General features: G+C 46.8%; 5 protein-coding genes across 7 annotated transcripts; 3 read left to right on the forward strand and 2 right to left on the reverse strand.

Moving 5' to 3' along the window:
• The first annotated feature begins 34,456 nt into the window (after window positions 1–34,456).
• Window positions 34,457–46,082, forward strand: LOC143774219 (dnaJ homolog subfamily C member 18-like). The gene is made up of 2 exons (XM_077261601.1): window positions 34,457–35,940; window positions 44,360–46,082. The coding sequence occupies exons 1-2, from the start codon at window positions 35,434–35,436 to the stop codon at window positions 45,347–45,349; spliced, it is 1,497 nt and encodes a 498-aa protein (XP_077117716.1). The 5' UTR covers window positions 34,457–35,433; the 3' UTR covers window positions 45,350–46,082.
• A 3,467-nt stretch (window positions 46,083–49,549) lies between these two features.
• Window positions 49,550–60,761, forward strand: PSMB6 (proteasome 20S subunit beta 6). Its single transcript, XM_077261602.1, has 6 exons — window positions 49,550–49,707; window positions 51,589–51,656; window positions 51,807–51,938; window positions 52,024–52,153; window positions 59,773–59,917; window positions 60,553–60,761. Exons 1-6 carry the CDS (start codon window positions 49,612–49,614, stop codon window positions 60,678–60,680), a joined length of 699 nt encoding a protein of 232 aa, XP_077117717.1. The 5' UTR covers window positions 49,550–49,611; the 3' UTR covers window positions 60,681–60,761.
• Window positions 60,762–64,803: 4,042 nt separating this feature from the next.
• Window positions 64,804–153,549, reverse strand: C5H17orf114 (chromosome 5 C17orf114 homolog). 3 transcript variants are annotated; one of them, XR_013215493.1, is made up of 4 exons: window positions 153,531–153,545; window positions 70,265–70,421; window positions 68,379–68,458; window positions 64,804–65,544 (listed from the first exon to the last, which is right to left on the reverse strand). XR_013215493.1 is itself a non-coding variant. In XM_077261603.1 (3 exons), the coding sequence occupies exons 1-3, from the start codon at window positions 79,353–79,355 to the stop codon at window positions 65,375–65,377; spliced, it is 318 nt and encodes a 105-aa protein (XP_077117718.1). In that variant the 5' UTR covers window positions 79,356–79,361; the 3' UTR covers window positions 64,804–65,374. The 3 variants fall into 3 exon arrangements, 1 of the variants encoding a protein (XP_077117718.1); XR_013215494.1 differs by lacking the exon at window positions 70,265–70,421 and having other exon boundaries at window positions 153,531–153,549; XM_077261603.1 differs by lacking the exons at window positions 70,265–70,421; window positions 153,531–153,545 and adding an exon at window positions 79,288–79,361.
• A 16,533-nt stretch (window positions 153,550–170,082) lies between these two features.
• LOC143773258 (uncharacterized) lies at window positions 170,083–183,333 on the reverse strand. The gene is made up of 2 exons (XM_077260750.1): window positions 182,461–183,333; window positions 170,083–171,273 (listed from the first exon to the last, which is right to left on the reverse strand). Exons 1-2 carry the CDS (start codon window positions 183,164–183,166, stop codon window positions 170,690–170,692), a joined length of 1,290 nt encoding a protein of 429 aa, XP_077116865.1. The 5' UTR covers window positions 183,167–183,333; the 3' UTR covers window positions 170,083–170,689.
• A 23,211-nt stretch (window positions 183,334–206,544) lies between these two features.
• LOC143774769 (uncharacterized) lies at window positions 206,545–220,584 on the forward strand. Its single transcript, XM_077262532.1, has 4 exons — window positions 206,545–206,781; window positions 219,437–219,578; window positions 219,684–219,834; window positions 219,921–220,584. Exons 2-4 carry the CDS (start codon window positions 219,530–219,532, stop codon window positions 220,582–220,584), a joined length of 864 nt encoding a protein of 287 aa, XP_077118647.1. The 5' UTR covers window positions 206,545–206,781; window positions 219,437–219,529.
• Window positions 220,585–288,358: the final 67,774 nt, after the last annotated feature.

Below are 288,358 nucleotides of genomic sequence, written 5' to 3' on the forward strand. Positions count from 1 at the left end.
GCATGCTGATATAACATGTGTAGAATCACCACAGTAAAAACACAACCCATTCTGACGTCTATGATTTTTCCGTTCATTTCTAGTCTGAATTCTACCACATTGCATTAAATCAGGTGTTTGTTCAGACAACACCACCAGAGGATTCGCGGCTTTGCGCTCCCGCAAACGCCGGTCAATTTGAATAGCCAGCGCCATGGAATCATTCAGACTTGTAGGAATGGAGAACCCCACCATCACATTCTTAATGGCTTCAGAAAGGCCATTTCTGAAATTTGCGGCCAGAGCACACTCATTCCACTGAGTAAGCACGGACCATTTCTGAAATTTTTGGCAATACACTTCAGCTTCATCCTGACCCTGAGAAATAGCCAGCAAGGCTTTTTCTGCCTGAATTTCAAGATTGGGTTCCTCGTAAAGCAATCCGAGCGCCAGAAAAAACGCATCAATATTTGCCAATGCCGGATCTCCTGGCGCTAGCGAGAAGGCCCAATCCTGAGGGTCGCCCCGTAAGAAAGAGATAACAATTTTAACTTGCTGAGCTGAGTTTCCAGATGAACGGGGTCTCAGAGATAGAAACAATTTACAATTATTCCTGAAATTCCTAAACTTAAATCGGTCTCCCGAGAACAGTTCAGGAATAGGTATTTTAGGTTCAGACATTGGACTACTGGTAACAAAATCTTGTATGCCCTGCACACGAGCAGCAAGCTGATCCACACTTGTAATCAAGGTCTGGACATTCATGTCTGCAGCAAGCACAAGCCACTCAGAGGTAAAGGGGAGGAACAAAGAGAGGAAAAAAAAAAAAAAAACTCAGAATTTCGTTTCTTATTATCCCACTTCTGCAATGCATTAAACATTCAACTTTGGCCTGGCATACTGTTATGACCCCAATGGCAGAGGGTCTCAAAAGTACATACCAAGTCTGCAAACATAAAAAACCAGCTCATAGGGCAGTGGTAACTGGGCCGACCGTATATCTAATCCTAGCACCACAAATAGCAGCAGCCGGGGAACGTGCCTACGTTGGTTCTAGACGTCTCGCGCCAGCCGGAGAACTAACTAACCCTAGAAGGGAAAAGATAGACCTTTCTTGCCTCCAGAGAAAAGACCCCAAAAGTTGGATACAAGCCCCCAACAAATAATAACGGTGAGGTAAGGAGAAAAGACAAACGTAAGAATGAACTAGATATTTAGCAAAGAGAGGCCCACTGACTAATAGCAGAATATAGTAAGATGACTTATACGGTCAGCAAAAACCCTATCAAAATTTCCACGCTGGATATGCAAGAACCCCCGAACCGTCTAACGGCCCGGGGGGAGAACACCAGCCCCCTAGAGCTTCCAGCAAAATCAGGAATCACATTTAGTACAAGCTGGACTAAAATAATAGCAATGCAAATAACCAAAAAACAAAGAAGCAGGACTTAGCTTAATTTTGCAAGAACCAGGACCAGCAGACAGGAGCAAACAGAAAGGAACTGATTACAACGATGCCAGGCACTGGACTGAGAATCCAGGAAGTTTATATAGCAACACCCCTGGACTAACGACCCAGGTGGGTGCCAAACTGAGGAAAGACAATCCCAGAGTCATATCACTAGTGACCACAAGAGGGAGCCAAAAAAGTCTAATTCACAACACACCTCCCCCTTTTGGACTGCGCTACAGACGCAGGACCTCTTGGTTCTCCTCCATGCACACCTCAGCAGGTTCACTCTGGTGGGACAACCCGCCTGCATTGCCATGCTCGCTGCCCCTTTGGCGCTAACCGATCAAGCAGCTCCTCAGAGCACGGCATTGGGTGCGCGTACAAGGCTGTGATGGTGTTGAGCCCCCTGTAGTCCACGCTGAACCGGGTGGTCAGATCCTTCTTAGGCACGAGAACTACAGGTGAGGCCCACGCGCTCTTTGACTCTTTGACCGTTGAATCACCCCCAGCTGTAACATCTCATCGATCTCCTGGCGCATAACCTACTGCACCTCATCGGACATCCGATAGGGTGTTCGCCGTAGTGGGGCATGATTCCCGGTGTCCACCTCGTGGACCGCTAACACAGTCCTTCCAGGTTGGTTGGAGAACACGCCCCGGAAGGGTTCCAGAGTGGTCCGCAACTGCAACCGCGGTGGTTCGGTTTACAAGGCTCTTATCTCCACATCCTGGTGTGTGGTCAAGCGTGCCCACGTAGGTGACTGAGTTGAGCTGTTGGTGTATGACGTACGGGCCTTCCCACGCTACCTGAAGCTTCCCATAGCACCATCGTTTGCTTCTGTTAGGGGTTCCTCAGCCATCCCACCCATCAATTCCTCAGTCATCCCACCCCGCAGTGTACCGTGGCTGAGCACTCCTGCACCAGTAAACACATCATTCTTGGGACACAAATGGTTATCAGGTAACACATGCACATTTTTATCATCAGCATCATCAGTATTACCCTCGGCATTTTCAGAAAAATGATTATCAGGTACATCATTAATCAGTAAAGCATTGTCAGGTAACACAAGCAATTTCCCATTGCTATCATCAGCATTCGATCGGGGAGGGGAGTCAGGGACATAGTAGGCAACCATCCGCCCCAAATCAGTCCCCAATAAAACATCAGTGGTCAAGTTATTAAACAGCCCCATTTCCTTCACCCCGCTCCCGGCCCCCAATCTATATGCACCCGGGCCATTGGCAGGGGACGGCTGATGCCCCTAATCCTAGTGACAGTCAGGGTTTTCCCCTGAATAATCTCTTCAGGGGCCCCCAGTTCAGGTCAGATGAGGGTTCGTCCAGCTCCGGTGTCCTTGAGGTCTGTAGCGACAAGGCCCCCCACCGTGACGTGCTGCACATTGTCATGCACCCTCCCAACTGCCCCACCCACCAAAAGAACTGCTGCATTAGGCCCTGGGTCCTTGGCTGGGGGTTCTTCTGCTTTTCAGGACAGTGGGTGCTGATATGACCAGTCCGTTTGCAGGAAGAACACTGGCGAAGGTTGGTGGTAGGTCTGGAGCTGTTGGCAAAGGGGACAGGGCCTCTGGTGAGTTGACTGGCAGGGGTACTGGCACTGGTTGCAAGCTTACCCTTCTCCAGCTGGCGGTGACTGGCTTCCGCACTTCCGATTTCCAGTTGGCCTCACAGGCATCGGCAATCTGCGCTGCTTTAGTCACGTCTTTGGGCTCTCTGTCCATCACAAACGGTCGCACCTCAGCTGGGCAAAGATGTAAGAACTGGTCTTTGATCATCAGGTCCTGCAGCTGTGCAAAGGTGGTCACTAACAGTCCTTGGGTCCACTGGTCAAAGTGGGTCCTGAGTCCATGCACCACATCGCTATAGCTGTCGTGTGGGCCACGTTGGAGGTTCCAGAACTTTCTACGGTAAACCTCAGGTGTAAGCTGGTACTTGGTTATCAGGGCCTGCTTGATGGCCTCATAGTCGTCATCTCGGTCTGGCGGGAGAGAAGCAAACGCCTCCAGAGCTTTACCTTTTAGCCCTGGTGTCAGGTATCGTGCCCATTGGTTCCCAGGCAGTCGGTACTGTTTGCAGGCTTTCCCAAAGGCCCACAGAAAAGTGTCCAAGTCCCCGTCCTATTCCATCACGGGAAAGTGCTCTGGCCGGGGTTTAGGGAACTGCACGTTGCTGGACTCACTGCTCTGCGTGGTATATGGTACGGCTCTGAGTTGGGCCAGCTGCAGTTCATGGTCCCTCCGAGCTTGGGCCTCTCGCTCAGCTCTGTCATGATATTGCTGGATCAGCTGCAGACGTCCCTCACGGTCATCGGCAGGGAGTTGTTCCAAGGCCGCCAGCAGGTGCGGGTCCAATCTGCCCTGGTTGCTAGTAGGGCCGGCATTCAGTGGTTGGACCTCAGCCCCATTTTCGCTTGGGCTGGTTTCTGCTTCCGCTGGGCCCTGAGCGATTTCTCGTTGCACCATAGCCGCGACCAGTTGGCTTTTGTTTTTGCCCGTGGCGTCAATCTGCTCCATCCCGCAAAGGGCAATAAGAGTGTCCTTGTTATGCTGCTCATACCAGCCTTCTCCTTTTGCGGCCATCATTGCAAAATAAAAGATAGGATAAAAAAACGAAGAGAAGGGAGGGGGTAATCGCAAGTACACACAATTGTCTCAGGACTAGTAAACACTGAGCTTGTTCTCCAAAACTTATTTGCGCAGAGTCCTCTCCAGAACTGTGCAAGTCTTTAGTGAAAGAATTGATTGCTCAAACCCGATCACTAATGCTCTATTATCACAATGCGCTGCCAGCAATATGTCACGGTTCACGGAGAAGATACCTTTCTCATCCCCACCACTCACACCAATTTGTCATGAACCAGGGTTGTTTGGTTGCCCCTGGTTCCTTCTGAAGGGGATTTATCTATATCCCACTTCCCCGTTACGGTTTGGAACTTTCAGCTCTCTGGCGCCCCCCTTACCCTCAGGTCAGTCAGGGTACTGTACCTAGGGTAATTAGTCGCCAGAAAAGCTGCCTGCTCTGTACTGGCAATTAGGTACACTGCAGCGACGGCGATATAACTACTCCCACTCAGGCGGGAACGATAATTATCAACGCCGCCGCTACAAAGCCTCCCAATAGCACAGGACAAATCCGCTGCCACCAGCTCCGATTTTCCAAGTATTAATGGATCCGGATCCAACCCAAATCAGTAGCGTAATTCACCTCAGAGGATGCGATAGTTCATTACAGAGCATGGAGATACAAGCTAGTAATTTTATATTTGACTCCAAAAAAAGTAGGCAGTGTTTACAAAGTAAAAAAAGATATTATAAAGGAGACAAATTTCATATGTACAATACAATTAGAAATAAAAGGGGATTAACGTTGAAAAGAACACTTACATTTCGTTATGTCAACTTATTTCATAGCTGGCCGTGTGCTGTGGAGGAAAAGGACGACCATATATCCAGATTCATCATACATCTGTACAGCAGCTAGAACCCGGACAAAAGACTCACTCATAACTCAGCAGGGTTAAGATAAGCCCTCTCGTCGTGACATCACTGAGTGGGCGGAGTTATGAAATGCACTCCTCTTTTCTACTCTTTACATTTTTGCTTCACAGAGCAAACGAAGACATTCCTGAGGGGGTGGGGGAAGGAGTGGCTTGAATTCCAATGTGCTGCAGGCAGAGAAAAGAAGGAGGGATGAATCTGCAGCGTGTGTCTGTGCCATGGTACCTACTAGAACTAATCTCACATTATGACATTTTTACATTATCGTGACACCTGTCAAAGAGTGGAGAAGGTGGGGCCTGCTCTTAAGGCTCCCCTGATCCCTTTGCCAGTGATAGAGGAGCCTTTCCAGAGGATCGCGGTGGACATTGTGGCCCGCTGGCCATGCCCAGTAGCTCTGGAAAGGAATATGTCCTCACTGTGGTAGACTCGCTAACCGGTACCCAGAGGCAGTGGCTCTGTCCTCAACTAGGGCAGATGAGGTGGTGGATGCACTGTTGGCCATCTTTTCAAGGGTAGGATTTCCCAGGGAGATGCTTACCGATCAAGGGACCCAATTCATGTCTTGTATAATGGAGGCTCTCTGTAAGAGAATGCAGGTGAAGCTTATGGTATCGATTGTGTATCACCCACAGACGAATGGCTTGTGTGAGTGCTTCAACGGTACCCTCAAACAGATGCTATGCATGCTGGTTGAGACCCAAGGATGCGACTGGGAGCAGTACCTCCCACACCTGATATTCGCTTACCGGGAGGTTCCGAAGGCCTTGATCGGGTTCTCCCCCTTCGAGCTCCTGTATGGCAGGCGAGTCCGGGGACCCTTTGGGTGGGTAAGGGAATCTTGAGAAGAGGAGCTGAACCCTTCTGAAGTGTCCATAGTGGAGTGTGTCATGCGTTTCCTTGACAAAAGGCAGACCTTGACGCAGTTGGTGCATGACAAAATGACGCAGGCTTAGGCTGATTAGAAGCACTGGTAGAACCAGAATGCTCAGGAGCGGATCTACCAGGTGGATCAAAAGGTGTGGGTGCTGGTCCCCATACCAAAGGATAAGCGTCAGGTAGCGTGAGAAGGCCCGTACGTCGTACACCAACAGCTCAACTCAGTCACCTACGTGGGCACGCTTGACCACACTCGGGGTAGGCGAAAGGCCTTTCACGTCAATATGATGAAGGCTCACCTTGAACGTGAAGCCTACGTCCTACCGGTCTACAGCCTGCCCGAAGACGGGGAGGAAGACCCCCTCCTGGACATGCTGGCCCACGCCAAAGCCGGTGGGTCCATCGAGGACGTGGAGGTAAGCGCCTTGTTAACCCCTCTGTGACCTTAGACGTACTATCCCGTCGAGGTGACCTGGGCCTATCTGACCCTCGATGGGATAGTACGTCATAGCCGATCGGCCGCGCTCACGGGGTGAGCGCGGCCGATCGCGGCCGGGTGTCAGCTGCATATCGCAGCTGACATCCGGCACTATGTGCCAGGAGCGTTCACGGACCGCCCCCGGCACATTAACCCCCGGCACACCGCGATCAAACATGATCGCGGTGTACCGGCGGTATAGGGAAGCATCGCGCAGGGAGGGGGCTCCCTGCGGGCTTCCCTGAGACCCCCGGAGCAACGCGATGTGATCGCGTTGCTCCGAGGGTCTCCTACCTCCCTCCTCGCCGCAGGTCCCGGATCCAAGATGGCCGCGGCATCCGGGTCCTGCAGGGAGGGAGGTGGCTTACCGAGTGTCTGCTCAGAGCAGACGCTTGGTAAGCCTGCAGCCCTGCACAGCAGATCGTCGATCTGACAGAGTGCTGTGCACACTGTCAGATCAATGATCTGTAATGTCCCCCCCTGGGACAAAGTAAAAAAGTAAAAAAAAAAAAAATTCCCCACATGTGTGTAAAAAAAAAATAAAAAAAATATCCTAAATAAAGAAAAAAAAAAAATATTATTCCCATAAATACATTTCTTTAGCTAAATAAAATTAAAAAAACAATAAAAGTACACATATTTAGTATCGCCGCGTCTGTAAAGACCCAACCTATAAAACTGCCCCACTAGTTAACCCCTTCAGTAAACACCGTAAGAAAAAAAAACGAGGCAAAAAACAACACTTTATTATCATACCGCCGAACAAAAAGTGGAATAACACGCGATCAAAAAGACTGATATAAATAACCATGGTACGCTGAAAACGTCATCTTGTCCCGCAAAAAACGAGCCGCCACACAGCATCATCAGCAAAAAAATAAAAAAAAGTTATAGTCCTGAGAATAAAGCGATACCAAAATAATTATTTTTTCTATAAAATAGTTTTTATCGTATAAAAGCGCCAAAACATAAAAAAAAGATATAAATGAGATATTGCTGTAATCGTACTGACCCGATGAATAAAACTGCTTTATCAATTTTACCAAACGCGGAACGGTATAAAGGCCTCCCCCAAAAGAAATTCATGAATAGCTGGTTTTTGATCACTCTGCCTCACAAAAATCGGAATAAAAAGCGATCAAAAAATGTCACGTGTCCGAAAATGTTACCAATAAAAACGTCAACTCGTCCCGCAAAAAACAAGATCTCACATGACTCTGTGGACTCGAAAATGGAAAAATTGCAGCTCTCAAAATGTGGTAACGCAAAAAATATTTTTTGCAATGAAAAGCGTCTTTCAGTGTGTGACGGCTGCCAATCATAAAAACCCGCTAAAAAACCCGCTATAAAAGTAAATCAAACCCCCCTTCATCACCTCCTTAGTTAGGGAAAAATAAAAAAATTAAAAAATGTATTTATTTCCATTTTCCCATTAGGGTTAGGGTTAGGGCTAGAGTTAGGACTAGAGTTAGGGCTAGGGTTAGGGTTAAGGCAAGGGTTAGGGCTAGGGTTAGGGTTGGGGCTAGGGTTAGGGCTAGGGTTGGGGCTAGGGTTAGGGCTAGGGTTAGGGCTAGGGTTGGGGCTAGGGTTAGGGCTAGGGTTAGGGCTAGTGTTACGGCTATTGTTAGGGCTAGGGTTATTGCTAGGGTTAGGGCTAGGGTTAGGGTTAGGGCTAGTGTTACGGCTAGTGTTAGGGCTAGTGATAGGGCTAGGGTTATTGCTAGGGTTAGGGCTAGGGTTAGGGTTGGGGCTAGGGTTGGGGCTACAGTTAGGGTTGGGGCTAAAGATAGGGTTAGGGTTTGGATTACATTTACGGTTGGGAATAGGGTTGGGTGTGTCTGGGTTAGAGGAGTGGTTAGGGTTACTGTTGGGATTAGGGTAAGGGGTGTGTTTGGATTAGGGTTTCAGTTATAATTGGGGTGTTTCCACTGTTTAGGCACATCAGGGGCTCTCCAAACGGGACATGGCATCCGATCTGAATTCCAGCCAATTCTGCGTTGAAAAAGGAAAACAGTGCTCCTTCCCTTCAGAGCTCTCCCGTGTGCCCAAACAGGGGTTTACCCCAACATATGGGGTATCAGCGTACTCAGGACAAATTGGACATCATCTTTTGGGGTCCAATTTCTCCTGCTACCCTTGGGAAAATACAAAACTGGGGGCCAAAAAATAAGTTTTGTGGGAAAAAAAAGATTTTTTATTTTCACGGCTCTGCGTTGTAAACTGTAGTGAAACACTTGGGGGTTCAAAGTTCTCACAACACATCTAGATATGTTCCTTGGGGGGTCTAGTTTCCGATATGGGGTCATTTGTGGGGGGTTTGTACTGTTTGGGTACATCAGGGGCTCTGCAAATGCAACGTGATGCTTGCAGACCAATCCATTTAAGTCTGCATTCCAAATGGTGCTCCTTCCCTTCCGAGCTTTGTCATGCGCCCAAACAGTGGTTCCCCCCCACATATGGGGTATCAGCATACTCAGGACAAATTGGACAACAACTTCTGGGGTCCAATTTATCCTGATACCCTTGTGAAAATACAAAACTGGGGGCTAAAAATCATTTTTGTGAAAAAAAAAAGAATTTTTATTTTCACGGCTCTGCGTTATAAACTGTAGTGAAACACTTGGGGGTTCAAAGTTCTCACAACACATCTAGATAAGTTCCTTGGGGGGTCTAGTTTCCAATATGGGGTCACTTGTGGGGGGTTTGTACTGTTTGGGTACATCAGGGGCTCTGCAAATGCAACGTGACGCCTGCAGACCAATCCATTTAAGTCTGCATTCCAAATGGCGCTCCTTCCCTTCCGAGCTGTCATGCGCCCAAACAGTGGTTCCCCCCCACATATGGGGTATCAGCGTACTCAGGACAAATTGGACAACAACTTTTGGGGCCCAATTTATCCTGATACCCTTGTGAAAATACAAAACTGGGGGCTAAAAAATCATTTTTGTGAAAAAAAAAGGAATTTTTATTTTCACGGCTCTGCGTTATAAACTGTAGTGAAACACTTGGGGGTTCAAAGCTCTCAAAACACATCTAGATAAGTTCCTTGGGGAAATAAAAAAATGGGGGCGAAAAGATCATTTTTGTGAAAAAATATGATTTTTTATTTTTACGGCTCTGCATTATAAACTTCTGTGAAGCACTTGCTGGGTCAAAGTGCTCAACACACATCTAGATAAGATCCTTAGGGGGTCTACTTTCCAAAATGGTGTCACTTGTGGGGGGTTTCAATGTTTAGGCACATCAGGGGCTCTCCAAACGCCACATGGCGTCCCATCTCAATTCCAGTCAATTTTGCATTGAAAAGTCAAATGGCGCTCCTTCCCTTCCGAGCTCTGCCCTGCGCCCAAACAATGGTTTACCCCCACATATGGGGTATCAGCGTACTCAGGACAAATTGTACAACAAATTTTGGGGTCTATTTTCTCCTGTTACCCTTGGTAAAATAAAACAAATTGGAGCTGAAATAAATTTTGTGTGAAAAAAAGTTAAATGTTTATTTTTATTTAAACATTCCAAAAATTCCTGTGAAACACCTGAAGGGTTAATAAACTTCTTGAAAGTGGTTTTGAGTACCTTGAGGGGTGCAGTTTTTAGAATGGTGTCACACTTGGGTATTTTCTATCATTTAGACCCCTCAAAATGACTTCAAATGAGATGTGGTCCCTAAAAAAAAATGGTGTTGTAAAAATGAGAAATTGCTGGTCAACTTTTAACCCTTATAACTCCGTCACAAAAAAAAAATTTTGGTTCCAAAATTGTGCTGATGTAAAGTAGACATGTGGGAAATGTTACTTATTAAGTATTTTGCATGACATATGTCTGTGATTTAAGGGCATAAAAATTCAAAGTTGGAAAATTGCAAAATTTTCAAAATTTTCGCCAAATATTCGTTTTTTTTTACAAATAAACGCAAGTTATATCAAAGAAATTTTACCACTATCATGAAGTACAATATGTCACGAGAAAACAATGTCAGAATCGCCAAGATCCGTTGAAGCGTTCCAGAGTTATAACCTCATAAAGGGACAGTGGTCAGAATTGTAAAAATTGGCCCGGTCATTAACGTGCAAACCACCCTTGGGGGTGAAGGGGTTAACTGAACCCCAGCGGTCGCAGTTGCAGACTACGCTGGAACCCTTCCAGGCCGTGTTCTCCAACCGACCTGGAAGGACTGAGTTAGCGGTCCACGAGGTGGACACCGGGAATCATGCCCCAACACCCTATCGGATCTACGACGAGGTGCAGCAGGGTATTGCACCAGGAGATCGATGAGATGTTACAGCTGGGGGTGATTCAACGGTCAAAGAGTGCATGGGCCTCACCTGTAGTTCTCGTGCCAAAGAAGGATCAGACCACCCGGTTCTGCGTGGACTATAGGCGGCTCAATGCCATCACAGCCTCTGATGCGCACTCAATGCCGTGCATTAATAATAATAATAATAATAATAATAATTTTATTTATATAGCGCCAACATATTCCGCAGCGCTTTACAACTTATAGAGGGGACTTATACAGGCAACAGACATTACAGCATAACAGAAATCACAGTTCAAAACAGATACCAGGAGGAATGAGGGCCCTGCTGCTCGCAAGCTTACAATCTATGAGGAAAAGGGGAGACACAAGAGGTGGATGGTAACAATTGCTTTAGTTATTTGGACCAGCCATAGTGTAAGGCTCGGGTGTTCATGTAAAGCTGCATGAACCAGTTAACTGCCTAAGTATGTAACAGTACAGACACAGAGGCTATTAACTGCATAAAGTGTATGAGAACATGATGGAGGAACGTGATTATGTTGTTGTTTTTTATTAATAGGCCACACAGGGATAATTAGGTTAATGCGTTGAGGCGGTAGGCCAATCTGAACAAATGAGTTTTTAGTGCACGCTTAAAACTGTGGGGATTGGGGATTAATTGTATTAACCTAGGTAGTGCATTCCAAAGAATCGGCGCCGCACGTGTAAAGTCTTGGAGACGGGAGTGGGAGGTTCTGATTATTGAGGATGCTAACCTGAGGTCATTAGCAGAGCGGAGGGCACGGGTAGGTTGGTAGACTGAGACCAGAGAGGAGATGTAGGGTGGTGCTGAGCCATGGAGTGCTTTGTGGATGAGGGTAGTAGTTTTGTACTGGATTCTGGATTGGATGGGTAGCCAGTGTAATGACTGGCACAAGGTAGAGGCATCGGTGTAACGGTTGGCGAGGAATATGATCCTGGCAGCAGCATTCAGGACAGATTGGAGCGGGGAGAGTCTGGTAAAAGGTAGGCCAATTAGTAGAGAGTTACAATAGTCCAGACGAGAATGAATAAGTGAGACAGTAAGAGTTTTTGCAGAGTCGAAAGTAAGAAAAGGGCGAATTCTGGAAATGTTTTTGAGATGCAGATAAGAAGAGCGAGCCAGTGATCGGATGTGGGGGGTGAATGAAAGCTCGGAATCAAGGATGACTCCAAGGCAGCGGGCATGTTGCTTTGGAGTAATGGTGGAACCGCACACAGAGATGGCAATGTCGGGCAAAGGTAGGTTTGTAGAGGGAGAGAACACGAGGAGTTCAGTTTTTGACAGGTTCAGTTTCAGATAGAGGGAGGACATGATGTTAGAGACAGCGGTAAGACAATCACTGGTGTTTTCTAAAAAGGTCGGCGTGATAACAGGAGAAGAGGTATATAATTGGGTGTCGTCAGCATAGAGATGGTACTGGAAACCAAATCTACTGATTGTTTGTCCAATAGGGGCAGTATACAAAGAGAAGAGGAGAGGCCTAGGACTGATCCTTGAGGAACCCCAACAGTAAGGGGAAGGTGAGAGGAGGAGGAACCAGCAGCATTGAGGAGCATTGAGGAGCTGCTTGAGCGGCTAGCTGGCGCAGAATATCTGACCATAATTGATTTGAGTCGAGGATACTGGAAGATTTCCCTGAGCCCTGAGGCACAGGAAAAGTCCGCCTTTATCACACCCTTCGGACTGTACGAATGAGTCCACGGTCATGCCCTTCTGCATGAAGAATGCCCCTGCCACTTTCCAGTGGATGGTGAACCACCTGCTTCAGGGACAGGAGAAGTACACGGTGGCGTACTTGGATGACATTGCCATCTTCAGATGCTCCTGGGACGAACACCTGCAGTATCTTCAGGAGGTGCTCAGGCAAATTCACCAAGCCGGTTTGACCATCAAGCCCGGAAAGTGCCAGATGGGCATGAGAGAGGTCCACTACCTGGGTCACCGGGTAGGCGAGAACTCAATGAGGCCAGAGCATGGCAAGGCAGATGGGTTGTCCCGCTGAGGCGAACCTGCCGAGATGCGCATGGAGGAGTACCGAGAGGTCCTGCCTCCGTAGCGCAGTCCAAAAGGGAGGTGTCAGGAACATGAGGTATTTGATTGTCTATTATCGCGCACACTGATCTCTGCTACATCCAAGAGCAGAGGACAGATACCCGTTGCAGATTCGACCCCCCTTCTTTTCTTTGCCTGTGTGTAATCCTAAACCCCTCATTTCCTCCTCCCTCAAGAATTTATACGGCTCTGTCCTGCGGCAGACAAGTCTCCCTACCCTACTCATTGCCCCCTCCCACCAGGTATTGGTTAAAACTGGTACAGAAAGTATGAGATTCTATTGTTCTCTGAAGGTAATGTCTATTGGCACCGATCAGGGCTAGAGATATAAGAATTATATATTCCGGATGTCCATCGAGGCATCTATAACTCCCTGAAATCGCTAGAAGCTAAACCCAACAAGTGCAAAGAGTGGGTTTCTCCGTAAGCGGGTCATGTAATTACACCGTGTTTACACTTAAAAGAACCCCCCTGATGTGGGGCACATCCTGATCATTGTGTCTTTCGTATACGAGATTCATACAGCGAGCTAGGCATAAAAATGGGTGCCATAACTCTAAGTAAAAGGAAGGTTTCAGCCTCTAAGTGAGGTCACCACAGGGGGAGTGCCTGGGTTTTAGGCTAGGAAATGAGTGAAGCAGTGTTTTTCACGTGTCTTTGTCTGGGGTCTAGCTGCTATACAGGGGTGATGCATCTGGATATACGCTCGCCCTCCCCTCACAGCACACGGTCAGCCATCAGATGATAAGACACAATGAAATATAAGTGTTTTTCAACTTTAATCCCATTTTATTTGTAATTGTATTGTACATACGATATTTGTCTCCTTTATAATATCTTTTTATACCTCTGTAAACACTGCTTACCTTTTTTGGAGTAAAATATAAAATTTACTAGCTTGTCACCCTTGCTCTATAATGTATGGTCACATCCTCTGAAGTGAATTACGCTACTAATCTGTGTTGGCTCTGGAGCTGGGAACAGCAGAATTTGTCCTGTGCAATTGGGAGGCTTTGTAGCGACCGGCGGCGTTGATAATTATTGTTCCCGTCTGAGTGGGAGTAGTTATATCGCCCTCACTGCAGTGTGTCCATTAGCCAGTACAAAGTAAGGCAGTCTTTTAGGTGACTAATTATCCTAGGAGTAGTACATGGTCTGACCTGAGAGTAAGGGGGCCGCCGAGAACTGCAAGTCCCAAACCGGAACTGAGAAGTGGGATATAGATAAATACCCTTCAGAAAGAACCAGGGGCAACCAAACAACCCCAGTTCATGACAAATTGGTGTGAGTGGTGGGGATGAAAAAGGTATCCTCCCCATGAACCGTGACAGACACTATGGATGGCACTGTTGTTAGAACACTATGGCTGGCACTGTTATTAGGTGTCACGATCGCCGATACTTACCTGTCCGGCCGGCGCGCTCCCGACGTCTCTCCTCATCCTTCTCTTCCCAGCCTCTATGGTTCTTGGCGCGTCGTCGGTCCGCGCATGCGCCGTAGTGTCTCCTCCGCCGCTCGGCTTTCTGGGAGGTCATGACCCGGAGGCTCCGCCTCCAATATGGCGGCGCCCACCGGGTATTTCTGCTCGGCGCTTCTCCTGGTAAGGCACCTGTGTGTCATCGTTGCTGTGATCCTGTTTAGCTAGCATCGTGCTCAGGCCTTTCCCTTGTGCTGTTCCCAGTGCTCCTTTCCCTCCGTGCTAGTACTGTTTGCTCCTGCTTCTTTTGTCCTCCGTTGTCTCCATATTCTTAATTTTGCAGTCACCTTATATTTGTATTTTCTTTTCCAGCTCACTGCCTCGTCATTCTCAGCGTACCTGTTCCTCTACTTCGCCCAGTCGCCCCTTTGGCTCCGGCAGTTGCGGTTCCATCCTCCTTGGGCCTGCTCCTATCACTCCCTGTATAGGGGTGCTTCCATCAGGTTTGCTCACCCTTGGGGGCTCTGGGGCCGCGACCCAGAGGGTCCACTTTTGGGTTCTCCCTTTTTCTCTGTCTCACTCCCGTGTAGCGTGATAGTACACACAGGCCATGGATCCCGCTGGAGCCTCTGCTGCTCAGAAAGAGTTACTCTTTCTTCGAGAAAATCAGTCCCGTATGATGGCCTTTATGAAGTCTATGGACTCTCGTCTGTCCTCACTTCAGTCCTCTGATCCCGGGAATGCTTCTCAATTAGCCAGTTTGCAGCAAGAGCTGGCGCAACAGCGCGACACCCAAGCTCAAATTTTGAGTTCTATGGCCGCTGTAGACTCTCGACTTCTCTCTCTGCAGACTTCTGCGTCTATTTCCGCACCGGTCCCGGCTTCTCACGCATCTCTTCGTCTGGCCAAACCTCCACGCTATAACGGAGATCCCAAAATATGTCGGGGATTCTTAAATCAGTGTCGTCTCCATTTTGAGCTTTTGCCTTTACAATACCCCACTGATCGGGCCAAGATAGCTTTTGTAATTTCTCACCTAGAGGGAGATGCGTTAGCGTGGGTAAATCCTCTCTGGGAGCGTGACGATCCAGTGATGTCACACTTAGCAAATTTCCTTGAGACGTTTTGTCGAGTATTCGACGAACCAGGTCGCCTGGCCTCTACTACAGAATCTCTATTTAATTTACAACAGGGGACCCTATCTGTTGGTCAGTATGCCATTCAGTTCCGCACGTTATCTTCCGACTTGGGTTGGAATAATGAGGCTCTGGTAGGGGCATTTTGGCAAGGTTTATCTGGGCGTATTAAAGATGAGTTAGCGGGTCGTGATACTCCAACCAATTTGGAGGATCTGATATCTTTGGCTACCCGTACTGACCTTCGATTTCAGGAGCGAGCGCGTGAGAGAAGGATTCCTCGATCTTCCCTGCCAATACGTAGACCACCTAGTCCTAGACTTAGGGTATCTACCACCATACTAGTGCCCGAGCCGATGCAAGTTGACCGGCTTAAAATGTCTGAACATCGGCGCCGGGAGAGACGCACCCAAGGTCTTTGTTTCTACTGTGGCAGTGCCTCCCATAAGCTACGTGCCTGTCCGGATCGTCCGGAAAACTCCTCCGCCTAGGCCAGGTAAGAGAGGCCTCCCTAGGTGCATGTGATACCTCTCTACCCCTCACACTTTCTGTCTTACTGCACGTCTCTGGTAAACGCTATTCCTTGCTAGCTTATATCGACTCGGGTGCAGCTGGGAATTTTATTAGGCTAGAGGAGGTTACCAGATTTTCTGTTCCTGTTAGGACCTTAGAAAACCCTCTTTTCCTTGCCTCGGTGGATGGCAAGCCCCTGCAAGAGACTATAACTCAGGTCACGCAAGTAGTAGAACTTCAAGTAGGGGTTTTCTATAAAGAGAAAATTGCGTTTTATGTACTAGCCAATATTTCGCATCCTGTTCTCCTAGGCCTACCATGGTTGCGGACCCACGAGCCCGCGTTAGATTGGCATAATGGCAATGTTCTTCATTGGGGGGATTCCTGTCGGGCTCGGTGTCTGTTGCCGGTACGTCCTGTTGGTGGTTCTTGCTCTTCTCTTGCTATCCTGGTCTGCCTTCTGTCTACTCTTCCTTTTCTGATGTCTTCAATAAAAAGGAAGCAGAGACTCTTCCACTACATAGGTCCTGATTGTCCTATAGACCTCGTTCCTGGTACCATGCCTCCGAGAGGAAGAATCTATCCCCTCTCGCCTGCAGAGACTCAAGCCATGTCGGAGTATGTTCAAGAAAATCTTGCCAAAGGTTTCATTCGGAAATCCTCTTCCCCTGCAGGAGCTGGTTTCTTTTTTGTCAAGAAAAAAGATGGCTCTCTTCGTCCATGCATAGACTACAGAGGTTTGAACAACATAATGGTAAAAAACAAATACCCATTACCATTAATCTCCGAACTCTTTGACCATTTGAGAGGCGCACGAGTGTTCACTAAGCTGGATCTTCGAGGAGCCTACAACCTGGTTCGTATTCGTGCAGGAGATGAATGGAAGACCGCATTCAATACCCGTGACGGTCATTATGAATACTTGGTTATGCCTTTCGGTCTCTGCAACGCACCTGCTGTATTCCAAGAGTTCGTAAACGACGTCTTCAGAGATTGCCTTTATGTAAGTGTCGTGGTCTATCTTGACGACATACTCATCTTCTCTCCGAATCTCTCCACCCATCGACGTGACGTCCGTCTTGTTTTGCAGCGTCTCCGTGAGAATCATCTTTATGCCAAGATTGAAAAATGTGTTTTCGAACAGTCCAGTGTACCTTTTCTGGGATATATTGTTTCAGATGCCGGTCTAAAAATGGACCCAGCCAAGGTGTCTGCAGTTCTGGATTGGCCACGACCTGTTGGGGTAAAAGCCATTCAACGTTTCCTCGGCTTCGCCAATTACTATAGGCAATTTATTCCTCATTTCTCCTCATTAACCAAGCCTATCTCAGCTCTCACTCGCAAAGGAGTCGATTCCAACAACTGGTCCTCGGAGGTGCAGAACGCATTTCTAACTTTGAAACAGAGATTTGCTGCTGCCCCGGTGCTACACCGTCCAGATGCCAACAAACCCTTCATTCTTGAAGTGGATGCATCTTCCTTGGGAGTCGGAGCAGTCCTCTTACAGAGGTCAGTGTCTGGACGTATCGTCACGTGTGGCTTCTTCTCCAAATCATTTTCCTCTTCGGAACGTAATTATTCCATTGGAGACAAAGAACTGTTAGCCATTAAGTTGGCCTTAGAGGAGTGGTGTTATCTCCTTAAGGGGGCTGTTCATCCCTTCATTATTTTCACGGATCATAAGAATCTGGCCTATGTTCAATCTGCCCAGAGACTAAATCCTCGACAAGCCAGATGGTCCTTGTTTTTTGGACGTTTTGATTTTGAGCTCCACTTCCGTCCTGGTGACAAAAATGTCAGAGCTGATGCTCTCTCACGATCCTTTCAGCCTTTGGATGAAGTAGAAAGTCCTGCACATATTATTGACTCAGCTAGGATCATTTCCGTTGCTCCTTTGGATGTAATATTTCCGCCTCCGGGGAGGACCTACGTGGCAAGCGGTGACAGAAGAAGGGTTCTGCAGTGGGGTCACTCCTCCAAATTTGCCGGGCACGCAGGAGGTAAGAAGACACTGTCTCTTATAGCACGCCACTATTGGTGGCCGTCTCTTCGTCGAGAAGTTCTGGACTTCACCGCTTCGTGCTCTTCTTGCGCTAAAAACAAGGTTCCTCGGCAATTACCTTCTGGACTCTTACTTCCGCTTCCAGTGCCCTCTAGTCCTTGGACTCATACTGCTATGGACTTCATCATGGATCTCCCTCGCTCCTCAAATTGCTCTGTTATTCTGGTGCTCGTGGATCGATTTTCCAAGATGGCCCACTTCATACCCTTATCTGGATTACCATCTGCTCCCGAACTGGCGAAGATCTTCATCCTTCATATCTTCCGACTTCACTGTTTTCCTCTCCATATTGTTTCGGATCGAGGAGTCCAGTTCACTGCCCGATTTTGGAGAGCGCTGTGCGGTTTAATGAAAGTGACTTTAGATTTCTCCTCCGCTTATCATCCTCAGTCTAATGGTCAGGTTGAGCGTGTCAATCAAGTTCTCACGTCTTATCTACGACACTTCTCCAATGCTCATCAGGATGATTGGGTTTCCTTGCTTCCATGGGCTGAATTTGCCTATAACAATCTTCCTAGTGAATCTTCTTCTTAGTCTCCATTCTTTGTGGTCTTTGGGCAACACCCTGGCATTCCTTTTCCCATTTCCTGCACTTCAGGTGTACCGGCGGCGGATTCTCTGTCCATGGAGTTCTCCAAAATTTGGCGAGAGACTAAAGAGTCGCTTTTAAAGGCAAGTGACCGTGTGAAGAGGTATGCAGATAAGAGACGTCTTGATACTCCTCCATACCAACCAGGGGATAAGGTCTGGCTCTCCTCTCGTTACATTAGACTAAAAATTCCCTCACATAAACTGGGCCCTCGTTACATTGGTCCCTTTGAAATTTTTAAGCGAATCAATGATGTAGCTTATAAGCTAAAATTACCTGCTTCTTTGCGTATTCCTAATTCCTTTCATGTCTCGCTTCTAAAACCCGCAGTCTTTAATCGTTTTCACTCATCTTCATCTTTTGTTCCTACTTTCTCCTCTTCCTAAGATCAATTTGAAGTGAGGGATATTTTGGCCCAAAAGACGGTTAAGGGTCGGACGTTATTTCTGATTGATTGGAAGGGGTTTGGTCCTGAGGAGAGATCGTGGGAACCTCGAGAAAACATCAATGCACCCCATATTTTGAAGAGATTTCTTTCCAGATTTAAAACGAGGGGGAGTAAGAGAGGGGGTACTGTCACGATCACCGATACTTACCTGTCCGGCTGGCGCGCTCCCGACGTCTCTCCTCGTCCTTCTCTTCCCAGCTTCTATGGTTCTCGGCGCGTCGTCAGTCCGCGCATGCGCCGTAGTGTCTCCTCCGCCGCTCGGCTTTCTGGGAGGTCATGACCCGGAGGCTCCGCCTCTAATATGGCGGCACCCTCCGTGTATTTCTGCTCGGCACTTCTCCTGGTAAGGCGCCTGTGTGTCATCGTTGCTGCGATCCTGTTTAGCTAGCATCGTGCTCAGGCCTTTCCCTTGTGCTGTTGCCAGTGCTCCTTTCCCTCCGTGCTAGTACTGTTTGCTCCTGCTTCTTTTTTCCTCCGTTGCCTCCATATTCTTAATTTTGCCGTCACCTTATATTTGTATTTTCTTTTCCAGCTCACCGCCTCGTCATTCTCAGCGTACCTGTTCCTCTACTTCGCCCAGTCGCCCCTTTGGCTCCGGCAGTTGCGGTTCCATCCTCCTTGGGCCTGCTCCTATCACTCCCTGTATAGGGGGTGCTTCCATCAGGTTTGCTCGGCCTTGGGGGCTCTGGGGCCGCGACCCAGAGGGTCCACTTTTGGGTTCTCCCTTTTTCTCTGTCTCACTCCCGTGTAGCGTGATATTAGGACACTGTGGCTGGCACTGTTATTAGGACACTATGGCTGGCGCTGTTATTAGGACACTATGGCTGGCACTGTTATTAGGATACTACGGCTGGCGCTGTTATTAGGACACTATGGTTGGCACTGTTATTAAGACACTATGGATGGCACAGTTATTAGGACACTATGGATGGCACTGTTATTAGGACACTATGGTTGGCACTGTTATTAAGACACTATGGATGGCACAGTTATTAGGACACTATGGATGGCTCTGTTATTAGGACACTATGGCTGGCACTGTTATTAGGACACTATGGATGGCTCTGTTATTAGGACACTATGGATGGCACTGTGTGGCACTGTTATTAGGACACTATGGCTGGCACTGTTATTAGGACACTATGGCTGGCACTGTTATTAGGACACTATGGATGGCTCTGTTATTAGGACACTATGGATGACACTGTTATTAGGACACTATGGCTGGCACTGTTATTAGGACACTATGGATGGCACTGTTATTAGGACACTATGGACGGCACTGTTATTAGGACACTATGGATGGCACTGTTATTAGGACACTATGGATGGCACTGTTATTAGGACACTATGGATGGCACTGTTATTAGGACACTATGGATGGCTCTGTTATTAGGACACTATGGCTGGCTCTGTTATTAGGACACTATGGATGGCACTGTTATTAGGACACTATGGCTGGCACTGTTATTAGGACACTATGGCTGGCACTGTTATTAGGACACTATGGATGGCACTGTTATTAGGACACTATGGCTGGCACTGTTATTAGGACACTATGGATGGCACTGTTATTAGGACACTATGGATGGCTCTGTTATTAGGACACTATGGTTGGCACTGTTATTAGGACACTATGGCTGGCACTGTTATTAGGACACTATGGATGGCACTGTTATTAGGACACTATGGATGGCTCTGTTATTAGGACACTATGGATGGCACTGTGTGGCACTGTTAGTAGGACACTATGGCTGGCACTGTTATTAGGACACTATGGATGGCACTGTTATTAGGACACTATGGATGGCACTGTTATTAGGACACTATGGATGGCTCTGTTATTAGGACACTATGGATGGCTCTGTTATTAGGACACTATGGATGGCACTGTTATTAGGACACTATGGATGGCACTGTTATTAGGACACTATGGCTGGCACTGTTATTAGGATAGTAAATAGATCAACTGACCGAACAATATATATATATATATATATATATATATATATATATATATATATATATATATATATATATATATATATATATATATATATATATATATATATATATATATATATATATATATATAAATAGTTTGTAGCCAAAAAAAGTGAAATATACAATAGATCAATGGCCAAACTTATCTGTGCTAAAAAACAAGGAAATGTGAAATATGTGAAATATGAATAGCATACTGGCTTATGAACTTTATGAACAAACACATGAGATTTTTAGCACAAGATTTGCAAACGTTGTGAGCCCATTCACCAAAACGTCAAGGTAATCTCAGATCGAATGGGTAACTACACTGACTGTCTGGTGTGAACACTTACCTATGGTATCTGAGCTGAATGCCTAATGTGAACACTTACTTGTGGCTAATGACAGGGTAAAGCCTTGACGTTTTGGTGAATGGGCTCACAACGTTTGCAAATCTTGTGCTAAAAATCTCATGTGTTTGTTCATAAAGTTCATAAGCCAGTATGCTATTTCCTATTTCACATATTTCACATTTCCTTGTTTTTTAGCACAGATAAGTTTGGCCATTGATCTACTGTTATTAGGACACTATGGCTGGCTCTGTTATTAGGACACTATGGATGGCTCTGTTATTAGGACGCTATGGCTGGCACTGTTATTAGGACACTATGGGTGGCACTGTTATTAGGACACTATGGCTGGCACTGTTATTAGGACACTATGGATGGCTCTGTTATTAGGACACTATGGCTGGCTCTGTTATTAGGACACTATGGATGGCTCTGTTATTAGGACACTATGGATGGCACTGTTATTAGGACACTATGGATGGCTCTGTTATTAGGACACTATGGATGGCACTGTTATTAGGACACTATGGCTGGCACTGTTATTAGGACACTATGGATGGCACTGTTATTAGGACACTATGGGTGGCACTGTTATTAGGACACTATGGCTGGCACTGTTATTAGGACACTATGGCTGGCACTGTTATTAGGACACTATGGCTGGCACTGTTATTAGGACACTATGGCTGGCACTGTTATTAGGACACTATGGATGGCTCTGTTATTAGGACACTATGGATGGCACTGTTATTAGGACACTATGGATGGCACTATTAGGACACTATGGATGGCTCTGTTATTAGGACACTATGGATGGCTCTGTTATTAGGATACTATGGATGGCACTGTTATTAGGACACTATGGCTGGCACTGTTATTAGGACACTATGGATGGCACTGTTATTAGGACACTATGGATGGCACTGTTATTAGGACACTATGGATGGCACTGTTATTAGGACACTATGGATGGCACTGTTATTAGGACACTATGGATGGCTCTGTTATTAGGACACTATGGATGGCTCTGTTATTAGGATACTATGGCTGGCACTGTTATTAGGACACTATGGATGGCACTGTTATTAGGACACTATGGATGGCTCTGTTATTAGGACACTATGGATGGCACTGTTATTAGGACACTATGGATGGCTCTGTTATTAGGATACTATGGCTGGCACTGTTATTAGGACACTATGGATGGCACTGTTATTAGGACACTATGGATGGCACTGTTATTAGGACACTATGGATGGCTCTGTTATTAGGATACTATGGCTGGCACTGTTATTAGGACACTATGGATGGCACTGTTATTAGGACACTATGGATGGCACTGTTATTAGGACACTATGGATGGCTCTGTTATTAGGACACTATGGATGGCACTGTTATTAGGACACTATGGATGGCACTGTTATTAGGACACTATGGATGGCTCTGTTATTAGGACACTATGGATGGCACTGTTATTAGGACACTATGGCTGGCACTGTTATTAGGACACTATGGATGGCACTGTTATTAGGACACTATGGATGGCTCTGTTATTAGGACACTATGGATGGCACTGTTATTAGGATACTATGGATGGCACTGTTATTAGGACACTATGGCTGGCACTGTTATTAGGACACTATGGATGGCACTGTTATTAGGACACTATGGATGGCACTGTTATTAGGACACTATGGATGGCACTGTTATTAGGACACTATGGATGGCACTGTTATTAGGACACTATGGATGGCTCTGTTATTAGGACACTATGGATGGCTCTGTTATTAGGATACTATGGCTGGCACTGTTATTAGGACACTATGGATGGCACTGTTATTAGGACACTATGGATGGCTCTGTTATTAGGACACTATGGATGGCACTGTTATTAGGACACTATGGATGGCTCTGTTATTAGGATACTATGGCTGGCACTGTTATTAGGACACTATGGATGGCACTGTTATTAGGACACTATGGATGGCACTGTTATTAGGACACTATGGATGGCTCTGTTATTAGGACACTATGGATGGCACTGTTATTAGGACACTATGGATGGCACTGTTATTAGGACACTATGGATGGCTCTGTTATTAGGACACTATGGATGGCTCTGTTATTAGGACACTATGGATGGCACTGTTATTAGGACACTATGGATGGCACTGTTATTAGGACACTATGGATGGCACTGTTATTAGGACACTATGGATGGCACTGTTATTAGGACACTATGGATGGCTCTGTTATTAGGACACTATGGATGGCACTGTTATTAGGACACTATGGCTGGCACTGTTATTAGGACACTATGGATGGCACTGTTATTAGGACACTATGGATGGCTCTGTTATTAGGACACTATGGATGGCACTGTTATTAGGATACTATGGATGGCACTGTTATTAGGACACTATGGCTGGCACTGTTATTAGGACACTATGGATGGCACTGTTATTAGGACACTATGGATGGCACTGTTATTAGGACACTATGGATGGCACTGTTATTAGGACACTATGGATGGCACTGTTATTAGGACACTATGGATGGCTCTGTTATTAGGACACTATGGATGGCTCTGTTATTAGGATACTATGGCTGGCACTGTTATTAGGACACTATGGATGGCACTGTTATTAGGACACTATGGATGGCTCTGTTATTAGGACACTATGGATGGCACTGTTATTAGGACACTATGGATGGCTCTGTTATTAGGATACTATGGCTGGCACTGTTATTAGGACACTATGGATGGCACTGTTATTAGGACACTATGGATGGCACTGTTATTAGGACACTATGGATGGCTCTGTTATTAGGACACTATGGATGGCACTGTTATTAGGACACTATGGATGGCACTGTTATTAGGACACTATGGATGGCTCTGTTATTAGGACACTATGGATGGCTCTGTTATTAGGACACTATGGATGGCACTGTTATTAGGACACTATGGATGGCACTGTTATTAGGACACTATGGATGGCTCTGTTATTAGGACGCTATGGCTGGCACTGTTATTAGGACACTATGGATGGCACTGTTATTAGGACACTATGGCTGGCACTGTTATTAGGACACTATGGATGGCACTGTTATTAGGACACTATGGATGGCTCTGTTATTAGGACACTATGGATGGCTCTGTTATTAGGACACTATGGATGGCTCTGTTATTAGGACACTATGGATGGCTCTGTTATTAGGACACTATGGATGGCACTGTTATTAGGACACTATGGATGGCTCTGTTATTAGGACACTATGGATGGCACTGTTATTAGGACACTATGGATGGCTCTGTTATTAGGACACTATGGATGGCTCTGTTATTAGGATACTATGGCTGGCACTGTTATTAGGACACTATGGATGGCACTGTTATTAGGACACTATGGATGGCTCTGTTATTAGGACACTATGGATGGCACTGTTATTAGGACACTATGGATGGCTCTGTTATTAGGATACTATGGCTGGCACTGTTATTAGGACACTATGGATGGCACTGTTATTAGGACACTATGGATGGCACTGTTATTAGGACACTATGGATGGCTCTGTTATTAGGACACTATGGATGGCTCTGTTATTAGGACACTATGGATGGCACTGTTATTAGGACACTATGGATGGCACTGTTATTAGGACACTATGGATGGCTCTGTTATTAGGACACTATGGCTGGCTCTGTTATTAGGACACTATGGATGGCTCTGTTATTAGGACACTATGGATGGCTCTGTTATTAGGACACTATGGATGGCACTGTTATTAGGACACTATGGATGGCACTGTTATTAGGACACTATGGATGGCTCTGTTATTAGGACACTATGGCTGGCTCTGTTATTAGGACACTATGGATGACACTGTTATTAGGACACTATGGATGGCACTGTTATTAGGACACTATGGATGGCACTATTAGGACACTATGGATGGCACTATTAGGACACTATGGATGGCACTGTTATTAGGACACTATGGATGGCACTGTTATTAGGACACTATGGATGGCTCTGTTATTAGGACACTATGGCTGGCACTGTTATTAGGATACTATGGATGGCTCTGTTTTTAGGACACTATGGATGGCTCTGTTATTAGGACACTATGGATGGCACTGTTATTAGGACACTATGGATGGCTCTGTTATGAGGACACTATGGCTGGCACTGTTATTAGGATACTATGGATGGCTCTGTTTTTAGGACACTATGGCTGGCACTGTTATTAGGACACTATGGATGGCTCTGTTATTAGGACACTATGGCTGGCACTGTTATTAGGACACTATGGCTGGCACTGTTATTAGGACACTATGGATGGCACTGTTATTAGGACACTATGGCTGGCACTGTTATTAGGACACTATGGATGGCACTGTTATTAGGACACTATGGATGGCACTGTTATTAGGACACTATGGCTGGCACTGTTATTAGGACACTATGGATGGCACTGTTATTAGGACACTATGGATGGCACTGTTATTAGGACACTATGGATGGCACTGTTATTAGGACACTATGGACGGCACTGTTATTAGGACACTATGGATGGCACTGTTATTAGGACACTATGGATGGCACTGTTATTAGGACACTATGGATGACACTGTTATTAGGACACTATGGCTGGCACTGTTATTAGGACACTATGGATGGCACTGTTATTAGGACACTATGGATGGCACTGTTATTAGGACACTATGGATGGCACTGTTATTAGGACACTATGGATGGCACTGTTATTAGGACACTATGGATGGCACTGTTATTAGGACACTATGGATGGCACTGTTATTAGGACACTATGGCTGGCACTGTTATTAGGACACTATGGATGGCACTGTTATTAGGACACTATGGATGGCTCTGTTATTAGGACACTATGGTTGGCACTGTTATTAGGACACTATGGCTGGCACTGTTATTAGGACACTATGGATGGCACTGTTATTAGGACACTATGGATGGCTCTGTTATTAGGACACTATGGATGGCACTGTGTGGCACTGTTAGTAGGACACTATGGCTGGCACTGTTATTAGGACACTATGGATGGCACTGTGTGGCACTGTTAGTAGGACACTATGGATGGCACTGTGTGGCACTGTTATTAGGACACTATGGCTGGCACTGTTATTAGGACACTATGGATGGCACTGTTATTAGGACACTATGGATGGCACTGTTATTAGGACACTATGGATGGCACTGTTATTAGGACACTATGGATGGCTCTGTTATTAGGACACTATGGATGGCACTGTTATTAGGACACTATGGATGGCACTGTTATTAGGACACTATGGATGGCTCTGTTATTAGGATAGTAAATAGATCAACTGACCGAACAATATATATATATATATATATATATATATATATATATATATATATATATATATATATATATATATATATAAATAGTTTGTAGCCAAAAAAAGTGAAATATACAATAGATCAATGGCCAAACTTATCTGTGCTAAAAAACAAGGAAATGTGAAATATGTGAAATATGAATAGCATACTGGCTTATGAACTTTATGAACAAACACATGAGATTTTTAGCACAAGATTTGCAAACGTTGTGAGCCCATTCACCAAAACGTCAAGGTAATCTCAGATCGAATGGGTAACTACACTGACTGTCTGGTGTGAACACTTACCTATGGTATCTGAGCTGAATGCCTAATGTGAACACTTACTTGTGGCTAATGACAGGGTAAAGCCTTGACGTTTTGGTGAATGGGCTCACAACGTTTGCAAATCTTGTGCTAAAAATCTCATGTGTTTGTTCATAAAGTTCATAAGCCAGTATGCTATTTCCTATTTCACATATTTCACATTTCCTTGTTTTTTAGCACAGATAAGTTTGGCCATTGATCTACTGTTATTAGGACACTATGGATGGCACTATTAGGACACTATGGATGGCACTGTTATTAGGACACTATGGATGGCACTGTTATTAGGACACTATGGATGGCTCTGTTATTAGGACACTATGGATGGCTCTGTTAGTAGGACACTATGGATGGCACTGTTATTAGGACACTATGGATGGCTCTGTTATTAGGACACTATGGATAGCTCTGTTATTAGGACACTATGGATGGCACTGTTATTAGGACACTATGGATGGCTCTGTTATTAGGACACTATGGATGGCTCTGTTATTAGGACACTATGGCTGGCACTGTTATTAGGACACTATGGCTGGCACTGTTATTAGGACACTATGGATGGCTCTGTTATTAGGACACTATGGATGGCACTGTTATTAGGACACTATGGATGGCTCTGTTATTAGGACACTATGGATGGCTCTGTTATTAGGACACTATGGATGGCTCTGTTATTAGGACACTATGGATGGCACTGTTATTAGGACACTATGGATGGCTCTGTTATTAGGACACTATGGATGGCTCTGTTATTAGGACACTATGGATGGCTCTGTTATTAGGACACTATGGATGGCACTGTTATTAGGACACTATGGATGGCACTGTTATTAGGACACTATGGATGGCACTGTTATTAGGACACTATGGATGGCTCTGTTATTAGGAAACTATGGCTGGCACTGTTATTAGGACACTATGGATGGCTCTGTTATTAGGACACTATGGATGGCTCTGTTATTAGGACACTATGGATGGCTCTGTTATTAGGACACTATGGCTGGCACTGTTATTAGGACACTATGGATGGCACTGTTATTAGGACACTATGGATGGCACTGTTATTAGGACACTATGGATGGCACTGTTATTAGGACACTATGGATGGCACTGTTATTAGGACACTATGGATGGCACTGTTATTAGGACACTATGGATGGCACTGTTATTAGGACACTATGGATGGCACTGTTATTAGGACACTATGGATGGCACTGTTATTAGGACACTATGGATGGCTCTGTTATTAGGACACTATGGCTGGCACTGTTATTAGGACACTATGGATGGCTCTGTTATTAGGACACTATGGATGGCTCTGTTATTAGGACACTATGGATGGCACTGTTATTAGGACACTATGGATGGCACTGTTATTAGGACACTATGGATGGCACTGTTATTAGGACACTATGGATGGCTCTGTTATTAGGACACTATGGCTGGCACTGTTATTAGGACACTATGGATGGCTCTGTTATTAGGACACTATGGATGGCTCTGTTATTAGGACACTATGGATGGCTCTGTTATTAGGACACTATGGCTGGCACTGTTATTAGGACACTATGGCTGGCACTGTTATTAGGACACTATGGATGGCTCTGTTATTAGGACACTATGGATGGCTCTGTTATTAGGACACTATGGCTGACACTGTTATTAGGACACTATGGATGGCTCTGTTATTAGGACACTATGGCTGGCACTGTTATTAGGACACTATGGATGGCTCTGTTATTAGGACACTATGGATGGCTCTGTTATTAGGACACTATGGCTGGCTCTGTTATTAGGACACTATGGATGGCTCTGTTATTAGGACGCAATGGCTGGCACTGTTATTAGGACACTATGGCTGGCACTGTTATTAGGACACTATGGCTGGCTCTGTTAGTAGGACACTATGGATGGCTCTGTTATTAGGACGCAATGGCTGGCACTGTTATTAGGACACTATGGATGGCTCTGTTATTAGGACACTATGGATGGCTCTGTTATTAGGACGCTATGGCTGGCACTGTTATTAGGACACTATGGATGGCACTGTTATTAGGACACTATGGATGGCACTGTTATTAGGACGCTATGGCTGGCACTGTTATTAGGACACTATGGATGGCACTGTTATTAGGACACTATGGATGGCACTGTTATTAGGACACTATGGATGGCTCTGTTATTAGGACACTATGGCTGGCTCTGTTATTAGGACACTATGGCTGGCACTGTTATTAGGACACTATGGATGGCTCTGTTATTAGGATACTATGGCTGGCACTGTTATTAGGACACTATGGATGGCACTGTTATTAGGACACTATGGCTGGCGCTGTTATTAGGACACTATGGATGGCTCTGTTATTAGGACACTATGGATGGCACTGTTATTAGGACACTATGGATGGCACTGTTATTAGGACACTATGGCTGGCTCTGTTATTAGGACACTATGGCTGGCACTGTTATTAGGACACTATGGATGGCTCTGTTATTAGGATACTATGGCTGGCACTGTTATTAGGACACTATGGATGGCACTGTTATTAGGACACTATGGATGGCTCTGTTATTAGGACACTATGGATGGCACTGTTATTAGGACACTATGGATGGCACTGTTATTAGGACACTATGGATGGCTCTGTTATTAGGACACTATGGCTGGCTCTGTTATTAGGACACTATGGATGGCTCTGTTATTAGGACACTATGGCTGGCTCTGTTATTAGGACACTATGACTGGCACTGTTATTAGGACACTATGACTGGCGCTGTTATTAGGACACTATGGATGGCTCTGTTATTAGGACACTATGGATGGCACTGTTATTAGGACACTATGGATGGCACTGTTATTAGGACACTATGGCTGGCTCTGTTATTAGGACACTATGGCTGGCACTGTTATTAGGACACTATGGATGGCTCTGTTATTAGGACACTATGGCTGGCACTGTTATTAGGACACTATGGATGGCTCTGTTATTAGGATACTATGGATGGCACTGTTATTAGGACACTATGGATGGCTCTGTTATTAGGATACTATGGCTGGCACTGTTATTAGGACACTATGGATGGCACTGTTATTAGGACACTATGGATGGCTCTGTTATTAGGACACTATGGATGGCACTGTTATTAGGACACTATGGATGGCTCTGTTATTAGGACACTATGGATGGCACTGTTATTAGGACACTATGGATGGCACTGTTATTAGGACACTATGGATGGCTCTGTTATTAGGACACTATGGCTGGCTCTGTTATTAGGACACTATGGATGGCACTGTTATTAGGACACTATGGCTGGCACTGTTATTAGGACACTATGGATGGCACTGTTATTAGGACACTATGGATGGCTCTGTTATTAGGACACTATGGCTGGCACTGTTATTAGGACACTATGGATGGCACTGTTATTAGGACACTATGGATGGCTCTGTTATTAGGACACTATGGCTGGCACTGTTATTAGGACACTATGGATGGCTCTGTTATTAGGACACTATGGCTGGCACTGTTATTAGGACACTATGGATGGCACTGTTATTAGGACACTATGGATGGCTCTGTTATTAGGACACTATGGATGGCTCTGTTATTAGGACACTATGGATGGCTCTGTTATTAGGACACTATGGATGGCACTGTTATTAGGACACTATGGATGGCACTGTTATTAGGACACTATGGATGGCTCTGTTATTAGGACACTATGGATGGCTCTGTTATTAGGACACTATGGATGGCACTGTTATTAGGACACTATGGATGGCACTGTTATTAGGACACTATGGATGGCTCTGTTATTAGGACACTATGGATGGCACTGTTATTAGGACACTATGGATGGCTCTGTTATTAGGACACTATGGCTGGCACTGTTATTAGGACACTATGGATGGCACTGTTATTAGGACACTATGGCTGGCACTGTTATTAGGACACTATGGATGGATCTGTTATTAGGACACTATGGCTGGCTCTGTTATTAGGACACTATGGATGGCACTGTTATTAGGACACTATGGATGGCTCTGTTATTAGGACACTATGGATGGCACTGTTATTAGGATACTATGGATGGCACTGTTATTAGGACACTATGGCTGGCACTGTTATTAGGACACTATGGCTGGCGCTGTTATTAGGACACTATGGCTGGCTCTGTTATTAGGACACTATGGATGGCTCTGTTATTAGGACACTATGGATGGCTCTGTTATTAGGACACTATGGCTGGCACTGTTATTAGGACACTATGGATGGCACTGTTATTAGGACACTATGGATGGCTCTGTTATTAGGACACTATGGATGGCACTGTTATTAGGATACTATGGATGGCACTGTTATTAGGACACTATGGCTGGCACTGTTATTAGGACACTATGGCTGGCGCTGTTATTAGGACACTATGGCTGGCTCTGTTATTAGGACACTATGGCTGGCGCTGTTATTAGGACACTATGGCTGGCGCTGTTATTAGGACACTATGGCTGGCTCTGTTATTAGGACACTATGGATGGCACTGTTATTAGGACACTATGGATGGCACTGTTATTAGGACACTATGGATGGAACTGTTATTAGGACACTATGGATGGCTCTGTTATTAGGACACTATGGATGGCTCTGTTATTAGGATACTATGGCTGGCACTGTTATTAGGACACTATGGATGGCTCTGTTATTAGGACACTATGGCTGGCTCTGTTATTAGGACACTATGGATGGCTCTGTTATTAGGACACTATGGCTGGCACTGTTATTAGGACACTATGGATGGCACTGTTATTAGGACACTATGGACGGCACTGTTATTAGGACACTATGGATGGAACTGTTATTAGGACACTATGGATGGCTCTGTTATTAGGACACTATGGATGGCTCTGTTATTAGGACACTATGGATGGCACTGTTATTAGGATACTATGGATGGCTCTGTTATTAGGACACTATGGATGGCACTGTTATTAGGACACTATGGATGGCACTGTTATTAGGACACTATGGATGGCACTGTTATTAGGACACTATGGATGGCACTGTTATTAGGACACTATGGATGGCTCTGTTATTAGGACACTATGGCTGGCTCTGTTATTAGGACACTATGGCTGGCACTGTTATTAGGACACTATGGATGGCTCTGTTATTAGGATACTATGGCTGGCACTGTTATTAGGACACTATGGATGGCACTGTTATTAGGACACTATGGCTGGCTCTGTTATTAGGACACTATGGCTGGCACTGTTATTAGGACACTATGGATGGCTCTGTTATTAGGATACTATGGCTGGCACTGTTATTAGGACACTATGGATGGCACTGTTATTAGGACACTATGGATGGCTCTGTTATTAGGACACTATGGATGGCACTGTTATTAGGACACTATGGATGGCTCTGTTATTAGGACACTATGGATGGCACTGTTATTAGGACACTATGGATGGCACTGTTATTAGGACACTATGGATGGCTCTGTTATTAGGACACTATGGCTGGCTCTGTTATTAGGACACTATGGATGGCTCTGTTATTAGGACACTATGGATGGCTCTGTTATTAGGACACTATGGATGGCACTGTTATTAGGACACTATGGATGGCACTGTTATTAGGACACTATGGATGGCTCTGTTATTAGGACACTATGGCTGGCTCTGTTATTAGGACACTATGGATGGCACTGTTATTAGGACACTATGGATGGCACTATTAGGACACTATGGATGGCACTGTTATTAGGACACTATGGATGGCACTGTTATTAGGACACTATGGATGGCTCTGTTATTAGGACACTATGGCTGGCACTGTTATTAGGACACTATGGATGGCACTGTTATTAGGACACTATGGATGACACTGTTATTAGGATACTATGGATGGCTCTGTTTTTAGGACACTATGGATGGCACTGTTATTAGGACACTATGGATGACACTGTTATTAGGACACTATGGATGGCTCTGTTATTAGGACACTATGGATGGCTCTGTTATTAGGACACTATGGATGGCTCTGTTATTAGGACACTATGGCTGGCACTGTTATTAGGACACTATGGCTGGCACTGTTATTAGGACACTATGGCTGGCACTGTTATTAGGACACTATGGATGGCTCTGTTATTAGGACACTATGGATGGCACTGTTATTAGGACACTATGGACGGCTCTGTTATTAGGACACTATGGATGGCACTGTTATTAGGACACTATGGACGGCACTGTTATTAGGACACTATGGACGGCACTGTTATTAGGACACTATGGATGGCACTGTTATTAGGACACTATGGCTGGCACTGTTATTAGGACACTATGGCTGGCACTGTTATTAGGACACTATGGCTGGCTCTGTTATTAGGACACTATGGCTGGCACTGTTATTAGGACACTATGGCTGGCACTGTTATTAGGACACTATGGATGGCACTGTTATTAGGACACTATGGATGGCTCTGTTATTAGGACACTATGGACGGCACTGTTATTAGGACACTATGGATGGCACTGTTATTAGGACACTATGGCTGGCACTGTTATTAGGACACTATGGCTGGCACTGTTATTAGGACACTATGGATGGCACTGTTATTAGGACACTATGGATGGCACTGTTATTAGGACACTATGGATGGCACTGTTATTAGGACACTATGGATGGCACTGTTATTAGGACACTATGGCTGGCACTGTTATTAGGACACTATGGATGGCACTGTTATTAGGACACTATGGATGGCACTGTTATTAGGACACTATGGATGGCACTGTTATTAGGACACTATGGCTGGCACTGTTATTAGGACACTATGGATGGCACTGTTATTAGGACACTATGGATGGCTCTGTTATTAGGACACTATGGATGGCACTGTTATTAGGATACTATGGATGGCACTGTTATTAGGACACTATGGATGGCTCTGTTATTAGGACACTATGGATGGCACTGTTATTAGGACACTATGGACGGCTCTGTTATTAGGACACTATGGATGGCACTGTTATTAGGACACTATGGACGGCACTGTTATTAGGACACTATGGACGGCACTGTTATTAGGACACTATGGATGGCACTGTTATTAGGACACTATGGCTGGCACTGTTATTAGGACACTATGGCTGGCACTGTTATTAGGACACTATGGCTGGCACTGTTATTAGGATACTATGGATGGCACTGTTATTAGGACACTATGGCTGGCGCTGTTATTAGGACACTATGGATGGCACTGTTATTAGGACACTATGGACGGCACTGTTATTAGGACACTATGGATGGCACTGTTATTAGGACACTATGGACGGCACTGTTATTAGGACACTATGGATGGCACTGTTGTTAGGACTTATTACATGTAACATTAGCAAATATTTCAGAATGATTCCTAGCGCTGTGACCCTTGCGATGCGGCAGGGTATGGTGATCTCAGCATATTCTCCTTCGGCTGAGAACTACATGTCCCATCATTCCCGGGGCTGGGAGGGAAGCAGCGTGGGCTGCTGGAGATCAGCTGCTGCTGTCTGTACTGCGTGCTGCCTCTCTTCAAGGCTTTTTATAGGACTAGTGGGGGATGGGACGTGAGAGGAGGCCAGGGACATATGATGCCTTGCTCCAGGGCTCTGGCTAATTAATCCATGCAGGAGGTGGGGATCCTGGGATCAGTGTCATCTCCGCAGCCGGGCAGGTGGCGACATCAATGCTGGGCTACCATCATCTCATTCTCCGGATGCTGCAATAATCACTGGACGCCGTCCGGGATCCCGACATCTGCAATACTGTAGAATAATAGGATCCGGCCTGGATTCCGGGAAGAATCCGCATTGCACAGGAAGCTCCGATCCCGCTGCGAAATGCTGGAGGTGCATCCATATTCATGAGCAGCTGCTGACACCCAGGATCCCTCCATGCGCGTCAATGACAGGGTGCGAAGACGCCGTAACACCTCCGTCTACATCCAAGCCCGCGCTCCGCTCACTGGAGCCGACCGTGCCACCTCCGCAGTCTGTACACCCGGCCATGTGTCTCTAGGAAAAAGCCTTACATCCAGATTTATTTTAATCTGCCATTTTCAGAATTTTTCATTTTAGAATTTTTGCAAATTTAATTTATTTTAATTTAATTTACCTTCTGAAATTGCAACTCCAAAGATAAATATTAACAGACGTCGTATTTTATTTTTAATTTTTGATAAAGAAATAAGAATTTTTTTCTTAACATTTCTTTTAAAAAAAAAATGTTGACAGGAAATGTTGGAAATCTGCAAAGCTTCTTGTCCAATTTCTTGTTTTGATAGAGCTTAGTCTTAACCTTCCTTTTTATTACTCGGTTAGTGTGAACGAGGAAGTTCTAAAACTTTCTTATTTTTTAGATATTAATTAAAATATAATAAGTAATTTAATGTCAGAAGTTACAACTGACATTTAAAGAAGACTTGAAAACAAAATTGACAAATTTACTAAGTTCTCCAAATTTGTATATACTTTTTTTTTGGATGATATAAGGACTTTCTTCGAGACATTCGGAGACGAAGTTGGTTGAGATGGAGCGACAAAGAGCTGAGATGCTCATAAAGATCGCACGGGTGCGACTCCAGTGCGGAAGAACGGGGGATGCTCTAAATTACCTTTATCAAGCCCAAAGCCTCTACCCCACCCGCACGGCTGCCGGCCTCATTCAGGCCATACGAGGAGGCTATTTTGATCCAGATGAAGCCCAATGTGGACCAACACATGGTCATTATGAGCAACGTGACTTCTGGGCCCATGAGAACCACTATGCAGGTTGTGGGAACTGTGGCAGGACAGCGTGGCAAGAAGAAGAGGAGGAAGATGATGATGATGAAGATGATGATGACGATGAGGAAGATGACGAAGAGGAAGACGAGCAGAGGGTGATGCAAGGATTTGAAGACCATGAGGATTATTACCGAGTCCTTGGAGTCAGGAGGGATGCCAACACTGAGGTGATAAGGAAGGCGTATCGGAGACTGGCGCTGAGATACCACCCAGACAAGAACAGCTCTCCGGGAGCCACAGAAGCCTTCAAGGTGAACGGGGATGGTGAGCCAATGTGAAGGCCAGTGGGTGGGTTTTGCTCTATATATTATGTGAAAAATTGCAAAAATTCTGATTTCTTAAATATATCTAATTTGGGGAAAACTGGGTGACGATCAATATGGCTGTCATTAGAGTTGAACCAACATGCCTCGTTGTCTAGAGTAGATGTAAGGTGAGTGAAAAAAGCCATGGTGGTCTAGGTACTGACGTGGTCTATGCCAACATCCTTGGGATCTGGATTTTGGTATTGACAAAAGGTCAATGCCAAAAGCCCAGGTGGTCTTGGTTATTGAAAGAGCTACTGTAAGCACCCAAATGTAAGCACCCAAGGTGGTCTCCAGAGAGGAAAGACACTATTGCATTCAGGATTGCCTAGGGAAGGGAAGGTGTTGATGACAGCATTCCTGGTGAACTAGGTATGGAAATAGTCTGTGGCAAGTCTCATGTATGGAAGAGGTCAATGCCAAAATCCCCTGGAGGTCTAGGGCAGTGAAGATGAAATGTCAGCATATTTGGTGGCTTAAGTACTAAAAAGGTTAATGGCTACATAACTCAAGATCTAGTCGCTGGGTCTCTTTGCAGATGAACTGCAAAGGTACCTGGAGGCATGTAGAGGTGTTTGGAAGGGGAACCAGGTGTCTGAAAGGGGACAGAGAAGTTTGGATGGAGCCAAAAGTGTCTGGAGAAAAACACAGGAGTCTGAGGGAGAACAGATGAGACTGGAGAGGGAGACAGGAGAGGGAGACAGGAGAGACTGGAGGGGAAGACAGAAGAGACTGGAGGGGGAGACAGGAAAGACTGGAGGCGGAGACAGGAGAGACTGGAGGGGGAGACAGGGGAGACTGGAGGGGGAGACAGGAGAGACTGGAGGGGGAGACAGGAGAGACTGATGGGGGAGACAGGAGAGACTGGCGGGGGAGACAGGAGAGACTGGCGGGGGAGACAGGAGAGACTGACGGGGGAGACAGGAGAGACTGGCGGGGGAGACAGGAGAGACTGGCGGGGGAGACAGGAGAGACTGGCGGGGGAGACAGGAGAGCCTGGCGGGAGAGACAGGAGAGACTGGAGGGGGAGACAGCAGAGACTGGCGGGGGAGACAGGAAAGACTGGAGGCGGAGACAGGAGAGACTGGAGGGGGAGACAGGAGAGACTGGAGGGGGAGACAGGAGACTGGAGGGGGAGACAGGAGAGACTGGCGGGGGAGACAGAAGAGACTGGCGGGTGAGACAGGAGAGACTGGCGGGGGAGACAGGAGAGACAGGCGGGGAGACAGGAGAGGGAGACAGGAGAGACAGGAGGGGGAGACAGAAGAGACTGGCGGGGGAGACAGGAGAGACTGGCGGGGGAGACAGGAGAGACTGGAGGGGGAGACAGAAGAGACTGGAGGGGGAGACAGGAGAGACTGGCGGGGGAGACAGGAGGAGACAGAAGAGACTGAAGGGGGCAGAAGAGTCTGAAGTGGGCAGTAAAGACTGGTGGGGGCAGAAGAGACTGGAGGAGGAGATAGAAGAGTCTGGAGTGGGTATAGAAGAGACTGGAGGGTAGTTAGTGGAACCTGGAGAGGGGACAGAGGAGTCTGGAGGGGACAGGAGAGTCTGGGGTGTGCAGAGGAGTTTGGAGTGGAAACAGGAGTCTGTGAGAGGGCAGAGGAGCATGTTGAGGGTCAGAGAAATCTGGGTATGTGAGAGTAGTGTGGAGAGGACAGGCTGGCACTGCCTTACTCCCCATGCACTGGAGTGGGGGGGGGGATGAATGGCTGCTGGTGTCTTTATCTAAGGTCTACGGCCGTTATTATTTTAGTAACCTCTTTAATGCTTGATCACTTTTCAGATTGAACATTGGGGAGTTTCCTGAAGACGGAGGTGTTTGCTTTTCCTTATTCCCCACACATTAGGACACCCGGCCACAAACACTACATATGACCCCGTACAGTTCAGACCCCTAAATACAGATTCCATAAATAAATAAGAACCCTCAAACTACAGAGCAGACACCAGGCCCCATGCCCCCCAGTACAGACCCCAGAGCAGACACCAGGCCCCATGCCCCCCAGTACAGACCCCAGAGCAGACATCAGGCCCCATGCCCCCAGTACAGACCCCAGAGCAGACACCAGGCCCCATGCCCCCCAGTACAGACCCCAGAGCAGACACCAGACCCCATGCCCCCCAGTACAGACCCCAGAGCAGACACCAGGCCCCATGCCCCCCAGTACAGACCCCAGAGCAGACACCAGGCCCCATGCCCCCAGTACAGACCCCAGAGCAGACACCAGGCCCCATGCCCCCCAGTACAGACCCCAGGCCCCATGCCCCGCAGTACAGACCCCAGAGCAGACACCAGGCCCCATGCCTCCTGTACAGACCCCAGAGTAGACGCCAGGTCCCATGCCCCTCAATACAGATCCCAAAGGAGACGCCAGGCCCCATGCCCCCCAGTACAGATACCATAGGAGACACCAGGCCCCATGCCCCTCAATACAGATCCCAGAGGAGACGCCAGGCCCCATGCCCCCCAGTAGACATCCCAGAGCAGACACCAGGCCCTGTGCCCCCTTTACAGATCCCAGACGCCAGGTCCCATGCCCCTCAATACAGATCCCAGAGGAGACGCCAGGCCTCATGCTCCCCAGTACAGAAACCAGAGGAGACACCAGGCCCCATGCCCCCTGTACAGATCCCAGAGCAGACACCAGACCCAGTGCCCCCTGTATAGACCCCAGTGTAGATGCCAGACCCCATGCCCCCTGTACAGATCCCAGAGGAGACACCAGGCCCTATGCCCCCCTATACGAACCCCAGACCAGACACCAGACCCCATGCCCCACTATACAGACCCCAGAGCAGACACCAGACCCCATGCCCCCTGTACAGATCCCAGAGGAAACGCCAGGCCCCATGCCCCCCAGTACAGATACCAGAGGAGGCACCAGGCCCCAGGCCCCCTGTACAGCCCCAGAGCAGACACCAGACCCCATGCCCCCTGTACAGATCCCAGAGTAGACGCCAGACCCCATGCCCCATGTACAGTTCCCAGAGCAGACACCAAGCCCCATGCTCCTCAATACAGACTCCAGAGGAGACGCCAGGCCCCATGCCCCCTGTACAGATATCAGAGGAGACACCAGACCCATGCCCCCAGTACAGACCCCAGAGCAGACATGAGACCCCATGCCCCCAGTACAGATCCCAGAGAAGACACCAGGCCCTATGCCCCCCTGTACAGAGCCCAGAGCAGACACCAAGCCCCATACTCCTCAATACAGACTCCAAAAGAGATGCAAGGCCCCATGCACCACAATACAGACTCCAGAGGAGACGCCAGGCCCCATGCCCCCAGTACAGATCCCAGAGAAGACACCAGGCCCTATGCCCCCCTGTACAGACCCCAGAGCAGACACCAGACCCCATGACCCCCTGTACAGACCTCAGAGCAGACACCAGACCCCATGCCCCCCTGTACAGACCTCAGATCAGACACCAGACCCCATGCCCCACTATACAGACCCCAGAGCAGACACCAGACTCCATGTCCCCCTGTACAGACCCCAGAGCAGACACCAGACCCCATGCCTCCTGTACAGAGCCCAGAGCAGACACCAGACCCCATGCCCCCCTGTACAGACCTGTCAGGAAATAGGAAAGTTCTGATTACTTCACTTACACATACAGAGCTCTCAGCTACAGTTTCCTCTGCTTGCCAACACAAGGTTGGAATTCTGAGCCACTCTTTCTCCCTCTGTCTGTGTGTATAACCCTAAACCCCTCATTTCCCGCCTTCCTCAAGATTTTATACGGCTCTATGCTGCGACAGACAAGTCTCCCTACCCTTCTCATTCCCCCCCTCGCACCTGGTACTGGCTAAAACTGGTACAGAAAGCCTGAGATTCTATTGTTCTCTGAAGGTTATGTCTATTGGCACCGATCAGGGCTAGAGATATAAGAATTATATATTCCGGATGTCCATCGAGGGACCTATAACTCCCTGAAATTGCTAGAAGCTAAACCCAACGAGTGCAAAGAGCGGGTTTCTCAGCAAGTGGACCACGTAATTACACCGTGTTTACACTTGAAAGAATCCCCATCATGTGGTGCACATCCTGATCATTGTGTCTTTTGTATACGAGATTCATACAGCGAGCTAGGCATAAAAAATGGTTGCAATAACTCTAAGTAAAGGGGAGGTTTCAGCCTCTAAGTGAGGTCACCACAGGGGGGTTTTGGTTTTAGGCTAGGAAATAAGTGAGTAAAGTCGCAGTCTTCACGTATCTTTGTCTGGGGTCTAGCTGCTATACAGGGGTCATGCATCTGGATATATGCTCGCCCTTCCCCCACAGCACACAGTCAGCCATGAGATGATATGACATAACAAAATCTAAGTGTTTTTCAACTTTAATCCCATTTTATTTGTAATTGTAATGTACATATGATATTTGTCTTCTTTATAATATCTTTTTATACCTCTGTAAACACTGCCTACCTTTTTTTGGAGTAAAATATATAAAATTACTAGCTTGTCTCTCCTTGCTCTATAACATACGGTCACGTCCTCTGAAGTGAATTACGATACTAATCTAGGTTGGCTCCGGATCCGTTAAAGGGAACCTGTCACCCCCAAAATCGAAGGTGAGCTAAGCCCACCGGCATCAGGGGCTTATCTACAGCATTCTGGAATGCTGTAGATAAGCCCCCTATGTATCCTGAAAGATGAAAAAAAGAGGTTAGATTATACTCACCCAGGGGCGGTCCCGCTGCGGTCCGGTCCGATGGGTGTCGCGGTCTGGTCCGGGGCCTCCCATCTTCTTACGATGACGTCCTCTTCTTGTCTTCACGCTGCAGCTCTGGCGCAGGCGTACTTTGCCCTGTTGAGGGCAGAACAAAGTACTGCAGTGCGCAGGTGCCGGGAAAGGTCAGAGAGGCCCGGCGTCTGCACATTGCAGTACTTTGCTCTGCCCTCAACAGGGTAGACAAAGTATGCCTGTGCCAGAGCCGCAGCGTGAAGACAAGAAGAGGACGTCATCCTATGAAGATGGGAGGCCCCGGACCAGACCGCGACGCCCATTGGATCGGACCGCCCGCCCAGGTGAGTATAATCTAACCTCTTTTTCTCATCTTTCAAGGTTACATCGGGGGCTTATCTACAGCATTCCAGGATGCTGTAGATAAGCCCCTGATGCCCGGTGGGTTTAGCTCACCTTCGATTTTGGGGTGACAGGTTCCCTTTAATAATTAAGAAATTGGAGCTGGTGGCAGCGGATTTGTCCTGTGCAGTTGGGAGGCTTTGTAGCGACCGGCGGCGTTGATAATTATTGTTCCCGCCTGAGTGGGAGTAGTTATATCGCCCAATAGCCAGTACATAGCAGGCAGCCTTTCTGGCAACTAATTACCCTAGGTGCAGTACTCTGACTGACCTGAGGGTAAGGGGGGCGTCAGAGAGCTGCAAGTTCCAAACTGGAACTGGGAAGTGGGATATAGATAAGTCCTTTTCAGAAAGAACCAGGGGCAACCAAACAACCCCGGTTCATGACAAATTGGTGTGAGTGGTGGGGATGATAAAGGTATCCTCCCCCGTAAACTGTGACAAGACCACAGAGCACCATTAACCGCAGATCCCCCATAATAGTACGTCATCTGCAGATCCCCCAAAATAGTGTGTTATCCACAGATCCCCATAACAGTGCGTCATCCGCAGATCCCCATAATAGCGCATCATCCGCAGATCCCCCATAATAATGCGTCACCCACAGATCCCCCATAATAGTGCATCGTTCACAGATCCCCCATAATAGTACGTCATCCGCAGATCCCCCATAACAGTGTGTCGTCCACAGATCGTCCATAAGTGTTATCCACAGATGCCCCATAATAGTGTGTCATCCATCGATCCCCATAACAGTTCGTCATCTGCAGAACCCCCATAACATTGCGTCATCCACAGATTTCCCATAACATTGCGTCATCCACAGATTTCCCATAATAGTGCGTCATCCGCAGATCCCTCATAATAGTGCATCATCCGCAGATCCCCCATAATAGTGCGTCATCCTTCAGATTTGCCCATAATAGTGCATCATCCGCAGATCCCCCATAATAGTGCATCATCCGCAGATCCCCCATAATAGTGAATCATCCGCAGATCCCTCATAACAATGTTATCTGCAGGTATCTCACTTCCGGTATTTTTCCCTCCTCATTTAAGCATGCCATCATACATCCATTACTTAAAAAACCCTCCCTCGACCAAAACTGTGCCGCTAATTATAGGCCTGTCTCTAATCTTCCCTTCATCTCTAAACTCCTCGAACGCCTGGTCCACTCCTGTCTTAGGCTACTTTCACACTTGCGTCGTGCACTGCACGTCGCTATGCGTCGTTTTGTAGAAAAAACGCATCCTGCAAAAGTGCTTGCAGGATGCGTTTTTTTCTCCATTGACTTGCATTAGCGACGCAGTGCGACGCATTGCCACATGTCGCAACCGTCGTGCGATGGTTGCGTCGTGTTGCGTCAGACCGTCGCCACCAAAAAACGTTGCATGTAACTTTTTTGGTGCGTCGTGTCCAGCATTTCCGACCTCGCATGCGCGGCCGGAACTCCGCCCCCTCCTCCCCGCACCTCACAATGGGGCAGCGGATGCGTTGAAAAACAGCATCCGCTGCCCCCGTTGTGCGGCGCTTGCACAGTATGCGTCGGTGCGACGTGCAGTGCACGACGCTAATGTGAAAGTAGCCTAACCCGCTATCTCTCAGATAACTCTCTTCTCGACCCTCTTCAATCTGGCTTCCGCTCTTTACACTCTACTGAAACTGCCCTCACTAAAGTCTCTAATGACCTACTAACAGCTAAATCTAATGGTCACTACTCCATGCTAATTCTCTTGGATCTGTCCGCAGCATTCGACACTGTGGATCATCAGCTCCTCCTCACTATGCTCCGCTCCATCGGCCTCAAGGACACCGTTCTATCCTGGTTCTCCTCCTATCTCTCTGACCGATCCTTCACTGTATGTTTTGCTGGTTCCTCCTCCTCTCACCTTCCCCTTACTGTTGGGGTTCCTCAAGGATCAGTCCTAGGCCCCCTCCTCTTCTCTTTGTATACTGCCCCTATTGATCAAACAATCAGTAGATTTGGTTTCCAGTACCATCTCTATGCTGATGACACTCAATTATACACTTCTCCTGATATCACCCCTGCCTTTTTAGAAAACACCAGTGATTGTCTTACCGCTGTCTCTAACATCATGTCCTCCCTCTATCTGAAACTGAACCTGTCAAAAACTGAATTCCTCGTGTTCTCTCCCTCTACTAACCTACATTTGCCTGACATTGCCATCTCCGTGTGCGGTTCCACCATTACTCCCAAGCAACATGCCCGCTGCCTTGGGGTCATCCTTGATTCAGAGCTTTCATTCACCCCCCACATCCGATCACTGGCTCGCTCTTCTTATCTGCATCTCAAAAACATTTCTAGAATTCGCCCTTTTCTTACTTTCGACTCTGCAAAAACTCTTACTGTTTCACTTATTCATTCTCGTCTGGACTATTGTAACTCTCTACTAATCGGCCTCCCTATTACCAAACTCTCCCCGCTCCAATCTGTCCTGAATGCTGCTGCCAGGATCATATTCCTCACCAACCGTTACACCGATGCCTCTACCTTGTGCCAGTCATTACACTGGTTACCCATCCACTCCAGAATCCAGTACAAAACTACTACCCTCATCCGCAAAGCACTCCATGGCTCAGCACCACCCTACATCTCCTCCCTGGTCTCAGTCTACCACCCTACCCGTGCCCTCCGCTCCGCTGATGACCTCAGGTTAGCATCCTCAATAATCAGAACCTCCCACTCCCGTCTCCAAGACTTTACACGTGCTGCGCCGATTCTTTGGAATGCACTACCCAGGTTAATACGATTAATCCCCAATCCCTACAGTTTTTAGCGTGCCCTAAAAACTCATTTGTTCAGACTAGCCTACCACAACCATAATCAGGTTCCTCGCATCATGTTCTCATACACTTTATGCAGTTAGCAGACCTCTGTGTCTGTAAAGTTACATATTTAGGCAGTTAACTGGTTCATGCAGCTTTACATGAACACCCGAGTCTTACACTATGGCTGGTCCAAATAACTAAAGCAATTGTTACCATCCACCTCTCGTGTCTCCCCTTTTCCTCATAGTTTCTAAGCTTGCGAGCAGGGCCCTCATTCCTCCTGGTATCTGTTTTGAACTGTGATTTCTGTTATGCTGTAATGTCTATTGTCTGTACAAGTCCCCTCTATAAGTTGTAAAGCGCTGCGGAATATGTTGCCGCTATATAAATAAAAATTATTATTATTATTATTATTATAAGTGTGTTGCCGCTTATCTCCAGCTTACCTCTATTCTCATTGGTTTCTTTGCTTCTTCTAGGTTATTGGGAAAGCCTTCGCGGTTCTCAGTGATCCAACTAAGAAAAAAGTTTATGATGACTCCCAAGGCCGAGCTCAAGCTCCTTCTGACCATGACCTGACGACAGACGAGATCTTCGACCTATTTTTCAGGGGTCACTTTTCTGCCCGAGCTGATTATGCCTTCAACAGACGTCCACGAGAGACACCGAGATCTGCCAGGAGAGATGAACCAGAAGGTCGATGGCAGAGGTTTGCCACAGAGGCAGATTTTCAAGACAAACCAAGATGGCAGCAGAGAGAAGGTATGAGACAAAACAATGGCCAAGAATGGAAAAGGAAAGAGGAGGCCTCCCAGGAAGGACGGAGACAAGAACAGAAACAGGAGGGCAGTCAATCAAAGTGGCAGAAAGAAGCTAAAAGAGAGCCGGGAAGACCCAAGACCCAACAGGAGAGGAAACAAGATGCTGGACGGACAAGTCCAAAGTGGTGGGAGAAAACGGGTCAAGAGCCCAAAAAGTCAAGATGGCGTGAAGAAATGGAGAAACATAATATAAAACGACCTAGGAGACAAGAGGAAGAAGAGGAAGGAGGTCCACCTAAGTCAGTTTATTCTGCTTTCATCCAGGTCCTCCCAGTCCTCATTCTGGTGGTGGTATCAGTGGTGGCGCAAATGACTGCTACTACTCCAGCCTATAGTCTCCATCCTAAACCTTCTTATGGCCTAACAATCCCACGGGAAACCAGCAGTCGTGGGGTCCCGTACTATGTCAGCCAGAATTTTCAGAACCGGTATCGAGGGCAAACACTGGTGGAGCTGGAGAGGGCAGTGGAGAAGGAGTATGCTGAGCAAGTCCAAGCTGGATGTTGGAAAGAGAAACAGCAGAGGTCCGACTTGGCCAACCTTGCCCGACTTTATGGAGATCAGAGATTAAGGGAGAAGGCTGACACGTTCAAGATGGAGAACTGCAGGAAGTTGTCAGACCTCATCGGTATACGGAGGGGAGGTTGAGACAATAGGGACTTCTAGCGAGGACCTCAAAAGACTTTTCAAACTGAAGTGAGGACCTTCTAGAACTGTCTTGCGCCAGATAATAATACAGCTACTAGGAAACCTACCCGATTTTGGGCCCTGAAGCTTCGGGCCCAGGCGACACGTGACGTATGTCATATACAGCTAGGTGACACCGGGCATAATGTCGGCAAACCACCAGTGGGAGAGGATGGTGAACTTCGTGCTATCAAGTTTAACCAAATCACCTGGGACTTCTGTTGGGCAATCCTCGTCTTAAACTGTCCCATGTTGCCTGGGCCGTCTATTCATTTTAGGCCGAATCTTCTAAGACATTTCTTGAGACATTTTTAGAGACTTATCATCTAAATGTTCCTCATACTGTGAATATAGACAAAGATAGTGCCAAAACCTTTCTGCACCCCACCACCGCTCACTGATTCACATAACACCATCAACACCGCGCTTCCCATGGATTGTCTTCACGTCACTCAATAGTTGTCCCCTCGACTCAGTGGGAAGATGTCTCACACATAGTGCTGGCTGTAATTTTACTGTATGGAGATAGGGGAAAGGAAGCTTCCACCCAATTGGTTATTACGAGTGACTCCTTCAAGGGCATCTCCAAGAAGGACTATAACATCCCCTCATGTCTTCAGTACGATGCTCACATCACTAGACTCGAGTATTTATATTTTACTTTGCCTGTAAGTTAATAAAATGAACACATTTATCTCTGCCGTCCATCATCATTCTCTACGAGAAGGGTGAATGAGGAGCCGAACTGTTGGGGTCACAAGGTAGTGAGGGGATGAGGTTTCCAATGCCTTAGTGCTGGCGGCCATCAGGTGTCCTCCTGGAAAGGGTGGTCCCTCCTCCACCTCATAAGAGTCAGGAGGCCTTTGGGGTCTTCTGACTCCCATGAGAATCGGGGGATGTCCATTACTTTGCAGCTGTGCCATAAAGTGTTTTAACCTTTTCTTGACCAGAATGAGGAGCCGAACTGTTGGGATCACAGGGCATTGAGGGGATGGGGTTTCCAATGCCTCAGTGCTGGCAGCCATCAGGTGTCCTCCTGGAAAGGGTGGTCCCTCCTCCGCCTCATAAGAGTCAGAAGGCCTTTGGGGTCTTCTCACTCCCATGAGAATCGGGGGGATGTCCATTACTTTGCAGCTGTGCCATAAAGTGCATTAACCCGTTCTTGAACAGGTGAATTCTCGTTTCTACGTTTTGGGTTTTTTTTCTCATCACCTTTCAAGAGCCATATCGTTTTCAGTTTTCCATCCACGTAGCCGTATGAGAGCTTGTTTTTTGGGTGGCGAGTTGGCATTTTTATTGATACCATCTTGGGGTACAAATGACGCTTTCATCGCTCTTTATTACATTTTTATCAGGATGATGCGGGAAAGTAAAAAACTGAAATTCTGACTTTTCGTATTGTTTTCGGTGCAGGATAAATAATATTTCACATTCTGGTTGTTCGGATTTTTACAGATTCGCATATTCTTATCTTTTTAAATGGGGAGGAAAGTTTATGGTGTTTTTTCTTTACTTTTCGCATTATTACTTTTTAGTTCCCCTTTGGGGACTTGAACCCGCAATCATTGGATCCGCGGTTTTATAGGCCGTAATACGACATTTAATAGTGAAAATCGCGGACATCCATGGAGCCCTGCACTTGGTGGTAAGTGGGCCTTCACCGTGTGAGGGTGATGGACGTGTCGACCCAACCATAGCCGGCTCCGATCTCCATGTTATACAGCCAACACCCACCGTGTGTGGACTCATCTGCTCGGCTCTACCACGTGGGTAAGTCATCACCTAAGGTGGGGGATACTTTACTGATTGCTTGGGGTTCAAGTAATTGCCATCTCCAACAGCCGCATGGACAATGAATAGAGGGGAGGTGCACGTCAGACCCCCAGCCCAGCTATCCTACAGATACCAACTGGATATGACCCTTTGAACAGTGGGCAAAAAGCAGAGATTTCTAAGACCTCGGGGGGGCTGAAGAGGGTCATAAAGGGATTAAGCAAATTATTACTAATCTACAGGATAGGTGATAACCTATTGATTGGTGAAGGTCCGACCACTGGGACCGATCGACAGAACAGGTAACTTTTATCCCGTTAGATTGGAGCAGAAGTGCACACGCCCGTCCCTGTGGGGCGCCAGAGCTGCGCTGAAGTGCACACGCCCATCCCTGTGGGGCGCCAGAGCTGCGCTGAAGTGCACACGCCCGATCCTGTGGGGCGCCAGAGCTGCGCTGAAGTGCACACGCCCATCCCTGTGGGGCGCCAGAGCTGCGCTGAAGTGCACACGCCCGATCCTGTGGGGCGCCAGAGCTGCGCTGAAGTGCACACGCCCGATCCTGTGGGGCGCCAGAGCTGCGCTGAAGTGCACACGCCCGTCCCTGTGGGGCGCCAGAGCTGCGCTGAAGTGCACACGCCCGTCCCTGTGGGGCGCCAGAGCTGCGCTGAAGTGCACACGCCCGTCACTGTGGGGCGACAGAGCTGTGTTAAAGATCACACGCCCGATCCTGTGGGGCGCCAGAGTTGCGCTGAAGTGCACACGCTCGTCCCTGGGGGGCGCCAGAGCTGCGCTAAAGTTCACACGCCCGTCCCTGTGGGGCGCCAGAGTTGCGCTGAAGTGCACACGCCCATCCCTGTAGGGCGCCAGGGCTGCGCTGAAGTGCACACGCCGTCCCTGTAGAGTGCCAGAGCTGCGCTGAAGTGCACACGCTCGTCCCTGTGGGGCGCCAGAGCTGCGCTGAAGTGCACATGCTCGTCCCTGGGGGGCGTCAGAGTTGCGCTGAAGTGCACATGCTCGTCCCTGTGGGGCGCCAGAGCTGCGCTAAAGTTCACACGCCCGTCCCTGTGGGGCGCCAGAGTTGCGCTGAAGTGCACACGCCGTCCCTGTAGGGCGCCAGGGCTGCGCTGAAGTGCACATGCTTGTCCCTGGGGGGCGTCAGAGTTGCGCTGAAGTGCACATGCTCGTCCCTGTGGGGCGCCAGAGCTGCGCTAAAGTTCACACGCCCGTCCCTGTGGGGCGTCAGAGTTGCGCTGAAGTGCACACGCTCGTCCCTGTGGGCCACCAGAGCTGCGCTCATCTTTATTTGGCAATTCCATAGGGCCACCGCAGATCTGCACCAGAAAAGAATAAATTAGTGGGGGAGGAAGGATATGAAGGTGAAGACATGGAATTCTGAATTATTACAGGTCCTTGCCGTGGGGCCACCACCAATAGGAAGAACGGGCCCATCCCAGTCATCAATCAGAGTGCAGAGAGAGTGCGGAGAGCGGCGGGGCTGTGCTGAGAGAGTGCTGAGAGAGTGCGGAGAGAGTGCGGAGAGAGTGCGGAGAGCGGCGGGCTGTGCTGAGAGAGTGCGGAGAGAGTGCGGAGAGCGGCGGGCTGTGCTGAGAGAGTGCGGAGAGAGTGCTGAGAGGGTGCGGAGAGAGTGCGGAGAGGGTGCGGAGAGAGTGCGGAGAGGGCGCGGAGAGGGCGCGGAGAGAGTGCGGAGAGAGTGCGGAGAGAGTGCGGAGAGCGGCGGGCTGTGCTGAGAGAGTGCGGAGAGAGTGCGGAGAGAGCGCGGAGAGAGCGCGGAGAGAGTGCGGAGAGAGTGCGGAGAGCGGCGGGCTGTGCTGAGAGAGTGCGGAGAGAGCGCGGAGAGAGTGCGGAGAGAGTGCGGAGAGAGTGCGGAGAGAGTGCGGAGAGCGGCGGGCTGTGCTGACATCTGCTGGCCGACACGGTTATTGCTCTACAGATCACACTAGTATGGGGGGCGATTGCCGGATTATCAGTGAGGCGTCATGGTGGCGGACCTGCTGTATTATGGATTTGTAAGAGGGTCTTTGGGGTGCTCCTTTATTGAATTACTGAGGTAAAGGAGAAAAATATTTAGAATTGAGAGTCCTCAGTGGTTGATACCTTTTAATGGCTAACTGAGAAGATGGTAATTAAAGGAACTTATGGAGATTATTATAACTATATTACTCTCCTCCTGTTATTTATTATCATGATTTATTAATTGACACCTACCGCCATCTTTGTCCTCCCATCCATCACGCACGCCGCACCGGCCATCTTTGTACACCCCAGCAGCATGAGCGCTCACCTCACTAGCGTCTAATGCTCGCTACGTCATATGTCAGCGCCGGGCGGCCATCTTTCTACACCCATGAGTGTGCACATCATTTCGTCATATCCGTGCGCCGGAAGTTCCTGTGAGATTCCTCCCCCGTCTCCCGGCAGAGCAGAGAATCATGGCGGCGGTGAAGATGCTGAGTCCTGGTGCGGGGCCGCTGAGCGGCGGGGAGACTATGGAGCAGGAGTGGATGAGCCGGGAAGTGACCACCGGGGTAAGACGGGGGATACACGGCGGCCGTGCTGGGAGTTGTAGTTCTCCTCCATGGTGCGTCCGCCAGGTCTGGCCCCCGGGGACCGAGAAAGAGGGGGGGAAATATTAACCCCTTCATGACCAGGGGTGTTTTCATGTTCTCGTTTTCGCTCCCCTCCTTCCCAGAGCCATAACTTTTTTATTTTCCCGTCAATTTGGCCATGTGAGGGCTTATTTTTTGCAGGACGAGTTGTACTTTTGAACGACATCATTGGTTTTACCATGTCATGTACTAGAAAACGGGAAAAAAATCCCAAGTGCGGTGAAAGTGCAAAAAAAAAAGTGCAGTTCCACACTTCTTTTTTGTTTGTCTTTTTTACAAGGTTCACTAAAAGATAATACTGACCTTATATTATGATTCTCCAGGTCATTACGAGTTCACAGACACCTAACATGACTAGGTTATTTTTTATCTAAGTGGTAAAAAAAAATTCAAGACTTTGCTAAAAAAAAAATTGCACCATTTTCTGATACCTGTAGCGTCTCCATTTTTTGTGATCTGGGGTCGGGTGAGGGCTTATTTTTTGTGTGCCGAGCTGGCGTTTTTAATGATACCACTTTTGTGCAGATATGTTCTTTTGATCGCCCGTTATTGCATTTTAATGCAATGTCGCAGCGACCAAGAAAACCCGTAATTCTGTCATTTCTATTTTTTTTCTCACTACGCCGTTTAGCGATTAGGTTAATGCATTTTTTTATTGATCGGGCGATTCTGAACGCGGCGATACCAAATATGTGTAGGTTTGATTTCTTTTTTTTTTTTTTATTGTTTTATTTTGAATGGGGCGAAAGGGGGGTGATTTAAACTTTTGTATTTTTAATTTTTTTCATATTTTTTAAAACATTTTTTTTTTTTACTTTTGCCATGCTTCAATAGCCTCCATGGGAGACTAGAAGCTGGCACTCGATCATCAGATCGCCCCTATGTAGCTGAATTACTGCTTGCTATGAGGGCCGACCACAGGGTGAAAACTGGCATCAACCACCATAGAGGTCTTCAATAGACCTCTGGTTGTCATGCCGACACATTGCTGACCCCCGATCATGTGACGGGGGTCAGCAATGCGCTCATTTCCGCCCCGTTGGCCGGAAGTGCTGGTTAAATGCCGCTGTCAGTGTTTGACAGCGGCATTTAACTAGTTAATAGCAGCGGGTGGATCGAGATTCCACCCGCGCCTATTGCGGGCACATGTCAGCTTTCATGCATGTACAATGCCGATCTATAGAGGCAGAATGGCGATGCATGGAGGCAGAATGGCGATGCGTGGAGGCAGAATGGCGATGCGTGGAGGCAGAATGGCGATGCGTGGAGGCAGAATGGCGAGGCGTGGAGGCAGAATGGCGATGCGTGGAGGCAGAATGGCGATGCGTGGAGGCAGAATGGCGATGCGTGGAGGCAGAATGGCGAGGCGTGGAGGCAGAATGGCGATGCGTGGAGGCAGAATGGCGAGGCGTGGAGGCAGAATGGCGATGCGTGGAGGCAGAATGGCGATGCGTGGAGGCAGAATGGCGATGCGTGGAGGCAGAATGGCGATGCGTGGAGGCAGAATGGCGATGCGTGGAGGCAGAATGGCGAGGCGTGGAGGCAGAATGGCGATGCGTGGAGGCAGAATGGCGAGGCGTGGAGGCAGAATGGCGATGCGTGGAGGCAGAATGGCGATGCGTGGAGGCAGAATGGCGATGCGTGGAGGCAGAATGGCGATGCGTGGAGGCAGAATGGCGAGGCGTGGAGGCAGAATGGCTGTGACTGGTGCCCGATGCTCCATATTTGGGGTGAGCGCAGCTCTGGCAGTGACTGGAGCTCCATCTTCGGGGTGCTCATCCTTCTCGCTTCTCTCTGCAGACGACCATCATGGCGGTGGAGTTTGATGGCGGGGTGGTGATCGGCGCTGATTCCAGGACGACCACTGGGTGAGTGTGTGGCCCCTGGTGGAGATCACTGGGCTATACCACTGCAGATATGAAGGGGGGAAACCTCATGGTCCGTGATTACCCATCATGCCCCGGGCCTAGCAGTGCGCGGTCCGCCTTCTGTGGTCGCTGACGGTTTCCTCTCTGCAGGGCGTACATCGCTAACAGGGTGACGGACAAGCTGACCCCCGTCCATGACCGCATCTTCTGCTGTCGCTCCGGCAGTGCGGCGGACACTCAGGCCATCGCCGATGCCGTCACCTACCAGCTGGGATTTCACAGGTCAGTAGTGACCGGCGGCAGCGTCTGATGGAGGGGGCACAGTATGGAGGAGCTCCCCTCTAACCCCCGTGTCTGCTCCCCACAGCATAGAGCTGGGCACGCTGCCCCTCGTCCACACCGCCGCCAACCTCTTCAAGGAGATGTGCTACAAGTACCGCGAGGACCTGATGGCCGGGATCATCGTCGCCGGGTGGGACCAGAGGAAAGGGGGGCAGGTATGAGGCAAAATTCACCCCCGATGACCCCGCCGGTGACCCTTCTCCTCCACCCCCGCCGGTGACCCTTCTCCTCCACCCCCGCCGGTGACCCTTCTCCTCCTCCCCCGCCTGTGACCCTTCTCCTCCTCCTCCCCCGCCTGTGACCCTTTTCCTCCTCCCCCGCCTGTGACCCTTTTCCTCCTCCCCCGCCTGTGACCCTTTTCCTCCTCCCCCGCCTGTGACCCTTTTCCTCCTCCTCCGCCTGTGACCCTTTTCCTCCTCCCCGCCTGTGACCCTTTTCCTCCTCCCCCGCCTGTGACCCTTTTCCTCCTCCCCCGCCTGTGACCCTTCTCCTCCTCCCCCGCCTGTGACCCTTCTCCTCCTCCCCCGCCTGTGACCCTTCTCCTCCTCCCCCGCCTGTGACCCTTCTCCTCCTCCCCCGCCTGTGACCCTTCTCCTCCTCCCCCGCCTTTGACCCTTCTCCTCCTCCCCCGCCTGTGACCCTTCTCCTCCTCCCCCGCCTGTGACCCTTCTCCTCCTCCCCTGCCTGTGACCCTTCTCCTCCTCCCCCGCCTGTGACCCTTCTCCTCCCCCGCCTGTGACCCTTCTCCTCCCCCGCCTGTGACCCTTCTCCTCCTCCTCCTCCCCCGCCTGTGACCCTCCTCCTCCTCCTCCCCCGCCTGTGACCCTCCTCCTCCTCCTCCCCCGCCTGTGACCCTCCTCCCCCGCCTGTGACCCTCCTCCTCCCCCGCCTGTGACCCTCCTCCTCCCCCGCCTGTGACCCTCCTCCTCCCCCGCCTGTGACCCTTCTCCTCCTCCCCCGCCTGTGACCCTTCTCCTCCTCCCCCGCCTGTGACCCTTCTCCTCCTCCCCCGCCTGTGACCCTTCTCCTCCTCCTCCTCCCCCGCCTGTGACCCTCCTCCTCCCCCGCCTGTGACCCTCCTCCTCCCCCGCCTGTGACCCTCCTCCTCCCCCGCCTGTGACCCTCCTCCTCCTCCTCCCCCGCCTGTGACCCTCCTCCTCCTCCTCCTCCCCCGCCTGTGACCCTCCTCCTCCCCCGCCTGTGACCCTCCTCCTCCCCCGCCTGTGACCCTCCTCCTCCTCCCCCGCCTGTGACCCTCCTCCTCCTCCTCCCCCGCCTGTGACCCTCCTCCTCCTCCTCCCCCGCCTGTGACCCTCCTCCTCCCCCGCCTGTGACCCTCCTCCTCCTCCCCGCCTGTGACCCTCCTCCTCCCCCGCCTGTGACCCTCCTCCTCCTCCTCCCCCGCCTGTGACCCTTCTCCTCCTCCTCCCCCGCCTGTGACCCTTCTCCTCCTCCTCCCCCGCCTGTGACCCTTCTCCTCCTCCTCCCCCGCCTGTGACCCTTCTCCTCCTCCTCCCCCGCCTGTGACCCTTCTCCTCCTCCTCCCCCGCCTGTGACCCTTCTCCTCCTCCCCCGCCTGTGACCCTTCTCCTCCTCCCCCGCCTGTGACCCTTCTCCTCCTCCCCCGCCTGTGACCCTTCTCCTCCTCCTCCCCCGCCTGTGACCCTTCTCCTCCTCCTCCCCCGCCTGTGACCCTTCTCCTCCTCCTCCCCCGCCTGTGACCCTTCTCCTCCTCCTCCCCCGCCTGTGACCCTTCTCCTCCTCCTCCCCCGCCTGTGACCCTTCTCCTCCTCCTCCCCCGCCTGTGACCCTTCTCCTCCTCCTCCCCCGCCTGTGACCCTTCTCCTCCTCCTCCCCCGCCTGTGACCCTTCTCCTCCTCCCCCGCCTGTGACCCTTCTCCTCCCCCGCCTGTGACCCTTCTCCTCCTCCTCCTCCCCCGCCTCTGACCCTCCTCCTCCCCCGCCTGTGACCCTCCTCCTCCTCCCCCGCCTGTGACCCTCCTCCTCCTCCTCCTCCCCCGCCTGTGACCCTCCTCCTCCCCCGCCTGTGACCCTCCTCCTCCTCCTCCCCCGCCTGTGACCCTCCTCCTCCCCCGCCTGTGACCCTCCTCCTCCTCCCCCGCCTGTGACCCTCCTCCTCCTCCTCCCCCGCCTGTGACCCTCCTCCTCCCCCGCCTGTGACCCTCCTCCTCCTCCTCCCCCGCCTGTGACCCTTCTCCTCCTCCCCCGCCTGTGACCCTCCTCCTCCTCCTCCCCCGCCTGTGACCCTTCTCCTCCTCCTCCCCCGCCTGTGACCCTTCTCCTCCTCCCCCGCCTGTGACCCTTCTCCTCCTCCTCCCCCGCCTGTGACCCTTCTCCTCCTCCCCCGCCTGTGACCCTTCTCCTCCTCCCCCGCCTGTGACCCTTCTCCTCCCCCGCCTGTGACCCTTCTCCTCCTCCTCCTCCCCCGCCTGTGACCCTCCTCCTCCCCCGCCTGTGACCCTCCCCCGCCTGTGACCCTCCTCCTCCTCCTCCCCCGCCTGTGACCCTCCCCCGCCTGTGACCCTCCTCCTCCTCCTCCCCCGCCTGTGACCCTCCTCCTCCTCCTCCTCCCCCGCCTGTGACCCTCCTCCTCCCCCGCCTGTGACCCTCCTCCTCCTCCTCCCCCGCCTGTGACCCTCCCCCGCCTGTGACCCTCCTCCTCCTCCTCCCCCGCCTGTGACCCTCCTCCTCCTCCCCCGCCTGTGACCCTCCTCCTCCTCCCCCGCCTGTGACCCTCCTCCTCCCCCGCCTGTGACCCTCCTCCTCCCCCGCCTGTGACCCTCCTCCTCCCCCGCCTGTGACCCTCCTCCTCCTCCTCCCCCGCCTGTGACCCTTCTCCTCCTCCTCCCCCGCCTGTGACCCTTCTCCTCCTCCTCCCCCGCCTGTGACCCTTCTCCTCCTCCTCCCCCGCCTGTGACCCTCCTCCTCCTCCCCCGCCTGTGACCCTCCTCCTCCTCCCCCGCCTGTGACCCTCCTCCTCCCCCGCCTGTGACCCTCCTCCTCCCCCGCCTGTGACCCTCCTCCTCCCCCGCCTGTGACCCTCCTCCTCCTCCTCCCCCGCCTGTGACCCTTCTCCTCCTCCTCCCCCGCCTGTGACCCTTCTCCTCCTCCTCCCCCGCCTGTGACCCTTCTCCTCCTCCTCCCCCGCCTGTGACCCTTCTCCTCCTCCTCCCCCGCCTGTGACCCTTCTCCTCCTCCCCCGCCTGTGACCCTTCTCCTCCTCCTCCCCCGCCTGTGACCCTTCTCCTCCTCCTCCCCCGCCTGTGACCCTTCTCCTCCTCCTCCTCCCCGCCTGTGACCCTTCTCCTCCTCCTCCCCCGCCTGTGACCCTTCTCCTCCTCCTCCCCCGCCTGTGACCCTTCTCCTCCTCCTCCTCCCCCGCCTATGACCCTTCTCCTCCCCCGCCTGTGACCCTTCTCCTCCCCCGCCTGTGACCCTTCTCCTCCCCCGCCTGTGACCCTTCTCCTCCTCCTCCCCCGCCTGTGACCCTTCTCCTCCTCCTCCCCCGCCTGTGACCCTTCTCCTCCTCCCCCGCCTGTGACCCTTCTCCTCCTTCTCCTCCCCCGCCTGTGACCCTTCTCCTCCTCCCCCGCCTGTGACCCTTCTCCTCCTCCTCCCCCGCCTGTGACCCTTCTCCTCCTCCGCCTGTGACCCTTCTCCTCCTCCTTCCCCGCCTGTGACCCTTCTCCTCCTCCTCCCCAGCCTGTGACCCTTCTCCTCCCCTGCCTGTGACCCTTCTCCTCCCCCGCCTGTGACCCTTCTCCTCCCCCGCCTGTGACCCTTCTCCTCCTCCTCCTCCTCCCCGGCCTGTGACCCTTCTCCTCCTTCTCCCCCGCCTGTGACCCTTCTTCTCCTCCTCCTCCCCCGGCTGTGACCCTTCTCCTCCTCCTCCTCCTCCTCCCCCGGCTGTGACCCTTCTCCTCCTCCCCCCGCCTGTGACCCTTCCCCTCCTCCTCCTCCCCCGCCTGTGACCCTTCTCTTTCTCCTCCTTCCCTGTCTGTGACCCTTCTCCTCCTCCTCCCGCCCGTGACCCTTCTCCTCCTCCTCCCCCCCGCCTGTGACCCTTCTCTTTCTCCTCCTTCCCTGTCTGTGACCCTTCTCCTCCTCCTCCCCCCGCCTGTGACCCTTCTCCTGTGACCCTTCTCCTCCCCCGCCTGTGACCCCCCTCCTCCCCCGCCTGTGACCCTCCTCCTCCTCCTCCCCCGCCTGTGACCCTCCTCCTCCTCCTCCCCCGCCTGTGACCCGTCTCCTCCTCCTCCCCCGCCTGTGACCCGTCTCCTCCTCCTCCCCCGCCTGTGACCCGTCTCCTCCTCCTCCCCCGCCTGTGACCCTTCTCCTCCTCCTCCCCCGCCTGTGACCCTTCTCCTCCTCCTCCCCCGCCTGTGACCCTTCTCTTTCTCCTCCCCCGCCTGTGACCCTTCTCCTCCCCCGCCTGTGACCCTTCTCCTCCTCCTCCCCCGCCTGTGACCCTTCTCCTCCTCCCCCGCCTGTGACCCTTCTCCTCCTCCTCCTCCCCCGCCTGTGACCCTTCTCCTCCTCCTCCCCCGCCTGTGACCCTTCTCCTCCTCCTCCTCCCCCGCCTGTGACCCTTCTCCTCCTCCTCCCTCGCCTGTGACCCTTCTCCTCCTCCTCCCTCGCCTGTGACCCTCCTCCTCCTCCTCCCTCGCCTGTGACCCTCCTCCTCCTCCTCCCTCGCCTGTGACCCTTCTCCTCCTCCTCCTCCTCCTCCCTCGCCTGTGACCCTTCTCCTCCTCCTCCCTCGCCTATGACCCTTCTCCTCCTCCTCCCTCGCCTGTGACCCTCCTCCTCCCCCGCCTGTGACCCTCCTCCTCCTCCTCCTCCCCCGCCTGTGACCCTCCTCCTCCCCCGCCTGTGACCCTCCTCCTCCTCCTCCCCCGCCTGTGACCCTCCTCCTCCCCCGCCTGTGACCCTCCTCCTCCTCCTCCCCCGCCTGTGACCCTCCTCCTCCCCCGCCTGTGACCCTCCTCCTCCTCCTCCCCCGCCTGTGACCCTCCTCCTCCCCCGCCTGTGACCCTCCTCCTCCTCCTCCCCCGCCTGTGACCCTCCTCCTCCCCCGCCTGTGACCCTCCTCCTCCTCCTCCCCCGCCTGTGACCCTTCTCCTCCTCCTCCCCCGCCTGTGACCCTTCTCCTCCTCCCCCGCCTGTGACCCTTCTCCTCCTCCTCCCCCGCCTGTGACCCTTCTCCTCCTCCTCCCCCGCCTGTGACCCTTCTCCTCCTCCCCCGCCTGTGACCCTTCTCCTCCTCCTCCCCCGCCTGTGACCCTTCTCCTCCTCCTCCTCCCCGCCTGTGACCCTTCTCCTCCTCCTCCCCCGCCTGTGACCCTTCTCCTCCTCCTCCCCCGCCTGTGACCCTTCTCCTCCTCCTCCTCCCCCGCCTATGACCCTTCTCCTCCCCCGCCTGTGACCCTTCTCCTCCCCCGCCTGTGACCCTTCTCCTCCCCCGCCTGTGACCCTTCTCCTCCTCCTCCCCCGCCTGTGACCCTTCTCCTCCTCCTCCCCCGCCTGTGACCCTTCTCCTCCTCCCCCGCCTGTGACCCTTCTCCTCCTTCTCCTCCCCCGCCTGTGACCCTTCTCCTCCTCCTCCCCCGCCTGTGACCCTTCTCCTCCTCCTCCCCCGCCTGTGACCCTTCTCCTCCTCCTTCCCCGCCTGTGACCCTTCTCCTCCTCCTCCCCAGCCTGTGACCCTTCTCCTCCCCTGCCTGTGACCCTTCTCCTCCCCCGCCTGTGACCCTTCTCCTCCCCCGCCTGTGACCCTTCTCCTCCTCCTCCTCCTCCCCGGCCTGTGACCCTTCTCCTCCTTCTCCCCCGCCTGTGACCCTTCTTCTCCTCCTCCTCCCCCGGCTGTGACCCTTCTCCTCCTCCTCCCCCGGCTGTGACCCTTCTCCTCCTCCCCCCGCCTGTGACCCTTCCCCTCCTCCTCCTCCCCCGCCTGTGACCCTTCTCTTTCTCCTCCTTCCCTGTCTGTGACCCTTCTCCTCCTCCTCCCGCCCGTGACCCTTCTCCTCCTCCTCCCCCCCGCCTGTGACCCTTCTCTTTCTCCTCCTTCCCTGTCTGTGACCCTTCTCCTCCTCCTCCCCCCGCCTGTGACCCTTCTCCTGTGACCCTTCTCCTCCCCCGCCTGTGACCCTCCTCCTCCCCCGCCTGTGACCCTCCTCCTCCTCCTCCCCCGCCTGTGACCCTCCTCCTCCTCCTCCCCCGCCTGTGACCCGTCTCCTCCTCCTCCCCCGCCTTTGACCCGTCTCCTCCTCCTCCCCCGCCTGTGACCCTTCTCCTCCTCCTCCCCCGCCTGTGACCCTTCTCCTCCTCCTCCCCCGCCTGTGACCCTTCTCCTCCTCCTCCCCCGCCTGTGACCCTTCTCTTTCTCCTCCCCCCGCCTGTGACCCTTCTCCTCCCCCGCCTGTGACCCTTCTCCTCCTCCTCCCCGCCTGTGACCCTTCTCCTCCTCCCCCGCCTGTGACCCTTCTCCTCCTCCTCCTCCCCCGCCTGTGACCCTTCTCCTCCTCCTCCTCTCCCGCCTGTGACCCTTCTCCTCCTCCTCCCTCGCCTGTGACCCTTCTCCTCCTCCTCCCTCGCCTGTGACCCTCCTCCTCCTCCTCCCTCGCCTGTGACCCTTCTCCTCCTCCTCCTCCTCCTCCCTCGCCTGTGACCCTTCTCCTCCTCCTCCCTCGCCTATGACCCTTCTCCTCCTCCTCCCTCGCCTGTGACCCTTCTCCTCCCCCGCCTGTGACCCTTCTCCTCCTCCTCCCCCGCCTGTGACCCTTCTCCTCCTCCTCCTCCCCCGCCTGTAACCCTTCTCCTCCTCCTCCCTCGCCTGTGACCCTTCTCCGCCTCCCCCGCCTGTGACCCTTCTCCTCCTCCTCCCTCGCCTGTGACCCTTCTCCTCCTCCTCCCTCGCCTGTGACCCTCCTCCTCCTCCCTCGCCTGTGACCCTTCTCCTCCTCCTCCCTCGCCTGTGACTCTTCTTCTCCCTCGCCTGTGACCCTTCTCCTCCTCCTCCCCCGCCTGTGACCCTTCTCCTCCTCCTCCTCCCCCGCCTGTGACCCTTCTCCTCCTCCCCCGCCTGTGACCCTTCTCCTCCTCCTCCTCCCCCGCCTGTGACCCTTCTCCTTCTCCTCCTTCCCCGCCTGTGACCCTTCTCCTCCTCCTCCTCCCCCGCCTGTGACCCTTCTCCTTCTCCTCCCTCGCCTGTGACCCTTCTCCTCCTCCTCCCTCGCCTGTGACCCTTCTCCTCCTCCTCCCTCGCCTGTGACCCTTCTCCTTCTCCTCCCTCGCCTGTGACCCTTCTCCTCCTCCTCCCCCGCCTGTGACCCTTCTCCTCCTCCCCCGCCTGTGACCCTTCTCCTTCTCCTCCTTCCCCGCCTGTGACCCTTCTCCTTCTCCTCCTTCCCCGCCTGTGACCCTTCTCCTCCTCCTCCTCCCCCGTCTATGACCCTTCTCCTTCTCCTCCTCCCCCGCCTGTGACCCTTCTCCTTCTCCTCCTTCCCCGCCTGTGACCCTTCTCCTCCTCCTCCTCCCCCGCCTGTGACCCTTCTCCTTCTCCTCCTTCCCCGCCTGTGACCCTTCTCCTCCTCCTCCTCCCCCGCCTGTGACCCTTCTCCTTCTCCTCCTTCCCCGTCTGTGACCCTTCTCCTCCTTCCCCGTCTGTGACCCTTCTCCTCCTCCTCCCCCCCGCCTGTGACAGCTCCCCCCACATACATGTAACCCCTCACATACCCCCATCTCTCTGCTGCAGGTGTACACGGTGCCCATGGGGGGGATGATGGTGCATCAGCCGTTTTCCATCGGAGGCTCCGGCAGCTCCTACATCTATGGATATGTGGACTCTACATACAAAACCGGAATGACCAAGGAGGAGTGTCTGAAATTCACTGCAAACGGTGAGATCATGTGACCAGAGGAAGAGGATAGCCCCGCCCCACTGCAGGACGATGGGAGGAGCTAGGAGTCTCCGCCCCCTGCAGGGTGATACAGATAGGAGGAGCTAGTAGTCTCCGCCCCTGCAGGGTGATACAGATAGGAGGAGCTAGTAGTCTCCGCCCCCCTGCAGGGTGATACAGATAGGAGGAGCTAGTAGTCTCCGCCCCCTGCAGGGTAATACAGATAGGAGCTAGTAGTCTCCGCCCCACTGCAGGATGATAGGAGGAGCTAGTAGTCTCCGCCCCCTGCAGGGTGATACAGATAGGAGGAGCTAGTAGTCTCCGCCCCCTGCAAGGTAATACAGATAGGAGCTAGTAGTCTCCGCCCCACTGCAGGATGATAGCAGGAGCTAGTAGTCTCCGCCCCCTGCAGGGTGATACAGGTAGGAGGAGCTAGTAGTCTCCGCCCCCTGCAGGGTGATACTGGTAGGAGGAGCTAGTAGTCTCCGCCCCCTGCAGGGTGATACTGGTAGGAGGAGCTAGTAGTCTCCGCCCCCTGCAGGGTGATACTGGTAGGAGGAGCTAGTAGTCTCCGCCCCCTGCAGGGTGACAGTCTGCCCCTTTCCCCTGTGCTGTAACCCCTTCCTCTCTTGCAGCTTTGGCGCTGGCGATGGAGCGTGATGGATCCAGCGGGGGCGTCATTCGTCTTGCCGCCATCACAGAAGCGGGTGTGGAGCGTCAGGTGATCCTTGGGAATGAATTGCCCCGATTCTCAGCCTCATGATGTCGCCCCGATGTTCCCTTTCTCACCCTTATGTTTTTGTTACTTATGTGATGACCCTAATAAACCTGAGGTGTCAGCTCCCGCAATGTCGTTCTCTCTCGGGGGCAAATAGTCATGTGTCCTGCTCTAGTCACATCCAGAGCTGCAGTCACGACTCCTCGTACAGAGGGGGGAGCTGTGTGATGCCGCTAGTTCTTTATGGATGGACGGGGAGTGTTAGTGTGGCGGTGTCATGTATGTGCCCTGTTTTATATCCGCCCTGTACGACGGCTGACTGTGCAGTACAACGGTGTTATTCATGTGCACACTATGATGGCGGTAGTTGTGAGCAGCCCAGCATTATTTTTAAGTGGCCATATGTGTGTAGTTCTCTGTGTGCAGTATGGCGGCATTATTCCTCTACGTGTCCCTATGTGTGCAGTATGGCGGCATTATTTCTGTGTGTGCAGTATGGCGGCATTCTTTCTGTGTGTGCAGTATGGCGGCATTATTCCTCTACGTGTCCCTATGTGTGCAGTATGGCGGCATTATTTCTGTGTATGCAGTATGGCGGCATTCTTTCTGTGTGTGCAGTATGGCGGCATTATTTCTCTGTGTGTGCAGTATGTCGGCATTATTCCTCTACGTGTCCCTATGTGTGCAGTATGGCGGCATTATTTCTCTGTGTGCAGTATGGCGGCATTATTCCTCTACGTGTCCCTATGTGTGCAGTATGGCGGCATTATTTCTGTGTGGCCCTATGTGCAGTATGGCGGCATTATTTCTGTGTGTGCAGTATGGCGGCATTATTTATGCAGGTGGCCTTATGTGTGCAGTATGGCAGCATTATTTCTCTGCGCTGCCCTTTGTCTAGTAAAAAGGAAGGTACTTGGAGCATCCATTGGCCAGTATGTGTTGGGTCCCCGTGCTGATAAGACCCCTCTCCTGGGCTAGAAGGCTACAATTTATGGGGCAGGAAGGCGTTCGCTACTTAAAAGCACCTGACACTAGCGGGAGGTGGACAGGGACCTGACAATGGAGGACGCCTTGACGTTGGCTGTTGGGCTGAGATATATTGGTCGATCTATGCGCTAGGTACCTTCCTCTTTACTGTAAGTTTTCTTGGCCATACTACCGCTTCATTTTCCCAATATTCCACATGTGCACAATGAAGCATTTTCCGATTTTCTATGGCACTAATGCATTTCCAATTTTCTATAGATTTCTAGGAGACACACCAGAGCTAGTAGATTTGGGCGCAGCGATTACCGGGACCAAACGCCGAACGGTTCCTCGGTTACTACTCATGTCTATTCTCAATGAGAAAACCTGGGGGCGACTTCCGCACAGTCTAAAGTCCTTAACTCAGGGGTCTTGTACAAAAAGGTCAGAATGATTCATCATCACTAATAGCGGTGTCTTCCATCTGGTCTTTCCACCGCACTGGTGGCAGAAATCATGGCTAAGGGTGAAAGTCATTGTTCAATGAATGGACGACTTTCGTCTAGTAGATGAATCGCCCCAACAGCTAAAAAATAAACATTTGGTCTCAACCATCTTGATTTTGAAAAATCTAGGCTGGATTATAAACTGGGAGAAATCGGAACCTCAGACGTGACAACAAGGTTTTTGTAGGAGCCGTTTGGATTCAGAACACCGGTCGTCCTTTCTACCGGGGAAGAAGCAGGAGGAGCTCAGAGCCCGAGTCCTCGCCTTCAGAGAGGGTATGAAGATCCTGGGCCTGATGACGGCTTGTATACCAGGCGTTCGGTGGAGTCGGTTTCACTGGAGACAGTTGCAATGGGAAACTTGAACATCGTGGAAGGAACCGGTGGACAAGAAAATAAAATTGTCCATAGCAGTGAAAAAGTCATTAAGTTGGTGGATGTCTGTGGAGAATCTTCAAAAATGAAATCTGTGGATTCTATCCCTATTCGTGACAGCTACTACAGACACAAGCAGCAGTGGCCTCATGGAGAAGGTCCATATCCACCGGGCACCTGGCCAGAGCCAGGTTATCTCAGATCGTCAAGCTACAGAGCGTTTCGAGATGTCTGGGAAACATCAGAGATGGCAGATTACCTCAAGAAATCATCATGTCAGGGTCCTATCGGACAATGTCACTACAGTGGCCCTCCTCCGTCATCAAGGGGGGGGGCCGAGACATCACCATCTCCCTGCTTTAGCCACAAACATCTTTCGTTGGGCAGAGAAAACTGTCCTTTTAGTTTCAGCATTACACCTGACGCGGTCTCAAAATCAGAGTGCCGACTTTCTCAGCAGGAAGAAAGTACGGACATCGGAATGGGTAGTGAACTGGGAAGAGTTTCATCGGCTAACCTATCGCTGGGGTATCCCACAGGGAAAAAGGCAAAGGTTCAGAAGTTTCTCCTCAAATCCAGGAGACAGCCCAGTGGGCATAGATGCTTGGTCCCAGGTATGGAACATTCATTTAGCATGTGCTTTTCCACCATTTTTCCTAATTCCGTCAGCGCAGAGAAAAATTCGAGAGGATCAGGCCAAAGTAATCTTAATGGGACAATTTTGGCCCAAGAGCAGCTGGTTTCCCCTGCTGAAACAAATGGCTCTGGACAATCCACGTCCTCTTACCACTAAGGCACCATCTTCTTTTCCAGGGGCCAGTCATCTGCAGCTATCAGGCTGGATCCTGAAGGTGATACTTGATCTCAAGGGCTTTCAGAGTAGTATCCAAAATACAAGAATCTGGAAGACGTTTTGTTCACAACACCGAGAGTCAATGTCGGAAATTTCATGTCCAGATATTCTAAAAATTCTGGATTTCCTCCAGGTGGGGTTCTACAAGGGATTAAAACCTATAAATTTCATCTTGGATTGTCCACTAGCGAGTCGTCTCTGGATTGAGGGATTTGTTAAGGTCAGAGGCAGACTTGGGAACATAGAAAGCTCCATTCCACCATGGGACTTGAATCTGGTCCTAAACGACCTATGTAGACCACCATATGAGCCCCTAGAAGACTCAAGATTTGGAATAACTCTCCTTACAAACAGCCTTCCTGGTTGCTAATAATTTCGAAAGAGTGGAGAAATTCAGGCATTATCTATCAACGATCCCTACCTAAGAGTTCTAGATGATTGTGACATTCTAAGGTGGCAACAACCTTTCATACAAGCCAAAATACCATCTTACCTTCCTTCTGTCAAAACCACAAGGATAGACGAGAGCTTAAGTTTCACTCATTGAATGTAAGAAGGCCAGTTCTTCAATACTCAGAAGCCACAAAAGTTTGGCGAATTGACTCTATTTATTAAGTTTGGTGTGAAAAAGGCTTCAAGAACTACACTAGTAAGATGGATTAAATCCGTAACCAGTTTGGCCTATACCTCAGAAGGAAGAACTCGTCCGGATAACACTACAGCCCATTCACCCAGAGCAGTCTCTACATCTTGGGCTGGGGCTTCGGTGGACCAGATCTGCAGGGCAGCGACATGGTCAAGCCTTAATAACTTTTTGTAGACATTATAAGGCCAAAAGATGGCCTTCAAAAGCAAAGATCTCCCAAGAAGTGTCCTACCCTGAATGTTCTCTCTGGTATTCTGATGGTGCTGTCAGGAGGGACATCCTGAAAAGGGGGAATTAATCCTAGCCGTAATTGTGTGTCCAATAGTCCATCATGACTGCACCCTTACATTCCTCCCCCCTTAAATTTCCTGTCTGCTATGTGAAGGTAACGTATGTAGAAGGAATTTTCAATAAAATGGAGATGCATCCATCCTGGTGGGGTAGTTGAAAAATAACTGGCGGGTGGTGGAGGAGCGAAGGACAGGAACACACAAGAGGGTAAATGCCCCTATCAAGGATACGAAGGACGACCACCTGATGGTGCCGTCATGATGGACTCCTGGAGACACAATTACCGCTAGGACTAATTCCTCCTTTCAGACCAGGAATGGAGACATTCGTGTGATATGGTGGTATTATGGATTCACTTTGGTTAATTAAAGCTAAAACTTGAGCTCTAAAATTGGAGGTGCTGGGAGGATCGGGGTGTAACAGTCGCCCTCTTCCCATTGACCCGCATACACATCTGAGGGTCTGTTACCCTGGGTCAGTGCAGGTGCTCTTCATCTCTTTTCAAGCATTCACTGGCAGCAAGCACAGGTCTTTGCATTCAGGCTCAGATGCCATTTTTATGTTTATTCATAAAAAAATAAAATGTGAAAACGTCTATAAATCAGACCCCCTGCGAGGTCACTCTTGGACTTGTGGTCAGTGGCAGAAGTGTCGTGCATCTGGTAATCCAGCATCTGATGGTCCAGCAGGAGACAAATCGCACTAGAATTTTCCTTCTAGTGATCAGCACTGACTGCGGACACAAGGGGGCGACCTATTATAACATTTCATTAATAAAACAGTAATAATTTAAAAAAAAAATCTCAGGATACTGGTGACCTCCATATTGGAATATGGCTGATAACAGAGAGCAATAACCAGCACTGATCGAGGCAGCAGATATGACTGATACAGCATATAGGGGGCGCTGTGTCACCGCACAGTGATAGTGGCCATAGAGGTGCCCAAGCCTGTGCTGCCACCTTCTGGTGGATTCTGAGTACTGCGCCCGTAGCTGAGGATGATGAGATTGTAGTCCCTTCCAGTCAATATTCAGTGCGGCCCCCAACTCAGGACGAATCCCCCCAAATCCTGGAGCTGGAGGGAAGAGACAGTCCTGTCCTCAGAAGGTGGAGTCATTCACAAACATGGAGTCCATCTCATGGCGGAAGGACACGCGGGCTTTACCGCTGAAGCACGCGCGGCTCTGCTGGCCGTCCGTATCGCTGCCGGAGGAGTTGGTGGAGCGCAGGCGCGGCTTCTCCTCCTGAGGGGCAGGGGATGCGGGGGTCTCTGTGGGAAGAAGAAGAAACATGGGTACAACGTGCTCTGCTCACACGTGTGTACGCTCCTGTGTATACACCGCAGCCCGACACCCCCGTGTACACCGCAACCCTGTGTAGACGTACCCACTACCCCCCCGTATACACCGCATCCCCGTGTATACACGTACCCCCTCCTGTGTACACCGCACCCCCGTGTCTACACGTAGCCCCTCCTGTATATACCGCACCCCCGTGTCTACACGTAGCCCCTCCTGTGTAAACCGCACCCCCCGTGTGTACACGTACCCCCTCCTGTATACACCGCACCCCCGTGTCTACACGTAGCCCCTCCTGTATACACCGCACCCCCGTGTGTACACGTAGCCCCTCCTGTATACAGAGCACCCCGTGTCTACACGTAGCCCCTCCTGTATACACCGCACCCCCGTGTGTACACGTAGCCCCTCCTGTATATAGAGCACCCCCGTGTCTACACGTAGCCCCTCCTGTATACAGAGCACCCCGAGTCTACACGTAGCCCCTCCTGTATACAGAGCACCCCGTGTCTACACGTAGCCCCTCCTGTATACAGAGCACCCTCGTGTGTACACGTACCCCCTCCTGTGTACACCGCACCCCCATGTCTACACGTAGCCCCTCCTGTGTACACCGCACCCCCGTGTCTACACGTAGCCCCTCCTGTATACACAGCACCCCCGTGTCTACACGTAGCCCCTCCTGTATACACAGCACCCCCCGTGTCTACACGTAGCCCCTCTTGTATACACCGCACCCCCGTGTCTACACGTAGCCCCTCCTGTATACACCGCACCCCCGTGTGTACACGTAGCCCCTCCTGTATACAGAGCACCTACACGTAGCCCTTCCTGTATACACCGCACCCCCGTGTGTACACGTAGCCCCTCCTGTATATAGAGCACCCCCGTGTGTACACATAGCCCCTCCTGTATACACAGCACCCCCCGTGTCTACACGTAGCCCCTCTTGTATACACCGCACCCCCGTGTCTACACGTAGCCCCTCCTGTATACACTGCACCCCCGTGTGTACACGTAGCCCCTCCTGTATACAGAGCACCCCGTGTCTACACGTAGCCCCTCCTGTATACACCGCACCCCCGTGTGTACACGTAGCCCCTCCTGTATATAGAGCACCCCCGTGTCTACACGTAGCCCCTCCTGTATACAGAGCACCCCGTGTCTACACGTAGCCCCTCCTGTATACAGAGCACCCCGTGTCTACACGTAGCCCCTCCTGTATACACCGCACCCCCGTGTGTACACGTAGCCCCTCCTGTATATAGAGCACCCCCGTGTCTACACGTAGCCCCTCCTGTATACAGAGCACCCCGTGTCTACACGTAGCCCCTCCTGTATACAGAGCACCCCGTGTCTACACGTAGCCCCTCCTGTATACACCGCACCCCCGTGTGTACACGTAGCCCCTCCTGTATACAGAGCACCCCGTGTCTACACGTAGCCCCTCCTGTATACACCGCACCCCCGTGTGTACACGTAGCCCCTCCTGTATATAGAGCACCCCCGTGTCTACACGTAGCCCCTCCTGTATACAGAGCACCCCGTGTCTACACGTAGCCCCTCCTGTATACAGAGCACCCCGTGTCTACACGTAGCCCCTCCTGTATACACCGCACCCCCGTGTGTACACGTAGCCCCTCCTGTATATAGAGCACCCCCGTGTCTACACGTAGCCCCTCCTGTATACAGAGCACCCCGTGTCTACACGTAGCCCCTCCTGTATACAGAGCACCCCGTGTCTACACGTAGCCCCTCCTGTATACACCGCACCCCCGTGTGTACACGTAGCCCCTCCTGTATATAGAGCACCCCCGTGTCTACACGTAGCCCCTCCTGTATACAGAGCACCCCGTGTCTACACGTAGCCCCTCCTGTATACAGAGCACCCCGTGTCTACACGTAGCCCCTCCTGTATACACCGCACCCCCGTGTGTACACGTAGCCCCTCCTGTATACAGAGCACCCCGTGTCCACACGTAGCCCCTCCTGTATACACCGAACCCCCGTGTGTACACGTAGCCCCTCCTGTATATAGAGCACCCCCGTGTCTACACGTAGCCCCTCCTGTATACAGAGCACCCCGTGTCTACACGTAGCCCCTCCTGTATACAGAGCACCCCGTGTCTACACGTAGCCCCTCCTGTATACACCGCACCCCCGTGTGTACACGTAGCCCCTCCTGTATATAGAGCACCCCCGTGTCTACACGTAGCCCCTCCTGTATACAGAGCACCCCGTGTCTACACGTAGCCCCTCCTGTATACAGAGCACCCCGTGTCTACACGTAGCCCCTCCTGTATACACCGCACCCCCGTGTGTACACGTAGCCCCTCCTGTATACAGAGCACCCCGTGTCCACACGTAGCCCCTCCTGTATACACCGAACCCCCGTGTGTACACGTAGCCCCTCCTGTATATAGAGCACCCCCGTGTCTACACGTAGCCCCTCCTGTATACAGAGCACCCCGTGTCTACACGTAGCCCCTCCTGTATACACCGCACCCCCGTGTGTACACGTAGCCCCTCCTGTATACAGAGCACCCCGTGTCCACACGTAGCCCCTCCTGTATACACCGAACCCCCGTGTGTACACGTAGCCCCTCCTGTATATAGAGCACCCCCGTGTCTACACGTAGCCCCTCCTGTATACAGAGCACCCCGTGTCTACACGTAGCCCCTCCTGTATACAGAGCACCCCGTGTCTACATGTAGCCCCTCCTGTATACAGAGCACCCTCGTGTGTACACGTACCCCCTCCTGTGTACACCGCACCCCCATGTATATGTAGCTCCTCATCTCTCACCTTCATGACTGGATTTGCTTCTTTTTCGTTCTTTCCTCCTTCCGTACCAGGGAAAACAGCGCAGAGACTTCACCCCCATCCTAGGAAGAGAAGACAGGAGCCATGTACTCTGTATCCAGTGCGGAGCACTCTGCGCGGCCCCCAGATATATCCACCCAGTAATGTACAGATCCAGACACATCCCCATACCAGACATACCTCACGTCACAGTATACAGCCGCCCACTATATACAGCCCTGGGATACAGCCGCCCACTATACAGTGCCTTGCAAAAGTATTCGGCCCCCTGGAACTTTTCAACCTTTTCCCACATATCATGCTTCAAACCTAAAGTGTTCAGGGTGATGAGCTGTGTTGCCTTTACGCCAAGCATATCGTTTGGCATTGTCGCCAAAAAGTTAGATTTTTGTTTCATCTGACCAGAGCTCCTTCTTCCACATGTTTAGTGTCTCCCAGGTGGCTTGTTGCAAACTTTAAACAACACTTTTTATGGATATCTTTGAGAAATGGCTTTCTTCTTGCCACTCTTCCATAAAGGCCAGATTTGTGCAGTGTACGACTGATTGTTGTCCTATGGACAGACTGTCCCACCTCAGCTGTAGATCTCTGCAGTTCATCCAGAGTGATCATGGGCCTCTTGGCTGCATCTCTCATCAGTCTTCTCCTTGTTTGAGATGAAAGTTTAGAGGGACGGCCGGGTCTTGGTAGATTTGCAGTGGTATGATACTCCTTCCATTTTAATATGATCGCTTGCACAGTGCTCCTTGGGATGTCTAAAGTTTTGGAAATCATTTTGTATCCAAATCCGGCTTTAAACTTCTCCACAACAGTATCACGGACCTGCCTGTTGTGTTCCTTGTGCTTCATGATCCTCTCTGTGCTTCACACAGAACCCTGAGACTATCACAGAGCAGGTGCATTTATACGGAGACTTGATTACACACAGGTGGATTCTATTTATCATCAATAGGCATTTAGGACAACATTGGATCATTCAGAGATCCACAATGAACTTCTGCACTGAAAGTAAAGGGGCCGAATAATATTGCACGCCCCACTTTTCAGTTTTTGAATTTCCACAAAAATGTAAAATAAGCAATAAATTTCGTTCACCTTTACAATTGTGTTCCACTTGTTGTTGATTCTTCGCCAAAAACTTACATTTGGTATCTTTATGTTTGAAGCATGATATGTGGGAAGAAGTTGAAAAGTTCCAGGGAGCCGAATAATTTTGCAAGACACTGTATACAGCCACCCACTATATACAGCCCTAGATATACAGTCTCCCGCTATATACAGTGCCACGGTTCACACCGTGCTGCCAATAATATGTCAGGGATCCTGGGGAGGATACCTGTATCGTCCCTACTACTCACACCAATTTGTCACGAACCGGGGTTGTTTCGTTGCCCCTGGTTCCTTCTGAAAAGGATTAATCTATACCCCACTTTGGAACTTGCAGCTCTCTGGCGCCCCCTTTACCCTCAGGTCAGACTAGGTACTGCATCTAGTGTAATTAGTCACCAGAGAGGCTGCCTGCTATGTACTGGCCAAGGGCACACTGCAGCGAGGGCAATATAACTACTCCCACGCAAGGCAGGAACAATAATTATCAACGCCTACAAAGATTCCCAAACGCACAGAACAAAGTATGCTGCCACCAGCTCCGATTTCCTAAGGATTAATGGGTCCAGAGCCAACCCAAATCAGTAGTAATTCACTTCTGTTTATAGAGCAGGGAGAGACAAGCTACTAAATTATATATTTTACTCTATAAAAAGGTAGGCAGTGTTTACAAAGTATAAAAGATATTATAAAGAAGACAAAATCATGTGTACAATACAAATTACAAATAAAATGGGATTAAACTTGAAAAGAACACTTACAGGTCGTTATGTCATGGTATCATCTTGGCTGGGCTGTGGCTTAGGAGGATAAAATCATCTAGATGCATAGCACGTATGTAGAGAGCAGCTGGACCCCGGACACAAGACACTGCTGGAATGCTGTCTCACTAAGATATTCCAAACCCAGGCACTCCCCCTGTGGTGACATCAATTAGAGGCTGACACCTCCCCTTTACTTAGGATATTTTTATGCATAACTTGCTGTGTGAACCATCCATAAATATGACACCATGCTCATACTGTTCCCCAAGTCAGGTGCGTTCCTTTAACCGTGAACATGGAGCAATTACGTGAACCGCTTACCGAGAAATCCGCACTTTGCACTCGTTGCATCTAGCGGAGAGCGCTTTCAGGGACTGATAGCTCTAACGATGGACATACGGAATATACAATTCTTATCTCTCTAGCCCATGATGCTGCTAATTTCCCCCAGACATGGATTACAGCATGGGACAGAACAACGGACAGGTGAGGGAAATTGTTGTTTTTTAATTTATTTTTATTACAGGAGAACTAGGGCTTCGGTGAAATAAGCATTAGGTGAGAATAACTGTGTTTGTAACTTTTAAATAAAAAGTAAAAGTGTGTTTTGTTTTATTTCTAAAAAGACTATTCTGGCTGTGTCTTTATTTACCATACAACTATAGGATTAGTAATGGATAGGTGTCTTATAGACGTCTCTCCATTACTAAGCCATGGGATTGATGTCACCTGACAATACAAAGGTGACATCAACCCCACAACTATTACCCCACTTGCCACTGCTACAGGGCCGTGGGAAGAGCCAGGCAAAGCGCTATAATTGGCGCATCTAATAGATGTGCGTTTTCTCAGCAGTTGTGTGCTGCTATTTTTAGGCTGGGAAGAGGCAAATATCCATGGCCCCTTACCAGTGTGAGAATACCAGCCCCCAGCTGTCTGCTTTAGAAAGGCTGGTTGTTGTTTTTTTAATGATTTATTTAAATTTTAAAAAAAAAACAGCGTGGGGACCCCTTTATTCTTGATAACCAACCTTGCTGAAGCTGACAGCTGAGGCTTGCAGGCCCCAGCAGTGAATTTTGCCTGTCTGGTTATAGAATACACGGGGAGAACCCACGCCGGGTTTGTCATTCATTTATTTTGTTATAGCGCAGGCGGCGGTTGATTAATACCCCCATCATCTGCTCCTGCTGTCATTGTTATTAGTGGCACCAGGTGTCGGATGATGGGAGTAATAGTCCCAAAAGCCCCCACCTGCTGTCATTGTTTTGACTTGAATATAACTCATCTTTCTCCTCTGCTCGTGCTGGTCGCCGGTAGAGCAGGGGAGAATGATGAGAGCCGCGTTCAGCACCCGGCGCCGGGGAACAGCGCTTACTGTAATGCTTTTTCCCTGGCGCCCGTCCTTGTGGTACTGATGCGTCACACGGTTGCCACACGTGTGCCGCAAGTATTACACACACGGATATGGATATCTCCAGTACCGTTTTTTCAGGTACTGGAAATAAACGCACGTGTTAAACTGGCCTTAGGAACAATGGTGGTAAAGGAATTAAGGTGGTGTTGCCCATGGCAACCTAAATATTTCCATTGTTGGGGACTTTGCCATAATATGTGGTGGTGATAGATTGATAAGATTGTGTTGCCCGTAAAATCCAAGAAGACTTTGACCAAGACCAATGATTTTGTTCCTGGAACCAATAGATTTTGTAGCCATTAATGTAAAGTTTCTCAAAGCTATGAAGATGATGACGACCAGAATCCATCTGTCACACACTGACCCCATCCCCATGAGGCCTTGCTCCCCTCCGGGCGCCTCCACCCCGATTACCATATCTCCTTAGACCTGAAATTCAAGTTCCAGACATATTTAACATTTGTGAATTTACATAAGGAACACAGAGGAACATCTCAGAACGGTGAGGAACGTCAATAGGGTGTCAATCAACACCCCAGGGTGCGGCCGAAAACCAAATATACACCAATATCACCTATGAGAGGACGGCGGTGGCACCCAGGTCCACAAAGATGGGTAGAGGATCCTAAGGATCTCCAGTAATTAGCCACATGTCCGTGGGCACAGTGCCAGCTTCCCCTGCACGGGCTCCCAGTGATGGAACTGGAATGTTAATGGGGGCTTTATATAAACAATTCTTCATCCCTATCCCCCCCGCCTCCCGCCGTCCTCCATTCCAGAAGCCGTAGGATATTCCCGAGCAGAAGAGAAAGCTCATTGCAATGACAAAGTGTCTACAATATGTCTAAGGGGCCACTAATTCCTTGTTATAAGGGGTCCGCCATGTATGCTGGGGGGTATGGATGGCTTTTATCCACTCACTTTTCAGGCTCTGGAAATGTCCTGATCCCCGGCAGCACCTTTTATTTCAAAGACAACCCTTTTATAAATTTCTAAAGGTGGTATTCCCCTTTAAGATATTCCCTTAAAGGAATTGTCCATATCTGAAAATTACATCTAACATCGCAGGCAAGGCTTCAATAACCCTAATGTTGTCGACTCGTATCACCAGGAGACCCCCAATCAGGTGTTTGTGGCCCCATAATTCAACGGTGCTGATAGTAGTCACTGAAAAGCACCGCCCACTGGACTCCCTACAAATCTGGTAGAGCTATCTAATAACCATCCATATGGGGGAGGATTAAAGCAAGGGAGGCATAATGGTACGTGCCCACCTGGCCATGACGATGTACACAGCTCTGCACGCCCATACGTTTGTCCACCATGCTTTATCTACCCATCAGTATTGTCCTCCCAGAGATCAGTAATTACTCCTCCATGCTCCATAATTACCCCTCTAGGAACAGAACAGAATAACTCACAAGTTTCTCTTTGTACAACTATTGTTCTCTGTTATCAGCCACTTCTGATTGATCTCTAGCGGAGGGTGATGAAGGACTCACAGGCACATAACATGGTCCGGACAGTGACCCGCAGAGATGGCGAAGACAATCAACTCTATTGTCCTCTGTTATCAGCTTGTCTTCATGAAATGTTCTGCGCACCTGAGATCATGGTCCTGACAGGTCCATACAAGCAGAGAGGGAGCGCTCCTGCCCAAATAATGCAATCAATACGTTACATGTCCCCCTACAGAGCAGTGCAATACTCTGCAGAATATACTGCTATGTATGTGAGGGGGTGAAGGGAGCAATGCTCTGCAGAGCTCTATGGGGGTCAGTGGTGCGAAGCTCTGCAGAGCTCTATGGGGTCAGTGGTGAGATGCTCTGCAGAGCTCTATGGGGGTCAGTGGCGAGATGCTCTGCAGAGCTCTATGGAGGTCAGTGGTGCAATGTTCTGTGGAGGTCTGGTGTAATACTCAGCAGAGCTCTATGGGGTCAGTGGTGAGATGCTCTGCAGAGCTCTATGGGTGTCAGTGGTGAGATGCTCTGCAGAGCTCTATGGGGTCAGTGGTGAGATGCTCTGCAGAGCTCTATGGGGGTCAGTGGTGAGATGCTCTGCAGAGCTCTATAGAGGTCGGTGATGCAATACTCTGTAGAGCTCTATGGAGGTCAATGGTGCAATGTTCTGCAGAGTTCTATGGGGGTCAGTGATGTAATACTCAGCAGAGCTCTATGGAGGTCAGTGGTGAGATGCTCTGCAGAGCTCTATGGGTGTCAGTGGTGAGATGCTCTGCAGAGCTCTATGGGGGTCAGTGGTGAGATGCTCTGCAGAGCTCTATGGGGTCAGTGGTGCGATGCTCTGCAGAGCTCTATGGGGGTCAGTGGTGAGATGCTCTGCAGAGCTCTATGGAGGTCAATGGTGCAATGTTCTGTGGAGGTCAGTGGTGTAATACTCAGCAGAGCTCTATGGGGGTCAGTGCTGAGATGCTCTGCAGAGCTCTATGGGGGTCAGTGGTGAGATGCTCTGCAGAGCTCTATGGGGTCAGTGCTGAGATGCTCTGCAGAGCTCTATGGGGGTCAGTGGTGAGATGCTCTGCAGAGCTCTATGGGGGTCAGTGGTGAGATGCTCTGCAGAGCTCTATAGAGGTCAGTGATGCAATACTCTGTAGAGCTCTATGGAGGTCAATGGTGCAATGTTCTGCAGAGTTCTATGGGGGTCAGTGATGTAATACTCAGCAGAGCTCTATGGAGGTCAGTGGTGAGATGCTCTGCAGAGCTCTATGGGTGTTAGTGGTGAGATGCTCTGCAGAGCTCTATGGGGTCAGTGGTGAGATGCTCTGCAGAGCTCTATGGGGGTCAGTGGTGAGATGCTCTGCAGAGCTCTATGGGGTCAGTGGTGAGATGCTCTGCAGAGCTCTATGGGGTCAGTGGTGAGATGCTCTGCAGAGCTCTATGGGGGTCAGTGGTGAGATGCTCTGCAGAGCTCTATGGGGTCAGTGGTGAGATGCTCTGCAGAGCTCTATGGGGGTCAGTGGTGAGATGTTCTGCAGAGCTCTATGGGGGTCAGTGGTGAGATGCTCTGCAGAGCTCTATAGAGGTCAGTGATGCAATACTCTGTAGAGCTCTATGGAGGTCAATGGTGCAATGTTCTGCAGAGTTCTATGGGGGTCAGTGATGTAATACTCAGCAGAGCTCTATGGAGGTCAGTGGTGACATGCTCTGCAGAGCTCTATGGGGTCAGTGGTGCAATGTTTTTCAGAGCTCTATGGGGGGTCAGTGGATGTTAGGAAATAGGAAGAAGTTCTGATTACTTCATTTACCCATACAGAGCTCTCGGTTGCAGTTTCCTCTTCCTGCCAGCACAAGGCTGGAATTCTAAGCCACTCTTCCTCCCTCCCCCCTGCTATATCGCTGTAATGTGAGACCAGCGTGCCAGCTTCACTGAGGAATTTTTATGGCTTTGTGCTGGGAAAGCCAGTCCTCTGTCAAAACCCTTCATCCCCCCTCCCACCTGATACCAGCCATAACTGGTACAGCAACTTCCAAACCACATGGGACTCTTTTGTTCTTGAAAAGTTATGTATAATGGCACCAATCAGGGATAGAGATATAAGAGTTACATATTCCGAATGTCCACCGAGAAATCTATAACTCACTAAAATCGCTAGGATCTAAGCCCAACGAAATGCAAGGAACGGATTTCTCCGTAAGCGGGTCATAGCCGTGTTTATGCTTAAAATAACCCCCATGACGTGATGAGCATCCTGATCATTGTGTTGTTCTTCTACGAGGTTCATACAGTGACTTATGTATAGAAATGGCTTGTCATAAGTCTAAGAAAGGGGAGTATTCAGCCTCCGAGTGAGGTCACCACAGGGGGAGTATCTTGGTTTTGGGCCCGGAGATAAGTGAGTGAGACATCAGTCTTCACTAGTCTTTTGTCCCGGGTCTAGCTGCGAGAAAGATCTGTAATGCATCTGGATTTATGCCCATCCCCCACAGCACATGGTCTGCCATGAGATGAAATGACATAAGGAACTGTGTTTTTTCAACTTTAATCCCATTTTATTTGTAATTGTACTGTACATACAATACTTGTCTCATTTTATAATTTCTTTTTATACTTTTGTAAACACTGCCTACCTTTTTAGAGTAAAATATATAAAATTACTAGCTTTGTTTCTCCCTGCTCTATAACGTACTGTCACGTCCTCTGAAGGGAATACGCTACTAATTTGGGTTGGCTCCGGACCCGTTATTAATGAAGAAATCGGAGCTGGTGGCAGCGGATTTGTCCTGTGCGTTTGGGACACTTTGTAGTGACGGACGGCGTTGATAATTATTGTTCCAGCCTGAGTGGGAGTAGTTATATCGCCCTCGCTGCAGCGTGCCCAATAGCCAGTACATAGTAAGGCAGCCTTTCTGACGACTAATAACCCTAGGTGCAGTACCCTAACTGACCTGAGGGTAAGGGGGCGCCAGAGAGCTGCAAGTTCTAAACCGGAACTGGGAAGTGAGATATAGATAAATCCCCTTCAGAAAGAACCAGGAGCAACCAAACAACCCCGGTTCATGACAAATTGGTGTGAGCGGTGGGGATGATAAAGGAATCCTCCCTGGGATCCGTGACAGTGGTACAATGCTCTGCAGAGCTCTATGGAGGTCAGTGGTGTAATATTCTGCAGAGTTCTATGGAGGTCAGTGGTGTAATATTCTGCAGAGCTCTATGGGGTCAGTGGTGTAATATTCTGCAGAGCTCTATGGGGGTCAGTGGTGCGATGCTCTGCAGAGCTTTATGGGGTCAGTGGTGTAATATTCTGCAGAGCTCTATGGGGTCAGTGGTGCGATGCTCTGCAGAGCTCTATGGGGTCAGTGGTGTAATATTCTGCAGAGCTTTATGGGGTCAGTGGTGTAATATTCTGCAGAGCTCTATGGGGTCAGTGGTGCGATGCTCTGCAGAGCTCTATGGGGTCAGTGGTGTAATATTCTGCAGAGCTTTATGGGGTCAGTGGTGTAATATTCTGCAGAGCTCTATGGGGTCAGTGGTGCGATGCTCTGCAGAGCTCTATGGGGTCAGTGGTGCGATGCTCTGCAGAGCTCTATGGAGGTCAGTGGTGTAATATTCTGCAGAGTTCTATGGAGGTCAGTGGTGTAATATTCTGCAGAGCTCTATGGGGTCAGTGGTGTAATATTCTGCAGAGCTCTATGGGGGTCAGTGGTGCGATGCTCTGCAGAGCTTTATGGGGTCAGTGGTGTAATATTCTGCAGAGCTCTATGGGGTCAGTGGTGCGATGCTCTGCAGAGCTCTATGGGGTCAGTGGTGTAATATTCTGCAGAGCTTTATGGGGTCAGTGGTGTAATATTCTGCAGAGCTCTATGGGGTCAGTGGTGCGATGCTCTGCAGAGCTCTATGGGGTCAGTGGTGAGATGCTCTGCAGAGCTCTATGGGGTCAGTGGTGTAATATTATGCAGAGCTCTATGGAGGTCAGTGGTGTAATATTCTGCAGAGCTCTATGGGGGTCAGTGGTGTAATATTCTGCAGAGCTCTATGGGGGTCAGTGGTGTAATATTCTGCAGAGCTCTATGGGGTCAGTGGTGCGATGCTCTGCAGAGCTCTATGGGGTCAGTGGTGCGATGCTCTGCAGAGCTCTATGGGGTCAGTGGTGCGATGCTCTGCAGAGCTCTATGGGGTCAGTGGTGCGATGCTCTGCAGAGCTCTATGGGGTCAGTGGTGCGATGCTCTGCAGAGCTCTATGGGGTCAGTGGTGCGATGCTCTGCAGAGCTCTATGGGGTCAGTGGTGCGATGCTCTGCAGAGCTCTATGGGGTCAGTGGTGCGATGCTCTGCAGAGCTCTATGGGGTCAGTGGTGCGATGCTCTGCAGAGCTCTATGGGGTCAGTGGTGTGATGCTCTGCAGAGCTCTATGGGGTCAGTGGTGCGATGCTCTGCAGAGCTCTATGGGGTCAGTGGTGCGATGCTCTGCAGAGCTCTATGGGGTCAGTGGTGTGATGCTCTGCAGAGCTCTATGGGGTCAGTGGTGCGATGCTCTGCAGCTCTCTAGCACATGACAGTACTGTGGCCCCTCAGGTGCTCTGGCCCCCGGAGCTCGCACTCCTTTCCCCTCTCCCCTTCCTCCTGTAGCTCGGGGGGCTGCACAGTTTCCCGCACGTCTCCGGTGCCGAGAAATCCCACTGGACCCAAACACACAAACTGGTTTTTCAACATCCTAAAAAAAGTGAATTGTGCAGATGTAACCGCACACTGAGGCGGATCGCCGCCCCACACTGCTCAATGCAGGCTCTGTCCCCGGCCCCCCACTGATGAGAGATGACAATATAAAAAGTGTACACCCCCCCGGTATAAATAGTCATACCCAATAATGTGTCTAATACACACACTGTCTGCAGGAATGTGCAGAATGCAGACAGTGAGTGCACTGTACACTCACACCGTCACACTATGTGTCATACACACACTCACACTCTGTATCATACACTCACAATCTAAAACATACACACACTCACAATGTATCATACACTCACAATCTATATCATACACACACTCACACTGTATCATACACTCACACTCTGTATCATACACACACTCACACTGTATCATACACACACTCACAATCTGTGTCATACACACACTCACAATCTGTATCATACACACACTCACACTCTGTATCATACACACACTCACAATCTATATCATACACACTCTATCATACACACAATCTATATCATACACACAATCTATATCATACACACACTCACACACACAATCTATATCATACACACACTCACACTCTATATCATACACACACTCAGTATCATACACACACTCACACTGTATCATACACACACTCACACTCTGTATCATACACACACACACTCTGTATCATACACACACTCACAATCTGTATCACACACACACTCACAATCTGTATCATACACACACTCACACTCTGTATCATACACACACTCACACTCTGTATCATACACACACTCACACTCTATCATACACACACTCTGTATCATACACACACTCACACTCTGTATCATACACACACTCACACTCTGTATCATACACACACTCACACTCTGTATCATACACACACTCACACTCTGTATCATACACACACTCACACTGTATCATACACACACTCACAATCTGTATCATACACACACTCACGCTGTATCATACACACACTCACACTCTGTATCATACACACACTCACAATCTGTATCATACACACACAATCTGTATCATACACACACTCGCGCTGTATCATACACACACTCACACTCTGTATCATACACACACTCACAATCTGTATCATACACACACTCACACTCTGTATCATACACACACTCACACTCTGTATCATACACACACAATCTGTATCATACACACACTCACAATCTATCATACACACACTCACAACATATATCATACACACACTCACATTCTGTATCATACACTCGGTTACTACTTGCATCTGGCACATACGCCCTCTCACAATCCGCCATGCACACAGACACAATATGAGTCACACACACAATCTGTACTTCTGTGTCACACCCTCACACAATCTGTGCTGTACACCACAACCATAATCTGCTGGATCACATAAGAAATCATTGTGATGGCTGCAGCCTTACCCGAGGTCTCCTCTCCAGTTATCCCAGCTCACACTTTGCCAGACTGAGTGTGTTTGTGTGTGTGTCATACTCTCATACTCTCCTCCTCCTCCTCCTCCTCCTCCACTGCTCCCTACCTAATCTTAGCTCCCTTATCTCCTGTGCACACAGGACACTGCCCCTTTAACTATTGCCATACATTAAATGCATTGATCTGTGTCACCTGAGCTCCTTATACTAGGGACACTGCCCCTTTAATGGGCAAGTTACATAATATATGCATAAATCCAAGTACAATAATGTCCTTTTAACAACTAGTAAAATATAAACAGAAATTATAGTGCAGAAGTTCTAAAGAAGACTCTGCGCCTCTACTCCAAATACACAGGCATCAGAAATCTGCCCCTCTATAATACACAGGCATCAGAAATCTGCCCCTCTATAATACACAGGCATCAGAAATCTGCCCCTCTATATAATACACAGGCATCAGAAATCTGCCCCTCTATGTAATACACAGGCATCAGAAATCTGCCCCTCTATATAATACACAGGCATCAGAAATCTGCCCCTCTATAATACACAGGCATCAGAAATCTGCCCCTCTATATAATACACAGGCATCAGAAATCTGCCCCTCTATATAATACACAGGCATCAGAAATCTGCCCCTCTATATAATACACAGGCATCAGAAATCTGCCCCTCTATATAATACACAGGCATCAGAAATCTGCCCCTCTATATAATACACAGACATCAGAAATCTGCCACTCTATAATACACAGGCATCAGAAATCTGCCCCTCTATAATACACAGGCATCAGAAATCTGCCCCTCTATATAATACACAGGCATCAGAAATCTGCCCTTCAATGTAATACACAAACATCAGAAATCTGCCCTTCAATGTAATACACAAACATCAGAAATCTGCCCCTCTATAATATACAGGCATCAGAAATCTGCCCCTCTATGTAATACACAGGCATCAGAAATCTGCCCCTCTATGTAATACACAGGCATCAGAAATCTGCACCTCTATGTAATACACAGGCATCAGAAATCTGCCCCTCTATAATATACAGGCATCAGAAATCTGCCCCTCTATATAATACACAGGCATCAGAAATCTGCCCCTCTATGTAATACACAGGCATCAGAAATCTGCACCTCTATGTAATACACAGGCATCAGAAATCTGCCCCTCTATAATATACAGGCATCAGAAATCTGCCCCTCTATATAATACACAGGCATCAGAAATCTGCCCCTCTATATAATATACAGGCATCAGAAATCTGCCCCTCTATATAATATACAGGCATCAGAAATCTGCCCCTCTACATAATATACAGACATCAGAAATCTGCCCCTCTACATAATACACAGACATCAGAAATCTGCCCCTCTATATAATACATAGGCATCAGAAATCTGCCCCTCTATATAATACACAGACATCAGAAATCTGCCCCTCTATATAATACACAGACATCAGAAATCTGCCCCTCTATATAATACACAGGCATCAGAAATCTGCCCCTCTATAATATACAGGCATCAGAAATCTGCCCCTCTATATAATACACAGGCACCAGAAATCTGCCCCTCTATGTAATACACAGGCATCAGAAATCTGCCCCTCTATATAATACACAGGCATCAGAAATCTGCCCCTCTATATAATACACAGGCATCAGAAATCTGCCCCTCTATATAATACACAGGCATCAGAAATCTGCCCCTCTATATAATACACAGGCATCAGAAATCTGCCCCTCTATATAATACACAGGCATCAGAAATCTGCCCCTCTATATAATACACAGACATCAGAAATCTACCCCTCTATAATACACAGGCATCAGAAATTTGCCCCTCTATATAATACACAGGCATCAGAAATCTGCCCCTCTATATAATACACAGGCATCAGAAATCTGCCCCTCTATATAATACACAGACATCAGAAATCTGCCCCTCTATAATACACAGGCATCAGAAATCTGCCCCTCTATATAATACACAGACATCAGAAATCTGCCCCTCTATATAATACACAGACATCAGAAATCTGCCCCTCTTGTTGTGAATTCCGTTCTCGGGCTCCCTCCTGTGGTCATGAGTGGTACTTTGTGAGTTCTGTTCATGGGCTCCCTCTGGTGGCTTTTAGTGTTACGGCTGGTCTGTAGCTGGACTCCAGCTGCCTTGTTTCCTGCTAGGCTTGCTGCCTATTTAACTCCATCTGGACCTTTACTTGTTGCCTGCTGTCGTTGTATTCAGTATTGGTTCAGATCTCTCTGGGACTTCCCTTGTGACCTGTCTCCTCGTGGAGAAGCTAAGTTCATGCTAATCCATTTTGCCCATTGCTATTTGAAAATGTTTCTCAGTATATGATGAGTTCAGTCCAGCTTGCTTATATGCTATTTGATTGCTAGCTGGAAGCTCTGGGGTGCGGAGTTGCGCCCCTCACATCGTGAGTCGGTGTGGGGGTCTTTTTGTATTCTCTGCGTGGATAACTTTTGTAGTATTTTATACTGACCGCAGATTCCTTGCTATCTTCTGACTATTTAGTTGTTAGCGGGCCTCATTTGCTAAAACCTATTTTCATTTCTATGTTTGTGTTCTCCCCTTAACTCACCGTTATTATTTGTGGGGGGCTGCTTACACTTTGGGGAAAATTTCTCTGAGGCAAGTGAGGCTTTATTTCTCTCTAGGGGTAGCTAGTTTCTCAGGCTGTGAACGAGGCGTCTAGGCCGAGTTAGGAACGCTCCACGGCTGCCTATAGTGTGTGTTGATAGGATCAGGATTGCGGTCAGTAAAGTTCCCACATTCCCAGAGCTTGTCCTTATTTTTGGGTTTACTTATCAGGTCAGTTCATGTGTTCTAACCACCAGGATCATAACAGTACAGCAGGACGCTAAAGTGTTAATGCATCGCAAAAGAGGGATAAGAGAAGCTCTGAGGGTTTTTTTTTTCCTCTGCAGTGTGTTTAGCCTCTCTCCTCCCCTTAATCTCTGGGTGGTTCAGGACTCAGCTGCAGATATGGACATTCAAGGTCTGTCCTCTTGTGTGGATCAGCTCGCTACAAGGATACAAAGCATTCAGGATTATGTAGTTCGCAGTCCTATGTCAGAACCTAAAATACCAATTCCTGAGCTGTTCTCTGGAGATAGGTCTAGGTTTTTGAATTTCAAAAATAATTGCAAATTGTTTCTTTCTCTGAGACCTCATTCCTCTGGTGACCCTGCTCAGCAAGTTAAAATTATTATTTCTTTGTTACGTGGTGACCCTCAAGATTGGGCATTTTCCCTGGCGCCAGGAGATCCTGCATTGCTAAATGTGGATGCGTTTTTTCTGGCGCTTGGATTGCTTTATGAGGAACCTAATCTAGTAGACCAGGCAGAAAAGATTTTGCTGGCTCTCTCTCAGGGTCAGGATGAAGCAGAGGTTTATTGTCAGAAGTTTAGGAAGTGGTCTGTGCTCACTCAATGGAATGAGTGTGCCCTGGCAGCGATTTTCAGAAAGGGTCTTTCTGAAGCCCTTAAGGATGTTATGGTGGGGTTCCCCACGCCTGCGGGTCTGAATGAGTCAATGTCTTTGGCCATTCAGATTGATCGGCGTTTGCGGGAGCGCAAACCTGTGCACCATCTGGCGGTGTTTTCTGAACAGAAGCCTGAGTCTATGCAATGGGACAGGATTCTGACCAGAACTGAACGGTAAAATCACAGACGTCAGAATGGGTTGTGCTTTTACTGTGGTGACTCCACTCATGTTATCTCAGTGTTCTAAGCGCACAAAAAGGTTCGCCAAGTCTGTCACCATTGGTACTGTACAGCCTAAATTCATTTTGTCTGGTACTTTGATTTGCTCTCTGTCATCCTACTCTGTTATGGCTTTTGTGGATTCAGGCGCTGCCCTGAATTTGATGGATTTGTCATTTGCCAGGCGCTGTGGTTTTATCTTGGAGCCATTGCAATTCCTTATTCCACTAAAGGGAATTGATGCTACGCCATTGGCCAAGAATAAGCCTCAGTACTGGACTCAAGTGACTATGTGCATGACTCCTGCACATCAGGAGGTTATTCGCTTTCTGGTGTTACATAATTTGCATGATGTTGTCGTGTTGGGTTTGCCATGGCTGCAGGTTCATAATCCAGTCCTGGATTGGAAAGCAATGTCTGTGTCAAGTTGGGGTTGTCAAGGGGTACATGGCGATGTTCCTTTGGTGTCAATTGCTTCTTCTACTCCTTCTGAAGTCCCTGAATTTTTGTCGGATTACCAGGATGTATTTGATGAGCCCAAATCCAGTGCCCTACCTCCTCATAGGGATTGTGATTGTGCCATAAATTTGATTCCTGGTAGTAAGTTCCCTAAGGGTCGACTTTTTAATTTATCTGTACCAGAACATACCGCTATGTGGAGCTATATAAAGGAGTCTTTGGAGAAAGGGCATATTCGTCCGTCCTCGTCACCTTTGGGTGCAGGGTTCTTTTTTGTGGCCAAGAAGGATGGTTCTCTGAGACCCTGTATAGATTATCGCCTTCTAAATAAAATCACGGTCAAATTTCAGTACCGTTTGCCTCTGCTGTCCGATCTGTTTGCTCGGATTAGGGGGGCTAGTTGGTTCACCAAGATAGATCTTCGAGGAGCGTATAACCTTGTGCGTATAAAGCGGGGCGATGAATGGAAGACCGCATTTAATACGCCCGAAGGTCATTTTGAGTACTTGGTGATGCCTTTTGGGCTTTCTAATGCCCCTTCCGTGTTTCAGTCCTTCATGCACAACATCTTCCGAGAGTATCTGGATAGATTCATGATTGTGTACCTGGATGATATTTTGGTCTTTTCTGATGATTGGGAGTCTCACGTGAAGCAGGTCAGGATGGTGTTTCAGGTCCTGCGTGCCAATGCCTTGTTTGTGAAGGGCTCTAAATGTCTCTTTGGAGTCCAGAAGGTTTCCTTTTTGGGCTTTATTTTTTCCCCTTCTACTATTGAGATGGATCCAGTTAAAGTCCAGGCCATCTATGACTGGACTCAACCTACATCGGTGAAGAGCCTTCAGAAGTTCTTGGGCTTTGCTAATTTTTACCGTCGCTTCATCACTAATTTTTCTAGTGTGGTTAAGCCTTTGACGGATTTGACTAGAAAGGGTGCTGATGTGACTAATTGGTCTTCTGCGGCCGTTGAGGCCTTTCAGGAGCTGAAACGTCGGTTTTCTTCGGCTCCTGTCTTGCGTCAGCCTGATGTCTCTCTGCCCTTCCAGGTCGAGGTTGATGCTTCTGAGATTGGAGCTGGGGCTGTCTTGTCACAGAGAAGTTCTGATGGCTCCTTGATGAAGCCATGTGCTTTCTTTTCTAGAAAGTTTTTGCCTGCCGAGCGGAATTATGATGTTGGTAATCGGGAGTTGTTGGCAATGAAGTGGGCATTCGAGGAGTGGCGACATTGGCTTGAGGGAGCCAAGCATCGCGTGGTGGTCTTGACGGATCACAAGAATTTGATTTATCTCGAGTCTGCCAAGCGGTTAAATCCTAGACAAGCTTGATGGTCGCTGTTTTTCTCCCGTTTTGATTTCGTGGTTTCATACCTTCCGGGCTCAAAGAATGTGAAGGCTGATGCCCTTTCTAGGAGTTTTGTGCCTGACTCTCCGGGAGTTTCTGAACCGGCTGGTATCCTCAGAGATGGGGTGATCTTGTCTGCCATCTCCCCTGATTTGCGGCGGGTGCTGCAGGAATTTCAGGCCGATAGACCTGACCGTTGTCCACCGGAGAGACTGTTTGTCCCGGATAGATGGACCAGTAGAGTTATTTCCGAGGTTCATTCTTCGGTGTTAGCGGGTCATCCTGGGATCTTTGGTACCAGGGATTTGGTGGCTAGGTCCTTTTGGTGGCCTTCTTTGTCGCGGGATGTGCGTTCCTTTGTGCAGTCCTGTGGGATTTGTGCTCGGGCCAAGCCTTGCTGTTCTCGTGCCAGTGGAGTGCTTTTGCCTTTGCCTGTCCCGAAGAGGCCTTGGATGCATATTTCCATGGATTTTATTTCGGATCTTCCAGTCTCTCAGAGGATGTCTGTCATCTGGGTGGTTTGTGATCATTTTTCTAAAATGGTCCATTTGGTGCCCTTGCCTAAGTTACCCTCCTCCTCTGATTTGGTTCCGCTGTTTTTTCAGAATGTGGTTCGTTTACATGGTATTCCAGAGAACATTGTGTCTGACAGAGGGTCCCAGTTTGTGTCCAAATTTTGGCGGTCCTTTTGTGCTAAGATGGGCATTGATTTGTCTTTTTCTTCGGCCTTCCATCTTCAGATGAATGGCCAAACCGAACGTACTAATCAGACCTTGGAAACTTATCTGAGATGTTTTGTTTCTGCTGATCAGGATGATTGGGTGACTTTTTTGCCATTGGCCGAGTTCGCCCTCAATAATCGGGCCAGTTCCGCTACTTTGGTTTCGCCTTTTTTTTGTAATTCTGGTTTTCATCCTCGTTTTTCCTCAGGTCAGGTTGAACCTTCTGACTGTCCTGGGGTGGATTCTGTGGTGGACAGGTTGCAGCAGATTTGGAACCACGTGGTGGACAATTTGACGTTGTCACAGGAGAAGGCTCAGCGCTTTGCTAATCGCCGTCGCTGTGTGGGTCCCCGACTTCGTGTACGGGATTTGGTATGGTTGTCATCTCGTTATGTTCCTATGAAGGTTTCCTCTCCTAAGTTCAAACCTCGTTTCATCGGTCCTTATAAGATTTCAGAAATCCTCAATCCTGTGTCATTTCGTTTGGACCTCCCAGCATCTTTTACCATTCATAATGTGTTCCATAGGTCATTGTTGCGGAGGTATGTGGTGCCTGTGGTTCCTTCTGTTGATCCTCCTGCTCCGGTGTTGGTCGAGGGACAATTGGAGTATGTGGTGGAGAAAATCTTGAATTCTCGTATTTCGAGACGGAAGCTTCAGTACTTGGTTAAATGGAAGGGCTATGGTCAGGAGGATAATTCCTGGGTTGTTGCCTCTGATGTCCATGCTGCCGATTTGGTTCGTGCCTTTCAATTGGCTCGTCCTGATCGGCCTGGGGGCTCTGGTGAGGGTTCGGTGACCCCTCCTCAAGGGGGGGTACTGTTGTGAATTCCGTTCTCGGGCTCCCTCCTGTGGTCATGAGTGGTACTTTGTGAGTTCTGTTCATGGGCTCCCTCTGGTGGCTTTTAGTGTTACGGCTGGTCTGTAGCTGGACTCCAGCTGCCTCGTTTCCTGCTAGGCTTGCTGCCTATTTAACTCCATCTGGACCTTTACTTGTTGCCTGCTGTCATTGTATTCAGTACTGGTTCAGATCTCTCTGGGACTTCCCTTGTGACCTGTCTCCTCGTGGAGAAGCGAAGTTCATGATAGTCCATTTTTTCTCATTGCTATTTGAAAATGTTTCTCAGTATGTTATGAGTTCTGTCCAGCTTGCTTATATGCTATTTGATTGCTAGCTGGAAGCTCTGGGGTGCGGAGTTGCGCCCCTCACATAGTGAGTCGGTGTGGGGGTCTTTTTGTATTCTCTGCGTGGATACTTTTGTAGTATTTTATACTGACCGCACAGATTCCTTGCTATCTTCTGACTATTTAGTTGTTAGCGGGCCTCATTTGCTAAAACCTATTTTCATTTCTATGTTTGTGTTTTCCCCTTAACTCACCATTATTATTTGTGGGGGGCTGCCTACACTTTGGGGAAAATTTCTCTGAGGCAAGTGAGGCTTTATTTCTCTCTAGGGGTAGCTAGTTTCTCAGGCTGTGAACGAGGCGTCTAGGCCGAGTTAGGAACGCTCCACGGCTGCCTATAGTGTGTGTTGATAGGATCAGGATTGCGGTCAGTAAAGTTCCCACATTCCCAGAGCTTGTCCTTATTTTTGGGTTTACTTATCAGGTCAGTTCATGTGTTCTAACCACCAGGATCATAACACCCTCTATATAATACACAGGCATCAGAAATCTGCCCCTCTATATAATACACAGGCATCAGAAATCTGCCCCTCTATAATACACAGACATCAGAAATCTGCCCCTCTATATAATACACAGACATCAGAAATCTGCCCCTCTATAATACACAGGCATCAGAAATCTGCCCCTCTATATAATACACAGGCATCGGAAATCTGCCCCTCTATAATACACAGGCATCAGAAATCTGCCCCTCTATAATACACAGGCATCAGAAATCTGCCCCTCTATATAATACACAGACATCAGAAATCTGCCCCTCTATATAATACACAGGCATCAGAAATCTGCCCCTCTATATAATACACAGGCATCAGAAATCTGCCCCTCTATATAATACACAGGCATCAGAAATCTGCCCCTCTATATAATATACAGGCATCAGAAATCTGCCCCTCTATATAATACACAGGCATCGGAAATCTGCTCCTCTATAATACACAGGAATCAGAAATCTGCCCCTCTATATAATACACAGACATCAGAAATCTGCCCCTCTATATAATACACAGACATCAGAAATCTGCCCCTCTATATAATACACAGACATCAGAAATCTGCCCCTCTATATAATACACAGGCATCGGAAATCTGCCCCTCTATAATACACAGGCATCAGAAATCTGCCCCTCTATATAATACACAGGCATCGGAAATCTGCCCCTCTATAATACACAGGCATCAGAAATCTGCCCCTCTATATAATACACAGGCATCAGAAATGTGCCCCTCTATAATACACAGGCATCAGAAATCTGCCCCTCTATAATACACAGGCATCAGAAATCTGCCCCTCTATATGATACACAGGCATCAGAAATCTGCCCCTCTATAATACACAGGCATCGGAAATCTGCCCCTCTATATAATACACAGGCATCAGAAATCTGCCCCTCTATATAATACACAGGCATCAGAAATCTGCCCCTCTATATAATACACAGGCATCAGAAATCTGCCCCTCTATATAATACACAGGCATCAGAAATCTGCCCCTCTATATAATACATAGGCATCAGAAATCTGCCCCTCTATATAATACACAGGCATCAGAAATCTGCCCCTCTATATGATACACAGGCATCAGAAATCTGCCCCTCTATAATACACAGGCATCGGAAATCTGCCCCTCTATATAATACACAGGCATCAGAAATCTGCCCCTCTATATAATACACAGGCATCAGAAATCTGCCCCTCTATATAATACACAGGCATCAGAAATCTGCCCCTCTATATAATACACAGGCATCAGAAATCTGCCCCTCTATATAATACATAGGCATCAGAAATCTGCCCCTCTATATAATACACAGGCATCAGAAATCTGCCCCTCTATATGATACACAGGCATCAGAAATCTGCCCCTCTATAATACACAGGCATCGGAAATCTGCCCCTCTATATAATACACAGGCATCAGAAATCTGCCCCTCTATATAATACACAGGCATCAGAAATCTGCCCCTCTATAATACACCGGCATCAGAAATCTGCCCCTCTATATAATACACAGACATCAGAAATCTGCCCCTCTATAATACACAGGCATCAGATCATTGTCCTTTACTAAAACCCAACCTCTTTGTCTCATCAGTGGTGATAGAGATCCTGCTGGTCAGTGTCTGGTGTCTGACTCTGGACATTGTTTTCTCGGTTGTCACGTAGTTTATTTCCTTAGTTATTATTTAACCTTGTAAACCTAAGCTCACTGTTAGTTAACATGTCGTTCTCGTGTGATTAGTATTTTTTCCATTAGTGGATCGGTCCTGCTCCCGGTATAGTATTGGGGACATGTCTGTGGCCTCCTGGATACATGAAGGGACCTATATGGCCTCATGATTGCCCACGTCCCCTGATAATGATGTGGATATCCAGGATTCTCAGTCTATGGATTATGCCCCTATATCGGCAGTGTGGATTCACTCAGTCTGTGATTTCACCCCAGTGACAAATCTTCCCATTAGGCCTATATAATGAAGTAGCCCAGGAGTGGCAGCCGGCAGCGCTCTGTGCAGCAGCACGCAGCACTCTGTGCAGCAGCACGCCACGCTCTGTGAAGCAGCACGCCACGCTCTGTGCAGCAGCACACCACACTCTGTGCAGCAGCACACCACACTCTGTGCAGCAACACACCACACTCTGTGAAGCAGCACACCACACTCTGTGCAGCAGCACACCGCACTCTGTGAAGCAGCACACCACACTCTGTGAAGCAGCACACCACACTCTGTGAAGCAGCACACCACACTCTGTGCAGCAGCACACCACACTCTGTGCAGCAGCACACCACACTCTGTGAAGCAGCACACCACACTCTGTGAAGCAGCACGCCGCACTCTGTGGATTAGCACCCCACGCTCTGTGCAGCAGCACGCCGCACTCTGTGAAGCAGCACACCACAATCTGTGAAGCAGCACACCACACTCTGTGAAGCAGCACGCCACACTCTGTGAAGCAGCACGCCACACTCTGTGCAGCAGCACACCACACTCTGTGAAGCAGCACACCACACTCTGTGCAGCAGCACACCACACTCTGTGAAGCAGCACACCACACTCTGTGCAGCAGCACACCACACTCTGTGCAGCAGCACACCACACTGTGAAGCAGCACACCACACTCTGTGAAGCAGCACGCCGCACTCTGTGAAGCAGCACGCCACACTCTGTGAAGCAGCACGCCGCACTCTGTGCATTAGCACCCCACGCTCTGTGCATTAGCTCCCCACGCTCTGTGCAGCAGCACCCCATGCTCTGTGCATTAGCACCCCACGCTCTGTGCATTAGCACCCCACGCTCTGTGCAGCAGCACGCCGCTCTCTGTGAAGCAGCACGCCACACTCTGTGAAGCAGCACGCCGCACTCTGTGAAGCAGCACGCCGCGCTCTGTGCAGCAGCACGCCACACTCTGTGCAGCAGCACACCATGCTCTGTGAAGCAGCACACCACAGTCTGTGCAGCAGCACACTGCATGTCGCATGGGTCATCTGCCAACTGCAGGAGGGAGCACAGATGACTAGATACTAATAGTCTCACGTCATCCACGAACCAGAGGAGTGTCCTGGAGGGGATTCAGTGACCACCGTAGATTTGGAGTTGACAGCCTGGCCGCTCCTGGGTTGTTGCTGTGCAGTTATCCAGACAGCGGTGACTTCAGCCTCATTCACACTGGACGATCTGCAGACAAATGACTCCTTGTTTGCCGATCACAATTTGTTTAATGTGATTTAGGAACCGAATGTCAGAACTGCAGTTAAGACTGACACTGAAGAAAAGAATGAAAAAAAATCCTAGAAATGGGGATTTATTGCTCTTCAGGGTCTTTAGAAAGCTGAGTGACAGGCCTCATGGGCAAATCTCATATTAATTTATTTTTTCTTTTATTATTGTTCTGGTTTGTACATTTTTTATGCTTTTACAACCATGGAAAATAATACATATTTGTACGTTTTTTTTCTTCATTTTTATTAGGAAATTTATTTTTGTTTTTAATGAGATGAGTAAAGTTTTCCTACAAGTGTTGGAGGGGGCCAGGATCGTCCTGCGTCTCATCCGCCCACCGCTCCATGTATCTCTGTGTAAACAGGTATGTGAGCCAAGTCCTGGGCTGCCGGGGGCCGCATCCCGCGGGGCCCCGCTCCTCCTCACCTCTCAGTTTAACTCTGTATTAACCGCAGCGAAAACCACAAAAATGTTCACATTTTCATCATTTTTTCCTGGGTTTTGCACCAGGAATTTGTGCGAATGCTCCCGAATACCCGATTCCATGAACTGCCCCCTGCCTCTATAATGGCCCCTGGGTCAATAGGAGAATTACACAACTTTCTCACATCAGTCACTTCTGGCACCCGCCTCCTCAGAGGACTTGTCTCCTTCTTGACAAACAGGACATATTGGGTAAGGTGTAAACATGAACAAAGCTATGAAAACTAATGCAAACAATCATGTCTCCCTTCTACACTGCTTCTGTGCTATAGTGCCCCCTAGTGGTAGAGAAACACAATACACATCTACCTGCAGCTGCCACTTACCTGTGCCCTAACAGAGGGGGTACGGTGTGTGGCAGTGTTATATATTCAGAGCACGGTGTGTTACAGTCTTGTATATTCAGGGTATGGTGTGTTACAGTGTTATATATTCAGGGCACAGCGTGTGACAGTGTTATATAATCAGGGCACAGCGTGTGACAGTGTTATATATTCAGGGTGTCACGGGGTCCTTCTCCGATATCACCCAATCAACAGAGCTAGAGTATAGTAAACAATTCCAAGACCTTTATTTAGGCAAAAATACGAAAGGTTCATATACGATCCACCACACAAAGGATAAAGTCGTCCAGAACACGAATGCAGTTCAGTAACAGGATAAAAGTCCAACAATCCAGCAGAGGATAGCATAGTCCATATGCTCTTCCTTCTTTCTGATATGCTGTGTCCACATCATCACTCCACACTGGATCTGATCTGTGTCTCACCTCCCTGATATTTACAAGTCCCCCTCCTCATTCACAGGTCAGGAGGGGGAAGGTCTCAGGCTCATTGTTTCACCAACTAGGTCACCATGTCATTAGCATACAATACAGTACTGTGGGGGCTGATATCAGATGGCAGCAACAGCCATTCATCAATTAGCAAATAACTCCTTCTACAAGAGAACACCATGAAAATAAGTAAAATAGAAATATACACAAAAATGATACCCACATAGCATATCACACCATCACAACCTCTCCCCCCTCATAATAAGTGAGCACACTATGAGGTCTACACAGACCTCTGGCCTGCTCACTTTAGTCCACATTGCTCAATAGTTTATAGTTCCTTGTACAGTGGCAGGGGTTGCAATAATCATGAGCACTTGTCCATAAATTCCCGGGTCCTGGCTTTATGGTCATACCACGCTTTTTTGACTGGACTGGGCCGTTCGCTGATGTTCATTAGCCAAGGTAGCTAGCTGGGCGAGACGGTCTCTGAACTCTAGAACGTAGGGAATGATGGGCGTTCCAGTGTCTGATATATATCTCTCTGCAAATGCTCTTTCAGAAGAGTGAGAGGCCCTCAGACCTTCTGCTCCCACAAAATGACTTTGTAACTCCCCAATGTCATTTCCAAGGAGGATATCTGCAGGAAGTCCTCCCATAACACCAATCCAACACAGTTTTTCTCTAAAACCATAATCCAAACCTACCAAAGCTCGCTGTATATATTTGCGGACACCCCCCGCCAGGACAATGGGATTCCCGGGCCCTGGTGAATTTCCTCGGGTCGAACCACACGGGGGTCAGCGATAGTCAGGAATGCCCTTGTGTCTCTAAATCCCGACACTTTGTATCCATCAATTAAGACATCCTGCAGGTGGCAATGTCATTGCTCTGTATTTCTGATGGACAAAGGCCGGAGTCTGTACACTCCAGCAGGGGTATCTATGGTGCCGTGGTCGGTGGTCCACTCTGGTGGGGGTGGTGGTAGCTCTTCCTCAGGCGGGATGGAGTGCACAAGATGTATTGGACGAGGTGGGGCTGCGTGGGGCTCCCTCCGAATCCTTGAGGGACAGCCAGACTGCAAATGTCCAGGTTGCCCACACTCATAACTTCTCCTCTCTGTGATACCCCGAGGTCGTGGTCGGAACTGTTGGGGCCCTGGATTGTGAGGCGTGATTGTTATCGGCTTGCGACTAGGTGGAAGGGTAGATATAATCGGAGGGGGACGGGGTGCGAGAGAAGGCTGTGGTTCATTGTCCAGAAGCCTCCTCCATTGCGGTCGGATAGTAAGGGCTTCATCGGCCAGGGCTGCAGCTCTATCCACAGTGCACGGCGTGCACTCCCGGACCCATTCCAGTACCTCTGCGGGGCACTTGGCAAGAAATTGTTCTATAAGGAACGCCTGTATAACATCTTCCACAGTAAAGGCGTTTTCTGCATCCAGCCATCTCCAACATGCCTGGGACATCTTATGTCCATACATCCTAAACGATCCCCCCGTAGTGCATGGGAGGTCTCGGAACTTGGCCCTATATGAGTCTGGGGTGATAGCATGGTAATCCAGGATAGTCTGCTTTACAATGTTATAATCCCGATTCCGCTGTGAGTCAATGGTTCGGTAAGCCTCTACAAGGCTACCGTTCAGGAGTCCCACTAACAAACGCATCCAGCCAGAGTGGGGCACCTCCATCACAGCACACTGCTGCTCAAAGTCCTTTAAGAACCCCTCCACATCTCCGGAAACCTCATCAAATGGCTTAAACTCTGTCCGGGTGATCCGTACAGGCTCCCGGATCGTTGGGTTTACATTCCTTATTGTGTTACTCCCTCTTTCAAGCTCCATTGCTTCTTGTCTCCGCTGTGCCCAGCGGGCAGCCTCCTCCTTGTACTCCTGAGAGACGCCTGGGCCCAGAACCGCCATCTCTTCTTCGTACCACACCACCCACTGGCTTTTTGAGGTGGGGGTCCACGTCTCCAGTGCTCATCCTTCAGACATATGGGAGGAGGTGGCCGGGCTGGCACCCGCCAGTAGGCCAATTAAGGCCTCTTTAGTCAGTCCCTGGTAGTTCAGGCCCAGGTCTCTGGCTCTCTCCTGTAAACTGGATACAGTCCAATTTCTGTACTCACTCTGTGGGTGGTTCTCCATTAGGTTACGCTCCGTTGATCCCACCGCTGCCACCAGTTGTCATGGGGTCCTTCTCCGATATCACACAATCAACAGAGTTAGAGTATAGTAAACAATTCCAAGACCTTTATTTAGGCAAAAATACGAAAGGTCCATATACGATCCACCACACAAAGGATAAAATAGTCCAGAACACGAATGCAGTTAGTAACAGGATAAAAGTCCAACAATCCAGCAGAGGATAGCATAGTCCATATGCTCTTCCTTCTCTCTGATATGCTGTGTCCACATCATCACTCCACACAGGACTGAACTGTGTCTCACCTCCCTGATATTTAGTCTCCCTCCTCATTCACAGGTCAGGAGGGGGAAGGTCTGGGGCTCATTGTTTCAACAAGCTAGGTCAACATGTCATTAGCATACAATACAGTACTGTGGGGGCTGATATCAGATGGCAGCAACAGCCAATCATCAATTAGCAAATAACTCCTTCTACAAGAGAACACCATGAAAATAAGTAAAATAGAAATATACACAAAAATGATACCCACATAGCATATCACACCATCACACAGGGTATGGTGTGAGACAGTGTTATATATTAAGGGTATGGTGTGTGACAGTGTTATATATTCAGGGCACGGTGTGTGACAGTGTTATATAATCAGGGCACAGCGTGTGACAGTGTTGTATATTCAGGGTATGGTGTGTGACAGTGTTATAATAATAATAATCTTTATTTTTATATAGCGCTAACATATTCTGCAGCTCTTTACAGTTTGCACACATTATCATCACTGTCCCCGATGGGGCTCACAATGTAAATTCCCTATCAGTATGTCTTTGGAATGTGGGAGGAAACCGGAGTACCCAGAGGACCTCACGCAAACACGGAGAGAACATACAAACTCTTTGCAGATGTTGTCTTTGGTGGGATTTGAACCCAGGACTCCAGCGCTGCAGTGCTAACCACTGCGCTACCATGCTGCCCTTATATATTCAGGGCACAGCGTGTGACAGTGTTATATAATCAGGGCATAATTATTAACGCCGTCCGTTACTACCAGGTTCCCCAAATGCACAGGACAAATCCGCTGCCACCAGCTCCAATTCCTTAATTAATAAAGGGTCCGGAGTCAACCCAAATTAGAAGTGTAATTCACTTCAGAGGACGTGACAGTACGTTATAGAGCAAAGAAAAACGAAGCTAGTAATTTTATATATTTTAATCCAAAAAGGTGGGCAGTATTTACAAAAGGGTAAACAGATATTATAAAATGAGACAATTATGTATATACAGACGAATACAAATTAAAAGGGATTAAAGTTGAAAAAACACTTACAGTTCTCTCCTACCATTTCAGATCATGTTAAACCATGTGGCTGGGGGAGGGGCGACATCAAAATGCATCAGGGCAGCTTGCAGAGCTGCTCTTTGCTCTCTTCCTGGGCAAAGGCTCACAACTCAGCAGGGTTAAGATCAGGGCCGGCGTCGGCACCCGGCGCACCTGGGCAAGTGCCGGGGCCCTGAGCAGGCAGGGGGCCGTTGGGGACACTGGTGCGCTATAGTGCCGGCCCACGCGGGTGGACCCCCCGCCTGCTCCGAGTCCTGACACTTGCGATATTTACCTCTCCCGGTTCCAGTGCTGCAGCGTCTTCCATCCTCTGACTGTGACGTTCAGGTCAGAGGGCGCGATGACATCACCAGTGCGCGCCCTCTTCCTGAGCAGTCACAGCACAGAGAGCAGGAAGACGCTGAGGAGTCCAGAGCAGAGCAGCGTCAAGCAACGAGAGATGAGTATTTCATTTTTTTTTTATATTTGAAGCAATATATGGGGACCATCAGAAGGGGCCCATGTATGGAGCATTATATGGGGCTAATTCTATACGGAGTATCTTATGGGGCCAATAATATAGGGAGCATCTTATGAAGCCAATTCTATAGGGAGCATTATATGGGGCCAATTTAATATGGAGCAGTATATGGGGCCAATTACATATGGAGCAGTATATGGGGCCAATAATATATGAAGCATCCTATGGGACTAATTATATAAGGAGCATTTTATATGGCCAATTATATATGGATGATTATATGGGGCCCATTATACATGGAGCATCTTATGTGGCCAAATATTTTTGGAGCATTATATGGGACCCATTCTGTAAGGAGTATTATATGGGGCCCATTCTGTATGGAGCATCATATAGGGCCTATTCTGTATGGAGCAATATATGGGACTCAGTATACTGTATGGGGCCGATCATATACTGTATGGAGCATTATATGAGACCCATTATATATGGAACAATAGATGGGGCCCATCATATACTGTATGGGGAATTATATGTGGCTCGCTATACTGTATGGAGAATTATATGGGGTCAATTCCGTATGGAGCAATATATGCGGCTCATTCTGTATGGAGCACTCTGTGGTGCCCATTGTACTGTATGGAGCATTATATGAGGCTCATTATTCTGTATGGAGCATAATATTGGGCTCATTATTCTGTTTGGAGCAATATATGGGGCTCATTATTCTGTATAGAGGGCTATGTGGTGCCAATTATACTGTATGGAGCACTATATGGGGCCATTATACTGTATGGGGCAATATATGGGGCTCATTATTCTGTTTGGAGCAATATATGGGGCTCATTATTCTGTATAGAGGACTATACTGTCCGGTTTCTGAGCTAATGTAGAATGCACAATAGATATCACTCATGTAATGTAAGAATGATGTGAAATCTTTGGCATTGTACTATACCTATATTTCTCTGCCGTATCCGTGCATTATGAATTGTGGTATGTGTTAAAGGGGCCCACCGGGACTCTTTCGCCCAGGGCCCATGAAAACCTGGAGCCGGCCCTGGTTAAGATATGCCCTCTGGTCGTGACATCACTGAGTGGGCTGAGTTATGAAATGCACTCCTCTTTTCTCAGAGAGACTCAAAGTTATGGAACATTCATATCCACCGTAGCTCCAGGATGCAACCTTGTATAGCGATGACGGAATTATCATTGATCTTGTTTTGTGACTAGCATTCTATTAAGACAAAACATGACCTGGCTATGCACCGCGAGTAAGCAGCAATTCGTTTCTCAGATACCCAGGGTACAGGAAATTGGAAAATGCACTGGGTGATGGCCCAGCCGATGCACATACCAAATATATAACTTTCATATCTTTGTCACTCATTAGAGTCAAGTTATGCCTTACTATTAAGTTTGTACATGAACAAAAGAGCACATGGTTTCAGACAAAAGACTGGTTTTCTGCTCACTCCTGCATTCAAGAGGGAGGGGGGACAGAGTCCCACCCTGGAGTTTCAAGTTACAGCTGTATTGTCAGGGAGCAAGGGCTGGGAGGAAGGGGGGTCAGAAAGCCTGCAGCGTGTGTCTGTGCTCAGCTTTAATGGACGTAGCAGAGCTCAGTGTGCGTGATCATAGACAATCAAATACCTCATGTTCCTGACACCTCCCCCTTTTGGACTGCGCTACGGATGCAGGACATCTTGGCACTCCTCCATGCGCATCTCAGCAGGTTCGCCCCGGCGGGACAACCCATCTGCATTTTCATGCTCTGGCCTCATGGATCCCCTGCCTACCCGGTGCCTTAGGTAGTGGACCTCTCTCATGCCCATCTGGCACATTCCTGGCTTGATGGTCAGACCTGCTTGGTGAATTCACCTGAGCACATCCTGTAGATGCTGCAGGTGTTGATCCCAGGAAGAACTGAAGATGGCAATGTCATCCAGGTACGCCACCGCGTACATTTCCAGTCCCTGAAGCAGGTGGTTGACCATCCGCTGGAAAGTGGCAGGGGCATTCTTCATGCCGAAGGGCATGACCGTGGACTCGTACAGTCCGAAGGGTGTGATAAAGGAGGACTTCTCCTCCGCCACGGGGCTCTGGGGAATCTACCAGTATCCCCGACTCATATCCATTATGGACAGATATTTTGCGCCAGCTAACCGCTCAAGCAGCTCCTCGATGCACGGCATTGGGAGGGCATCAGAGGCTGTGATGCGTTGAGCCCCCTGTAGTCGACGCAGAACCGGGTGGTCCAATCCTTTGGCACGAGGACTACAGGTGAGGCCCACATGCTTTTGGACCATTGAATCACCCCCAGCTGTAACATCTCATCGATCTACTGGCGCATAACCTGCTGCACCTCGTCGGAGATCCGATAGGGTGTTTGCCGTAGTGGGGTATGATTCCCAGTGTCCACCTCGTGGACTGCTAACTCAGTCCTTCCAGGTCGGTTGGAGGACACGGCCCGGAAGGGTTCCAGCGTGGTCCGCAGCTGCGAACGCTGGGGTTCGGTTAACAAGGCACTTACCTCCATGTGCTCGATGGACCCACCAGCTTTAACTTGGGCCAGTATGTCCAGGAGGGGTTCTTCCTCCCCATCTTTGGGCAGGCTGCAGACTGGTAGGACGTAGGCTTCACATTCGTGATGAGCCTTCATCATATTGAAAGGCCTTTCGCCTAACCAGAGCGTGGTCAAGCGTGACCACATAGGTGACTGGTTTGAGCTATTGGTGGACAATGTACGGGCCTTCCCAGGCTGCCTGAAGTGTATATTTTGGTACAGAGACCAGCACCCGCACCTTTTGACCCATCTGGTAGGTCCACTCCCTGGCGTTCTGGTCGTACCAGTGCTTCTGATGAGCCTGAGCCTGCGTCATGTTGTCATGCACCAACTGCGCCAAGGTCTGCATTTTGTCACGGAAGAGCATGGCATACTCCACGATGAACACTTCAGAAGGGTTTGGCTCCTCTTCCCAGGATTCCCTTACCAACCCAAGGGGTCCCTGGACTCGCCTGCCATACAGGAACTCGAAGGGGGAGAACCCAGTCGAGGACTGCGGAACCTCTCAGTAAGTGACCAGCAGGTGTGGGAGGTACCGCTCCCAGTCACGTCCTTAGGTCTCAACCAGCATGCGTAGCATGGGTGATACGCACTCGATACCAGACGCTTCACCTGCATTCTCTTACAGAGAGCCTCCATTAGGCGAGACATGAATTGGGTCCCTTGATCGGTAAGCATCTCCCTGAGAAATCCTACCCGGAAAAGATGGCCAACAGTGCATCCGCCACCTTATCTGCCCTAGTTGAGGACAGAGCCACTGCCTCTTGGTACCGCGTAGTGTAATCTACCACAGTGAGGATGTATTGCTTTTCAGAGCTGCTTGGGACAGCCAGCGGGCCCACAATGTACACCACGATCCTCTGGAAAGGCTCCTATATCACTGGCAAAGGGATCAGGGGAGCCTTAAAAGCAGGCCCCGCCTAACGCACTATTTGGCAGGTGATACAGGAGCGGCAGTGGTTTGTCATATCTGTCCCCATATTGGGCCAATAGAAGTGTTGAGACAGTTGGGCCTTAGTTTTGCTGATCCCCAAGTGTCCAGCGAGCAGGATCTCATGGGCAATCCCCAACAACTCACCCCTAAATTGGTACGGGACGACCAGCTGTCTTTCCTCAGCCACTCCTTTTGGGATTTTCCGGGTACTGTCTCCCAGTACAACCTCCCTCGTTCCCAGAACACCCTCTCCTTATCAGTCACGGAGGTGGGCGTCTCGGCGAGGTGTCTCAAATTCTCCAGGCTCGCACCTGAGAGCAGAGCAGCCTGGAACCCCTGGCTAGGGGCAGCCAAAAGCGACGTCAGGGTCCCTTCCCCACGGGAACCCTCTGGGACCTGCTCTGGGTCCATCTCTGGTTCAGTCACGCCTGTGACTGAGGGTCCAGAAGGCAGAACGTTATCTGCATTCCGGGCACTCTGACTGCGGGTGACAGCAGCTACGTAGGCTGTCTCCCCGGGGATTTCCACAGACCCATCAGCCGGCGCTGCTATGGGTACTATCTCCCCATCCACCCCCAATATCTCAGGAGCAGTGCTACTTATGGGGCAGTTACCTTCCTTTGTGACACTGGTCAGTTGCACGGCATCACCTTCCTCATGGTTCCCATGCATCTCCCCATTTCCCTTAGCACCATCGCTTGATCCTGTTAGGGGTTCCTCAGCCATCCCACCCAGTGGAGTGACGTGGCTGAGCACTCCAGCACCTTTGAGCACATCATTCTTAGGAAATAAATGGTTAGCAGGTAAAACATGCACATTTACTTCATCAGCATCATCAGTATTACCCTCGGCATTTTCAGAAAAATGATTATCAGGTGCATCATTAATCAGTAAAGCATCGTCAGGTAACACATGCAATTTCCCCTCGCTATCATCAGCATTTGATCGGGGAGGGGAGTCAGGGACATAATATGCATCCATCTGCCCCAAATTTGTCTCCAATAAAACATCAGTGGGCAAGGTATCGGACAGCCCCACTTCCTTCACCCCGCTCCTGGCACCCCAATCCAAATACACCCGGTCCATTGGCAGGGGACAGCGGATGCCCCCAATCCCGGTGACAGTCAGAGTTTTCCCTGGAATATCTCTTCAGGGGCCGCCAGTTCAAGTCGGATGAGGGTTCGATCAGCTCCAGTGTAATTGAGGCCTTGAGCGACATGCCCCCCACGGTGATGTGCTGCATGTTTTCATACACTCTCCAGCCGCCCCACCCACTAAAAACTGCTGCATTAGGCCCTGGGGCCTTGGCTGGGGTTCTTCTGCTTTTCTGGACAGTGGCCGCTGATATGACCAGTCCGTTTGCAGGAAAAACACTGGCGAAGGTCGGTGGTGGGTCTGATGTTGTTGGTAATTGGGACAGGGCCTCTGGTGAGTTGGCTGGCAGGTGCACGGGGGTTGGTTGCAGGCTTACCCCCTCTCCAGCTGGCGGTGACTGCCTTCTGCACTTCCGATTTACGGTTGGCCTCATAGGCATCGTCAAGCTGTGCTGCTTTAGTCACGTCTTTAGTCTCTCGGTCCATCACTAACTGTCGCATCTCAGCTGGGCAAAGATGTAAGAACTGGTCTTTGGTCATCAGATCCCGCAGCTGGGCAAAGGTTGTCACTGACAGTCCTTGTGTCCACTGGTCAAAGTGGGTCCTGAGTCCATGTGCCACATCGCCGTAGCTGTCGTGTGGGTCACGTTGGAGGTTCTGGAACTTTCTACGGTAAACCTCAGGAGTCAGTTGCTACTTCTTTATCAGGGCCTGCTTGATGGCCTCATAATCACCATCTTGGTCGAGGAAGAGCAGCAAATGCCTCCAGAGCTTTGCCTCTTAGCCCGGGGGTCAGGTGTCGGGCCCATTCGTCATCCGACAGCAGATACTGTCTGCAGGCCTTCTTAAAGGCCCTGAAAAAAGTGTCCAAGTCCCAAACTGAGCGTTGCTGGACTCACTACTCCGCGTGGTACATGGTACGGCTCTGAATTGGACCATCTGCAGTTCATGGTCCCTCTGAGCTTGGGCCTCCCGCTCAGCCCACTTTTCCACTTTCTCGTGGTATTGCTGGATCAGCTGCCGATGTCCATCACAGTCGGCAGCGGGGAGTTGGTACAAGGCTGCCTGCAGGTGGGGGTCCAATCCGCCCCAGTTGAAAGTAAGGCTGGCATTCAGTGGTTAGACCTTTGTTGCAGCACCATTTTTGCTTGTGCTGGCTTCTGCGTCCACTGGGCTCTGAGAGCGGTCTTGAGCGGCTTCCCATTGCACCAGATCCACGACCAGTTGGCTTTTATTTTTGCCAAAGGAGTCAATCTGCTTCGACATGCACCAGAAAGCAAAAGTGTCCTTGGTCGGCTTCTTATAAAAGGTTTCTCCCAGTATAGCCATGGTTGCCAAATAAAAGATAGGACAGAAAAACGAAGAGAAGGGATGGGGTAATTGCTATACACACAATTGCCTCAGGACTAGTAAACACTGAGTTCGTTCTCCAAAACTTTTCTGGCAGAGTCCTCTCAAGAACTGTGCAAGTTTTTAGTGAAAGGAATGATTGCTCAAACCAGATCACTAATGCTCTATGATCCCACCGCGCTGCCACCAATATGTCACAATTCACAGGGAGGATAACTTTATCATCCCCACCGCTCACACCAATAAGTCATGAACTGGGGCTGTTTGGTTGCCCAGTTCTTTTCTGAAGGGGATTAATCTATATCCCACTTCCCAGTTCCGGTTTGGAACTTGCAGCTCTCTTGCACCCCCCTTACCCTCAGGTCAGACAGGGTAAAGCACCTAGGATAATTAGTCACCAAAAAGGATGCCTAACTTTGTACTGGCTAATGGGCACACTGCAGCAAGGGTGATATAACTACTCCGACTCAGGCTGGAACAATAATTATCAACGTCGTCCGTCGCTACCAGGTTCCTCAAATGCACAGGACAAATCTGCTGCCACCAGCTCCGATTCCTTAATTAATAACAGGTCCGGAGCCAACCCAAATTAGTAGCGTAATTCACTTCAGAGGACGTGAGAGTGCGTTATAGAGCAAGGAGAAACGAAGCTAGTAATTTCATATATTTTACTCCAAAAAGGTAGGCAGTGTTTACAGCAGGGTAAACAGATATTATAAAATGAGACAATTATGTATTTACAGATGATTACAAATAAAAAGGGATTAAAGTTGAAAAAAAAACTTATGGTGCGTGTCCACGGTCCAGATTGAGGGCGCTTTGGACAGAGCGCAAATTCCGCTCTGCGCAAAGTGCCGCCCCCTTCTATACGTGCGGTGATTCCGGATGTGTTAATCGCACACATCCGGAATCACCGCACCCTATACATAGGACCCTGTTACTTACCTTGCGGTGACGGAGCATCGCCGCAAGGTAAACAGACATGCTGCGTTCTAACAAGATGCGCCGCATGTCCGTTAACGCAGGGCCACCGGATGCGTGTTCGACAACATAGTGGAGACGGGATTTCATAAAATCCCCTCCACTATGCTGTAACATCTGGACGCTGCGGGTTGAACGCTGCGGTTGTATGCAGCGTTCAATCCGCAGTTAATCCGAATATAATCTGGCCCGTGGACACATACCCTTACAGGTCTCTCATATCATTTCAGATCATGACAAACCATGTGGCTGGGGGAGGGGCAACATCAATATGCATCAGAGCAGCTTGCAAATTGGCTGTTGGCTCTCTTCATGGGCAAAAACTCACTAACAACTCAGCAGGGTTAAGATATGCCCTCTGGTCGTGACATCACTGAGTGGGCTGAGTTATGAAATGCACCCCTCTTTTCTCAGAGGGACTCAGAGTTATGGAACATTCATATCCACCGTAGCTCCAGGATGCCACCACGTATAGCGACAACGGAATTATCATTTATCTTGTTTTGCGAATATTATTCTATTAAGACAAAACATGACTTGGCTATGCACCGTGAGTAAGCAGTAATTCATTTCTCGGATACCCAGGGTACAGGAAATTGGAAAACACACTGGGTGATGGCCCGGCCAATGCAAATACCAAATACATAACTTTCATATCTCTGTCACTAATTGGGGAGCAAGGGCTGGGAGGAAGGGGGGTCGGAAAGCCCGCAGCGTGTGTCTGTGCTCACCTTTAATGGAGGTAGTAGAGCTCAGTGTGCGTGATCATAGACAATCAAATACCTCATGTTCCAGACATCAGGGTACGGTGTGTGACATTGTTAAATAATCAGGGCACGGTGTGTGACAGTGTTATATATTCAGGGCACAGTATGTGAGAGTGTTATATATTCAGGGTACGGGGTGTGACAATGTTATATAATCAGTGCACGGTGTGTGACATTTTTATAGATTCAGGGCACGGTGTGTGATAGTGTTTGTCAAAGATCACAGCCTTTGGGGTCACGTTGAACCCGTCAGGTTGTGATCTTTTTGTAAGGATTAGCCTTCTGGAGCCCCTATGGTCAGGACAATTAAACCATTGACCAACCATTAATGGAGGAGGAAGGACAGAGGAGGAGGAGGGAGGACAGAGGAGGCCTCAGGCTGTTTCCACTGATAATTTGAGCACACAGTGAATGCAGCAATATATACATCAATTATAAAGAGTAATTCAGCCGATCACCTGAGCAGTGAGTGACATATCTAGTGGGGGGATGAATGGTCGAACATGCGGAAACATTGTTAGAACCAAAAGAAAAGCACTAGTAATGAGCGAGTATACTCGGTACTCGAGATTTCCCGAGCACGCTCGGGTGGTCTCCGAGTATTTTTTAGTGCTCGGAGATTTAGCTTTCATCACCGCATCTGAATGATTTACATCTGATAGCCAGCATAAGCACATGTGGGGGTTGCCTAGTTGCTAGGGAATACCCACATGTAATCGAGCTGGCCAAGAGATGTAAATCATTCAGCTGAGGTGAGGAAAACTAAATCTCCGAGCACTAAAAAATACTCAGTCACCCGAGCGTGCTCAGGAAATCTCGAGTACCGAGTATATTCGCTCATCACTAAAAATCACCGAACATAAGATCCAAAGGATTAATGTGGGACAATTAATGTAAGGATAAAACACCGTCACATACACAGAGGTGGTATAGGAGAGCGCCACATACACAGAGGTGGTATAGGAGAGCGCCACATACACAGAGGCGGAATAGGAGAGCGCCACATACAGAGGTGGAATAGGAGAGCGCCACATACACAGAGGTGGTATAGGAGAGCGCCACATACACAGAGGTGGTATAGGAGAGCACCACATACACAGAGATGGTATAGGAGAGCGCCACATACACAGAGGTGGTATAGGAGAGCGCCACATACACAGAGGTGGTATAGGAGAGCGCCACATACACAGAGGTAGTATAGGAGAGCGCCACATACACAGAGGTGGTATAGGAGAGCGCCACATACACAGAGGTGGTATAGGAGAGCATCACATACACAGAGGTGGTATAGGAGAGCGCCACATACACAGAGATGGTATAGGAGAGCGCCACATACACAGAGGTGGTATAGGAGAGCGCCACATACACAGAGGTGGTATAGGAGAGCGCCACATACACAGAGGTGGTATAGGAGAGCGCCACATACACAGAGGTGGTATAGGAGAGCGCCACATACACAGAGGTGGTATAGGAGAGCACCACATACACAGAGGTGGTATAGGAGAGCAGCACATACACAGGTGGTATAGGAGAGCACCACATACACAGAGATGGTATAGGAGAGTGCCACATACACAGAAGTGGTATAGGAGAGCACCACAAACACAGAGGTGGTAAAGGAGAGCGCCACATACACAGAGGTGGTATAGGAGAGTGCCAAATACACAGAGGTGGTATAGGAGAGCGCCACATACACAGAAGTGGTATAGGAGAGCACCACAAACACAGAGGTGGTAAAGGAAAGCGCCACATACACAGAGATGGTATAGGAGAGCACCACATACACAGAGGTGGTATAGGAGAGCGCCACATACACAGAGATGGTATAGGAGAGCACCACATACACAGAGATGGTATAGGAGAGCGCCACATACACAGAGATGGTATAGGAGAGCACCACATACACAGAGGTGGTATAGGAGAGCGCCACATACACAGAGGTGGCATAGGAGAGCGCCACATACACAGAGGTGGTATAGGAGAGCGCCACATACACAGAAGTGGTATAGGAGAGCACCACATACACAGAGGTGGTATAGGAGAGCGCCACATACACGGAGGTGGTATAGGAGAGCGCCACATACAGAGGTGGTATGGGAGAGCACCACATACACAGAGGTGGTATAGGAGAGCGCCACATACACAGAGGTGGTATAGGAGAGCGCCACATACACAGAGGTGGTATAGGAGAGCGCCACATACACAGAGGTGGTATAGGAGAGCACCACATACACAGAGATGGTATAGGAGAGCGCCACATACACAGAGGTGGTAAAGGAGAGCGCCACATACGCAGAGGTGGTATAGGAGAGCACCACATACAGAGGTGGTAAAGGAGGGCGCCACATACACAGAGGTGGTATAGGAGAGCACCACATACAGAGGTGGTATGGGAGAGCACCACATACACAGAGGTGGTATAGGAGAGCGCCACATACGCAGAGGTGGTATAGGAGAGCAGCACATACACAGAGGTGGTAAAGGAGGGCGCCACATACACAGAGGTGGTATAGGAGAGCGCCACATACACAGAGGTGGTATAGGAGAGCGCCACATACACAGAGGTGGTATGGGAGAGCACCACATACACAGAGGTGGTATAGGAGAGCAGCACATACACAGAGGTGGTATAGGAGAGCGCCACATACACAGAGGTGGTATAGGAGAGCGCCACATACACAGAGGTGGTATAGGAGAGCGCCACATACACAGAGGTGGTATAGGAGAGCGCCACATACACAGAGGTGGTATAGGAGAGCGCCACATACACAGAGATGGTATGGGAGAGCACCACATACACAGAGGTGGTATAGGAGAGCAGCACATACACAGAGGTGGTATAGGAGAGCACCACATACACAGAGGTGGTATGGGAGAGTGCCAAATACACAGAGGTGGTATAGGAGAGCGCCACATACACAGAGGTGGTATAGGAGAGCGCCACAAACACAGAGGTGGTAAAGGAGAGCGCCACATACACAGAGGTGGTATGGGAGAGTGCCAAATACACAGAGGTGGTATAGGAGAGCGCCACATACACAGAAGTGGTATAGGAGAGCACCACAAACACAGAGGTGGTAAAGGAGAGCGCCACATACACAGAGATGGTATAGGAGAGCACCACATACACAGAGGTGGTATAGGAGAGCGCCACATACACAGAGGTGGTATGGGAGAGCACCATATACACAGAGGTGCCTGCACATTATCATAAAACATACCCTTATCTCCCCATACATAGGTGCCTGCCTGTTTTCTCCACGCCATTATCCTATAGCTAGATATCATTCACCACCATCCTTATCTGGCATCTTTCAGTCTCTCACACTGGACTTGTGGGACACAGGATTTCTTTCTCTTCAGGCAAAAATACATAGATATTCTATTATCTCATGATGTATTCATTTATATATTCACAGCCATATGTATTGTTCTATTACCTACCCAGTGGTTCGGTTTTAATTAGATGTTCTTATTGTGTTTAAGTATTCTTTTATGATAATGGGCGGGCATCTCTTTGTATGTGGTGCTCTCCTATACCACTTCTGTTAATAAAGGTATTTTATCCTTATATTAATTGTCCAACATTTTTCCTTTGGATATTATGTTTGGTGCTGTTTTTTTGGTTCTAGCAATGTTTCCACTTATAAGCCGGTTATCGGGAAACTAACAATGAGCACTATATAATATACACCTCCGATGCAAATGCATGGAATATATTTATATACTTCTGATAGTCAGTGAACTTCATCGTAACCCAAGAACTACTCGTTGTCACCACCAATCGTTTTCCGGGTGAACAGACGCCTGGTTTCTGGTAGCGTATGGCTTCGGGGAGCGGTTAACACATCAAAAGGAACATAACTATTCAATTTTATATTTAATCAAGAACAACAGCCAGTGCTTATACAAAATATACAAAATATTTTACAACAAACAGGATTAACAAAGAAACTTACTACGCTGGTCACAGAGATGGATCAGAGATTAGCGAGAGCACTTCGATTCGAAACATCCAGTGAACATGGATCATGCATGCGCTGATATGTATCTTTCTGCATGGAACCCAGATTAGAATTCGCCTCGTCCTTTTATCAACATCTAAGTTACACCCACACACCTCCCATTTATGACTCACAACAGAAAATTATGATATTCCCAACATTCACAATATCTTCACTCCTGAAGATCACAGGAGTTTGATACTGCAGTACATTTTTTTTTATCATAATTTTACCTTTCCATGGATAGTAAACATGACATGGCTGGTGTCAGCGATCTGGCCACTATTTATTTGGGGCTTATAGGCAGGTATCACAGTTAAGAAAAAAATATGCATTTTCTTCCAAGGTTAGTCCTTAAGCTGAAAATGTATATCCCATCAATATCAGGTCTATACAAACCCCAATATTCATAACTGCACATGGGAGTCACAAAGTCTGGGGGATGTTCTTTTATCATAGCAACTCATCCTGGAGAAGAACCTACTGAGCCTCCTGTAACCAAGCAAACCCCAGACTTCATGTTCATTCCCAATAGATATCCTGCTTATTTGGTTCACCGCAGGCAGTGCCAGCCTCAAGGGGGAATTTTAATTAGTTTTGTCATTTTTCATCTGTACGTAATTTCCTCACTTCGCATATGTCAACTGTGCAATTCTACTCCTACTTCTACTGCTCTTAGATTGCAAGCTCTTTCTCCTTGAAAGATTGTGCGAGAGAGGTCAGGGGTGAATGCCCCCTCCATGGAGATGTGTTATGGATATTAATGTTTTCTATGACAGTGTTATGTAGCTTGTGGCAATGTTTGTACAATAATATATATCGAAAGCCATTGGAGTTTCTCTTCTTTGATGCGGTTTGTAGGGATCAATGAGAAATATCCAAACATTCTGGAATTATAATTGTCTGTAGACAATCCCAGCTAGTGGAGGAAGTGCTGAAAATTCTGCCTTATATCATTTTCTCTTATATGGCTTTTCTTCCAAATGATGAATTGCTTCCAATCGCTACAGATGTCTTCCTTCTAAGTTCGTCAGTGTTTGATATGGGATGCTGTTTACTAGTCAGGATCATCCCTGGATTATATTATCTCGGATACTAATAAATGTCTGCTGTTTTACAGCCTCCTGGCATTGTGCTTACAGATTCTAGGCAAAATGCCCCGACACCAAACAGTTACATCTCCAACACCTCCATGGAATATTTTCCTGCAGGAGCAGAGAACATGGGGCTTAACGCAACTGGAGCACCAAAGTGAAGTTCTGTACCCAAAATATCAGTGTAATTGTCTTGTGCCACAATTGTCTGTGTCATTATCCTGTACCCCGAGTGTCAGTGTCATTATCCTGTACCCCAAGTGTCATTATCCTGTACCCCGAGTGTCAGGGTCATTATCCTGTACCCCAAGTGTCATTATCCTGTACCCCGAGTGTCAGTGTCATTATCCTGTACCCCGAGTGTCAGTGTCATTATCCTGTACCCCGAGTGTCAGTGTCATTATCCTGTACCCCAGTGTCAGTGTCATTATCCTGTACCCCCAGTGTCAGTGTCATTATCCTGTACCCCCAGTGTCAGTGTCATTATCCTGTACCCCCAGTGTCAGTATCATTATCCTGTACCCCGAGTGTCAGTGTCATTATCCTGTACCCCCAGTGTCAGTGTCATTATCCTGTACCCCCAGTGTCATTATCTTGTACCCCGAGTGTCAGTGTCATTATCCTGTACCCCCAGTGTCAGTGTCATTATCCTGTACCCCGAGTGTCAGTGTCATTATCCTGTACCCCGAGTGTCATTATCCTGTACCCCTAGTGTCAGTGTCATTATCCTGTACCCCGAGTGTCAGTGTAATTATCCTGTACCCCGAGTGTCAGTGTCATTATCCTGTACCCCGAGTGTCCACGTCATTATCCTGTACCCCGAGTGTCAGTGTCATTATCCTGTACCCCGAGTATCAGTGTCATTATCCTGTACCTCCAGTGTCAGTGTCATTATCCTGTACCCCGAGTGTCATTGTCATTATCCTGTACCCCGAGTGTCAGTGTAATTATCCTGTACCCCGAGTGTCAGTGTCATTATCCTGTACCCCGAGTGTCCACGTCATTATCCTGTACCCCGAGTGTCATTATCCTGTACCCCGAGTGTCAGTGTCATTATCCTGTACCCCCAGTGTCAGTGTCATTATCCTGTACCCCGAGTGTCAGTGTCATTATCCTGTACCCCGAGTATCAGTGTCATTATCCTGTACCTCCAGTGTCAGTGTCATTATCCTGTACCCCGAGTGTCAGTGTAATTATCCTGTACCCCCAGTGTCAGTGTCATTATCCTGTACCCCGAGTGTCATTATCCTGTACCCCGAGTGTCAGTGTCATTATCCTGTACCCCGAGTGTCAGTGTCATTATCCTGTACCTCCAGTGTCAGTGTCATTATCCTGTTCCCCGAGTGTCAGTGTCATTATCCTGTACCCCAGTGTCAGCGTCATTATCCTGTACCCCGAGTGTCAGCGTCATTATCCTGTACCCCCAGTGTCAGTGTCATTATCCTGTACCCCCAGTGTCAGTGTCATTATCCTGTACCCCCAGTGTCAGTGTCATTATCCTGTACCCCAGTGTCAGTGTCATTATCCTGTACCCCCAGTGTCAGTGTCATTATCCTGTACCCCCAGTGTCATTATCCTGTTCCCCGAGTGTCAGTGTCATTATCCTGTTCCCCGAGTGTCAGTGTCATTATCCTGTACCCCCAGTGTCAGTGTCATTATCCTGTACCCCCAGTGTCAGTGTCATTATCCTGTACCCCCAGTGTTAGTGTCATTATCCTGTACCCCCAGTGTCAGTGTCATTATCCTGTACCCCGAGTGTCAGTGTCATTATCCTGTACCCCGAGTGTCAGTGTCATTATCCTGTACCCCCAGTGTCAGTGTCATTATCCTGTACCCCAGTGTCAGTGTCATTATCCTGTACCCCCAGTGTCAGTGTCATTATCCTGTACCCCCAGTGTCAGTGTAATTATCCTGTACCCCCAGTGTCAGTGTCATTATCCTGTACCCCGAGTGTCAGTGTCATTATCCTGTACCCCGAGTGTCAGCGTCATTATCCTGTACCCCAGTGTCAGTGTCATTATCCTGTACCCCCAGTGTCAGTGTCATTATCCTGTACCCCGAGTGTCAGTGTCATTATCCTGTACCCCCAGTGTCATTATCCTGTACCCCAGTGTCAGCGTCATTATCCTGTACCCCCAGTGTCAGTGTCATTATCCTGTTCCCCGAGTGTCAGTGTCATTATCCTGTACCCCAGTGTCAGTGTCATTATCCTGTACCCCCAGTGTCAGTGTCATTATCCTGTTCCCCGAGTGTCAGTGTCATTATCCTGTTCCCCGAGTGTCAGCGTCATTATCCTGTACCCCCAGTGTCAGTGTCATTATCCTGTACCCCCAGTGTCATTATCCTGTACCCCCAGTGTCAGTGTCATTATCCTGTACCCCCAGTGTCAGCGTCATTATCCTGTACCCTGAGTGTCAGTGTCATTATCCTGTACCCCCAGTGTCAGTGTCATTATCCTGTACCCCCAGTGTCAGTGTCATTATCCTGTACCCCCAGTGTCAGTGTCATTATCCTGTACCCCGAGTGTCAGTGTCATTATCCTGTACCCCCAGTGTCAGCGTCATTATCCTGTACCCCCAGTGTCAGTGTCATTATCCTGTACCCCCAGTGTCATTATCCTGTACCCCGAGTGTCAGTGTCATTATCCTGTACCCCGAGTGTCAGCGTCATTATCCTGTACCCCAGTGTCAGTGTCATTATCCTGTACCCCCAGTGTCAGTGTCATTATCCTGTACCCCCAGTGTCAGTGTCATTATCCTGTACCCCCAGTGTCATTATCCTGTACCCCAGTGTCAGCGTCATTATCCTGTACCCCAGTGTCAGTGTCATTATCCTGTACCCCAGTGTCAGTGTCATTATCCTGTACCCCGAGTGTCAGTGTCATTATCCTGTACCCCCAGTGTCAGTGTCATTATCCTGTTCCCCGAGTGTCAGCGTCATTATCCTGTACCCCCAGTGTCAGTGTCATTATCCTATACCCAGAGTGTCAGTGTCATTATCCTGTACCCCGAGTGTCAGTGTCATTATCCTGTACCCCCAGTGTCAGCGTCATTATCCTGTACCCCGAGTGTCAGTGTCATTATCCTGTACCCCCAGTGTCAGTGTCATTAACCTATACCCCCAGTGTCAGTGTCATTATCCTGTACCCCAGTGTCAGTGTCATTATCCTGTACCCCCAGTGTCAGTGTCATTATCCTGTACCCCCAGTGTCAGTGTCATTATCCTGTACCCCCAGTGTCAGTGTCATTATCCTGTACCCCCAGTGTCAGTGTCATTATCCTGTACCCCGAGTGTCATTGTCCTGTACCCCCAGTGTCAGTGTCATTATCCTGTACCCCCAGTGTCAGTGTCATTATCCTGTACCCCGAGTGTCAGTGTCATTATCCTGTACCCCGAGTGTCATTGTCCTGTACCCCCAGTGTCAGTGTCATTATCCTGTACCCCCAGTGTCAGTGTCATTGTCCTGTACCCCCAGTGTCAGTGTCATTATCCTGTACCCCGAGTGTCAGTGTCATTATCCTGTACCCCGAGTGTCATTATCCTGTACCCCCAGTGTCAGTGTCATTATCCTGTACCCCCAGTGTCAGTGTCATTATCCTGTACCCCGAGTGTCAGTGTCATTATCCTGTACCCCGAGTGTCAGTGTCATTATCCTGTACCCCCAGTGTCAGTGTCATTATCCTGTACCCCGAGTGTCATTGTCCTGTACCCCCAGTGTCAGTGTCATTATCCTGTACCCCCAGTGTCAGTGTCATTATCCTGTACCCCGAGTGTCAGTGTCATTATCCTGTACCCCCAGTGTCAGTGTCATTATCCTGTACCCCGAGTGTCAGTGTCATTGTCCTGTACCCCCAGTGTCAGTGTCATTATCCTGTACCCCCAGTGTCAGTGTCATTATCCTGTACCCCGAGTGTCAGTGTCATTATCCTGTACCCCGAGTGTCAGTGTCATTATCCTGTACCCCGAGTGTCATTGTCCTGTACCCCCAGTGTCAGTGTCATTATCCTGTACCCCCAGTGTCAGTGTCATTATCCTGTACCCCGAGTGTCAGTGTCATTATCCTGTACCCCGAGTGTCATTATCCTGTTCCCCCAGTGTCAGTGTCATTATCCTGTACCCCCAGTGTCAGTGTCATTATCCTGTACCCCGAGTGTCAGTGTCATTATCCTGTTCCCCCAGTGTCAGTGTCATTATCCTGTACCCCCAGTGTCAGTGTCATTATCCTGTACCCCCAGTGTCAGTGTCATTATCCTGTACCCCCAGTGTCAGTGTCATTATCCTGTTCCCCCAGTGTCAGTGTCATTATCCTGTACCCCCAGTGTCATTATCCTGTTCCCCCAGTGTCAGTGTCATTATCCTGTACCCCCAGTGTCAGTGTCATTATCCTGTACCCCGAGTGTCAGTGTCATTATCCTGTACCCCCAGTGTCAGTGTCATTATCCTGTACCCCCAGTGTCAGTGTCATTATCCTGTACCCCCAGTGTCAGTGTCATTATCCTGTACCCCAGTGTCAGGGTCATTATCCTGTACCCCGAGTGTCATTATCCTGTACCCCCAGTGTCAGTGTCATTATCCTGTACCCCCAATGTCAGTGTCATTATCATGTACCCCGAGTGTCAGTGTCATTATCCTGTACCCCCAGTGTCAGTGTCATTATCCTGTACCCCCAGTGTCAGTATCATTATCCTGTACCCCCAGTGTCAGTGACATTATCCTGTACCCCAGTGTCAGGGTCATTATCCTGTACCCTCAGTGTCAGTGTCATTATCCTGTACCCCCAGTGTCGGTGTCATTATCCTGTACCCCAAGTGTCGGTGTCATTATCCTGTACCCCCAGTGTCAGTGTCATTATCCTGTACCCCCAGTGTCAGTGTCATTATCCTGTACCCCCAGTGTCAGCGTCATTATCCTGTACCCCCAGTGTCAGGGTCATTATCCTGTACCCCGAGTGTCAGTGTCATTATCCTGTACCCCAGTGTCAGTGTCATTATCCTGTACCCCGAGTGTCAGTGTCATTATCCTGTACCCCGAGTGTCAGTGTCATTATCCTGTACCCCCAGTGTCAGTGTCATTATCATGTACCCCGAGTGTCAGTGTCATTATCCTGTACCCCGAGTGTCAGTGTCATTATCCTGTACCCCCAGTGTCAGCGTCATTATCCTGTACCCCCAGTGTCAGTGTCATTATCATGTACCCCGAGTGTCAGTGTCATTATCATGTACCCCGAGTGTCAGTGTCATTATCCTGTACCCCGAGTGTCAGTGTCATTATCCTGTACCCCCAGTGTCAGTGTCATTATCATGTACCCCGAGTGTCAGTGTCATTATCCTGTACCCGAGTGTCAGTGTCATTATCCTGTACCCCCAGTGTCAGTGTCATTATCATGTACCCCGAGTGTCAGTGTCATTATCCTGTACCCCGAGTGTCAGTGTCATTATCCTGTACCCCGAGTGTCAGTGTCATTATCCTGTACCCCCAGTGTCAGCGTCATTATCCTGTACCCCCAGTGTCAGTGTCATTATCCTGTACCCCAGTGTCAGTGTCATTATCCTGTACCCCGAGTATCAGTATCATTATCTTGTACCCCAGTGTCAGTGTTATTATCCTGTACCCCCAGTGTCAGTGCCATTATCCTGTACCCCGAGTGTCATTATCCTGTACCCCGAGTGTCAGTGTCATTATCCTGTACCCCCAGTGTCAGTGTCATTATCCTGTACCCCCAGTGTCAGTGTCATTATCCTGTACCCCCAGTGTCAGTGTCATTATCCTGTACCCCCAGTGTCAGTGTCATTATCCTGTACCCCCAGTGTCAGTGTCATTATCCTGTACCCCCAGTGTCAGTGTCATTATCCTGTACCCCAGTGTCAGTGTCATTATCCTGTACCCCGAGTATCAGTATCATTATCTTGTACCCCCAGTGTCAGTGTCATTATCCTGTACCCCCAGTGTCAGTGTCATTATCCTGTACCCCGAGTGTCAGTGTCATTATCCTGTACCCCCAGTGTCAGTGTCATTATCCTGTACCCCGAGTGTCAGTGTCATTATCCTGTACCCCCAGTGTCATTATCCTGTACCCCGAGTGTCAGTGTCATTATCCTGTACCCCGAGTGTCAATGTCATTATCCTGTACCCCGAGTGTCAGTGTCATTATCCTGTACCCCCAGTGTCATTATCCTGTACCCCGAGTGTCAGTGTCATTATCCTGTACCCCGAGTGTCAATGTCATTATCCTGTACCCCGAGTGTCAATGTCATTATCCTGTACCCCGAGTGTCAGTGTCATTATCCTGTACCCCGAGTGTCAGTGTCATTATCCTGTACCCCGAGTGTCATTATCCTGTACCCCCAGTGTCAGTGTCATTATCCTGTACCCCGAGTGTCAGTGTCATTATCCTGTACCCCGAGTGTCATTATCCTGTACCCCAGTGTCAGTGTCATTATCCTGTACCCCAAGTGTCAGTGTCATTATCCTGTACCCCCAGTGTCAGTGTCATTATCCTGTACCCCCAGTGTCATTATCCTGTACCCCAGTGTCAGTGTCATTATCCTGTACCCCCAGTGTCAGTGTCATTATCCTGTACCCCCAGTGTCATTATCCTGTACCCCCAGTGTCAGTGTCATTATCCTGTACCCCCAGTGTCATTATCCTGTACCCCCAGTGTCAGTGTCATTATCATGTACCCCGAGTGTCAGTGTCATTATCCTGTACCCCGAGTGTCAATGTCATTATCCTGTACCCCGAGTGTCAATGTCATTATCCTGTACCCCGAGTGTCAGTGTCATTATCCTGTACCCCGAGTGTCAGTGTCATTATCCTGTACCCCGAGTGTCATTATCCTGTACCCCCAGTGTCAGTGTCATTATCCTGTACCCCGAGTGTCAGTGTCATTATCCTGTACCCCGAGTGTCATTATCCTGTACCCCAGTGTCAGTGTCATTATCCTGTACCCCGAGTGTCAGTGTCATTATCCTGTACCCCCAGTGTCAGTGTCATTATCCTGTACCCCCAGTGTCAGTGTCATTATCCTGTACCCCCAGTGTCAGTGTCATTATCCTGTACCCCCAGTGTCAGTGTCATTATCCTGTACCCCGAGTGTCAGTGTCATTATCCTGTACCCCCAGTGTCAGTGTCATTATCCTGTACCCCCAGTGTCAGTGTCATTATCCTGTACCCCCAGTGTCATTATCCTGTACCCCCAGTGTCAGTGTCATTATCCTGTACCCCGAGTGTCAGTGTCATTATCCTGTACCCCCAGTGTCAGTGTCATTATCCTGTACCCCCAGTGTCAGTGTCATTATCCTGTACCCAGAGTGTCAGTGTCATTATCCTGTACCCCCAGTGTCAGTGTCATTATCCTGTACCCCGAGTGTCAGTGTCATTATCCTGTACCCCCAGTGTCAGCGTCATTATCCTGTACCCCCAGTGTCATTATCCTGTACCCCCAGTGTCAGTGTCATTATCCTGTACCCCCAGTGTCAACGTCATTATCCTGTACCCCCAGTGTCAGTGTCATTATCCTGTACCCCAAGTGTCAGTGTCATTATCCTGTACCCCGAGTGTCAGCGTCATTATCCTGTACCCCCAGTGTCAGTGTCATTATCCTGTACCCCGAGTGTCAGTGTCATTATCCTGTACCCCCAGTGTCAGCGTCATTATCCTGTACCCCCAGTGTCAGTGTCATTATCCTGTACCCCCAGTGTCAACGTCATTATCCTGTACCCCCAGTGTCAGTGTCATTATCCTGTACCCCCAGTGTCAGTGTCATTATCCTGTACCCCGAGTGTCAGTGTCATCATCCTGTACCCCGAGTGTCAGTGTCATTATCCTGTACCCCCAGTGTCAGTGTCATTATCCTGTACCCCCAGTGTCAGTGCCATTACCCTGTACCCCGAGTGTCAGTGTCATTATCCTGTACCCCCAGTGTCAGTGTCATTATCCTGTACCCCCAGTGTCAGTGTCATTATCCTGTACCCCGAGTGTCAGTGTCATTATCCTGTACCCCCAGTGTCAGTGTCATTATCCTGTACCCCCAGTGTCAGTACCATTATCCTGTACCCCCAGTGTCAGTGTCATTATCCTGTACCCCCAGTGTCCGTGTCATTATCCTGTACCCAGAGTGTCAGTGTCATTATCCTGTACCCCGAGTGTCAGAGTCATTATCCTGTACCCCCAGTGTCAGTACCATTATCCTGTACCCCGAGTGTCAGTGTCATTATCCTGTACCCCCAGTGTCAGTGTCATTATCCTGTACCCCAGTGTCAGCGTCATTATCCTGTACCCCCAGTGTCAGTGTCATTATCCTGTACCCCAGTGTCAGTGTCATTATCCTGTACCCCCAGTGTCAGTGTCATTATCCCGTACCCCGAGTGTCAGTGTCATTATCCTGTACCCCCAGTGTCAGTGTCATTATCCTGTACCCCCAGTGTCAGTGTCATTATCCTGTACCCCCAGTGTCAGTGTCATTATCCTGTTCCCCGAGTGTCAGTGTCATTATCCTGTACCCCCAGTGTCAGTGTCATTATCCTGTACCCCCAGTGTCAACGTCATTATCCTGTACCCCCAGTGTCAGTGTCATTATCCTGTACCCCAAGTGTCAGTGTCATTATCCTGTACCCCGAGTGTCAGCGTCATTATCCTGTACCCCCAGTGTCAGTGTCATTATCCTGTACCCCGAGTGTCAGTGTCATTATCCTGTACCCCCAGTGTCAGCGTCATTATCCTGTACCCCCAGTGTCAGTGTCATTATCCTGTACCCCCAGTGTCAACGTCATTATCCTGTACCCCCAGTGTCAGTGTCATTATCCTGTACCCCCAGTGTCAGTGTCATTATCCTGTACCCCGAGTGTCAGTGTCATCATCCTGTACCCCGAGTGTCAGTGTCATTATCCTGTACCCCCAGTGTCAGTGTCATTATCCTGTACCCCCAGTGTCAGTGCCATTACCCTGTACCCCGAGTGTCAGTGTCATTATCCTGTACCCCCAGTGTCAGTGTCATTATCCTGTACCCCCAGTGTCAGTGTCATTATCCTGTACCCCGAGTGTCAGTGTCATTATCCTGTACCCCCAGTGTCAGTGTCATTATCCTGTACCCCCAGTGTCAGTACCATTATCCTGTACCCCCAGTGTCAGTGTCATTATCCTGTACCCCCAGTGTCCGTGTCATTATCCTGTACCCAGAGTGTCAGTGTCATTATCCTGTACCCCGAGTGTCAGACTCATTATCCTGTACCCCCAGTGTCAGTACCATTATCCTGTACCCCGAGTGTCAGTGTCATTATCCTGTACCCCCAGTGTCAGTGTCATTATCCTGTACCCCAGTGTCAGCGTCATTATCCTGTACCCCCAGTGTCAGTGTCATTATCCTGTACCCCAGTGTCAGTGTCATTATCCTGTACCCCCAGTGTCAGTGTCATTATCCTGTACCCCAGTGTCAGTGTCATTATCCTGTACCCCAGTGTCAGTGTCATTATCCTGTACCCCAGTGTCAGTGTCATTATCCTGTACCCCAGTGTCAGTGTCATTATCCTGTACCCCAGTGTCAGTGTCATTATCCTGTACCCCCAGTGTCATTATCCTGTTCCCCGAGTGTCAGTGTCATTATCCTGTTCCCCGAGTGTCAGCGTCATTATCCTGTACCCCGAGTGTCAGCGTCATTATCCTGTACCCCCAGTGTCATTATCCTGTTCCCCGACTGTCAGTGTCATTATCCTGTACCCCCAGTGTCAGTGTCATTATCCTGTACCCCCAGTGTCAGTGTCATTATCCTGTACCCCGAGTGTCAGTGTCATTATCCTGTACCCCCAGTGTCAGTGTCATTATCCTGTACCCCCAGTGTCAGCGTCATTATCCTGTACCCCCAGTGTCAGTGTCATTATCCTGTACCCCCAGTGTCAGCGTCATTATCCTGTACCCCCAGTGTCAGTGTCATTATCCTGTTCCCCGAGTGTCAGTGTCATTATCCTGTTCCCCGAGTGTCAGTGTCATTATCCTGTACCCCAGTGTCAGTGTCATTATCCTGTACCCCCAGTGTCAGAGTCATTATCCTGTACCCCCAGTGTCAGTGTCATTATCCTGTACCCCCAGTGTCAGAGTCATTATCCTGTACCCCCAGTGTCAGTGTCATTATCCTGTACCCCGAGTGTCAGTGTCATTATCCTGTACCCCGAGTGTCAGTGTCATTATCCTGTACCCCCAGTGTCAGTGTCATTATCCTGTACCCCGAGTGTCAGTGTCATTATCCTGTACCCCGAGTGTCAGTGTCATTATCCTGTACCCCCAGTGTCAGTGTCATTATCCTGTACCCCCAGTGTCAGTGTCATTATCCTGTACCCCAGTGTCAGTGTCATTATCCTGTACCCCCAGTGTCAGTGTCATTATCCTGTACCCCCAGTGTCACTGTCATTATCCTGTACCCCCAGTGTCAGCGTCATTATCCTGTACCCCCAGTGTCAGTGTCATTATCCTGTACCCCCAGTGTTAGTGTCATTATCCTGTACCCCGAGTGTCAGTGTCATTATCCTGTACCCCGAGTGTCAGTGTCATTATCCTGTTCCCCGAGTGTCAGTGTCATTATCCTGTACCCCAGTGTCAGTGTCATTATCCTGTACCCCCAGTGTTAGTGTCATTATCCTGTACCCCCAGTGTCAGTGTCATTATCCTGTACCCCGAGTGTCAGTGTCATTATCCTGTACCCCCAGTGTCAGTGTCATTATCCTGTACCCCCAGTGTCAGTGTCATTATCCTGTACCCCCAGTGTCAGTGTCATTATCCTGTACCCCAGTGTCAGTGTCATTATCCTGTACCCCCAGTGTCATTATCCTGTTCCCCGAGTGTCAGTGTCATTATCCTGTACCCCCAGTGTCAGTGTCATTATCCTGTACCCCCAGTGTCAGTGTCATTATCCTGTACCCCGAGTGTCAGTGTCATTATCCTGTACCCCCAGTGTCAGTGTCATTATCCTGTACCCCGAGTGTCAGTGTCATTATCCTGTACCCCGAGTGTCAGTGTCATTATCCTGTACCCCCAGTGTCAGCGTCATTATCCTGTACCCCCAGTGTCAGCGTCATTATCCTGTACCCCCAGTGTCAGTGTCATTATCCTGTACCCCCAGTGTCAGTGTCATTATCCTGTACCCCCAGTGTCAGCGTCATTATCCTGTACCCCCAGTGTCAGTGTCATTATCCTGTACCCCCAGTGTCAGTGTCATTATCCTGTACCCCCAGTGTCATTATCCTGTTCCCCGAGTGTCAGTGTCATTATCCTGTTCCCCGAGTGTCAGTGTCATTATCCTGTACCCCCAGTGTCAGTGTCATTATCCTGTACCCCGAGTGTCAGAGTCATTATCCTGTACCCCCAGTGTCAGTGTCATTATCCTGTACCCCGAGTGTCAGTGTCATTATCCTGTACCCCGAGTGTCAGTGTCATTATCCTGTACCCCGAGTGTCAGAGTCATTATCCTGTACCCCCAGTGTCAGTGTCATTATCCTGTACCCCGAGTGTCAGTGTCATTATCCTGTACCCCCAGTGTCAGTGTCATTATCCTGTACCCCGAGTGTCAGTGTCATTATCCTGTACCCCGAGTGTCAGAGTCATTATCCTGTACCCCCAGTGTCAGTGTCATTATCCTGTACCCCGAGTGTCAGTGTCATTATCCTGTACCCCGAGTGTCAGTGTCATTATCCTGTACCCCCAGTGTCAGTGTCATTATCCTGTACCCCGAGTGTCAGAGTCATTATCCTGTACCCCCAGTGTCAGTGTCATTATCCTGTACCCCGAGTGTCAGTGTCATTATCCTGTACCCCGAGTGTCATTATCCTGTACCCCCAGTGTCAGTGTCATTATCCTGTACCCCGAGTGTCAGTGTCATTATCCTGTACCCCCAGTGTCATTATCCTGTACCCCCAGTGTCAGTGTCATTATCCTGTACCCCAGTGTCAGTGTCATTATCCTGTACCCCCAGTGTCATTATCCTGTTCCCCGAGTGTCAGTGTCATTATCCTGTACCCCAGTGTCAGTGTCATTATCCTGTACCCCCAGTGTTAGTGTCATTATCCTGTACCCCCAGTGTCAGTGTAATTATCCTGTACCCCCAGTGTCAGTGTCATTATCCTGTACCCCGAGTGTCAGTGTCATTATCCTGTACCCCGAGTGTCAGCGTCATTATCCTGTACCCCAGTGTCAGTGTCATTATCCTGTACCCCCAGTGTCAGTGTCATTATCCTGTACCCCGAGTGTCAGTGTCATTATCCTGTACCCCCAGTGTCATTATCCTGTACCCCAGTGTCAGCGTCATTATCCTGTACCCCCAGTGTCAGTGTCATTATCCTGTACCCCCAGTGTCAGTGTCATTATCCTGTACCCCAGTGTCAGCGTCATTATCCTGTACCCCCAGTGTCAGTGTCATTATCCTGTACCCCAGTGTCAGTGTCATTATCCTGTACCCCCAGTGTCAGTGTCATTATCCTGTACCCCCAGTGTCAGTGTCATTATCCTGTACCCCCAGTGTCAGTGTCATTATCCTGTACCCCCAGTGTCAGTGTCATTATCCTGTACCCCGAGTGTCAGTGTCATTATCCTGTACCCCGAGTGTCAGCGTCATTATCCTGTACCCCGATTGTCAGTGTCATTATCCTGTACCCCCAGTGTCAGTGTCATTATCCTGTACCCCAGTGTCAGCGTCATTATCCTGTACCCCCAGTGTCAGTGTCATTATCCTGTACCCCCAGTGTCAGTGTCATTATCCTGTACCCCCAGTGTCAGTGTCATTATCCTGCACCCAGAGTGTCAGTGTCATTATCCTGTACCCCCAGTGTCAGTGTCATTATCCTGTACCCCCAGTGTCAGTGTCATTATCCTGTACCCCCAGTGTCAGTGTCATTATCCTGCACCCAGAGTGTCAGTGTCATTATCCTGTACCCCCAGTGTCAGTGTCATTATCCTGTACCCCGAGTGTCAGTGTCATTATCCTGTACCCCCAGTGTCAGTGTCATTATCCTGTACCCCCAGTGTCAGTGTCATTATCCTGTACCCCCAGTGTCAGTGTCATTATCCTGTACCCCAGTGTCAGTGTCATTATCCTGTACCCCCAGTGTCAGTGTCATTATCCTGTACCCCCAGTGTCAGTGTCATTATCCTGTACCCCCAGTGTCAGTGTCATTATCCTGTACCCCCAGTGTCAGTGTCATTATCCTGTACCCCAGTGTCAGTGTCATTATCCTGTACCCCCAGTGTCAGTGTCATTATCCTGTACCCCGAGTGTCAGTGTCATTATCCTGTACCCCCAGTGTCAGTGTCATTATCCTGTACCCCCAGTGTCAGTGTCATTATCCTGTACCCCGAGTGTCAGCGTCATTATCCTGTACCCCGAGTGTCAGTGTCATTATCCTGTACCCCCAGTGTCAGTGTCATTATCCTGTACCCCCAGTGTCAGTGTCATTATCCTGTACCCCCCAGTGTCAGTATCATTATACTGTACCCCCAGTGTCAGTGTCATTATCCTGTTCCCCGAGTGTCAGTGTCATTATCCTGTACCCCAGTGTCAGTGTCATTATCCTGTACCCCCAGTGTCAGTGTCATTATCCTGTACCCCCAGTGTCAGTGTCATTATCCTGTACCCCCAGTGTCAGTGTCATTATCCTGTACCCCCAGTGTCAGTGTCATTATCCTGTTCCCCGAGTGTCAGTGTCATTATCCTGTTCCCCGAGTGTCAGCGTCATTATCCTGTACCCCCCAGTGTCAGTATCATTATACTGTACCCCCAGTGTCAGTGTCATTATCCTGTTCCCCGAGTGTCAGTGTCATTATCCTGTACCCCAGTGTCAGTGTCATTATCCTGTACCCCCAGTGTCAGTGTCATTATCCTGTTCCCCGAGTGTCAGTGTCATTATCCTGTTCCCCGAGTGTCAGTGTCATTATCCTGTACCCCCAGTGTCATTATCCTGTACCCCCAGTGTCAGTGTCATTATCCTGTACCCCCAGTGTCAGCGTCATTATCCTGTACCCTGAGTGTCAGTGTCATTATCCTGTACCCCGAGTGTCAGTGTCATTATCCTGTACCCCCAGTGTCATTATCCTGTACCCCAGTGTCAGCGTCATTATCCTGTACCCCCAGTGTCAGTGTCATTATCCTGTTCCCCGAGTGTCAGCGTCATTATCCTGTACCCCGAGTGTCAGTGTCATTATCCTGTACCCCGAGTGTCATTATCCTGTACCCCGAGTGTCAGTGTCATTATCCTATACCCAGAGTGTCAGTGTCATTATCCTGTACCCCGAGTGTCAGTGTCATTATCCTGTACCCCGAGTGTCAGTGTCATTATCCTGTACCCCCAGTGTCAGTGTCATTCTCCTGTACCCCCAGTGTCAGTGTCATTATCCTGTACCCCCAGTGTCAGTGTCATTATCCTGTACCCCCAGTGTCAGTGTCATTATCCTGTACCCCCAGTGTCAGCGTCATTATCCTGTACCCCGAGTGTCAGTGTCATTATCCTGTACCCCCAGTGTCAGTGTCATTATCCTGTACCCCAGTGTCAGTGTCATTATCCTGTACCCCCAGTGTCATTATCCTGTACCCCCAGTGTCAGTGTCATTATCCTGTACCCCCAGTGTCAGTGTCATTATCCTGTACCCCCAGTGTCAGTGTCATTATCCTGTACCCCCAGTGTCAGTGTCATTATCCTGTACCCCCAGTGTCAGTGTCATTATCCTGTACCCCCAGTGTCAGTGTCATTATCCTGTACCCCCAGTGTCAGTGTCATTATCCTGTACCCCGAGTGTCATTGTCCTGTACCCCCAGTGTCAGTGTCATTATCCTGTACCCCCAGTGTCAGTGTCATTATCCTGTACCCCGAGTGTCATTGTCCTGTACCCCCAGTGTCAGTGTCATTATCCTGTACCCCAGTGTCAGTGTCATTATCCTGTACCCCGAGTGTCAGTGTCATTATCCTGTACCCCGAGTGTCATTATCCTGTACCCCCAGTGTCAGTGTCATTATCCTGTACCCCCAGTGTCAGTGTCATTATCCTGTACCCCGAGTGTCAGTGTCATTATCCTGTACCCCGAGTGTCATTGTCCTGTACCCCCAGTGTCAGTGTCATTATCCTGTACCCCCAGTGTCAGTGTCATTATCCTGTACCCCGAGTGTCAGTGTCATTATCCTGTACCCCCAGTGTCAGTGTCATTATCCTGTTCCCCCAGTGTCAGTGTCATTATCCTGTACCCCCAGTGTCAGTGTCATTATCCTGTACCCCGAGTGTCAGTGTCATTATCCTGTTCCCCCAGTGTCAGTGTCATTATCCTGTACCCCCAGTGTCAGTGTCATTATCCTGTTCCCCCAGTGTCAGTGTCATTATCCTGTACCCCCAGTGTCAGTGTCATTATCCTGTACCCCCAGTGTCAGTGTCATTATCCTGTACCCCCAGTGTCAGTGTCATTATCCTGTACCCCGAGTGTCATTATCCTGTACCCCCAGTGTCAGTGTCATTATCCTGTACCCCCAATGTCAGTGTCATTATCATGTACCCCGAGTGTCAGTGTCATTATCCTGTACCCCCAGTGTCAGCGTCATTATCCTGTACCCCGAGTGTCAGTGTCATTATCCTGTTCCCCCAGTGTCAGTGTCATTATCCTGTACCCCCAGTGTCAGTGTCATTATCCTGTTCCCCCAGTGTCAGTGTCATTATCCTGTACCCCCAGTGTCAGTGTCATTATCCTGTACCCCCAGTGTCAGTGTCATTATCCTGTACCCCCAGTGTCAGTGTCATTATCCTGTACCCCCAGTGTCAGTGTCATTATCCTGTACCCCAGTGTCAGTGTCATTATCCCGTACCCCAGTGTCAGCGTCATTATTCTGTACCCCCAGTGTCAGTGTCATTATCCTGTACCCCCAGTGTCAGTGTCATTATCCTGTACCCCGAGTGTCAGTGTCATTATCCTGTACCCCCAGTGTCAGTGTCATTATCCTGTACCCCCAATGTCAGTGTCATTATCATGTACCCCAGTGTCAGTGTCATTATCCTGTACCCCCAGTGTCAGTATCATTATCCTGTACCCCCAGTGTCAGTGACATTATCCTGTACCCCAGTGTCAGGGTCATTATCCTGTACCCTCAGTGTCAGTGTCATTATCCTGTACCCCCAGTGTCGGTGTCATTATCCTGTACCCCAAGTGTCGGTGTCATTATCCTGTACCCCCAGTGTCAGTGTCATTATCCTGTACCCCCAGTGTCAGTGTCATTATCCTGTACCCCCAGTGTCAGCGTCATTATCCTGTACCCCCAGTGTCAGGGTCATTATCCTGTACCCCGAGTGTCAGTGTCATTATCCTGTACCCCAGTGTCAGTGTCATTATCCTGTACCCCGAGTGTCAGTGTCATTATCCTGTACCCCGAGTGTCAGTGTCATTATCCTGTACCCCCAGTGTCAGTGTCATTATCATGTACCCCGAGTGTCAGTGTCATTATCCTGTACCCCGAGTGTCAGTGTCATTATCCTGTACCCCCAGTGTCAGTGTCATTATCATGTACCCCGAGTGTCAGTGTCATTATCATGTACCCCGAGTGTCAGTGTCATTATCCTGTACCCCGAGTGTCAGTGTCATTATCCTGTACCCCCAGTGTCAGTGTCATTATCATGTACCCCGAGTGTCAGTGTCATTATCCTGTACCCGAGTGTCAGTGTCATTATCCTGTACCCCGAGTGTCAGTGTCATTATCCTGTACCCCCAGTGTCAGTGTCATTATCATGTACCCCGAGTGTCAGTGTCATTATCCTGTACCCCGAGTGTCAGTGTCATTATCCTGTACCCCGAGTGTCAGTGTCATTATCCTGTACCCCCAGTGTCAGCGTCATTATCCTGTACCCCCAGTGTCAGTGTCATTATCCTGTACCCCAGTGTCAGTGTCATTATCCTGTACCCCAGTGTCAGTGTCATTATCCTGTACCCCCAGTGTCAGTGTCATTATCCTGTACCCCCAGTGTCAGTGTCATTATCCTGTACCCCCAGTGTCAGCGTCATTATCCTGTACCCCCAGTGTCAGTGTCATTATCCTGTACCCCCAGTGTCAGTGTCATTATCCTGTACCCCCAGTGTCAGTGTCATTATCCTGTACCCCAGTGTCAGTGTCATTATCCTGTACCCCGAGTATCAGTATCATTATCTTGTACCCCCAGTGTCAGTGTCATTATCCTGTACCCCCAGTGTCAGTGTCATTATCCTGTACCCCGAGTGTCAGCGTCATTATCCTGTACCCCCAGTGTCATTATCCTGTACCCCCAGTGTCATTATCCTGTACCCCCAGTGTCAGTGTCATTATCCTGTACCCCGAGTGTCAGTGTCATTATCCTGTACCCCCAGTGTCAGTGTCATTATCCTGTACCCCGAGTGTCAGTGTCATTATCCTGTACCCCCAGTGTCAGTGTCATTATCCTGTACCCCGAGTGTCAGTGTCATTATCCTGTACCCCCAGTGTCATTATCCTGTACCCCGAGTGTCAGTGTCATTATCCTGTACCCCGAGTGTCAATGTCATTATCCTGTACCCCGAGTGTCAGTGTCATTATCCTGTACCCCGAGTGTCAGTGTCATTATCCTGTACCCCCAGTGTCATTATCCTGTACCCCGAGTGTCAGTGTCATTATCCTGTACCCCCAGTGTCAGTGTCATTATCCTGTACCCCCAGTGTCAGTGTCATTATCCTGTACCCCGAGTGTCAGTGTCATTATCCTGTACCCCGAGTGTCATTATCCTGTACCCCAGTGTCAGTGTCATTATCCTGTACCCCAAGTGTCAGTGTCATTATCCTGTACCCCCAGTGTCAGTGTCATTATCCTGTACCCCCAGTGTCATTATCCTGTACCCCGAGTGTCAGTGTCATTATCCTGTACCCCGAGTGTCAATGTCATTATCCTGTACCCCGAGTGTCATTATCCTGTACCCCAAGTGTCAGTGTCATTATCCTGTACCCCGAGTGTCAGTGTCATTATCCTGTACCCCCAGTGTCATTATCCTGTACCCCCAGTGTCAGTGTCATTATCCTGTACCCCGAGTGTCATTATCCTGTACCCCCAGTGTCAGTGTCATTATCCTGTACCCCGAGTGTCAGTGTCATTATCCTGTACCCCCAGTGTCAGTGTCATTATCCTGTACCCCGAGTGTCAGTGTCATTATCCTGTACCCCCAGTGTCAGTGTCATTATCCTGTACCCCGAGTGTCAGTGTCATTATCCTGTACCCCCAGTGTCATTATCCTGTACCCCCAGTGTCAGTGTCATTATCCTGTACCCCCAGTGTCATTATCCTGTACCCCCAGTGTCAGTGTCATTATCCTGTACCCCGAGTGTCAGTGTCATTATCCTGTACCCCCAGTGTCAGTGTCATTATCCTGTACCCCAGTGTCAGTGTCATTATCCTGTACCCCCAGTGTCAGTGTCATTATCCTGTACCCCCAGTGTCATTATCCTGTACCCCCAGTGTCAGTGTCATTATCCTGTACCCCGAGTGTCAGTGTCATTATCCTGTACCCCCAGTGTCAGTGTCATTATCCTGTACCCCCAGTGTCAGTGTCATTATCCTGTACCCAGAGTGTCAGTGTCATTATCCTGTACCCCAGTGTCAGCGTCATTATCCTGTACCCCCAGTGTCAGTGTCATTATCCTGTACCCCCAGTGTCAGCGTCATTATCCTGTACCCCCAGTGTCAGTGTCATTATCCTGTACCCCCAGTGTCAACGTCATTATCCTGTACCCCCAGTGTCAGTGTCATTATCCTGTACCCCAAGTGTCAGTGTCATTATCCTGTACCCCCAGTGTCATTATCCTGTACCCCCAGTGTCAGTGTCATTATCCTGTACCCCAGTGTCAGTGTCATTATCCTGTACCCCCAGTGTCAGTGTCATTATCCTGTACCCCGAGTGTCAGCGTCATTATCCTGTACCCCCAGTGTCAGTGTCATTATCCTGTACCCCGAGTGTCAGTGTCATTATCCTGTACCCCCAGTGTCAGCGTCATTATCCTGTACCCCCAGTGTCAGTGTCATTATCCTGTACCCCCAGTGTCAACGTCATTATCCTGTACCCCCAGTGTCAGTGTCATTATCCTGTACCCCCAGTGTCAGTGTCATTATCCTGTACCCCCAGTGTCAGTGTCATTATCCTGTACCCCGAGTGTCAGAGTCATTATCCTGTACCCCCAGTGTCAGTACCATTATCCTGTACCCCCAGTGTCAGTGTCATTATCCTGTACCCCGAGTGTCATTATCCTGTACCCCCAGTGTCAGTGTCATTATCCTGTACCCCCAGTGTCATTATCCTGTACCCCAGTGTCAGTGTCATTATCCTGTACCCCGAGTGTCAGTGTCATTATCCTGTACCCCGAGTGTCATTATCCTGTACCCCCAGTGTCAGTGTCATTATCCTGTACCCCCAGTGTCAGTGTCATTATCCTGTACCCCGAGTGTCAGAGTCATTATCCTGTACCCCCAGTGTCAGCGTCATTATCCTGTACCCCCAGTGTCAGTGTCATTATCCTGTACCCCGAGTGTCAGTGTCATTATCCTGTACCCCGAGTGTCAGTGTCATTATCTTGTACCCCCAGTGTCATTATCCTGTACCCCCAGTGTCAGTGTCATTATCCTGTACCCCGAGTGTCAGAGTCATTATCCTGTACCCCCAGTGTCAGTACCATTATCCTGTACCCCCAGTGTCAGTGTCATTATCCTGTACCCCGAGTGTCATTATCCTGTACCCCCAGTGTCAGTGTCATTATCCTGTACCCCGAGTGTCAGTGTCATTATCCTGTACCCCCAGTGTCATTATCCTGTACCCCAGTGTCAGTGTCATTATCCTGTACCCCCAGTGTCATTATCCTGTACCCCCAGTGTCAGTGTCATTATCCTGTACCCCCAGTGTCAGTGTCATTATCCTGTACCCCGAGTGTCAGAGTCATTATCCTGTACCCCCAGTGTCAGTGTCATTATCCTGTACCCCCAGTGTCAGTGTCATTATCCTGTACCCCAGTGTCAGTGTCATTATCCTGTACCCCCAGTGTCAGTGTAATTATCCTGTACCCCCAGTGTCAGTGTCATTATCCTGTACCCCCAGTGTCAGTGTCATTATCCTGTACCCCGAGTGTCAGTGTCATTATCCTGTACCCCCAGTGTCAGCGTCATTATCCTGTACCCCCAGTGTCAGTGTCATTATCCTGTACCCCCAGTGTCAACGTCATTATCCTGTACCCCCAGTGTCAGTGTCATTATCCTGTACCCCGAGTGTCAGTGTCATTATCCTGTACCCCCAGTGTCAGCGTCATTATCCTGTACCCCCAGTGTCAGTGTCATTATCCTGTACCCCCAGTGTCAACGTCATTATCCTGTACCCCCAGTGTCAGTGTCATTATCCTGTACCCCCAGTGTCAGTGTCATTATCCTGTACCCCGAGTGTCAGTGTCATTATCCTGTACCCCCAGTGTCAGCGTCATTATCCTGTACCCCCAGTGTCAGTGTCATTATCCTGTACCCCCAGTGTCAACGTCATTATCCTGTACCCCCAGTGTCAGTGTCATTATCCTGTACCCCCAGTGTCATTATCCTGTACCCCGAGTGTCAGTGTCATTATCCTGTACCCCGAGTGTCATTATCCTGTACCCCCAGTGTCAGTGTCATTATCCTGTACCCCGAGTGTCAGAGTCATTATCCTGTACCCCCAGTGTCAGTGTCATTATCCTGTACCCCCAGTGTCAGTGTCATTATCCTGTACCCCAGTGTCAGTGTCATTATCCTGTACCCCCAGTGTCAGTGTAATTATCCTGTACCCTGACTGTCAGCGTCATTATCCTGTACCCCCAGTGTCAGTGTCATTATCCTGTACCCCGAGTGTCAGTGTCATTATCCTGTACCCCCAGTGTCAGCGTCATTATCCTGTACCCCCAGTGTCAGTGTCATTATCCTGTACCCCCAGTGTCAACGTCATTATCCTGTACCCCCAGTGTCAGTGTCATTATCCTGTACCCCCAGTGTCAGTGTCATTATCCTGTACCCCGAGTGTCAGTGTCATCATCCTGTACCCCGAGTGTCAGTGTCATTATCCTGTACCCCCAGTGTCAGTGTCATTATCCTGTACCCCCAGTGTCAGTGTCATTATCCTGTACCCCCAGTGTCAGTGTCATTATCCTGTACCCCCAGTGTCAGTGTCATTATCCTGTACCCCGAGTGTCAGTGTCATCATCCTGTACCCCGAGTGTCAGTGTCATTATCCTGTACCCCCAGTGTCAGTGTCATTGTCCTGTACCCCAGTGTCAGTGTCATTATCCTGTACCCCCAGTGTCAGTGTCATTATCCTGTACCCCGAGTGTCAGTGTCATCATCCTGTACCCCCAGTGTCAGTGTCATTGTCCTGTACCCCAGTGTCAGTGTCATTATCCTGTACCCCCAGTGTCAGTGTCATTATCCTGTACCCCGAGTGTCAGTGTCATTATCCTGTACCCCAGTGTCAGTGTCATTATCCTGTACCCCAGTGTCAGTGTCATTATCCTGTACTCCGAGTGTCAGTGTCATTATCCTGTACCCCCAGTGTCAGCGTCATTATCCTGAACCCCAAGTGTCAGTGTCATTATCCTGTACCCCCAGTGTCAGTGTCATTATCCTGTACCCCGAGTATCAGTGTCATTATCCTGTACCCTGACTGTCAGTGTCATTATCCTGTACCCCCAGTGTCAGTGTCATTATCCTGTACCCCCAGTGTCAGCGTCATTATCCTGTATCCCCAGTGTCTTTGTAACTGTCCTGTACCCCCAGTGTCAGTGTCATTATCCTGTACCCCGAGTGTCAGTGTCATTATCCTGTACCCCAGTGTCAGTGTCATTATCCTGTACCCCAGTGTCAGTGTCATTATCCTGTACTCCGAGTGTCAGTGTCATTATCCTGTACCCCCAGTGTCAGCGTCATTATCCTGAACCCCAAGTGTCAGTGTCATTATCCTGTACCCCCAGTGTCAGTGTCATTATCCTGTACCCCGAGTATCAGTGTCATTATCCTGTACCCTGACTGTCAGTGTCATTATCCTGTACCCCCAGTGTCAGTGTCATTATCCTGTACCCCCAGTGTCAGCGTCATTATCCTGTATCCCCAGTGTCTTTGTAACTGTCCTGTACCCCCAGTGTCAGTACCATTATCCTGTACCCCGAGTGTCAGTACCATTATCCTGTACCCCAGTGTCAGTGTCATTATCCTGTACCCCCAGTGTCAGGGTCATTATCCTGTACCCCAGTGTCAGCGTCATTATCCTGTACCCCCAGTGTCAGTGTCATTATCCTGTACCCCCAGTGTCAGTGTCATTATCCTGTACCCCCAGTGTCAGTGTCATTATCCTGTACCCCCAGTGTCAGTGTCATTATCCTGTACCCCCAGTGTCAGTGTCATTATCCTGTACCCCGAGTGTCAGTGTCATTATCCTGTACCCCAGTGTCAGCGTCATTATCCTGTACCCCGAGTGTCAGTGTCATTATCCTGTACCCCAGTGTCAGTGTCATTATCCTGTACCCCGAGTGTCAGTGTCATTATCCTGTACCCCCAGTGTCAGTGTCATTATCCTGTACCCCAGTGTCAGTGTCATTATCCTGTACTCCGAGTGTCAGTGTCATTATCCTGTACCCCCAGTGTCAGCGTCATTATCCTGAACCCCAAGTGTCAGTGTCATTATCCTGTACCCCAGTGTCAGTGTCATTATCCTGTACCCCGAGTGTCAGTGTCATTATCCAGTACCCCGAGTGTCAGTGTCATTATCCTGTACCCCCAGTGTCAGTGTCATTATCCTGTACCCCGAGTGTCAGTGTCATTATCCTGTACCCCCAGTGTCAGTGTCATTATCCTGTACCCCAGTGTCAGTGTCATTATCCTGTACCCCCAGTGTCAGTGTCATTATCCTGTACCCCCAGTGTCAGTGTCATTATCCTGTACCCCAGTGTCAGTGTCATTATCCTGTACCCCCAGTGTCAGTGTCATTATCCTGTACCCCCAGTGTCAGTGTCATTATCCTGTACCCCCAGTGTCAGTGTCATTATCCTGTACCCCAGTGTCAGTGTCATTATCCTGTACCCCCAGTGTCAGTATCATTATCCTGTACCCCCAGTGTCAGTGTCATTATCCTGTACCCCGAGTATCAGTGTCATTATCCTGTACCCCGAGTGTCAGTGTCATTATCCTGTACCCCCAGTGTCAGTGTCATTATCCTGTACCCCGAGTGTCAGTGTCATTATCCTGTACCCCCAGTGTCATTATCCTGTACCCCAGTGTCAGTGTCATTATCCTGTACCCCGAGTGTCAGTGTCATTATCCTGTACCCCCAGTGTCAGTGTCATTATCCTGTACCCCCAGTGTCAGTGTCATTATCCTGTACCCCGAGTGTCAGAGTCATTATCCTGTACCCCCAGTGTCAGCGTCATTATCCTGTACCCCCAGTGTCAGTGTCATTATCCTGTACCCCCAGTGTCAGCGTCATTATCCTGTACCCCCAGTGTCAGTGTCATTATCCTGTACCCCCAGTGTCAGTGTCATTATCCTGTACCCCCAGTGTCAGCGTCATTATCCTGTACCCCCAGTGTCAGTGTCATTATCCTGTACCCCAGTGTCAGTGTCATTATCCTGTACCCCAGTGTCAGTGTCATTATCCTGTACCCCCAGTGTCAGTGTCATTATCCTGTACCCCGAGTGTCATTATCCTGTACCCCCAGTGTCAGTGTCATTATCCTGTACCCCGAGTGTCAGAGTCATTATCCTGTACCCCCAGTGTCAGTGTCATTATCCTGTACCCCCAGTGTCAGTGTCATTATCCTGTACCCCAGTGTCAGTGTCATTATCCTGTACCCCAGTGTCAGTGTAATTATCCTGTACCCTGACTGTCAGTGTCATTATCCTGTACCCCCAGTGTCAGCGTCATTATCCTGTACCCCCAGTGTCAGTGTAATTATCCTGTACCCCCAGTGTCAGTGTCAGTATCCTGTACCCTGAGTGTCAGTGTCATTATCCTGTACCCCCAGTGTCAGCGTCATTATCCTGTACCCCGAGTGTCAGTGTCATTATCCTGTACCCCGAGTGTCAGTGTCATTATCCTGTACCCCCAGTGTCAGTGTCATTATCCTGTACCCCCAGTGTCAGTGTCATTATCCTGTACCCCCAGTGTCATTATCCTGTACCCTGACTGTCAGTGTCATTATCCTGTACCCCCAGTGTCAGTGTCATTATCCTGTACCCCCAGTGTCAGCGTCATTATCCTGTACCCCCAGTGTCAGTGTCATTATCCTGTACCCCGAGTGTCAGTGTCATTATCCTGTACCCCGAGTGTCAGTGTCATTATCCTGTACCCCGAGTGTCAGTGTCATTATCCTGTACCCCCAGTGTCAGTGTCATTATCCTGTACCCCCAGTGTCAGTGTCATTATCCTGTACCCCCAGTGTCAGTGTCATTATCCTGTACCCCTAGTGTCAGTGTCATTATCCTGTACCCCAGTGTCAGCGTCATTATCCTGTACCCCGAGTGTCAGTGTCGCTATCCTGTACCCCAGTGTCAGTGTCATTATCCTGTACCCCCAGTGTCAGTGTCATTATCCTGTACCCCCAGTGTCAGTGTCATTATCCTGTACCCCCAGTGTCAGTGTCGTTATCCTGTACCCCGAGTGTCAGTGTCATTATCCTGTACCCCCAGTGTCAGTGTCATTATCCTGTACCCCCAGTGTCAGTGTCATTATCCTGTACCCCCAGTGTCAGTGTCATTATCCTGTACCCCGAGTGTCAGTGTCATTATCCTGTACCCCCAGTGTCAGTGCCATTATCCTGTACCCCCAGTGTCAGTGTCATTATCCTGTACCCCGAGTGTCAGTGTCATTATCCTGTACCCCCAGTGTCAGTGTCATTATCCTGTACCCCCAGTGTCAGTGCCATTATCCTGTACCCCCAGTGTCAGTGTCATTATCCTGTACCCCCAGTGTCAGTGTCATTATCCTGTACCCCCAGTGTCAGTGTCATTATCCTGTACCCCCAGTGTCAGTGTCATTATCCTGTACCCCGAGTGTCAGCGTCATTATCCTGTACCCCAGTGTCAGCGTCATTATCCTGTACCCCAGTGTCAGTGTCATTATCCTGTACCCCAGTGTCAGTGTCATTATCCTGTACCCCCAGTGTCAGTGTCATTATCCTGTACCCCCAGTGTCAGTGTCATTATCCTGTACCCCGAGTGTCAGTGTCATTATCCTGTACCCCCAGTGTCAGTGTCATTATCCTGTACCCCCAGTGTCAGTGTCATTATCCTGTACCCCCAGTGTCAGTGTCATTATCCTGTACCCCAGTGTCAGTGTCATTATCCTGTACCCCCAGTGTCAGTGTCATTATCCTGTACCCCCAGTGTCAGTGTCATTATCCTGTACCCCCAGTGTCAGTGTCATTATCCTGTACCCCCAGTGTCAGTGTCATTATCCTGTACCCCGAGTGTCAGTGTCATTATCCTGTACCCCAGTGTCAGTGTCATTATCCTGTACCCCAGTGTCAGTGTCATTATCCTGTACTCCGAGTGTCAGTGTCATTATCCTGTACCCCCAGTGTCAGCGTCATTATCCTGAACCCCAAGTGTCAGTGTCATTATCCTGTACCCCCAGTGTCAGTATCATTATCCTGTACCCCCAGTGTCAGTGTCATTATCCTGTACCCCGAGTATCAGTGTAATTATCCTGTACCCCAAGTGTCAGTGTCATTATCCTGTACCCCGAGTGTCAGTGTCATTATCCTGTACCCCCAGTGTCAGTATCATTATCCTGTACCCCAAGTGTCAGTGTCATTATCCTGTACCCCGAGTGTCAGTGTCATTATCCTGTACCCCCAGTGTCAGTATCATTATCCTGTACCCCCAGTGTCAGTGTCATTATCCTGTACCCCGAGTATCAGTGTCATTATCCTGTACCCCAAGTGTCAGTGTCATTATCCTGTACCCCGAGTGTCAGTGTCATTATCCTGTACCCCCAGTGTCAGTGTCATTGTCCTGTACCCCAGTGTCAGTGTCATTATCCTGTACCCCCAGTGTCAGTGTCATTATCCTGTACCCCGAGTGTCAATGTCATTATCCTGTACCCCCAGTGTCAGTGTCATTATCCTGTACCCCCAGTGTCAGTGTCATTATCCTGTACTCCGAGTGTCAGTGTCATTATCCTGTACCCCCAGTGTCAGTGTCATTATCATGTACCCCGAGTGTCAGTGTCATTATCCTGTACCCCCAGTGTCAGTGTCATTATCCTGTACCCCCAGTGTCAGTATCATTATCCTGTACCCCCAGTGTCAGTATCATTATCCTGTACCCCCAGTGTCAGTGTCATTATCCTGTACCCCAGTGTCAGTGTCATTATCCTGTACCCCCAGTGTCAGTGTCATTATCCTGTACCCCAGTGTCAGTGTCATTATCCTGTACCCCCAGTGTCAGTATCATTATCCTGTACCCCCAGTGTCAGTGTCATTATCCTGTACCCCCAGTGTCAGTATCATTATCCTGTACCCCCAGTGTCAGTGTCATTATCCTGTACCCCCAGTGTCAGTGTCATTATCCTGTACCCCCAGTGTCAGTGTCATTATCCTGTACCCCCAGTGTCAGTATCATTATCCTGTACCCCCAGTGTCAGTGTCATTATCCTGTACCCCCAGTGTCAGTGTCATTATCCTGTACCCCAGTGTCAGTGTCATTATCCTGTACCCCAGTGTCAGTGTCATTATCCTGTACCCCCAGTGTCAGTGTCATTATCCTGTACCCCCAGTGTCAGTATCATTATCCTGTACCCCCAGTGTCAGTGTCATTATCCTGTACCCCCAGTGTCAGTGTCATTATCCTGTACCCCAGTGTCAGTGTCATTATCCTGTACCCCCAGTGTCAGTGTCATTATCCTGTACCCCCAGTGTCAGTGTCATTATCCTGTACCCCGAGTGTCAGTGTCATTATCCTGTACCCCGAGTGTCAGTGTCATTATCCTGTACCCCGAGTGTCAGTGCCATTATCCTGTTCCCCGAGTGTCAGTGCCATTATCCTGTTCCCCCAGTGTCAGTGTCATTATCCTGTACTCCGAGTGTCAGTGTCATTATCCTGTACCCCCAGTGTCAGTGTCATTATCCTGTATCCCCAGTGTCAGCGTCATTATCCTGAACCCCAAGTGTCAGTATCATTATCCTGTACCCCCAGTGTCAGTGTCATTATCCTGTACCCCGAGTGTCAGTGTCATTATCCTGTACCCCCAGTGTCAGTGTCATTATCCTGTACCCCCAGTGTCAGTGTCATTATCCTGTACCCCAGTGTCAGTGTCATTATCCTGTACCCCGAGTGTCAGTGTCATTATCCTGTACCCCAGTGTCAGTGTCATTATCCTGTACCCCAGTGTCAGTGTCATTATCCTGTACCCCCAGTGTCAGTGTCATTATCCTGTACCCCCAGTGTCAGTGTCATTATCCTGTACCCCAGTGTCAGTGTCATTATCCTGTACTCCGAGTGTCAGTGTCATTATCCTGTACCCCGAGTGTCAGCGTCATTATCCTGTACCCTGACTGTCAGTGTCATTATCCTGTACCCCCAGTGTCAGTGTCATTATCCTGTATCCCCAGTGTCAGCGTCATTATCCTGAACCCCAAGTGTCAGTATCATTATCCTGTACCCCCAGTGTCAGTGTCATTATCCTGTACCCCGAGTGTCAGTATCATTATCCTGTACCCCCAGTGTCAGTGTCATTATCCTGTACCCCCAGTGTCAGTGTCATTATCCTGTACCCCAGTGTCAGTGTCATTATCCTGTACCCCGAGTGTCAGTGTCATTATCCTGTACCCCAGTGTCAGTGTCATTATCCTGTACCCCAGTGTCAGTGTCATTATCCTGTACCCCCAGTGTCAGTGTCATTATCCTGTACCCCCAGTGTCAGTGTCATTATCCTGTACCCCAGTGTCAGTGTCATTATCCTGTACCCCCAGCGTCATTATCCTGTACCCCCAGTGTCAGTGTCATTATCCTGTACTCCGAGTGTCAGTGTCATTATCCTGTACCCCCAGTGTCAGCGTCATTATCCTGAACCCCAAGTGTCAGTGTCATTATCCTGTACCCCCAGTGTCAGTATCATTATCCTGTACCCCCAGTGTCAGTGTCATTATCCTGTACCCCGAGTATCAGTGTCATTATCCTGTACCCCCAGTGTCAGTGTCATTATCCTGTACCCCCAGTGTCAGTGTCATTATCCTGTACTCCGAGTGTCAGTGTCATTATCCTGTACCCCCAGTGTCAGCGTCATTATCCTGAACCCCAAGTGTCAGTATCATTATCCTGTACCCCCAGTGTCAGTGTCATTATCCTGTACCCCGAGTGTCAGTGTCATTATCCTGTACCCTGACTGTCAGTGTCATTATCCTGTACCCCCAGTGTCAGTGTCATTATCCTGTACCCCCAGTGTCAGCGTCATTATCCTGAACCCCAAGTGTCAGTATCATTATCCTGTACCCCCAGTGTCAGTGTCATTATCCTGTACCCCGAGTGTCAGTGTCATTATCCTGTACCCTGACTGTCAGTGTCATTATCCTGTACCCCCAGTGTCAGCGTCATTATCCTGAACCCCAAGTGTCAGTGTCATTATCCTGTACCCCCAGTGTCAGTGTCATTATCCTGTACCCCCAGTGTCAGTGCCATTATCCTGTACCCCCAGTGTCAGTGTCATTATCCTGTACCCCGAGTGTCAGTGTCATTATCCTGTACCCTGACTGTCAGTGTCATTATCCTGTACCCCCAGTGTCAGCGTCATTATCCTGTATCCCCAGTGTCTTTGTAACTGTCCTGTACCCCCAGTGTCAGTACCATTATCCTGTACCCCGAGTGTCAGTACCATTATCCTGTACCCCAGTGTCAGCGTCATTATCCTGTACCCCCAGTGTCAGTGTCATTATCCTGTACCCCAGTGTCAGCGTCATTATCCTGTACCCCCAGTGTCAGTGTCATTATCCTGTACCCCCAGTGTCAGTGTCATTATCCTGTACTCCGAGTGTCAGTGTCATTATCCTGTACCCCCAGTGTCAGCGTCATTATCCTGAACCCCCAGTGTCGGTGTCATTATCCTGTACCCCCAGTGTCAGTATCATTATCCTGTACCCCGAGTGTCAGAGTCATTATCCTGTACCCCCAGTGTCAGTGTCATTATCCTGTACTCCGAGTGTCAGTGTCATTATCCTGTACCCCCAGTGTCAGCGTCATTATCCTGAACCCCCAGTGTCGGTGTCATTATCCTGTACCCCCAGTGTCAGTGTCATTATCCTGTACCTCGAGTGTCAGAGTCATTATCCTGTACCCCCAGTGTCAGTGTCATTATCCTGTACCCCCAGTGTCAGTGTCATTATCCTGTACCCCCAGTGTCAGTGTCATTATCCTGTACCCCAGTGTCAGTGTCATTATCCTGTACCCCCAGTGTCAGTGTCATTATCCTGTACCCCCAGTGTCAGTGTCATTATCCTGTACCCCCAGTGTCAGTGTCATTATCCTGTACCCCAGTGTCAGTGTCATTATCCTGTACCCCCAGTGTCAGTGTCATTATCCTGTACCCCCAGTGTCAGTGTAATTATCCTGTACCCTGACTGTCAGTGTCATTATCCTGTACCCCCAGTGTCAGCGTCATTATCCTGTACCCCCAGTGTCAGTGTAATTATCCTGTACCCCCAGTGTCAGCGTCATTATCCTGTACCCCGAGTGTCAGTGTCATTATCCTGTACCCCGAGTGTCAGTGTCATTATCCTGTACCCCCAGTGTCAGTGTCATTATCCTGTACCCCCAGTGTCATTATCCTGTACCCTGACTGTCAGTGTCATTATCCTGTACCCCCAGTGTCAGTGTCATTATCCTGTACCCCCAGTGTCAGCGTCATTATCCTGTACCCCCAGTGTCTTTGTAACTGTCCTGTACCCCCAGTGTCAGTACCATTATCCTGTACCCCGAGTGTCAGTACCATTATCCTGTACCCCGAGTGTCAGTGTCATTATCCTGTACCCCGAGTGTCAGTGTCATTATCCTGTACCCCGAGTGTCAGTGTCATTATCCTGTACCCCCAGTGTCAGTGTCATTATCCTGTACCCCCAGTGTCAGTACCATTATCCTGTACCCCCAGTGTCAGTGTCATTATCCTGTACCCCCAGTGTCAGCGTCATTATCCTGTACCCCCAGTGTCAGTGTCATTATCCTGTACCCCGAGTGTCAGTGTCATTATCCTGTACCCCCAGTGTCAGTGCCATTATCCTGTACCCCAGTGTCAGTGTCATTATCCTGTACCCCGAGTGTCAGTGTCATTATCCTGTACCCCCAGTGTCAGTGTCATTATCCTGTACCCCAGTGTCAGTGTCATTATCCTGTACCCCCAGTGTCAGTGTCATTATCCTGTACCCCCAGTGTCAGTGTCATTATCCTGTACCCCCAGTGTCAGTGTCATTATCCTGTACCCCCAGTGTCAGTGTCATTATCCTGTACCCCGAGTGTCAGTGTCATTATCCTGTACCCCAGTGTCAGTGTCATTATCCTGTACCCCAGTGTCAGTGTCATTATCCTGCACCCCCAGTGTCATTATCCTGTACCCCCAGTGTCAGTGTCATTATCCTGTACCCCCAGTGTCAGTGTCATTATCCTGTACCCCCAGTGTCAGTGTCATTACCCTGTACCCCGAGTGTCAGTGTCATTATCCTCTACCCCCAGTGTCAGTGTCATTATCCTGTACTCCGAGTGTCAGTGTCATTATCCTGTACCCCCAGTGTCAGCGTCATTATCCTGAACCCCAAGTGTCAGTGTCATTATCCTGTACCCCGAGTGTCAGTGTCATTATCCTGTACCCCCAGTGTCAGTGTCATTATCCTGTACCCTGACTGTCAGTGTCATTATCCTGTACCCCCAGTGTCAGTGTCATTATCCTGTACCCCCAGTGTCAGTATCATTATCCTGTACCCCCAGTGTCAGTGTCATTATCCTGTACCCCGAGTGTCAGTACCATTATCCTGTACCCCAGTGTCAGCGTCATTATCCTGTACCCCCAGTGTCAGTGTCATTATCCTGTACCCCCAGTGTCAGTGTCATTATCCTGTACCCCCAGTGTCAGTGTCATTATCCTGTACCCCAGTGTCAGCGTCATTATCCTGTACCCCCAGTGTCAGTGTCATTATCCTGTACCCCCAGTGTCAGTGTCATTATCCTGTACCCCCAGTGTCAGTGTCATTATCCTGTACCCCCAGTGTCAGTGTCATTATCCTGTACCCCCAGTGTCAGTGTCATTATCCTGTACCCCCAGTGTCAGTGTCATTATCCTGTACCCCCAGTGTCAGTGTCATTATCCTGTACCCCCAGTGTCAGTGTCATTATCCTGTACCCCCAGTGTCAGTGTCATTATCCTGTACCCCCAGTGTCAGTGTCATTATCCTGTACCCCGAGTGTCAGTGTCATTATCCTGTACCCCAGTGTCAGTGTCATTATCCTGTACCCCAGTGTCAGTGTCATTATCCTGTACTCCGAGTGTCAGTGTCATTATCCTGTACCCCCAGTGTCAGCGTCATTATCCTGAACCCCCAGTGTCGGTGTCATTATCCTGTACCCCCAGTGTCAGTATCATTATCCTGTACCCCCAGTGTCAGTGTCATTATCCTGTACCCCGAGTATCAGTGTCATTATCCTGTACCCCCAGTGTCAGTGTCATTATCCTGTACCCTGACTGTCAGTGTCATTATCCTGTACCCCCAGTGTCAGTGTCATTATCCTGTACCCCCAGTGTCAGCGTCATTATCCTGTATCCCCAGTGTCTTTGTAACTGTCCTGTACCCCCAGTGTCAGTGTCATTATCCTGTACCCCGAGTATCAGTGTCATTATCCTGTACCCCCAGTGTCAGTGTCATTATCCTGTACCCTGACTGTCAGTGTCATTATCCTGTACCCCCAGTGTCAGTGTCATTATCCTGTACCCCGAGTGTCAGTGTCATTATCCTGTACCCCAGTGTCAGTGTCATTATCCTGTACCCCAGTGTCAGTACCATTATCCTGTACCCCGAGTGTCAGTACCATTATCCTGTACCCCGAGTGTCAGTGTCATTATCCTGTACCCCGAGTGTCAGTGTCATTATCCTGTACCCCGAGTGTCAGTGTCATTATCCTGTACCCCCAGTGTCAGTGTCATTATCCTGTACCCCCAGTGTCAGCGTCATTATCCTGTACCCCGAGTGTCAGCGTCATTATCCTGTACCCCCAGTGTCAGTGTCATTATCCTGTACCCCCAGTGTCAGTGTCATTATCCTGTACCCCGAGTGTCAGTGTCATTATCCTGTACCCCGAGTGTCAGCGTCATTATCCTGTACCCCCAGTGTCAGTGTCATTATCCTGTACCCCAGTGTCAGTGTCATTATCCTGTACCCCCAGTGTCAGTGTCATTATCCTGTACCCCAGTGTCAGTGTCATTATCCTGTACCCCGAGTGTCAGTGTCATTATCCTGTACCCCGAGTGTCAGTGTCATTATCCTGTACCCCGAGTGTCAGTGTCATTATCCTGTACCCCCAGTGTCAGCGTCATTATCCTGTACCCCAGTGTCAGTGTCATTATCCTGTACCCCCAGTGTCATTATCCTGTACCCCCAGTGTCAGTGTCATTATCCTGTACCCCCAGTGTCAGTGTCATTATCCTGTACCCCAGTGTCAGCGTCATTATCCTGTACCCCAGTGTCAGTGTCATTATCCTGTACCCCCAGTGTCAGCGTCATTATCCTGTACCCCAGTGTCAGTGTCATTATCCTGTACCCCCAGTGTCATTATCCTGTACCCCCAGTGTCAGTGTCATTATCCTGTACCCCTAGTGTCAGTGTCATTATCCTGTACCCCCAGTGTCAGTGTCATTATCCTGTACCCCCAGTGTCAGTGTCATTATCCTGTACCCCCAGTGTCATTATCCTGTACCCCCAGTGTCAGTGTCATTATCCTGTACCCCCAGTGTCAGTGTCATTATCCTGTACCCCCAGTGTCATTATCCTGTACCCCCAGTGTCAGTGTCATTATCCTGTACCCCCAGTGTCAGTGTCATTATCCTGTACCCCCAGTGTCAGTGTCATTATCCTGTACCCCCAGTGTCAGTGTCATTATCCTGTACCCCGAGTGTCAGTGTCATTATCCTGTACCCCCAGTGTCAGTGTCATTATCCTGTACCCCCAGTGTCAGTGTCATTATCCTGTACCCCCAGTGTCAGTGTCATTATCCTGTACCCCCAGTGTCATTATCCTGTACCCCCAGTGTCAGTGTCATTATCCTGTACCCCCAGTGTCAGTGTCATTATCCTGTACCCCCAGTGTCAGTGTCATTATCCTGTACCCCCAGTGTCATTATCCTGTACCCCAGTGTCAGTGTCATTATCCTGTACCCCCAGTGTCAGCGTCATTATCCTGTACCCCGAGTGTCAGTGTCATTATCCTGTACCCCCAGTGTCAGTGTCATTATCCTGTACCCCCAGTGTCAGTGTCATTATCCTGTACCCCGAGTGTCAGTGTCATTATCCTGTACCCCCAGTGTCAGTGTCATTATCCTGTACCCCAGTGTCAGTGTCATTATCCTGTACCCCCAGTGTCAGTGTCATTGTCCTGTACCCCCAGTGTCAGTGTCATTATCCTGTACCCCCAGTGTCAGCGTCATTATCCTGTACCCCAGTGTCAGTATCCTGTACCCCCAGTGTCAGTGTCATTATCCTGTACCCCCAGTGTCAGTGTCATTATCCTGTACCCCCAGTGTCAGTGTCATTATCCTGTACCCCGAGTGTCAATGTCATTATCCTGTACCCCCAGTGTCAGTATCATTATCCTGTACCCCGAGTGTCAGTGTCATTATCCTGTACCCCCAGTGTCAGTGTCATTGTCCTGTACCCCCAGTGTCAGTGTCATTATCCTGTACCCCCAGTGTCAGTGTCATTATCCTGTACCCCCAGTGTCAGTGTCATTGTCCTGTACCCCCAGTGTCAGTGTCATTATCCTGTACCCCCAGTGTCAGCGTCATTATCCTGTACCCCAGTGTCAGTGTCATTATCCTGTACCCCCAGTGTCAGTGTCATTATCCTGTACCCCGAGTGTCAATGTCATTATCCTGTACCCCCAGTGTCAGTATCATTATCCTGTACCCCCAGTGTCAGTGTCATTATCCTGTACCCCCAGTGTCAGTGTCATTATCCTGTACCCCCAGTGTCAGTGTCATTATCCTGTACCCCAGTGTCAGTGTCATTATCCTGTACCCCGAGTGTCAGTGTCATTATCCTGTACCCCAGTGTCAGTGTCATTATCCTGTACCCCAGTGTCAGTGTCATTATCCTGTACCCCCAGTGTCAGTGTCATTATCCTGTACCCCCAGTGTCAGTGTCATTATCCTGTACCCCAGTGTCAGTGTCATTATCCTGTACTCCGAGTGTCAGTGTCATTATCCTGTACCCTGACTGTCAGTGTCATTATCCTGTACCCCCAGTGTCAGTGTCATTATCCTGTATCCCCAGTGTCAGCGTCATTATCCTGAACCCCAAGTGTCAGTATCATTATCCTGTACCCCCAGTGTCAGTGTCATTATCCTGTACCCCGAGTGTCAGTATCATTATCCTGTACCCCCAGTGTCAGTGTCATTATCCTGTACCCCCAGTGTCAGTGTCATTATCCTGTACCCCAGTGTCAGTGTCATTATCCTGTACCCCGAGTGTCAGTGTCATTATCCTGTACCCCAGTGTCAGTGTCATTATCCTGTACCCCAGTGTCAGTGTCATTATCCTGTACCCCCAGTGTCAGTGTCATTATCCTGTACCCCCAGTGTCAGTGTCATTATCCTGTACCCCAGTGTCAGTGTCATTATCCTGTACTCCGAGTGTCAGTGTCATTATCCTGTACCCCCAGTGTCAGCGTCATTATCCTGAACCCCAAGTGTCAGTGTCATTATCCTGTACCCCCAGTGTCAGTATCATTATCCTGTACCCCCAGTGTCAGTGTCATTATCCTGTACCCCGAGTATCAGTGTCATTATCCTGTACCCCCAGTGTCAGTGTCATTATCCTGTACCCCCAGTGTCAGTGTCATTATCCTGTACTCCGAGTGTCAGTGTCATTATCCTGTACCCCCAGTGTCAGCGTCATTATCCTGAACCCCAAGTGTCAGTGTCATTATCCTGTACCCCGAGTGTCAGTGTCATTATCCTGTACCCTGACTGTCAGTGTCATTATCCTGTACCCCCAGTGTCAGTGTCATTATCCTGTACCCCCAGTGTCAGCGTCATTATCCTGAACCCCAAGTGTCAGTATCATTATCCTGTACCCCCAGTGTCAGTGTCATTATCCTGTACCCCGAGTGTCAGTGTCATTATCCTGTACCCTGACTGTCAGTGTCATTATCCTGTACCCCCAGTGTCAGCGTCATTATCCTGAACCCCAAGTGTCAGTGTCATTATCCTGTACCCCCAGTGTCAGTGTCATTATCCTGTACCCCCAGTGTCAGTGCCATTATCCTGTACCCCCAGTGTCAGTGTCATTATCCTGTACCCCGAGTGTCAGTGTCATTATCCTGTACCCTGACTGTCAGTGTCATTATCCTGTACCCCCAGTGTCAGCGTCATTATCCTGTATCCCCAGTGTCTTTGTAACTGTCCTGTACCCCCAGTGTCAGTACCATTATCCTGTACCCCGAGTGTCAGTACCATTATCCTGTACCCCAGTGTCAGCGTCATTATCCTGTACCCCCAGTGTCAGTGTCATTATCCTGTACCCCAGTGTCAGCGTCATTATCCTGTACCCCCAGTGTCAGTGTCATTATCCTGTACCCCCAGTGTCAGTGTCATTATCCTGTACTCCGAGTGTCAGTGTCATTATCCTGTACCCCCAGTGTCAGCGTCATTATCCTGAACCCCCAGTGTCGGTGTCATTATCCTGTACCCCCAGTGTCAGTATCATTATCCTGTACCCCGAGTGTCAGAGTCATTATCCTGTACCCCCAGTGTCAGTGTCATTATCCTGTACCCCCAGTGTCAGTGTCATTATCCTGTACCCCCAGTGTCAGTGTCATTATCCTGTACCCCCAGTGTCAGTGTCATTATCCTGTACTCCGAGTGTCAGTGTCATTATCCTGTACCCCCAGTGTCAGCGTCATTATCCTGAACCCCCAGTGTCGGTGTCATTATCCTGTACCCCCAGTGTCAGTGTCATTATCCTGTACCTCGAGTGTCAGAGTCATTATCCTGTACCCCCAGTGTCAGTGTCATTATCCTGTACCCCCAGTGTCAGTGTCATTATCCTGTACCCCAGTGTCAGTGTCATTATCCTGTACCCCCAGTGTCAGTGTCATTATCCTGTACCCCCAGTGTCAGTGTCATTATCCTGTACCCCCAGTGTCAGTGTCATTATCCTGTACCCCAGTGTCAGTGTCATTATCCTGTACCCCCAGTGTCAGTGTCATTATCCTGTACCCCCAGTGTCAGTGTAATTATCCTGTACCCTGACTGTCAGTGTCATTATCCTGTACCCCCAGTGTCAGCGTCATTATCCTGTACCCCCAGTGTCAGTGTAATTATCCTGTACCCCCAGTGTCAGCGTCATTATCCTGTACCCCGAGTGTCAGTGTCATTATCCTGTACCCCGAGTGTCAGTGTCATTATCCTGTACCCCCAGTGTCAGTGTCATTATCCTGTACCCCCAGTGTCATTATCCTGTACCCTGACTGTCAGTGTCATTATCCTGTACCCCCAGTGTCAGTGTCATTATCCTGTACCCCCAGTGTCAGCGTCATTATCCTGTACCCCCAGTGTCTTTGTAACTGTCCTGTACCCCCAGTGTCAGTACCATTATCCTGTACCCCGAGTGTCAGTACCATTATCCTGTACCCCGAGTGTCAGTGTCATTATCCTGTACCCCGAGTGTCAGTGTCATTATCCTGTACCCCGAGTGTCAGTGTCATTATCCTGTACCCCCAGTGTCAGTGTCATTATCCTGTACCCCCAGTGTCAGTACCATTATCCTGTACCCCCAGTGTCAGTGTCATTATCCTGTACCCCCAGTGTCAGCGTCATTATCCTGTACCCCCAGTGTCAGTGTCATTATCCTGTACCCCGAGTGTCAGTGTCATTATCCTGTACCCCCAGTGTCAGTGCCATTATCCTGTACCCCAGTGTCAGTGTCATTATCCTGTACCCCGAGTGTCAGTGTCATTATCCTGTACCCCCAGTGTCAGTGTCATTATCCTGTACCCCAGTGTCAGTGTCATTATCCTGTACCCCCAGTGTCAGTGTCATTATCCTGTACCCCCAGTGTCAGTGTCATTATCCTGTACCCCCAGTGTCAGTGTCATTATCCTGTACCCCCAGTGTCAGTGTCATTATCCTGTACCCCGAGTGTCAGTGTCATTATCCTGTACCCCAGTGTCAGTGTCATTATCCTGTACCCCAGTGTCAGTGTCATTATCCTGCACCCCCAGTGTCATTATCCTGTACCCCCAGTGTCAGTGTCATTATCCTGTACCCCCAGTGTCAGTGTCATTATCCTGTACCCCCAGTGTCAGTGTCATTACCCTGTACCCCGAGTGTCAGTGTCATTATCCTCTACCCCCAGTGTCAGTGTCATTATCCTGTACTCCGAGTGTCAGTGTCATTATCCTGTACCCCCAGTGTCAGCGTCATTATCCTGAACCCCAAGTGTCAGTGTCATTATCCTGTACCCCGAGTGTCAGTGTCATTATCCTGTACCCCCAGTGTCAGTGTCATTATCCTGTACCCTGACTGTCAGTGTCATTATCCTGTACCCCCAGTGTCAGTGTCATTATCCTGTACCCCCAGTGTCAGTATCATTATCCTGTACCCCCAGTGTCAGTGTCATTATCCTGTACCCCGAGTGTCAGTACCATTATCCTGTACCCCAGTGTCAGCGTCATTATCCTGTACCCCCAGTGTCAGTGTCATTATCCTGTACCCCCAGTGTCAGTGTCATTATCCTGTACCCCCAGTGTCAGTGTCATTATCCTGTACCCCAGTGTCAGCGTCATTATCCTGTACCCCCAGTGTCAGTGTCATTATCCTGTACCCCCAGTGTCAGTGTCATTATCCTGTACCCCCAGTGTCAGTGTCATTATCCTGTACCCCCAGTGTCAGTGTCATTATCCTGTACCCCCAGTGTCAGTGTCATTATCCTGTACCCCCAGTGTCAGTGTCATTATCCTGTACCCCCAGTGTCAGTGTCATTATCCTGTACCCCCAGTGTCAGTGTCATTATCCTGTACCCCCAGTGTCAGTGTCATTATCCTGTACCCCGAGTGTCAGTGTCATTATCCTGTACCCCAGTGTCAGTGTCATTATCCTGTACCCCAGTGTCAGTGTCATTATCCTGTACTCCGAGTGTCAGTGTCATTATCCTGTACCCCCAGTGTCAGCGTCATTATCCTGAACCCCCAGTGTCGGTGTCATTATCCTGTACCCCCAGTGTCAGTATCATTATCCTGTACCCCCAGTGTCAGTGTCATTATCCTGTACCCCCAGTGTCAGTGTCATTATCCTGTACCCCGAGTATCAGTGTCATTATCCTGTACCCCCAGTGTCAGTGTCATTATCCTGTACCCCAGTGTCAGTGTCATTATCCTGTACCCCCAGTGTCAGTGTCATTATCCTGTACCCCCAGTGTCAGCGTCATTATCCTGTATCCCCAGTGTCTTTGTAACTGTCCTGTACCCCCAGTGTCAGTGTCATTATCCTGTACCCCGAGTATCAGTGTCATTATCCTGTACCCCCAGTGTCAGTGTCATTATCCTGTACCCTGACTGTCAGTGTCATTATCCTGTACCCCCAGTGTCAGTGTCATTATCCTGTACCCCGAGTGTCAGTGTCATTATCCTGTACCCCAGTGTCAGTGTCATTATCCTGTACCCCAGTGTCAGTACCATTATCCTGTACCCCGAGTGTCAGTACCATTATCCTGTACCCCGAGTGTCAGTGTCATTATCCTGTACCCCGAGTGTCAGTGTCATTATCCTGTACCCCGAGTGTCAGTGTCATTATCCTGTACCCCCAGTGTCAGTGTCATTATCCTGTACCCCCAGTGTCAGCGTCATTATCCTGTACCCCGAGTGTCAGCGTCATTATCCTGTACCCCCAGTGTCAGTGTCATTATCCTGTACCCCCAGTGTCAGTGTCATTATCCTGTACCCCGAGTGTCAGTGTCATTATCCTGTACCCCGAGTGTCAGCGTCATTATCCTGTACCCCCAGTGTCAGTGTCATTATCCTGTACCCCAGTGTCAGTGTCATTATCCTGTACCCCCAGTGTCAGTGTCATTATCCTGTACCCCCAGTGTCAGCGTCATTATCCTGTACCCCAGTGTCAGTGTCATTATCCTGTACCCCCAGTGTCATTATCCTGTACCCCCAGTGTCAGTGTCATTATCCTGTACCCCCAGTGTCAGTGTCATTATCCTGTACCCCAGTGTCAGCGTCATTATCCTGTACCCCAGTGTCAGTGTCATTATCCTGTACCCCCAGTGTCAGCGTCATTATCCTGTACCCCAGTGTCAGTGTCATTATCCTGTACCCCCAGTGTCATTATCCTGTACCCCCAGTGTCAGTGTCATTATCCTGTACCCCTAGTGTCAGTGTCATTATCCTGTACCCCCAGTGTCAGTGTCATTATCCTGTACCCCCAGTGTCAGTGTCATTATCCTGTACCCCCAGTGTCATTATCCTGTACCCCCAGTGTCAGTGTCATTATCCTGTACCCCCAGTGTCAGTGTCATTATCCTGTACCCCCAGTGTCATTATCCTGTACCCCCAGTGTCAGTGTCATTATCCTGTACCCCCAGTGTCAGTGTCATTATCCTGTACCCCCAGTGTCAGTGTCATTATCCTGTACCCCCAGTGTCAGTGTCATTATCCTGTACCCCGAGTGTCAGTGTCATTATCCTGTACCCCCAGTGTCAGTGTCATTATCCTGTACCCCCAGTGTCAGTGTCATTATCCTGTACCCCCAGTGTCAGTGTCATTATCCTGTACCCCCAGTGTCATTATCCTGTACCCCCAGTGTCAGTGTCATTATCCTGTACCCCCAGTGTCAGTGTCATTATCCTGTACCCCCAGTGTCAGTGTCATTATCCTGTACCCCCAGTGTCATTATCCTGTACCCCAGTGTCAGTGTCATTATCCTGTACCCCCAGTGTCAGCGTCATTATCCTGTACCCCGAGTGTCAGTGTCATTATCCTGTACCCCCAGTGTCAGTGTCATTATCCTGTACCCCCAGTGTCAGTGTCATTATCCTGTACCCCGAGTGTCAGTGTCATTATCCTGTACCCCCAGTGTCAGTGTCATTATCCTGTACCCCAGTGTCAGTGTCATTATCCTGTACCCCCAGTGTCAGTGTCATTGTCCTGTACCCCCAGTGTCAGTGTCATTATCCTGTACCCCCAGTGTCAGCGTCATTATCCTGTACCCCAGTGTCAGTATCCTGTACCCCCAGTGTCAGTGTCATTATCCTGTACCCCCAGTGTCAGTGTCATTATCCTGTACCCCCAGTGTCAGTGTCATTATCCTGTACCCCGAGTGTCAATGTCATTATCCTGTACCCCCAGTGTCAGTATCATTATCCTGTACCCCGAGTGTCAGTGTCATTATCCTGTACCCCCAGTGTCAGTGTCATTGTCCTGTACCCCCAGTGTCAGTGTCATTATCCTGTACCCCCAGTGTCAGTGTCATTATCCTGTACCCCCAGTGTCAGTATCCTGTACCCCCAGTGTCAGTGTCATTATCCTGTACCCCGAGTGTCAGTGTCATTATCCTGTACCCCCAGTGTCATTATCCTGTACCCCGAGTGACAGCGTCATTATCCTGTACCCCGAGTGTCAGTGTCATTATCCTGTACCCCAGTGTCAGTGTCATTATCCTGTACCCCGAGTGTCAGTGTCATTATCCTGTACCCCCAGTGTCAGTGTCATTATCCTGTACCCCCAGTGTCAGTGTCATTATCCTGTACCCCCAGTGTCAGTGTCATTGTCCTGTACCCCGAGTGTCAGTATCATTATCCTGTACCCCGAGTGTCAGTGTCATTATCCTGTACCCCCAGTGTCAGTGTCATTGTCCTGTACCCCCAGTGTCAGTGTCATTATCCTGTACCCCCAGTGTCAGCGTCATTATCCTGTACCCCAGTGTCAGTGTCATTATCCTGTACCCCCAGTGTCAGTGTCATTATCCTGTACCCCCAGTGTCAGTGTCATTATCCTGTACCCCGAGTGTCAATGTCATTATCCTGTACCCCCAGTGTCAGTATCATTATCCTGTACCCCGAGTGTCAGTGTCATTATCCTGTACCCCGAGTGTCAGTGTCATTATCCTGTACCCCCAGTGTCAGTGTCATTATCCTGCACCCCCAGTGTCATTATCCTGTACCCCCAGTGTCAGTGTCATTATCCTGTACCCCCAGTGTCAGTGTCATTATCCTGTACCCCCAGTGTCAGTGTCATTATCCTGTACCCCCAGTGTCAGTGTCATTATCCTGTACCCCCAGTGTCAGTGTCATTATCCTGTACCCCCAGTGTCAGCGTCATTACCCTGTACCCCCAGTGTCTTTGTAACTGTCCTGTGCCCCATTCTCTTCTTTCTCACTCTGTTCTTCTTTCCTAGCAGTGGATTTGGATTGCGGATTATTAGAATATATTGCAGATGTTGACCAGTTTGAGATAATAACTGCAGTCAGTCGGGTGGGGAGTTGTCACTTCTCCCAGACTACCTCCTCCGCCCTTCACACCTCATGGTGAATAATGTGATACATGCAGACCCGGTGACATGACTGTTGCCGTCCAGTACCTTATACATGGAGTGTGCAGAGACTTTCCCCTATAGAAGTGATCGTCTACATTCCTCTGCCTCTCTATACAGTAAAACCTCGGGCATTTCTGCGGAAGTGTCACGTAAGGCAGAGATACTGACCGCACCATATTTGCATCTGCTCATTTGGAATTTGTATTTGCCTTAATTCAGAACTTTTTTGTTCACTTTGAAAGTTTTTTTTAATGGCTACCCTGGATAGGTACTCATACTACTCACAACCGAACACGTGAGTCATCTGGGGTTTGGCGCCTGCTTTCTTCCCAGCTGTAGATGAGGCACCTTCCCTGTAGATGGGCTGAGGGTTATTGTTTGGCCATTAGGGTTGTTTGGATCCTGTAGAGTCGCAGAATCTAAGTTTGAGTGTCCACGAAGTAAAGTCCAAGATATCCAGATAATGCCCTCAGACTCCGTATTTCCCTTATGGCACTGGTATCTTCTTAGTTTAAGACATGTAGTATGGCCTCCTGCACGGGCCTTTACTGTGAGGTCTCTGTGCTGACTTAACTGCTCTTCTGGGAGGTTTATCCTTGTTTTTCAGGAGTCTTTTGGACATAGGTACGCCTTAGATGTTGGCTGTTGACACTTGTTACCACTATCGTAGTCAATCAATGTGTGGTTGAGACAATCAGAAACTCCTTGTTCTGAGAAGAACAGAGAATTAGGACACCAGCTAGTTGGGTTTTCCCCCCCAAAAAAGGTTCTGACACAGGCAGGGCGCTCTGAAGAGCAGGCTGTGAGAGATGTCATATTGGTGGAACACCTGTAGTTCCCATAAGACACACTTAAAGAGATAGACAGCATGACGCAAAAGGGCAATATACATAGTGCCATAGATGTAATTGTAAAATCTATAAAGCCACTTCATAGTCCTCATAAGTGAACATTGAAGCAAGGCTAGCACACTAGTAACTTTTACACGACCCTTATTCTTAGCTGGGACCCCTCCTTGCTGCAAACAGGTAATTAAAGTTGGTCATCTGATGGATCACAGACACAAATCCAGACCAAGCTTGCAAAACAATGTGGGAGGCGACAGATTTATGGCCATTGTATCTCTATTTACAAAAAACTGCAAACAGACAAATTTGAGCTCCTTTGTCCTCTTTTCCAAGTTATGAACATTGTTGGTTTTTTTTTAACAAGCGACATAGATATGACCGATATGAGAGACATATTTTTGGTGTCCTGACGAAGTGGACAAATGTAACATATTGTCTTACATCACTGGGCGGTCGCAGCAGTACCTCCACACTAATATCGGCAGATGGCTGACAATGTATATGCCATGTTTCCTGTCTATGGACAGCTAAAATCATTATTGCATTAATATCCACCACCTGGGACCTCCAGGGGCAAAGATATCGTGGAAGGTAGGCATCCCATAATTTTCTAAAGACCTAGCCACATCCCATGACCAGCCCTATTATGGGGAGGTATGTAGGCGTGACTAGTGTTAATAAAAGTGCCAAACTATGATCATTATCGGTCCTGGGAGACACAATGCACTGTGGTGCTGTAGCGTCTCTCTAACAAAGGAGTGCTTCCCTCCACTAGAATCTGCTTTATTTCCAAGACACAAGTTTAGTACTTTTCTTTTGGCATTCCCTATTATTTTATGTAATTGTTTATTCTGCATTGTTTTGTCCATCATGTAACATTTTTGCATATTTTTTTTTTTTTAAACACTGACTACTTTTTTGGGTTATACTGATGTATATTAGGGTGACAATGAGTTCTATAAAAAAAAAAAAATTTGTTTTATTCAAAGTCTCACCCCTATAACTGTTACAGTAATGATCTGCAATATTCTTTAAAAAACAGTTTATTTTGGTTGTGTGTGAAAGGCGTCTCAATGTCAGACCTTGAACAAGTAATACCCGTTAAGATAGGATTTGGGTAGTTTTAATATAGAGCAGCAATAAGGGCCCCACGGCTCCTTGAAACGCTCTCCAATTTACTTATCTGTAAAGAATATTTCATCTTATTAATATTAGTTTATATTTCCTGCTTCAAAGTAAATTTTCCAGATTGCAGACAACATTCGGTATTATTCATGGTTTTACAGTAGGTAAGTCTAATCTGTACATATTTACCAGCAGCCTACTCCACTCCCATGTGTCTTTTACTGTCTAATTACATTTTTGCCTTAAATTTTCCTGCAAATTACTATTATAAAGTGTTGATAATTGATATTAGGGTGATTTTCAGTAACTAGGGATGAGCGAATCCCTGTGTATTTGGTTTTGCGCTGTCCAGCCCACACTGGAGCGGAGGGAGAGCATGCGCAGTAGCACGCACTCACGCTCCATTCACTGTCCCACACAATAAAGTTTGTTGAAAGGCTGAGAGCAGGACAGCCAAACAGCAAACTTTGCGGCTGTCGTCCCTCCCTCAGTAATGGTGAAGGAGAAGGTGCACAGCCGAATACACAGGGAGCCGCTCATCCATAGCAGCAACATATCAAACCTTAGTGAAATGTGGTCTTAGGTTTGCTGTTTAGTCCTCCCACGGGTTTAGTCACTGTTGTCAGAAAAAAATGTCATCTTCAAATTGCAGTGTTGGAGGAATGTGGTTAATTGGAGGGACAGCAGGCTGTATTACTGGTTCTAAGATGCCATCAAATCAGCAGGTGTTAGCCAGGTTTTATTTCCTGCACTGTACAGAATCACAACCAACATGTACCAGTGCCACCGTCCCAGCCAATGAAGTACTAGGGTTGTGGGCAAAAGCGAGAATCCCAACAAGGCAACAATATCACGTGATCAGGAAGGTGAAGAGTCTGTTTGGTCAATGGAAGAGTCTCAAGAAGAATGCGAAATGGCGAACCGAAACACAAGAAGCCAAGGAGAAGGAATTTGTTAATAAACTTGATTTGTTTTGTCGCTCATGCTGATGCCATGAAACTCATAAAACTTCAGGAAGACCGTGACTTCTTGCTTGCTCAAAGAGGAAAAGATCGTTGTGGAAGCATGGGACCATTAGACAGAAAGATGGCCAAGAAGATTCATGCAGAGAAACGGAAAAAAAGGAAACTGAGCAAGTTCAGCAGTTGACCGCATCGGAAGAACTTTGCAGTTGCAACAACGGCGCATCCAACAACGATAGTGATGAAGATGATGAACATTTTAGTCCCTAGAAAGGTAAGTTAGTAAGATCTGTCAACATGTAGACTCCGGAAGTTGCTGCAGCTCTAGACAGAAGTAATTCCAATGACAGAACAGCGACCCACCTGCTTGCCGATGCTTCTCAGTCTCTTGGCCATGATCCAGTCTCATGTTGAGTAGGGAATCTATCAGACATCGAGGGATTGCAGTAAATGCTATCAAAGCTTCCATCGATAGCTGTGGTTTACTGGGACGGGAAAAGGTTTGCAAGCCAGACCCACAATAGAACTGCTGAGTGACTGGCAGTACTAGTGTCAGGAGGAGGACCTGAGAAGTTGTTGTTGGTCCCAGAGATACCTTACAACACAGGAGCAGCACAAGCTCAGGCTGAGTTTGAGGATTTGCAGGACTGGGAGCGCTTGGATGAAGTTAAGTTTGTCATTCGACAAGACCAATAGTAACACTGGTAAAAATGGCTGGTGCGTGTGTACTCTTAGAACAGAAACTGCAGAAAGCAGAAACTACTGAGTTTACCTTGTTGGCACCACATTCACAAGCAAATTAGCATCGACAGGTCCAAATATATAGTTGTTGGAGTCATTTTGTATTTCTTCCACTTTCTTACTATTGCATCAACAGTGAGTCTCCTTCTCAACCAGTGTCTTATTTATGGTTTGGTAGCCCATTCCAACTTTGTGCAGGTCTATGATCTTGCCTGTGACATCCTTAGAAAGCTCTTTGGTCTTGCCCGTGTTGTAGAGGTTAGAGTCTGACTGATTAATTGAGTCTGTGGACAGGAGTCTTTTATAAAGGTGATTATGTAAGACAGTTGTCTTTAATACAGGTAATGAGTTGATTAGGAGCGTCTAACTGGTCTGTAGGCGCCAGAACTCTTAATGATTGGAAGGGGATCAAATACTTATTTCTCACTGCAAAATGCAAATAAATGTATATAATTTATACAATGATTTTCTGGATTTTATTTTTTATATTCTATCTCTCAATGCTAAAATTATCCTACCCTTAAAATTATAGACTGTTTAAGTCCTTGACACTGGGCAAATTTACAAAATCAGCAAGGGGTCAAATACTTATTTTCCCAACTGTACATCCTAGAACTGTGTTTGATTTTTTTTTGCTGCTGCATCACACTGTTGACTCATGTGCAGTCAGTGATCAGTTAGTATACCCAATAGTGATGAGCGAGTGTACATGTTGCTTGGGTTTTCCCAGCACGCTCGGATGGTCAGCGAGTATTTGTGACTGCTCGGAGATTTAGTTTTTGTTGACAAAGCTGCATGATTTACAGCTAATACCCAGCCTGAGTACATGTGGGGGTTGCCTGGTTGCTAGGGAATCTCCACATGTACTTATGCTGTCTAACAGATGTAAATCTTGCAGCGGCGGCAAGGAAAACTAAATCTCCGAGCACTTACAAATACTCGGAGACCACCCTAGAGTGAACAGAAAAAGCCGAGCAACGAGTATACTCGCTCATCACTAATACCCAAGTCTTTTTCACACGTGCTGTTGCTTCTATTCCTATTTTAGGCTGTGTGCACACGTAGCATATTTTTCGCGTTTTTTTTGCGGTTTTTCGCTATAAAACGCTATAAAACCGCGAAAAAACCACTACCATTAAGCATCCTATGTAATAGAATGCATTCCGCATTTTTTGTGCACATGCTGCATTTTTTTCCTGAGCGGAATCGCATTCCAGAAAAAAACGCAGCATGTTCATTAAAATTGCGGAATCGCGGCGATTCTGCACCCATAGGAGTGCATTGATCTGCTTACTTCCCGCACGGGGCTGTGCACACCATGCGGGAAGTAAGCAGATCATGTGCGGTTGGTACCCAGGATGGAGGAGAGGAGACTCTCCTCCACGGACTGGGCACCATATAATTGGTAAAAAATAAAAGAATTAAAATAAAAAATAGCGATATACTCACCTTCGATGTCCCCCGCAGTCTTCCGGCCTCTCCGCTGCACGCTGCCGCTTCGGTTCCTATAGCTGTTGGGCGGTGAAGGACCTGCGATGACGTCACGGTCTTGTGATTGGTCACGTGACCGGTCACATGCGGTCTCGCGACCAATCACAAGACCGTGACGTCATCGCAGGTCCTTCACCGCCCAGCAGCTATAGGAACGGACGCCGCTGAGGTCTGCAGGTGAGTATAACCATGTTTTTTATTTTTTTTATTATTTTTTAACATTCTACCTTTTACTATAGATGCGGCATAGGCTGCATCTATAGTAAAAAGTTGGTCACACTTGTCAAACACTATGTTTGACAAGTGTGACCAACCTGTCAGTCAGTTTTCCAAGCGATGCTACAGATCGCTTGGGAAACGCTAGCACTCTGCAAGCTAATTATGCTTGCAAAACGCTAGTTTTCTGCGGGTATATGCATGCTAATTCTGCATGCGATATACCCGCGGCAGGAGGCGCAGAATTGCCGCGGAAATTTCCGCGGCAATTCTGCAACGTGTGAACTTAGCCTTATAGATGTAATTTTCTTTTTTCTTGCCCAGATGTAGAATCTTGTATTTCTCCCTGTTAACTATCATTCTATTAGTCACTGCCCATTGTCCAAGCTTATCTAAATCCTTGTGAATCCTTTTTCTGTCTTCTCTAGCTTTGCATTGTCTGCAAATTTGATTAGTTTACCTTCAGATCCCTTATCTAGATGTAAAAGGATGGGTTAAGGTACCTTCACACTAAAAGATATCGCTAGCGATCCGTGACGTTGCAGCGTCCAGGCTAGCGATATCGTTGTGTTTGACAGGCAGCAGCGATCAGGATCCCGCTGTGAGATCGCTGGTCGTTGCTGAAAGTCCAGAACTTTATTTCGTCGCTGGATCTCCCGCAGACATCGCTGAATCGGTGTGTGTGACACCGATCCAGCGATGTCTTCACTGGTAACCAGGGTAAACATCGGGTTACTAAGCGCAGGGCCGCGCTTAGTAACCCGATGTTTACCCTGGTTACCATTGTAAAAGTAAAAAAAAAAACACATACTCACATTCCGGTGCCCGGCGTCCGCTTCCCTGCACTCCTCCTGCATCCTGTGTAAGTGCCGGCCGTAAAGCAGAGCGGTGACGTCTGTGGGAGATGCTGGAGATGTTCGGCGCTGACACAGGATGCAGGAGGAGTGCAGGGAAGCGGACGCCGGGCACCGGAATGTGAGTATGTGTTTTTTTTTTTTACTTTTACAATGGTAACCAGGGTAAACATCGGGTTACTAAGCGCGGCCCTGCGCTTAGTAACCCGATGTTTACCTTGGTTACCAGGGGACTTCGGCATCGTTGGTCGCTGGAGAGCCGTCTGTGTGACAGCTCTCCAGCGACCACACAACGACTAAACAGCGACGCTGCAGCGATCGGCATCGTTGTCTGTATCGCTGCAGCGTCGCTTAGTGTGAAGGTACCTTTACCCCCTAAAAATACTAAAGTTATAGTTATCAAAGGGGAACTCTCCCTGCACCTCTATTGAGGTCCGATATTAACTATTATCGCCAAATTCAGTATGCCTTCAATTTTGAATAAATCCCCAAGTGTCACCAGGAAAGCACCCCCACACATCACGCCTCCTCCTCCATGCTTCATGGTGGGAACCAGGCATGTAGAGTCCATCCGTTCACCTTTTCTGCGTCGCACAAAGACACGGTGGTTGGAACCAAAGATCTCAAATTTGGACTCATCAGACCTAAGCACAGATTTCCACTGGTCTAATGTCCATTCCTTGTGTTCTTTAGCCCAAACAAGTCTCTTCTGCTTGTTGCCTGTCCTTAGCAGTGGTTTCCTAGCAGCTATTTTACCATGAAGGCCTGCTGCACAAAGTCTCCTCTTAACAGTTGTTGTAGAGATGTGTCTGCTGCTAGAACTCTGTGGCATTGACCTGGTCTCCAGTCTGAGCTGATGTTAACCTGCGATTTCTGAGGCTGGTGACTCGGATAAACTTATCCTCAGAAGCAGAGGTGACTCTTGGTCTTCCTTTCCTGGGGCGGTCCTCATGTGAGACAGTTTCTTTGTAGCGCTTGATGGTTTTTGCAACTACACTTGGAGACACTTTCAAAGTTTGCCCAATTTTTCGGACTGACCTTCATTTCTTAAAGTAATCATGGCCACTCGTTTTTCTTTACTTAGCTGCTTTTTTCTTGCCATAATACAAATTCTAACAGTCTATTCAGTAGGACTATCAGCTGTGTATCCACCAGACTTCTGCACAACACAACTGATGGTCCCAACCCCATTTATAAGGCAAGAAATTCCACTTATTAAACCTGACAGGGCACACCTGTGAAGTGAAAACCATTCCCGGTGACTACCTCTTGAAGCTCATCAAGAGAATGCCAAGAGTGTCCAAAGCAGTCATCAAAGCAAAAGGTGGCTACTTTGAAGAACCTAGAATATAAGATATATTTTCAGTTGTTTCACACTTTTTTGTTAAGTATATAATTCCACATGTGTTAATTCATAGTTTTGATGCTTTCAGTGTGAATTTACAATTTTCATAATCATGAAAATACAGAAAAATCTTTAAATGAGAAGGTGTGTCCAAACTTTTGGTCTGTACTGTACATGCGTATGTGTATGTATGTTCATTGTGTATATAACAGTGGGGAAAAAAGTATTTGATACACTGCCGATTTTGCAAGTTTTCCCACCTACAAAGAGTGGAGAGATGTGTAATTTTTATCGTAGGTACACTTCACCTGTGAGAGAAAGAATCTTAAAAAAATCCAGAAAATCACATTATATGATTTTTACATAATTAATTTGCATTTTATTGCATGAAATAAGTATTTGAAACAGTAGAAAAACAGAACTTAATATTTGGCCTAGAAACTTTTGTTTGCAATTAGCGGTCAGATGTTTCCTGTAGTTCTTGACCAGGTTTGCACACACTGCAGCAGGGATATTGGCCCACTCCTCCATACAGATATTCTCCAGATCTTTCAGGTTTCGGGGTGTCACTGTGCAGCGTTGAGTTTGAGCTCCTTCCAAAGATTTTCTACTGGGTTCAGGTCTGTAGACTGACTAGGACACTCCAGGACCGTGAAATGCTTCTTACAGAGCCACCGTTCGTTGTCCTGGCTGTGGTTTGAGTCGTTGTCATGCTGGAAGACCCAGCCACGACCCATCTTCAATGCTCTTACTGAGAGAAGGAGGCTGTTGGCCAAAATCTTGCGATACATGACCCCCATCCATCCTCCCTCCAATATGCAGTTGGCTTGTCTTTTTACAGACCTCTCCATTCTTTGTGGGTGGGAAAACGTACAAAATTGGCAGTGTATCAAATACTTTTTTGCCCCAGTATACATAGGTATGTATGTGCTGTGTATGTATATATTGATGTGTGTGCAGAGTATCAGTGTATATACGTGTGCAAGTATGTGCAGTGTGTGTATACATGTGTACGTATGTGCAGTGTGTGTATACATGTGTATGTATGTGCAGTGCGTATATACATGTGTATGTCCCTGCAGTTTGTATATACATGTGTATGTACGAGCAGTGTGTCTATACATGTGTATGTATGTGCAGTGTGCATATATATTATTATTATTTATTTATATAGCACCATTAATTCCATGGTGCTGTACATGAGAAGGAGTTACATACAAATTACAGATAACACTTACAGTAAACAAACTAACAATGACAAACTGATACAGAGGGGCGAGGACCCTGCCCTTGGGGGCTTACATTCTACAGGATGGTAGGGAAGGAGATAGTAGGTCAGGGGTTGCAGTAGCTCCGATGGTGTTGAGGTGGCCGTGTGGTCATTACAGGTTGTAAGCTTCTTTGAAAAGATGGGTTTTTAGGTTTCTTTTGAAGGATCCAAATGTGGTGGATAGAAGGATGTGTTGGGGCACAGAGTTCCAGATGATGGGGGATATTTGGGAGAAGTCTTGGAGGCGATTGGGTGAGGAGCGAATAAGTGTGGAGGGGAGGAGGAGGTCTTGGGAGGACCAGAGATTACGTGAGGGAAGATATTGAGAGATTAGTTCCGAAATATATGAAGGAGAAAGGTTATGGATGGCTTTGTAGGTCAGTGTAAGTAGTTTAAACTAGATACGCTGGGAAATTGGGAGCCAGTGAAGGCATTTGCAAAGAGGGGAAGCAGGAGTGTAGGGAGGAGATTAATTAGTTGGGGCAGCAGCAGAGTTAAGGATGGACTGGAGGGGTGTGAGAGTGTTAGAAGGTAGGCCACAGAGGAGGATGTTGCAATAGTTGAGGCGGGAAATGATTAGAGCATGCACAAGCATTTTGGTAGAGTGAGGGTTGAGGAAAGGACGGATTCTGGAAATATTTTTGAGCTGGAGGCGACAGGAGAGAGCTTGGATGTACGGTTTAAAGAACAGGGCAGAATCAAGGGACAGGGGAAAGAGGAATTCATTTATTGTAATAGATAAATCAGGTAGGAAAGGTTTGCGAGATGGAGGAAAGATAATTAATTCGGATTTGTCCACATTGAGTTTGAGGAAGCGAGAGGAGAAGAGGATATGGCTGATAGACACTCTGGGATTCTGGAGAGCAAAGAGGTAGATCTGAGTGTCATCGGCATATAGATGGTACTGGAAGCCATAGGACTTTGAGTTGTCCCAGGCCAAGGGTATAGATTGAGAAGAGAAAGGGCCCTAGGACAGAGCCTTGAGGGATACCAACAGAGAGGGGTCTAGATGATGAGGTAGTATGGGAGTAGGAAACGCTAAATGTGCGGCTGGTAAGGTATGAGGAGATTCAGGATAGGGCAAGGTCTTTGACACCAAAGGAAGAGAGGATCTGTAGTAGGAGGCAGTGGTCAACTGTGTCGCAGGCAGAGGACAGGTCTAGAAGGAGTAGTATAGAGAATTGTCTGTTAGCTTTGGCTGTATATAAGTCGTTCGTAAGTTTGGTCAGGGCAGTCTCAGTGGAATGGTGGGGATGGAAGCCAGATTGTAGGTTGTCGAAGAGAAAGTTAGTTGCAAGGTGAGAGGAACGCTCAGCATGGACGTGCTGCTAAAGTAGTTTGGAAGCAATTGGGAGCAAAGATATGGGGCGGCTGCTGGACATAGCGCTCGGGTGAAGGGATGGCTTTTTGAGGATAGGTATGATTGTGGCATGTTTGAAAGCAGTGGGAAAGGTACCAGAAGTTAGTGATAGATTGAAGAGATGGGTTAGGGATGGGATAAGTGTGATGGTGAGGTTGGGGAGGAGGTGGGATGGGGTCAAGTGCACAAGTGGTGAGGTGTGATTTGGAGAGAAGATGAGCAAGCTGTCCTTCAGTGATTTTGGACAGGGAAGCTATGGGGTTAGGGCATTGGTCTGGCATACAAAGGGGTTGTGGTGGATGGACAACAAAGACTTGCCTTGTTTGGTCTATCTTATTTTTGAAGTGTGTGGCAAAGTGTCACGGAGAGACTAGGTGGGCGAGAGCTTATAACCCGGGCCCCTGCAATTTCCCTAAGACTAGGGAAATACTGACTGGCCCTCTACCTGAAGTTTACACTGATGGTGTGCCTGTTCAGGCCTCGAACCTCACTCTGCCTCCTGATACAACCCTGAGCTGGAAACCTTCGCCCTCCACCCAGTGAATGCAATACACCAGTACCCACAGTTAGCACAGACAAGGATAAAGGAAAATATACATCACGCTGCAGTCACTCAGGAATACACTATAAATGTGCAGGGCAAAATAAACACAAATATAGGAAGGAGTAAATAAGACAAGGGAAAATACACCACCAGCAACGATACTCCAACGACCAGCTCTCCACTCCAGACCGAGATAACAAATGCGCAAGACAGAAGCTATAATCGGCGACACCCAATGATCAGGAGAACTATAAAAAGGCAATGGGCATGGCCCAGCCTCCAATCCGAGGATCAGGTAAATTAACCCCGGAACAGCTAGACAAAATCTAGCCGACGCCAATGAGCAAATAGTGGTCAAAAGCGGAACTACCGCTGTCTGTCGGATGACCTGGTCTGAACAGCGTCCGACATGACAGTACCCCGCCTTCTACGAGGGACCCCAGGGCCCTCACGGCTTATAGGACCTGGCTTGTCCGGATGACGACGATGAAAAAACCTGATCAGCCGATCCGCATGAATGTCTGAGGCTGGTACCCAGGACCTCTCCTCAGGCCCATAACCACGCCAGTGTACCAAGTACTGTAAAGTGCGGCGCACTACACGAGAGTCAACCACCTTGGAGACTTCAAATTCCAGGTTACCATCCACCAAGACTGGAGATGGCATAGGCGCCGCGTCCACAGAACCCACCACCCTCTTCAGAAGAGACCTGTGGAACACGTTGTGTATCTTATACACCGTAGGGAGCTCCAGTCGGTACGCTACTGGGTTAATGACGGCGGTGACCCTAAATGGACCAATAAACCGTGGACCCAATTTAAGGGACGGAATTTTGAGTCTTATGTTTTTTGTGGATAACCACACCCAGTCATCCACACTCCGGTCCGGACCTGGCACACGCCTACTGTCAGCCACACGTTTGTACCTAGCACCCACACTCAACAGGCGCTGTTTAACTCTCCTCCAGACTGACGACAATTGTGCTCCTATGCGGTCCTCCTCCGGAACGCCGGAAGAACCCCTTTGACTCAAAGTACAAAATTGAGGATGTAGCCCGTAAACACAAAAAAACGGAGACTCCCCAGATGACTCCTGGCGATGATTATTGATGGCAAACTCAGCCAAAGGAAGAAAGGTAGACCACTCCTCCTGGTTATCAGAGACAAAGCAGCGTAAGTACTGTTCCAAATTTTGGTTCATACGCTCAGTCTGACCATTTGACTGAGGATGAAACGCCGAAGAATGAGACAACTTGATCCCCAGCCGTGAGCAAAATGCTTTCCAAAATTTTGCCACAAACTGAGACCCCCTATCAGACACGATGTCAGACGGAACCCCATGAAGTCTGACCACCTCCTGCACAAATACCTGCGCCAGAGTCTTAGCGTTAGGCAACGAAGGCAAAGACACAAAGTGCGACATTTTTGAGAACCGATCAACAATCACCAAGATGACCGTGTTCCCAGCTGATGAGGGCAAATCAGTGATGAAATCCATGGAGATTTCCGTCCATGGCTTACTAAGTACCTCAAGAGGAAATAGTGTGCCAACAGGACGGGAGCGAGGCGTCTTAGCCGTAGCGCACGTGGTACAAGCTGACACGTATGAGACCACGTCCTGTCGGATCTTGGGCCACCAAAACCGACGTGACACCAACTCCGAGGTACCTCTAACCCCTGGGTGGCCAGCCAGGACAGCATCATGATGCTCCGCCAAAACCTTTAAGCGGAGATGAAGCGGTACAAAAGATTTGTTGATAGGAAGCTCAGATGGTACCTCCTCCTGAGCCTTGGCAATCTCAGCCTCCACCTCGGTAGTGAGAGCCGAAACCACAACACCCTTTTGGAGGATGGGTACTGGATCCTCCTGAGGTTCTCCCCCCGGAAAACACCTGGACAGAGCATCTGCCTTAGTGTTTTTAGACCCCGGTCTGTTGGTGACAACAAAATTGAACCGCGTGAAAAACAATGCCCAGCGAGCCTGCCTGGGAGACAGACGCTTGGCAGACTCCAAATAAAGCAAATTCTTATGATCGGTAATAACGGTAACCTGATGAACCGACCCCTCCAAGAAGTGTCGCCATTCCTCAAAGGCCAATTTGATTGCCAACAACTCTCTGTTGCTGATATCGTAGTTACGTTCGGTGGGCGACAATTTCTTGGAAAAATAGGCGCACGGACACAAACCGCTCAAGGATGAGCCTTGTGACAGCACCGCCCCCACACCAACCTCAGATGCATCAACTTCCACCACAAAAGGTTTCGATACATCTGGCTGCACCAGAATGGGGGCCGAAACAAACCTGTTTTTAAGAGATTCGAATGCGCACACAGCAGCCTCAGGCCAAATGGAGAAATTGGTACCCTTTTTAGTCATGTCAGTTAGCGGTTTAGCAATGGTGGAAAAATCCTTGATAAATTTCCTATAGTAGTTAGAAAACCCAAGGAACCGCTGAAGTGCTTTCAGGTTATCAGGCCGTTCCCAATGCAACACCGCTTGCACCTTAGCGGCGTCCATTTTAAAACCAGAGGCAGACACGATATAGCCCAAGAAAGGCAACTCCTGTACCGAAAACACACATTTCTCCAGTTTTGCATACAGCTTATTCTCTATGAGAAGCTGTAACACCTGCCTGACATAATCTAAATGAGTATCACGGTCGCAAGAATATATGAGGATGTCATCAAGGTACACAATAACGAATTTCCCCAAAACATGCGAGAACACATCATTTATGAAATGCTGAAACACTGCAGGTGCGTTTGTCAACCCAAATAGCATCACCAAATTTTCAAAATGACCCTCAGGGGTATTAAAAGCCGTCTTCCACTCATCACCTTGACGGACTCTTATGAGGTTGTACGCCCCCCTGAGGTCAAGCTTGGTAAACCACTTAGCACCTGCCACCTGGTTGAACAAATCCAGTATCAATGGCATAGGGTATGGATCACGACCCGTAATCTGGTTTAACTCCCGGAAATCCAGACACGGCCGTAGTCCACCATCTTTCTTCTTAACGAAGAAGAACCCTGCTGCCACCGGAGAGGATGAAGGCCTGATCTGCCCTTTGCTCAAACTTTCAGCAATGTAATCCTTTAGCGCTTGTCTCTCCGGACCGGAGATGTTAAACATCCTTGCTTTGGGCAATTTAGCCCCTGGTTTAAACCTGATAGTACAGTCATAGGGACGATGTGGTGGCAACTCTGAACAACCCTTCTCAGAGAACACATCCACAAAATCCAGAAGTGACTCAGGGACACTTGAAGTCACAGCAGCAACACATGTGGCCAAGCAATTCTCCTGGCAGAAATCACTCCACTGAATTATGTCCTGAGTTTTCCAGTCTATCACCGGGTTGTGTGTAGACAACCATGGAAAACCCAGAACCAATGGTGCCGGAAGACTCTTGAGCACCTTGTATGTAACCTGCTCAGAATGAAGAACCCCAATGTGGAGTTTAATCTCAGACACAAACTCAGTAATCTCCCCCTGTGGGAGAGGAGCAGAATTGATAGCGACCACGCGGATAGGATGAGGCAGTTTTTCGATCCTAAAACCAGCAGTGTGCGCAAACTCCTCATCAATGAGTTTTGTGGCAGAACCACTATCCACAAAAACAGTGATTGGCAGCTCTCTGCCAGCAACAACAACCTTGGCAGGGAGCATGCACTGAGATACCATCATGGAGGACATACACAAGCTCAGATTGGACTCCTCCACACCCTCTGAGTTTAGAAGTCTTTCCGCCGTTGCATTTTTCTTTGACAGCAGAGGACAGATATTAATAAAATGAGCAGTTTTACCGCAGAAAAAGCAGGCTCCCTGCCTCCCATGTACAGAAGCCTGATGCTTAACATGTGATACCCCTGCGATTTGCATAGGTTCCGTGGGCTCACCTGCAGCAACCTCACGTAAACCCAAACCTCCTCCCACAGATGACATCACATGCTCTCCCAGACGCAAACGGCGATCAATACGGATAACAAGACTCATAGCGGAATCTAGTGAAGTAGGAGTCTCGTACATCAGGAGGGCTTTTTTAACCCTGTCAGAAACTCCATGAATAAAATGACTCCGCAGCGGGGAATCATTCCACTGAGTGTCGACCGCCCAGCAGTGGAATTCAGAACAGTAATCCTCTGCTACTCGCTCCCCCTGGCAAACAGTGCGTATCTTAGATTCTGCTAGAGCCATTCTGTCAGGCTCGTCATAGATGTTTCCAAGTGCAGAAAAAAAACTCTCCACAGAGTCAAATGCAGCAGAATCAGATGGCAAAGAAAACGCCCATGCTTGGGGATCCCCGCTTAATAATGACAACACGCTGAGCCTCATTACCGGAGGAAGTCGGACGCATCCGAAAATATAGGTTGCAAGCCTCACGAAAAGTAACAAATTTACTGCGTTCCTCAGCAAATTTTTCAGGCAACGGATACTTAGGTTCAGCAACTGTATCTGTAACAACGGCTTGCACATTAGATACTGCTATTCCCTGTTGCTGCACTGCCCCCCTCAACTCAGTGACCTGTAGGAACAGCGCCCTCAACTGGCGGTTTATGGAAATCATGGGATCCATGGAAATAATGTGGCCGATTATAATGTCACGGAGAGACTAGGTGGGCGAGAGCTTATAACCCGGGCCCCTGCAATTTCCCTAAGACTAGGGAAATACTGACTGGCCCTCTACCTGAAGTTTACACTGATGGTGTGCATGTTCAGGCCTCGAACCTCACCCTGCCTCCTGATACAACCCTGAGCTGGAAACCTTCACCCTCCACCCAGTGAATGCAATACACCAGTACCCACAGTTAGCACAGACAAGGATAAAGGAAAATATACACCACGCCGCAGTCACTCAGGAATACACTATAAATGTGCAGGGCAAAATAAACACAAATATAGGAAGGAGTAAATAAGACAAGGGAAAATACACCACCAGCAACGATACTCCAACGACCATCTCCTCACTCCAGACCGAGATAACAAATGCGCAAGACAGAAGCTATAATCGGCGACACCCAATGATCAGAAGGACTATAAAAAGGCAATGGGCATGGCCCAGCCTCCAATCCGAGGATCAGGTAAATTAACCCCGGAACAGCTAGACAAAATCTAGCCGACGCCAATGAGCAAATAGTGGTCAAAAGCGGAACTACCGCTGTCTGTCGGATGACCTGGTCTGAACAGCGTCCGACATGACACAAAGTCCTCGGAAGAGATTATGGAAGTCGGAGGGGGCAGTGGTGGGTGGAGGAGGGAGTTAAAGGCGTTGAACAACTGTTTGGGGTTGTAGGATAGGGAAGATACAAGGAATGTAAAGTAGGCCTGTTTAGCAGAGGTGAGAGCTGATTTGAATGCGAGTGTTGCTTGTTTGAGTGCAGTGAACTCATCTTGCGAATGTGTTTTCTTCCAACGCCGTTCTCCAATTCTGGATACTTGCCGAAGCTTTTTAGTGGTATTATTGTGCCAGGGTTGTCTATTGATTTGTCGCACTCTGCTATGCATGACAGGGGCGACCGAGTAAATGGCTGATGCCAGAGTGACATTGTAGAAACTAGTGGCGGTGTCTGTCATGGAGTGAAGCTATGGAGGACAGTGGCTGAATAGAGTCAGAGTGTGCGAGGGTCTAGGTGTGCAAGGTTTCTGCGGGGGTGCGCATGTTGCTGGACATGGGTGACAGGTGTGGAGGACAGGGATGAGAAAATGAGTAGATGGTGGTCAGACAGAGGGAGAGGGGAGGTTGTGAAGGTAGATAGGGAGCAGAAAAGGGTGAAGACCAGGTCTAATGTATGTCTGTGTGGGTGGTTGAGGAGGACCACTGAGTATGTCCAAAAGATGATGTGTGCAGTGTATGTGCAGTGTGTGTATACATGTGTATGTATGTGCTGTGTGTATATACATGTGTATGTATGTGCAGTGTGTGTATACATGTGTATGTATGTGCAGTGTGTGTATACATGTGCACATGTGTACGTATGTTCATTATGTATATACATGTGTATGTATGTGCTGTGTATATACATGTGTATGTATGTGCATTGTGTATACATGTGTATGTATGTGCATTGTGTATATACATGTGTACATATGTGCAGTGTGTATACATGTGTATGTATGTGCAGTGTGTATACATGTGTATGTATGTGCAGTGTGTATATAGATGTGTATGTATGTGTAGTGTGTATATACATGTGTATGTATGTGCAGTGTGTATATACATGTGTATGTATGTGCAGTGTGTGTATACATGTGTATGTATGTGCAGCGTGTATATACATGTGTATGTATGTGCAGTGTGTATATACATGTGTATGTATGTGCAGTGTGTGTATACATGTGTATGTATGTGCAGTGTGTGTATACATGTGTATGTATGTGCTGTGTATATACATGTGTATGTGCTGTGTGTATATACATGTGTATGTGCTGTGTGTATATACATGTGTATGTATGTGCAGTGTGTGTATACATGTGTATGTATGTGCAGTGTGTGTATACATGTGTATGTATGTGCTGTGTATATACATGTGTATGTATGTGCTGTGTGTATATACATGTGTATGTATGTGCTGTGTGTATATACATGTGTATGTATGTGCAGTGTGTGTATACATGTGTATGTGTGTGCTGTGTGTATACATGTGTATGTGCAGTGTGTGTATACATGTGTATGTATGTGCAGTGTGTATACATGTGTATGTATGTGCAGTGTGTATACATGTGTATGTATGTGCAGTGTGTATACATGTGTATGTATGTGCAGTGGATGATGACAACATGATTATATTTGAATAAATGCTGATTTTTTTTTGTTAATGATGAATAAATGTAGATTGTTGTTCAATAAGCCTTAATTCATCTTTTTCAGCAATAGTAGTGCTGTACATGTGAGCGGTGACATGATGACATGACAACTACTGAACGTTACGCTGTGCATAGGAGGGGGCGTCAGACTGAATTTTTGCCTCGGGGGCTGGAAAGCCTGGATTCACCTCTGTGTAAAGTATCTAAGTGAATAGAGATAGTGAGAGAATAAGTGTGAGCTGGCGCACAGGACGTATCCCTGCGTCACAGGCTGCAGCTGGAACCCCCGTCACTATGAGGCTCTGTGCTCCATGTGGGGACAGGGGGCCACAATTCAGGAACAGTTTGTTGACTTTGGTTTTGCATTTCTCCAAATTCTTCCTTCGCTCCTCGTCACATTGAAGTGACTGCGGATCACGCGATGGCTTCCTTATGTGATGCCAAAGTAAATATTGGACTTTCCATTTGCCTGACGCAGCACATTCCTCACTAGGGGAACGTGCACATGGTAAGTATTTGCAGCAGACATTTTAGCACCAAAATCGTGAAAAGCTGCATAAAATACTCCCGTTTTTCTGTCTGTTTTTCAAGCGTCTTTTTCCCCATTCACTTGAATGCTAGAATATCGCTGCAGAAATGCTAAAAGAACTGACATCCCGTACCGCAGGTACGAAACGGCTTCAGATCTGCAGGATAAAAATAAGCAGCATGTGCAGGAGGTTTTAGAATTCTCATTCGCTTTGCTGCTACAGTTAAAAACTGAATTTTTTTACTGCAAAACGTGCAGAAAAAAACTGCAACAATGCAACTTGTGAACAAGCCCTTATGTACTCGGGGATAGCAGTTATGAAACGGTTACGGGGCCCATTTGTGAGGTAAGGGAGACACTTGCATTGCTGCCATTACTAGGTGGACCCCATAATGTATGATGCCAACAAACATGGCCCCAGAAAACGCATAATACCCCTCATGGAATTTCTCCTCAGTGCCCTCCACACACACAGAGTGATGATCTATAGTAAATCCCTGGCAAAATATGATACCCCCACAGTGACCCCAACACAGTATGAGGACCCCCACACAACCCTATATGCAGTATGATGAAAACAGCACAACCATCCGCTCAGTATGATGGACCCCTCACAATGCTCTATACAGTATGACGGACCCCATGTAATTGTCCACACTCTATAATGGCCTGTATGCAGTAACATGGCCCTCACTAGCCCCCCCTAAGTATAATGGCCCTCCATGTAGCCTTCCAAACAGTATAATAGCCCACACATAAGCTTCCAAACAGTATACTTGCCTCTGCATAGCCCTGCAAACACTATAATGGCCATCACACAGCCCTTCAAATAGTATATTGGCCCCACACAGCACCCTGAATAGAATAATAACCCTCACATAGCCTTCCAAATAGTACAATGGCCCCCATATAGCCCTCCAAACAGTACAATGACCCCAAAATAGCCTTCCAAACAGTACAATGACCCCCACATAGACATCCAAACAGTACAATGACCCCCGCACAGACCTCCAAAAAGAATAAAGCCCCCACTAAATCCTGCTAAGAAGTATAATTGCCTCTGTGTAGTCCTCCATATAGTATAATAGCTCCCTTATAGAATAATGACCCTCAAATAGCCTCCCAAATAGTGCAATGACCTTCACATAGCCTTCCAAATAGTACAATGGCCTTCACACAGCCCTCCAAACAGTAAAATGACCACCATGTAGCACACAAACAGTACAATAACCCTCCACATAGGCATCTAAACAGTATTATCGCCTCCACAGAGACCTCCAAAAAGAATAATGGCACCCACTAAATCCTCTAAACAGTATAATTGCCTTTGCATAGGTCTACAAATAGTATAATGGCCCCCTGAATAGAATAATGACCCTCACATAGCCTTCCAACTAATACAATGCCTCCACACAGTACAATGACCCCCACATAGCCATCCATACAGTGCAATGACCTCCACACAGCCCCTCAAACAGCATAGTGACCTCCAGAGACCTCCAAAAAGAATAATGGCCCCCACTAAATCCTCCAAATAGTATAATAGCCCTCACAAAGCCCTCCAAATAGTTTAATGTCCCCCATGTTCCCCTCCACACAGTATAATGACCACCACAGAGCCCTTAACAGAGTATAGTGGCCCCCCCACATAACCCTCAAAACAGGATAATGGCCTCCGCATAGCCTCCAAAAAGTATAATGGCCCCCCAAAATGCTCCAAATACTAAAATGGCTTCTACAAGTCACAACATAGTTTCAATCTTACATGAAGTAATCCTTTAATTGAATTTTTATTCCCTCGAGATCCATATAATGTTATGTAACAATCAAATAAGGTAGTAAGTAAATTTGTTTGCACCTCTAATATATGTGGCACCTCCAAATTGTAATGTATAGCAGACCTATAAGAAGCTCAAGCTGTGAGAGAAAGTAAAAAAAAACTTGTTCAAGCCTGTGAAGTACTAGATTGATGATAACCACCTTCCCCAGGTACATGACTTTGCCCAGGTCATGGGTAAGTCTGAAGATGAAGGCAGGAACAAGTAAATTATCAAGTGGAAATCAGACATACGATTTTCCACACTAGAGTCTGATGTTTCGGACCCTTCAAGATTCTCATAGATGCAAAAATATTAGCAGTTTGAGGAGATGACACTGTGACTGTCAATATTTCTATGACCCGAGACATCTTGACTTCATCTTTGGTAATATTGAGCTAAAGGTCAAGGATGCAAAAGGCTTGAGAAGTCTGAATCTTTCATGATATATGTAGACATCTCTTTGAGGAAACCATCCAACAATTGGTTTAGGATAAGGTTATGATCTTAAAGAGGTGGTCTTTTAGGACATGGAGGTCATCTAAAGAGGTCTTTTAAGACATTTTTAAGACATTACACACACATATTTTCACCCCATCCACTGACTCCAGGTTTGTCCTCACAAAGCTGCAAACCCCAGTTGGACAACTAAATGTCTGACGTAGGATCTTTTGCAACAGGATCTGAAATGTGTGTTCTTCAGGTATTGCTAGAGGCTCGTCACTACAAACCACCCCTATGACTCGGGTTGAACTCATGGTAAGCCTCGATTTGATGTCATTAAGTATCTCCTTGACCTGGGCCATGTTCTCCTCCTCCTTGAGGAACATTGAGCGGAAGACCACCAAGATGAGCATGTAAGGGAAGGCCTTGGGTTTGGGGAGCTGTACACACTCTTTCTTTTGGTTCCCTGGTGCCCTCGATTTGCCGTCTTCTTTAGAGTTGTCAATTTTATAAACATGATCATCAAACAGGGCTTTAGTCATCTCTTTGAAAACCCGAGCTTTTTCAGAGTTGCGGGCGGATGGACAGATATTCCCAAGGATAAGAAATCTCTCTCTACCTCCCAACTGGACGACCAGTTCTCGAAATGATTTTTCCAGCTGAATTTGATCATCTTCTATTAACTGATATCCATCTGTGAAACAAATTTGGAAACTGCATTGTAAATACATTACTAAACGAAATTCTGGTGCAATCTTACAAGAAAATGGAGTCTTAGGCAATGAGGAATGTAGCCCATGGTGAACCATTCATGTGTATGGGAGAGGCAGGGGAGATAGATGTTGGCTGACAGCTACCTGATGTATACGTCCACCTTTAGATGTCTTGATGGTTCTTCTGATGACCTAATGTTCACTCTGAACCTCTTCATGGGTAATAGAAACAAAAAAAATGCTGATTGTGCCCCTCTTCAACAATATAACACAATTGGTATTTTTCCAGGAAGTCTTAAAATAAATATGACGTGGCACTAGAGGTGCGTTATCAGGCTCTCCTCCGTGACGGCACACAATGGCGTTCGTGATTTGATAAGGAAGAGAGGGAATGAGATGGAGGGGACAGGAGCGACGGCTGCCGTGGCTTACAATGATGAATGCATCTTTCAAAGGGGTTCACAGAAGGAAACTGATTGTTAACAAGAAAAACTAACCCAATGGGGTAGACATCGAGGGCTAAGAAACTCAAAATGTGAAAATCTATCCAAATTTTGACAAATTGTGTAAATGTGATTTCTTTTATTTTTTAATTTGAGCATTTTTACTCTCAATTTTAAATCACCAAATTCAAATGAAAATATAAATATACAGAAAAGAAAGAAATCTGGATCCATGCTGTAAAATTGTTCAAAATTATGATATGGGTGAAAAAAATATTTGTGTGCTATGGAGAAGTTCAGTTCAGTGAAATCTATTGGCTCAGAAGCAGTTAATGAGAGATTGTGTACACAGCTATCAGGACTGTATCATAATTTGTAGTGAGATTAACACACAGGGGAATATAAATATTATCTCTTTTTATTTTATATTAACCATAAAAATATATAAAATACATCATGTATTATACTTCAGAGCTGCACTCACTATTCTGCTGCTTCAGTCACTGTGTACATACATTACATTACTGATCCTGCGTTACCTCCTGTATTATACCCCAGAGCTGCACTCACTATTCTGCTGGTGCAGTCACTGTGTACATACATTACATTACTGATCCTGAGTTACATCCTGTATTATACACCAGAGCTGCACTCACTATTCTGCTGGTGCAGTCACTGTGTACATACATTACTGATCCTGAGTTACATCCTGCATTATACTCCAGAGCTGCACTCACTATTCTGCTGGTGCAGTCACTGTGTACATACATTACATTACTGATCCTGAGTTACATCCTGTATTATACCCCAGAGCTGCACTCACTATTCTGCTGGTGTAGTCACTGTGTACATACATTACATATCCTGAGTTACCTCCTGTATTATACCCCAGAGCTGCACTCACTATTCTGCTGGTGCAGTCACTGTGTACATACATTACATTACTGATCCTGAGTTACATCCTGTATTATACCCCAGAGCTGCACGCACTATTCTGCTGGTGCAGTCACTGTGTACATACATTACATTACTGATCCTGAGTTACATCCTGCATTATACTCCAGAGCTGCACTCACTATTCTGCTGGTGCAGTCACTGTGTACATACATTACATTACTGATCCTGAGTTACATCCTGTATTATACCCCAGAGCTGCACTCATTATTCTGCTGGTGCAGTCACTGTGTACATACATTACATTACTGATCCTGAGTTACATCCTGTATTATACCACAGAGCGGCACTCACTATTCTGCTGGTGCAGTCACTGTGTACATACATTACATTACTGATCCTGAGTTACATCCTGTATTATACTCCAGAGCTGCACTCACTATTCTGCTGGTGCAGTCACTGTGTACATACATTACATTACTGATCCTGAGTTACATCCTGTATTATACCCCAGAGCTGCACTCACTATTCTGCTGGTGCGGTCACTGTGTACATACATTACATTACTGATCCTGAGTTACATCCTGTAGATATTTTATTATAAAATATGAAAAACATAACAATAATAACAGAAACAAAACAGAAATATCAGCCAGAAAAATAATCAGTATAATGAACACTGGTCCAGCCGCTCAACCATTAATCTCACACATATTATACATATATACAGAATAATAACTAATATTAAGTACTTTCACCTCCTGGTCCGGTCACCAAACAAAATAATAACAAACAAATAAAATAAACAATAGCAAACAATACTATATACATAAATTCTTTTTTTTTTTAATATATATATATTTTAAATAAAATAACCACAAACTAAACAAATATATACAATACTAAGCTAACCACCACCCCACACTCAAGCCCACTATTCCCAACCCCCACAGTGACCTGAGAGCTGGTCCTGCTTCTCATGGCTCAGTCCATGTCCAACGTCCATAAGCCAGATGAGGTAGTGCCAGTGTTCCCCCGAACGCCCCAGTGTCCCATAGTCCCACAAGATAAACCCACCTCCCCCCTTTTCCCACCACCCAACCTAACACCTACACCCAAATCTATATCCCTAAATACAACCTGTACAGCAGCACACACTACAATAACCACAAATCACAAAGCCCAAGTTCGGCGCCTGCAGCCCTACATCACCGTATACTGATCAAACAAAACAAAAATACAGTGTCAGCAGCCGACCACCACCAGGGAAGGAGATGACCAGACTAGGGCACACTATAAGAAAAGCCCCTCCAGAGGAGAGCGGCCCTACATGCGCCCAGCCTCTCATACTCCAGAGAGCGCACCTTCACCAGGTTACTGAGTATGGTCCTAACACATTGTTCACGGGGAGGATTTTCCGTTGCGTCGATACTAAGCACCGTGCATTCCATGTGTGATACATAACCACTGCGCTAACTAGAAATAAGGTGCAGAGGTCCCGACCATCAAGGTCTCCGAATGCTCCATAGGCCCATTCTGCATAGGAGAGACCGGCCAGCCGAGACCAGCCAATGGAGGCGCCCACCCTGCTGTAAACCTCTGTGTTGAAGGGACAATGAAGCAGGAAGTGGTCCATGCTTTCCAGCATGGTGCCACAATGCTCCCGAGGGCAGTTCCTGTCCTCAGAGCTCCTACTCTTCAGATTGTCCCGCACACACAGTTTCCCATGGAAGCAGCGCCAAGTCCCAAAACATCAAGGGGATCCTGATAGAATTCAAAAGATGCAAATCCACCCCAAGATCCCGACTTGGACAATCCCTGAGCGCCAGAGGCCTCTGGAAATGGGTCAACATAACCTTATTGTCAAGGAGTTTCCATGGCAGAGTCCTGATCTCCCACATTCCCAGGCCCCACTGACGAATTACCTTCAGAACCAAGGTAGAGTAAGCCGGAAGATGTCGATGCGGTGTTCAAAAATCCTTCACTTGCCCTCCTGTCCCCCATTCCTGGAAGAAAGGCTGAAACCATCCCCTACAGAAGAATACCCACGGAGGAGCCCTCTCTTTCCAGAGGTTTGCAATATTGATCTTAATGAAGGTACCACAGGGTTGACCATACCCAACCCTCCTATTCTCCTCATACGGTAAGAAACCTCCCTCTTGACCAGGTTCAGTCTCTTCCCCCATAACAGTTGGAAGAACAAACTGTAGACCCGGGTCCAGAGAGACACCGGCAAGATGCACACACTGCCCAGATAAATTAATAAAAGGAGCAGGTAAGTTTTGATCAGGTTTATCCTTTCCCTTAGGGTCAAAGACCAACCCTTTCATTAGTTCACCTTCTGAGTGGCGATCTCTAGCCTGCTGTCCCAATTTTGTTTAGTGTAAACTGCCTGGCCAAATTCGATGCCAAGGACTTTTGCAGAGACTTCGGGTCCTGGAAGGGTGTCCGGGAGATCAAAACCAGAATCTCCCTCCTCCTAGCCAGAGACTCTCACACTTATCCCGGTTAATCTTGGACCCGGATGCCTCCGAGAAGTGATCTAACTCTGACATCAGCCACCCTGCCTCCTCGTGAGAGGAAACAAAAACAGTGACATCATCGGCATACGCCACCACCCTCAGAGTGGCTTCTGGTGCTGCCCGGTCCATCCCGATCCCGGCCAACGGTCCATGCTCCACCCTCCTAAGAAGTGGGTCAATCGCAAACACAGCAGCAGGCTCAAGGGACAACCATGGCAAACCCCAGACCCAACCTCAAAAGAGCTGCCACTCCAACCGTTCACAAGCGGGAAACTCTCTACCCCACTGTACAAGGTTTTAAACCAATAAACACCCCCACCCCTGGCAAGCCATATCTCAGAAGGATGGACCAGAGGAACTCGTAATTAACCCGATCAAATGCTTTTGCCTGATCCAGTGACAGCATGTACCCCTTCCAGTGACCAGCCCTACCCTGCTCCACTGCCACTTGGACACTGAGCACAGCACTAAATGTGCTGCGGCCTGGAACAGAGCAATGCTGGGCCTCTGAAAGAAGTTGGAGTGCAAATTTCACCAGCCGATTAAACAGCACCTTTGCCAGAACCTTCCTGTCTGCATTGAGAAGCGCTATGGGATGTCAATTTTCAATGCAAGATGGGTCCTTACCCTTTGACAAGATGATCAGAGCAGACCTCCTCATTGACTTTGGCAGAGTGCCCGAGGAAAGACACTCATTGAATACCTCAGTTAAGAGGGGAACCAAAGCTTCCTTAAAGATTTTTTGGGGGGCAAGCCCTTCAATCGCCAACTTAACTTCCTCTTCCCTGATCATTTCTGTCAAAACGTCAAGAGAGGGGTCTACCCCTGGTTCGGGGGCGGCTTCAATCAGTAAAGATGACATCTCATCCCAATCAAGATCCCTCTTCCCCAAGAGTTGAGAGTAGAAGGATCTGATAACCTCCAGGATCCCTGATCTAGATTGCCTCAGGGACCCCGTAGTGTCAACCAGTCCTGTAACTACTTTACTATTCACTGACATTTTGCAGTTTCTGTAAGGGTCGGGTGAGCGGTACTTCCCCTAATCCCTCTCAAAAACCAAAGATGCGTGTCTATTGTACTGACACCTCATAAGCAAAGATTTCACACTGGAGATCTACTCGCGGCTACCTCCATTTGAGACAACATGCGTGAGAATCCTCCTCAGACCCTGATACAGTCAGTACCAGCTCAGACTCCTGAGGCTCGAGAGCTGGCGGAAGAATCTTGCCACCCTTTCTTTGAACATCTCCCACCACTCTGACTTACTACTACAAAGATCCTTTAAGGGTACCTGGCTCTGAAGAAAATCCTCAAAGGACTGTCTTATCTCCGCTTCTTCCAAGAGAGACAAATTGAGCCTCCAAAAGCCTCTTCCCACCCGGAGGGTCTCTGTAGCATTCAGAGAAAGCAAAATTAAACAGTAGTCAGAGAACTCCACCTCAACAAGAGACACTGCTGAAAAGATAGCTTCCTCCTTTAAATAAAACCCATCTATCCTGGACCTAGTTACCTCTATGATAGGTGAAACCCTCGTGGCCTGGTGTGTGCCGAATGTGGACATTCACCAGGCGAGCCTCACTAGCTATACTATTTAGGGCGATGCTACCATAAGTCACCTTGTCTATGGAACCTCCTCTATCTCGGGGCCTCGTGACAGTATTGAAGTCCCCTCCAAAGACAACCTGCCGACTTGTAAAAAGGTAGGGCTTGATCCTCATAAAGAGACACCTTTGGTCCCACTTAGATTGGGGACCATAGATGTTAATGAGCCAGAGCTCTTGTCCCTTCATGAGGACATTTAAGATCACGCACCTTCCCATTTCTCTCAATAACCCGTCGGAATTCCACCGGTGCAGTAAAAAGGACCGCCACTCCGCTATACAGCACGGCCGCAAGAGACCAATAGGAGGGCTCGACTCCCTCTTAGCTTTAAACACGTCTGAAATGTTTGGCAGCCTGGTCTCTTGCAAAAAGAAAATGTTAGCTTCAACCTGGCTGAGAAAATCAAAGGCCGCAAATCTAGCTGTATTGGAGTGGGTACCGCCATCATTGGTGATTGAGTTAGATGGCTTTCCTCTTCCCACGCCCCTTATCCTCTGTCTCAGAGGAGGAATCCTCCCCCCTCTTTAATGACATAGAGGTATCCATTCCCACGTGTTTCTTCTTTTTATCCTCGTCTCTGGACTCTGGGCCAGTCCCTCCCTCCAAGGACCATACACACCACCTGTAAGCTGGATCCTCACCCTAAGGTTCCTCCTCAGAGGAAGAGATGTTTTCAAGGGCTTGGAACCAGTTAGAAAGACCAACCAGAGGGGAGTCAGTTTTTCCTTCCTTAGGAACCTTGGTCAGAGTGGGAGAAAATGTTTTATCTCCTTTCTTTCTCTTCTTTTTGGTGCCGAGCTTACACTTGTCCTCTAGCCACTGCCTATTATCCTCATCCATACTTTCATAATGGGAGAATTTGGAGGCAGTGGTGCTTTCCTCCCCGTGGATCCTCTTGACCTCCTCATCCAACTCATCATCCCTCGGGGGCCTCAGCAGCAAGACTGACGTCCAGGACATGGGCCACCTCAGTAGCCCAGGGCTCACCCAGCTCCCTCTCTTGCCTGCGCTTGTCTAGATGCCTCAGCTGGGTAGGCGTCTTTTTATTGCTTTTCCTCTTTGGCCCCTCAGCTCCCTCACCCCTGCTAGTCCCTTCCCCAGCAGAATCAGCCTCACGGCTTTCTCCCACCGAGGTCACGACTGCATTAGCAAAGGAGCGAGGACACCAGCTGAATGGGTGACCTAACGCACCACACAGGTGGCACCTAATCTCCACACAAGATGCAGCAAGATGGCTGATATCCCCACACAATGCACATTTCTGCACAGTGCACTTTGTGCTGAAGTGTGTGATCGCCGCACCTGTGACAGAATTTTGGATACGATCCCTACCCAGGATGGAAGATGATGGAATGTGGGCAACCATACCACCTGAACGCTTAAGGCTAGGTTCACATTTGCGTTGTTGGGCGCAGCGTCGGCGACGCGACGCAACCAACAACGCATGTACACAATGCAGCGTTTTGCGACTCATGCGTTGTCATAAGATCCTACAGATCGGGACTTTCGGCGCAGGGAAAACGCTACAAGTAGCGTCCCCTGCGCCCTGTCTTGTGCGTCATAAAATGCAGTACAACGCATACCGGCGCATGTCCATGTGCCCCCCATGTTAAAGATAGGGGCGCATGACGCATGCGTCGGTATGTGTCGACGACGCTGCGCCCAACAACGCAAATGTAAACGTAGCCTAAGTTTTACCTTAAATGTCTAGGCCACTGACCAGATTCCAAACTCGTCAAGTTTTTCTTTGGCATTTCCTCCACCTCTCCATACCGGCCAAGCCACGTCATGTTGTCATAACAAGAAAGCGACTCGTTACACGTCATCACAGTTAACTTTCTTTACTTAATTTTGGCAAGACACTGCCTGAATGGCAAAATCTCGCTAGCTGGGCTCATTATTTTCCAACTCATAATTCAACCAGAAGAGCTCAAGCCCCCCTGGCCGAACAAAGCTGACATCAAACTCAGGCGTGGAATAGGGATGTATCAAGGCGTAGATGTCAATTGCCTTAAAGCCCATCCTCAGCATGAGCTCCACAACCTTCAACCTTGGAGGACACGCATCACTGCCTCTCCACCAAAGGTGGACCACCTTCCTATGCACACTACCCGGCCCGGCTGTTGGGAGGGACCATACTGTACCCCCCTCTTTGCTCTTGGAAGGCAATGAGGCCATGCCTCTCTATCCAGAAGGATAGATCAACCTCTCAACCCTCTACCATTAGAGATCTCTCCCCTTCATTTTAGCCTCCAGGAGACGCCGTTGCAACATACCATCCCCAGAGCACAGACACAAGGAGGACGCCCTGTTTCCCCCAGAGGTAACAGTGGCATAATTTATGATGGAGCTGCCACCACCGGGGGGGGCAACCAGACCAGAGACCATATCCACACAAACAGTATCACTATTACCCACCTCCATAACCCACTCACCCTCCACCAAACCAGCAACCACACCCCTAGACAAAGAATTTTCATCATCCATACCCACCACCACATTCACTCCTGCTGGACCAGTGACAACAGGGGGTGACATTTTGACCTCCTCATCATCAGATCATCAGGCACAGGGTGCTGAGTCTCCTCCACAGAATTGGAGGCAACCTCACCCTTGGTCTTACGTGTGCCCTCTGCATAATCAATTGATGTTTTCCGCAGCTTTACTGTTGATACCAGACACCGCTGATCCTTTTTATCAGCATATTGTTGACCAGCGGCCCCAACACAGAATAGAACTTTGGTGGGAGGACCGGAGCTCCCAGCCTCAACCCCCTCACACTGCTGCTGCTTCTCAACTAAGTGATCAGCAGCAACAACATTCAGGGGCGCCGAGGCTAGCGGAGCTGCCCATGACACTGGGCTGCTCCCCCTCCTGCTGAGGAGCATACCACACTGTCGTTGCCTGACCATATGCCTGCCCTCACTGTCCAGCCTCTCGGCTGATGCACCTGCTGCTACGCCCCCCACTACTACAAGCAGATGCAGTGCCCCAGAGTCCTGGTCGTTGCAGTATTGTCGCTCTGCCACTAAGGGGAGTGATGGTACGTCTGATTGCACTAAAGGAGTTCACCTGACCAGGTATCACAGTCACACATTACACTTCACACTCTGGCCACCAGGGGGAGCAAAGGGTTCTATGTATTAGGCCACTCCTCACACTCTGGTAAAACTGGGGGTTGGATAGGAAGTTAGAGAGAAGCTGACTGGGTTTTGCCCAGGCAACACCTAGTGAGAGAAGAGGTTGCTTGGGAGGATTCAGGGGGGTCCCTGTCAGGGGTGGGATCCTGACAGTGGCCTAGCGAACAGGACAGATCGTTACTGAGCCGCGCCTGCACTACATTGCAGCGGTATCTTAAGAAAGGACAAGAAGCGAGGTTTATTGTGGAGAAGTGAGAAACGAGATCACAGCACAAAGGCGAAAGAACCAGTAGGAGTCATGCCCCGAGATCGGCAACATCCTACTGAGGCGCGTAGCCAGTGGCCGGAACGCAGAGGAAGTATTGGGCTCTAAGCATTACTTCAAACCAACGGCAGGACAGTTAATTATAGGTTGGCTGTCTCACCTAATTCACCTAATGAAGACAACGGAGGCAAAATGTGGGAGAGGGGCGTCTCTAGGGTCCCTATAAAATAGCTCCAGGCCTACCCCATCATACGGGTGTGTCCTATCCATATCATCTGGGGGACGGAGAGAGAAAGAACATCAGAAACGTACACGACAGTTGTGAGGACTATCCCGTGGTGCTCAGCAGGGAAGTGCTACAACACCCAGGCGCTAGTAGGTAGGCACTGATTTCCACCTGCAAAGGGAACTCTGGATGTGCCTTCGGACCGGCCAGTCTCAGCCAGCCCTGTTAGCAGTGCTCTGGATTGCGGATCCCGAAGCCTTCAGTAAAGAGGTAAAGAGACTGCAACCCTGTGTCCTCGTTATTTCATCGCACCACCACCTGTAATTGGACACCCCTTAGCAGGGTCACGGACCAGGTCAGGCCACCGTGACAACCCCAAGACCGAGACAGAGAGGCCCGGTACCGAGTACCCCGCGGCCCTGCGTCTGGGGGCGCTCCACAGAGACGGAGCTCTGCGCCTCACTATGTTGCTTTGTAATCTACCCGTGCCTTTGCACCAGATCCACAGCAGAACCCAGGCTGGGCTGGGCAACAGGGCTTATGCAGCGAGCTGACCCTGCAGCCGACTCAGGGGGTACAGGGAGGGTGGCATACACATAGTTTACCGCTTCCTGCAGCTTTGGCTTGTTGGTCTTCTGTGTCTTTTTCTTCTGGCCCCCAGGTGACTCTTCTTGCAAATCATCACCAAGATGGAAGTTCTGAAGGCACACTGGGGACTCCAGGAGCTTAATCTCCACCATTAGCGCCTCTCCCTGACCGCTGTTATCACTGTCCTCCCCATAGCCGGCAGAACTGCGCCCAGATGTTAATGTCGCTTGTCCTGCAGGAAGCTCGCTGCACGTGGCCTGCAGTTGACTTTGCAGGCTGCCAGGTGGGGCTTTTTGCTGGCCATCATCCTCCTCATCATCATCATCCACCTGGCTCTCAGGCTGCAACCCTATTTGCCTTTGCTCTCTGTTATCAGCCATTTCTCAGAATCTGTCTTCATTCTGCACCTTTTCTTTAAAAAGTCTCTTTACCTCCGCCTGGAGTTGGGTCTCTCTCGGTTTGGAGAAACCTGCAGCTTTGGTGCTTGTGCAGCGCAGCTCCTACCGGAGCCTACTGATGGTCTTGATTGCATCTTCATACTCACGGAGGTGGCACATGACCCAGGAGACATAGGTGGACACAGACTCCCGGGGTCTCTGCAGCCCCCAACCTTCCTCAGCATTCCTCCGGAAGGACCTCCATCATGCACGCTAGCAGGCTTCTCCTCCATATTGGAAGCCTTGTGCCTTCTCTGGGTCTCTGCAGACCTGGGGGGAGTAGGAGCCACGTTGCTGCGACTCCTTGTGGAGCGTCTCACCCCTGAGTTCCCTGATGTGAAGGCCGGTTGCTGGTTTCTTCTGCGCCCCGCCAGCCTGATCCGGGAAGCATAAGCAGTTATTGTGTACATACATTACATTACAGATCCTGACTTATATCCAGTATTATACCCCAGAGCTGCACTCACTATTCTGTTGGTGCAGTCACTGTGTACATACATTACATTACAGATCCTGACTTACATCCAGTATTATACCCCAGAGCTGCACTCACTATTCTGCTGGTGCAGTCACTGTGTACATACATTACATTACAGATCCTGACTTACATCCAGTATTATACCCCAGAGCTGCACTCACTATTCTGCTGGTGCAGTCACTGTGTACATACAATATATTACTGATACTGAATTACATCCTGTATTTTACTCCAGAGCTACACTCATTATTCTGCTGTTGTAGTCACTATGTACATACATTACTGATCCTGTACTGATCCTGATTTACATCCTGTATTATACCCCAGAGCTGCACTCACTATTCTGCTGGTGCAGTCACTGTGTACATACATTACATTACTGATCCTGTGTTACATCCTGTATTATACCCCAGAGCTGAACTCACTGTTCTGCTGGTGCAGTGACTGTGTAAATATGTATGTATTCAGAACCAGTTTTTTTGTGGGATTAGATTTAGACAGGTAAGAGAACATTTTATGTAAATTGCTCAGAATGTGTAGTAATTAGTGACAAAGTAGCAATGAGATATTTACCTGTTGTCATCATTCCCATGGTTTTGGTAATGATCCGCTTGACCTCCAGGATAGACCTGGGTTCAGAGCTGTTGTAGCAGCAAACCCCCCATGGCTGATCCTTGAACACCTGACTTAACAACTTTCTCATCTTTTCCATGGACTCCATCATTTTCTCATCCTTGAAGGTTTCCACAGAGTAGACAATTCCCACAATTGCGGATCCAATCTCCCTCGTCCTCACCTGTATGTCCTTCAAGATCTCTTTAATAGAGTTTGGAGCATCCATTATAAGTGGTACCCGAAACACTGTGAGGACGATGGGAAAGTCCAACATCCTTGATTTTGATGGAGACCTTGAGGTGGAACAAGTCAGAGAAGTGTTGGAGCCATCAATAGCATTTTTGTTGGGTTTCTTTGCCTTTTTAGGAGACTCAAATAGAGTAGATGACAATTCTTCTAAAATCCCACAAGAGCCGCCCTCATCTTGTGGACTATATCCTGCCTCCCCCACCAGCAGAATGTTCTCCTTTCCTCCTATGTTAGTCATTCTTTCTTGGAACAGATCATTCAATGTTTTGAAGTCAATGTTTCGAGCTCCAGTGAGCTCCACTTGGCTTGAGATTTGCCAAGTCTGGAGAGGTTGGCTTTCATTGAGAAGATGGTGGTGAGAAGATGTGGATCTCTGGAGCTGAAGAACAGAGGAGATCCACTGAAAGAAGCTCATGCTGGGTCTTTGGGGTCTTCAAGGTGTCCTGTTGTAAATCCAGGTAGAATGTGTGTCTTAAAGGGGCTATTTCCCCATTAATGTTCTCAGAAATTTTGCTCTCCTCCAACTTTAGGTCTCCACTGGCTTTCTTTGCTTCTTGTCTGAACTTCTGAACTATGTGAAGTAGCAGCTTTCCTGTGTGTGCTCTATCATCTCCTCAGTTCAGGTCTGACTCGGCCAATTAATCATTAATGAGGCCATCATATTGGATAACAACTACCAAGTTAGTTATGGGAGCTCTGGGAGTGAACATGAGAGAAGCTCTTAACCCTTTACTGCAGTCATTACCATAAAGTGTAGAAAACCCAGAATTTTATCAGGTTTTTAATGGTGGTTAAGGGGGATGGAACGGGATGTAAAGGGTCATCCATTATGGATCCTTCACAATTGGCCACAGTGAAGAGCTGGAACAGTGGACGACTTAATCCATACATTACACAAAGGCCCGCTGATTTTAATGGATACCTGAATGTCCACGGTTGGCATTGACCAGTTTAGATTTTTTCTTTTTTTTTTTTTATAAACCCAATTTGGGATTATTTAGGATCCTCTTTTCGTAGGTCAGCATTGAAAAAGGTAAATGATGAAATTCTGCCTTCCTGTAGCCACCACAAGAGGGAACATTGGAATTTCCTACATGAAGTTTTATTATTGAGCTCAATGTATATCCTGTAGCTGGTGAGCTCCCTCTGGTGGTGGCTGCCGGCAGTCTGAACTTTAAGAAATGGCTAAAGAGGGATACATTTGGGACATATAAGGAGGCATTTCAGTCCTATTTAGATGTAATTCAATTATGAATGTCTGGGACTTATGTTTATGTATAACACCTCCGGGTTACTCTACAGTACAGACCTCACGCGGTCCTCCGTGGTGTCCCACATCTTATGTTTTTTTTCTAATCTGTTTCTTGGTAGTGAATTTACAGAGCAGTGACATCAGGTAGAACATTACATGCAGTGTATGCGGAGCACGCTCTGCAGATCTTCTCCTCCCTGAGTCAATAATACACTGTAATTGACGTTCGCTATTAATGATTATGGAACCTTAGAAAAAGTATAAATCCTGAACTAAACCCAATCCATTATTCACCTGCTACATAAGCTCGGTCTGGGGACAGTGGCCCCCAGTAATTATTCTGAAGTCCTCGAGACCTGGATAGACTACTCATTGCAGCACCATGTCCTAACTGAAGAGGTCACCGTTACTATTCTTTTGCATTGGTTTGTGACTTTTCTAGCAGCAGCTGAGATCCCTATAAAACTCTGCAGAAGGGGTGAACAGGAGCAGTGAGGGGGCTCAGAGAAGGCACAAGCATTACAAATGGCACATAGTAAAGTGAGGGTTCAATCAGTGGCGCAATGTTGTGATGGGGGTGACCAAATTGCACTAGTCCCTTCTTTTAGCAGCAGCTCAAAAGTGCAGCGAGTGCCAGCGCAGAGTGTTGTGATCCTAATGGCAGAGGATCTCAGGGTCTTCAGCAAAGTCTGCAAACATGAAAACTAGCTCTTAGGGAGGTGGTAACTGAGCTGACCACATACCTGATCCTAGCCCACAACTAACAGCAGCCGGGGAACGTACCTACGTTGGTTCTAGACGTCTCGTGCCAGCCGGAGATCTAACTAACCCTTTCAGAGAAAATACAGACCTCACTTGCCTCCAGAGAAAGGTACCCCAAAGTAGATACAGGCCCCCAACAAATAATAACGGTGAGGTAAGAGGAAAGGACAAACGTAAGTATGAACTAGATTCAGCAAAGAGAGGCCCACTAAATAATAGCAGAAATATAGAAAGCGGACTTATGTGGTCAGCGAAAAACCCTACAAAAATATCCACGCTGAATATCCAAGAACCCCCGTACCGACTAACGGTATGGGGGGAGAATATCAGCCCCCTTAGAGCTTCCAGCAAAATCAGGAATCACATTATGAACAAGCTGGACAAAAAACAGAATAATACAAATAACAAAAAAAAAAGAAAGCAGGACTTAGCTTATGTTGCAAAAATCAGGACCAGTAGACAAGAGCAACAAGACAAGGACTGATTACATGGATGCCAGGCAATGGACTAAGACTCCAGGAAGTTTAAATAGAAACACCCAGAGTGTTAACGAACCAGGTGACTACCAACCTGGGGAAAGAGTATACAAGAGCCATACCGCGAGTGACCACAAGAGGGAGCCCAAAAGTATAGTTCATAACAGCAGAGAGCTAGATGGCTGAAGCTCCAGAAGCTACTCATCAGAGTCGATGCAGGTTCCTACAGTGGGCACGGAAAGTATTCAGACCCCTTTACATTTTTCAATCTGTTTCATTGCAGACATTCAGTAAATTCAAAAAAGTTCATTTTTTCTCATTAATGTACACTCTGCACCCCATATTGACTGAAAAAAACAGAAATGAAGAAATTTTTGCAAATTTAATAAAAAATAAAAACTGAAATATCACATGGTCATAAGTATCCAGACCCTTTGCTCAGTATGGAGAAGAAGCCCCTTTTTGAGCTAGTACAGTCATAAGCCTTCTTGGGAATGATGCAACAAGTTTTTCACCCCTGGATTTTTTTGATCCTCGGCCAGTTTTACAACGCATCCGCTGCCCATTGTGAGTTTCGAGGAGGAGGGGACGGAGTTCCGGCCGCGCATGCGTGGTCGGAAATAGCGGAGCCGACGGACAAAAAAAGTTACATTGAACGTTTTTTTGTCACGATGGACCGCAAAAACACGACGCATTCGGCGCACGACGGATGCGACCTGTGCATCTTTAGTTAAATTCAATGGCAAAAAAACGCATCCTGCAGGCACATTTGCAGGATCCGTTTTTTTGCCATAACGACAGACTGTGACGGAGGAAAAAAGACGGAAGTGTGAAAGTCATCCTGTCCCTGCAGCTGAAAAACACCCCCATAGCATGATGCTGCCACCACCATATTTCACTGTTGGGATTGTATTGGGCAGGTGATGAGCAGTGCCTGGTTTTCTCCACACATGCCGCTTAGAATTATCACCAAAAAGGTCTATCTTCGTCTCATCACACCAGAGAATCTTATTTCTCATAATCTGGGAGTCCTTCATGTGTTTTTTAGCAAACTATGTGGGCTTTCATATGTCTTCCACTGAGGAGAAGCATCCGTGGGGCCACTCTGCCATAAAGGCCTGACTGGTGGAGGGCTGCAGTGATAGTTGACTTTGTGGAACTTTCTCCCATCTCCCTACTGCATCTCTGGAGCTCAGCCACAGTGATCTTGGGGTCCATCTTTACCTTTCTCACCAAGGCTCTTCTCCCACGATTGATCAGTTTGGCTGGACAGCCAGGTCTTAGAAGACTTCTGGTGGTCACAAACTTTTTCCATTTAAGGATTATGGAGGCCACTGTGCTCTTAGGAACCTTGAGTACTGCAGAAATACTTTGGTAACCTTGGCCAGATCTGTGCCTTGCCACAATTCTGTCTCTGAGCTCCTTGACCAGTTCCTTTGACCTCATGATTCTCATTTGGTTTGACATGCACTGTGAGCTGTGAGGTCTTATATAGACAGGTGTGCGCCTTTCCAAATCAAGTCCTATCAGCTTAAACACAGCTGGCCTCCAATGAAGGAGTAGAACCATTTCAAGGAGGATCACAAGGAAATGAACAGTATGTGACTTACATATGAGTGTCTGAGCAAAGGGTCTGAAGACTTATGACCATGTGATATTTCAGTTTTTATTTTTTATTAAATTTGCAAAAATTTCAACTTTTTTTTCAGTCATGATGGGGTGCAGAGTGCACATTAATGAGAAAAAAATGAACTTTTTTGAATTTACCAATTGGCTGCAATGAAACAGAGTGAAAAACTTATAGGGGACTGAATACTTTCTGTACCCACTGTATACAGAGAACAGCAGTGAAGATGCATTTTTCCTCACCTCTGTGCTCTCCATAAGCAGTGACTGGGATAACACAGGCTGCACTCTGCTCTCCCATACCTCTCACATATCCTGTCACTTGTAATCTTGTGAGGAGCAACAGAGACCTGCTGGACCAATAATAGGATTAATGCTGTGGCTCAGGTGAGGGCAGTGGATTTGGTTAGGGTATGGCTAGGATTAGGGCTGTGGCTAGGGTCAGGACTGTGCATCGGGTTAGGACTGTGCGTCAGGTTAGGGCTGTGGCTAGGGCTTGGACTGTGCATCGGGCTAGGACTGTGTGTCGGGTTAGGGCTGTGGCTAGGACAGTGCCTTGTGATAGGGCAGTGGATTGGTTTAGGGCAGTGCCCCGGGTTAGGGCTGTTGCTAGGGTTAGGGCTGTGATTAGGGTTAGGGCTGTGGCTAGGGTTAGGGTATGTGCACACGTCAGGATTTTATGCAGAAATTTCCTGAAAAAAAACCTGGAGATTTTCTGCAGAAAATCTGCACACGTTTTACTCGCAGTTCTCTCACGTTTTTTTGAGCGTTTTTTGTGCTGATTTTTCACGTTTTTTTTTCCAGAGCTTCCCAATGCATTAAATAGAGGGAAATCAGGGAAAAATCCGCAAAATTAATGAACATGCTGTGTATTTTTCAGCAATGCGTTTTTACACAGCATGTGCACAAAAATTGAGGAATGCATTCAAAATGATAGGATGCTTAGTGTATGTGTTTTCTAAGCATTTTTGCCGTGGAAAACTGCCCCCCCCCAAAAAAAAAAAAAAAAAAAACGCTCAAAAAATGTGAAAAATCCAGAACGTGTGCACATACCCTCAGGGCTGTGGTTAGGGTTAGGGCTGTGGATTGGATTAGGGCTGTGGATAGTGTTAGGGCTGTGGATTGGACTAGGGCTGTGGATTGGGTTAGGGCAGTGCTTCGGGTTAGGGCCATGGCTAGGGTTGGGGTGGTGGCTAGGGTTAGGGCTGTGCCTTGACTTAGGGCAGTAGATTAGGTTCGGTTTGTGGACTGGGTTCGGGCAGTGGATTGGGTTAGGGCAGCTGGATTGGGTTAGGGCAGCTGGATTGGGTTAGGGCAGTGGATTGGGTTAGGGCAGCGGATTGGGTTAGGGCAGTGGATTGGTTTAGGGCAGTGCCTTGGTTTAGGGCAGTGCCTTGGGTAAGGGCTGTTGATTGGGTTAAGGCTGTGGCTAGGGTTAGGGGCGTGCCTCGGGTTAGGGCAGTGGCTAGGGTTAGGGCTGTGCCTCGAGTTAGGGCAGAGGACTGGGTTAGGGCAGTGGCTTGGGTTAGGGCTGTGGCTAGGGTTAGGGCTGTGGCTTGGGCTAGGATAGTGGCTTCAGTTAGAGCGGACTATGGTTACGGCTGTGACTAGGTTTAGAGCTAATACAAAAAAAAAAGCTGAGGAGAAAAAAATAGTGTAAGGATAGGGTCTTATCTGGTTGATAAATATCAGAAATTGTATTGATATATGCTGACCTGAACCAGGGTTGAGAGGCTGCTGCGGATCCATAGGTGATTTCACTAGAAGAACAACTAAAACATGGAAAGTTTGTGATCCATATCCACGCTGCCGGCTTGTTAAGAAACGCCGGACCCCAGAAGTATTAGAAAATAATGATTTCATTTATTTTTCGACACATTTCAAAGCATTTTTGTTTGTTACAATGTATCAGTGCAGGTAACAAACACCAACCTGGACAATACAATACAACCATTGTACAGAGCGTTAGTGTGACCTCATCTGGAATATGCAGGTCATATCTGTGCACAAGTTCATAGAAAAGACGTTGTGAAAGCACAGTATTTACTCCTAACTATGCCAGATGTATTTTTCAGTAGGTCAAGAGACATAAGCCATTGCTCGTATGAGCCTAAAAGTTGACTCTTGAATTAATGTTTTTTGATTCGTTGACTGCCTATTGTAGGTCTCTGCTGCTTATTGTTCCACTATCCTTAAGGGACAAAGGCGCAAGTTACTTGAACAATTGATGTTTGCTAATTTGGTCAATTCCTTCTGACTGATTCCAGGGGTGGGGAACCTCAGGCCCCAGGGCCATTTACGACCCTCAATGACCTTATATCAGACCCCCAATCAGATTCTCAGGGACCTCAGTCTTGGGCAGGGAGCTGTATTTTGATTACGTTTCCCAAGCGATCTGTAGCATCGCTTGGAAAACTGACTGACAGGTTGGTCACACTTGTCAAACATAGTGTTTGACAAGTGTGACCAACTTTTTACTATAGATGCAGCCTATGCAGCATCTATAGTAAAAGGTAGAATGTTAAAAATAATAAAAAAAAGAAAAAAAAAGGTTATACTCACCTTCTGCAGACAGCCGATCTCCTCAGCGGCATCCATTCCTAATGCTGTGTGTTCAGGACCTTCCATTGACATAGCGGTCATGTGACCGTGACGTAATCGCAGGTCCTTCACACACACCACAGAAGCCGTTGAGGAGGTCGGGCCGCCAGAGGGTGAGTATATCGCTATTTTTTATTTTAATTCTTTTTTTTTTACCACTTATATGGTGCCCAGTCCGTGGAGGAGAGTCTCCTCTCCTCCACCCTGGGTACCAACCGCACTTGATCTGCTTACTTCCCGCATGGTGTGCACAGCCCCGTGCGGGAAGTAAGCAGATCAATGCACTCCTATGTGTGCAGAATCGCCGCGATTCCGCAATTTTAATGAACATGCTGCTTTTTTTCTGGATTGCGATTCCGCTCAGGAAAAAAATGCAGCATGTGCACAAAAAATGCGGATTGCATTCTGTTACATAGGATGCTTAATGCTAGCGTTTTTTTCGCGGTTTTATAGCGTTTTTATAGCGAAAAACCACGAAAAAAAACGCAAAAAATCTGCTACGTGTGCACACAGCCAGAGGTTTATGATTGTTTTGAGAGCCCCTTTAGAGGTGCATTTGGAGCAGGATGTTATAGATGAGATTTGGAAGGGTGGAAATATTTTCACTACTTCCTTTGGAGAAGATCAATTTGGATAAGGTGAAGCCTAGCCATTCCAAAAAAGAGCAGGAGGATAAAAAAAAACCATCGGTATCAGTTAATCTCGTGGATGTTTTTTATCTGCTTGGAGGTGTTTACAATTCTGGCAAGAGTGATAGGGGTAAAAGAGCCTGAGCATTGTTCAGCTCTGTTTGGGTATATGGATGCGATTGGCGAGGCTTACAGAGTGTATGCGGGTATAGAGTTATGATGAGAAATTTAGACAGAGTAAGGGTATGAGGTCGGGCATGAGGTGGAGTCATAAGGATATATCTTTGTTAATGAACCTAATAGCAGCTCCTGCCTCACAGCCCTTTCAGGGCTTGCTGGGTTTCTAGCCCAGCGGGCGGATCCTTGGCACTCCAAAGAAGAGGGTTTTTTTGCTGGCAGTATAAGAAGGGTCAATGCAAATGAGTCTTCCTGTAAGTTCAAACACAAGTGTTCCAGTTGTGGGGGGAATCATAGCCTGTAAAGTGTTTTAAAACAGCAAAATGAAGTCTGGTGAGGGTGCTGGAAAAAGGGAGGATTCCGATGAAGATCACTGTGATGTCCCCATTTTTTAAGTAGGTACCTAAATTTAGAAGCTGTGCTTCTAATTCAGTCTGTTTTTTTGGGGGGGAAGGTTTTTAGGATTGCATTTGATCTGTAGACTCTAGTTTTTCAGGCCAGGTAATTTTAAATCAGCAGGAAGTAGAACTTGGGGGTATGGAGAGGTCAATTATCAGAACCTCCGTATACAATCTGGAGTGTGTCTCCGCTGGATGTAGTACCAAAATGTGAACCTAATAAGTTTAGGCTTATTCATCATTTGTCTTATCCAGCTGGTGCGTCGGTCAACGACAACATTGATCTGAAAATGTCCTCCGTATCATGTGTCATTTGATACATTGGTGAATTTAGTCAGACATTGAAGCGGCTTTCTGTTTGCTTCCAGGCCACCCTGACAGTGTTTCTCTTGTTGCATTTTATGTGGGATGGTGAGTTTGATGTTGATTATGAATTACCAATGGGTCGTTCTACCTCTGGTTCATATTTCACGGCCTTTAGTTTATTTGTTATGTAGGTGTGGGACGTTTCTGGCATTCCCTTATTATTCATTAATGGGATGATTTTTCTGTGTTGGCCCTTCTGGTTCTGCGGTCTGTCCAATCTGGTGGCTTATTTGAAAGAAAGTAGCCTCAGCATTTGGGATTCTTTTGTCCCCTGATAAGACTGAAAGTCCAGCTACGGTTATGTGTTTTTCTGGTAATTGAGATCAATTCAGTGACGAAAAAATATAGGCTTGCGGTAAAAAAGTTAATGGATTTGAAGTGGGCAATGGCTGCACTTAGGCAGACTAAGGTGGTTTACTTAAGGTGGTGCAGTCATTATTGGGTAAGCTCAATTTTACATGTTGTATTATGCCTATGGGTCATATTGTTTTTCTAGGCATTTGGCAGCAGCCATGGCAGAAATAAAATCTCCGGCACACTTTGTGAGAACCATGCGGGAGGTTAGGACCAATTTAGGAGTTTGGGATTGTTTTTGAAGAAATCTAACGGACATTCATTGTGGATGGAGAAGGTTGTCTCTAACGCTGGCCTGCAACTGTTTACCGATGATGTGGGATCAGTTTGTTTTGGGACATTTTCCAAGAACATTGGTGAGCAGGCCGATACCATATTGCACCAAGATACAAGATTTCGGTGAGGACTGGATATTTTCCAATTATAGTGGTGTTTGAAGTTTGGGACTCGGAATTCAGAAATAGGAAGGTTTGTCTTCATGGTAATCACTTTTCTGTGGTTCGTGTAATTCATTTTCTTTAGGCAAAATATCTCCTGGTAGTGGCTTATTTGCGTCATCTGATATTGCGGTGCTTATAATGGAATATGTACATTTCAGCTAGACACGTGCCAGTGTGTCCAATGACGTAGTTGTTCAGTTTTCAGGTCCACAGGTTCCGGAGTCTGGTTCTCTGGGTGCACAATGTAGGCGAGGAATGTCTGGGCTGGTTATGGAATCTGGTAAGAGTAGTTTTAAATTAAATAAACAACCTGCGTGCAGAGCTACATGGTGCTGATACCGAGAAATGTGGGAAGTTTTAGATGCAAGTGCGGGAGTTGGTTCCTTGTATAGGAGTCGGTTGTTTTGGTTTTGGCTGGTCAAGATTTTGCTGAGGGTAGATCAGCTTTGCACTGGTAGCCTTAGCAATTTTTTTTAATTAAGCTGCAAGGGTTGGAGAAAGTAACTAAAGAATTTTGGTTGGACAAGTATTGAGGGTTTTTTTTTTTTTAGTTTATAGAAGGACGCACAATCGTGACAGGAGACCGGTTTCCTTGGGTTTGTTGGACAGGCTACTTGTTGAAGAATGTGTTACTTTGTATTATGCGGGGTTATTGTTCTCGGACGCTTTTTCATTAGCATTTTTATAGGGCTTTTCGGATTGGTGAACTGGTTATTTCCTCTAAGCAGGCACAAAGGGGGTCTGCAGGTCAGTGAGACGACTGATGGAGAATAGAGTGGAATGTTTTCAGGCGTTCAATAGACGGATCAAGTTGGCTGGGTATGCTGGTAAGTCTATATGAGGTTCCAAGGTATGGGTGCGGGCCGGGTGAAGAGGTTAAGGATTTCTTGGGCGACGGAGGTGGTTATCCTGGTTCCTTATTCAGATATAAGGATGGTTCGGCATTATTTAAATGTCAGTTTATAGCAGTATTTGGAGAACTTTATTATTTTTTTTTACACGTGGGCAAGTAGCTCGACGAATATGGTTTGCATTATTTTCACATTGGGGCAGCAGGAGATGCGCCACGCTGGGGTTTGAGTGACGAGTTGGTTTGCCACATTGTAGGTTTGCACTCATGGATTACCTGTTAAAGGACGGTTTTGCTTTGTATTTTGTTAGTATATGTGGTTTGTTAACCTAGAAAGTTGTTTTTCACTGTAGGACCATGCTCGGTTTGGATCCTGGGGGCATTTGTTTGGTTTTTAATGGTAGGGGAATTGAGAGAGAACGTGTGCCCTGATTGTTGCCAGCCTGAGCAAAATACGGTACCGTGTTGGTCAAAAGGCTGGGAATCCCAGGTATGACATGGTGTAGGGTGTCACAGGTTTTGTCACTAACTGTCGGGTGGACTGTATAATGATTGTAATGCTGTTGCACATTGGAAGGAATGATATTGGTGTCATATTCTTCAGGGAACATAACAGTGATTTGTTGCAGTTGTGGTCATCCTATTCGAGAATCATAATAGTGTGGGCTGACTTTGTAGCACCGACTACTTGGTGGTATGTGAGGTTGGTGTACCGTCTAAAAAAGTTAAGGATTAAAGCGAACATAGAAATCCAATTTGCTGATCCAATTTTCTTTCCTATGAAAAAATTCTTCATTTCATTCTTTTAAAAAAATTAGTCCAGACAGATGATAAAATCATGTAGCATTCTTACGCGTTTCTGGCCGTAGCCCTTAGTTGTAAATATACCGTATCTTCCGGCGTATAAGACGACTGAGCGTATAAGACGACCCCCCAACTTTACCAGTTAAAATATAAAATCTTCTTAAAAGTCGGGGGTCTTCTTATACACCCTATGTCGTCTTATAGGGCTGGTGAATATGTGCCTTTTGGGGGGGGGGGGGAGTGATCCTGATGACGAGGGGGCGTCTCACAGGAAAGTGAGTATCCCCCATTACCTTATCGTAGCGGTGCAGCGTGGGGTCTCTGTGCTGGGAGTGGCGGCGGCGGCTGCTGTGCTCTGGTGCGGCGGCTGCTGTGCTCTGGTGCGGCGGCTCCTCTTCTGTGTGGGGCCTCTGTGCTGTGGGGTGGCGGTGGCGGCGGCATATCTTTATCCAGTTGGGGCTCCTCCGGCATCTCCTTAGCCCTGGAGGCCCCGCCGCAACTCCATCGGTGCAATGCAGCGGCCATTTTCCCGGAGGCAGCTCAATAGGTGCGATGCGGTGGCCTCCGGGAAAATGGCCGCTGCTCAGATTCAGATCTCGTCCCGAAATCTCGGGACACGAGATCTGAATCTGAGCAGCGGCCATTTTCCCGGAGGCCACCACATTGCACCGATGGAGTTGCGGCGGGGCCTCCAGGGCTAAGGAGATGCCGGAGGAGCCCCAACTGGATAAAGATATGCCGCCGCCACCGCCACCCCACAGCACAGAGGCCCCACACAGAAGAGGAGCCGCCGCACCAGAACACAGCAGCCGCCGCCGCTCCCAGCACTGACACCCCCACGCTGCACCGCTAGGATAAGGTAATGGGGATTACTCACTTTCCTGTGAGACGCCCCCTCGTCATCAGGATCACTCCCCCTCCCCACCCACCATATACACCGGCGTACAAGACGATTCCCGGCGTATAAGACGACCCCCGACTTTTAAGAAGATTTTCGGGGGTTAAAAAGTCGTCTTATACGCCGGAAAATACGGTATATATTCTATGACTAAGGGCTACGGCCAGAAACGCGTCAGAATGCTACATGATTTTATCTGTCTGGACTAATTTTTTTAAAATAATGAAATGAAGAATTTTTTCATTGAAATTCAGTTTGCTGATCCAATTTTCTTTCCTAACTTATCCGATGGTCAAACGGAATCTGGATCCTGACTGCAGTATCAGAGGCTACCTACCATATAATACACGGTGAGGCACCATTCCCCTTTTTTTGTTTGCTTTTTCCCTTTTAAAGTGAACATAGTTATGGCTCGTTTGGTGGCCAGGAATGGTAGGATTGTGGCGCTGCACAGTCTTGGAGACTTTGTCAAGAAAGTATTTGAGGATTGATGCTGTCAATCTTGATGCACTTGCATTGGACGTATGGATGCTGGGATCCTAGGACCGCATCAAACAAGCTTCTGAGGTGTAGGTGTCACATGGTCAGGTCTGTGGTGGGGGGATAGGGTGGGTCAGAGGCTTGTCAGGTGTCGTGTCCTTGTGCATGAAGGGCATTATTGGGGAATAGGGACTTTGGTTACATCCGAATATAACTGGCTGGCGTAGGTCCTGTATGGATAGTGGTATTAACGGTGTGGTGCTAATACCTTACTCCCAGGGATGGTGTGGTGCGGCCAGGGAAAGGTCCATAGAACGTGGGGTTTGCCTCTGGCCTGGGTCTACCAGCCCTCATTAATAAAATGTTTATTGTTGTGGGGTCGCCAATGTTGTGGCAGCTCAAAGTTTTGTTATGTTACAATTTAATAAATGGCTGATGTGGCCATTTTATCTAAGTCAGAAGCAGTCAAGTGTTTATATTTACATACGGGAAGGAGCGGTTATTGGCTAAGGAATAATTAATGAGCGGAATCCTTCCTAGCTTGTCATGAAAAGTGTATAGTTTTCACAAGGTTCTTCTAGTGATTATTGTACTTGTTTTTATTATGTATACCCCTCCTCACATTTAAAGCGCCATGGAATAAATGGCGCTAAAACAATAAATAATAGTGACCCCAATACCCCATGTACTTGGAGATTTTCCTTCACAGATAAATGATCACATTAATCCACTCTCATCCTGGCTGCTTAGACCAGAGCCACAGCCAATTCCCTGAAAATCCCCTCGAGCCATTCGGGAGCCTGTATTGGGCAGCGCTAACTGCTCATCAACAAGTGAGTAGTGAAAAACTCTGATAAACATTTTAAATTACTGTGTCCCCATTTAAAATAAAATGGCCTGTACCCCCCTCCCCTCAGTACCGGTCCAGGGATGTTGGCATAGCTGCTCCCGGAGCTCTCATGACACTATGTCACACAAGCCCAACAGCCAATCAGCAGCTGTTAACAGGCAGATTCCTGCTCACCTCCTTCAGACGAAACAGATCTGCAGAGGAACAAAGACCAACAGCAGTTCTCAGGATGTCCGCTTTGAACAAAGGAAGCGAGAGAAAAGCAGCCGCTGATTGTCAAGTGAGCACTGCAGCCAATGTCACAGAAGACAAGATACCAACACAGGAGGGGAGTGAGGATAGGCTGCTTTTATTTTACACATAGGCTTTTAATAATTGAGAAGGGATATCCAAGTAGTGGTCAACATCCTTTATAGTCGCTCTATAAATGCAGCGTGCTCTCCTAGTGGTGCCTGTATAAATCTGTATGTAGTGAACTCCCTCTACTGGTGGCTGTATAAATCTGTATGTAGGGAGCTCTTCCTAGTGGTGCCTATATAAATCTATGTATTTAGCTCTTCCTAGTGGTGTATCATGGGAGAGAAGCAGGACAAAGGCACAGCTGTATGACCTCTTCCTAGTGGTGGATGTATAATTCTGTATACAGTGAGCTCCCTCTAGTGGTGGCTTTATAAATCTGTATGTAGCGAGCTCCCCCTAGTGGCATTTATGAGAAGAACTCTGCATGGATTATGGACTATTGAGTACAGGTTGTTCTATAGATCGGATCTCTCCCCACCTGTGTGCAGATCATGTCCTCCTGTCTTGGTATCTTCAGCCTTGAATCCTGCATTTGATCCAATTTTATCCTCCCATCACATCAACAGGTAGAAAAGGCGACTGTACACCTTAGATCTGGAGGTAGCATCACACGCACGGACACCCAACAGCTGGATCGGATGTGCTGAGCAGATGGGAAGAGCCATCCTAGGTTGGGGCGAATGGTGAAAGCTCCGTGTGCCCCTTATAATACGGTCAGGTGTTGTGAAATTCCTGCAGGAGTTACAACGTTACTATACTTTCAGAGCGTTTTGCAATATTGCAGGTCAGATAACAGCAGGAGTTTTGTGATATTTGCCATGAATAAAAAATATGGACACTTCTGGAGGTCGTTTTTAATTTTGAAATCATATAACAAAAACCAAATTGACATTTTCTAATAAAATCATGCAGTGTTTGCCTTCTGAAGTCTCACTGTTCCACTATTGCCATCTGCAGGAAAAAATAAAAGTCGCTTTTATTTGTTCCTCAGAAAAAGCTCAAAGTGCCTGTTCTGGAGCTCCTATGGGCAAATGTATGAGCACAGATCACATCACAGCTCAATTGTGGTGCAATTATAAATCCACTCAGTAAAGACAGATTAAAGCATTACAAACGGTTTTGCAGATGGCGCTCACCTGCTGCAGATGGCGCTCCCCCACCAGCTGCAGACGGCGCTCCCCCCACCAGCAGCAGACGGCGCTCCCCCACACTAGCAGCAGACGGCGCTCCCCCCACTAGCCGCAGACGGCGCTCCCCCCACCAGCCGCAGATGGCGCTCCCCCACTAGCCGCAGACGGCGCTCCTCCACACTAGCAGCAGACGGCGCTCCCCCACACTAGCAGCAGACGGCGCTCCCCCACACTAGCAGCAGACGGCGCTCCCCCCACACTAGCAGCAGACGGCGCTCCCCCCACTAGCCGCAGACGGCGCTCACTCACCAGAGACTGCGCTCACCTAGAATCAATGTGCAGGAGACAAAGTCTATAAAGGAATCTGCAAAAAATGTTATGAAATCCAGTAGCAAATACATGCCTTTTGGGCTGAAGGAAAAAAGCGTGCTTACCCCTTATCTTCTGACACATGTGATGACGTATTTCACATCTGGTTCCCGTGCAGGATGCCAACCCCAGAAGTTCGTACACATGATTCCACACATTTAAATGTCAAAAAATTTATTAAGTCTTTTCTAGGTCATCCTTTATTACAACCACAGAGAAATGGTGACATTACATCAAGTTAGACAGTTCCAGTATATCCCATAAAGAGCTGACCCCAAGGGCTTACAATCTAATGTACAGCAGGTACAAGGCAGCAGTGAATCCCTCCACAGAGGGTTATGGAAGTGAATATTGGAGCTCTGCTACATTAAGTATAGAGCGATTATATCATTTATTAAGAAAACAAAATCTTTAGTTGGTCACACCGGTATGTTAATTATAAGTGCACAATTTTACATTTACAGTTCCCTCAACTTCACAACAAACAGAAATTCCAGTACATAAAATATAATATACATAAGATCAGATACAATAAATACAAGAAAAGTGACCGGCCAATAAGGAGAATGGACCCTGCCCACGAGGGCTCACACTCCACATTCACAAAGGTCTAGGGCTGAGCATTTATATATAGTGTATCTGGGAAAAAACAAAACAATAATTATCCATGTAGACTTATAAGAAAACCCTTGATATAGGGTCGTAATTCTATATAAAACCCACCAGTATCTGTAGAACTACAATAAATAGCTGGATACAAGGTGGTGGGGGGTAGACAGAGGTGACACCATTGGAACATGGCACAAGGTGGGTCATTTTGAATTATTTCTTCCTAATAGATTAATGTATGTAAAGTGATTCACCTATGCATGAAAATTAGCGCAAAGATAACCATCTTGTAGATTTTGGGAATAACTAATAAAAGAGAATTTTTTCATCTTTATCTTTTATGGCAGAAATGGGAATAATAGCCTGGTCCATGGCTGTTACTGCGGCTCCACTCCCAGTTGTCAAAGACTGGGGAACCAGATTGTTCCCATAAGTCCCGTATAAGTGAATAGGAGATAGTGGACAGCAGCTGGACTGAGTGTCACTTGAGCGTCTCCATAGCTTCACCTCCAGTGATGGAAGTGCAGTCTTTGGTTAGAGATTTTGACATTAATAATAATTTTATTTCTATAGCGCCGACATATTCCACAACACTTTACATTTTAGAGGGGACTTGTGCAGACAATAAAAGACATTACAGCATAACAATAATCACATAAATCCACAGATAAGAGGAATGAGGGCCTGCTCGCAAGCTTACAATCTATGAGACATTAATTTCTGATTGAAAGGTCTTATAACTGAATATAATGGGTTATTCCCATTGATTGTAAGGTAGGGATGCATGATGCTCAACAGTAGGGCAGATGGACACGTGTTTATCCCATCTGAACATCACCATCCCAAAATTTTTTAGTTGCTAGAAGGCTTCAGATTGAGAATATAACATTGCTTTGGATAAAAAAAATGTTTTTGGTCTGACTGGTTTTCCACAAAATTCTTAATTTCTCCCTTATATTAATTTTTTTTTAACCAACTTGCCTGGTATGTCACCTCATTTGGTCATTTTGAAAGAACTGTCCCTCACTATTAAAGCATGTACGTTCTTAAATAGTGATATGCTTAAAAAAAATCAGTAACATTTTCCATATGAAGGCACACTACCTTCAGATAAGGGGGACCGCAATGGGCACTCCGATTACCCGCAGCAATGTCAGTTTGATTGTAGACTTAAGATTATATTGTTCTTTAATAAAAAGAAAAAGGGAATCTGTTTGATACGTAGACAGACTCCTTTTCATGTGTTGTGTCATCTGGGTTAGTAAAGTAACAGCTATTTAAAGTCAAGATTTTTGTAAGCAGCAGCTCATAGGTACGGCAGATTTAGATACTTTAATGTCTGAACACATACAGTTATTAATATCTCTAAAGTAGAGATAAACAAGCTTAAGAAATCATATAGCCCATAGGATCGTTATAAGCAAGAGATAAATAATCTCCATGGGGCATACGTCAGTATTGCTGTTCAAACAGTTTTTCATTTACTGTCTCTAGAAGAGTCTACTATCTATTTTACCCATCAGTATGTCTTTTGGGCTGTAAAATGGAAACTGGAGGAAAACCAAAGGAAAACATGGGGAGGACATAAACATTATCTTGATTTAAACCTTCTATATTGTACAAGAGGGAAGCCCCACCTGATCATCAACCATGCTAATAAAAGGTAGGGCTGCTTATCTCTGTAGATAAAAAAAACACTAAAGACACCAGAGGGTATAGAAAGGTTCATATCAGGGGCAAGGGAGACTCACTTGGAGGTGTGACCAGGATAAAAAAAAACAACAAAAAAAAGACCAAACTTGCACTAGAGCATCTCACTGCCCCAATGTTTCCTCCTTCTGCAAGTGAAAGATCTAGCACAAACTTGGAACAAACACTTAGGATTACAGCCTAGAGTCATAACACAAAACATTAACTCTGCCTGCTTGGTGGATGTATAGCACACTAGAAATGAGTCATTGGTCATTTATACTGCTTAGTCAGCAAATACTTTTATAAGGGAATCTGTCAATAGGATCATCCCTCCTGAGCAGTCTATATTGGACATGTAGGTCATAGGAAGCTGAATAAAATGATACCTTAATATCTGCGATCCGATGCCTTATTACAGAGAAATCCACATTTTTCTTATGTTAGTAAGCTGTTCCAGACTATGGGCCGGACATAGATCTCCATGAGAATCTGCCTACAGAGCTTACTATAAATAAAGAGTCGCTACCAGGGCGAGACATGTAATGACTGACCGTCAGCTCTCAGATCACAGGTATCAATGTATCAGGTTATTCAGATTCCTATGACCAACTATATGCAGCTCAGGAGGGACGATCTACTGAGAGTTTCCCTGTCAAAGTGCCAAGAAAAAGCGCAGTCTCTACTTGTGGTATATAGGCAACATTGACTGGAGATTGAGACCCAAGTGTTATAGATTTGTGTGAGCCATCGATATTCAATTGACTGACTACACAACAGATGACAATACAACTAACTTCACAAACTTCCTGTGTTTGTAATTTGTATATTTTTTACCTCCTCAATGTGTGAACAAAGGTATTTTCCCTCCCCAAGAATCTGATTGTGACCGGCATTGGATCACAGTTTGTGCTTGGATTGACCACCTGTGTCAGCCCTTTATATAACACACAGCAGGATACTCTAATCAGATTAGAATATATTTAGTGATCTTGTGTGAAAACTTTTTTTTTTTTTATAGATGATCACTAGTGATGTAACTGCTCTATATACCTCCATCTCCCAATGATGCAGGCAGTCATTGCTATGGTTTTTGACAGTTAGTGTAACTTTTCCCCATCTTGAAAGCTTACTTACAGTTTCAGTTCAGAATTTAATCTCAGAATATCCCATCAAAAATAAAATATTGTATATCCATATCATTGGGAAACTAATGGGTGCTAGATTCTCTCTATACCTAGCCACAATATGGCATGGAGGGGCAATGGGGGAACAAATGATACAGTATATAGTGAAGGAAACCATTTTGTCTTTATGTCTTCCATCGTGCTCCCTGTAGTAATCACATTCTGGTCACACCCTGGATGACTGCAGGCTATATCGTGCATGTCCGGACCACCTTGTATACTTGCCATTCTTTTGTTTACCTGCCCATATAAATCAGCCTTTGAATCTAAATAAACAGGATTTTACATCGGAGTGCACAACACCTGTATCTGTGTTGCTTCCTCTATTGTCTGTGTCCCTATTTCTGTGTTGCTTTCTTTACTTAAAGGAGCCGATTTTGCTCAGAAAATTTGGCGCCCATACAGGGACAGGGCAGCACCTCCAATTATCCAAATACCAACCCTCCTTCAAGACAAACCGACATCACAGCAGCTGCATATAGTAAGAAAGCTTATTACAAATCTCTGTTCCTGCCTGTGTTAGGCAAGGTTAGTCCAGATAAGCCATATGCCTATATTGCCTCTCTCAAAGACCCTTGTTTAGAGTAGATATCACGCAATACAAGAGGGTGGGATTATAACGAATGCTAGACGTTTTAGTCATTGATTTGTTTTAGCCTTCTTTTTAATTAATTCTCATCATAAGTCACAAATAAATGCTAGGATCGGCAGAAGGGATATCCCAAAGCCCAACTTGTCTAGAGTATGACTGTACCAGAAGGCTTTCTACCCGAGGGAGGAAGAGTCCATAAGAAAATAGAATGGTATGTCAGCACTACAAATATAGCCCCATGGACAAACAGATACGGGCAGCGATTAGGAAAAATTGGCATCTTCTAGAGAAGGACAGGGACTTAGGGGAAGTAGTAACCCGAGGACCGCTGATAAATAGGCGGAGCAAGAGACTGAGGGACCTTTTGGTCCGCAACCGAGTATCGACAGATAAAAACAATTGGTTAGAACATAGTACCCTTAAGGGAAACCACCTATGCGGACATTGCGCATATTGTAGTCGTCATATTACAGGGCAGAGTCTAACTATAGGTGCAATTAAACATATGGTGAAAGAATTCATTTCCTGCAAAACAAAATACGTAGTGTATGTGGTATATTGTCCATGCGGGCGTTTTTACATAGGGAAAACTATACGATGCCTCTATGTACGGTTCCGCGAACACTACAAATCAGTTGCCACAGGTAAGGGAGTACCTAGACTGATCAGTCATATTCATGACACTCACGGAGGAGACCCCAAAGTGATAAAATTTGCGGGTATTGAGAAAGTGACTTTACCTGGGAAGGGAGGCGACCTGCGTAACATGTTGCTGAGAAGGGAAGCAAGATGGATTATGCGGGCAGCAGCCATGGGTCCGTTGGGTTTCAATGATCGGGTACATATGTCCATTTTTCTATAAGACACTCGCATAACCGGCACTACGTTTATCCCAATTAGTGGTTAGTTGTAGGTCCAAGTTTGTCCAACCTGGTCCCGACATGTACTATGACATGTAGTAACATAGTAAGGCCGAAAAAAGACATTTGTCCATCCAGTTCAGCCTATATTCCATCATAATAAATCCCCAGATCTACGTCCTTCTACAGAACCTAATAATTGTATGATACAATATTGTTCTGCTCCAGGAAGACATCCAGGCCTCTCTTGAACCCCTCGACTGAGTTCGCCATCACCACCTCCTCAGGCAAGCAATTCCAGATTCTCACTGCCCTAACAGTAAAGAATCCTCTTCTATGTTGGTGGAAAAACCTTCTCTCCTCCATACGCAAAGAATGCCCCCTTGTGCCCATCACCTTCCTTGGTATAAACAGATCCTCAGCGAGATATTTGTATTGTCCCCTTATAAACTTATACATGGTTATTAGATCGCCCCTCAGTCGTCTTTTTTCTTGACTAAATAATCCTAATTTCACTAATCTATCTGGGTATTGTAGTTCTCCCATCCCCTTTATTAATTTTGTTGCCCTCCTCTAGTTCCATTATATCCTTCCTGAGCACCGGTGCCCAAAACTGGACACAGTACTCCATGTGCGGTCTAACTAGGGATTTGTACAGAGGCAGTATAATGCTCTCATCATGTGTATCCAGACCTCTTTTAATGCATCCCATGATCCTGTTTGCCTTGGCAGCTGCTGCCTGGCACTGGCTGCTCCAGGTAAGTTTATCATTAACTAGGATCCCCAAGTCCTTCTCCCTGTCAGATTTACCTAGTGGTTTCCCGTTCAGTGTGTAATGGTGATATTGATTCCTTCTTCCCATGTGTATAACCTTACATTTATCATCGTTAAACCTCATCTGCCACCTTTCAGCCCAAGTTTCCAACTTATCCAGATCCATCTGTAGCAGAATACTATCTTCTCTTGTATTAACTGCTTTACATAGTTTTGTATCATCTGCAAATTTCAATATTTTACTGTGTAAACCTTCTACCAGATCATTAATGAATATGTTGAAGAGAACAGGTCCCAATACCGACCCCTGCGGTACCCCACTGGTCACAGCGACCCAGTTAGAGACTATACCATTTATAACCACCCTCTGCTTTCTATCACTAAGCCAGTTACTAACCCATTTACACACATTTTCCCCCAGACCAAGCATTCTCATTTTGTGTACCAACCTCTTGTGCGGCACGGTATCAAACGCTTTGGAAAAATCGAGATATACCACGTCCAATGACTCACCGTGGTCCAGCCTATAGCTTACCTCTTCAAAAAAACTGATTAGATTGGTTTGACAGGAGAGATTTCTCATAAACCCATGCTGATATGGAGTTAAACAGTTATTCTCATTGAGATAATCCAGAATAACATCCTTCAGAAACACTTCAAATATTTTACCAACAGTAGTAGAGGTTAGACTTACTGGCCTATAATTTCCAGGTTCACTTTTAGAGCCCTTTTTGAATATTGGCACCACATTTGCTATGCGCCAGTCCTGCGGAACAGACCCAGTCGCTATAGAGTCCCTAAAAATAAGAAATAATGGTTTATCTATTACATTACTTAGTTCTCTTAGTACTCGTGGGTGTATGCCATCCGGACCCGGAGATTTATCTATTTTAATCTTATTTAGCCGGTTTTCTAGTGCGCTAGACAATGGTGACAGATTGGGTGGGGAGATTTTTCTGGTCTTCACTCCGTCGGAGTATTAGACAGGAGGAGTTTCCAACTAATGAGTGCCGCCAGCTAGTTGCAGTATCAGCCAGTAGAAGGAGGACTTGTATTGAGAGCATAACTTGGTATAATGGTAGGTTGATAATAGCGTTTTGGTGTATATGGTGGTTTTAAATTTGATTTTAAGTGTTTTGACCGTGTATATGTGTGGGGGGCGTACCGGCAGGGCGGGGGGAGTTGGACAGAGGAGGGGTTATGCCTCCGGGTGTCTAATTTCCCTGGCTCGGGGAGCGCTCACTCACTGACCCGTAGAAGCACCAGGCAGGCGCGAAACGGCCGTCGTCAGGCTCGCCGCACTCTGTGCAAATGTACCCCCGGCCGTGAAGACTTATGTAAGCAAATAAAGAAACTGTCTCGGAAGATCGGTGAGTGCTGCCTTTTCTTTTTCTTTAGAGCTACAAATATATAAGCAGCTCCTTATCAGTAGCAGAAGATAGGGGAGGAAGAGGGGAGAGGCTAGTTTATATAGACAAGCAAAATGAGAAATTCCCAAACTAGAATATGGCAGAAAAGAACTCCACAGAAGATAGCCAAGCTGATAGCTAAGGAGAAGGAATGCAAAAATGCAGGTTGTGCAAAATGTTTAAAATGGCTGTGAGACATGACATGAGATAGAGGTTGGGATGTGAAGCAGTGGTAGGAATTTAGGGCAAAGAGGAAAAACTGGTTGGCAGATAATCAGATGACTGCAAGAGCAGAAACTTAGGACAGGGTAATCAAGAAGCAAGTTGAAGGCTATTTTATGAATGTTGTGATAAGAAGCCATGCTCAAATATACCTCCACCCAGGGCTGGACTGGCCCACCAGAGAACTGGAGAATCCTCTGGTGGGCCCTGGCATCTCCTCCAGAAGAGTTCATAGTTAAAAACCTTGCAGTTGCTATGGGGCTCTTCAGTGGGGGAGAAATGTGGGCCCCCAGAATCAAATCCTCTGGTGGGCCCAATGTTCTCCAGTCTGACACCGCCTCCACCCTACAATATACCAGAGAGGTGGACATGTACAGTTTGTGTAACTCCAAAATACAGAATAGAAAGTAATCCACTTCAATCGCGAATCTTAATGACCACACTGGAGCAACCCCCACTTCAAGCACAATTGAGGTCTTCACCAACTACCATTATTTGAGTGTCTAAGGTTATCATTTTCTAACTACAATTGCATATTCCTTCAGAGCACCACCCTTCCATTAACGGAGTGCATCACTTTTGACTGTTCTGATTTGTTCCATTTACCAGACGTGGAACTAGGAGACCCAGCGTGCACACTCAAAACACCCAATCTAATGCAGGCAGAGAAAACTGATACAGGAGGTAGAGAATACAACTAGTACAAGTATCCCGCATAGAACAGGACCACCCCAACATGCCGCCATTACTGAATAAAATCCATGGTCAACTAGTGACCAAATGTCAACAGTCTGATCCAGAAACTAAGTAAGTTCCTTCTTGTAAGATAAGTCCGAAAGAAAACTAATTCTACATGCACCTTGCAGGACTTGGAGAATCTTACCAGCCTAAAAAGGGTAGATGTCATGGAGATCCTAATCCATGAAAATATGAAACAAGGTATGGTCTAGTTACTATATTGTGGCTAGAGGAACTACAAACAGTGGATTTGGGAAAGGAGTACTGCAAGCTCCTGATCTGATGGGGACAGCAGAATCCAACTGAAAGTATAACAACTGATTTGTAGGATATGTCCAAGATAAAGACCAAAGTGCGGAGAAATATTTTGACAGTCTACAGCAAAGATGGACCAATCTAGGGTGCAAAAACCACTGGCCCGTAGAGAATAATGTTGAGCCAATCCTTCCTAGAAGGACTAAAGCTCCTTGTGGAAACAGTCAAAAAGGCACATCCTGAATGGAGAAGTATAGGCCTTTCCAAATGTCTAAGTCTATATAAATAGTAAAACTGATGAGAAAGACTCCCTCAATTATTAAAATTATTTATAAGCTAATGAAAAAACAATAAAAAGACTTAACATGTAAAATGTGGAATACCGACCCAGTGAGAACAAGGTTTCACAGAAAAGAGAATATGGTTTAAATAGATGACAATTTGTGTAGTACATGAACCACCTATAGTGCTGAGGAATATTGCATACCTGCTGTTCATATAGTATGGTACATCATATGCACAGAACCAAAGGATGTATTACACAAATGCCCAAAAAATGAATGAACCAGGATAAACTCATCAATCGCATTACTCGAGAGGACAGTGAATGAAACCTCAGTATATTCCAAAATGATGACAAATTTTATAAGAAAAATTATTATAACACCAATATAAAACACAGAGACTACTCAGCACAAAAGGGGAGTAAAGAGACTGACATATGTATGTAAATTATTAGAGGATAATTCAGTCCTAAAAATACTTTCATAATTCTCTCATTACTTTCCAACAGGAACTTTTTGATATTTTTTATTAAAGCACATGAAGGGATAATCCTGAAGAAATAGATGGACACGGTCCTGGCCATCAAACCATGTCTCCTCACGTTCTACCTGATCCTAAAGGTGCACAAAGATCCATATAACCCTCCAGGTAGACCTATAGTGTCTGAGAATGAGGGGATAGGAGAAATAGCCTGTCAGATCGTGTATTTCTATTTGAAACCTTTGGTTACCTCCTTACCATCCCACATCAAAGATACTACTGCTGACTTGCGCAGTCTTGACGGATTGAACATCAATGACAATATGAGCCTAGTCACGGCTGATGTTTAAGTTTGTACACGTCCATTAGGCATGCGGATGGACTAAAGGACGTCTCCTGGTTCCTTGAAGCTGGTAATATTGATAAATCATTATCAAATTTTATTTTAGCTTTACTGGAGTTTATCTTTACTCATAATTGTTTCACCTTTAATAATCAGACATCTTTACAGCTTCTAGGGACAGCAATGGGGGTAGCCTGTGCGCCTTCATATGCAAATATATTTGGGCACATGGGAACGGGATATATTTCAGAGTAATCGGATTGTTGGTATTGACAGGGTTCATCATTGGATATGATTTATTGATTTATAGATGATATCCTATTTGTATGGGAAGGAACTCTGGGACAATTAAATTAATTCATGACCGCTTTCAATTATAATGACAAAAATAAAGTTTTATATTTAGCTCAAGGACGGAGGGTGAATTTTTTGGGCCTGGTTAAATCGAGTGAACTTACAAAGCGAGATAGCCAGCTGTCACTCCACGATAACCAGCACTCACTCTGCAGTGTGACCACCAAATAACGCAAGGTTCGGCTATTTGCAGCTCAAACGCGGGAGGTACGCCTGACACCGAGTCGATGCAATGTGTTAAAGCTCTGTGAAACATGCGTACTTTTGGAGTGGCTATGGGGTCAAAAAAGATGGGTCGTTGTCCGGCTCTCCGCAAGCTTCATTGCTTAAAATTAAACACCAGATGGCATCTGGGCTTTAAAAAATTATTCATTAATTGTCAGGCATAATTCAGCTGCATTTCTGCAAATTGAACACCGATGGCAGCTGTGCTTTAAAAGCCATTCATTCATTATAGACAAATCTCAATCTATGAACACAGATACCCTTCAAATCTGTTCGAAATAAAAGGAAAATTGCGTATTAAGCGAGCAACGTCAAGATGAGTATCGTTTTCAATAAACTCACGTTTTTTGGGGTGCCTTTTAGTTTTAGGCTTATGTGCAGTCGCTTGTTCAAAAACAATATATTTTTGTCTGATTTTGAAGAAAAAGGAGTGTCGGTCGTGTGCAAAACTGCGTAAGCATTAGCGTGGTCAAAACCGCAAGCTTTTCTCCACAATACTGCCAACATGTACAAATGGTCCCAATGGTGAGAGCCGGCTCTTTGAACTCGTAGGGGCCCCGGTAGCCAGCGGTCACCTTTAAAAAAAAAAAATAAAAAAAAAATTGGAAGCTGGCTATTGAACATGAAAATCGTGTGTTTAGCCAGCCCCCATGAAAAAAGCTAAACCTACTAAGCTGCATTAACCAATCACAGATTTAGATTCAAATGAACCAATCACTTGCAAGTGCATAGTTTTAAGAGGATGAGTTCAGTTCTGATCCCGTGCTCAGGAGCCACAACAGTGATTTGTTCCACAAGGGAGAAGCTGTGGCCTACGCCGACTACAACCATTGAGTCCAAAGACAGGTAAGTGCACCTGGGAGACAGTGAGTGGGAGGGAAATGGGAATCTGCAGAGGTATGAGTTGCTTCTAGGAAGACCCTTTCTGGATACCATTGCAGCATGCATTCTGGGGTACACGCAGACCATGGGGGGGATTTGTAAAAGAGGTTATCTTATAGCTTGTACTGGGATGGGGTGCCTAACTATACTGCAGCATTATCTGATGTCTTCTCCGTGACATCTGCAAAATTGTTCGCTTGGTTGTAATACTGTGGGGCAGGACAGGGTAGGATTGCACTGTGAAAGCATGTGTGAAGAAACCATTTTGTATCCTAATTTCCCAGGCAACCATGTTTTTGCAGAGCCAAAAGGGCTGGCTTTTTGTCTGTATATTGGCTTGTGAATTTGGGTGTTTATGTCTGGTGGGTCAAGAGGACAGATTTGCCAACTGATATACTGTCTAGCATACCATGTGGGTCTGTAATAGTGACTGTACATTGAGTGTGTTAAGCTTTGTTTGTTGATGTGTGCTTATGGTGCTACTTAATCCCATCACCATTGTTTGCCTTATCTTGATGTTGGACTGGGAGACCCTGGGTGATTCTGGGAGTGGCTTTCCTGCCTTGGGCACAGAAAGACTCAGAGATCACATCCTGGGAGTCTGAAGTAACACAGAGCTACCAGCCAGACATTCTACAAACCACCCAACAAACAAGAGAAAGGACTGCAGCCAATTCATCATGGCACCATCACGAGGGACACTGATCTAGGATTCTATAGGATACAACCTAGGGGTTTTCGGCTCCGGTTGGAAGGACACAGATCTGATCCAGTGACCATCTCGGAACCATGGATATGTTTGGAGAAAGCCAGGTGTGGGACCCGCAGGTCGCCTGGTTCCATGGAGATTATTCTGAGCTGTGTTTACATCCAGGTATATGTCTGCAGGATCCTGCATATAGAAGGCCACATTTATACCTCTTATAATATCAGATAATGATTGTGATATCAGCTCCACATCCCAGTCATCTACATCATGTCCCCCTGTGGCCTCATCACCTCCATCATGTCCCCCTGTGGCCTCATCACCTCCATCATGTCCCCCTGTGGCCTCACCACCTCCATCATGTCCCCCTGTGGCCTCACCACCTTCCGCAGGATCATACAAGTCACCGGTGTCCGGTTCCTGTAGGACAGTCAGTGGATCCGTCATGTTACACAGCTCTTCAACGTGCCTCATCTTCCTGGACAGCTCCTCCTCCTTCATTTTCAGTTTCTGGAACACATCAGACAGTGACATCTTCCCTTCCACCCTACTGATGTCGAGCAGGACCCTCTTCTCCAGGTCATACACCCGTCTCCTGATGTCTAGAAACAGGGCAGTGACCCTCTCCGTTGCTACAGCTGCTTTTTCTTGAGCTTTTCTCCTTAACTCTTCCAGACTCTGTATTTTTTCTTCAGTCCACTTTCTTTTTCTGATCAGTTCCTGCTGAACATTGCTCAGGTTCTTCAGCTTCTTCTTTTCAGAGGCTTCTTCCAGTGTCTCCACCCGGTGTCCTCTATGTTCTCCAGTCAAACTGCAGGACACACAGATATAAGCAGCGTCCTCAGTGCAGTAATATTCTAGGATCTTGTTATGGACAGAACATTTCCTGCCCTCCTGATGAAGCTTCTGGGTGCAGTGATACAGTTTGAGCCTCTCTGGTCACGTCCGTCTCGTCTCCAGATTTAGTTGTGATGGCATCTGCAGGTCTCGAAAAATTGCTGGAATGTTCAATCTGTCTGACCCTGTATACGGATCCTGTTAACCTGAGATGTGGAAACAAGCCAGGTGTGGGACCCGCTGGTCGCCTGGTTCCATGGAGATGGTCAGATAAGACAGGTGGTGACTATCGTGTCAACTGGCTTTGGACCTTGTATGGACTCTATGGACAGTTCTTGGTCATCTCCCTATGCTTGTCGTTACCCCTTATTTGTGTGTTCATCCACAGATGGAGTAGCGACCCTGGGAGCTCTGACATGTCATACTGGAAATACGTGGAGACACAGTGATATTCTATATATGCGCCCATGTGACCAAACAATTCCAGCCATGGTGAGATTGTTCTGTTTGCTATTGTGTGTTGTGGTTCAATAAAGTATTGCCACACTGTTTTACCTTAACCCTGTGTTGTCGGTGTAGTGTATTGCCCACGGGGAGATAGAGCGGGCGTTCAGTGGTATGAGCCGTGGTCCATGCAGTCTTGCTAAAGACAGCCGGGCCAGCGGACGAGAGCACCCACAGACCCCGTTTCTCCACAGCATGTATGTTATTGGTGCAAATTTACTACAATTTTTGTATTATGCTATAAAAACTCTCAGACATGCGCTAAACTTTATGTGCAGTCGCTTGCTCAACAACAGCTAACGTTTTTGTCTGGTTTTTAACAAAAATGAGTGCCGGTCATGTGTAAAACTGCGTGGTCAAAACCACATGCATTTTTCGCACAGTATTTTGTCACTCTGCATAATTGTTGCAAAACATCAGATTTGTGCAAGATCTACAAACAAGCATATGGTAAAAAACTGCAAGTGTTATTGACACGATATTGTCACAATTTGTGTATGCTATAAATACGCACAGACTTGCGCTCAACTGTGTACAATTGCTCCTTCAAAAACCGTGTACGTTTTTGTCTGGCTTTGACCAAAAAAGAGGGCTGGCTTTTGGAAATCAAAATCGACACAGAGACCCAGCCCTAATCCAAAAAAATATTGCCATCGGGGCTGTGGCATCAGAGTTGGTATAAAATGGACCGACTCCTAAAATATATAATGAATTGGGAACAGTATTTCAATGCAGTTTGTGGGGAATATTTTTTCATAAGAATTTGGGAAACTTAAGAAATGTCCTATAAATTTCTGTCCTATTCCTGATCTAAGATAAAGACTTTTAGCTGAAATGAATCTGTGCTGCAGTTTATGTTCATGATAAGCCGTCAAGCTCGTCCTCTATAGTTAAGGGGAAAAAATAAACACACAGGAAAGGAAAGCCTACATTTATCTCAGAACTTCTGGAGTGAACAGGAAAGCAGGATTAAGGTACCGCATATACTCGTGTATACGCAGAGTTTTTCAGCCCCTTTCTTTGGCGACCCCGCTCGGCTTATACACAAGTCACGGTCCCAGTGCGGAGGACCCCGGAGTCTCCGGAACATATCCACGCTCCCCTGCAGCCTCAGTAAGTGTTTCGGGAGCTGCTGATAGGGCCGGCGGTTGGTGTTGGCACCGGGACAATTGCCAGTGTCCTGAGCAGGCAAGGACACCGGCGCACTATGGGGGTCAGGTGTCTGTGCCGCTGCTTGCTCAGGATACCAGCACTTGCAATATTCACCTGTCCCAGTTCCACCACCGTGCTGTGTCCTCCGGGTCCTCTGGCTGTGACGTTCAGGTCAGAGGGCGCGATGACTTGATTAGTGTGCGCCCTCTGCCGAAACAGTCACTGCAGAGAGCCAGCGACACTGAGGAGCAGCGGGCAGCGACGAGATGGGATTGTTTCTTTATTGCAGCAGCAGATATACAGTACTCATATCAGCATAAACTGCACTGATATGATGAGCATTATATGAGACAAATTTTCTATGGAGCATCTTATGGGGCCATAATCAACCTATATGCAGCATTATATGGGGCATATTTTAATATGGAGCATCTTACGGGGCCATCATTAACCTTTTAACCAAAATTATTTTGAGAGCGAAGTTACATAATTTCAAAATTTCTAAGAAGCATCTTAAATTGAGATATGTGGATTATATCCGCGCTGCCATAATAATAAAAATCCAGATAAATTTGGAAAAGATTTAGGTGGTTTATTCTACGCGTTTCAAGGTCTATATGACCTCTTCTTCAGGAAAATACCACAAGGACATACAGTTAGCGCTGTTACGCTGCTTAAATACATTCAGAAATAAAAAAAAACTGCGCCAAAAGATATTCTAACATGTGACATGTAATGTCAAAGTTCATGAAGTAATTTGATTAAAGCTTAACATTATTTTTCAACATATATGTATAAAAATTATAAAATTTATTAAACAATATAATTAGTTAATTCGTTTTTTCAGATTTCAAAAGAAAGAGATAAATAGACGGCTCCTCATTTATATATTAGAAACAGAAAAAACTAGAACAGAACCTGCTTAAAAGATTGTATCACAGTCACTTATTCAGCCTTCTAGTCGCTTACACCACAGATTCAACCAAGGATTTTTTTCTCCAGAAAATAGTCATATGAATAAATGCTTTCCCCCATATTATCTATAAATATTTATTTAAAAAATTGTATATAGAGGGGCGCATGCGCAGGACTCTATGGCGACGGACGTGCTGCGCTCCCCAGCAGGCTGTTTATAGCCCCTTCAAGCACTCGGAAAGTGACGACTTAAGCACCGGTGAAGTCTATACATACCGGGGAGCTCCGGGGTGAGATGCCAAAAAAGGGAGGCCCTGCACAGCCGGTAATCCGTCCGGTTACCGAACTCCTCACAGGAAGCAGCGCTTCAAAGATGGCCGCCACCACCACAGCTTCCCCTGCTTCTTCCGCTCCTTCATTGCAGGTAAACATTACAGCCAGCTCGGATGACTTTCCCCCTCAGGAGGACCACCGTACACACAGCAGGGCTAACTAAAGCACTGCAGGAAACTTTTAAGGCAGACCTCGCCTCTGCTATGCAGACTGCAGAGACCTGTGTGTCGTAAACAGTGCCTCCCACCTTCCCACCGATCCCGTAGTGAAGTGCAGACAAGCCTGGATGGTTTGAACAGGTCGGTCACAGTTTATTAATTTGATAAGCAGAGAAGGGCAATTACAAGTCATAACGGACTCATCGCTGAAGGCCCCGTCAGTGACCGGCAGGGCGAGCAAGCCGATGAGCGGTTACAAACCTTTACCCCCTCTACACTACCGCTGTGACTTAATCACAAGAATTATTATAATTTTTTTTTTTTTTTTATGTTTTACCAACCGTAGCGCAGTACATTCATGATTATATAAGGGAGGGCGGGTGGGACAACCGATTCCATTGTCAGCCGGGGAGAAAGAGGGAAGGCACTGACCCTGGCACCTGAATTTAACCCCCGAGGGTGTGGCCGGACGCTCCTTCCTCTTTCTTCCAGCTGGTCAGTTGGGTGTCCCAATTATGGCATCACCTGGGAAGTAGCGGGAGGGGGGGAATTGGGCACTGCACAGAGTTTTCTTCTAGCTTTAACCCTATGTGCTCCGCAGTCAGAGGCACATTCTTTAATCAGTACTGTGCCTGCCAGACTGCAGAGACCTGTGTGTCGTAAACAGTGCCTTCCCCCCTTCCCACTGATCCCGTAATTAAGTGCAGACAAGCCTGGATGGGTTGAACAGGTCGGTCACAGTTTATTAATTTGATAAGCAGAGAAGGGCAATTACAAGTCATAACGGACTCATCGCTGAAGGCCCCGTCAGTGACCGCCAGGCGAGCAAGCCGATGAGCGGTTACAAACCTTTACCCTCTCTACACTACCGCCATGAAGGATCATGTGTATGACCTACACAGGACTCTGACCCCCACCCAACATCTTTAGGGCCTGTTCAACTCTATCCTGCAAACCTGACAATTATGGAGAGACCAATGTCCGAGAGGTGAATGCCGTCCGGTCTCAGCAGAGCAGAGTTATCTGCTTCCAGCTCGTTGTGACGAACAACGATGCTATCTTTCCCTTTTGTAAATTTTGCCCGTCCTTCTTGAATTCTCAGTGGCTTTTGCCAATACCATATCCGGTAATAAGCAGATAAAACGCTGTCTGCTGACATCACTGTACAGAGCTCAGCACCTTTCTGCTTTCTCCGATCATTACCTCCGAAGTTCGGCTCTTTTGCTAGCCCAGTACACATAAGAATGGCTTAATGCCCAAACTGTAGGCTTAGAGACGCCTGTAAGAGACCAGATGTGTTACTTGAGCAAATCAGGTCATATATCTGGCGGAACATGTGGATTTACAGCGGCCTATTGTCTGCACTTCGGTCTGCGATAGTTTTGGTGGCGGCTGGTTTATTAGGAAAGAATGTGTCATGTTAATTTTTAATTGGCGATGGATTTTATTTTATAATCATTTATTCATGTAATTTTTTATGGCACTGTTTATAGCAAACAAGTTTGCTTGAAATTGATATCTGATAAGAGGGGACCTCCCTGTATGTGAGAGAAAAATCTGCTTGTATTTATTATTACTGCGTAGCACTTGTCTATTTATTGCGGGCATATTGGATCCATCGGATGAGTTAAATGGGACCTAAGCGCCTCTACCGACGGGATCGCATTTGGGTTTGAGAACGTAAATGCACGAAGCATTGCTGCAAATGACTAATTCCTCGTTGATTAAACGAGGAGTGGACCGGCCATGGATGATCCTTTAGTCTTCTTGCTGGCCGGACGTCCAGTGTGGAGGTGGGCGGGGCCAGAGGATGACGCGACAGGAATGGGCGGTGACTGCGCGGGAGGGGGGGCTTGAGCTGTAGCGTCCGAGCCACCATGGAGCCACTCAGTGTTGCGGGCTGGGTGAAGCTGCAGAGCGCGCCCATCGGACGGATGATACCGATCGGCATGCTCTGCAGCTGTGTACAGTAACTCATGCCCCGTCTCCACGTCCCCCTGCGCAGGCAGAGAGGTGACGGCCGGGCACTGGAAGTGAAAGGGGGACCGGAGTGAAGCAGAGAGGAGAGCTAGTAGGAGCTAGGGCCTGGCGTTTAGAGACGCGCCGCCGGAAGCTGTGCGTTGGCGGCGCTGCATTGCTGCCTGACCCGGAGGCTGACTTGGGGCCGGGGCAACCACGCGGACCGTCTGCACCGCCAGGAAAATGGGGAACGGTGGAGCGCTGCTGCCGCCACAGAAGGGGGAGAGGCGACACCATCCCGATGGCAGGGAGCGCCACACCGATCTGGGAGTGGGCGGGGCTTTCCAGGCTCGCTCTGGGCGACAGTGCGGGCCTGCATTGTGGGAGTGGGCGGGGATTTCCCCGCACGCACTGAGCCCCGGTCTGTAAACCAGGGACCAGAAGTGACCGGGGCCAACACGCGTGCAGAGGAGGGAGGCCGAAGTGGACGGGCCCGATGAACAAGCACCTTGCAGATAGCAGCGGCGCCCGGCGACACCGCGCCCCCCGGAGCCGTGCGTGGGGCAGCAGAGGGAGCACCGTGACTTGGAAGCGCCGGCTCCCCACTGACACATATGCACGCGGGAGGCGCGCGCCGAGCATCTACCCAGCAGCACCACTGCCCAATCGGTGATAGGAGCACCAATGGCTGAGGACGGGAGCCCCGGCGGAGGGGGGAGGATGAATTAACCACCGAATCGGCGCTGGACAGAGGGGAGTCCGCGTGCAGGAGAGGGGGGAACTGGCAGTCCGGGAGAGGGGGCAGTGGGAGATCTGGATCTGTCCCAATTATGGCGTCACCTGGGGAGTAGTGGGAGGGGGGGAATTGGGCACTGCACAGAGTTTTCTTCTAGCTTTAACCCTATGTGCTCCGCAGTCAGAGGCACATTCTTTAATCAGTACTGTGCCTGCCAGATTGTCACTTCACACTTACAGGACATTGCGCAATGGACATTTACATCGGAAGAAAAAAATGGATGCTGTGGTTGATTCATTAGAGGAAGACCAGGGGGCTCTTAAACAGCACATGGAGAGTATCAATAAATTAGAATTAAAATGTGAAGACATTGAAAATAGATCCCGCAGGGGTAACTTGCCCATACGAGGTCTACCTGAGGAAATATCAGCCCTTAAAGACACGTCCTCCACGCTTTTTGCTGCTTTACTCCCACAAACAGATCCAGCTCCGCTACATATAACTAGAATACATAGAGCTGTGGGAAAGCCCCGATCAGATAATAATCCTAGAGATGTCATCCTTAAGATCAATTCCCGAGTTTCCTCATGAAGTAGTTTAACGGCGACAAGAGGACTTTAATAATAAAACCTTTATGTAGCTGGCCTTAAATCAAGCTGGTATCCCAGAACTGTATGTCCCTCAATCCTTACCACCTCGAAAATCAAGGTCTACGAGATAATGTAGAGAAGTCAGTAGATCAAGACATCAACACTTAAACGTTACTTGATTTTCATCAATCAGCATACAACTATCTTTAGGGTGACAACCCTATCTTTTTGTGCCTGAAGGACTCACGGGCTTACTATAGCCTACAGGGCTTAGATATTTTGGTTATGCTTTTATAGTTTAGTCCGTGGTGCATTTTCCTTATTGAGTACCATATAAGTACAGTATGTATAGCCATAGATGACCAGTCGGGATTTATAACCGATGACTTTCACTGGTCGTATCTGAATATTATCAGTTTCAGCTGTTTTGATCCGTTTATAGTAAGGCCATGTTCACACAGTGCGTTTTTTACTGCGGAACCGCAGCGGTTTTGCCACTGCGGTTCCGCAGCTTTTTTCCATGCAGGGTACAGTACAATGTACCCTATGGAAAACAGGAACCGCTGTGCACATGATCCTGAATTAAAAAAAAAAAAGCCGCGCTGAATAGCTGCGGGAAAAAAGAAGGAGCATGTCACTTCTTTGTCCGAAACAGCAGCGGTTCTGCACCCATAGACCTCCATTGTGAAGTCAAACCCGCAGTTAAACCCGCAGATCAAAAATATATCTGCGGGTTTTATTGCGGTTTGTGGTGCAGAAACCGCTGCAGCAGGAAGTGCGGGGAAGCGGGAGGAAGTGCGTGGGCGGAAGTGCGTGGGCGTAGTGTCGTTCCCGAAGAGACTGTCATGGAGGCATACCGTCGCATGGGGATCGATGTCGGGCGTCTGATTGATTTGGTATGTATGTGTGTGTGTGTGTGTGTGTGTGTGTGTGTGTGTGTGTGTGTGTGTGTGTGCGTGCGTGCGTGCGTGTGTATGCGTGTGTGTGTATGCGTGTGTGTGTATGCGTGTGTGTGTATGCGTGTGTGTGTATGCGTGTGTGTGTATGCGCGTGTGTGTGTGTATGCGTGTGTGTGTGTGTGTGTATGCGTATGTGTGTATGCGTGTGTGTCCCCATGCGACGATAGTGTCTCCATTGTGCTAAGTCGCCATATGGGACTACTACTCCCATCCGGTATAGGATGGGAGAGTTGTCCCTGTGTCCGGCGACTTAGCACAATTGTAAAGTTACACAAAACACCTACACACAATACACATACATGACACACAGTACAGTACATACAACACATAACAGAGTATATACTCACCAACAGCACACTTGTAGGCGAAGCCCTCGATCCTCCAGGGAAAAATACCAAAATAAAAAATCAAATTCATACTCCCTGTCCGCAGAATCCATAAAACGAGTGTCCCACGCCGATCCGCTGCTCTCCGGCGATACACTGCCAGGAGCGAAGCTCCTAGCAGTGTATCGCGTACTGTCCCGGAGTTCAATGGCTCCAGCGTCTCGGTTAACGGCAGTACAGCTGCGTTGAACTTTCCCACGCAGCACTGCCGTTAAGCGAGAGTGCCGGGGTCAATGACCGCCGGTAAACTCGCGCATGCGCAGTGACACACCGACAGGAACTATGGCTCCTGTCAGTGTGTTGCTGCAGCCGTGGAGAGCAGACATATCTCCGGATGTGTCTGTTCTCCATGGAAGATCTTCGTGGGACCCTCGATGGATTTCTGCGGACAGGGCCAGGGAGTATGAATTTGTTTTTTTATTTTGCCTCTTTTTCAGGTCGAGGGTCTTCTGGACGGATTGAGCGTTTAATAAAATTTGGTCAAAAAGTGGGTGTCTTTATTTCATTAAAATATTTTTTTCTAGTCTTTGTGGGTTTTTTTTTTAACCCTTTCATTGGCTTAATAATGGATAGGCGTCTTATTGACGCCTCTCCATTATTAACCGGGCTTAATGCCACCTTACAATAGCAAGGTGGCATTAACCCCTCATTACCCCATATCCCACCGCTACACGGGAGTGGGAAGAGAGGGGCTAAGTGCCGGAATTGGCGCATCTTCTTGATGCGCCTTTTCCGGGGCGGCTGCGGGCTTATATTTGTAGCCAGGGGGGGGCAAATATCCATGGCCCCTTTCCTAGGCTATGAATATAAGCCCACGGCTGTCTGCGTAGCCTTTCTGGCCTAAAAATATAGGGGGACCACAACACTTTTTTTTTCGGGGCCCCCTATATTTTAGTGCCAGAAAGGCTGCGCAGACAGCTGTGGGTTAATATTCAGAGCCTGGGAACAGCCATGGGTATTTTAACCCCTTCCCGGCCCTCAAATATTGGCCCACGGCTGTCTGCCTAGCCTTTCTGGCCTAAAAATATAGGGGGACCCTATGTATTTTTTTTTTAGGGGGTCCACATATATTATAGTAACCCTTTAATAGGATTAATAATGGATAGGCGTCTTATTGACGCCTCTCCATTATTAACCGTGCTTAATGCCACCTTACAATAGCAACCCTATCATTAACCCTAGGATCCCTTTAGTGTTAGGGGTAGGGTTAGGATCCCTTTAGGGTTAGGGGTAGGGTTAGGATCCCTTTAGGGTTAGGGGTAGGGTTAGGATCCCTTTAGGGTTAGGGGTAGGGTTAGGATCCCTTTAGGGTTAGGGGTAGGGTTAGGATCCCTTTAGGGTTAGGGGTAGGGTTAGGGGTACGGTTAGGATCCCTTTAGGGTTAGGGGTAGGGTTAGGATCCCTTTAGGGTTAGGATCCCTTTAGGGTTAGGGGTAGGGTTAGGATCCCTTTAGGGTTAGGGGTAGGATCCCTTTCGGGTTAGGATCCCTTTAGGGGTAGGGTCCTTAGGGTTATAAGCCCTAACCCTACCCTAACTATTTCAGTTTATAGTGGGTTTTTTACTTAATGTTGATTGGCGCACGCACCGCTCAGGATTGACGGCGCCAGAGCTAGTAGTAAAACAACTGCACACGAACGTTTTTAGTGGTGTTTGTGTTTTCAGTTTGTGCTTGTGTTCATTTATTAGGGGTTACTTTGATATATTTCAACTTTTTAAAAGCATTTGTGTAACATTACTTGGTCGTTCTATAGATTATGAGATGACACTATTGTATTCATTGTAGGTTCGTGATTATCCGGCCCTGTGGGACCCTTCAGATGAATCCTATAAGGATAAATACTTTAGGGAACTCGCGTGGACCAAAATAGTTCGCGACATGTTCCCGGATTGGGACAATTATCCTGGGGCAACACAGCAGAAAATACGTAATTATAATTACATTTATTTAGTAAACCTTGAGTATATTAAAAATATAATTTGTTTAGATCTCTAAAAAATTGTTGTTGTTTTTTGGAACCTTTTTTTGGTAGATAAAGATGTGAGGCAACGTTGGCGCTCCATCAGAGACCGATTTACCAAATTTCTAAATGAGAGTTCAAAGAGTGGCCCTTCGCCGAGCAAAACAAAATTCCCCTTCAGTGAAGAGCTACAGTTCATTGTGACCAGCAGGACATTGAGAAAGTAAGTTAAAATCCACTCCACAAGATTATTTATATATAATATGTTGTGCTAAAAATTTTATTAATGATCTTTTTTTCCCCCCACAGGACGGAAGGAAACATGTCTGCAGCTGATTTCGAGGACAGCGACACAGAGGATGGAGCAGGCAGTTCCTCTGGAGTGGGAGGGACCATCTCTCCCTCCACTCCCACAGCTTCTGCTGAATCAACATCCACTTCAACAGCTGCTGCATCCACATCTGCTTCAGCAGCTGCTGAAGCATCTGATTCCGTAGAAGCTGTGAGAGTGGAGAAGAGAGCTGTCTATCCGGTGGCAGCAGAGAAAAAAACAAAAAAAACAAAGAAGAACCAAGAGGACCAAACGGTTCAAATTGCCTGTGACACCTTGGATTTCATTAAAAAATCAAGTAGCGACGACCATTGCGACTCGTTTGCACTAACTGTCGCAAGAAAAACACGCTCCCTGCCACCGGATAGACAATCTCTTTTTATGTCTATGGTCCAGATGTCCCTCACTGCTCTGGAGGACCCTGCTCCTTTTTCGCCATACAATGAGGTTCTGATGGGGGGGTTGGGACTTTTCAGGCCCCGACAGAGAACACCTGAAACACCAGCTACAAGACCCCAGTATTTGGCCAACAGCCAAGGAAGTTATGGAGATAGAAGAAGTTCGCAGCAGCTGGGGGGAGCAACTTCGCAAACAGTAGGAACAAATTTCCTCTATTCTCCAGACTACACCTTTCTTAATTGAACGTAAATTGAAAAATAAGTTGAATAATCAATTGTAAAAATTACCACTAATTTGTGTTCTTTAAAATAAATTTTTTTGTTCAAAAAATATTCTCTTCTTTTTAGACAATGGGGACAAGGCCGCTGTCCTGGGTTTATGGGCTATCGATTAGTGGTTTAGGGGTTGATGTGTTAACTATTGTATATCTCATACTGCTGTTAATTTATGAAAACAACACCCATTTTTTTGACATACAAAGAAACAAACCAAATTAAACACATACATTTTTTATTTAAATTACAACCAATTTTTTTTCTTTTTTTGGTAACATGAAAAAAAATTTTTTGGAAACTAAATTTTCTGTTGATTGCTGTCGTTTATCATTCTTCGTGATCTTTTCACAACTGTTAGCAGCGATGTCGGCAAATTTTTGGGGAGGGTCAGTGTAGATGCATCCTTCTCTGCTGGTCAGGCTGCTCAACACCAGCACAGGAGTATTGCCAGTGCACGGCACCTTCAGGACTCATAAAGTAGTCAGTGAAGGATTCTCTCACACGCACACCTGAGTTGGACGGCCTGCCCAGACCCCCGTTGACCACTGGATTAAATACTGGCTGCTGGTACTCCACATCTACGTCAGTGTTGTACTCACGAGCATAGTTGTGGAGTACACAGCAAGCCTTTATCACAGCATCAACGGTGTCTGTGTCCAACTGAATGGCAGTGTGAAAGATCCTCCACTGACTAGTCATGATCCCAAAGGTGCATTCCACATATCTGCGTGCACGACTCAGCCGATAATTAAAAATCCTCCGTCGGGCATCCAGTCCCCTTCGTGGGTATGGGCGCAGCAGGGTTGTCGTTAAGGGAAACGCCTCATCCGATACCATCACAAAGGGTACTGGATGTGTGGAACCCGGCAAAGGTCTTGGGGCTGGGAGCGTGCCGCCATCTCGAAGAATTTGCATCCCAATCTGTGACGTTCGCAACACCCGAGAATCCCCAGTACTACCATAGGCACCAACATCAATGGCAACAAATTTGTAATGGGCATCAGCCACCGCCATCAGGACCACTGAAAAATACTTCTTATAATTAAAGAAGCGTGATCCTGATCGTGGTGGCTGCTGAACCCTTACATGTTTACCATCGACTGCACCTATGCAGTTTGGGAAATTGGCCACAGACTGAAAGCCTGCTGCAACCTGCAGCCAAGTCTCCTCGGTTGGGGAAGGCATCACCATGGGCTGCAACTTCTGCCAGATGACAGTACATGTACACCTCACAATGTTAGAGATGGTAGATTTACCAACTCTAAATTGGAGGTGCAGTGATGTATAGCTCTCTCCTGTGTCCAAAAATCTGCAAAGAAACAAAAAAGAAAATTAGAAATGTCACACAAAAAGGTAATTACAACATGTCACAAGTAAAGCCGCTATAATATGCGTCCAGCACCATTCAATAATGATGGCATTAACACCCAGCACAACACAAAGGGTGTAAAAAACATTAAATAAAAAGCCTGATGGGACTTGTGCACACACGCATGCGAGATATGACCGAGTGTTGCATGGTAATCCCCGGACCTGCTGCATGCACTCCGTTGTGGAGCGTGCGGCTCCATGTATTGGTATGTGGGTGCACACTCCGCTCCAGAGTGCAGGCAGCAGGGCCGGGGATTACCATGCAACACTCGGCCGTATCTCACGTGTGTGTGTGTATATGTGTGCCCCCCGTCCAACAAGAGGACTGGGTGGGTTTAATCACACATACTGGACACAGAGACGTGTAAAATGGAGACCTAACGACATTCCCCCCCAAAAATTGTTACTTACCGCAAGGTGATGAGCGGCCTTTCCTCTGCAGAGATGGACTTCCTCATCACTGTGTCTTGCAGTGCCAAATGGGGTGCCAGGATGGTGAGCAGTCTGTCGAATGCCATAATTGGTAGCCGACAAAAAGATACATTTTTCCGGATATCTGAAAATTTAAAAAGAAACAAAAAAAAGGGTTACTTCACAAGTATTGCTAGCAAAAAAATGTAAATTTATCATTCAATATATTTCTACTTACCTCCTCAAATCATTGTACAGCACATAAAAGTGCCCCTTCTCTGTTCGCTCTGCTAAAAGCGGGTGCACCCACATCCTTTTCTGCGCACGCCTTCTCTGCCGCCGCTGCCTCTAAAATAAAACAAAAAAATATATTTTGTAAAACACAACAATGAGAAAAAAAAATCAAACATGCCTGGAAAGCAATGCGGAATATGTAAGGGTACGTGTCCACGTTCAGGATGGCCATCGTTATCGTTGGAGCGCCAAAGCCGCTATGTGCAAAGCCCCACCCCCTTCTGGGACGCGATGATGCCAGATGTGTTCCTTGTACAAATCCAGCATCATCGCACCCCACGCATAGGGCCCTGTTTTATTCCTTGCGGAGCCGCAGCTTCTCAACAAGGAACACGGACATGCTGTGATCATAAAAGACGCGCAGCATGTCCGGAGTCGCAGGGCTGACGGATGACACACAGTGGACACGTGATTTCATGAAATCCCCTCCACTATGCTGTTACATCTGGACGCTGCATGTTTGGCGCTGCGGCCCCACGCAGCGCAAAACACACAGCGTTTCCAGAACGTGGACATGTACCTATAACCCAATATATAAAACAAAAAGACATCTGCTTACCTGACGTGCATGTCGATTCAAGATTAGAAGAATCAACCCCAGGATCGCAATCCGGTGTGGCGTGCGGAGCTGGATCCGCGGGCTGTCATCTGGCCTACGCTCAGCACGTCCACTCATTTTGATGTGTAAGTTCCAAAATGGAGGATGGAAGAAGAAAAGGGTTGGACAAGGAAATGACATCTTTTTTTTTTTCCCCCCACTGCAGTAAGCTTTATTTGTGTCAAACACAGACAATCTGCAGAGAAAACTGCATAAAAAAACGCACTAAAAACCGCATCAAAAAACGCATTAAAAAACGCACCAAAAACGCACCAAAAAACGCACCTGCGTTTTCTGCCAAGAGCTGCGGTTTTTAGTCCTGGAAAAAAAGGATTGAAATCAGGAACGTGTGAACATACCCTAATATTTACTAATTGTATTTGATTTTGTTCTGTTTGCCTAAGCTGGTTTCAACTGGCATAGAAATGTAATATAAGCCGGGGATTTACCTGCGGGGATAATACATGGTTGCCTAATTATAGTGATTTTTGGATTGTTCTCGTTAATAAGGGGCTCCAGATCCCCATGCGAATTGGACTTGTTGCTCATTTAATGTTAATTGTCTGTTATTTGTCTGATGTCTTTGTTTGCCTTCCCCCCTGTCTTTCCCATTTGCTTTATCACAGGAACATTTATACCCATTGTATTTATCATCATCAAGGTTGTTTTACGCATGCTGGTTCAAGATTTCAATTCCGCATTTATGGGGAGAATATATGGGGCGAGTTATTATCTAGCATTGCAAATTTAACTAAATATGTGTAGGGTTTTATCACGTTAGGGGTTTTAATTCCCCCTTAAAACACACGAAGTCCTTTTTAGGCTATCAAAAAATACCGTAGTCCTGATATGTCTCCAGGCGCACCATTTTTCTAATTCTTCATGCCCGAAGTATTTTGATTCCGCCTATTCCCGCTTTTTTGTATCCACCTGGGACCATAAGATGAGAGGTGTAGCTATTTTCCGTAAGAATATTTTTCTGTTACAACCTGCAAACTTTTATGCGGCTCAAGATGGTAGATTATCCTACAGGGAATGTTCCAGAGACGGAATATTTGTATTGTAAATAGTCATCTTCCAGCATCAGCCCAACTCTCAGTTTTTAAGTTGATATTATCCAAACTCACGCTCTCATTCCACCACTTAATTTGGTGAGGCGATTTTAATTTTATTCTCAACTTTGGACAGCAGTGCCTTGAGACGTTTTGATATCGCTAAAGTAGAATGAAAAAAAATTCTTAGTCTAATGAAAGAGAATCATTAAGCGGATCTTTGGCGGGAATTTAATGGGATGTCAAGGGGTTACACATTTTTTCCCCAGCACATACAACACTTTAGAATTGACCTTCATTTGACAACAGCTACCTCGCTCCTAGCAATTTTATATAACGTCACGTTCCCTCCTCATGGTTAGACCAGGATGCGATTATTTCAGTTTTCAAATTTAATATAACTATGTCCAGGCTATATAGATGGAGATTAAACGAGTCTCTACTGGCAGACCCTGTTAACACTGCTTTTATTAAGGAGGATTTAGCTAATTTTTTCAAAACTAATTTAACGAGTCTCCACCTGGAGTGATCAGGCTTAGGCTACTTTCACACTTCCGTCTTTATAAAGACGTTGCAATGCGTCATTCTGTGCAAAAAACGCATCCTGCAAAGTTGCCCGCAGGATGCGTTTTTTGCACATAGACTTTTATTACCGACGCATCGTGACGTATGGACACATGTTCCATACGTCGTGCACTGGATGCGTCGGTAATTGGCGGACCGTCATCACAAAAAAAGTTCAATGTAACTTTTTGTGCGACGGGTTCACCATTTCCGACCGCGTGGCCGAAACTCCGCCCCATCCTCCCCGAAACTCATAATGGGCAGCGGATGCGTCTGAAAACTGCATCCGCTGCCCACGTTGTGCAATATTTGCACAACGTCCGTCGGGCCGACGGTTTGCGACGGCCCCCGTACCGACGGACGTGTGAAAGTAGCCTAACAAAGATTATAGTACCGGCTCCTTAATTAAGTTAGCAGCCAAAAAAAAAAAAAAAAAAAGAAAGGACTGAGCTACAGACTAGATTGGAAAATAAACTGCTAAAACTAGAATTGGCTAACCAACGCTCTACATCTATATATTTAACTAAACAAATCCAAGATACGAAATTACAACCAGATGCTATCCTTACTTCTAAGACAGAGAGGGCCTTAACCTGGACTAAAGCTACATTCTATAAACATGCCAATAAACCCAATAAGATGTTGGCTCTTAATATCATATCTTCCATAAAAGATTCTAATGGACAGACTCCAGTCCACCCTGACACCATTTATAATACTTTTCATGCGTATTATCAGAGTTTGTACTCGGCTCCGTAACCTCCTCCTCCTTTACTTCTAGAATCATTCCTCCACAATCTCCATCTACCCAAAATTACTGAATCCACGGCACAGCAACTTCACTCAGATATTTCAGAAGAAGAAATAGTCTCAACAATTAAAAAGTTAAAAAAAGGAAAGGCACCTGGACCTCACCATCTCACAGTCTTATTTATTATAAAAAAATTTAGTGAGACGCTTATACCATATATAAAGAACTTTGGTAATCCGCATTTAAATGGTTCACAAATGCCCCCCGAGTTTAATATGGCACGTGTAACTGTGATCCCCAAACCCAAGAGATCATCATCTCACAAAAACTATAGACCTATATCTCTCCTAAATATTGACTTAAAATTTTTACATCTATCATAACTGCTAGGATTAACACAATTCTTCCTTATCTCGTCCATGGATATCAGGTTGGCTTTATACGAACGAGAGGCACCAGATAACATAAGACGGGCGTTAAATATCATTCACAGCTAATCCCCACTGAAAGCGACTCCTATTAGCCCTGGATATCGAAAAAGCTGTGGACATGTTGTCTTGGACATATCTTTTTACGGTCTTATCTAAATTTGGGTTCTCCCCTAAACTCATCACATGCCTCAAATTGTTATATGACAGGCCCATTGCTTATTTAAAACTCCCATTGATGCATCCCACTCCAATAGATTTTCAGAGAGGAACTAGGGAAGGCTGCCCTCAGCCCTCTTTGCACTTGCAATGGAACCTGTAGCGGAGGCCATAAGGAGAAATCAGAACATACAGTACTGCGCCCTGAAGACCTGGGAGACCAAAGATGGCCTCTTTGTGGACGATCTCCTTTTAACGTTAACTAGCCCTCATACTGCACCCCTCACCTAATTTCCCTTATCCATCAATTTGAGACAATCTCTGGCCTAAAATTAAATATTGACAAATATGAAGAATTATTTGTAAATTCTCCAAAAGTGGAGCCAAATAACATAGCATCCCAATTCGGGTTTATATGTAAAGAGCATTAGTTAACTTATCTTGGTATCAATTTAACAGTTAATAGGACAACTTTGTCCAAGTGGAATTACAATCCAAAGATACAGGGTTTTCAAGCTGACTTAAACAGATGGTCATCCTCGAAGTTGTCTTGGCTCGGCAAAATAGATGCAATAAAAATGGTGCCATTACCCAGTTTTCTATAGCTCTTCTGATCTCTCCCGGTTATGATACCAGCCAGAAGGTTTTCTCATTTACAGACTATGAGATCTAAGTTCCTATGGTTAGGATAAAAAAACAATTACACAAAAAACCATGTTCCTCCACAGGAAAGCAGAGGAGGGATATATCCCTACCCAATTTCACACTTTATTATGTGTCAGCACAGATTGCCCAACTAATCAATACTTGATCATATAATAATAAACCCAGGTGGGTTCTTTTAGAATCTTTTCTCTCTAGGCCATCATCACTACCTGGCCTAATGTGGTCCACAGAGCAGCTTCCACAGGGTCTAATAACTATGGCGCCTTTTCACAGTTCACTCATTGCTTGGAGGAAAGTACGGTTTAAATATAAAGTGCAATCTAATCCCTCCCCCGACCGCTATATTGCACAATCCTATGTTTCAACCAGGCCTTAAGTCACAATTTTTTTCATGGTGGACTTGAAGCAACTAGAACTGATACGTGGGACTCCTTCTTTAAAGTATGGAACCCTTGGATTGGATTAAACGCTAATGCGCAATTCGACCTGGTCCTACGGCTATCTCCTTAGCGATTCCAGGCCCGGAGTTGGGTCGAACCTGAATTCATATATGATTCTGAGGTCATTAGCTCCATATTTGTGACGGATACCTTGACCCAGTTTATGATATTATTGTACATTTTCAACTCGAGTAACTAGATTCCTTGCATTTTACCCTTCCCCTACCTTTGTCTTGTCTTTCCTTTTGTTAATTATAGTGCTTTGGAACAAAGCAATATATTGTAATCCGAACATGGTTAACTTATTATTTTTTTCCGCAATTAATGCGGCCCGAACCGCTGCACGCACAGACTCCAGTGAGGCGTCATTTCGAAGCCAGCGTCCATGAGAGGTGTGCTAAGTATTTTTCGTGTCGATCGGATTTGTAGTTTTGGCGCAATTTGCGTTTGAAAATTTTTCTTCCCCTCATTGAAAAGCATTGTTTCAATGTATTTCAATAGGGAAATTTTCCCATAAGGTTATAATGGCCTGATTTCTGAGGCAATTTGAAATGTAACTGCCACCTGGCTAATTAGCTCATTGATATGCGCAGTCAGACCCAGTTACTATGCCAACGCCTACGAACTCTACATGACCCCACCAGCACACAGGTTTTGCCAGATAATATCAGCTCTTAAAGTGACCCGCCCACCAAACTGGCACCTGAGGTGCCCAGTCCACCAAATCAGACCCTGAGTGACCCCGCCCACAAAATCGGACCCAGAGTGACCCCGCCGACTAATTTGGACCCCGAGGGGCCCCGCCCACCAATTCAGACACCCAGGGGCCTTGCCCACCAATTCGGACCCCGAGTGGCCCCGCCCACCAAATCAGACCCCGAGTGGCCCCGCCCACCAAATCGGACCCCGAGTGGCCCCGCCCACCAAATCGGACCCAGAGTGGCCCCGCCCACCAAATCGGACCCAGAGTGGCCCCGCCCACCAAATCGGACCCCGAGTGGCCCCGCCCACCAAATCGGACCCCGAGTGGCCCTGCCCACCAAATAAGACCCCAAGTGGCCCCGCCCACATTTTCTGAAGATCAAAATAAAATGGGCCCTAGAAGGCGCAAGTGGCCTCAGCAGGTCCACAGGGGTTAAGCTCAACCCTGAGGAGCTACAACTACCAAACCAGCGCCTGAGGGGCACCCAAGTGTGAAAGTCTTACAGGGGCAGCCCAGGCACCATTCCAAAGCACTATCTGTAGTACCTTCAGGAAATACCCATCTATTTCTCTCTCTGTTATCAGCCATTCCCCGTCCTGCTGTCAGTCTATTTCTCTGTTATTAGCCTCTCTGTTGTCAGCCATTCCCCCGTCCTGCTGTAAGTCTTTCTCTGTTATCAGCCATTCCCCTGTCCTGCCATCAGTCTATTTCTCTCTGTTATTAGCCATTCCCCCGTCCTGCTGTCAGTCTATTCTCTCTGTTATCAGTCATTCCCCCGTCCTGCTGTCAGTCTATTGCGGGGGCCCGGCTTTATTTGCAGGAGGCCCCTTGACTGGCCGGACAGTGCTTAGGGGTAGTTCCGTTCTCCAGCACGCAAGGAGAGAGTTAACACATAGTTTCCCCCCCTCCTCCTTTTGAACTCGGGGCGAGCGCGCCACTTCTGGCACGAAGTTTACCTCAGATGGCGCAGTAAAATTTGATGGTGCCTGAGGTGAATTTGCCGCTTGTTTCAGCGAGGTTTTTTTCAGCTGAAAACGTCGCCAGAATGTCTGTCTCACTCGAGGATGCCATTAGGGAGAAGGTGAATAAGGAAGGGGCCAGGTGGTTATTGGCGTTATTGCCGGACTTACAGGTTAGTAGTGCTGCGCCGGCTGGTCGTCGGTCTCGGAGGAAGCCGCGCCCACCGGAGAGGTTGAGTCCGTCTCGGGTTCGTCCGGGCTCGTCATCGGTCTCGGTGCCATTGCTGCTCGTTGAGGGATCGAGCGCTGTTCAGCCCCGGCAAGCTGGAAAGAGTAAGGGCGGGAGTTCAGGGAGGTGGAGACATTCAGGTCTGCGAGTTGCTGTGTCACAGCAACCGCAGATCCTGTCAGTTGATAAGGCGGCTGATGAGGAGATTTTAGGAAATATCAGGGAAAAACACCCTTTGTTACCTCACAGTTCAACTGCACAAGTTAGCATGGGGGGATATCACAGTGCCGTTTCATCTTCGGATGAAGAGACTGGGCAAAGGATAACAGGAACAACAGATAATTTGTTTACCTCAGAAAACAGCAGTAAGCTCTATGGATGTAGGGCAAAGTCAGCCTATTCAAGATAACCTGCATGCTGCCCCCAATTTGTCAGGCATGGTTTTTGTCAGTCCACAACCGGTTTCATTGTTGCCAGTAGGACATATGCAGCAACTGCCCCCCTTTTCAATGGCAGCTGCTACCAATATAAGCAATCCTATCCAGTCTCCACCTTTACAATTAGGTTTGCGTAATTTGGACCAAGGTATTACCGGTATGCAATCAGGGCTAGCAGCACAAATGCCACAACATCAGGGAGTGGGGGCTGCCGCGGTGGGAGCAAGTCACTATATAACAGCTTCTACGGGTATAACATCCCTTTATAAAAAGGGGAAGAGCCGCAAAAAAAGAAGACATGGCATGTCCTCTTCATCTTCATATGAATCCGATAGAAGGTCTTCTCGAAGCCATAGTCGTCGCTCTCATCACAGACAGAGGAGATCAGACTCTAGAAGCAGCAGGCGTTCGTCACGCTATTATTCTTCGTCCTCATCGGGGTCCCGGGGTCGGAGTCATGGAAGGCGTCATCAATCTCTCAGGACATCGCAAGAAGATCAGCGAGGCTACAAGGAAGATGTGGTTCCAGTTTCGGCAACGGTGACAGCGGCAGAGACACAATCAGGTGAGTTTAATTATGCGGGAGCTTGGGAAGGTGAGGGTAAAAAATTTGTAACACTTGAAACTTTGAGAAGCATATTGAGTGAAGATAAATTAGTTTTGAACCCCAAGTTACTAAATGAAGAAAAAAGCGTGGCTTCTGTTCCTCCCCCGTCACGGGCTGACATTCACAAGGATGTTTTTTATTGTGGCGTGGCTCCTTTGGGATCTCATTTAGAGCAGGAGACATTTGAAAAAATATGGGGTAATGACTATCGATATATGGTCTTTGCTGTCCCCGGAGCAAAGTTCAGTGGATAAAGATAGGAGAGTGGCTGATAGAGCGTACGAGCGTCGGCCGAAAGTGGCTAAAACAATTAATTGGCTCCAAGCCTTTTTTGTTTTAGGTTGTGTCATGGGAAAAAAACACCAAGAGAGGTGTTCGGAATGGTTTCTATATATGGATACCATCTGTAATTCATTCAAAACGCATGGGGGTACCGTGTGGTGGAGGTATGAGGAGGAATTTCATCGACGTTTAGCCATTAATCCTCAGCTAGGTTGGGGAGTGAAGGCTATGGATTCTTGGTTAGGCCTAATGATGGCTCAAAGGAGCAGTTTGCCCTTTCAAGCTGGGGCCCCTAGCCAACCTACAGGCTCGGGGCCAGTCACCGTTCGCAGGCCCGGTACTTGTTGGTTGCTCAATGAGGGCCATTGCAAGTATTATGGACAGTGCAAGTACAAACATGAGTGCTCAATATGTGGTGGACCGCACTCAGTTACGAAATGCCCCCGACCTGCCACAAAAGTCCAATCAAAGACAAACAGTCAACATGAGGTTAAAGACGCCAGTGAACATCACCGCGATGGAACCCTGGTTAAATCAATATCCTAAAAAAGTGGCTGCTGCTGAATTGCGGGTGGGGTTTTCATATGGTTTTTTCATGCCATTTAAATTTTTAAGGGACCCTGTATTTTCTGTTAATTTAAAATCAGCCAGAGAACTTCCATTGGTTTCATCAAATAAGATCGCAAAGGAAGTTGTGCTTGGTCGCATGATGGGACCTTTCCCCACACCACCATTTCAGAATTTGAGTGTTTCACCATTGGGTATAGTTCCCAAAAAAGAGCCGGGTGAATTTAGACTTATTCATCATCTTTTGCATCCAAAAGGATTTTCGGTGAATGATGGAATTGATCCGGAAGAGGCGTCGGTGTCTTATGCGTCTTTTGATCATGCATGAATAATTTTGCGTAAGGCAGGACCTGGAGCATGGATGGCAAAATCTGACATTGCATCGGCTTTTCGTCTCCTTACGGTTCACCAGGATTGTTACCATCTTCTTGCTTGTTTTGCTGATGGGTACTCAAATTATGATACCTGCCTGCCCATGGGATGTTCTATTTCATGCAAGTATTTTGAGTTATTCCGTAGTTTTCTGGAATGGGTAGTAAAATTTGAGACGGGATCGCAGTTAGTTACTCATTATTTGGATTATTTTCTTTTTGTGGGTCCAGCAGAGTCTGACTTATGTAAGGAGGTGTTGCTTAAGTTCCAAGATTTAATGAAAGTGTTTGGTGTACCGTTATCGGCAGAAAAGACAGTGGGTCCGTTGAAATGCTTATCTTTCCTCGGCATTGAAATAGACTCCATTAAAGGGGTTTTTCGCTTGCCCTGGGAAAAAATAGTTAACTTGCGTGAAAAAATAGATCGTTTCCTTTCAATAAAAAAAGTCACATTAGCACAAATGCAATCCCTGTTGGGTTTATTGACATTTGCGTGCAGAGTCATGCCTATGGGAAGAATTTTTTCACGAAGATTGGCAATGGCTACACGGGGGGTGAAGCTACCTCATCATAGGATTAGGCTTGGCCTCCCTTTACTAGAAGATCTTCGTGTATGGAGAAGTTTTCTGCTAAAGTACAATGGTTGCACTTGTTTCCAAAGTGAAGAAAAGGCGTGTCAAGATATTTCTTTGTTTGCAGACGCGGCGGGAGCAGTGGGGTTTGGGGTCATTTTTCATGATCAGTGGTGTGCTGAGCGTTGGCCTGAAAATTGGGTTAAGAGCAACTGGACAAAGAATCTCACTTTGTTGGAACTATTCCCTTTGGTGGTGGCAGTTGAAATTTGGGGTGATCAGTTTCAAAATTCTCGTATTTGTTTTTTGGACAGACAACGAAAGTGTAGTTTATTCGGTAAATAATTTACCTTCGTCTTCCATCCCAGTTATAAAGCTCATTCGGTTTCTTGGCTCCATGCCAGACATGTTCCTGGTAAAGACAATGCTACTGCTGATGCACTTTCACGTTTCGAATTTCAGAAGTTCCGGGAGCTCGCGCCAGACGCCAGTCAACAGGGAGTGAGGTGTCCGGAATACATTTGGGAGGTACCAGGAATCCCTTAATGCCGCTGATTCAGGCTTCAGTGGCTAATTCGACTTGGAATGCATATGGTAAGGCATGGCAAGAATGGTGGACATCAGCAAATAACACTGATATGTACTTCCAATATAGCAAAGTTGGAAGCCGTACAACTTTATCTGCAACACTTACACGTACGGGGAGCGTCGGCAGCGGTTGCTAGGAATAGGTTATCTGGTTTATCTTTTCATTTTAAATTAAGGGGTTGGGAGGATGTTACCAAAAATATTAGTGTTCGTCAGGCTTTGAAGGGTTGGAATAAGTCTTCAGAATATCGTCAGGTTAGGCGACCAATTTCAATTTCTCTGTTGGCTCGGATTATTGAGAGTACAAAAGTGGTGTGCAGCTCCGTTTTTGAATCCGTGGTATTTTCAGCTGCTTTTGGAATTGCCTTTTTCGGAGCCATGCAAGTTAGTGAACTGGTTGCCCCGTCAGTAAATAAGCCTGGGGGTTTGCAGCAAAATGAGGTTTCATTTTGCGATGGTTGCATTAGGATTCGGCTCCGGCGTTCAAAAACGGATCAGCTGGGGAATGGGTTATAGTTCCCTTTGTTTCCCATTACTGGTCCGGTTTGCCTCATTACATTGGTTTCGGAGTATTTAGCAATAAGAACAATTAGACAATCCTTTTTCGCGCATTTTGATGGTGCCCCGTTAACCAGATTTAAATTTTTGGAGTTATTGCGGTGAATTTTAGAGATTCTGAATATTCCGCCGGAAGAATATGGAACTCATTCATTCAGAATTGGAGCAGCCACAGAGGCGGCAAGAGTGGGGCTTTCGGATGACGTAATTATGAAAATAGGGAGGTGGCGTTCGTCATGTTTCTTTTGTTACATCAGACCTGATTCGTTAATTATATAATATTCATGAAGTATGTTTTAAATTTTCAGTTTCTTTGTCATTATAGGCTCCACTAGGCCGAATGTGTGGATATTAGGACATTCGTATGTGTATTGGGCAGAGCAGAGAGCAGAACTTCGTCCAGGAGGGAGATCGTTGGGATTCCATAATCTGGACGTAAACTGGAGAGGCATTCGAGGATTGACATGGTCTAAGGTGTTGGTAGAGGTGGTAAAAATTTCAAGGTTGACTGCCCACAGAGTCATCTTGGTTATTCATGCAGGGGGAAATGATTTGGGATCGATATAGTTGAATGAGCTCCTGACACTGATGCGAGCAAATATAGATAAATTCCCAGGTTTTTTCTCGCAATTAGTTTTGGTATGGTCGGAAATCATACCCAGAGTGGTATGGAGTGGTGCACGAGATTGGGCAGGGATTGAGAGAGCACGTAGAGTTGTTAATCAGCGTATTTCACGGTTTGTGCATTTCAAGGGTGGGGTAACTGTAAGGCACAAAGAGTTGGAGGGAACTAATGCTAGAATGTTGCGGCCAGATGGGGTACATCTGACGGACATTGGTTTGGATATATTTATGTCTGGCTTGCAAGATGGTATAGAGGAAGCATTATTTGCTATGGGTGGGGGGTCGTAGCTCTGAGTGGTCTGAGCTACTCCTTGGCGGAATAGCGAGGTGGGTTACATGTGCCGGGAGTCCGGTGACATATCCCCACAACTTCCGGTGGTTTAATGTGATGAGCTGCGACCTTACCCCTCCAACAGAAAACTGGGTTATGATTTATAAAAGATGAGAGATGTTTTTGTTTGCTTACTCTCCAAAATAAAAAAATATGTTTGGAATTGAAAATTGTGTGATTATTTCCTTGCGTCGGGAGAACGGCGGTAGGTATTAAGTTACGGACAGTCTCTCTCTGTTATCAGCCATTCCCCCGTCCTGCTGTCAGTCTATTTCTCTCTGTTATCAGCCATTCCCCCGTCTTGCCGTCAGTATTTCTCTCTGTTATCAGCCATTCCCCGTCCTGCTGTCAGTCTATTCTCTGTTATCAGCCATTCCCCCGTCCTGCTGTCAGTCTATTTATAGTGCTTTGGAACAAAGCACTATATTGTAATCCAAACATGGTTAACTTCTTCTTCTTATCCGTCCACCAAATTGGACCCAGCCCACCGAATCGGACCCAGAGTGACCCGATCCACCAAATTGGAGCCAGAGTGACCCCGCCCACCGAATCGGACCCAAAGTGACCTAGGAGGCGCAAGTGGCCTCAGCAGGTCCCCAGGGGTTAAGCTCAACCCTGAGGGGCTACAACTACCAAACCAGCGCCTGAGGGGCACCCAAGTGTGAAAGTCTTGCAGGGGCAGCCCAGGCACCATTCCAAAGCACTGTCTGTAGTTCCTTCAGGAAATACCCATCTAGTTTGAGATTAATAATAGATTGTTGAAATAATACTATATGTTCTTTTGCATGGGAGAGTGATATTTTGAATTTTAAATTTCAAAATAAAACTTATTGAAACTAAAAAATTGTATATAAAATTACAAAAAGATTTGTCTCTGTTTTCTTTTTTATATATATTGAAGTACTTCTATGTCCGACAGCTTCCTCAGCTCGTATCACTATATCATCATCTCACTGAGATCCACATTTCCTTTTTTTTTTTTTTAAAGCATTATAGTGAAACTTTCTTTATCAAAACATTGAACCAATTTGGATGGGCAAGAAAATTCCATCTGACTATGAGAGCAAGGAAGATGAAACCAGTACAAAGGAGAAGGAGAAACCTACCAGCCACGATCGACTCCATCAACATACTACAGTCTCCACATAATCTCAGAATTCACAATATCAACATGTCCTGAACAGAATTAGTTCTTCTAATCACTAATTCATATATTTTATATATAATCTACCCACCTACAAATTTAACACGATCTTCTCTCATCACGATATATACAGCACCATCAATTAAAAACGCACTCCGTTATAGTATAAGGTGTTTATCCCACCAATATATTACAATTCCATTACAATTAATTACAACAATAATATGAAATTAAAACTAATTATATAATTTATTTTTATAATCAATATAATTAAATTAGTTTAGAGCGTTTATATTTATAAATAAATACAAAAAAACGAACCCCAATGAAATTTATATTAAAAACTAATAGGATGGTTTACCTCACCATTGAGCTATCATTTATTAAAATTAGTTATTCCAATAATATAAAATCATAAAATTACATTATATATTTTAATAAATTAGTTTGAATATTCTGTGTTTATAAATAAGTGCGATATTTATAGTGAACACTAATTGGTTTATTTTGTATTTATTTTTAATATAAATCATCTTATTGATATCATATATATATGTGCTAATTAATAATAATAAATTATAATAATTGTGTATTTATATAAATAATTATACGAAAACCTCAGTGATTTCATTCTAACCTTGTGGTTTCAAAGTGCCCAATTTGTATATTCAATATACTTCCTTCCTATTTAGTTTCAATATCCTATTATGGACATTTACCGGAACATGATCAATAGGGATAATTTTTAAATTACTGAAATGTATTACAGTGCAGATAATCCATGTGCCCATGTGAATTAAGTCCTAAGTGGAGTGGTCGGGTGGTTGTTTGCCGCACTGGCATTCTATTATATAAATTACAAATTCCGAATTACAGTTCAAAAAATAATTAATCAAATTTTTCTTTAGTAGCAAAGGAAATTATTCTGTCGGATTTATGGTTTACGCTCCGACAACAAACAACTTTTAGAACCGCACTTAAAAATACCCTTGATTGTATTGGTAACTGTACTGTCAGATATGTTAGTATTTGGTGCTACAATATTCTTAATAGTGGGGGCCCAGCGGAAAGTGACCTTAGGGTTGCTAGGTAAAATTTTATTAAGTATAGGATCGTTCAATAAAATAAACCAATTTCTTTGAAGAACACTGAGTATTTCTTTGTGTTCAGAACTAAATTGCGTAATAACATTTCTCGGCTGTGGTTCCAATCTTAGTTTTTATTAATGACTCCTGACTTAAATTCACAGAATTATTAAGTGCACGTTTTACTAAATCAGATGAATCGTTTTGAATAAAAAAATCTTTTATTTAATATAGCCGCTTGTTCCCTATAATCCTGATCCCTAGTATAGTTTTTTTTTCTAATTCTACAATATTGATTATTTGGAATATTATAAAGCCACTTGGGGTAGTGTCCACTATTGAAATGAACGTAACTATTTGTATCCACTTCCTTAAAGCATGTTTTACTGCAAATATTACCTTCCTTAATAAAAAGGGTTACATCAAGAAGATTAATCATGCACCATACAATGCAGTGAAAGATAAGCCCCATTATTATTATTAATGTATTGGATAAAAAAAATATTCTCTGTATTATCCCAAATAAAAATCAAATAATCAATAAATCCTTTATAATTTTTTTTGTTTTTTTCCTTATTTCATTAAAAATAAAAATTTCCTCAAAAGCCCCCCAAAAAAAGATTAGCAAAAGTTGGCGCTACCTTTGAACCCATCGCAGTCCCGTTTATCTGTTGATAAAAATCCTTATCAAATGTAAATTATTTTTTTAAATAAATTCTAGTCCTTTTATTAAAAAGTTTTTTTGGGCTACAGAAAGTCTACTATCAAAGGATACAAAAAAAATTAAAACATATTAATCCAACTTCATGTGATGTATTATATTATAGTGTGGATACATCCATGGCAAGAAAAAAAATGACCAGGTTTCCAATTGATTTCCCGCAATAATTGTAAGTAAATGAGTAGAATTGCGCAGGTGATTAATCAGATTAAAAATATGTATTAACATAATTCTATCTATATAATGGGCAAGGTTGTAGGTCAGAATTTATGCCCGAAATAAATGGTCTCCCTGGGTTTATTTTTACTTTTTTTTTTTTTTAAAGGTATAATTTATGTTTTTTATTATTTTATTTTAAAACAGAAAATTATTTTCTTTACTATTAAAAAATATTTAATGCTACTCCCTATAAAACAAATTCATTATATTTCTGTATAGAACCTAAAACATTATTTACAGATCTTTTAATATTATTAGTATCAGAAATCCCCTGAGCTTCCTTGCAATAATCATCTCGATTTTGTACAACCGCTCCTCCTCCCTTATCGGCTGATCTAATTACAATATTCGCATTTTTAGCTAAAGATTTCAAAGCATATTTCTCATTGGATTTGAGGTTTATATTTTTATTTAATGTTTATTAATACAAATATTATTACTAGAAAGTCTTTCAAATTGCTTTTATACAATATCACTAAACACATTAATATAATGTCCCTTATCTTCAACTGGATAAAAATTAGATTTCACAGGCTCATCAAGAGGATCTAGCATCAGAAGGAACTGGATACATTATATTTGTAGGTTTAGTTTGTGAATTTGCTTCTTTGAATAAAAAAGGTATTCAAACTTTTGTAAGGAAACTTAAATTAAAGATCTAGAAAAAGATCAAAATCTTTCGACCTGTTGGTAGGACAAAGAGATAAACCTTTCGACAATACAGATTTCTCATTTTGTTAATATATGATCCGATACATTGAAAATATTTGGTATTGTAGATTTTTTTTCTCTCCTCATTCAATTGATTTATTTGCAATTTACTGCTCTCAAGATGTTTTTTAGCTTCAGATAAAGTAGTAGTTTTAGCCGTATCTTTTTGTCATGGAGCCATTACATATAATTCATCATCATTTTTCATCCCACTGTTTTTTTTCTTTTTTATCCAATATTACAACCTTTTCACTTTGATTTTCAGTAACCACTTCCTTATTAATTTCTATATCCTTAAAATTGTTATTTGAATCAGATTTCTTTGATTTATTTCCATAATCATCTCTATCCCTTTGTCATTTTTTTTTTATTTCCTCAAAATAGTTTCATGCTCCAACTGCATTATGTACGTAGTCACATTGGAATTCATTTTCTTATATTCGGGATAAGAGGAAAAAGGTAAAAGGTCTTTTGCAATTTGAGTTATTTTAAATGAAAAAGAACATTGCTGCCTGTGTGAACAATTAGAAAAGGCTAAAAATGAATCATCTCGTCTCAGCGAGGATCAAAATTCTATTGTCGTGATATCCTCACTCTTTTGCTTAGTCTTATGTCCTATATTGTATCCTATAATAAAGCATTTTTGTACATTTGTACTCTAGGCTCCTGTTTCTCCTTTTATATAGTGTTGTTGGAGCAATGAATTAAGCGCCCGGGTTATTATTACTTATCACACTTGTGTTGCTTTTTCCCGGGTTTGACTTATTATGTTTTCGGCTTCTTTAATATTATTAATTGTTTCTGTGTGGTTCACAGCTTTTCTTGTTATTAGTATGGACTTTCGTGCACGCGACCGCACCTGGCGTGCACAACTTAATGAGGTACTTCATGACAATACTGAAGGGGACATCAACGGGCCCACTAGAGAGCTACAGGAGGTCATCATACGCTTCAAAGATCTACTGCGCAAAAGAACACGTATATGGTGGAATTTTGAATTTCTTGACCGTTATATCCAAAAGGATCTCATCCCAAGGGGACTCCGTATTCAGGTGTTCCCCCTCCTTCCCGATTGAGGATGAGGAGTTTAGGGGTAAATGGGAGGGCCTTACTAACACCTGTTCCAAAGGATTCATGACCCTCCTTAAACAGCTAAATCAGAAGTCCCTTGATTCCATTGAAATTGATGGCCTACAGGCCACCTTGCTTAAAGATATGCCAGGGGAGGCATTGAAAAAACTTAATGATGAAATCGATGGGGATCTTCAGAGGTGGGCTAAAGAAATACAGGCCACCAAAGCTAAAAAATTCCAGCGGGATATACTGGACAAGCAACAATCCAGAATGTATAGGTGGCAGAATCCGTCTGGACGTTCCCGCAACAGGTCAAGAAGTGCCTTTCAATCGAGATCCAGGTCTACTTCCAATCGATCGAATAAATCCACCCGTGATGACGATACTAATACTAGTCATCAACCTAGCGGCTCCGCTCCATTGGGCCCTGGCGATGGTAGAATGACCACGAGACAGCACAGCAAGGCCCACATGACTGGGGGGAGGGCTGCCCAGGTCGGTACACAGGGTTGCTTACAAGTGCTAAATTTGTCTACCCATACCCTTACTGAGGACCAAATATATGTCCTCAGTATGGGTCTTACGTTTTCTCCAACTAACTCTTTCAATTATTTTGCAGCACTAAAAGACCTGCATTTATTCTCCCGCAAACTCATTTTGAAGAAACTGCATTCCAGCAGGGACCATATGGCTGGTTTGAGTGAGGTGGAGAGGGAGACCCTTCGTGATTTGGAGGATTTACTTGAGGAACAACAGACATCTGATGTAAGTAAATTTCCCCCTTTCGCCCGGCCCAGATCGACCAGGTTTCCCCCCTTGTCCCTATCACCAGCCATAGAAGTGTTCACCAAATTGGTGAGTGAGGACTTCAAAAGATTATCAACACGGTGGATCTATGACAATTTGACCTTTAGGCACCGCCAGGCAATACAACAACTTCAATCTTTGAAAGATGTGGTTTTTAAACAAGCGGACAAGGGGGGGAACGTGGTGATCTGGCCGTGTGCTAAGTATGAACGGGAAGCCCTCCGGCAGCTTAAAGATTCAAATACTTACCTCAGGTTATCCTCCAATCCGACGGCTCCCTTCCTACAAGAACTACAAAACATCTTGGTTGGGGCCCTCGATGACAATATTATCTCCAAGCAGGTGTTTGACGGTCTGCTCGTGAGGTCCCCGAGGGTCCCAACTTTTTACTTATTGCCAAAGATCCATAAGGATGCCCTCAACCCTCCGGGATGTCCTATCGTGTCAGGGATTGACGGCATTTGCGATCCGGTATGCCGCTTCATTGACTTTTACCTCAAACCTTTAGTTGAGACTCTACCGTCTTTTGTTAAAGACACGACGGACGTCCTGTCTAGGGTCGATGGCATCCTTGTGGATCAGGGCACTATTCTTGTCACGGCCGACGTCGAAAGCCTTTATACATGCATAGATCACTCGCATGGCCTGACGGCCATCCGTCGCTTCCTGGGGGCCTCCGACCTGGACGGCCCTTTGTGTGGGCTGATCCTCGAGCTGGTGGGGTACATCCTCTCCCATAACTTCTTTGTCATTTTTACCTTCAGAAGCGCGGCACAGCCATGGGCGCAGCGTGTGCGCCCTCGTACGCCAACCTCTTCCTGGGCGCCTGGGAGAGGGAACTTTTTGGCGACGAGGGTCCTCCGCTAGCTGCCCATGTGCTGTGCTGGCTTCGTTATATTGACGACATTTTGTTTTTGTGGAGTGGGTCTGCACGCCAGCTCGAGGAATTCATGAGGCACCTTAATGAGAATACTTTGAACATACGTCTCACCCATCAGTGCAGTGTGGCCGCGGTCGATTTCCTGGATGTCCGCCTGGAGGTCGATCCTGACCGGCGCATCCAGGCGGACGTCTACCGGAAGCCGACTGCCGTCAATTCCTTACTGCATGCCTCATCTGCTCATTATCCAGCCACCATTAGGGCCGTCCCGGTCGGACAGTTCCTCAGGGTGCGGCGGATTTGCTCCACTGAGGCCAAATTTGAGTCTCAGGCACTGGACCTAAAAGACAGATTTGCTGTCCGCGGGTACAGTCGCAGGTCTATTAAGGCCGGTTATGACCGGGCACGATCCACGCAACGTAGTGATCTGTTGCATTTAAAGGCTTGACGCCGCAATGTGGGTGGAGATGGACACATCAGATTCATCTCCACCTACAATCATGAATGGGAGAATATGCGGTCTATTCTGATAAAACATTGGCCGGTCCTTCAGGCCGAGCCATCCCTGTGTGCTGCCCTGGGCACCTCTCCCCTCATGACCCCCAAAAGAGGCACCAATCTTAGTAATTTGCTCGTGAGGAGCCATTACATTCCGGCTCCGGAAAGGAACTTTTTCGGCACAAGTGGCCCCCGTGCGGGCTGTACCCCCTGTGGGCACTGTCTTGCCTGCGCCAATGTCCTGCGCTGCTCTGATTTTACTAACAGTGATGGTACCAAAACATTCCAAATTAAAGAACGTATATCCTGTGGCACCACGAACGTTATATATTATGCTACGTGTCCGTGCCCCAGGATATACGTTGGCCTCACTACCCGTGAACTTAGAGTTCGGGTTAGGGAGCATGTGCGGGACATTGGCGCGGCCAGGACGGTGTCACCGGGGGTTGAGATTAAAACAATCCCCCGTCACTTTAGGGCATATCATCACTGTAATAGTGGTCTGCTCAAGGTGAGGGGGATTGATGTGCTCCATTTGGGGATCAGGGGTGGGGATAATAAAAAACGATTAGCACAGATCGAAACTAAGTGGATCGTTTTGCTTGATACAATGACCCCTAGGGGTCTTAACGAGTCCCTTAGTTTCGCTCCCTACCTCTGATTTGTCGCCCTTGCTGTGCTCTCTTTCCCTTTTTACCATCAGTGGTCTTCTCCATCTCCTCCGGTGGTTTTAGTGTTTTGGTGTTTTTAATTGTTTTTATATATTTTTTTTTTTTTATTACCTTTTTTCTTATTTTTAGTATTCTCTTCCGGGTCCTGTCTTGGCTCCCCTCTCCATGGTTCACGTTATTTGATCTCAGCGCGACATCTGATTCCATCGCACCAATGTATGGTGTCTGGACGGCTCTCTGGACATCAGCCACAAAAAAGAAAAACAGCCATGAATATGGATTTTCCGTATACCCTATTGACAGCAAGATGTGCATGGGCTTGTGCCCATATATGGTTTTTTCTGTTGTTGTCCACCTATATTTGTAAACTTTGTACTTAGCACTGTTCATCTTAACTATAGTGCGCTTTTTTTATATATGCCGCACTGGGTTTTCTTTATTATCTCCACCACTGTGCGGGCCCCCATGTGGCCGTGCGCGTCGCCCTGTGTGCGGGCGGCTGCCGCGCTGGGACGGGTGTCTGACAGGCTTGCTGCGCGGGCCTGGAGATTTTTCTCCTGGTCTGCGCATCTGGCTTGACGCCAGGTCCTTGTGCGGCGCTGCTCTGCCGCAGTGCGCATGCGCCGACAGCGCCAACATGATTGGAGGCTACCGGTCATGTGATCGAGGTCAGGGAAGGTAAAAGCAGGTCCTTCACTCTCCACACACTACTTCCCCTTGATAAGCAGCGTCTGAGCGCTGCGAAACGTGCGTTGGGGCGTTTCCACCGCTGGGACCCTCTCCTGTCCTCCTCCCCTCATTGTGGTAAGCATAGTACTTCTTTATATTGTTTCTGTTTGGCTGATCTATATATAAATATACTGGGCACTGGCCCTGAGACTGTGTGCGCTATGTTCAGCCACCCAGCAGCTTTTTTACAATATGTATTTTGTGCTTTCCATCCTCCCAGTACCATGTGATGTATTGGCACTTAGTATTTGTCAGCTTTTATTTATATTCATCAACATTGGTTACATCTAGGGCTGGGGGGTGGACGGGTAGAGTTGTCCTTTTTTGTTGTTCCCCTCCAATTCTATTGTCGTGATATCCTCACTCTTTTGCTTAGTCTTATGTCCTATATTGTATCCTATAATAAAGCATTTTTGTACATTTGTACTCTAGGCTCCTGTTTCTCCTTTTATATAGTGTTGTTGGAGCAATGAATTAAGCGCCCGGGTTATTATTACTTATCACACTTGTGTTGCTTTTTCCCGGGTTTGACTTATTATGTTTTCGGCTTCTTTAATATTTCCAACTGCATTATGTACGTAGTCACATTGGAATTCATTTTCTTATATTCGGGATAAGAGGAAAAAGGTAAAAGGTCTTTTGCAATTTGAGTTATTTTAAATGAAAAAGAACATTGCTGCCTGTGTGAACAATTAGAAAAGGCTAAAAATGAATCATCTCGTCTCAGCGAGGATCAAAATAAAAATTTCTTGAAGAAGTTGGAAAGAAAGCTGATCCTAGCTCAAATGGACACAAAAAAAAATAAAAATTTGGGAGACAAAAATGACTGAGAGATCATAATTTTTCCTTGAACGCTTCTAAAAAGCATGCGCTCATCAACAGAAATAGCACGTCTAGATATAGAAAGAAAAAACCTATCGGGGACGGTCGGGTCACGGACTGACTCGAGCTATTGAGGATCATTCAGACGTTACATCAGATAACGCAGGGCCAGCTCTCCCTTTAGGAAGAAGACAAGAAGAGAGGGCAGAAAGCATGTCAGACGCGAAAACCAAAAAACATTGCTTGGAGGAAGTAAGAACCTTCAATATTGATCCTGTGGAGGAAACAGTTACCATCAATGACGACTTACAAATAGTCAACTTGTCTAAAAGAGCTTTAACAGCCGATCATATACCCATTTTGTCTAAGGGTCTGAATTTTTGCGTTCCTGAACAGTTTGATTTGACCGACTTCAAAATAGTTATTTAAGGAAGTTAGAAAAATACATCTGCATAAATCATTTGAAAATTCTAGCAAAAATCAATAGTTGACTAATACGTCACCTGAAAGGTTGGTAGCAATAGGTCCATTAGGATTTATGGTGGGTCCCATGGGTGATGCAGACCATAGCAGAGATGTGGCTACATTAATGAGCATTTCAGAACCGTCCTCTAATTTTGATTTTACTGAAAAGGATTCTACCATCGAATGTGTGAAACCTTTAGTAGGGGGGCGAGATTGAGTTTTATGCCTCCTATATCCCCTGGTAATGTAATAGACCTGTTTCAGGATTTCGTAATTCAAGACGTCGAAGCGCTGAATTATCAGTCACCTATTAACAACCTGTCAGATAGAGAATTAAAAGCTTTACGTGAGATTCAGAAATGGGATGATGTAGTAATACGCAAAGCTGACAAGGGGGGAATATAGTGTTATTAGATAAAGATTACTATATCAGGGAAGCCTTCTCACAACTAACGATACACAGACTTAGCATCCTTTGGATAAGAATCCCACCCATAAACTCAGAGAAATTGAGAACTTTTCTGAGAAACAAAAAAAATGTAGAGAGGTGTTTTAACAAATAAAAGGGCTGAGAATTGATTTCCTGAATACCCAGAGTTTGCACACTGGTATAATATTCCCAAAATACATAAATCCATTACAGAACCCCCAAGTCGCCCCATAATATCGGGAATAAATTCATTGACTGAACCATTCTCACAATACTTAGACCAGCTGCTAAAACCTCTCATCTTCGGTGCTATCAAATATAAAAGATTCGAGTGACTTTTTGATAGCTTTAAAAGAGGTTAATTGGCAACCTCATTTTTCTTCGGAGTCTATAGTTGTGGTTAATTTATACACACGTATCCCACAAAAATCAGGAATTTAAGCTGTTCAGAAAATTCTGATTGATTCCGACAAAACTCCGGACTGGATTTCGTTTATGTTAGAAGGTCTAGACTTCGTGCTGTCTCAACGCTTTCAAATTCATGAATCAGTGGTACTTATAAAAGACTGGTACCGCCATGGGGACCGCTATTGCGTGCGTTATCACTTATCTTTTTGTAGCGGTATTCGAGGATAAGTATATTACTAATAGTAACAATCCTTTTCTCAAATTTATACGCATGTTTCTTAGATTTGTAGATGATATCTTTATCACTTGGGGCGGCCCCAGAATGAATTTGATTGCTTTGTGAGCTATTTAACTGAGACCAACACAGATAATATGCGATTCACTTCCCATTTTGGGCAAAAAAGTCTGGAATGTTTGGATGTCAGAATTGACAATTGAAGGGGAAATGGTCATTAAAGTTCATAGAAAATCAACTGCCACTAACTCTCTGTTGCACTTTAATAGTGTACATCCATTCCATACGAGACAGTTTACCTTACAGTCCAATGATTATGTTAGGTAAAATTAATAATAACAAAATCATAATATAAAGTAGAAGTACACTGGCGCTACACTGATTTAGGAAACAAGAAAGGGGAAAAGGGAAGGGTAAATTTAAAAGCAAAGCTGCTGCTGGTGATATAACAGGGTCTGTGTATAGCCCTGCCAAAAATAGTAAAACACCGAGATATAAATAAAAGCCATCACCTGTGCAAAGAAGTGCGTTGGTAAATGGAGTAAATACAAGTGGACACAGGGAGAATAGTTGCTCGCACCGAGAGGAGAGACAAAGGTATGCAAATCAGATAGTCTGGGAACAATACCGCTGGAAAAGTGTTTTGCATACATGCACTTACTGCATTGGTCTGCATGTGTGCAAACCACTTTTCCGGCGGTATTGTTCCCAGACTATCTGATTTGCATACCTTTGTCTCTCCTCTCGGTGCGAGCAACTATTCTCCCTGTGTCCACTTGTATTTACTCCATTTACCAACGCACTTCTTTGCGCAGGTGATCGCTTTTATTTATATCTCGGTGTTTTAATAACGAAATCAATTTCGAGAAGCAGATTGATGATCTGAAAACACGCTTTTGTAAGAGAGAATATCCCTCCTCTTTATTGAATGGAGCTCAACAGGTAATGAAGATATCCCAGACTGATGTACTAAGCAACACTCGCAGAAAGCACAAAAATGAAATGAAGACTGAGGCTAATAAAGGTAAGAGGTTCTCCTTTAGTTTTAAACATAGCCCCATTGATAAAATCGTGCATGCAGCAATGAGGAAAAAGGGATCTGCCAGACATCAGTTCTACTAGTCCGTTATTTGGGTATAAGAACATCTAATCTGGCTGATCTTTTAGTGCATAATCGTATACTTCCTCCGGACAATAATTGGTTAAATAAAAATCTTCCAAAAGGTATCCATAAATGTGGTAACTGCAACTTCTGCCATTTACATGTGACTCATAAGTTCTTAAAAGTGGATTCAACTAACCACCATGTCAGTGACTTTACATCTTGCAAAAGCAAATTTGTAGTATATGTTTTATTTTGCCCTTGTTCCTATTTTTACAAAGGGAAAACTATTAGACCTTTAGTAATCAGATTCCGGGAGCATTATCATTCTATAACCCCAGGAAAAGGATCGTTACGATAAATCCACATTAATACTCTGAATCCGGGGAAAAAACCTCTTATGGTGGACGCCTTCCTGAGGAAGTGGGACTTCAACCTGGCCTATGCATTCCCTCCGTTATCCCTGTTGCCTTTGGTAGTGAGGAAGATCAGAGAAGACAGGACAAGGATTATACGAATTGCTCTCTTATGGCCCAGAAAGACTTGGTTCTCGTGGCTAAGGACTATGTCAGTCTGCAATCCCTGGATACTTCCAAATCTCCTCTCCCAGGGCCTAGTCAACTTACTTGACGGCATGGAATTTGAAAGGGCATTATTAAGGGATAAAGGATTCTCCCCGAATCTAATAACCACCCTGCTAAAGAGTAGGAAGTTAATTACAACCAAAATATATGCTAGAACCTGGAAAAAATTCTTAGACACTTTGACTTTAAAGCTGAGGAGGGGGTACCTATAGGGCAGATTCTAGAATTTCTTCAGAGGGTTCTGGAATTAGGTCTTGCCACCAGTACCCTTAAAGTGCAACTTTTGGCCCTTGGCGCCTTATTTAACTTTGATATCACAAATATTTACTGGGTCTCCAGATTCATTAAAGCAGCTGGCAGATCAAGACCCATACTCATGGTAAGGTGCGTACCATGGGACTAGAACTTAGCCCTTGCGGCTATAACGGAGGCTCCGTTTGAACCCATGGTATCTTCCCCAATTAAGGTTCTATCCCTCAAGGTGGCCTTTTTGGTAGCTATAACATCAGCACGTAGAATAAGTGATATTCAGGCACTCTAGGATTCCTCCTTATATGCAGAGTTTGGACGACAGGGTAGTGTTTATTCCAGACCCTGCCTACCTGCCCAACATTGCCTCAGACTTCCACAGGTCACAAGAGATAGTCCTTCCCTCCTTCCTCCCTAACCCTGCTAACCAGAAGGAGAAGCTTCACACATTAGATGTTAGGAGATGTAGCTAGAGTATCTATAATCCCTGGAAAAAAAAGACAATGCCCCTTCAAGGGCTGTGGAAAGGGTTATAGAGTTTCAAAGTGTATGTTAGCAAGGTGGATTAGGGAGGCTCTCTCTAGCTTACACAGCAGGCGGTGGTCCGGCTCCTCAGAATTTAAGGGTGCATGGGAGTTTCCATCGACCAAATATGTAAAGCGCTACATGGTCATCCCATTCCACCTTCTTTAACCATTATAGACTGGACATGGGTGCTTCCTCAGATCTTACCGCTGTCATGGGAGTCCGAATAAAGCATTAAGTTATGTTACGATAACGGTATTTTTCGGAAGCCCATGACAGCACCCTTAGTTCCCTCCCTTAACGTATGGGTGCACACTTCTTCCACTTATAAGTTTTCACATAGGTGAATTGTTAAAGCTGTGTTTATTTTATGTGCCTTTAACCATGGAGGTCCTCTCAAGCTCGGTAATCCAACCGATACGTGGGAAAGGTGCCAACCTTTTGTATCTGTAGGTTTCTTTTCCTGAAGGGCGGATCTCCTCTATCGTGGTGCTGGCATGGGCTTCCGAAAAACACTGTTACCGGTAAATAACTTAATGCTATTGAAGAAATTTAAATAAGTTATTCAACATTTAGCCTCCCTTGACAGAACAGTAGAACCATAATCGCTTCAGGAAGTTATTCCGAAACGCGCGTCGGGGTGCACGGCTGACGGGACCTGGTGACCCTTATAAGGTATATTATACACAGAAGTGCCTCCCTTAATAACCTTCGGCTCTTATTGCACTGCACTTTATAATTATGTTTCACTGGGCCCGCAGGTTTGATTTGCATATTGCGGCTCCACACCCAAATTTCTTGCACTAATATTTGTAGTAGTTGAGGAGTTTTTTCATTGTGTGTATTATTTTAGCACTCGTCTCACATATATAAATTATTCTTTGCTATAAGCATTTTTTAATTATCTCTTGCATACACAATTTTGGCACTTAGTTGGCATCTTTTATATTGGGGTCACCAATACCAATTATGTTATTTTTATATTGAGATTCTCTTATAAATGTTCCTGTCATAAATTTGCGTACTACATAGTTTTAATTGATATTAAATACTCATATTATTGTATTGTGCCACTTTTTCACCTTAATAAAGGCTATTTTTTTATATATATATCACGTGTGCGGATACACTCTTTGGGCTGGTCATGTTTCTAGTTGTTGTGGTTGGTTCTCCATCCTAGTGTTTAGTCACTACTTCCTCACAGTACACCTCCATCTTGATAGTTTGAATAAATAGATATATATATTAATATTAATTTTCTATCATTGGTTTGGTGTTCTGTGTTTTTAATATGCACCATAATTTGGTAGCCCTTCCCTGGTTTTGGTATAATTATTTCCCTTATTTTGTAGGGTTTTTTGGAACGAGTTTTGTTTATTTCTTTGATAAATTAAAAATCAATTATTTCATAAGGAATAATTAAGAGTTATTTTTAAGAGTATTTTTCTTTTTGGATTACGTTGGTTTTCCTGCAACACTGATCTGCCGCTTTCTAGAAGTCAGCATCTCGCCAGCATCTTGCACTTTACCCTTTATACGGACACCTGCGTCTTTGACCACCTATTTCTCACATCTTTTATGCCGAGCCTCAGATGTGCATGAGTTACACCGATCTCCTGACGGGCATCAAACACATTCTGGTAATTGGTGGTGGATAAACGACTAATCATTGTAGGCTGTATCCTGGATCTCATACCTCCTATAGCCACCGCTGTTATCAATATAGCAATGACTAATATCCATCTCACATTTACATCTAATGCTTCATCCTTGGATTTTCTTGATGTTTCCATCAGGAGAGATCCGTCGGGGATGTTACAGAGGGATATCTTTAGAAAGGAAACGGCTACGAACGCCTTGTTACATGCATCATCTGGCCACCCACGGCATATGATCAGATCTGTCCCGATTGGTCAGTTCCTCCGCATTAGGAGAATCTGTTCATCAGATGCTGTATTTGAGCAACGTGCGGAGGAGATGAGGGAATGGTTCAGATCCCGTGGTTATAGTCGTAGGTCAATTAAGCGGGCCTATTTTAGGGCAAAACATGCTTCCTGCCATGACCTCTTATACGGCACTCGGACTAGAGGTGGGCATGGTGACAAGCAGGTTTTGCGCTTTGTAACTACTTTTAGCTCTCAGTCTGACAGGGCTCGTTCTATTCTAGGTAATGCCTGACCTATTTTAAGGGTGGATCCTATTATGTCCAAATTTATTTCGGAGCATCCCTCTCTGGCGTTTCGACGCGCCAAAAATTTGAGGGACCATCTCGTCTCGAGTCATTATTCTTATCACTCTAAACCCACGTTCCTGGACGGATTCCCAAGGAGGGTGGGTTGCTCTCCATTACTGAATGCTGTAGATAAGCCCCTGATGCCAGTGGGCTTACCTCACCCGCGATTTTGGGGGTGACAGATTCCCTTTAATTTTAGATACAAATAGTATCCCCACTTTCTCCATTTTCTAAACTCGGAAGAGATCTCTGTGGACTTTTTAACAAACTTGAGGGCTACCACAGAATATTTTATTGTGCATAATGCATAACAGTGCGGGGCTGGGATTCACAGGCAGGGCGGCCGCACAGGCGCAGTCTGCGAGACTGCATCTGAGGTCAGACGGGCATCACTCACTGCACCTGCCCCAGGCAGAACAAAACAGCGCAGGCTTTGATTTGAAAACAGCGCGGAGGGGGAGGCGCCCAGCGCCGAAGAAGCCTTGAATGACGGCAGTGTGGCGTGTGCAGCAGGGGGTTAAGACCTGCCTCCAGGGCTAAAGACAGGTATTTTTGCGAAATTATAAAACACTTTACTTCTGCTTTGACTGCACCAATAACTAAAAGAGCCACCTTGTCAGAATGCAGCATTACTGCTGCACAAGGTGGCTCTTTTAGTTTCTAACGGCTGGAGGGGGTGACAGAGTCCCTTTAACCTCTCGTCTACAGTTTTTTCCGATATGGAAACTAAGCTTCTTACTTGTGGTCTGAATTTCTCCCCGACCAATATCGGTTAAGATATTTTTTCAACATTAAAGGATGTCAAATTCATAAGAGATTTGACTGAAAAAAAACCACTTTTTTGAGGAAAACAAAGAAAGTCAAGATAATGAGTCTCCTCTCCCTATTAATGAATTTATTGGTAAAAAACTTTTCTTAACAAAATGGATTAATTTCCCTTATGGACTTGGATACAGAACTTAGCACCGTGGAGCCAAATGATAATTTTCATTTAAAACAAAAAAATTCTTCATTTTATTCCATCCAGAGCCGGACTGAATCAATGGATCGCTTCCAGGAAATAGTAGAAAAGGAAATTCGTAACCTCACGATGCAATCTAATATTTGTACACGTAAATTTAATCTATCTAAATTGGAACGTGATTCCTTGGACAAAATAAAAAATAACTCTGACATAGTTATTAGAATGTCAGACAAGGGTGGCTCAATGGTTATATTAAATAAATCTGATTACTTTGATATTATCCATCAGATGTTACAAGAGAGTGAGATACCGTATTTTTCGTATTATAAGACGCACTTTTGTTCCCCAAAATTTTGGGCAAAGTGGGGGGTGCGTCTTATAATCCGAATCTGTGTGCTGTAGAGGGGGGCGGCTCTGGAGTGGTCTCAGGGGGCTGGGGTAGGCTGCCTGCGGGCTGCTGACAGCAGGAGGTTCTGTGCTCCCGCTCATTAGCCTCATGTAATATTCACTGCACCTGCTTTCCATCACCTCGGTGCTGAACCTGTGCCGAGTTGATTCACAGGGGAGCAGCGAATATTACACGTGCCTGCATCTCCCCCCCACTCCCATCATGGATATGGCCCCCGGTCACTCTTATATGCCCCCCTGTGCTGCTGGCAGACACATGCCCCCCCCCCCTGTGCTGCTGGCAGGCACATGATAAAATAACAAACACTTACCTCACCTTCTGATGATGGCTCCGTACTCACAGCTCCTCGGTTGCTTCCTGTGTCTGTGCTGACATCCGATCATGTGATCAGCACAGCACAGTGATGACATCACTATGTGCCCAGGTCACATGATCCGGTGCCTGGGAAACAGGAAGCACAACCGAGGAGCTGTGAGCACGGAGCCATCAGGGAAAGGCGAGTTAAGTCTATGTTATTTTATCATGTGCCTGACAGCAGCACGGGGGGGGGCATGTGCCTGCCAGCAGCACGGGGGGGCATGTGCCTGCCAGCAGCACAGGGGGGCATATTGTGACCGGGGGGCATGTGCCTGCCAGCACAGGGGGGCATATAGTGACCCAGGGGGGGCAATGTCTGCCAGCAGTACAGGGGGCACATCATATAGCGACCATGGAGCATGTGCCTGACAGCAGCACAGGAGGGCATGTGCCAGCACAAGGATGGGGGTTATATAGATTCCAAGGATGAGGGACATATGATTTGTAAGACGGACACTGGCATTATAAGACAGACCCCATTTAACATAAAAAAATATTTTTTTCTCTTTTTCTTCACCAAATTTGGGGGTGCGTCTTATGATCAGGTGCGTCTTATAGTCCGAAAAATACGTTATATGTTCCTCTGAAGTCAAATCCCACTTTGGAGTACTCGTCACTCATCAAATGCATTGTGAATGATGGTCTTATTTGCGTTTTTTTTTTTCAAAACAGGCTGAATATATTGTTGTAGATGTTCCAAAAATCCCCATATTACATGCTTCACCTAAGACTCAAAGGGATTTCCCCCCCCCCCATGCGCCTTGTTATATCTGGCATGGGTCCTTATAGTGAGCATTTGGGGGAATGGCTCGATGTTATATTACAGCCCTTAGTTCAGAGGGTACCTGGGTACATAAAAGATTCACGTGATGTGCTTAGTATATTCCAGGATGTTACATGGAACGCCCAATGGTCTTGGCTGACGTGATGTTATAGCTCTTTACACATCGATACCTCACAAAGTGGCAATTTGTGCTTTTCAATTTCATTCACGAAAATATAGTCACTATTCTAATGATCTTCAAAACTATATAATCTCGGTATTGTCATTTTTACTATCTCACAATTATTTTTTATTTGATAAAACATTATTATTTACAATCTAATGGAGTTTCAATGGGGGTGAAATTTTCCCCTTCTGTGGCCAACCTTGTTATGTCATGGTCCGAAGAAAATTACATCTTTAATGTTGATAATCCATTCTTAGCACATAAACAATGGTATTCGAGATTTATAGACTACTAATTGTTAATCTGGAAGGGTGATTCTCTTTCCATTGACAATTTCATTTTTTAGATCAACAATAACCCTCTCAACTTGCAATTTACATATACATGGAATAGTTAACATATCAATTTTCTTGATTTAGCTTTATCCGGAGTCCCGCAACAAATCATCAAAACGCATACCTATCGCAAACCCACTGCGGGTAATAAATGTTACATGCCAGTAGTTTCCATCCAAGCCACACTATTCAAGCTATTACTATAGGGGAGGCAATTAGAGCCAGAAGAAACTGTAATGAAGAATCTACTTTTAACAAGGAATAAATTATTATTCGGGAACGTCTCAAGAATAGAAAATATCCAAAATGGGCCATAGATAGAGCTTTTGGTTTAGCAGACAAAAAATCAAGATCGGAACTTATAAACGGTACCTCGAATCATACTTGTGATAATACCGTAGATTTAGTCCAACCTTTGGTAAATAAAACTTATGGTAATCAACCGGTACTAATACTTACCTACAGGACTCATTTTAAATCAATATCCAACATTGTTCACCGAAATGTAAAGATTCTATGGGACGATCCAATGGTAGACTATTTTGAATGACTGGATTAAAATTGTATCAAGGAAAGCATCAACTCTAGGTACGGCACTTGCTCCAAGCTATTAATTATCAAATACTTCCAACAATCCTTCTAACTGGTTGTCCACAAAAGGTTTTTTTAGATGTGGGTCATTCCCATGTAAAACCTGCTCTTATGTTAAAGAAAACTGCATCGTTCTCCTGCGCCAAAAACCAAAAAAAACTTCCTAATTAAAAATTTAAATTGTAATTCAGATTACGTAATTTATATTATAGAATGTACAGATTGCAATGTATATTATGTTGGGTCTACAATATGGAAATTAAAGGAGAGATTTCATGAGCATTTAAACGACAATGTTCAACCCACTACTCGACACGTTTCCAACGCTTCCAATCATTGTATAAGGTCACAATAGAAGCACCATATCATTAAAAATCTATGCGACTGAACAGATTTATAAAAACAGTCGAGGTGGGGATAGAGAGCGAACATTACGAGACAGGGAAGCCTTTTGGATTTTACATCTTAATTCTAGGGCACCTATGGGATTAAATCTGAGAAAAAAGATCATGTTATACTATTAATGTTGGTTATATTTTTTGTATATTTGCTTATTTTTTTTCTCCATGCACACTAATGTTTAATAATTCTTTATACATTTGTTATTTTCTTTGTAAGGCCATGTTCACACATTGCTGTTTTTACCGCGGAACCGCAGCGATTTTGCCGCTGCGGGTCCGCTGCAGTTTCCATTGTGTTTACATTAACATGTAAACCTATGGAAACCGCTATGCACATGCTGCGGGAAAAACCGCGCAGAAACGCAGCGGTTTAAAACCCGCAGCATGTCACTTCTTTGTGCAGAACTGCAGCGGTTCTGCACCCATAGACCACCGTTGTGAGGGTCAAACCCGCAGTAAAACCCGCAGATCAAAAAATATCTGCGGGTTTTATGCAGTTATGGATGGAGAAACCGCTGCAGCAGGAAGTGCGGGGAAGCGGGAGGAAGTGCGTGGGCGGAAGTGCGTGGGCGGAGTGTGGTCCTGTATTTCGAAGTGACTGTCAGCATGGAGGCATATCGTCGCATGGGGATCGATGTCGGTCGTTTGATCGATTTGGTATGTATGTGTGTGTATCTGTGTATGTGTGTGTATGTGTGAAGTGTGTGTGTGTGTGTGTGTGTGTGTGTGTGTGTGTATACATGCATACATACATACACACACACACACACATGTATACAGGTCCTTCTCAAAAAATTAGCATATAGTGTTAAATTTCATTATTTACCATAATGTAATGATTACAATTAAACTTTCATATATTATAGATTCATTATCCACCAACTGAAATTTGTCAGGTCTTTTATTGTTTTAATACTGATGATTTTGGCATACAACTCCTGATAACCCAAAAAACCTGTCTCAATAAATTAGCATATCAAGAAAAGGTTCTCTAAACGACCTATTACCCTAATCTTCTGAATCAACTAATTAACTCTAAACACATGCAAAAGATACCTGAGGCTTTTAAAAACTCCCTGCCTGGTTCATTACTCAAAACCCCCATCATGGGTAAGACTAGCGACCTGACAGATGTCAAGAAGGCCATCATTGACACCCTCAAGCAAGAGGGTAAGACCCAGAAAGAAATTTCACAACAAATAGGCTGTTCCCAGAGTGCTGTATCAAGGCACCTCAATGGTAAGTCTGTTGGAAGGAAACAATGTGGCAGAAAACGCTGTACAACGAGAAGAGGTGACCGGACCCTGAGGAAGATTGTGGAGAAGGACCGATTCCAGACCTTGGGGAACCTGAGGAAGCAGTGGACTGAGTCTGGTGTGGAAACATCCAGAGCCACCGTGCACAGGCGTGTGCAGGAAATGGGCTACAGGTGCCGCATTCCCCAGGTAAAGCCACTTTTGAACCATAAACAGCGGCAGAAGCGCCTGACCTGGGCTACAGAGAAGCAGCACTGGACTGTTGCCAAGTGGTCCCAAGTACTTTTTTCTGATGAAAGCAAATTTTGCATGTCATTCGGAAATCAAGGTGCCAGAGTCTGGAGGAAGACTGGGGAGAAGGAAATGCCAAAATGCCTGAAGTCCAGTGTCAAGTACCCACAGTCAGTGATGGTGTGGGGTGCCATGTCAGCTGCTGGTGTTGGTCCACTGTGTTTCATCAAGGGCAGGGTCAATGCAGCTAGCTATCAGGAGATTTTGGAGCACTTCATGCTTCCATCGGCTGAAATGCTTTATGGAGATGAAAATTTCATTTTTCAGCACGACCTGGCACCTGCTCACAGTGCCAAAACCACTGGTAAATGGTTTACTGACCATGGTATTACTGTGCTCAATTGGCCTGCCAACTCTCCTGACCTGAACCCCATAGAGAATCTGTGGGATATTGTGAAGAGAAAGTTGAGAGACGCAAGACCCAACACTCTGGATGAGCTTAAGGCCGCTATTGAAGCATCCTGGGCCTCCATAACATCTCAGCAGTGTCACAGGCTGATTGCTTCAATGCGGCGTGGCATGGAGGCAGTCATTTCTGCCAAAGGATTCCCGACCAAGTATTGAGTGCATAACTGAACATTATTATTTGATGGTTTTTTTGTTTGTTATTAAAAAACACTTTTATTTGATTGGACGGGTGAAATATGCTAATTTATTGAGACAGGTTTTTTGGGTTATCAGGAGTTGTATGCCAAAATCATCAGTATTAAAACAATAAAAGACCTGACAAATTTCAGTTGGTGGAGAATGAATCTATAATATATGAAAGTTTAATTGTAATCATTACATTATGGTAAATAATGAAATTTAACACTATATGCTAATTTTTTGAGAAGGACCTGTATATACACACACACATATACACTCACCGGCCACTTTATTAGGTACACCTGTCCAACTTCTTGTTAACACTTAATTTCTAATCAGCCAATCACATGGCGGCAACTCAGTGCATTTAGGCATGTAGACATGGTCAAGACAATCTCCTGCAGTTCAAACCGAGCATCAGTATGGGGAAGAAAGGTGATTTGAGTGCCTTTGAACGTGGCATGGTTGTTGGTGCCAGAAGGGCTGGTCTGAGTATTTCAGAAACTGCTGATCTACTGGGATTTTCACGCACAACCATCTCTAGGGTTTACAGAGAATGGTCCGAAAAAGAAAAAAAATCCAGTGAGCGGCAGTTCTGTGGGTGGAAATGCCTTGTTGATGCCAGAGGTCAGAGGAGAATGGGCAGACTGGTTCGAGTTGATAGAAAGGCAACAGTGACTCAAATCGCCACCCGTTACAACCAAGGTAGGCCTAAGAGCATCTCTGAACGCACAGTGCGTCGAACTTTGAGGCAGATGGGCTACAGCAGCAGAAGACCACACCGGGTACCACTCCTTTCAGCTAAGAACAGGAAACTGAGGCTACAATTTGTACAAGCTCATCGAAATTGGACAGTAGAAGATTGGAAAAACGTTGCTTGGTCTGATGAGTCTCGATTTCTGCTGCGACATTCGGATGGTAGGGTCAGAATTTGGCGTAAACAACATGAAAGCATGGATCCATCCTGCCTTGTATGGAGCATCTTTGGGATGTGCAGCCGACAAATCTGCGGCAACTGTGTGATGCCATCATGTCAATATGGACCAAAATCTCTGAGGAATGCTTCCAGCACCTTGTTGAATCTATGCCACGAAGAATTGAGGCAGTTCTGAAGGCAAAAGGGGGTCCAACCCGTTACTAGCATGGTGTACCTAATAAAGTGGCCGGTGAGTGTATATATATACACACACACATATATATATATACACACATACACACACACACACACATACATACACAGTTTATACTCGAGTATAAGCCGACCCGAGTATAAGCCGACCCGAGTATAAGCCGACCCGAGTATAAGCCGACCCGAGTATAAGCCGACCCGAGTATAAGCCGACCCGAGTATAAGCCGACCCGAGTATAAGCCGACCCCCGTAATTTTACCACAAAAAAATGGGAAACCTAATGACTCGAGAATAAGCCTAGGGTGGGAAATGGAGCAGCTACTGGTAAATGTCAAAAGTAAAAATAGATACCAATAAAAGTATAATTAATTGAGACATCAGTAGGTTAAGTGTTTTTGAATATCCATATTGAATCAGGAACCCCATATAATGCTCCATAAAATTTAGGATGGCCCCATAAGATGCTCCATATTAAAATATGCCTCATATAATCCTGCATAAAGGTTAATAATGGCCCCATAAGATACTCCATTCAGACACTTGCCCCATATAGTGCTGCACAAACGTTATGGCCCCATACAGACATTTTCCCCTTATAGTGCTGCACTAACGTTATGGCCCCATAAAGATACTTGCCCCATATAATGCTGCACTAACGTTATGGCCCCATAAGATGCTCCATACAGAAACTTGCCCCATTTGCTGTTGCTGCGATAAAAAAAAAAATAAATAAATAAAAAATCACATACTCACCTCTCGTCGCTCAGGCCCCTGGCACTTTCAGTATTCACCTGCTCCGCGTTCCGGCGCCGCTCCGTCTTCAGCATCTTCTGCACTGACGTTCAGGCAGAGGGTGCGCACTAACCACGTCACCGCGCCCTCTGACCTGAGCGTCACTGCAGAAGACGCTGAAGACAGAGTGGCGCCCGAAACGGGGAGCAGGTGAATATCGTGCAGCGCTCCCCTCCCCATTATACTCACCTGCTACTGGCGCGGTCCCTGCTTCCCCGGCAGCTTCTTCCTGTAATGAGCGGTAACCGTTACCGCTCATTTCAGTAATGAACATGCGGCTCCACCGCTATGGGAAGTGGAGCGGCATATTCATTACTGTAATGAGCGGTACCATATGACCGATCAGTGCAAGAAGAAGCTGCGGCGCCGGGGAGCCAGGGACCCTCAGGGACCGCACCAGGATCAGGTGAGTATAATTAGACAGCCCCCGCTCCCCCTCCGACCCCTGGGTATGACTCGAGTATAAGCCGAGACGGGGACTTTCAGCCCCAAAAAATGGGCTGAAAATCTCGGCTTATACTCGAGTATATACAGTATATATTACCGTATTTTATAGTAAATAAAATTTCTGTGAAATCAAACTGTCCACTTAGGAAGCAACACTGACTGACAATCAGTTTCACATGTTGTGCAAATGGAATAGACAACAGATGGAAATTACCGTATTGGCAATTATCAAGACCACCCCCCTATAAAGGATTTGCAGGTGGGGAACACAGACCACATCTCAGTACCAATGCTTTCTGGCTGATGTTTTGGTCACTTTTGAATGTTGGTTGTGCTTTCACACTTGCGGTAGCATGAGACATTCTACAATCCATACAAGTGGCTCATCTAGGATGGCACATCAATGCGAGCTGTGGCAAGAAGGTTTGCTCTGTCTGTCAGCATAGTGTCCAGAGGCTGGAGGCGCTACCAGGAGACAGGCCAGTACACCAGGAGACGTGGAGGGGGCTGTAGGAGGGCAACAACCCAGCAGGACTGCTACCTCAGCCTTTGTGCAAGGAGAAAGAGGAGCACTGCCAGATCCCTGCAAAATGACCTCCAGCAGGCCACAAATGTGCATGTGTCTGCACAAACGATTAGAAACAGACTCCATGGGGGCGTGGCCTAGCAGGAGATGTGAGAGGACGTGTGCTGGACCTCTCCCGACGCCCGAACGGTGATCCGGTTATATTAGAGGCGCCGCCGAACGCCAAGTACCGGGGGAGGAGCTCATGAGTGTCCGGGGAGCGGAGGGAGCCAGCCGCGCTGTGCAGAGACAGCAGGATGACGCAGAAAAGGCAGAAAGAGCTTGGGATGGCGGGCAGCACGCGCTCCCAAGTTGGCGCCGACAGCGCCGTGGAAGAGGCGGCAAAGGCAGACGCTGCCTATCAGAGGCGGCTTGAAGTGATCGCCAGGCTGGAGCAGTTTGCCAGGACGAAGGACTCAGGACGGCTGATGCAGGGAGCCGGTGGAGAGGTAACAGGAGAAGCGACAGACTCAGGGGAGCAGGTGGATGTGAGGTCTGAGGCACAGGCAGAGAGGATGGTGAGCGGATACCCCATAACATCTATTACAGTACCAGCTATGAGGACTGCCCCTCTGGATGTGGTAGCTGAGCTGACCCAGGAATATGCTGTACAAATGGGGTCTGTGAGCGATGAGGGGGCTGGGGAGCCAACCCTGAAGGATATATTTTCTGCAGTACTATTCTGTAAGACTGCATTGACAACCCTAACTGTCCAGGTGGAGGATCTGAAGGGGGAGGTTGCCTCTTTTCGCTCAGCTATGCATAAATTGGAGGGGAGAGTTGAATTGCTGGAGGAACGTGTGGGTGGTGCGGAAGATCAGATTGCTCAACTGACAAAGAGAGAAAAAATATGTCCAGCGCATTGCGGAGTTGGAGCTTAAAACTGATGATTTGGAGAATCGTTCGCGCAGGAACAACTTGAGAATTATTGGTGTGCCTGAAAAGACGGAAGGAAATAATCCCACTGACTTTATAGAGACATGGCTGAAAACTAAGGTTGGAAGGGACAGTCTCACTAAACTATTTGCGGTTGAAAGAGCTCACCGGGTGCCGACCAGACCTCTGCCCCCTGGCTCCGCCCCACGGACCTTTCTAGCCAAAATCCTAAATTACAGAGACCGGGATATTCTGCTAAGAAGGGCCAGGAATATGGAGGAATTAACTATTGACGGCAACCGAATATCTATATACCCTGATTATTCTACAATTGTACAGAAGCTCAGGATGAAGTTCGGAGAGGCTAAAAGACGCCTACGTGAACTGGGTCTGGCCTATTCTATGCTGTATCCGGCTAAATTACGTGTGGTGGCCATGGAAAAGGTCCACTTTTTTCAAAATCCTGAGGAAGTGTCTCATTGGCTGGATTTGAATGCAAAACGTATTGGAGCAGAAAAGACCCGCTGAGGAGGATCAGATGCGGACTTCTGGCTATTGTGATGGTTTTGGGGGGGAGGAATATTGAGTTGTTGGTTAATTCTGATATATTACTAGAGGAATCTGATAGGTGGTTCCTATGCGCTAAAGTTGTGTTCGGCGGCGCAACTGTTTCTATATTCTGTTTCTAAAGGGCGGGGGGAGGAGCGACTAAAGGAGAGTGTTAAACCTATTGGTGGTTGGTGTCGGCTTTTGAGCCACTGCTGGGATTGTGACAGCGAGTTCCCCTTTCTCAAACAGAGAGGGAGTAGGAGATTATAAGTTGATTGTTATAACGTTTTGGGGGAGGAAGTTATTGAGGGAAGGGAAGGGTAAGATTAGGATTTATTTTGTAATAATGAGGGTTTGGGGGGGGGGGGGGTTGGGTAGGAGGGCCCAGTCTAGGGGGGTAAGGGAGACCAATGGAGGGGAAGAGGAGAAATTTTACCATTATGCAAAATGATGGGAGATAGAGTAAAAATTTTGAGCTGGAACATTAGGGGTCTATCGAGTGATACAAAACGTAAGGCTATTTTGCAGTACAGGTCATTCTCAAAAAATTAGCATATAGTGTTAAATTTCATTATTTACCATAATGTAATGATTACAATTAAACTTTCATATATTATAGATTCATTATCCACCAACTGAAATTTGTCAGGTCTTTTATTGTTTTAATACTGATGATTTTGGCATACAACTCCTGATAACCCAAAAAACCTGTCTCAATAAATTAGCATATCAAGAAAAGGTTCTCTAAACGACCTATTACCCTAATCTTCTGAATCAACTAATTAACTCTAAACACATGCAAAAGATACCTGAGGCTTTTAAAAACTCCCTGCCTGGTTCATTACTCAAAACCCCCATCATGGGTAAGACTAGCGACCTGACAGATGTCAAGAAGGCCATCATTGACACCCTCAAGCAAGAGGGTAAGACCCAGAAAGAAATTTCACAACAAATAGGCTGTTCCCAGAGTGCTGTATCAAGGCACCTCAATGGTAAGTCTGTTGGAAGGAAACAATGTGGCAGAAAACGCTGTACAACGAGAAGAGGTGACCGGACCCTGAGGAAGATTGTGGAGAAGGACCGATTCCAGACCTTGGGGAACCTGAGGAAGCAGTGGACTGAGTCTGGTGTGGAAACATCCAGAGCCACCGTGCACAGGCGTGTGCAGGAAATGGGCTACAGGTGCCGCATTCCCCAGGTAAAGCCACTTTTGAACCATAAACAGCGGCAGAAGCGCCTGACCTGGGCTACAGAGAAGCAGCACTGGACTGTTGCCAAGTGGTCCCAAGTACTTTTTTCTGATGAAAGCAAATTTTGCATGTCATTCGGAAATCAAGGTGCCAGAGTCTGGAGGAAGACTGGGGAGAAGGAAATGCCAAAATGCCTGAAGTCCAGTGTCAAGTACCCACAGTCAGTGATGGTGTGGGGTGCCATGTCAGCTGCTGGTGTTGGTCCACTGTGTTTCATCAAGGGCAGGGTCAATGCAGCTAGCTATCAGGAGATTTTGGAGCACTTCATGCTTCCATCGGCTGAAATGCTTTATGGAGATGAAAATTTCATTTTTCAGCACGACCTGGCACCTGCTCACAGTGCCAAAACCACTGGTAAATGGTTTACTGACCATGGTATTACTGTGCTCAATTGGCCTGCCAACTCTCCTGACCTGAACCCCATAGAGAATCTGTGGGATATTGTGAAGAGAAAGTTGAGAGACGCAAGACCCAACACTCTGGATGAGCTTAAGGCCGCTATTGAAGCATCCTGGGCCTCCATAACATCTCAGCAGTGTCACAGGCTGATTGCCTCCATGCCACGCCGCATTGAAGCAGTCATTTCTGCCAAAGGATTCCCGACCAAGTATTGAGTGCATAACTGAACATTATTATTTGATGGTTTTTTTGTTTGTTATTAAAAAACACTTTTATTTGATTGGACGGGTGAAATATGCTAATTTATTGAGACAGGTTTTTTGGGTTATCAGGAGTTGTATGCCAAAATCATCAGTATTAAAACAATAAAAGACCTGACAAATTTCAGTTGGTGGAGAATGAATCTATAATATATGAAAGTTTAATTGTAATCATTACATTATGGTAAATAATGAAATTTAACACTATATGCTAATTTTTTGAGAAGGACCTGTATATTTTGAAACAGAGACCCTCGCTGGTATGCCTTCAAGAAACTCATTTAGTTAAGGAAAAAACGGGTGTGTTGCATAAAAGATGGGTGAGGAAGGCATATCATGCGACATTCTCGGCTTATGCTAGGGGAGTGTCAATCCTTGTGCATACAAGCGTACCATTCGAGGAGGTAGAGGTGGTAATAGACAGTGATGGACAGTATGTATTCCTTGTGTGTAAGGTGTTCGCTAGACTGATATGTGTCGTGTCGGTGTATATTCCTCCACCGTACTCAGGGAAAAAAACTACAGGAAATCCTAAATATATCTGGCAGGTGGGGAGGAGTTCCATTGCTCATAATAGGGGATGTTAACAATATTATTGATGATCACTGGGATAGGGGGCAGCATGCTATGTTGAGGAAGGAGGGGAATTTAACAGCGTTCGGTAGCTATTTGAAAGAAGTGGCATGGAAAGACTTGTGGAGAGTGCGTAATACTGATACATACTGTTTCTCATGTTATTCAGCAACATATAGCTCTTTATCTCGTATTGACATGGCCCTAGGTAACGAAGGAATGGATAGGTTGGTACAAGAGGTGGATTATTTAACTAGAATACTGTCGGATCACAGTCCAGTGGTAGTAACATTGCAAATTGAAGGCCTTGGGGGGATGGCTAAATTGGGGTGGAAGATTAATCCCTTCTGGTTACAAATTCTTGACATGGGGAAGATCGGGGAAGAGATAAAGGAATTCTTTAAATTTAATGATGGTAGTGCAGCGAAACATGTGGTTTGGCACACCATGAAGGCTTATCTGAGGGGAATATTATCTAAAGAAATTTCTAGGCATAACACAAACAAGGGAATCTGACAAAGTGATATTGGAGGAATTGAGGACAGCGGAGGCTGCATTGAGTAATTTGCGCTCACAGGACACCATGAACCGTATGAAGAAGGCTCAGGAGGAGGTAAACAAATTAAACTTACGCAAGGCAGAGAGGGCGAGAGCTTTCCAAAGAGAGGCCTTTTACGTGGAAGGAGAGAAGGTGGGTCACCTGCTCTCAGTGGTGGCGTCTGCACAGCGGGACTCGACACACGTACATGCCTTAGAATTAGAGAGTGGTAGTATTGTAACACAGGGGGCCCAAATCTTGGAAGGTTTTAAGGGATTCTATAGCAGATTGTATGCATCACAAACGGGGCAGAGAGAAGGAGAAATTGATAGATTTCTAGAAGAGGCAAATTTACCTAAACTAGAAGCTGAGGATAGAGATTGGTTAGATAGGCCGCTTACGGTAGAAGAGTTGGAGGGTGCTTTGGGGTCCATGGCGGGGGGGAAGGCTACGGGGGCTGACGGCATCACTGTTGAGATCTATGGGGTCTTTACTGAGGAGTTGCTGGCCAGATTGTTGGGGGTATTTGAGGAGTCACTGGAGAGGGGAATATTACCTGTTTCCATGAGGGAGGCCATTATTGTGGTCATTCCTAAACCCGATAAAAATCCACAGTTGCCGGAGTCATATAGACCGATATCACTCCTAACAACAGATGTTAAGATTCTGGCTAAAGCCTTGGCGAACAGACTGACTCGGGTGATAGAAAAGGTGGTTCATTCGGACCAAACGGGCTTTATGCCTAATAAATCTACTGCCATCAACTTGAGAAGGCTATTTCTCAATATGCAGATCCCGGCGGAGAATACTGGTAGGAGGGCAGTGGTTTCCCTCGATGCACATAGGGCCTTCGATAGTATAGAATGGCAATACCTGTGGTCGGTACTGAGTCGCTTCGGGTTTGGGCCAGTTTTTATATCATGGGTAAGACTCCTATACTCCTCTCCAGTGGCTAAAATCAGGGTGAACAATGCACTGTCAGAAAGCTTTCAACTGTTTCGAGGTACGCGGCAGGGGTGCCCGTTGTCTCCGTTGCTGTTTGCTCTAGCGGTGGAGCCTCTGGCAGCGGCTATTAGAAGGTCACAGACAGTAAAGGGGTTTGTGTATGGGAAAAGGGAGGAAAAAATTGCTCTGTATGCCGACGACATTTTGCTTTTTCTTGAGGGTCCTGTGGAGCCTTTAAGAAATGCAATTTCATTAATTGAAGGATTCGGACAAATTTCAGGATTGATTATCAACTGGGATAAATCAAGTGTTTTGCAGGTGGATAGAGGTGGATTGTACGAGGGAGGTGGAAGAAAGTACAAAATTAAGGGTGGTTTCGCAATTTAAATATCTAGGGATCCAGGTGTCTCTCCCCTTAACAAGATTTGAGGAGCTTAATCTTGAGCCATTAATAGCCAAATTACGCGCCAAAATCTCAGCTTGGAATAAGTTGCATTTGTCGGTGGTGGGTAGAGTAAATCTCCTCAAGATGGTTGTGATGCCACAGGTTTTGTATATTTTACATAATTCTCCGGTATGGATCCCGCTGACCAGATTCCGTAGACCAAGAACATTATTTGGAGAGTTGGTGTGGGGCGGCAAGAGTCCGAGAATTAGGCAGGAGATACTGCAGAGACCTAAAGATGAAGGGGGACTTGCCCTGCCTAATCCCTGGTTATATTTTTTGTCTGCGCAGAGCCAGCATCTTAGGGGATGGGGGAAAGGGCTTGAGAAAGGTCAGAGTCATAGCAGTCTGGAATACATTATTGACATGTGGCCCTTGTGCCAGGGTCTAGAAGCAGGATTATTTAGGAAATTTGGAACTTGTCATCACACCATAAAGTTAATTCATAAGGTATGGCAGACGCTTAAACGAATAAGGGGAGTTGTGAGATTTACAGAGTTTTCACCTATTTGGGATAACCCCTCTTTTCAAGAATTCAATCATATGGAAGGAATGGGAGAGTGGAGGGAAAAAGGTATTGGGTTGATAGGTCAGTTGATTCATAGTGGGAATCTTAAATCTTATGATATGCTGCAGCAGGAATTTCGGTTCCCAGGGTTAAAGTTGTATCAATATAGACGGGTTCAGCACGCATTTCAGGCACAAAAAAAGGAGAGGGCCTATAATGATTCAGATGGATCTAATGTTGGACTTTATATTAAATAACAATGGTACAAAGGGGGCAATATCCGAAGTATATGGTGATTTACTACACACTTTTCTAATAGATTACCCTATTAAGGCCAGAGGGAAGTGGGAGGCCGAATTGGGGCAAATAGACGACGATAGGTGGGAATCTATATTGGAATACATACCCAAGCTGTCGATGAGTGAACCTGGGAGATTATCACAACTGTATGTGATAAATAGGGCCTATAGGACACCTGACATGTTATTTAAAGCTGGGTTGAGAGATGATTCTGGGTGCCCTAGGTGCTCCCAGTCGCAGGCGGGTATACTACACATGCTGTGGCTTTGTCCCAGACTATTTGCATACTGGGTCGTGGTGTTGAACCAGATCGGGGTGATTTATGGGTGTTTGATTCCCAGGGATCCGGTGGTTTGTGTACTTGGGTATGTGGAGGAAATCCTGACCGATGAAACTGCTAAAATGGCAATTGCTAGATTGCTATTCATTGCAAGAAAGGTGATTGCAAGGTATTGGATTAGGGAGGAACTTCCTACTAGACGAGAGTTTGTTGCACAGGCGAATCATATTGTCCAGCTCGAAAAAAGCATATATAATAAGAGGAATAGGATGGGGTTTTTTCAAAAGCTATGGCAGCCATGGCTGGACGGGAATAACTGAGAGATTGTGGTACATTGATGCGAATAGTAGAATATGTATGTGATCTTTGTTCTCTTCTTTCTAAGAGAATTATATGGTTGGAGTTGGTCTTCAAGAGGGGAGGGGGGAGGGGTTGTTTCTTTTAAATCAAAAACACAAATGTACCTTGTTATTTGAATGGATTTTATTGTCTTTTCTTATGCATAATAAAAATATTTGGTTAAAAAAAAAAAAGAAACAGACTCCATGAGGATGGTCTGAGTGCCCGACATCCACAGATGGGGGTTGTGCTCACAGGCCAACACCATGCAGGACGCTTGGATTTTGCCACAGAACACCAGGATTGGCAAATTCACCTCTTGTGCCCTGTGCTCTTAACAGATGAAAGCAGGTTCACACTGAGCACATGTGACAGACGTAACAGTCTGGAGACTCCTTGAGGGTGATCTGCTGCCTGCAACATCCTTCAGCATGACCAGTTTGGCAGTGGGTCAGTAATGGTGTGGGGTGGCATTTCCTTGGAGGGCCGCACAGCCCTCCATGTGCTCACCAGAGATAGCCTGGCAGCCATTAGGTACAGAGATGAGATCCTCAGACCCCTTGTGAGATCATATGCTGGTGCAGTTGGCCCTAGGTTCCTCCTAATGCAGGACAATGCCAGACCTCATGTGGCTGGAGTGTCAGCAGTTCTTGCAAGATGAAGGCATTTAAGATATGGACTGGCCCGCCTGTTCCCCAGACCTCAAACCGATTGAACACATATGGGACATCATGTCTCGCTCCATCCACCGTCACGTTGCACCACAGACTGTCCAGGAGTTGGTGGATGCTTTAGCCCAGGTCTGGGAGGAGATCCCTCAGGGGACCATCCTCCGCCTCATCAGGAGCATGACCAGGTGTTGAAGGAAGGTCATACAGGCACGTGGAGGCCACACACAATACTGAGCACCAGTGCCTTGTCTTGAGGCATTTTCACTAAAGTTGGATCAGCCTGTAATTTGATTTTCCACTTTGATTTTGAGCATCATTCCAACTACAGACCTCCATGGGATATTAGTTGTTATTTACATTGATCATTTTTAGGTTTTACGGTTCTCAACACATTCCACTATATAATGAATAAATTACTACAGCTGGAATACTTCATTCAGTGATATCTAGGATGTGGGAGTTTAGTGTTCCCTTCATTTTTTTGAGATATATATATATATATATATATATATATATTTTTTTTTTTTTTTGTCTTAAAAATGTATTTTTTACAATGTATAATTCAATTATATTGAATACGAATTCAATTATACATTAGGACTCTGGCAAAAACCATGAAGGCTAGACGAAATGTATGTTTTATCCTGCAAAAGTAATCAATGGTGGCAAAAAGTAGAAATTCATATATCTGTCGGAAAATTGTATTTACAGGGGTTGTCTTGAACTTACACAATTAGTGATGAGCGAATGTAATCGTTACTATTAGCTAATTGCAGGGATAGTATGGTATTTACAATAGTCGTTGAGTATCGCAGGTGCTCTTGAGTGATGTGTCGATCATTACCGATCTGACACAAATTGACAGCTCCCTTCAGTAAACAATGGGAGCTGACACCTCAGTGAGAGCAGATTGAATGTTAGGGTCTCTCTGGGGGCACAGCAAGGTGTTCTATGCAGTGAAAATGGAAAAAAGCCCAGTTTTATAGCCGGATGTGTGTGGGCAGAGCCAATCCCTAATTGACTAACATTGAACTCGCTATTCGGAAGAGTATTGAAAACTACTCGTTACGAGTAAAGCGAATACGAATATTTAGCTACTCGCTCATCAGCAATATTAATGACTTATCTGATCAGCTGTTATGTGATCCGATAGTTTCAGAATATAAGCTACAAGCTATCTGAAACCGTTAAATGTCAGAGCCTCACCCATATCTCATATTGATGACATTTAATGCATCATCAATATGTTTTAATATGTCCTTAGTATGGTATTCATGAATAACTCCTTTAACACTTTCCAAGTCTATGCTTGCATGTAGTTCTGTGTAAGGGTCCTTATACATTATTGCCCATATGAGTGATGGAGAAAGTTAAACAGTACCCCCATTTGTGTCAATGTGATGTGTTTATTTTGTCTCGGATCGGTGACCATATATTTGTCTGATCCATAGCTGGGGTATCAAAAGATTTAAAAGGTGTTAGTCTACGTTCACAAATGCGGTGTGCGCCGCAGCGTCGTCGCCGCAACGCATCAAAAACGCAGTAGCAACGCATGGTATTTCGACGCATGCGTTTAACGCATGCGTCAAAAAACGCTGCGTTTTTTGGTAACGCAGTTGCGTTTTGACCAAAAAACGCTGCGTATTTCGACGCATGCGTTTTCCTACAGTGAGTCATTCTTCATCACCAAAAAAAAAAAAAAAAGTCTACACACTAGATAAGGACCACCAATGGCTAGAAGAGGGTTGGTGTAATGTAATTGTGTATATATACCCTGGCAGAGATGAATTCCTCCCATTTTGCTGGTATTCATGATGGAGAGTCACATGGACAGTATCTACATGGATATGGAGATGGAATTTGCCTTGGCTAATGCCTATGCTGTCGCCTGTTTTCATCAAAGGGAAAGGGAAAAACGGAGATGGAGTCGTCGCCGCTTTTGGATACACCCTATCGTGGAAGTCCGGGAGAGCCGTGGAGCCTACCATTGCTTGTTTGGCGAACTGAATGACAACCTGGAGAAATATTTCGAATATACCAGGATGTCTCAGGACAGCTTCCGCTATCTTCTGCGTCGGGTGGAAGGATCCATTAGCAGGCAGGACACGCAGCTCCGGAGAGCTATTTCCGCAGAGGAACGGCTGCTGGTGACTCTACGGTACGTAGCTGTTTGAATGACTGTGATATGTTCTTCCCTTTGTTTATCTTTTTTTATAATTTATTTTGGGTTTGGTATGGTCAATGTACTTTTATAAATTGCAATGTACTTTAATGTAATTTCTTTATTTATCTTCTTGGCAGTTTCCTGGCTACAGGAGAGACCTTGAGATCACTTCATTTTCAGTTCCGGATTGGAGTCTCCACTCTTTCCGGAATTATTGCTGAGACATGCCGCGCTTTGTGGGATAATCTCCGGGAGGAATTTTTACCCGTCCCCACAAGTGAAATCTGGGAGGCCAACGCACAGAAATTTGAGCAAGTGTGTTCTTTTCCAAACTGTATTGGCGCAGTGGACGGAAAGCACATTCGGATTACCAAGACTGCGAAAAGTGGATCCCTTTTCTACAATTACAAAAAATACTTTTCAACTGTGCTCATGGCAATTGCCGGTGCGGACTGACGTTTTCTCGCAGTGGACATTGGTGCGTTTGGCCGTGCAAATGACTCACGCACATTTAAAGAGTCGGATATGGGCCAAAAATTATATGGCAACAATTTTAATTTCCCACAGCCACAACCTCTTTCCCACACCGAAGGCCCTGCGATGCCATTTGTTGTGGTTGGGGATGAGGCATTCCAAATGTCTGCCAACCTATTGAAACCCTACTCCAGTTGGGGCTTGGACCATACAAAAAGGGTTTTCAATTACAGACTGTCCAGGGCCAGAAGGACTGTGGAGTGCGCCTTTGGCATCCTGGTCTCCAAATGGCGTATATTAGGATCCGCCATTAATCTTAAAATTGAAACAGTGGATGAGGTGGTGAAGGCTTGTGTGGTTCTCCACAATTACATTATGGCCAAAGAGAGACTGAATGTGGAACTCTATGAACCCATAGCCAACCCATTGCCCGATTACCATGATCATCCTCTGAGGACAAGTGTGGAAATTGCGCAGATGAGGGATCGTTTTGCGGCCTATTTTGTGTCAGATGTTGGCCGTGTGTCATGGCAAGATCAAATGGTGTAGTAAGTTACTGTTGGACTGTATTCTGGTTTTAACTACACCAATAAATACCTCTACTGTGACTATGCTAAAAATGTAATATAATAATAAACTAATTCTCCAGTAAATGTGCAATAAATGTAATCCGTATAGGTTGGTTTGGTTATGTGAAATTTGGCATCTACCTATAGTTCACAATTGTAATGTGCCTTATCTAAAAAACTTGGAACCCTTTGTTTTTAAAATGTTGTTGTTTAATAAAAAATGTTTCTTCAGTTTTCTACCCTGCTTCAAAGAACAAATTTATACCATACCATATAACATATTTATTTGTTTGTCAGATCGCCGTGTATCGTTGTGTTTGACAGCAAAAACAACGATACCAGCGATGTTTTACAATGGTAATCAGGGTAAATATCGGCTTACTAAGCGTAGGGCGATGCTAAGTAACCTGATATTTACCCTGTTTACCAGTGTGAAAGTTAAAAAAAAAAAACAGTACATATACTCATCTTCGCGTCCCCCGGCGTCCGCTTCCTGCACTGACTGCGCGCCGGCCGTAAAGTGAATGCACAGCACAGCGGTGATGTGACCACTCTGCTGTTAGGGCCGTCACTCAGTCAGTGCAGGGAAGCTGACGCCGGGGGACGCGATTGTGAGTATATGTACTGTTTTTTTTTTTTACATTTAACACTGGTAACCAGGGTAAACAACGGAAGCGCGGCCCTGCGCTTAGCAACCCGATGTTTACCCTGGTTACCCAGGGACCTCAGCATCGTTGTTCGCTGGAGAGCTGTCACACAGACCGCTCTCCAGCGACCAAATAGCCATGCTGCAGTGATCTGCATCATTGTCTGTTTCGCTGCAGCATTGTTAAGTGTGAAGGTACCTTTACGGTATGTGTCCACGTTCAGGATTGCATCCGGATTTGGTCAGGATTTTTCATCAGTATTTGTAAGCCAAAACCAGGAGTGGAACAATTAGAGGCAAAGTAGAATAGAAACATCTGCTCCACTTCTGTATTTATCACCCACTCCTGGTTTTGGCTTACAAATACTGATGTAAAATCATGACTAAATCCTGATGCACTCCTGAGCGTGGACACATACCCTTAGTGTTTGAAAACACCTCATACAGTTTAGTGTTTGTAAACACCTCATACAGCAATGAGAGACACCCAAAAAAAGGCAAATTAAAAATTGGAAAAATAGTGTCTGACATTGCATATATGACGTGTTTGAAGCACAAAATATGTGTAGACAGCGCACGGCGTGACTTGCCGAGAAGTATACTGGAAAATAAGAACAAAGTTTTAAAACAAACAATTTTTATTGGGGGGAAACAGAAAAAAAAAGGGGAAAGAAACTTAGGGGGTATCAAGCTCCGCTACCAGCGGTGAACGGTAAGTCTCTGGTGGTTGGGAACGGGGAGAGGAAGAGGATGCTGAGTCAGTCCAGGAGACTAGAAGGAAGGTCCAAACCCTCCGCAGGGTATACTGGGGAAACCGGCACATCTGTAGGGGAGGGAGGAGGCAACACAAGCCTTTGCCAGCTTCTTGGTTGGCCCTGGCTGCTCCTGCTGCGACTAGAGCCCCGACGCGTCCTCGGTGTCGGTATTGGCGGGCAGGCGGACGGAGGGGAGTACCGGACAAAACGGACGACCGGGGAGGAGATCGGTGGCGGTGGGGGGGGGGCAGATCAGGATTTCCAGCCATGGCCGATATTGCAGCATCAGCCATGGCTGGATTGCAATATTTCACCATTTTCATAGGTGAAATATTGCAAATTGCTATGATTGGCTGTTGCACTTTCAACAGCCAATCAGAGCGATCGTAGCCACGTGGGGGCAAAGCCACACCCCTTGGGCTAAAGTACAACTCCCCCTGTCCCTGCAGATCGGGTGAAATTGGAGTTAACCCTTTCACCCTATCTGCAGGGACGCGGATCCTCCATGACGCATACGCTGCGTCACAGGTCGGATTGGCACCGACTTTCATGACGCAGCGTATGCGTCAAAGGTCAGGAAGGGGTTAAAGGAGAAAATCTTTTGGAGACAAGTATTGCATAGACTAATGTGACACTGACTACGGCAATGTCAAATCTAGCCTTCCGAGGTCAGAGAGAAAATAGGAGAGAGTAATCATGGCAACTTTCTCTCCATTGTCCTCTCTGATTATGATGATGTTTTGAAGGAGATCCTCCACCTTCCTCAGGGGTCAACAAAGAATCTTAGCCCCAAAATACAAAATGAAATAATTGATATCCTTGCAAAACAAGTTGAAAATTACATAGTAAGTGAAATTAAAGCAGCCACTTAATTTTTCCCATAATTATGGACACAACACAGGATATTTTACAAGTTGACCAGTTAAGTCAGATTTACCGGTATGTGACCATAAGTCGAGATAAAAGTCAACAGGCAACTGCTGTAAATATACAAGAGGTCTTAAGTTTTCATGTAGATGAAGACTCAACCGCTGCAGGACTTGAGATTATCATTTAGTGTATAGAAGATAAGGGACTGCAGCTGTCAAAATGTCGTGGGCAGGGTTATGATGGTCCAATGAGTGGAGTGTATACAGGTGTTCAAACTCACATTCAAAAGGAGAAAATGCTTTGTATGTTCCTTGCGCAGCCCATACCCTTAACTTGGCCATACAGGATGCTGTAAGCCATCTACCAGAGGTGTCACTTTTTTTTTTGAGGTGATACAGAGTTTGTAAGTGTTTTTTGGAGAAAGTATCACCCGTTGGTCTCTTCTACAGTCGCTCACCAATGAATCATCGGTGACCTTAAATGCCTTGTGTCCTACACGATGGTCATCCCGTTACGATTCACACCTTGCTCTACTACGCTTTCGATTTGTTGATGTTCTTAAAGCGCTATCAAGGATAGTCTTGACTTCCACCAAAAGTAAAGAAAGAGAAGAGGCTCGGGCACTTTGAAAAAAAACTAAGAGTCTTTTGAGATGGTGGTCTTCCTTGTTCCACAGAGCAAAATTTTGGATAAAACAAATGCCATCTCTAAAGTTCAGCAGTTAGAACATATGGATTTGTCCAGAGCTGCCCAATTTATTCATAATACTGGACAATTGAAGTTCACAACAGTTACAGAAACATGTTTGAAGACGCCACAAAAAACAGCCAGCGCACTGGCAGATAAGTGGGGGGTTCCAGCAAGGATTGTGACTAAACGAATAGCTAAAGTAAAGCGCCATACTGGTGAGCTTTGTTTAGATGAAAGACTGCAGGGTTTTGAGAGCAGATTTAAAATTGCAATTTTTTACTCTACCTTAGGATGTAGTTACATCACAGTTATCAAGCAGATTTGGTAGCATAAATACTGTAGTCGAAAGGTTTAAGATCATTCAGCCACACGTGCTGGCTGTGAAATCAGGTGAGGACTTGTTTCAAGAAGCACAGACATTTCATCAGTATTATCAGGATGATTATCTTCAGATTTTCCTGGACAGTTGCTGAGTTTTTACAGCACACTTCTAGATTAGATCTCCAAATCACCCACTATTAGGTTAAGTTCACACGTTGCAGAATTGCAGCGGAAATTTCCGCGGCAATTCTGCGCCTCCTGCCGCGGGTATATCGCATGCAGAATTAGCATGCATATACCCGCAGAAAACTAGCGTTTTGCAAGCGCAATTAGCTTGCAGAATGCTAGAGTTTTCCAAGCGATCTGTAGCATCGCTTGGAAAACTGATTGACAGGTTGGTCACACTTGTCAAACATAGTGTTTGACAAGTGTGACCAACTTTTTACTATAGATGCTGCCTATGCAGCATCTATAGTAAAAGATAGAACGTTTAAAAAAAATTAAAAAAAATGGTTATACTCACCTGCAGACAGCCGATCTCCTCAGTGGCGTCCGTTCCTATAGCTGTTGTGCGGTGAAGGGCCTGTGATGACGTCACGGCTTGTGATTGGTCGCGTGAGCGGTCACATGCGGTCTCGCGACCAATCACAAGACCGTGACGTCATCGCAGGTCCTTCACCGCACAGCAGCTATAGGAACCAAAGCGGCAGCATGCAGCGGAGAGGCCGGAAGACTGCGGGGGACATCGAAGGTGAGTATATCACTATTTTTTATTTTAATTCTTTTATTTAACAATTATATGGTGCCCAGTCCGTGGAGGAGAGTCTCCTCTTCTCCACCCTGGGTACCAACCGCACATGATCTGCTTGCTTCCCACATGGTGTGCACAGCCCCGCCCGGGAAGTAAGCAGATCAATGCACTCCTATGGGTGCAGAATCGTGGCGATTCCGCAATTTTAATGAACATGCTGCGTTTTTTCCTGGAATGCGATTCCGCTTAGGAAAAAAATGCAGCATGTGCACAAAAAATGCGGAATGCATTCTATTACATAGGATGCTTAATGGTAGCGTTTTTTTCGCAGTTTTATAGCGTTTTTATAGCGAAAAACCGCGAAAAAACCGCGAAAAATATGCTACGTGTGCACACAGCCTTAAGGATTCTTCTCACCTACTTATAGCTGACAATGCTGCTTTGTCATCTACACTTTCAGGATATATGCACAGCTTTCTTACTTTTCCTCACTTTACCAGTTACAGTGGCATCAGCTGAAAGCGCATTCTCCAAGATATCGCTTATTAAAAATGACTTAAGCAGCAGCATGTCACAACAAAGACTTTCTGGCCTTGCTCTTCTAAGCCCTGAAAATGATATAGCCGAGAGACAAGGAGATCCCCTATAATGGGGTTTCCCCTTAAAACTTCTTGTCGTCTTTAAAAGGTAAAACAATTCCACTTCTCACCCTAAAAAATGGTTCTGACTTTCTAACCTCAATTGGTCATAATGTTCAGACAAAACTCGGTCCCTCTTCAGATCCTGATAAAATTACTTGAATTACCTTCCTATTCTGTAACTATTAACAAGCTTTTATTGTTATGGTTATATTTGAGTTATTATATATATTTTATTACATTTTCTTCTAAATAGAGGATTTACATTTCAGAACTTTATTTCCACAGACTTCCCCACAGGTGAAGTAGAATCCTTTTTTTTAGGATTCCTTCGAGAGGACTTTTAAGTTTTCTTTTTTTTTTCTGTTAGTATTTTTTACAATTTTATTAAGGTTGGAAATATCGATGGAGATGCCAAGAACTTTCTTGAATAATATGGTTGCTAAGTGTGGTTGTGCCCCTGTGGCCACTGTGTGCCATGGCCTAACATTGACCGACGTGATGCGTTTTCTAACTCTGATGGTTCACCGGGAATATAAGGTAAAAAACACATCACATGCACAAGTGTTAATGTTATCTATTACGCCATCTGTCCTTGTGCAGAAATCTACGTAGGGCTCACTACGCGCCAGTTGAAGGCGCGTATAAGCACATGTTTTGGGCACAGCCGCTGCGGCGTCACAGGAGGACAGATCCACACAAGAAACTATTCCCTGTCATTATAAGTCCCACCATGGTTGTGATAGCAGTCTAAGGGTAAAAGGAATTGACATGATCGAGATTAACATACGTGGGGGTGGTGTCTCGAAAAGACTTGCACAAATGGAGGCCAGATGGATTTGGAGATTGGTAAATTACCATCCATCTGGCCTCAATGAAAATCTTAGTTATGCTCCCTTTCTATGAATTCCCACTGCGGTACACTGCTATTCGATTTTGTAGTATGTGATTGTAACTTTGTTTTTATAATGTTTTAATAAATTATTTTTCTATTTTTGAGCGTTTTTAAATTGATAACTATTTCCCGTGCAGCAGCAATTCTGAATATACCCTTATGAATATGCCCTCTGGAAATCCTTCATGACATCTGACCATCATCTGACAACGCTCACGTTGGATCACTATACTTAATTATCGGATATCGTTTGTAATGATGTTTATATTATGTTTATTGATGACTTTGTATGCGATGCCCAAAGATTGGTATGGATTAATATTATGTGGACTTATTTATTATTTTATTTTTGTTTATTTTTCTATCACATTTATTCCGTCTGATTAATATGATTCAATTAGGCTGAGACGCTGTCTGCATATATTGGGAGCTCACTCCTCACTTGTACGCACGGTTTCTGTGTGGCCATGATGCTGATGGTGATAAGGCTCCGCTCCCACCATGTGACACTGATGCCTGGTGATATGGCGTCCTGGTCAGCATAGTAACACGCGTCAATTCCGGTGAGTGTCTCTCCTGACAAGCGAGATGCCGCTTGTTATTCGCCATCACTAAGTGGCAGAGCTTTATAAGGCTGCATGAGGTGAATGTGTGTGCACCTTGACGAAGGCAAGACCGAAACGCGCGTTGGGGTGGGCACAACCCGCCTCTGGACCTGTGCACCCTGCTTTGATTAAGGTACCATTACGGTTGCTGCATGATAAGTATATTTATGTATATCCATACTCCGTATTGGTCATAATGGCCATAATCCAATTTTGAGCACCCTGGGTGGTACATACATGGAAATGGCTGACTTTCTCATATACCCCATCAGATTTACGTTAGCTCCTATTGAGGGATCCACAGGAGTGTAGAGTGTCCTTTGTTAACAATTGCATACTGCACATATTGCCTGTTTGTGAATTCTGCTTTTGGCTCCCTCCAGTGGTTGTAGGTGGTAATGCATTTGTCTCCGAGTTGCAGCCCTGGTCAGGTGTTTCTGCTGATTGCAGTTCTGACTGGGGTATTTAGGTCAGCAGGATTCATTAGTCCTTGCCAGTTGTCCATTGTTTTTGGAGGTTTTGTCCTTGCCTGATTCCCTCAGCCTTGCTGCCAAATCTGCAAAGTTAAGTGTCTGGTTTTCGTGGCACACATGCCGTGTGCTTATGATTTAGTGCTATTCAGTGTTTTTTTGTCCAGCTTAGATTGTATCAGTAATTTCTCAGTCTTGTTGGATTCTCAGGAGTTGCAGATATACATTCCATGTCTTTAGTTAGATTGTGGAACTTTTTGTATTTTCTGCTGTGGATATTTTTAGAGTTTTTATACTGACCGCTTAGTATTCTGTTCTATCTTTCCCTGTTTAGCTAGAGTGGCCTCTTTTGCTGGTATCTGTTTTCTGCCTGTGTGTGTGTCTTTCCTCTCCTATTCACAGCCAATAATTGTGGGGGGCTGCCTATCCTTTGGGGTTCTGCTCTGAGGCAAGTTAGTATTCCTATTTCTATCTATAGGGGTATTTAGTCCTCCGGCTGTGTCGAGGTGTCTAGGGTTTGTTAGGCACACCCCACGGCTACTTCTAGTTGCGGTGTTAAGTTCAGGGTTTGCGGTCAGTACAGATTCCACTTCTGAGAAAGTCTCATGCGGCTCCAAAGCCACCGGATCATAACAAATGCCGCTATTTCCCCCATTTTTCCTGTTTTTTTCTGATTTAATGTTTTGCTATTGTATTTTTATTAATAAAATGTGATTTTTTGGATTATTTTGGACTACAACATCGTTTTTTTATTGCTTTCAGCAATCGTTTTTTGGTCCGGAAATTCATAGGAAAAGTGTTTAACCGTGAATCCTTATAAACAAACGGTTGGATTTAATACTGAAGCTCGACTCATTTTTTCTAGTGTTTAGGCTCTAAGAATAAATCTTGTTATTTTTTAAATAGTCCTAATTAATTCTAGTATTTCCAGCAGGTTTTATTACCAACAAAATGATAACCATTGTCATGTTTGATAGTTTTATTACTACGGTTTTTGCAGTTTATTGTCTAATTATTACAAGGTTTTTCAGTGAATGTTATATTCGTAAATTCCTGTTCCATTATGGTTAATTGCCTGGGGAGTTTCTGATTGCTCTCCTGTTGCTTTTAATTAATGCGCCTGTTTCCTGTATGCCTTTTTGCATTTAACACTAGCGATCTGTCTTCATACCATGATTAAGATCTGACAGGACGAAACGCATGAGTTTGGACCACCAGGGACCAGATTCCCATGACGCATGAAGCTCAACATTGGTTTTAAAATAAGTCTCCAAAAAAATTGATGTTTTAACACCTTGAAAATCCACGCTGGAGATCTCTCTTCAATATTGGCCTATACTCGGGTCGGCCTATACGGTAATAGGAAAAATTAAAAATCCAAGAAGGGGAAATATTAGTATTTGGAGATTTCAATGCAGTCCCAGATTAGAGTATAGATTCAACTTTGAACCCAAAATCGAATTTAAATAAATGGCTACATAAAGACGACCTTTATGACACCTTTAGGTGTTTAAACTCAACGTCAATAGAGTATACATTTTATTCTCAGGGGCATAAAAGCGTTTCAAGGAATGACCTTTTACTCACCAATATATACACGCTACAAAAAATTAAATCTGAAGAAATTGGTACAATCACTTGGTCGGATCACTCCCCATTGAAATTTGAGATCAAATCGAGAAACACTTAAATTCCAGAATATGGAAACGCAATAATTATATAATTCAACTCCCTCAGTGTAGAAACAGAAATTGTTGAGGAATTAGAAAAAAATCAATCAAATAATTTATCACCACATACAATCTGGAGAGCCCATAAAGCCGTTATGAGAGGGATATTAATTCAGCTCTCATCGAGATATCAGAGAAAAAAAAGGGGAAATTGGAAAAAAAAAAAACTGCATTAAAAGCCCAGCAACAACTTACGACACCTTCGCTTAAGAATAGAACTTAAAGCCCATTTATCACACGAATACGATAAATACATCAGGAATACGAAAATTAATCACTTTTTATAGTAAACCAACAAAACTCATGAGAAGGAGGCTCAAAGAGCAAAAAGCCAAATCAAGAAGTGCACTAATTAAAAATGATTAAGGAGAAAGACAAGAACACCCAAAAAATATCAAAAGCATTTGCAGAATACTATGAGGCATTAAACTAAAAAATGACAAAACGCAACCAACAGAAAAGCATTAACAACTATTGTAAGAACCTTAAATAACCAAAATTAGATTGTGAACAGCTAGATAATCTAAAAGCATTTACAGAACCTGAAATAGAAGAAATTATAAAGTAACCTAAAACAATAAGGCCCCAGACCCAGATGGGTTCAGTAATGATTATACAGCATACACTAACTAATTAACCCCCCACTTAACAAGAGTATTCGACACCTTTTTAATTGAAGGAAACATTCCAAAAGGAACGGTAGAAGAAAGTATAATAGTCAGACCAAAGATGAAAGGTGACCAAACATTAGCAAAACATTATCAGCCGATATCACTACTAAAATTGTGAATAGATTAAAAAAAAAATATATATATTACCCCAAATTAATACACCAGGACCCAGTAGGATTTGTATATGGCTGACAGGCCTCTGATGCGACCAGAAGGCTTACCAGCCTCATCAGCCTAGTAATGTCTTCTCCGCTGCTCACCCTGGACGCCGAGAAGGCTTCCGATAGGATTCATTGGGCATTTCCCACTTCCACCCTTGAAAGATTTGCCTTTTCTTGTCCCATCATGAATGGAATAATGGCACTGTACAAAAATCCCTCGGCTAAAGTAATAACACAATTATGCTTCAGAAATCTTTAATATCACCAATGGAACGACACAAGGCTGCCCTCTCTCCTCATATTATTTGCAATAGTAATGGAACCATTCCCAGAAAAAAAATAGAATAAATCTTTTAATTAAAGATATTCCAACAAAAGTCACAAACTACATGAATTTTGCAAGGTCTCATTTATAAAACCAACCAGAACAAATCACAAATTTTGGATAAGGAACAAAAGGAGAGTATTAGAGAATGTAAGAACGTATAGGAAAAAGACGCTGTACCATATCTGGCAATTCAAATAACTAGGAAAACGGGATACAAATCTGGCCTCAATTCAGAACATCATAAAGATTGATATCAGAGCGTTTCGGTGAGGAAGGTATGAGCCGAAACGCGCGTTGGGGTGGACGGTAGCTGGGTGCGTGTGTGGCGTTACGTCCTGCTTCGTGGTATGTATTTTCGGTGCACTGGCAATTACCGTTATACCTCTGCTGTCCGTTCTACTGGTACGGTGACTGCTGCTTTACATATATTTATTTATACTACTAGTACTTTAGCATGGACACCTATCAGAAGCATTCCCTCATACGCCCCCACCCGTCCTTTGTTGTATGTGCTGGTTTTATACAAGGAATTTCTCAATTACTGTCTCACCTGTTATTATTAAATAAAGTATCTTGTACATTTATACATCTAGACTTTGGTACTGCTTCTTATGTGGTTTAATTCTTAATTTATGATGAAAGATAAAAAAATACCAAGACAAACCGCGCACATATAATACCATCAATATATTCCACTGATTGTCAAGGTTGTGTTATTTGCAACAAATGTTCCATAGTCTATTATGAATCAGATTGTATAGAGTCTGGGAATATCCTGATATATGAAATGATACACGTTATAGTGGTGTTTATATAATAGGATTCCTTGCTATCTTGATATTTTCTTATGTCCTGGTTCACATGGAGCTTTTTTCTAGCTGCACTTATGTTACGAGGAATGACTGAAATTTAACAACCATGTTGAAACTATCCGCATGCTGGACATGAAAGTTACTCACAGCTGAACCTCCTGCTCTGGAGCTGCCTCTGTACGAACTAGATTATTGTAGCCATTTAATGTCTATTTTTATGAGACAAATGACTATAGGCCGAAACATGTTCTAGATGTCCACTGGTTGGATCTGACTGCATGTAACTGCTTTTAGTTTTATACAAATAGGACCTCCGAAAACGCAGCAGATCCTTCATTGCCCGGTCATATATTTTTTTTCTGGATCCAGTTTTTATAAGTTTTTTTTTTTTCAGGAAAGCCTTAGTATTCTTTCAAGTCAATATATGGTTCTCAAGTTCTCTGTATTTTGTACAGGCGCATTAATTGTGTTTTTAAAGGAGATATTGCACAGCGATATAAAAGGAAATGAGTTAACTACTAAAAATAATTTTAAATATCTGCTGAAGAACAACTAGGTTATGGTGGACAAAGTCATCACTAGAAAGCCATCTAGCAAAACAAACTTCTACCTAGAGGTTTACGCATAAAAATCATGACATTCTTTCCAGTTGAAGTTGCCATGTTCCAAACAAGATGGGAAGAGCATGAAGCACATGTTCCAGGTCATTAATGGAACTCCTCATAGACTTCAACAAGAAGACCTTGGATATCCTGGGAAAGGAAATTGAAAGTAATCAGGGTAAACTGAGAAAAGGTATGTTTCCATGGTCAGTAAGGTGATTTTCTGGATTTTCTTTCTCATCTTGACTCTCAGTTGTGGTCTACCTCTGATATCAATTACAGGCCTCTCATCTTTTTAAGTGGGAAAACTTGCACAATTGGTGGCTGACAATTTTTTTTCCCCCCACTGTACATAAAGATAAATTGAATCCCCCAGATTGTCCAACTGTCTCGGGCAATGGCAACCTATGTGAAGTGTATGTAAATTCCATGTCTACCATATAAAACCAATAGTGGAAATTCTTCCATTGTACCTAAAAGACACCAATGATATCTTCAACAAGATTGAGAACATCCACATGGAGGAAGAAATGTAGTTTGTCACATTTGATGTCGAATCACTATACAAGTCCATCCACCACAATGACTGAATCAATGCTGTAGAAACCGCTTTTGATGACAATATGGTATATAAGTCTCTAGTGTCTCAACCCTTGAACGATATGTCAGTATTTGTGAGAGAGGTTACTACGCAGGAAAACGTAGTAGGAATAGTCAATGGAGATTTTTTGGTGTATTGGACATGTAACATTGTTCCTGTCGTTTTTTTACCTTGGGAACAGAATACACTGTATCCCCCTGTGGCTTTCAACAACAAAACTGTATATCTGCACCCTTACTCAAGAGTTATATATTCATCTTCTCCATTAGCTCCTAAAGGCTTGTATATTCTCATTAATGGCGGGGATGGAAGCATATATATTGGTACGACGGGGTCCAACAGTGAACCAAGGCCAATTTCAGCTGTAGGGAGTAGATGGAATATAACCGAAGTTAAGGACTTTCATGCTCTAAATGATATTAGGACTTATGCTCACTACACCGATCCACTCGCTCTAGCTGTAGGACCAATGGAAGACAAGCTGGCAGTCGAGCACGAAGTCAGTCAGCGAATTGATAGTTATGCAGCCTTCCATTCAGTCGGGCTAGGGTACATTGTAGGACTAAATCCTTACTCTCTTATCAAAGATTTTTATGTTATTTGTGCCCAAGTTGGAGGTATATTCTTCCTATTATCTTGTATTTTTAAACTCTTTTTAATTTTACATATAGTACAGGGTAGGCCATTTATATGGATACACCTAAATAAAATGGCAATGGTTGGTGATATCAACATCCTGTTTGTGGCACATTAGTATATGGGAGGAGGAAAACTTTTCGGCCATTTTGATGTCGACCACTTTGGATCCAACTATTTTTTTTTTTCAGTGGGAAGAGGGTCACGTGACATCAAACTTATTGAGAATGTCACAAGAAAAACAATGGTGTGCTTGTTTTTAGCGTAACTTTACTCTTTCTTGAGTTATTTACAAGTTTCTCTTTGTTTACAGCCATTGACCTGTCGCAGAGGTTAACACATGAGGAGCGGATAGAAATTTTGTCTGGTGAACGCAGAACTCGGGTCATTGCAGCAGATTTCAGTGCTAGACACCCTACGAGGCCACCCATCTCCCATGCTACAGTTCACAAACTACTTGACAAATTTTGTGAAACTGGTTCAGTGTGGATTTGTCAGAATGTAGATGCAAGAAAACTATCACTAATGAAGAAACATCAGTGGCTGTCCTAGCTTCATTCAGCAAGAGCTCCCAGCACTCGCCGCATGTCACTGGAGAGTGGCATCAGTCGAGCATCCCTACGGCGGATATAAGCTACTCACAAATGGCTCCCTTACAAAGTCCAGCTGCTGCAACATCTCAGAGGATGACCCAGATCAGCACGCTCAATTTGCAGAATGTGAAAACCAAAAATTGGAACAGGACCCTCAGTTTACACAGAACATTATGTTCATTGAGGAGGCAAACTTTGTGAATGGTGAAGTCAACAAACAAAATGACCGCTATTGGTCTGACACTAACCCACAGTGGATAGATCCCTCCAAGACTGTTGCAAACACAAAAATTTATGGTATGGTATATGGGGGTACAAAGATAGGGGGGGCCATTCTTCAACAATAGAAATCTCAATGCCACTGGTTATCTGAAATTGCTACATGATGATGTGTTGCCCTCTTTATGCATTGAAGATGGCACGTTCCCTGAGATGGTGCACCACCACGTTATGGGTGTCAGATCCGAGCATTCCTACATGAACAGTTTCCTGGACAGTGAATGGCCACCAAGGTCTCTCTATCTGACCCCCTTAGACTTATCTTTGGGGTCATCTGAAGGCATTTGTCTATGCTGTGAAGATACAAGATGTTTAGCATCTGAAACAACGGATATTGGAAGTCTGTGCTATCATTTCTTCTGCGGTGTTGCCATCAGTGTGTCAGGAGTGGGAGAAGAGGGTTGCATTGACAATCCAACACAATGGGCAGCACTGTGAACACATTTTATAAGTGGTCATAAACTTGTAAATAACTCGTGTAATAATAAAGTTACGTTAAAACCAAGCACACCAATGTTTTCCTTGTGAAATTCTCAATAAGTTTTTCCCCTCTTAAACACTAATGTGCCACAAACAGGAAGTTGATATAACCAACCATTCCCATTTTATTTAGGTGTACCTATATAAATGGCCCGCCCTGTATATATATCTACTAGATGGTGGCCCGATTGGAACGCATCGGGTATTCTAGAATATGTATGTATGATGACAGACGGGACCTGCTGCATCAAATGGGTAATTAAATCTTATCCTGTTCATGCATATTTGCAAATTATTTATATGGAGGCATGTGGTTATGTTACCGGCGTTTACGATGCTGTTTATATTAGGTACTTGTATCACCACAGCCTAATTAATAATTTGATGCACTTGATGGCAGTATACTTATTACACTTGTCTAAACATACCTATGTTTGGTATATCCCTTTATGTCCTGGTCCGTGATCTCTGGTCCTTTATGTACTCACGGATTTTTTTCACATGATTTTTAATGTATGGTAAATATCCTTATATCCTTATAGTATTTTTTATTTTTGAAACTTTTTCAATAAAGCTTAACTAAAGATTATTCACTATTTTGGCTATATTTCGGACTCCTAGTTCTCCTTAATTATATGATTGTGATAAGAGTCGCCGTTGATACATCTCTTGGTTACTTATAACTGATGGTGTGTGTGTGTGTGTGTGTGTGTGTGTGTGTGTGTGTGTGTGTGTGTGTGTGTGTGTGTGTGTGTGTGTGTGTGTGTGTGTGTGTGTATGCATGCATGTAGCGTTGTGAGTGGGGGTTAAATTCCACACCAATATCGCCAATTGGTCGAGCCCGGCTGGCCGATCAGCAAAGCGTGGTTCAAATCTGGTGCCAATATTGCCCAGCCACGTAATATATTGCACAGCCCACGTAGTATATAGCAGAGATGCAGAATATAACACAGCTCACGCAGTATATAGCAATGTAGACACCATATCCCTGTTAAAAAGAATTCAAATAAAAAATAGTTATATACTCACCTTCCGGCGGCCCCCGGATCCAGGCGAGGCATTTAGCGATGCTCCTCGCGACGCCCCGATCCCAAGAATGCACTGCGGTCTCGCGAGATGACCATCTCGTGAGACCACAAAACATAACCCGGAGCGTCGCGAGGAGCGGGAAAGGCGCCGGAAGGTGAGTATAAGGATTTTTTATTATTTTTTTTATTATTTTTAACATTAGATCTTTTTACCATTGATGCTGCACCGGCCGCGACCAATCAGCGACGCGGGATTTCTGTGACAGACACATATATACACATATACAGGGGTTGGACAAAATAATGGAAACACCTAATGTTTTGGCATCATAATCTTCGAACATGTTATAAACATGCAAAGCGTGATATATGGTAATGTTTTGTAGTTGATTATTGTGTTATGCGATGTGTATGTAAATTAACTGTTTGTTTTTCATAATTGTAAGAACATAGATGAGAACTTGATACCAATGGCAGACCTCTCGGATTTTCAAAGAGGCCAAATTGTTGGTGCTCGTATGGCAGGCGCTAGTTTAACAGTAAGTGCCTGAATGCTTGGCGTGTCAAGAGGTACTGTCTCTGGAAAAGTTGCAAGAAGCAGATCTCCATGTCGACCAAGAGGGGATACAAGAAGAAGGGGCCTCCTCCGAAGGATGTGGCAAAGGAGAATCTACAAGGGGCAAGGACGGAGGCGAAGACGAAGCAGACCTCCGTGATGAGGGGGATCGACCTGGGGTCTGTGCTGGAGATGGCGTCAGAGGAGCAGGGCCTCGAGCTGACACCTCACGAACGAGAGCAAATGAGTCAGTCTCTGGGAGGTCTCTGCAATGTAGTGGAGACGGTGTCCCAGGGAAGCTCACAAACGGTTCAGGACAACTTGTCACAACTAGTGACTACACTGCAGACTAAGGAATGTGACGGAAATACAAGGTTAGCAAAAATAGAGGACAGGTTAACAAAATTAGAGCACAATGTTAACCGGATTTATAGCCTGTTAAAGGAAGTCCACACTGGACTGAACAGACTAAATCGCTCATCTTATGTTTCTTCCATTCCTCCCCAGAAACCTGTCAATCTTGCCCAGGTGCTCAGGCCAGAGCCTCCCCTAGCAGCCTCCTCGGCGTCAACCACATCAGCGAACCTACCCTCTGCTCCTACTGATCTGTCTGATGGGACTGATGATTTCTTCGGAGAATTCTTCTCTTAATGCGTATTCCTGTGACACGACAAAAACACCATCTTCTCTACGACTGGCATTTCCAGAAAATACCCCACTTCCTCCTGTCATGGTCAAGTGTAGAGCAGCATTATGAGAACATGAGGCAAAAGCTCTCAAGGCAACCTTAATGAGATGTAAACAACTTGACATCTACACTTCCTGGGGAGTATTTCAAGACTGCAACTTCACATACTCACCTGTTTTACTCCACAACGAGTGTGTTAACATTGATTCCTACGTTACAGATCCCTGTGAGGCATGGTGGCATAGGAGTCAAGGGAACCCTGACATATGGGCCATGGCAACAGCGGTACCATACAAGCCTGTGCTTTTGCCTTCCGACTACTAAGGTATTAGTGTCCTTAATGTCCAACCCCTTAAGGCTTTATTGCTCATTTGATGATTGCTCGACATGTAACTCTGAGGACATACGACAAGGGAAATGTATTCTCCCCTCTGCTGCAATCTTGAACTTTTTACCCCCATCCGTTGAGACGGAGTGAAAGCAAATGGTATTTCAAGGTTTTTATTATACATCTCCTCCCCATGTAAGGATAGATGAACTACATGCTTCTTACCCTGTTGATGACTCCTTGAGTTTCAAGGATGCTGAAATATCCCTAACGTGTAGTTTTCCAAAAAGGCTAAAACGCGGTACAACACAAGAGTATATACTAGATTTAATCAACCCGACCTTAAGAAGAGCACGTGCATCGAATGACTTGTTGCAAATGATATACAAGTCCCTAGTTTCCCAGCCTCTCCATGACATGTCAGCATTTGTAAGAGAGGTTACAGGGAATCAGAGGGCAGTTGGAATGGTTAACGGTGATGTAGTGGTTTATTGGAGTTGTGAAGATATCACCATTACGCTTTTACCCTGGAAGGAAACCACCCTATACCCTCCGGTAGCCATAGGAAATAAAACAGCTTACCTGCACCCTTATTCCTTAGTTGTGTATTCGACGTCTCCCACTGACGAAATGGGCTTATATGTATTGATCAATGCAGGGTCTGGGACAGTTTACTTAGGCGCGACTGGGTCAAATGCTGTTCCGAAGCTCCTGACTGGAATAGGAAGCAAATTGAATCTTTCTAACCCAGAAGATTTCGATGCGTTGAATGACTTAAGAACTCATGCACATTATACAGACCCGGTAGCATTGGCAGTTGGGCCCAAGATAGACCTACAAGCAATCGAGCATGGGTTTAATGCCAGAAGTAATGATTTTTCTGCTTTGCACTCGATTGGGTTTGGTTATATCTCTGGTCTCAACCCTTACTATGCTGCAAAGGACGCATACGTGTTGTGTGCTCAGACAGGGGGATTTTTGTTTCTTCTTTCTTGCATTTTTAAGCTCATGCTAACAGTCCGTCACTCTATTAAGACAGGATCTTTTACTAAGACATATCCCCCAATGCGTGATTAAAGAAAAAAAAAAAAAAAGGAGGTACTGTCTTCCAAAGTAATGACTACGTTTGAAAGAGAAGGAAAAACGTCCACAGCAAAGCACAGGTCCAGCCGAAAGTCAAAGTTGACAGAGAGACAGTCGGACTCTAAAGCGAATTGTGAGTGAGGATCGCAAGACCACAGCTCCGAAAATCACTGCTGAGCTCAATGAACACCTACAGAACCCAGTTTCCACGAAAATTGTTAGTCGAGAGCTGCACAAATCTGGATTCCATGGAAGAGCTGCAATTAGAAAACCGCTGCTCTCAATGACAAATGTTTCCAAGCATTTAGAGTGGTGTAGAAACCTCCAGAATTGGTCCCTCGAGCAGTGGAAACGTGATATTCTCAGACGAATCATCGTTTACCCTTTTTCCGACCTCCGGCCGAGTGTACGTTTGGAGACAGCCGAAAGAAGCATTCCATCCAGACTGCCTTCTCCCAACCATAAAACATGGCGGAGGTTCTGTGATGATCTGGGGTGCTATTTCGTGGAGATCCGCCGGGCCAATGATATCGCTTCATGGAAGAATTAACAGCAGAGATTATTTAGGCATTTTGGGCGACCAAGTGCATCCAATGGTTCAAGCACTGTTCCCGGAGGGGAACGCCATCTTTCAGGTAATGCACCAATTCATACAGCTAGAATCGTTAAAGGGAACCCGTCACCTGAATTTGGCGGGACCAGTATTGGGTCATATGGGCGGGGTTTTCGAGTGTTTGATTCACCCTTTCCTTGCATGCAGCCAGCGGGTAAGGAAAGAGTGATTCAAACACCCGAAAACACCGCCCATATGACCCAAAACCGGTCCCGCCAAATTCAGGTGACATGTTCCCTTTAAAGCATGGCACGAGGAACATTCTAGTGGAGTTGAGAATCTCATCTGGCCCCCACAATCCCCAGACATCAACATTATAGAGCATTTATGGTCGATTTTAGAGATTCAAGTTAGACATTGATTTCCGCCGCCATCGTCGCTCAAAGAACTGGAGGGTGTTTTAACTGCAGAATGGGCTAAAATTCCTTTGGAAACAAGTCACACCTTGTATGAAACCTCAGAGAATTGAGGCTGTAATCGCTGAAAAAGGTGGACCTACACCATATTAAACTAACTTGACCAAGTCAATCTAAAAGCACAAT

The sequence above is a fragment of the Ranitomeya variabilis genome, chromosome 5 (assembly GCF_051348905.1).
Source record: "Ranitomeya variabilis isolate aRanVar5 chromosome 5, aRanVar5.hap1, whole genome shotgun sequence".
Classification (NCBI taxonomy): domain Eukaryota; kingdom Metazoa; phylum Chordata; class Amphibia; order Anura; family Dendrobatidae; genus Ranitomeya; species Ranitomeya variabilis.

Bases quoted from the DNA above. Each gene is read 5' to 3' on its own strand.
- LOC143774219 (XM_077261601.1), top strand. From the start codon at position 35,434: ATGGAGCGACAAAGAGCTGAGATGCTCATAAAGATCGCACGGGTGCGA. The intron at 35,941-44,359 runs GTGAACGGGGAT...TGCTTCTTCTAG, and splicing joins GAGCCACAGAAGCCTTCAAG to GTTATTGGGAAAGCCTTCGC.
- PSMB6 (XM_077261602.1), top strand. From the start codon at position 49,612: ATGGCGGCGGTGAAGATGCTGAGTCCTGGTGCGGGGCCGCTGAGCGGC. The intron at 51,657-51,806 runs GTGAGTGTGTGG...TCCTCTCTGCAG, and splicing joins GATTCCAGGACGACCACTGG to GGCGTACATCGCTAACAGGG. The intron at 59,918-60,552 runs GTGAGATCATGT...CCTCTCTTGCAG, and splicing joins TCTGAAATTCACTGCAAACG to CTTTGGCGCTGGCGATGGAG.
- C5H17orf114 (XM_077261603.1), bottom strand. From the start codon at position 79,355: ATGACACACACACAAACACACTCAGTCTGGCAAAGTGTGAGCTGGGAT. The intron at 68,459-79,287 runs GTAAGGCTGCAG...TTCTCTTCCTAG, and splicing joins AACTGGAGAGGAGACCTCGG to GATGGGGGTGAAGTCTCTGC. The intron at 65,545-68,378 runs GTGAGAGATGAG...TTCTTCCCACAG, and splicing joins AAGCAAATCCAGTCATGAAG to AGACCCCCGCATCCCCTGCC.
- LOC143773258 (XM_077260750.1), bottom strand. From the start codon at position 183,166: ATGAGCTTCTTTCAGTGGATCTCCTCTGTTCTTCAGCTCCAGAGATCC. The intron at 171,274-182,460 runs GTAAATATCTCA...TTTGTTTCACAG, and splicing joins CATGGGAATGATGACAACAG to ATGGATATCAGTTAATAGAA.
- LOC143774769 (XM_077262532.1), top strand. From the start codon at position 219,530: ATGTTCCCGGATTGGGACAATTATCCTGGGGCAACACAGCAGAAAATA. The intron at 219,579-219,683 runs GTAATTATAATT...TTTTTTTGGTAG, and splicing joins GGCAACACAGCAGAAAATAC to ATAAAGATGTGAGGCAACGT. The intron at 219,835-219,920 runs GTAAGTTAAAAT...TTCCCCCCACAG, and splicing joins ACCAGCAGGACATTGAGAAA to GACGGAAGGAAACATGTCTG.